Source organism: Thermobia domestica, chromosome 8, assembly GCF_964235325.1.
Source record: "Thermobia domestica chromosome 8, izTheDome1.hap1.1, whole genome shotgun sequence".
NCBI classification, from domain to species: domain Eukaryota; kingdom Metazoa; phylum Arthropoda; class Insecta; order Zygentoma; family Lepismatidae; genus Thermobia; species Thermobia domestica.
Genome location: NC_137461.1, coordinates 190487591 through 190697985, shown reverse-complemented (window position 1 = coordinate 190697985; position 210395 = coordinate 190487591). Strand labels below are relative to the sequence as shown.

Below are 210395 nucleotides of genomic sequence, written 5' to 3'. Positions count from 1 at the left end.
TTCAGTGTGACAAGCAAGATTTTCTCTCCTCTAGAAAGCAAGAGATATTGGAATGAGGAGAATTGGAGAAGGTCTCTCAATGGAGGCAATTATTTACAAACTTATTTCCAGTAGTTGTTCTAAATTTGATATTTTCGTCTACTTTCAAACATTTTCTGATTCATGCGTGATCAGTGTTTTTATTTCTTTGAATATACGGTATATAATGAAATAATACATTACATACACAGCAATATTGAGATTAATATATGATGTTCATTGGACAACAGGCTGTGAACCAGAGAGATTGATCTCAGAATGGAGAAATGTTTCGTGCGTCATCTACTCACAATTTTACTTGCATAAAGACTTGACTCAGTGCTACCAACTGCTGTCAGTGCTGAGAAAAGTTACGTGTAAGGTGGGTTGCATCTGTCTAGGCGTTCTCACAACTTCAGAAGACCTGGACCCCAAGTAATGGAATTTGAGCGCTTAGGGGGAGGGAATTACTTTTGTGGCTGGCTGTACATATTACGGTACTATTCTACCATTTCAGATTTTAGTTTCGGCAATTATGGAAGATTTAAGTGGTTGCCCTTCCAAAAATTTGATCTTGGGTATCCCTGTACACTACCTCATCAAGGTCAATCACGTGGTACATCGTATTGCTTACGTTTATATTTGGTCCATAGGCGGGAATAATCAAAACTAATGACATAATTTAATTTTGACAATTCTCAAATTATCCTACAAAGTTTCAATGTACCAATGTCATGGACTCCTAATCCCATCATAGGTCAATAACTGATCACGTGACAAACTAATATTTGACAATGATTCACCCAAAGAATGAGATACCACCCAATTCTAAGAACAACTACCAATTATTGATATGACAATAAGAAATGTACCGCTCCTAAAATTTAAGATTGGTACACAAATACACCTGCCTCTTATGAAAACAGTAATAAATCCTGTACTCATTCAATGATAAAGCCGGTCAATTACCTTCGAAATTTGAATATTTGGCCATAAGAGAGACATCAACATTTTTCAAAGGGTTCTAGAAAACGTTTACCAAATTTTGTTATTTGATAATTCCCAAATTTAAGGAATGGTTCTATGTTCCCCAACAAAATTTAAAAAGAAACATAAAAATATAAAGGTAATAAACCTCTCTACATACCTATAGAACGTGCTAAATCCTTATCAAATGGAATAAATTGAGTCAATAATCGAATACGTGGTCATACCAATTTCTGGTAAATTTTACCCATGAAAGGGAACGAAATTTATAATGGTATATATTAACAACCTATATTATTATACCGAATTGGGCAATTTCCTAACTTTAAGGGTGAACCAATGTACCTCTACCAAATTTTAAGATGAAAGCATCGATGTTCTAATGCCTTCTAAAAGAAAATAAACCCCTGAACACATTCATATGTTCATATAAGGTAATAAAATCGCATCAAAGGGGTAATAACCTCCGAAATTTGAATTTTTACATTTTTTATCCGTAAAAGGGAACAAAAATGGACCACCCAAATTTATACTAATACATATTAGGGTCCCATAGTACTATATTAAATGTTTACATTTAGCAATTTCCAAAATTTAAGATGGGGGCCAATGTACCCCCTCAAATTTTTCAACAGATGCACCAATGTATCTATATCTTAAGAAATAGATGGACCCCTATACATGCCCATATAATCATATAAGGTGATAAGACCTCATCAAATGAAATCAAATGTGTCAATAACCTCCGAAATGTGATTTTTGGTAGTTCTTTACCCATGAAAGGGAATGAGGTGGACCATCCAAATTTATAGTGATACATATTGATGTCCTATACTATAATACCAAATGCTTATATTAAACAATTTGCAAAATTTAAGGGGTGGGCCAAGGTAATCCTCCCAAATTTTAAAAGGGTGCACTAATATACCTATGTCTTATGCAAGATAATTGACCCCTATACATACCCATATAATCATACAAGATAATAGGATCTCATCAAACGGGATAACTTAGGTCAAAACCAAACACGTGGTCGTACTAATTTCCGACAATCTTTTACCATGAAAGGGAACGAGGTGAATCATCCGAGTTTATCATGATACATATTGAGATCCTATACTATAATACCAAATGCTTAAATCGGAGAATTTCCAAAACTTAAGGGATGGGTCAAGGTACCCCTCCCAAAAATTTAGAGGAGTGCATCAATATACCCATGTCTTATCATAGGAAATGAACCCATGTATACGCTCATATAACCATATAAGGTAATAGAACCTCATCAAAGGGAATGAAATGGGCCTAAAACCAAACACGTAGTTATACTAAAATTGGCAATTTTGTACCCCTAAAAGGAAACGAGGTGGACCACCCAAATTTATAATAACCTATATTAGGTCCTATACTATAATACCAAGTGTTTACATTGGACAATTTCTAAAATTTAAGGGTGGGCCAATGTACGCCTCCCCAAAATTTAAAGGGGTGCATCAATATACCCATATCTTATGAAAGGAAATGGACCCCTGTATACGCCCATATAACTATATAGGGTAATAACACCTCATCAAAGGGGTTAAATTAGGTCAAAAAACCCGAAATTTAACATTTTAGCAATTTTTTACCCATGAAAGGGAACCCGAGATGAACCCCCAATACTAATGGATGTACATACCCTGGCCCTAGGCTAGCACACAGAATTTTTAGATTTGACAATTTTCAAAATTTAAGGGTGGTGGTCCTATGCACTTCTGCCAAAATTTAGGGGGTGGGCCAAGGTACCCCTGCCAAAATCTAGAGGGGGTGGTTCTAAGTACACCTAGGTCATTTACCCCGGGCCAAGGTCATTGACCTTTGACCTATGACGTCACAAAGGTCTGTTTCAAAGTCCAAAGTGAGACCGAGTGGGGCGGTCACTCATTTTAACCATAAAATTGCCTTGGGACGTTATATGACCGCTGTAAATGTAGCCTTTTGCATGAAATCAGCTCGTAGTGTCTTAAAAAATATTTTATAAGCGAGTTTGTGTAGATTGAGAATGTTTCCACCTGGGAAAATTTACGGACGAAGTTTTTAATTTACAAGAAATGGTTGGTGTCTTAGGAACTCATATATAACAGTAATAGAAGTTGAAACCATTAAGCCGGTTATAGACGAACAAATATTCCATCATATATTGTATCCGATATTTTGTCAAAGTGGAATTTGAACGTGTACGATACCAAGTTGCAGGGGTGCCCACAAGGGGGGGCTATGACGCAAAGTGCGTCATTGAAATATTTGGGGGGGTAAAAATCTATATAATTATGTTTGAGGGGGTGTAAAAATTAATTGAAAAGATTTTTTTCATGGAAGAACACCTACGGATAGACAATTAGGGGGGGGTGCGTCATGGACATAAGGGGGGGTGGGCACCACTGCCAAGTTGTATGCAACTTTTGGGTTGGTTACAACATTTGATACAACTGTTCAAAATTAGAACTTGTTCTATTTCTATCCAACAATGTATCAAAGAAAAACGAAAATCACTATGCGGTTGCACTAAATCGAGTATGATGTGGACACGGAAAGCAGTTGACATCCTTTGGATGCATATTAGCAATAATCTCTTTTGTATAACTATAAAATTAAAGAATATTGGGACTAAGTACCGCAGGTGACTTCCCAAAATTGGTGTAGATTGAGAATATTCCGTGATTTTTTTTTTTAAAAAAAACAACACTTTACTTCATTTAAAAGATTTCTTAAGTCTTTCTGGTATGTTACTTTATCGTATACTCAGATTACTGCGTACAGAATGACAATATGCATGCATATGATGTGTCTGGAATAATTATGTGCTATCTTACTATATGTAATTATTTCTTCACGAAATTCATTCGTAATGTCTTAAAAATTATTTCTTAAGGTAGGAGTTGCATTCATGAATAGAGATTCACTTTACGAGGACTTTCTTTAAGTTCTAAATACGCGTGGGCGAATACCATTTAAAAAAAAAAACTGCAGAAAAAGCAACTTACATTAGGTGGCCATTAAAAGGGGGATGATATTTAACCAGTTCAAAGCAGGAGCCCAGCAGGGGACCCCGACTTAGCACAGGGTTGTGTTCGCAAGAGGCAGGGAAGGGACATGAGTGACAGAGTGGGCGCGTAAATGAGGATAGTGTGAGAAACACTTGATGTTGCATAAAATCACACAGGTTAGAGCATTAATATTTTTGCATTTCTAAATATAAATTAATAGTTTTCTACACTGTGAAAAATTCCTCCGGAATTTAATGACCTGCAGAATCCTCTTTAATATGTACTCTCTCTCATTTTAACTGTAAAACCTAATATTTTTATGATTGATTATTTATTCTTAATCAGTGTCCCAAAGCTACAAAAGTTACTCGGAAATTAACTGATTAGATGAAATTTAAGCATCAGACTAACAAATTCAATATAAATGCATACGTATTTAGTGAACAAGAAAGAAAGCATGAAGGTAAGATATATTTAGGAATAGAAATAAAGGAGGGCAATGAGACAGAAGTGACTGTGAATAGTCATTCCATTCATTTCTACAACCTTATTCATTATAGTTAAACCAGTAGGTGCCACCATAAAAAACACATATACGTTTAAGTAACTTAACAACTAAATCAAGAAATATAAACAATTGAGCAATGATATTCACCTTTATATATGATCGTTTATAATGGGTGCGAAAGTTTTAGCCAACTTATTTTACCAAATTACCATCAAAGAAAAGTTTGATACATTATTTGATGGAAAAGTGAGACGATGTATAATAGGCTTATCTAAACGATAGTGCATTCAGTTCCAGCGCCTCGGCTAGTTGTGTCATCGATGTTGACTTATTTCAGTTGAACTGATAATATTGCTGTTGACTTTCACAAATCAAATTAATCGTTGATTGACGGTAATTTAAAGTAATGTATGTTGCTTGTTAGTTTTCAGCGAATAAGATTAATCATTTTATACTTTACTATAACTCACTTATTATCCTATACACAGAAAGGGATTTAAAATCTACCATGTGGATTATAGGTTAACAGTTAAAACCCTAGTCACTTTTACGTCAAAAAGCTTATTTCTGAAAGCCATTTAGCCTATTTTCTTCAGAGGTTATTGGAAAACTGACCATGGAATGTGACCTCGCGGGACCAGTAGAAACAAGAGGAAAAATTGCGGAGCGTAATACACCACAAAATATGACAAAATAGGATTTAACTGTTTTTCCTATTAATATAAATTAAAAAAAAAAAAAGAGTTTGCGAATGGTTAACGGTAACGGTTACAGAGTAGACCATTATATTACCGAGAAAGTAATTATTTGAAACAATTGCAGTAATTAAAGCTTCAGGACGCAAGCAAAACAATCTTCGCAAAATTGGAATAATACCCGAGGAGGTCAAAAACCTCAGAGATAAAAAATGTAAGTGATCTTTAAAAGCCCCATTTATTCAAAAGTCAACTTTATAGATCTTTGCTGTGAAACTAAGAATGATGAGGGGAATTATTTCATTTTGGTTTGTGATTACGCAACGCAAAATTTGCGATATTCTATTTCACGTGCGGATTTTGCAATATGGTTTCACCGCAAATGCGTGAAACTTCATGCTTAATAGCATTTATGATATACATTACTAAATGCAGTTCCGCCACTACATGTTTACAATATTGCGCTTCAGTACCATCCGCAAATTAGCCGAAAACTGTGCTTATACGAAATGAGAACAGGGATTTATTTTGAGCAGTCGAAGGAAAAATTGCGGTGCGTAACCCAAAGTAAATATTGCGGGTTGGCACTCTACAAGAAGGACTTCCTTGCACCTAAAAACGTTTTGAAGGTACGGAACGATATTACAATCAATTGAATCAAAGTGATCCGGTGAATAATGACTCGAGAGTCACTGTGGCAGTAATCACTTCACCATAGTAACTTGTGGGAAGTGAATAGATTGCTGGAATGGAAAGAATATTAAAAGGTGTAATGAGATACCGGAGTACATTTCGTATAAGCATGGTTGAACAGTTTAAGAAAGTGAAGGATAACCCAGAAGTAGGTAAAAAAAATGTATATATATTAAGTTTAATGCTTAAGAAATTTTGATTGATAAATGTATAGTCATGATGTTATAGGTAGTGCTTCTAGAGATCCGCTCCGAAAAAGTCGATTCATATGAACCGTTCCGAGACGGTATTGTTAATTACTTCAAACTTCCAACAAATAGGAGCAAGAACAACAATTCTGCAGATTGAGAATACATAAGAGTTCGAGATATTGGAGTATTTCGAACTCCCATTTGGTGCAATTATTCTGTTGATATTTTAGATTAATTTCCTTTTGTATTTAATTTTAAAATATGTGGACATAGCCGACGCTAATGCATTTATTATCTTCAACATACTTATTTTGTAACAATATATTACTTAGTGCAGGCGGATCTAGGCTTATACCCGCGCAATTGTGGTTGCAACGTGTACCGTGACACGAATATTTAGTGCAACATAATGTAGTAGAATTTCTCAAATCAAGACAAAAGTAACATACTAGTCGATTTGCCCGAAATGCTACGACTACAACCTAATTTTCTTACGTACTGGTAACTTGTTCGAATTGTCGATAAATTGTAATTATTTCACTAATTTCCTTCTAACTGCTCCCTAAAAGGTTTCCACAGGGCGACGTGAAAATATATCACTTGTCATAGGTATAATTGAAGCAGGCCAGCAGAAGTAATGAGAATTTATTTTTATTATTTTTCTTTTTTTTTTTACGAATTGCGTATAAGTTCGGTTTCAGAATGTGTGAGATAATTAACTACAGTGCAAAAACATCAACCTGTGCTAGATATCACTAAAAAGCATTTGTACTGTGTTACTGGGTCAGGCAGGGTGAAGCTGGTGAGATCGTTGGATGCGTCCAGAGGGAGAGGGCGCGTCAGCGATGGTGAGTGCACGTAAGCGAGGATAGTTAAAAAGAGTTTTGACAGCGATACAAGTTTCGGTAGCACTTGTTATCTTTTTCTAGTAATAACTCCACGTATGAACATAATATATCCGTGCAGTTTCTGAACTTCGTGCATGAATGGGTAATAGTATACAAGAGGACCTCATTATGTCCAGTGCACGTGCATACTTCCTACTGTTGCACTACGTATGAAAATGATTTTATTACATGTAGAAGTGGTAATAGAACACGCAAGAGACCCAGATCATGTTGTATTCATACTCCAATATGAAGTGTGAATACAACATGATCTGGGTCTCTTCCGTGTTCTATTACTACTTCTACATGTAATAAAATCATTTTTATACATAGTGCAACAGTAACATCCACGTGCACGTGACATGCGATATGTGTTTCAAATGCCCCACATATACTCATACAAAATGTACAAGGGCACATTATTATTCTTCGCATACCATATAAAAAAAACACATTCTTAGAACATCTGTAAGTACAAGGGCCATTTTAAGAATGCAATAAAAATTAGGGAGTACCAAGCGAAAAAGCGCACATATAGCCCGAAGTACAAGGACTATATTATTGTTAATCACGAAATATAAAGGTGTGGAAAAGTTAATGCCTACAATGACCTACTGAGCAACATAGAAGTGCTTACCGCCAACGTGCTGAAATTTTAATACATTAAACTATCAATCAACAGAAAAAATCACTTATTATCTCCAATACAAGATCTGCAATACAAGATTTTAAAGCACAAATATAAAAAAAGATTAAGATCGCACATTTACTTCACGATCCACGCACTTTACTTACTTACACGTACAAATATCACCATTTTCATCTTCTTCCTACCATACTGCCACCTGCAGAACACAAAGCACAAGCTCCGTCAATATACGCAGAACCAAAACAAAAAAAAAAAAAAAAAAAAATGGCACCCCCATGTTGGCGGAACCTCTGTGTAGAACTGCAGGACATTATACGGCCCGCAAGAAAATCCCGAAAATGCAAATTACCAATAAGCGAAAGTAACAAAAAACAAAAAAAAAAAAAAAAAAAAAAAACGCGAGCTCACAAAAACCTCTACGGAATGAGCCCAAACCTTCACGAAACAACCCTTCAAAAATCGGTAATCAATCACGGTAGACCTGCTACTACTGCATACAACTCTCAAACAGTTGAAGAGAGTTCACCGAGCATCAAAATAAACAAGTTGTACGATCCCAAAAGTGAAATACATACGTTGTTCTTTATGTTCGTACTACCACAAAAGTGAACGACACTCGCTTTTTTACCCCATTTTTAAGTTCCTAGATGTTCAGTGAATAATCTGTAAAAGACTGCACTTCGTGCGTCCTCGGGAAGTAACGAGGCACTGTCGTATACTATATCCCATGAATGTATCAGTAGTGACAAATATTATCTGAAAGAGTCATCTATATTAAATCACTTGTTTAATCCGTCTTAAAGCTCTTGTATGGATTTTACACTTGTATCCCACTTGTAAATCTAAATTGAGCTATAGTACTTTGTATTTCAATCTCTAATCTATATAAATTTGTTCCTTATAAACATGTCTTTTTTTTACAAACGAAGGTTGTGTTTATTTTCTCATATAAGCGGTTCTAAACATGGAACTATTTGGCAAGCGGAGGGAACTACTTAGTGCAGGGTTACTGCGAAGTAAGATTGTGGGAATGTAATGAGTACGGTGTGTTTTGTAAACTTGGCTGCTGGTATATAGACAAGCAACCCTGGGTAGGAGGTAACAATATTATAGTTTGTGAAACAATATAGTGATAATTGGGAAGATGTATTAAAAGTAAGTAAAAATAAGTTGTAGAAAATGTAGTACGTAAGAAGACGTGGAGAAAGTTATGCTTTTCACTGCAATGATAAGTAACATAATCAACATGGTTGCAAGGTTGTAGAACACAGGTCCCCTTCTCATGTAACTGTAATAAAGACAAGGCAGCGTGACCTCCGGGCCTCCAACCCGCCTTCACTCGACCAACTTCGGTATAAGTGGCAAGGATTAAATTTTACGTGTAAATCTTCCAAAATCTACGCCAAAACTACATGACTGACTGAATGAACGAGAATACATACGTAATGCAGCAAGCTTTACAATTCTCGTATGGCTAGTAATTTTACTAATAAATTGAGAAAAGACATATCCACGAGAAGTGTCTATGAAATTAATTTCCATTGGCACTGTACATGTATTACTCCACCGTGCTGGCAAATTTTAGAGGAAGCACCGTAGTCTATTCTATATAAATGGAGTGTAGAGGTATGGCATAAAAGCTAAAGTGTATAAGACGCGAACCAACTTGTACTAAGTGGCCACTACAAACCAAGAATGCTTTCTAACCGAATCAGGGCAAGAGCGCAGCAGTGGACACAGAGGCTGTGAGGATTGCGTCCTTAGAGACCAGATGCGTCAGCGACGATGTCGATACCACAGGCAAGGTCTTTATAATGGCTCACTATACATCGGCTCATCACAATTCTGGCTCTGGAGCCGTCGATGGATTTGGGGGAGATACTAAATGCCATCCCTTCTTATTATCTTCTAAAAGATTTACAATGAGCGCCAGACATTACCTATTTACCATAGATGAGATTCAAGGGAGTTACCGGGGGTTGTTGCTCAGAATTTGCAAATATTTTATGTTTTATGCATAAATACATCCTTCAGATCTGTTATATCAATAGGTTTAGAATTGACACACCACTAGAAATGATTGTTAATAATTCTCTAATTTCTTTCTTGTTCTGCAAATGATCTGCGCTGGGCGATCTCACACTAGCACGTTTAGCATATGTAAGATTCAAGACCACCAAAACCAATTTTTAAAAAAAAAAATACAATTTTTTTACCATTTGCATATAAATAATCTGTCCGGATGTATGATATAAATACTACAGTGCTAAAAACATAAACGATCGTGTGCTGGGTAACCACTAAAAACCGCGAATGCCATTTAGCTGATTTAGGGCAGGTCGAAGCTGGCGGACCCGCGAGACAGCGCGGGTGCCTCCGTAAGGAATAAACACACCAGCGACGATGCGCATGGCTTAACTTGGACTCTTCAACATACAAAAAAACAGTGCTTAAAGTATTACAAATTTTTACATTTCACTTACCTTCAATACTCCGTGGGCTTCACAAAAATATAAAAGGTTTTCTTCATAATTTTTGCGCATCTGTTACACGCTTCACTTGTAAAAGAAATTACAATGTTTGTACTCTGTGTAGAACTACTCCGTTGATGGAGAATAGTATTTCATGAAATAACCCTTTAAGATGTACTCGCTTATCCGTCGTAAACCACTTGTAATAATTTTACAGAAAGAGCATCTGCAAACTTAAAATACAGCTGTAATATTTAGTACGTAAATCTGTCACTTGCAGAAATGTTTTCCTTATAAACGTATCTTTTCATAAATATTGTCTGTAACTTTTCCAAACTGTGGTATGCTTAATCTTGATCATCTCCTACTGCACAATGTAGGGAGCTGAATTTTATGATTACAAGAGTTCTGTTACTATCCGAGTTTAAGTATTCATACTTGAATTTATGAATTTTGATCCGTTCGGATAATGGAATACTTCTGCGTTATAAATTGTTGCTTATATAGGAGAGAAGCGCCATTCGTGGTTACGGATTCATTTTAGTAGAGCTTACCGTTAAGTTCAAGAGTTAAAAACACAAAACAACCTGTGCTAGATGGATACTGGATAGTACGAATTCCTTTAACAATTAAGCAAGGTTGAACCACACAGGATATGTCCTGAAGGAACAGGCGCATTTGCGACCGTGGGTGCGCGGGTTAGCAAGTACAGTGGACACGTACTGTATTCCACATTTTAGTAGAAACCTTGCGTGCAGTGTTTCTTCCAGACATGTTTTTTTGAGGGGACACTGCCCCCAAGGCTCTACGAGTGCCCCTCCCCGGAGAACACCAAAATAAGGTTACGTCTATAATATAGTAATAAATACAATTTTACCAGCAGTGCCCCACCCGGAACATTGTTTCTGAAAGAATCACCGCTTGTTTGTCACAGCTTTATCGTTACTGACAACTTCCTACTACATTGACATACAAATTCAGTTTTTTACAGCTTCTTTATAGATCGTTACGTGCTTAATAGTATAGATTTTTTTTTTTTTTTAATAAACTGGTATTGCACTAGATTACTAGCGTCCAAGCGTTGAAAGTTCCGTTCAAGTTTACAATATTCCGTCAAAATAAAAAAGTATTTTACTTCATTTTTCTTCCATGACTTCATTCCTTACAACAACCTGCACCTTTATTTTCCTGGCGTATGCCAAAATACTCGCGTACGTATTAATATAATTATAAAGTAATGTGGTAGAGAAACAGTTATTAGTGGCAAGTTCTTTTCTTCCTTGAAACTATTCCTTCCTTTCGTACGTCATTTTCAAATAATGGCGTATAGATTGATGATATGCGTGAAAATCAGTATGCCATGAGAATGTTCTTTCATGCGAAAAACGTAGACCTGTGCTAGGAAGGCACGCAAGCAAGGACTGTATCAAGTCAGGGCAGGGTGATTATGTTATACGTTTACAGTATGGTAGGATGCATCGCGAAGGGAAGATGGGTATTTACAGAAACATTAGAAAAATCACACACCAATCTGTGGAAGGTAGGGTAGGGCAAAGAGATGGGACACGCCAGCAATAAATTAATATTTAATACAGTTCTCTTTTATGCGTATTTACTCATGTTAATCATAAAATTTAAATTTTTATTACAATTTGTAGTAAATCTGCACTAAATGTGCTGTATCTAGCAAGTTCTGTTCCTGTTGTCTTCATTCTGAGTAAGGGCTACTTACATTAACGCTTACAGTAGTTAATTAGTTACTGGAAGGAAAGTTATTTTTTATACGCCATACAAGTTGGGGCACTGCGAAAAGCACATCAAAGTACTTTGTAAATACAATATACAAGCTCGATTTGTAAGTTTTGTTTGAATCGACCTGCTGCTTGTAGTGACAAGATAACATGGGTCCGTGTTTTGTGCCAACCGTAAACACTGTTCCGTAGAAACAAATCATCGAACTTGTTTGTCGACGGTTTAAAAAAAAAAATGCTATGTAATATCCAAACGAACAGCCCTTCCTACTGGCCTTTAAATAAACTAAAAAAAAACCCCTCAATACTAATGGTAGAGCTTGGAAGAGGGGGAAATTGTCTGTAGGACTAAAGAAGAATGTAAAGGAATATGTAATGAATAATAAAAAAAATAAATACCATTTGTTGTAGTATTTGTTATTATTATGATTCAACATTATAATAACAACTGGAATAATCTATGAGAGTAATTTTGCTTTTATTATGTTTTTTTTTGTTAATTTAATATTTATATAATCGAGCACTTATACGTTGGTGGTTGTGGTTTTTAAAACTGCGATGTTCTAAAGAATATTAAATTATATAAATTAATATTCTTTCTTTTATTATTTTATTTTTATTTTATTTATTTATTTATTTATTTATTTATTTTTTTTTTTTTGTGTACTGTAGAAAAGTAGACTAGTATGGACCAGTACGGTTTTCTAGTATGAATCCCAAACCTATCTTCATGGACATATATTGAATGATAGCTGTAACGTCTTAACCCGAAACAGAAATTGTGAAGCATTTGAAATCTGGACTGAACAGACATGACTTCTCTGCTACAAAGTCCATCTCCTACATCGATCGATAATTCACCTTTATTTTTTATTTTATTTTATTTTTTTTTTAATATTGCTTAATGTTCACAGATAATGATTGCAATATGGGTACCTATTAGTAGAGATGCAAGGGCTTGGAAAAAAACCGGCTTTTTTGGAAAAAAAACTCGGTTTTTTCTGCTTCGCTTTTTTGCTTGGGAAATTTTGGGCTTTTTTCAAAATACTGCTTTAAATTGATAAAACAGACCTTGTATCGCTTCTCTATAACACAAAAAATCATTTAATTAGTGGTTGATGCTGATAATAATATAAAACATCGAAAATAAACTATGAATTTCGAAAAAATATTTCAAACAATTTTTCTTCAACATATTTACATTATGAATTCCACAGGATTAACCAATGTATATAATAAGAATTTTTAACCTCCTATATACAAAAGTAAGCAGAGTTGGCAAGAACCGTGGTTGTTTTTGAAAATGCCAAAAACCCGTTTTTTGGGGGATGTTTAAACCAGGCTTTTTTGGTTTATACCAGGCTTTTTTGATTTAGATTTTTTGCTTTATGTATTTATATTACACATTCACAGAAATAAGTTTGTTTCGCCTTGATGTTATTATGCAACAGCGGGGTTATGCCGGAAGAACTCCTATAAGCTTAAAGAAGTGCGGTCAGTAAATTTCTTAAGTTGAGAATCTCCCGCCCTAGCCATTGGGAAAATCCCGCCATTACTTGAATTGTAAGACAATAACGGGAAAATCCTGTTATTGCTTTGCATGTAAAATTTAAAGGTCAACGTACCATAATCAGTACGCTAAAACTGAGGTATTAAATTACAAATTTAATACGTAGATATCATTGAAAGTCCAATCCAAGCTAATGTTGGAAGCTACGTAGGCAATCGATAAATTTTGCCAATTTCTATCAATATATTTAAGCAATCTTGGCTTCTTTATAAAACAACACACATTTAGGCATGCAGAAATATACAATTTGGTTTGTTTCGTATATTTAGGCTTAACATCCTTCCGAAATACCGAGATTATCAAGGAGAAGACTTTCGCTTAAACTGACATCCGAACCGCTACTTGGGTTGCGCATGAAAGAAAGTTTGTGGATCGACCGAGAATTGAACATGGGACACCTTGATTAAAAGGTGAAAGGGAAATAAAACTATTGCAGGTGGTTTGATATCTGGAAACGTCACCATGAAGTTCACACGATTCGCATTTTTCATTCTTTTTATTTTTGTGGTTTAAACCAGTTATTAAAAAAAAAGTTGGTGTAAACCAGCCAACCCTAAAAGTAAACACTTCTTTTTAAAGAATACACAAATAACGAGCAAAATAGTATGTAGTATTTTTACTTCAAAATATTCCATACCCTCTTTTTGAAACAAAATAAAATTAAAATAAAACATAAGAGAAATACTTAGATTTATATGATACACTTAAAGGCTGCACATCTAGAGCTTTTGGTTCTGTATATTCTTGAAATTCTACAGTTAAGTTTTATAGAACCACCATCACAGTTTACCCAATCCTCAAGTTTTCTGAATTTTTAACAAGAGGGATTCAACATATCATTACGGAACCCCCCCCCCCCCCAAAAAAAAAGACTACGGAATATATTTAAGTTAAGCTAAATACAACTGCACAACAAACATGACTGAGTGATTAGCTTTTGCGCTTCTATCGGGAAGTCCGGGATTCAACCAGCATTCGACCATTCTGACAAAGCTTTTCTTCATTCCATCTGTGAATGTAGAAATAGTGCGTGTGCTGTGAGTTGGGCGACTTCCTTTTTTATTGTTTTTAAATCGTTATTATTACTAATTACCAGCAGTGACGGTTTTGCGAAGGTAGGGGGGCGGTCTTTCGGACTAAAGCCCGTTCCCCAAAGTTACGGAATGTCTGCAAGAAACGAAATATCTATTATTTATGTCTTTACTCATAAACTTTAAGCTCCCGTCAAATAAAAATTACGAAGGTTTAAAAAAACTAAACATTAGTAAGAAACCCTTCCCAAAATACTTTTCTAAATCCTCCACTGATTCTCAGTATAAAATGATTTTAAAGTTGTATCCGGAAGATTATTGCTAAACATATAAACGAAACGAAATATTAGTTATGCCTGTACTCATAAACTTCAAGCACTTCCCAAATAAAATTAGAACTTTTTAGGAAACGAAACAATCAGAAAAACCCCTCCTAAAGTACTTTTCTAAATCCGCTACTGATTATTTGTATAAATTGGTATTCAAGGTTGTGTCCGGAAAATTATTGCTAAATCACTTCACAGCTACAGTATAACAGAAATGTGGAAGTACGGTTTGACGGATATATTGAAAAACGTACGCTTTAACGGATAAATAGAAAAACGGGCAAGTTTAACTTTTGCGCTAGAAGCTAGAGTACTAAAAGCTCTTAGAAATGAAACACGGATGACAAACTAGAGAAGAAAAAAGATGTCAATAACTCAAAAGTTAAAATAAAGTTAAATAGCCTCTAAAATTACCCTCAAATACTACATTCTTCATGTTAGCTTTAATTCGTAAAACATGTGCTCCATCCATCTTGATGGTGAATTTCAGAGCGAAATATGCCATTTAGGTCATGGAATTCTTATCTAACTAAAGAATATACTATAAGAAAGAATATACTAAATAGATAGAAAAATCATGAAGTTGAAAAAAGCCAAAATTTCCAAAATTCTCGTTTTTTTCACAAAAAAGCCGGCTTTTTATGTGAAAAAAACCATCGATTTAAAATAGCCGGCTTTTTTGCATCTCTACCTATTAGAGAACATGACTAGTCCAATTATAATCAGGGAAGATTCAAGATAACGTAGAACACCATTAACGGAATCAAATATAATACACAACAACCCAACGATAATAAACGAACATCTATTGCGCAACGTAATTGCTATGTTCCTTTGACCGAAATTTATCATAATTTAAACGAATACTAAAGGCTGTTCCAAATTCTTGTCAAGGACAGAACTCCTCCATCCACTGGATCATTGCTTTCTTCATTAAGCACAACTAAATTTCAGTAGTGCCTAATATTTTAGTTTTACTGTTTTAAAAGTATTTACTGTATTTATTTAAGTAATTCATTGTACCAACACCAACGAAATGATGATGAAACCTTTAGCTCCATTTCCAGATTATTCTTAATTATCATTTGGTTTGTTTATTTGGAACTATAAACTGATATCTCGGACATGGTACATCCACGAAAAAAAAAAAAAAATCCTTTCGTATAACTTTCAGTAAATATTAGAAACTTCGGGATAACCAGATTAACAAAATATTTGTGTAGAATACTCAAATAACTTCTACAATATTGAATCAGCACAGTTTCAAGTTCATAGTTATGTTAATAGATTCTTTTTGATTACCTCACATGCATTACTTGGTTAGTGTAATATAGATATAAACACATGCATAATGACACAAAATACTACTTAACCTAACAGGCACTATAATTAGTGAATATGGGGGAAGTGATGTGTACAACTACTCCAAGTGATATGTACCACACAAAAGGAAATAGAACACAACTATTTTTTGGCTACCTCTTATGGCAGTAGCTAGCTTCCGGACTTCTATTGTCTCCCTTAGCTGTATGTACTACTATGAGCAAAATAAATGGCGCATCTCTTTATTTTGAAGTTTTCTTTATATGTTGGAAATTTCGGAAGATTTCCCCAACAGGACAGGTTAATAACAAGCCCATTTTTAATATTTGTGTTAGATATTAGCTTAAAATAAATAAATTAGAAGCAAAAAAATAATCTCCCGAAATTGCGAGAATTACACACGTTGCTAAAGTGGGAAATTTTCAAGAACGCGAGGGAATTCTGTAGTTCAACATGAAGCAACGACATCTATGTCATTGAGAGAAATGTGGATTAAATCTACAAACGAAACATTTCTAATGTCTTTTTACCTGCATTATGTGCAAACTCCAAATATGTGAATCTATAATAAGTATTAACGTAAGCAAATAGTTGAAATTACGTATGGAAAAGAACGAATTGGTAGCACGATCGTAATGAAAAGTCGTCTTTACCGTAGAACAGGTTGAGTTCACGTAAGAAAACAAATAGCTCAGTTGAAGCATCGAGTCTGTATGCCGCAGGTAGCTGGTTCGAACCCCATAGAAGTGCAATTGTCATTTTTATTACTATGGTTATTTTATTTATTTTTTATGTGAGAAAGAATCGTAACATATGTGTAAAATTAATGACGATACCAAAAAAAAAAAAAAAAAATTATCGCACTTGTATTAGTGTCCCTTATTTTTGTTTGCAAACAGTTTCGTAATTATTTTCCCTGTACTCACTGCTGACAATATGCTCGCTGGTGCATAACGAATGTTTTGCAGTAAACTTTAATTCTAATTTGGAGAATTTTATAAAGTTTCACAATGTTTAACATTAAAAAGTTCTCTATCCACTTGTTTGGACACCTTGATAACATATTTCCCTATTAAATGTTTAATTTTCGCTAGATGTTTAATTACGGAAAAGTTTTCAATGTATTTGGTTTGATTTGAAATTGTTTTGAATTTACCACATGAGATAAGTAGCCCGAAGGAGGAGAACTCAAGTAACTGATATTCTACGTAAAAGCAGCCTATTGTAGAATGATAATTCTTCTTACCTTCAGCACATAATCTTTACGTTAGAGAGTCAGATAGAGAAAAATCCTGGTTTTTTCTCCCCTATGACCACCCGTCTTAAACCTCTACATATCATGGTTCGTCTTACACAATTTCGGTGCTCCAAAGACATTCATATAATAATAATAATAATGAATATGCCATCCTTACCTAATGTTGTAACCTTAGACATCTTAGTTTAAAATGCTTTCTTTAGTAATAATTTGAGCAAGCATGTGGGAGGCGGCAGGCGTTTTAATCTGCCCCTCTCATTTCAGTACCCTCCCAAAAGAAAGTAATTTCTGATAAGCAGGCCAGACAAAATGAATAAGAAATATGTTTATAGCATCCTCTTCCCCTTCATAATTGGAATATCACGTAGCATTTTTTATTCTACCGAAGGTGGCCCTGTGCGGTTAGGGTTAGGTAACTAAAGAAATATCTAATATGTAGCGCCCCTTGATTGTAATATTACCGTTTATTTGTTTGAGGGAGCTCCTACATAACCAAGGGTGACAAAAAGAATAGGAAAAGTGTATATTGATTCTAGTGGCGGATCCAGCACGGACTCCTGGGGGGCGGTGAAGTGAAAGGTTCTTTTGATAATGTTGAGCTCCTTCGTGGCTAAGTGGTTAGCGTACGCGCCTTTCGCGTGGGAGACCCGGGTTCGATTCCCGGCGGGAGCTCATGTGGTTCGGATTCCATGTTAATCAGTAGGTCCACGTCTCATATAGCCTCGCTGCTGAAAGGGACGCTAAACTAAAATCAACTCAACTCTTGATGATGTGAAGCAGTCACAAATTACCACTAAACTAAACATAATAATGGGGTGAATCGGAACCCAGTCAGTTCAAATTGATGTAAAAGTTTAATTTTTGACTTCATATTAAAGTTTTGGTTCCAAATGAGAATTTCAGTCGGAGTGGTCAATGATCAAATCTCAGGGGACTCTTGGGTGTAGAGGCTATGACTCCCTTATGGGAAAAGGCAAAAATATTAAAATTCGTAAAACTCGAAGTTTTCGTCTATTTTAAAGAAATTTTTGGCTTCATATTAAAGTGTTTGCTCCAAATGACAATTTCAGTCCGAGTAGACAATGAACAAATCTCGGGAGGCTCTGGAATGTAGGAAAAATAATGACGTCTATATCGTGATCCTGTTTGTGACATCACGAGTCATGACCTAAGTGTAGCACAAAGTAAACGCTGTTGGCTCTCGTAGCCGAGTGAGAGCTAGCGCAACATGCTAGTAAGGAAAATTGGTTTGCGTATGGGTTCAAACCCTGTCTAAGGAGAGCTACTTTTATTGTTTTTTTTAAAAAAAATATAACACTTCTTTCGTTAAAAAAGATTAAAAATAATATTCAAAAAGTGATTTACCGATTATTTTTTTAAAAAAATTCATTAAAATAAGTTTGCCCTTGTACTATACAAATCCGTAATAAAAGTAGTAGTAGTAGGAGGAGGAACGGGTTAGAATGCAATTCAGCATGCATTTGTCTCCGTGCGATGTTGCCAAACGTAACGCGTTTGCAATGCTTTTTGGCTAGGGGTGAGTGTATTTCTAAAATATGCTTGCTGTTCGGGATGAAGTTCCAAGGTTCAGCATTGACTAGGAGTTTTTACTATTAATATCCCTTCTAACAATATTTGTAGTGGACAAAAGTTAGCTCGTGTTGAAACCTTTTGCTCCTAATTTAGTTATTTTACTTTGTTATTTAACGAATATATTGAAAATATATTTGTCAGCAGGCACGTATGCAGGAATTTATTTCGGGAGTGATCCAAAGCTATTTAGGTGGTCCAACTTCAATATTAGGATAAATTATAATAACATTTTTAAAAATGACCCCCAAAATTAGGTTAAATTTACAGAAAAGTTGGGATTTCAGAGAAGGTCCGGACCCTCTGAACCCACCCCTAAATGTGTCCTTGTTTGTCAGTAACGTTTCCTTATTTTGAAACCCTCAGAAGCTTCGAATATATCAAGGAAAACGAGTTATTTTCGATAAAGTATCACTTCAAGGAGACGCGATATTTATATTGCACATGGTGGTACCCCATCTTAACAAGGGCAAGAATTCCTTCCCTTTTGTTCTCTGCCATTGCGCTCTATCGAAAGGTTAGGTTTGTAAAATATTACTCCTAAGAACAAACGTGATTGCCAGAGAACCGTGATACTGAACAGAACTCCACAAAAATTCATGCTGAACTTTCGTTTATAGCTACCCTTTGGTGATTTGCCCTCAAGGTCAATCGATTGATAACTCAGTTCAGTCCGCGTTCTTTAGCCGTGTTCGTATTACTTCGAACAGTTTTGACGTGTGTTTTCCAACCACCATAGGAAGAGACAATCAGGGCAAATCATAGCATACAATACATTTAAGCAAGTATATTTGTCGCGAAATTATTACACACATTAATATATGAATCTATACATTTATTTATATAGATAAAGCAAACAGTGGAAATTACCTATCGAAAGAATAAATTAACAGCACGATCATAATGAAAAGCATGCGTCGTAATATAACAGACTTCTTTAGCGTAAGAAATCGAAACTCAATTGGTCAGAGCAACTAGTCTGTACGAATTAGGTTGTTAGTTCCAGCCCAATACGAGTAAGGGTTTTTATTACTATTATTTTTCTCTTTTTTATGTGAGGAAAAGTCAGATTGTGACATCGCGATATCAAATGTATGTGGTTAGGTCACTTTGTCTTAGCTAAACTTTAAATACCAGTAATCGTCGAAATTATTTCACTATCCGATCAGTTACTGAACATTTCAAACACGTCAAACCAATGGCATAACATGAAGGTTAACCTCTCCTCCGCAGCCCTTAATTATGCGCCCGTATTTTCAGGGTCGGACCAAAAGCCGATCAATCCGGGCGATTGCCCGGGGCGCCTAAACGTAAGTTTTATAATGTGTTTTCTACTGACTTTTTTGGTTTATATTGTAAAGTAGCGGCAATTTCATAATCTTTTTCCATTTCACCATGCAAGAAGAGAGTTTCATAGTACTAAGGGGGCTGTATCGACAAATAGAGAGATGGCATGTAGAATAAAGGGTGGAGGGGGAGTAGGTATTGTTTGTTTGCTTCAGTTTAGCGTTCCACGGTTATGCCTTAATAGCCAAGGGAGATGTGGATACTGATTATAGTGCAATCCGAACCACGTTTAGCGTTCCACAGTAACCCGCCGGGAATTGGACCCGGGACCACAGAAGGCAGGCGTGCTAGCCACTAGACCAAGCATGGGTTGACGGAGTTCGTATTGTTTATAGCGGGCCATATTCTTTGTGAAGTTTTCCTAGGTAATGAATGTCTTTTTGAAAAATGGGTTTAAACTATTAAAAATACTGATAAAATGTAAAATATAGACTAGTACTAGGGGAGGGCGCCAAAAAGTCACTTTGCCCGTGTGAAAATTTGGCCTGGTCCCCACGCCACAGGGTTGCAGAGGCGCTATTTACGCCTATGTTTCGAAGGTAATTCAATAACTGTTTCAGATATTCTACCATCAGCGTGGAAACGGAAATATATATTTTTCTAATAGTCGCATAGGGCTTTCACCCAGAACACCAGATGCAATTTTTCAGAATGGGCTCTGGCTAAGTATAAGGAGAATCTGATGTTTCCTAAGTAAGTTCCTTTCAGAAAGTTTGCTATTTCTTTAACGGCGATGTAAATAAACACTCATCGTTATTAGCCCGACACCAAACCATCCTGGACGAATCCCTCTAGAGCAACGATCGGCAAAAGTTTATTCTGCCTAATTTTATAAGCTACTCAAGGGTGATACACTTGTTAACGAAAGCAATGCTGTGTATACACTGCCATGCTTCTGACAAAATATAAAGTGTTTTGTAATCTTTAGACACTTTTCCTATTCTTTTTGTCACCCTTGGTTGTATAGGGCGCCCTCGAATAAATAAAGAAGCGGTAATATTTCAGTCGAAAGGCGTTGTAAGTATATTACGTATTTCTTTTGTTACCTAACCATAACGGCCTGGGGTCGTCTTCGGTAGAATAAAAAATACTACATGATATTCGATTCACGGAGGAAAGGATGCTCTAAATATATTTCTTATTCATTTTGTCTGCCCTGCTTGTCAGAAATTAAATACTTTCTTTTGGGAGGTACTGAAAAGAGAGAGGGAAATAAAATGTGCCCCTCCTACATTTTAAATTTTACGTGGTTGCTCGAATTATTACTAAAGAAAGCATTTGAAACTAAGATGTCTAAGGTTACTACAGTATGTAAGGGTGGTATATTTAGGAATAATAGTAATAATAATAATAATAATTATTATTATTATTAAATATGATTGTCTTTGGAGAGCCGAAATTATGTTACACGAATCATTACATGTAGAGCTTTAAGTTGAGTGGTTATGGGAGGAAAAAAAACAGGATTTTTCTGTCTGACACCCTAACTTAAAGATTATATGGTGAAGGTAAGAAGCATCATCAATCTACAATTGGTTGCTTTTACGTAGAATATCAGTTACTTGAGTTCTCCTCCTTCGGGCTACTTACCTCATGTGATAAATTCCAAACAATTTCAATTTAAAACAAATACATTGTAAAACTTTTCCGTAATTAAATATATATAAGGAAAATTAAACATTTAATAGGGAAATCTGTTATCAAAGTGTCCAAAAAAGTAGATAGAAGACTATCTAGTGATAAACATTGTGGAACTTTGTAAAAGTTCTCCAAATTAGAATTAACATTTACTGGAAAACATTCGTTATGCACCAGTGAGCAGTGAGCATACGGGAAATAATTACGAAATTGTTTGCAAACAAAAGTTAGGGACACAAATGCAAGTGCGACAACGACATTTTTTCGTTTTTTGGTATCGTCATGAGTTTTACACATGTTACAATTTGATTCTTTCCCACAAAAAAAATAAATAAAATAACCATAGTAATAAAAATGACAGTAGCACTTCTATGAGTTTCGAACCAACTAACTCCGGCATACAGACTAGTTGCTTTAACTAAGTGAGCTATTTGTTCTCTTACGTGAACTCAACCTGTTCTACGGTAAAGACGAATTTTGATTACGATCGTGCTACCAACTCGTCCTTTTCCACAGGCAATTTCCACTTTTAGCTCTATCTATACGTTAATACTTAGTATAGATTCATATATTTGGAGTTCGCACATAATACATGTAAAAAGGCATATTAGAAATATTTCGTTAAGGTTTTCGTTTGTTGATTTAATCCACACTTCTCTCAATGACATAGATGTCGCTGCTTCTTGTTGAACTGCAGAATTCCCTCGCGTTCTTGAAAATTTCCCACTTTAGCAGAGTTGGTTATTTTCGTGATTTCGGTCGATTTAATGTTTTATTCTTCTAATTTATTTATTTTAAGCTAATATCGATCACGGGTTTGTTTATAAAAATGACAGTAGTATCTATACGTTAATACTTAGTATAGATTCACATATTTGGAGTTTGCACATAATGCACGTAATAAGACATATTAGAAATGTTTCGTTTGTAGATTTAATTCACATTTCTCTCAATGACATAGATTTCGCTGCTTCGTGTTGAATTGCAGAATTCCCTCGCGTTCTTGAAAATTTCCCACTTTAGCAGAGTGTGTAATCCTCGCAATTCCGGGCGATTATTTTTTGCTTCTAATTTATTTATTTTAAGCTAATATCTAAGAGAAATATTAAAAACGGGGAAACCTTCCAAAATGTCCAACATATAAAGAAAACGAAGATATTTTCAAAAAACTTCAAAATAAAGAGGCGCGTGATTTATTTTGCTCACAGTTGTACATTTACAGTCCGAATGAATGCATTCGATTTCTCTTGGGAATTACCTCTAGCATTGTTTCAATGGACTACGTATAATCTTCCTGTAAAGTGTGCATGCATATTTTTCCACAATTAATATCCTGACTTGCATACATTTGCTTACTAATAGCAGTGGCTCCATGATTACATACCTGAGCCACCGATCAATACACACACAAAATATAAAACATTATGATCATGACAATGATATCACTTCAATGACGAAACACATTATAACAATCCCTTTCCTTAATTACCTAAATACACTCATACATTCATGTCGGATTGAGTATAGCCCGCTCCCCCCAGTGAATTTTTAACGAATCATAGTAATTTTAACGATTCATACCAGTTCATAATGAATCGGAATCGCATGTTATAAAGATTTAAGATGCAAATCTTGCGGTAAGGAAGCTTTAGTATAAGTAGTAGTAGCGGTAGTAGTAGTAGCAGTAGTAGTAGTAGTTAGTAGTAATAGTAGTAGTAGTAGTGGTAGTTAGTAGCAATAGTAGTAGTAGTAGTAGGAACGGGTTAGAAGCCCCGCAGGGGTTCGTTGGGTTCTGTTCTCGATATAAGTAGTAGTAGTAGTAGTAGCAGTAGTGATAATAGTAGTAGTGACTCTTCCAGTTCCGGTGACAAAGAACTGGGGGGAGCGGGCTATACACAAGCCTCCATGTCATCACACATTTACATGAAACCATACTAAACATTGAATATCTATATTTTGGCATGCAAATCACAAGAATACATGTACCTGTGCTGAATTATTTGACTTGTTCACTTTTGGTATGTAAATTTGTATACTGAACATATCTACTTTAATTTTAAATTAAATGCCGAAAGAAATAAAAGTGGTGACGAGGAGACTTCCTACTACATACTCGGAATATTGAGAGGCTCTAAATACATATTACATTTAGGTTACCATTGTGGTTCAAGCATATATTTAAAAAAAATGTATAGAAAAAGAATCTAAGTTTACCCCGATCGACGAACATCTGACGTATAGTAATAATTTAAGTTTACTCACAAACCATGATCCAAAATTTTCACTTGCCACGAATCGAAACTGCAGCAATTAATTTAGATATTCAGCGCTATCTGATTCAGTCACTTAGACTTATTATCTGTTACCTGCTCTGGAGCACGGCAGTCCATATTGGCAAATACACTCCAATTATTTCAGAGAAGATTTCCACTGCAACCTTCTTATCACAATTCTCCGTGTATTATGTTGATTTGTAGAACTACGATCGTGTAGGTAACACTACGCGATGCTTTCAAGTCATCCCGCAATAGTCCCACTCCGACTTTAACTTTTACTACAATATTTTATAATTAACCAACCAGAATCATATTTAGTTATTTAAGTAATTTAGAATAGTATAATGCCAGTTTTGATTGAAATTAATTTTAATCACAAATTACCTCTCATTGTAACATACGTTTAAAAATCATATGTTATTTATACTCAAATGCTATTTCAAGCACTGCGCTCTGACTAACGCTATTCCAATTTTACTCATAAGATGTCAATCCGCTTTGCAGCGCTGTAAACTGAAATAATTTTTATCCGGTTTCCAGAAGATAGCAAAAAAACTCTATTTATCATAATTTACATTTATTTATTTTTAAACATTTTCATACTTTTTCCTGACAAGTCTAATTTGTTTCATAAAATCTTCAACGAATTTAGTCTTGAACTTGGTAGTAGATTGGTTCCTCACCGATGTAAACAAACATCATCCATCTTTATGAACCGTATTGAAGATCATTCCGAATAAGTTTTCATAGCAATTTTACTGTCAAACTAAAATGTTCGGCTTCGGATTAACTATATAGAACTTGTGACAGCGAATTACGATAGCGTTGAAAAGTAAACTAATAATTTCTACATTTTTTGTTCACAGTTCTTTCTCCTTCCACATCACCAAATCAGTTAAAAATTTCATACTATTATCACACCTAGATGGCCACTAATTTCGTAGTGCGGGTTTACAGTGGCTCAGTGGTAGAGCGTTTACCTCTGGTGCATGAGGTCCTTGGATTACCGGCCAAGTGAGTTTGTGGTGGACAACATCATGTAAGTGAGTTTTATCGGTGTACTCCCGTTTCCTCCCACCTTATCACTCCACTATTTTTTCATCATTCACTTGCCTCAGCCTAAGGGACATGTTCGTGGTACGTTAAACTGAAAGATTTCTTTTCACTGCAGATTAACGCAACACGCGTCACTCACACAGTGTTTAAGGACTTATGTCGGTAGATCACTCCATCTTTCTAAACTATTCACTAGACGACATTACGACGGTAGCAATTGAAAACAATAGGGAATTGTCATGTTATTCAATGGTTTTCAGAGCTACACTTGCACTTGACGTGGGAAATAGAACAATATTTACAGAACCAGTATGGTAGAAACAGGAAACCTGTCCGTTAACAACAAGGGTCATCAGGCTATTGGTGACCAAGTACTTTCAGTTGTACACACGCCACAGGGACCCACAGGCCAATGAGTTGTTAGGCTCTGGACTCTGATAGTGATCTGAATTCAGGAACAAATTGATATCGTCGCTACAACTGACATGGAGAAAAAAGTTTGTCACATTAGTGCTTCCTTAAGTCCAAGAAAGTTTTAATGAAAAAATAATTTTCATATGTATAAACCTAAATCGGCGGGAAATGCAGAACTATCGAGGATTTTACATCAAAATTAAACACTACGAAAAAAGAATACAGAACATATAAAAGAGGAAAATAATTCAAAAGAGAGTTGGCAAAATATATGTAGAGGACAACCCTTCAAACGTATCCTTCCATGTTTCCAGGTCATTGCCCTATGGCTTACCACTCCCCGCTGCTCATTGCATATCCTTTGACTGCATCTCTCTAGATTGTGTCTCTAAAGAACAAACCCCAAATAACAGAAACATAAATTCCCAACCGCAAGTGTTGTATTCCCACGTCCTTACGCTAACTAGGGCTTTATGCAAGGGTTTTCAAGATTGACCGGGACTTTTATTTCTTCAGAGGAAACATAGCACAAGAAGTACCAGACTGTCAGCTTTTCAAAGTATTTTCCGTGCGCGTCGAGGCACCGTTGCCATCGTCGTGGGAGCTCCCTGATTCCTTTGGCATAGAAAGAACTTGGTTGTTGTATCCACTGGAGGACATCGTTCCGCAATGCTTCATCTGTCGTGAATTTCTTCCCTCGCAGATAGTCTTCAAGGGGTGCAACGTTATGATGGATTGCAACATTTCATCACCTTCGGCTCGAAATCGATTCAGAAGCTGTTCACAGACCGTCATGCGTGTCCACTTCTGATCAAATGTCAGCTGGCGGGGAACCTACCTTGCACAGATTTTGTGGAAGTGTAAGTGGTTGTGAATGATTGTCCCAACACTCCCGACACTGATATTCAACTCGGCAGCAGTATCCCGCACTGTTACTCGCCGGATCTCAAGAATCGTTTGCTCAACACGTGCGATATTCACTGGTGTGACTGCAGTCGGGCGAATGAGCCCATACGCTTCTTTTGTCACCAGTTCCCGTCCTTCACGAAATTGTTCAATCATTCGTACACTTGTCCATTACATCGTTTGTTCACCATACTGTGCTTGCAATCTTCTGAAAATCTCAGCTGGTTTAACTTTCTCCTTCACAAGAAATTTGATTACACACCGCTGCTCCACAGGCACCTGCTTGCCGCCATATTCGCTGCAACTGCTGCGCATGGGCCAAATACGTCATGCTGGGCGCTAGTTACTCGAGAAGGAATACATTACGTCACCAGCAAGTTTCATCATGATCCGGCTATTCATCGATTATTTACGTATGAAAATCCCGGTCGACTTTTAACTACCCGTGTACTAGAAGCGGGTAAGGCTTTACTAGGCAGCAAGCCTCGCTCACATACATCTCCAATCAGCATTTTTGACAGGAAACAAAGTGTCATACAGTCCAACGTTCGGTAAGTCGAACCCAGAAGCAACCATCTACAAGAATAGTGAAGAAATGTAGTTTCGGAACAATTCACTCAGACGTGAATGTATGTAATATTACAATTTTGAAATTTAGATTGAACGGCTGAATCAAATTTCTCCTTGTAGGCAGATTTGGCGTTCCAATTATACTCTGTACAGATATTTTGTTTGAACGGCAAACAAATATCAATCTATGCACCAAGTGTTATGGGACATTGTATTGTTATGGGAATCTTTCGTCTGAAAGTTTTCAACATGAAACAACATTGTATCCCATCGTGTATGTTTTCTGTTGGACTTAACGAATGCGGTTCCCATCCCGATCTAAAGCGGCAGTTCCTCTGCATATGGGGAATAGAACTGATAACATATATTTGATAAAAAATATGTTAATTTGGAGGTGGTGACCGAGGGCAGAAACTTCTCGATCCAGAGAAATTAAACGTGTCCTCTTACACCAGAAACGAGACAGGAACTCATTGATTTATGTTTTTCTTATTAAGGGACGTTCAGTCGGTACCCTAGTACAGTAAAAAAGGATAAGAATTTTAAATGTAAAGTTGAAATTAAAAACAACGATAATTTTTGAGACTAACATATCTGAAACATATTTCTATTTCTAGACGACGTTCGAAAATCAAAGCTTATTGACGCCAAGATCGTTCGGAAGTCTTCTTTCTATTATCAATCTCCACTGTTATTTGTACGCAAAGCACCCGGATCGATTCGCAAGTTGATTGAATTCGTGCTCTTAACAAGGTTACTACTTACAAGTTAGTGAACCTTCCATCAATTCACGACATTAACAGACTTACAGGGTATTGTTTTCTTCAGTGTTGGATTTTTCTTAGCCTTCTATTCCTTGGAATTTGACGAGTCTTGCTGGGCGTTTACAGTGTTCTCTAGTCTACCAGAAAATTTGAATGCCTGTTTTCCTCAAGCAGTGAGCGTCGCTCCTGCCCTTTACTTAGGTATAGTAACCTTATGTCTTGTATTAGCGAATTTGGAACCTGAATGTATCGAAGCAGAATTTGATGACATAATTTCCATCACGTTTCCGAAGAACGTGTTTTACATACGCGTCTAAACTATTTCAGTGCTTCTTAACTTCCAGATGACGCGCAAACCTTGAAAAATCAAAATTATTTGACGAAGAGATAGCTACATTAGTTTTCAATATCTCGCGCTTTGGTTAATACAATAAGATTCTGATAGAGGAATAAATACAATATGGTCGTTCAAACAACCGAAATCATTGCACGAGCCACGCTCTCTATCCCTACTCTAATATATGTCTCCAACATGTTGTTTCCAACATCCTAAGACTTTTTCTCGCGTATTTTTTTTATTTTCTATTAGCATCTTAATACCTCTTTGTTTCCTCCGAAGTTCCGTAGATTTCACCTCTTTATACATTTCCTCGTATTTCCCAACTCTTTTTAATTCTTCTGTGTTCCCTATTTTCTTTTGTAAGATTTTCCCCTTGCGCTGTCTGTTTCGCTTCGTAATTTGTTGCTTTACTTTCTTGACATCTTTGTGTCCTCTTCTGTACCTCTCTAATCTTTCCGCCATCATGATTCTTGACACAGTTATAAAGGCAGCGACATGCAGTTGAATAGAAACTACTGATCAGAGTTCCACTTCTGGGCAAATAGGGATGCGCTCGAGTCGAGTCGAGTCGAGATTTAAGCCTGTCTCGACTCGTCTCGAGAAAATGTTGTCTCGACTCGAAAATATGGTGCTGTCTCGACTCGACAGTCTCTGTCTCGACTCGACTCGAATTCGAGTCGAGACGTCTCGAAATTCGAGTCGAGACAAAATATACGAGTTAAAATATATACACACATCAGCCAGACCGTTATGACTACCTACCTAATTGTTAGTATGTCCAACTTTTGGCACGAATAACAACGGCAATGCGTCTTGGCATGGTCGCAATGTTCCTCGGTGGGTCGCTGTAGAGAGTTGGCACCACATATGCACACACAGGTCTCCAATTTCCGTAAATTCCGGGAAGGGGGTGATGCACCCTCACGTTACGTTCAATCACATCCCAGATGTGATCGATTGGGTTCAGATCCGGAGAGTTTGGAGGCCAGCACATCACTTGGAACTCGCTCCTGTGTTCCTCGAACCACTCCATCACACTCCTGGCCTTGTGACATGGTGCATTATTTTGTCGAAAAATTCCACTACCGATGGAAAACATGACCGTCATGAAGGGGGTGTACGTAGTCTGCAAGCAGCGTGCGACACCTCGGCCGTCATGGTGCTTTGCTCGAGCTCCACTGGACACATGGATGCTCACCTGAATGTTCCCTAGATAATAATTAAGCCGCAGCCAGTTTGTCTCCGTCCCGCAGTACAGATGTCAAGGAGCTGTTCCCTTTGAACACAACGGATTCACACCCTCACATCGTCATGATGAAGAAGATATCGGGATTCATCAGACAATGCAATGCTCTGCCATTGTGCCAAGGTCTAGTGGTGATGGTCACGTGTTCATTTCAGTTATAGTTGCCAATGTCGTGGTGTTAACATTCGCCATCGTTAGGAGTGTTCGATGCACTGTGTGTTCAGACTAGTGTTGTGAAGGCCTGTGATAAAAACGGAAATTTTGGGTAAAAAACAGTTTTTTTTACTGTTTTCCCGAGCTGGGGAAAAAACGGAAAATTTGGGTATGATCAGAATCATCATTCTTGTTAATCACAGAATCATTTTAGTTAATATGTTAAATCAAACATATATTTCATAGAGATATCTTCATTGTTCTATGTAAAATTCCGGAAATTTTGAAACCATTAGAAAAAATAATTTGTTCGGAAATATTGGCAAAAACAGGAAAATGTAGTTTAAAAACTATTTGTTGGCCTGATGCTAGTGATCTTACTTGCTGTAACATGTCTGCAACATATACAGTGGGAAGTGGAAAATCCGAACTAATTGGGACCACAGGTATTCGGATTTTCAAATGTTCGGATTTTCGAAAATGACCAAGAAAATGTCTTTTAGGCTTACATATACTGTACGGTATGTTCTTCTATCGATACAGTGGTAATTCAGTACATACAATAATTACAATACCGTACGTAAGGCTACTTACATTTAATGTTTCTGAGAACTTGCTTGTACTCTAAGTCACACTTAAAACTTATAGGCAGTGGCGTATTTAGGGGGTGGCTTCCGGGCTTAAGCCCCCCCGAAATCTTAGTATAGTAAAGTAAATGAAATATCTTGCAGAATTTTCACATTTCTAGGCTAAGTCCCCCCCCCGAAAGTTAACAAAGCCCCTCCCGAAACAAAATCGTAAATACGCCACTGCTTATAGGCCTAAGAAAAAATAAAAAAACATGACAAACAATTACATATAAATAAACTTTTGTAAAAACACTGACTTCACATAACGTCGATGGACACGCTATTGTTTGTTAAATCTAGCGTTAAGACAAAATGTAAAAACCTTCTAGGGACCGCGTTCGGATTTTTGACGTTAGGATTATCGGCGTCCTAGTGTATATACAATGTATTTCGCTAACGGAAAAATACTTAGAGCAACAGGTTTTAATTCTACTTTACACACATATACCGCACAAGTGAGTAAATTTGAGCAGCGAGAAATATATTAAATGAAGCTTCCGTTAGTTATTACAGACTAGCAGAACATCCGTTCTTCGCACGGGGAGAATACGTTTCATTTTTGGACACAAAGGGCACCAAAACTGTCACCAATGAACTTGTGGAGCCCCAAAACTATGAATTTGACATTCATATCGATAATTTTCAATTATCTGTACATATCACCATCCTCCTTAGAGTACTAATGGGGCTGAATTTGTGGATTTAAACGGCGTCTTCTGTTCATCTCAGCGAGTATGGATTCGAGGCCATTTTCGATCATGTGTATATATATATACAGAGGCGGATCCAAGGGGGCTATAGCCTCCCCCTTCACACTCAAGTATACACTGGATAAAATGGGCTTCAATCCTGCTTTACACTGGACAAAACTGCAAACTGTGGTTTAGCCCCTCCCGTGATCATATCCTGGATCCGCCACTATATATATATCACACTAAATATCACACAAGACCTTAAGATAGTGTATGAATAAGCTTGCGTTTGACTCATATTATCATACAAGAAGGAATGCTTTAAGATACACTAGAAAAATGGGGCACATACTGGTGTTGGGGCACGGAAAACCTTGTTCACATGGCTCATGACACAAGAGGGTTATGTGTGCACCTCTCGAACTGCTCACAAACAGGCAAGGCAACAACACTGATTGTTCCTTAATATGTCATATGAACACTTCGAATAGCCAACAGGGCCTCGCACCTGCGTGGCATGGATTCAATCAGATTATCGATGAGTTCTTGGGGGATGTTGTGCCACTCACCCAGAAGAGCGACTTCCAGCTCTGGAATGGTTGTTGGATTTACTGGCCTAGCAGCAATTCGTCTGCCAAGCATTATCCAGACATGCTCAATTGGAACGAGATCCGGAGAGCATGCTGACCACTTCATCCGAGCGATACCCTCAGCATCCAGCATCTCATCCACTAACCGAGCTGTGAGGACGAGTATTGCCATCCATAAAAAGGAACGAATCACCAATGGCACCAGCATAAGGAAGAACAAGAGTTTTCGTGATCTCATCTCTATATCTGAGAGCCGTCAAAGAGCCATTTCGGATGATGTGGAGCTCAGTACGCCCACCAATGCTGATTCCTGCCTACACCATCAGTACACCACCATGATACTGGGATGTTTCTCGCACAAACATGGGATTGTGTCGTGTTCCACACTCTCTCCAGATGAGAACACGTCGATTATCAGGCTCTACACTGAATCGAGACTCGTCAGAGAACAAAACATTGCCCCATTCATTGCGTCCCCACCCACGATGTTCCTCCGCCTACGCTCTTCGATCAACACGGTGTCATGCAGTTAATGGGACACACACCATAGGCCTACATGCATAGAGACCACCTTCTCGAAGGCGATTGCGGACGGTTTGAGTAGATACTGTGCGTCCTGTTGTTCGGAAGGCTCGCGGCAGCAGAGTTGTATTCTGACGCCGGTTTCGACGGGCTGTTAACAAGAGATAACGATCGTCTTTGGCTTTGGTTGCTAGTGGACGGCCCTGTCCTTGTCTTCTTTGAACACTTCCAGTTGTTTGAAATCGATTCCACAATCGGGAAATCACACTCTGTGCCACTCCTATGGCATGTGCCACCTCCCGCCATGACTGACCAGCTTCCAACCTCATTGAGGGCCGCGGTGGCTCAGTGGTAGAACGTTCACCTCTGGTGCTTGGGGTCCCGGGTTCGATCCCAGCCCCTGCCAAGTGAACTTTGTGGTGTACAAACACCGTGTGCGTGGGTTTTCTCGGGTTTCTCCCGTTTCCTCCCACTTTCTTCATTCCACCCTTTCACTCATCTCTCATTATCACCGTCTCCTTTAGCCTAACCGGCATAAGCGTGAGACGCAAAACTTAAAGATTTTTTCCCGGCCCGCATACATTTAAAGCTTAATTTGCAAATCATCGCAAATGGAAGTGTCACCATCGATATTAGTGACCGCGAAAACTATGGATTTGACACTAATATCGGTCATTTTGGATTACTTTTATATGTCTCGGTATCCGACCCCCCCCCTCCGGTGACCACCGGCCCGAATGGGGTGAATTTGTAAGTTAATGTGATCAGAGTTTCACCATTGATTTCAGCGACCGCGAAAACTGAATTCGACAGTAATATCGGCCATTTTCTACCACTTTTACATGTCCCTGTAAGCGCACCCTGAGACCCCCTTGTTCGAATTTTGAAGAGAAAAAGATTCGTCTTGATCTGGGACCTGGGCCAGGGTACCCCTGACTAAAATTTGGTAACTCTCGGTCCACTCGTCTGGTCCCCAGGCTGCATACAGACAGACAAACACAAACAAACTATTTATTTTATTTATATTAGACTAGACAGATTCTTGCAAATTATGCCAGATTTTCATATTATCTTTCCGAACTAATTTTAAAGACCCGCTCCTACTTATCTTAATATATATATATACAGTATATCTATATTTATATCTATCTATATCTATATCTATATCTATATATGTATATAACAAACGCAGGAATTACACCCTAAATAGCGCTCCTGGAGGACCCCTTTCTCAAAAAAATTGCTGGGGAAACACTTGTAGAATCTTCAGTTTTCGTGCCTGGTAAAAAAAAAAAAAACTCCTTTAGCGATCGAATTAAAAAAATAGTTCTCCTCAGGTTAGTATTCACTGAGAATATTGTTATAAAATTTAAATTTTATGGGTAAATCAGTAGACTTTGAATACACCCACATCGTATCCACTGAGTTGCGAAATTGTGTACCTCCAGATATGGGCGGTCGAAGAAAATTTTCTAGGGGGCATCTTCAATGTTTGCTATATTAGTCTTGCATTTAATGTGCATGGTTTGTTATATTACGTATACGTTGGCCAGGGAGGTTCATTCTTATCAAACACGGAGATTATGAAGGAGCAGATCTACTGTACATAATATAATAAAAACATCTCTTTCGGATTTCTATCATCCCGCAGTCCAACCCCGAGACGGAAACATAAGAGATAGGCTTTTTGTTTTTAAACAAGATAACGTGCCTAGCGAATGCTTTACACTGTGAAGATTATATTAGTGAAAATTAAACGAATATAATTTTACAACTTAATATACATATCACTAAATGCTGAGCTCCCCGTTGCTATGTGGTTAGCGTATGCGCCTTTCACAAACGAGGTTTGATTCATGGTAGGAGCTCATGTGTTTCAAATCCGACGTTAAACTGTACGTTCACGTCTTGTAGAGCTTTGCTCCTGAAAACGACGCTAAACTATAATCTAATTTAATATTACAAAATATTAAAAAATAATGACTTACCAAGGTGGCGTCAATTTGGCAGTCATCAAATCCATTTTATACTTTCACTTAATCCAGTGGATACTAATATAACAATTACAAGACACACGCGCATATAAATACTCAGAAACAAGTACATACACACGTACACATACACAAATATGAACCCTTCAAATCTATTTACATGTGGTGGACTGCGCTGCATCAAGCACTGTTATCTTCATCATCATCTTATCATGTATCTGCATTATTTGATTCATCCACAGATTTGTTATTTGTACGCATCATTCATTTTTGCATTTTCGGGAGAGTTCAGGGTTCTTTCTTCATTTAAAGAGTCGGTTCTCTGTATTGGAAAGAGAATGAGGGGAGGAAGGGGGAATTTATACTTTAAGAATGGATAATATTTTAAGAAATATATACAAAACATGCCGCTTCCGACGCAGCACTGAAGCATTTCTTTTAGCGGTCATAACCCCTCCCCTCTCAAGTTGTAAAGTGAGAAGGTACTGAAACATCCCAGACACTCAGGGTTCAGTTGACAATAATAAAACTATGGGTAAGTAAACATCTTGTACAGAGTCACGTTTTGCTTATTTTTGAACATTTCTGTGAATTCAACAATATAACAGCGGAAATACTAACTGGTTTTATTACTCCAACCATCGCTTTAACTAAGGGATAATTCCCAACGGTCAGTGAGCCATCTAAATTTTCGTTCTTTTTCTGATCTCCAGAGGAAAGAATGAGATTTTGCCAAGATGCTAAAGTCAAGATGTTTTATGCTAAATGGGAGTGAATTATGCTAGACCTAGCACCAAGATGCTAGATATGGCTTCACTGGCGGGCTTCGATATATACAGAACTTTCTGCCAAAGCATAAAAAAACAATAGCAGAATAGTGTCGATAACATATGTGTGGTCCTTCGGTAGGCTACACATCTGGTAAGAAGCTCATCCCAAAGAGTAGTTTGGACAAAAGACTCATAGCCGGCTTGTATAGATAATTGAATTCAAATATTCAAGTATCCATTTACTGAATGCCCATATCGTGTATGCATGCATTTGCATGCATTATTTAATAAGTAAATAAAGTACACACACAATTAATTATGTCAGTGATAAACGGTGTTTATTGTAAAAAAAAAAAAAAAACCCTCTCCAAACAATGAAGATTAATCTTAGACTGGAGAAATGGTTATCCTTCGTTTTCATTATCATTTGGCCATGAAACAAACGTCTGATAGATATACAACCCCTATATACAACTATGTGATGTTGGAATATATAACTCGTAGGGTATGATGCTTTTCTTTTTCAGAAATTTCAGTACTTCTAGTGAAATGAAATCTTTAGTTTTACGTCCCACGATTATGGCGGTTATGCTAAAGGAGACGGTGATGATGAGAAATGAATGAAATTGTGGAATGAAGAAAGTGGAAGGAAACGGGAGAACCCTGAGAAAACCCACGAGCATGGTGTTTGTTCACCACAAAGTCCACACGGCGCGATCTGGGATCGAACTAGGGACCCCATGTACCGGAAGTGAACGCCCTACCACTGAGTCACCGCGCCCCCACAATACTTCTTGTGTACCCCTATAAATGTAATAAAGAACTAATGGCCATGTTTTTTTAATATAAAAATATTCAATTAGAACTGGACAATTTACATAAAATTTGGAATCGACAAATGAAAACGGCACGTTTCTAGCACTTGTGGATTCGAGATGTCATTGTTGAAAGGATTGGAGACAAACATATAAACTTTTCTGTGAGGAGAAACATATACGCGTAAATCTAGTATTTTAATATATAGATAATAATTGGAATAGTTTTATTTTCGAGTGCTATTTTTTAATATTCGCAATATTGAAATTTTTGAACTTAAATTTTTCGCGTGTTTGAAAAAAAAAGAGATATCATTACTAGTAAAATTAACCTAATACAAACATATTTATTTTTTCAATTTTTCCGGAAAATCGAAAAAAAAACGTTTAAAAAAACAGGTTCAAAATTTCCGGAAATTTAACAACACTAGTTCAGACACACTTATACTTTGCCCAGCATTAAACTCTGATCTTAGTTCCGACGCAGTTCGCCGCCTGTTCTGTTTTACCAGTCTGCCCAGCCTACGACGTTCGACATCTGTAATGAGGTGGGGCACCCAATCCCTCGACATTTGGACGTCTTTTCCCCTTGGTTTCGCCACTTGCTGAAGACAATCACCATAGCACTCCTCGAACACCTGACAAGTCCTGCAGTTTCCGAAATTCTCGTGCCGAGTGTTTCTGATCTAGCACTTTCTTCAAAATAATATTAAAAATTATAGAAAAATTTTCGAGACATTCAAGTCGAGTCGAAATTTTTACCAGCTGTCTCGACTCGACTCGAAAATTCGAGTCGAGAAATGCGTTTGTCTCGACTCGTCTCGAATTTTACAAAGTGTGTCTCGACTCGAATTCGAGTCGAGTCGAGTCGAGATTCGAGACATGTCTCGAGTCGAGTCGAGATTCGAGACATGTCTCGACTCGAGCGCATCCCTATGGGCAAACGAAAAAGTATAAATCCAGGAAATTACCATCTAACTAAAATAAACAAATGATGTGTGGAAAACCGTATTAGACATATATGCTTAACCAAACGATTTTTATTCTTTTATTACTTTCACAGTAGTTCACGGGAACGACTTTGTAACTACAAGCTTTCCTCACTATTAAAAAGCAGTTGGAGCACTATATACTTATATTAGGAGAATGACATACCTGTAACTGATTTACAATATAAAGCCTCTTATTGTAAGAAGTGAACAGATTCATGTGATGGTTGATTTACGTGTTTGATACACTTATCAGTCGTACTATACATCTTTTCATAGTTTCAGAATAAACAAAATTAGTACTACACAGGAAAAATATCTTGAATATTCAATAGACGGTAATCTAGTCGTTAGTGTATTCAGTTTATATCAATGGCATATGGTCATTCGCAATTGATAGTTTTGCCAAACTAATGAATTTTCTAACAGAACGCACACAAGTCAATATGTACGTGAGAGTATGTTCAAAGAAGTCATTATCGTCAATGTATATTCAGCACAATCTCGCCTTCTCTCCCTTTTCACTTTGAACAACAATCTATTGAAGCAGACATAAGTTGGAAAAACAATTATTTCTTACAGATAAGAGGAAAAATACATAATTTAGAGATTTGATTTCCACAGTATTACACCAGCGGTATCCATACCATTAAGGATTCAAAGAAACACTACACGTTAACAATGCAAGATGCAATATTTCTATTTGCCATTCTCTTTTCAAATATCTCAGTGCAACCCTTTCTTACTCGCTTTTCTTACTGTGACACATGCTAAAGGACCACGCACAAGCAACACCTACTCAAATAGTGGGTGCTGGACGGAACCTCAACCGTCAAAGCAAGCCTTTTCGTTGCAGCATCAATTGAACGCATTTCATTTGTTTGTTCTCTTAGTTTCTTTTGTATTTTGTTCTATTATGTATATTGTAAGAATCCCACCTTTCAGTGTGTATTACTACTTCTTTAAGCACATGTTATACTTGTGAAACACGTGTTGCTGCTTATAAAGCAAACGACACTTAAGAGCACATAGCCGACGTGGTGGAATCCGAAGATGGACGAATCACCCAGAAGTTACCCATAAAGAAGACCAGGAGAGGACCAAATCACCAGTTGACCACTGATCATTTAACCTACAACACCCGTTTCTGAGTTCCCTTTGGACAAAGGAGTTTTCTAATCACAACCCACCTCCGGCGGCTGCTATGGGCGAGCAAAGGTCCCTATAAGCGGTTCTCCATAGTTGTGGAAATTCCTTTATAAAACCCTGAAAGCTGCATTGGAGAAAAGTGTTACCCGTATATACCTAGTTCCAACTTTCATCAACCGAGCCGCTTTACGTGCGCTAGGCACTAATATTGAAACATTTATTTGTATATTTACAAAGAAGGTTTGTAATTATTCCGTACAGGATTATCTTTATAATAGAATTGGTAAAGGGATTGTTATTAACTCTACCAAGAGACATACTGATACGCGTGGATTTTTGTACAGGACTCTTTTTATTAACTGAATTTGGACTTTGATTTTAGCACAATACTGGGTCAGTATAATTTTACCTCTCTTCTATCCTTTATTCTTTTATTCTTCTGTGTGATTTTTATGTCAGAAACAAGATCTGGTAGGCATACGTTTAGATCAGAAGACGATATTGGAAAAATTACTGATAGTATGACAGGAGGTGCGTCAAATGTGCCTTTTAGTATGCCACACCTAAACAAATATTCTGGTCACATAACTAGAGACCCGGATATCTTCTTGATGCTCTGTGACCATATGGCCACTATGCAGTCATGCTCACCGGCTGAAGAAAAAGAAGCATTACCTATATATTTGCAGGATACAACATTAGAATTAGGTTTAAAACTTAAAACCAAATCGGCGTAATCACATTTAAAAATCTTAAGCCAAATTGATCTTGTTAAGTCGACCTAAGATTCTGTCCTATAAAGCAGAGCAGGAGTTATTTCAGGTACAGCAGAGAGTAGATGAACCCATTGACCTCTGTTTCCTTCGAAAATCACAGGTTTTTGGCAATTGGTACCAGAAGAGATGGAAGAACAAAATTCAGCAAAGCAAACGACACTTAAGAGCACATAGCCGACGTGGTGGAATCCGAAGATGGACGAATCACCCAGAAGTTACCCATAAAGAAGACCAGGAGAGGACCAAATCACCAGTTGACCACTGATCATTTAACCTACAACACCCGTTTCTGAGTTCCCTTTGGACAAAGGAGTTTTCTAATCACAACCCACCTCCGGCGGCTGCTATGGGCGAGCAAAGGTCCCTATAAGCGGTTCTCCATAGTTGTGGAAATTCCTTTATAAAACCCTGAAAGCTGCATTGGAGAAAAGTGTTACCCGTATATACCTAGTTCCAACTTTCATCAACCGAGCCGCTTTACGTGCGCTAGGCACTAATATTGAAACATTTATTTGTATATTTACAAAGAAGGTTTGTAATTATTCCGTACAGGATTATCTTTATAATAGAATTGGTAAAGGGATTGTTATTAACTCTACCAAGAGACATACTGATACGCGTGGATTTTTGTACAGGACTCTTTTTATTAACTGAATTTGGACTTTGATTTTAGCACAATACTGGGTCAGTATAATTTTACCTCTCTTCTATCCTTTATTCTTTTATTCTTCTGTGTGATTTTTATGTCAGAAACAAGATCTGGTAGGCATACGTTTAGATCAGAAGACGATATTGGAAAAATTACTGATAGTATGACAGGAGGTGCGTCAAATGTGCCTTTTAGTATGCCACACCTAAACAAATATTCTGGTCACATAACTAGAGACCCGGATATCTTCTTGATGCTCTGTGACCATATGGCCACTATGCAGTCATGCTCACCGGCTGAACAAAAAGAAGCATTACCTATATATTTGCAGGATACAACATTAGAATTAGGTTTAAAACTTAAAACCAAATCGGCGTAATCACATTTAAAAATCTTAAGCCAAATTGATCTTGTTAAGTCGACCTAAGATTCTGTCCTATAAAGCAGAGCAGGAGTTATTTCAGGTACAGCAGAGAGTAGATGAACCCATTGACCTCTGTTTCCTTCGAAAATCACAGGTTTTTGGCAATTGGTACCAGAAGAGATGGAAGAACAAAATTCAGCATCTCTCGTCGGGACTCCAGCGAGACTTCCTTCAAATAATTGCAATCGAGAGGTTTGAAATCGTAGAAGCCCTTTAGAAAAAAATTAATGCACTAGAGACCTCCCAAGATTTATTATGATAGAGAGATCACGTAGAGTTACCGCAAGCACTTCATACCTTATATGGTCAGAAACCTATTCCTCGTCCTGAATTGCTATATCAAAATCAACAATCCTACAAACACGCATTTCCCTTGCAAATGCAACCCGCTATACATCAACAGCAAAGTTATGTTTCTGTACAGGGTTTTCATAAAGTCTGGACGGATTTAATTTGCTTATAATTTTCATAAAAATGCTCATAATGAAATTAAATAAAGTGCAAACGGTAGCGGAAGGATTAAATTTTTAGTTGGCAACACTGTTAGATAAGCGGCAACTCTGAACACGTTGAGAGAGGGAGAGGGAGGGCAAGGCCAATTCTGGTGTGTCGAAAGTTCACCAAAGAGTTCAAAAAGCCGGCACCGACTGAGAGTGCAATCCGAAAGTGGCATGCTAAGTTCTTGGAGACAGGAAGCGTCCTGGACCGTCCTCGAAGTGGGAGGCCGCCAACATCGCCTGCAACAGTGAACAGGGTAAGAGAAAGCATCATCAACAACCCACAGAAGTCGATTCCTAGACGGTCCTACACGAATGTGTGGACGTAAATGGCGCCCAGTTGGAGGTGTGGCGGTGAATGAACTGAGTTGGTGCAGATTACAGGTAAAAATTTAATCCTTCCGCTACCGTTTGCACTTTATTTAATTTCAATATGAGCATTTTTATGGAAATTATAAGCAAATTAAATCCATCCAGACTTTGTGAAAACCCTGTACTTACACAAGTCACTACAATCCTCAGCACCGCCTTTACAGCCTTCAACGTCACATTACCAAAAAGTTAACCACAACACCATGCACATTCTGCACCAAGAGAAAAATCCTACTCAGACTTTTCCTCTCTGACCAACAAGATGGCGGAAATTTTATTGGTCATTGCTCAATGTAGCTTTCAATATAAAACTAGGAACAGGGGAAGAAGAGAAGAAGCACTAATTACCAAAATAGCGGCGAAAACAAAAAGAAGCAAGGACCATCACAGAATAATCAACAGGCCTTACCAGCTAAAGATCAAATATTGGTTTATGCCATCTATCGAAAGCACTGCCACGGCACGTCTGTTTTCATAACAAAAAATCACCTACGGTCGCCCCTTCTACATGGGACCAATAGTCAAAACTTCCAAATTTTGACGAAGGCAAAATAAATCATAATTCGCACCATATAAATTATAAAATTCTTTTTGAAGATCAACAACTCTGACGGATCGCCGAGAAAATGTTAATTTCGAGGTTGAACACCGTACATCAGTTAGTTATATGTAGTACTAAATTAGGACGGCAAACAACTCTGGTTGATACACTCCAGATATACTAACTCCACTTATTCTCTCGATGACATTCCTCTGGGCATTCAGTTAATGCCATTCAACGCATCAGTTAAGGAATATCTAACAACGTTCTCCATTTAAAATATATGGCATTAATTACTTTTAAAGTGGGTCAAACAATAATCTCATTTGTTTCAGTAATAGAGAAACCAATAATGCCGATCACTTTAGGACTAGACTTTTTGAAACATGTTTATGTAACGGATTTAAACAGGAACACCATTTCTCCCTTCAAGAATCCACGGAAATCAGCACTACCTGCTGACACGGAAGCAAATACTTAATCAGTAAACACGACAGAAATCATTAAGCAAACTCAGCAAGCTTGTTTCTTTCTTACCAAACATATTACTCTTCCTTCTCGAGCTCATTCATTCTAGTTGCAGCAAGAATAAAATCATAAAGAATTTTTCTTTGTTTCGTTGCTTCCCGGATTTCTCGAGAAAAACAAGAGCCATTGACCAGAAAGTTGATAGGGATACAATGACTATATTAATTACAAATCCTAACAGCCATCCTGTTAATTTAAAGATGAACACGCCAGTGGCGGTTCTTGAGTTAAGGCACGAATATTCTTCAACGCTATTCAAATGCCATCTTCCATAGAAAAAACACAACACTTCACGACACAAGAAGAGGTTATTGAACGCTTAAAACTCGAAATGAACGTAGAGAGAATAAAAATGACCTTGATATTAATCCGAATTTGAATAAATTCCGAAAACAAGCCATTTATGAGTTACTAGCAGCGTTCACCCCGCTTCGCTGCGGTCACCCCGGAACGCAATAAACTTTGTTACTTAGATAATTTTTACTTTTTCGCTTTCAAGTGATATGATAAAAACCATAGAAGATTGCACTAATGTTAACATTATATCGCCTGTCATTTATGTTAACCCGCCCCGCTTCGCTGCGGTCACCCCAACCCGCCCCGCTTCGCTGCGGTCATCCCGGAACGCAATAAACTTTGTTACTTAGATAATTTTTACTTTTTCGCTTTCAAGTGATTTATAGCGCCTGTCAGTTATGTTAACCCGCCGAGTCACAGGGTCATGCGGGTTGCATATAAATACGTTTATTTTTATACCTATGATGAACTAATAACAAAGGATTTGTACGTATGGACACCTGAATGGTCAATTATCTCAAGACACTGGTAATTGAAAATTAAAGTGATATGATAAAAACCATCTAGGGTCCACATCCTAACAACCCCCCAAAAATGAAAGAAATCGGTTCAGCCGTATTAGCGTGATGAGCGGACAAAGGATTTTTTGTACGTATTGACACCTGATTGGTCAATTATCTCAAGACACTGGTAATTGAAAATTAAAGTGATATGATAAAAACCATCTAGGGTCCAAATCCTAACAACCCCCCAAAAATGAAAGAAATCGGTTCAGCCGTATTAGCGTGATGAGCGGACAAAGGATTTTGTGCGTTCTCTTTTATATATATAGATTATACAAATACAGAGACGTTTTCATATATGCTTTAGATGATATCGGATATTCTAGGGCAGGGCCGTGCTGGGATACTAGCGAGGGCGGTGGACAAGTCCGCGAAAAGGGCGCCCATGCAAATGTTAATACGTATATATATGGGATGCAAATAACCACTCGCCCGGGGCGAGTATTTAATATCATACCGAAGGTAAGTAAATGATTTCTATTATGGATGTGGCCTAGTAACCTTTTTCTTGGGCGAGTAAATTTTTGTTGCTTATTTGCATCCCTGATATATATATATATTGTAACTTAATATAGTAAACATCAGGAGGTAATTCCTGTCTCCGAGATGAAACGGACCTATGACCACCCGAAAATTTTCGGCAAAATGCAAAAAGAACCATACTTGAAAACAAAATGTCGGATCGAAATCGGATAAGAGAGAATGTCTATTATTTTTAGCCGTAGATTCCAATAGTGTATAATCGAACGTAGTGCAGTGGTGGTGCAAAGGTGACTCCCAAAGAAAGTGGAATATTTCTTCAAGTATTTTTATCGAACATATGAAGAAAATGAACACCAATCAAGCACAAGATTTCAAACGTAATAGTACAATTAATCAAAAGTAATAATACACCGTTCAAATTAGAGCACGTAGAATTCGAAAGAGAGAGAGATATACCAGATTGTGTTTGATCTATTTTGTCTCAGCACAGAATAAACTCTCGAAAGAAGGACTTAAATGAATAGAAGTCTTTTAAAGTATCACAGTTATATCTTCTAGGCTAGTGGTGACGGATGACAAATGAACGGCTTCCTGTCCAAGTTACGGGTGTGTGAAATTGAAAAAAATAACTTTGATCCAGATTAGATGTTATAACGACAGTGCATAAGACGGTCAGGTGGCATGTAAAGAAACATAACATGTAGTATCAAAAAATGCAAAGATCATGTATGATAAATGACAGTACAAGGGATCCTTCGTGCATAAGACGGTCAGGTGGCGTGTAAAGAAACATAACATGTAGTATCAAAAAATGCAAAGATCATGTGTGATAAGTGAGAGTACAAGGGATCCTTCACATGACAACAGTGATTCCTACAAATTATGTGAATACAATATGGGCGAAAGTACTGCATTAAACGATTTCCTCTTTGTAATACGTAATTCCATGGAAGATAATAATTCCGAGCACAGAAGCAATGAAACTCGACGAAACAAAAGCTGTTGCGCGTGTTGCACAATGATACGAAGAAATACAGTTTCAAACTACCGATTTATTCTGTTTTGTACAAAGTAGGGCAACTGTGAAATACTCAGAGGTACCTTGTATAGTACGTGTGGAATGCGGTATGTGTACACAAGACAGTTGTGAAGAATAACAGTTCAGTCTGATGTTGTCGACCGTTGACCGCGTTGCAAAGATGACATCGACGAAGGATTTTTCCGCGTGCGGTCAAACACATCCGAAATTTCGGAGATGATTAACTCGAGCAACAAGTTCTTCGGCTGTCGTGGCTGGTGTTGTATACAAACGCAGTTTCTATCCCTCAAAGAAAAAAGTCGAGTGGCGTGAGGTAGGGTGAACGAGGTGGTCATAACTCACGTCCTTCTCTCTAATCGAACAATCTGGGAACGTTTCATTTAGGTAGGTCTGAATATTGCTGTCAAAATGTGCAGATGCACTGTCACGCTGGGAATCACATCTGCTGTCTTATGTTCAAGGTCACGTGTTCTAACAATTTTGGGAGAACATAACGTAAAAATAAAAGATACGTACTTCCACACAGGTGAGCCGGTAATAAATAAGGTCCTACCACAAAATTATCCAACATACCGAACCGCATGTAGGGATGCGCACGAGACGAGTCGAGACAGTATTTTCCTGACAAAATTCGAGTCGAGACACGCCTCTTCTAATGGTAATATATACATTTTTCGAGTCGAGACATCACTTTTACAGCACATTTTCGAGACGAGCCAGATACAAATCTTGTCTCGTGCGCATCCGTAACCGCATGTTCATATTAAATCTCTATTGCTTATCATTCACTAGAGTTGCATGTGGATTTTTACATCCTACATATGGCCACTGCTACAGGACTGTCTCATCATTCTCAGTACGCTGTCTTGTAGGAGAAATTAGAGAGACCTTATCTCTAAGGCGAATATGGAAACTTGGAAAAATACAGGAAAATATAATCTCCTTTGAGGGTCACTGTCACGATATAAACTCCTCGTCTCTGGGCTATTACCTCTTGCTTCTCCATAAATTAGGTGCATATCTGCCAGCTCGTGGACAGGGTAATCTGCCATTGCGCAGGCACGTATAGATTAACACAATCATTTTTACTTAAACACCAACGTCTACGCTTTTACACGACCTTGAATATCTGGACCCTCTACCGTTGAGCGCAACACTTCCTATCCTGTTATACAGCAATCCCACACATAACACCAGAACATTGGATTTACTCAAGTTGCGTAGGTGCCTATTACAACACAGCCATGCTAATTGACGGCATTCCACAATAAAACTGTAAGACAGCCTTCTGCAACTCATTCGTAATTGACATACAAGGGACGATAGTTCCGTAGTGTGCGACCAAAGCATCAGCCCTCAGTGAGACTATGAGATACGTACGTGCTGCTACGTGTACGTAGAAGTTCCACATTCTCTTTCCTCCTGTTTATTCCATCCAGCTCCAAAGTACAATAGAACGTCGAAAAAGATCTCCCCTAATTTTTTTGAATGTAATTCCAACGACCTTTCTTCTAGAAAATTTCTCCAGCAGTGATAAAATCAAAATGTAAGTTTGCTACACTAAGACTATTTTGGTATATTCACAATAGCAATGTAGTTTATCGTAGCTCAGGGGTAAGGGGCGCTTTGCAAACTTTGAGGTAAGGGAAACGCCCCTCGAAAGTATCCCTGGAAGAAGATTCATCTAACGGATAAGTCAATATACTGTCCCAGTACATTTCTTTGAATTGTTATGCAACGTGTACATCATCTCGTGTTTCGTCCATTTTTGTTGCTTCTTTGCACAGAAGTGTCATATTTCGCAGAATTGCATATTACGAGGAGGAAACCTTTTAATGCAAATTATTTTAGTCCAATATGTATTCACGTAATATTTGGGAATCCTTGTGTCATGTGGAGAATCCCTTGTACACTCGTTCATCACATATGATCTTTGCATTTTTTGATACTACATGTTATGTTTGTTTACATGACACCTGACTGTCCCATGTGCAGCCATTTTAAATCTAATCTGGATCAAAGTTATCTTTTCCATTTTCACATACTTGTAACTTGGACAGGAAGTCGTCCGTCACCATCAGCTTACAAGATATAACTGTGATACGTTATAGACTTCTATTTATTTAAATTCTTCTTCCGAGAGTTTATTCTGTGCTGAGACAAAATAGATTAAATACAATCTGGTATATCTCTCTTTCTTTCGAACCCTAAGTGTTCTTTTAACTTGAACGATGTACTATTATTTTTGATTGTTAAAATCTTGTACTTGATTGTTGTTAATTTTCCTCATTCATCGTTTGATAAAATACTCAAAGGAATACTCCAGTTTCTTTGGGAGTACCCTTGCGCCGCCACTGCTTTATATGTGACTGTACACTATTAAAATCTACGACTAAAAACAATGGACATTCTCTTTTAACCGACTTCGATCCGACGTTTTGTTCTTGAGATATAGCTGTTTTTACATTTTTCCGACAAATTTTCTGGTGATCAAGGCGCCGAAAAGAGGCACTTTTACATCCAGGTTGGTGTATACTTTTCGTTTTATCTCGGTGTCAGGAATCAATCTCTCGACATTTGTTATATTAATTAACTTGCTATAACATTATAGCCATATATGCGTATAAGGGCGCATTGTATCCATATATATACAGAAGTATGCCCTGTGTATATATGGGCGCCGTTTTATGTATTAAAACTACCAAATTTGTTTAGTAAGGTAAATAGCTAAACTGGGAAAATTTTCTTCCTAGAGAAAAACTTTAACTCTTGTGATTTTATTCAATCAATATAGCTATAAAAACCAGGGCCTGATTATTCGAACACTGCTCTAAAACACACAGGAACAATCAAATTTGTAAAATAAAGAGCTTTAAAAAACTTGAATTATTTAAACTGCGCAAAATCGATTGCGCTTAGCTTGTGAAAGGTTTTTCTTTTTTCTTTTTTTTTTTTTTTTTTTTTTGCAATAAATGAGTAGCAGCACGAAATACTTCTATATTATCTTACCAAGTACACCAACATGTTAATTGCTTTACTGGCTTTATACATATTTTTTGAAACGTGATTGCACTCTTTTGCTGTTCTCTGCCAATAGCAACTGTATAAATGTATGATACGAATCTGGTATACAGAAGAATTTAAAGAATTTTTATAATGTGATATTTCGCAGGGTGTCTTTTATAACGGCGAATTTACTATACAGAACTGATATACAGAACAACAACTAAAACTACTTATGTATAATGTGATGCTTCGCAGGGCGTTCTTGCATAGGGCGCATTGTACCTTTCACAGGTTTTTTATCAACAGTATTAATATGTATTTGTTGTACAGAATTGTTACTATACAGAAGAATAAATAAAACTTTTTATCTTTGATGTGGTTTCGCAAGGGCGCACTGTACTCTTCACGTGTTCTTTACCAACACCAACAGTATGTGTTCATTGTACAGAACTGTGGCGTACAGAAGAGTATATAAAACAGTTTATCTTTGATGTGGTTTCACAAGGGCGCCTTATGTAAAGAGCACACTGTACTTATCACGGGTTCTTTACCAATAACAACCTTAAGCATTTACTATAACATAATTTGAAAATTTATTTAGGTCTATAATGTGATGTTTCGGAGGGCGCACCGGGACATGTCCCGGTGGGCCAGCACTGGCCTGTTGTAGGGGCTATGTTTATAAAATAAGGATTAATAAGGGTGCCGCATTTAATTATCACCACCCATACCCATTCCTGTTCCAAGGTCAAGTAGATGGACATATACAGGAACTTATTAATGCCAAGACCATAAGGCCCACATACGCTAATAGTTTCAGTTCTGCGTTGATTCTTGTCAAGACCGGAGCAAATGACTTTCACATTGCTCTTAACCCCCAGAAGTGTAATAGTTACACCAAATACTTCTCTGTACAGTTCCAATCTACAAAAGACGTACTCTCTAATAGGTGAAAGTTTCATAAGCTTGTTGGATCTTTCTGCGAGCTTGTAATAGTTACACTAAATATTTGTACCGTTCCAATCTACAGAAGACGTACTCTCTAAAAGGTAAAAATACATAAGCACGTTGGATCTTTCTCCGAGCTATCATCAAATTTTACTTCACCCTAAGAGCCATAGATACATGATATTTGAACTAAACCATAGCAGAAAATAGTACGAATTTCTGAGGTGCATGATGGACCATTCTACAAGTGCGCAAGAATTCAGATAATAACAAGAATGATTTTAGAGGAACTGCCAGACAGAATAACTTCATTCGCTGTAGACATTGTGTTAGGGAGTAATAATTTTCAGCAACAACTTGCAGATTTAGAATTCGTACTTCAAAAACTACGAAAGCACAACTTCCGTGCTTCTTCTAAGAAGACGCATTTGTATTATAAACAGCTAAATGTCCTTGGATACCTCGTCTCTGATGAGTCTATTAAAATTTCACCAAATATAGAAAAGAGAATTAGAGATTTTAAGTAGCCTACTACAAAAAGAATTTTAAAGTTTCATCGGCTTGTGTTCCTACTTACGACACATATTAAAGATTTCACAGTGAAAATAGAGCCTTTTCAGAACTTGCTAACACCTAATTCAAAATAGAAAGGGACTAAAGAGTATATTCTTTTTGAAAAACTAAAGGACGACATTCTTCAAACACCTCTTTCCCTACAAATAATCGTACACAGTGACGCTAGCAGAATACAAGCGGGAGAAATATTGGCTTGTTATGGTTCAAAAACTAATCAGGAGAAAGTGGTATACTATTTTAGCCGCAGGTTTATTAAATCAGAACAAAAGGCTAGATTATGAAAAAAAATTATACGCCTTAATTTATACATTATGTAAATTAGATACTTTCTCCGGAATAAAAAAATTAATCTGTACATAAATGCTAAGTGCCTGTCGACTTCGACCACACAGCCAAACAAAGTTGGCAAATGCACCCTTTATAAATTATTTTTTGGCAGACTATCAGTTCGACATCCATTATTTGTCCAGCTCACAATGCCCCGGTAATATTATCAGTAGGTTAGAACGACCACACGAAATCCAAAATGATGAGCAGAATAGAGCAACAACTTCAAAGAAAGCGAAGATTATCACGGTTTCCGTCCATATTCTTCAAGTCGATGTTTTACACCAAACAGCGGCGTAGCAGCATAAGGATCATAACTAACAAGGACATAATTTCCGTGTTAGAAGAAAAAGAGCCCGGTAAAGTTTCAACGGCACAGTGTGCTAGATTTTTGTCTCCGAGATATCATACCCTACAACATAACCACTCGGATTACGGTCCCTTATATTCTTTGTGTATACCATAATCTCTTGCTAATCTGTAGTTCACAACTTTTCGTAAACATCCAACTGCACCACATTTCTGGTTTACTAAGTCGTAAAAACTGTTCTAGGATAATTCTATAGTAGATCTAAAAATTATTTAGAACACAAAGATAATTTATCGAATGTCAAAAAATGAAGGAATTACCTCTGAAGAAGCAAGTTACTGCATCATCCTGCCGGGAAAATTGATTCAGCATTTGTGTTCGATGCGCTTGGTTCATTCCCGAATGAAAATGGGTGAACTACATACATGTTAGTGGCGACAGAACTTACTACACGTTATGTCGTTGAAAGAATCGTAGATTATATAACAGCTGAAAACATCGAGACTTCTTAGAGCAAGGAATTATTCTTCGTTTGGTGCATTTAGTATATTGGACCTAGACCAACATCCGGTACATAGTGCCATACATCTTCAACATTTTGCTCAGAAATATGATTTTACTTGCAAATATTCTCCTGTATACAACTAGGCATCTCTTGGACTTGTTGAACAGACAGTTATACAGGGCTGTCAAATTCCTCGTTCAAGAACATTATACCGAATGGGAGAAATTGCTTCCACATGTTAACTTTGACATCAATACTTTCATACAAAATGCCACAAAATAATCCTCTAATTTTCTACCATTTGGGTATCGGAATGCACGTTGGGACGTAAGGATACTATACAAGCTGATAAAGATAAATTAATGGCAATCAGAAATAAAGTTAAAACCAACTTGGAAAACATATGAATCAGAAAATCTTTTATAATGAATGACATAGACATTCTATTAGCAAGGAGAAATCATATTAGTTTATTATCCGACAGGAAAACAAGGATACTCAGAAAATTTCACTACTACCTACCACGGTCCTGCAAAGCTATTAGAAAAATTGAATGCAAATTTCAGCTTCTTAGAACTACCATCAACGTGTAGGAAAAGGATTCAGGATTCCATCGATTTTAACATAACATTACTTGGTATGGACTTTACAAGAGCACAAATACAGGAAACAAAATTAAGATACGAAGTATTCACTAGAAGTAAGACGAAACTACAATGAACAATATCCATGTTGTTCTAAGGTAAACACCCCAGACATGGATAAATCCGCCGCCAATAATGGATACTTCGGAGGAAATGTGTGGAAAATAAGACATTAACACGTCAGTACACGCCCCCCAATTGTAACATGAGGACACGCCATGACGGCAATTTGCTCACGCAAGTTTTGATAGCTAATTTCAGTATTTTTACATTTTTATTGCGAGTGAAAAATTTATTCTATGGAATTTTGGCTTCTTAGCTTATTATAGACACTTTCAGTACCTATAAAAGATTAACCTAAAGATTTTGAGAAAATTTTTGTTATATTTTCACAGTTTTTGAATTTTCTATTACTACACGAGAACACGCCACGTTAGCATATTGCTGCACTCTAGGATTTACAGAGTAACGCCAGAACACGCGCTGTGAGCAAATTGCCGCATTAGCTATTTGGGCTATAGGAAATTTTCTACGTCATATTGACACGTTTTATTATTACAAATACAAAAAAATGTACAAAAACATCATTAATGTACTAGAACATTGATGTTATGAAACTAGTCCAGTGAAATTTCGAACGTATATTTACATGTCACCTTCTCCGTCCTTATCGTTTACAGCTGGTCCTTGGCCATGCTCAGTGCAGTTTGTACATGATGGTCTTATGTTCCTTGCATTTCGGAGTGTTGCAGTTGATGCATAAGACAGTAGTTTTCGTGTTCTTTCTACGAGGGCAGATACCGCAAACTCTATTGACCTCGCTGATCAGGTGCTGTTGAAGTTCTTGTCTAATTGGCTAAAGTTGGAATATTTCAACTAGCCGGTCCTTTGTTGACCTTGCGATTGGATAGTTTGCAGCTATTCTTCTTTGCGCATGATCCATAATAAGCTGTCGACCAAGTGATTTCAAGAAGTCTTTTCTTGCAGGCTTGTTGAATTCATTATCTCCCATGTTGTTGGCTTTCCAAATAACAAACGAATTTATTCCACCAACATTCAATTCAAAGAAAAACATTGTTAGTGGCCAGCGTTTTGATACACGCGATAAGTTATACTCTTTTTGCATGACGTCACTGACATCTATACCACATTTGTTTTTGTTGTAGAGGGTAACTGATGGTTTGCATGCATCACCTGTACTTTCACCAATCTCATCGTCTTCCTGCTATGTGGAAAGTAATACAATATACTTGTTCTTTGCAGCTTTGTACGATACTAGTTCCACCTGTTGTTCTACTCTTCAAACTATACGTTTAAAGAATGAGCAAACGGCCCTTAAAATACAACACTTAACACTAGAACACGCCGGGTGCATTTCGCCAGCCCCCCCCCACCTTGGAGTTTCGAAAAAAAACCTATGCCAATCGTTTGTGCTACGTTTGTGCCGGAATGTACCGCAAAAATTTTCGTTTGTACCACTTCCGGTACGAAGTTATAAATGTTTTAAAGTGGGGGGCTGGGGAAACGGCAGCCCCCCCACCTAGGAATTTCAAAACAAAACCTATGCCAATCGTTTGTGCTACGTTTGTGCCGGAATGTACCGCAAAAATTTTCGTTTGTACCACTTCCGGTACGAAGTTATAAGGGTTTTAAAGTGGGGGGGCTGGAGAAACGGCAGCCTCCAAACTTGGAATTTCGAAACAAAACCTATGCCAATCGTTTGTGCTACGTTTGTGACGGAATGTACCGCAAACATTTTCGTTTGTACCACTTCCGGTACGAAGTTATAAGGGTTTTAAAGGGGGGGGGCTGGAGAAACGGCAGCCTCCAACCTTGGAATTTCGTTACAAAACCTATGCCAATCGTGTGTGCTACGTTTGTGCCGGAATGTACCGCAAAAAGTTGCGTTTGTTCCACTTCCGGTACGAAGTTATATGAGTTTTCAAGAACCTGCACCCAGTAATTTCGAAATGAAACCTATGCCCACTCTTTGCACTACTTTTGAACAGGAACGTTTCGTTAAACTCTTTTCTGTACCACTTCCGGTAGAAAGATACGAGAGTTTCAAACTACGGGGCTGCCGTTTTCATACCCCTTCTGAATTTCGAAACGAGACCTATGCAAATCGTTTAACAACATTTGTGTCGGAATGTATCGCAAACATTTTTGTTTGTATCACTTCCAGTACAAAAGTATGACAGTTTTAACTAGGGGGCTGCCGTTTCCAGAACCCCCCATTTTGGAATTTCGAGATAAGACTATGTCAATTGTTTGTGGTACGTTTTTACCGGAATGTACCGCAAAAAAAAAAAAATACGTGCCTGAAGTTGGCCCCCCACATCTTCCAAATTACACCAAACGTTGCACATCGTTAATGCATCGTTAGTGCACGTCAGTGCATTTATAACTAACGTTAGTGCTATCAGCGTTTACGAGATATTGAAGATTTTGGTGGGGAACCAACTTCATATGAAGTTAGCCCCCCACCCATCTTTATGCAGACAGATTTTCACTAAACATAGCGCATCGTTAGTGCATCGTTAGTGCACTTAAAGACACTAAGCACTACCGTAAGTGCTACCATATTTTGGGATTATTCAAGATTTTCGGTGGGGGGCCAACTTTAGAAATATCAAATTCTATACAAATAGAGGTAGAAACATGGGGTTGACGGTAATCGTTAGTGCATCGTTAGTGCACTTAAAAGCACTAAGCACTAACGTTAGTGCTACCATATTTTGGGATTTATTCAAGATTTTCGGTGGGAGGGGCAACTTCAGAAATATCAAATTCTATACAAATAGAGGTAGAAACATGGGGTTGACGGTAATCGTTAGTGCATTGTTAGTGCACTTAAACGCAATAAGCACTAACGTTAGTGCTACCATATTTTGGGATTTATTCAAGATCTTTGGTGGGGGGCCAACTTCAAAAATATCAAATTTTATACAAATAGAGGTAGAAACATGGAGTTAACGGCAATCGTTAGAGCGTGATTAGTGCACTTAAATGCACTAAGCACTAACGTTAGTGTTACCACATTTTGAAATTTATTTAAAATTTTTGGTGGGGGCCATTTTCAGAAATATCAAATTCCATACAAAGTGTCAGTATTTTCAGGAATCAGTAAGGAATGTACTAATTACTTTGTTAGTGCTTGAAGAGGGCGCAAATTCACGCTGACCACCAAAGATATTTTATTTGTAGCACCTACACTAATTAAGCACTAACGTTAGGGGTTGGTGCACGAAGAAGCACTAACGATGCACTAAGGATTGTACTGGAAATGATTTTTAGTGCATTTAATTTGGCAGAAATTTGACACAATGAAAAACTCCCCTTAAATTTCTTATGTGAGTTTCCTGAGATGTAACTGGATATAACTACACTAATAGTGAAGCACTAACGAAAACGGCTCTAATTTTTTCGCTATTGGTTGAAGTGGGGCGCCAAGTTCATGAAAGCTTCCAAAGGTGTTTTTACTTGTAGGACCTACATTAATGAAGAACTAACGTTTGGTGTTAATGCACTAAGAAACACTAATGATTTCAGTAGAGGAGGTCATTAGTGCTTTTGATTTTGGCGGAAATTTGACACAATGAAAAATTCCACATGAATCTCTTATGGGATTTTTGTGGCATATAATTGGCCATATCTACATCAATAGTTAAGCATTAACGGAACTATGAGTGTTTTGCAGAAGCGCTAACGATACATTAACGAATGGACTTATTTTTCGTTACTGCTTGAAGTGGGAACCAAGTTCACGCTGGCCCGCAAAGGTTTCTTACTTGTAGCACCTACACTAATGAAGCACGAAACTTAGGTGTTGGTGCACTAGGAAGCACTAATATTACAAGGAAAGAAAACTTTCGAATTTATCGTGAACTTAGCCCCCACTATAAGCACTAACGAAAAAATTACTTTTATACGTTAGTGCATTGTTAGTACTTCTAGAAGATACAAGTAGTTTCGTTAGTGTTTCACCATTAGTGTAGAAATGGCCAATTATAAGTCTCAAAACTCCCATAAGAAACACATGGGGAATTATTCATTGTATCAAATTCCCATCTCATTCAAAAGCACTAATTACCTCTGTTAGTGCAATTGTTAGTGCATCGTAATTGCTTCTTAGAGCACAAACACCTAACGTTAGTGCTTCATTAGTGTAGGTGTTACAAGTAAAAAAACCTATGGGGAAGTCAGCGTGAATTTCGCACCGACACTTTAAGCACTAACGGAAAAAAAGTCCAATTCGTTAGTGCTTCTATAAAGCACTAACAATTTCGTTAGTGCTTCACTATTACTGTAGTTATGGCCAATTACATATCACGAGACTCACAAGAAATTTAGGCAAATTTTTCATTGAATCAAATTTCCGCCAAATTCACAATCACTAATGATCTCTTCTAGAGCGATCGTTAGTGCATTGTTAGTGCTTCTTAGCGCATCTACACCTAAGGTTAGTGCTTCATTAGTAAATGTGCTACAATTAAAATACCTTTTGAGGCCAGAGTGAACTTAGCGCCCCCACTTCAAGCACTAACTAAAACTTAGTGCCATTCGTTAGTGCATTGGTAGTGCTTCTGGAAAACACTAACAATTTAGTTAGAACTTCAATATTAGTTTAGTTATGGCCAATTACATGTAACGAAACACACAATAAATTTATGGGAAATTTTTCATTGCGTCAAATTTCCGTCAAATTCAAGAGTACTAATGATCGGGGATGCGGCACAGGATCGACACGGCACAGGATCGACACGGCATACGACCGACAATTCAGCTCAGAAACCTGTTTCGGTCCTGTGCCGTGTCGATCCTGTGCCGTTTCGGTCCTATGCCGTGTCGATCCTATGCCGTGTCCATCCTGTGCCGTTTTGCTCTCACGCCGCTGCTCTGAAATAATTTAACTTTTAATCATGTGCCTAAAAAATAATATTTTTATTATCTGTTTAATCTTTGCTCTTACAAATTATAAACTCCTGTCGATTCTATGCCTGTGCAAGTTATATGCATAGAATACGTACGATCGAAACGGCATAGAGCCGACACGGCACAGGATCGACACGGCACAGGATCGACACGGCATAGGAACGAAACGGCACAGGATCGACACGGCACAGGATCGACACGGCACAGGATCGACACGGCGCAGGACCGAAACGGCATAGGACCGAAACGACGCACGATCATCCCCACTGCGTAGTATCTATAAAACCAAATATTTATTTCTCATAAAAGCAATCAGAGACCTGTCAATTGATTTTAAAATATAAGAATTATAAGATATTTACTATATGAATATTAATAATTGTGAGTGACAAAAGAATGATAGTGCTAAATGGACAAAATATAATTTCTTGTGTGCTTGGTCAAAAGCATTTCTATATGTATGGAATACTTATATTTATTATTATTATTATTATTATTATTATTATTATTATTATTATTATTATTATTATTATTATTATTATTATTATTATTATTACGTTTTAACTCGTTTTGAAATCATGGCCTGATTCCACTAGAAAGCGAAAGCCATGAGAAATGTAAGCTAAGTAGTAATATGGAATACTTTTAATGTTGCTCACTAGAGGAAACATGCTCGCATGTCTTCTCGTCTCGATATCGAGACCACAAGAGACTTTTTTAATAAGAAGCTCAGTTGGGAAGTAATAACTGAGCCGATGGCTCGAGCCGGTTCCCTTGGGGTGAACCATCGGCTCGAGCTGGCTTGGTTGGATGAACCATCTGCTCGGTTCGGCTCATCTGGGCCGAAGGCTCTTGCTGACACAGTTCGGTGAGCTGTTGGCTCGGCTCACTTCTCGGTTCGGGTCCATAGTGAGTGAGCTGTGAGCCCAGCTGCTCAAGTTGTTTACAATTGTAAACCCGGGCCGAACAGTTTTGAAGATATTTGGCCAGTGCCCTATAACTTTTAACAATGTTTGGCTCGAGCCCGAATACTCAACCTAAACCCTCAACCCAAATTCACAAGCTCGTGAACAATATCCTTGACTCCTAGAATTCACGACTACCGAGGTTAGCAATCAACTAGTTTTTTAGTATTCAAACACAGACCGCGTTTCTTTCATGTTTAAACACAGTGTTGTTATAATTATAATTATAATTATTATTTATTATTATTATTAATAATAATAAAAGTTGTACTAGTAGTAGTACTAGTATCATTGATAACCTATATTGTCTATGCAAGATACTTGAAGAGAATACTCGAAACTACAAACCAGATTTGGTTCGACTCGACCCGAATTCGAGTCGAGTTGGAGGAAATTTTTCGAATTGCGTTCAAAGATGTCTGTTTTTAGTCGAATCGAGTTTCAAAGAATACTCGCTCGTACTCACTTGTGCCCATCGTAGGATGACCACATTCTAACAATCGAAAAGTAGGACACAAGTATAATAGTACTGTATATGATATCTTACTGCGTCGGCAATACGCATATCATTATTTCAATTAATGTTAACCTTAAGTTAATGAACATTTTTGTTAAGAAGAAGCACTGAACAAAATTATTAAAGGAATTAAACACAACTCCAAATGCTTTGATGAATAACAAATTGGTTTATTTTATGAACGTACAGTCAAAGTTCGTGTTGGGCTAAATAATAATAATAATAATAATAATAAATTTCGAAGCGTGGTATTATTTTAAGAAATGAAAGAAAATTTAGACCGGCACAAAGGAACTTCTATTTAACTTGGTTAGCATCACTGTCATAAGTTCAATAAGAAACCTTTCCTACTTGACCGATATCTCAACAAGGCCTTCTCAGTAAAAGCGATGTATTGTAAAAAATGGTTTGTTGATTGTTCTCCATCCCTAGTCTTCTGAGGAGTGTTAAAAAACACAGCGGTTCATCATTCAGGAAAAGAGTGTGTTTGATTCAAAATATTGTGAATAAAGAATGAAACATTAAGATATTGCAAGTAAATTAACTCTGGACATTTCGCAGGACATTTTAAAGAAGAAGGATATTTCTCGATTTCCTAGACATCTTCGCAACACGCAGGACAGCTCTTTGGAAAACAGTACTGTACTGCGAAAATCAGTACGTCTGGTTACCCTAGCCCATCCGTACGAGTAACGCAGTATGGCATTTTAGCCAATGTTACCTTATATGAAAATATTCATAACTTATAGCTGTCAAGTAAAAATGTGTCCTTGCATTTACATAAAGCAATTCAGAAAGGGCAATAATAATAATAATAATAATAATAATAATAATAATAATAATAATAATAATAATAAAAGCGATAGTAATATTAGTACGGAAAATTGAAGTGATAACATTTGTTCACATATTCTAAGTTTCAGACCTAAAAGTAACGCGTTACTTTCGAAGTAAAGTAACAGTTACTTTTTTGGGGGCAAGTAACGCGTTACATTTTAGGAAAAAGTAAAGTAACTTGTAACGCGTTACATTTTTACATGTAACTTACCCAAAACTGTCCATGGGAAAATTGTTCACTGCTCGGGCCAAGATTGTTTCTGACTGTCGACAGATGGATGCCGTTTATGGCAGACCTTTGCCTAAAGTACTGCCCAAAGTTTGTAGTCCAACGGGTTAAGATCCGGGCTGCTAGAAGGCCAATCAATGGTAGAAATGAAGTGAGGGACGTTCCGCGCCAGCCAGTCCTAAGTTGGTTTCGCTGTGTGGCCTGGAGCGGAATCCTGTTGGAAGGTCCACCTGGTAGCAGATAGTGGTTACACTATAGGTGTTAGCACTGTGTTCTGGTATACCTTGACAGATGTTTTAACACCTTGTTCGCAAAAATACAGCTGGGTTGTGCTTGAGTAGCTCACTCCCCACCAAACCATCACTGAGGCAGCATGATGTGTTGGGTGTCATCCAGAAGTCCTAAACGGCAGAACTCCTAAAAATATAGGCACTAGACCTGAATTTTAGTACTTCTGCAGTTTAGGACTTGTGGCACGGTATGATTTTTAGGATTTCTGCCGTTTAGGACTTGTGCCGCGATATAATTTTTAGGACTTCTGGCGTTTAGGACTTCTGCCTTTTAGGACTTGTGCCGTTTAGGTCTTGTGCCTTTTTCATTCACTTGCTTTAGTTCTGAAATTCGCCACCACCCCACGAAATTGCGACGATGCAGCAACTAGTTGGCAATAATGTCACGAACGTAGCTAATTCCAACAATAACAACTATATTTGTACTACTAAGATTATTATTATCACTATCTGTTCTGCACTTATACGTGAATTACATAATACAACTTATTTCATTCTAAGAATTAATTACATAATTAGTTAAGAAATTCGTTTCTTTCGAATGGAGATACGAGAATCCCAAGACAAATTCCTAAAACAAAAATAAATAAATAAAAAATTGAAAAAATGTTTAAAAAGCATATTTTACCAGACTTCTGAAAGCAAGAAAACATTCAGAATTTCAATATATACTGTGTGGAGCGAATTTTATTAAGAGTAAGACAAAAATCCACCCAAGTTTACTTAATTAAGACAAAAGCTCACTAGACATTTCACGAGTGAACATTAAATACCAACGGTATACATAAAGAACGCAGTAGATTTAAAATTGAACAAAGAACATTTACTATGCAATACATTGGGTGACATTCATAAGTTCTAAACGGCACAAGTCCTAAAAATATAGGCACTAGACCTAAATTTTAGGTCCTGTGCCATTTTTGCAGAAATTGCTACATAGTCATTTAGGGGTGTAGCCTGCAATTTTTTCTAGGGGAGCTTGATTTTTATATATTAAAAGCAAATCAAAAGTTTATTTTCAGATTACAAAAGCTTCAATAAGACAATAAATTTATGTATTACACATGTACATAAATACATAATATTATTGTATTTCCAGTTACTTCCTTTTTGAAACCTGGACCTTGACAGAGCGTAAATTTAAAACCACAGCTTGTGGGAAATGTACGAATAAGTTAGTTATAAGAAATCGGAAACTGTTCATGGAAGTCCATTTGTTTGACTGTATTTATCTTCTGTACTCTTATATAAAAGAGTAAAGATGAGTGATTTTTGGGCATACTACTACAAGTAGAGTCGATAAATTTTAGTTATAAGATATAATTTTCCTATGAAAGCAGTACATAAGAAAGAATTTTTGGAAATAAGTATCGTAAAAAGGGTGGGGTAAGATTTTTTTAAAGGGTAGTGTATCTCGCAAGTTTCTAAAGCTAGTAAAATAAAACTTGGCATATAAGCTTTCCTATTAAAAAAAACAACTGAAAATTGAAAATTGAACACATAAAAGGGAAAGAGCAAAGGGAGCACATTTTTTTATGTTCGATTTCCCCATTACTTACTCAGAAAATATGTAAATAAATTAAGGAAGGATTTGTTTAAGCTAGATGCGTGAAACTCGGCATTTGAACTTTTAACTAAAAGTAATAAAATACTATATGTTTCAGCGTCTTGAAAATTACACTTCTAAGCGAAAGGAGGGTCAGTTTCTATAATATTAAAATATCCCACTGCTTATGAGATTTGGGCAGAAAACTCTTTTTCCTTTAGGCCTCGGTTCATCCAGTGAAGCAAACGAGAGTACAAAGTGGCTGATTAATTAGGTTCTTTTAATTATTTTAACATGTTGACGTAGTTTAATTCTTTTAAAACTGTATTCTTTCACATTCTATTATAAACATATTTTATTTGCTGTAATTATTAAACACGTTTAATAAACATAAAACAGACTAACCTCCGGTCCCGGCCAGAATATGTTTTTGGTGTTAAGCCATCATTTGCCGTCCGTAACATAACCTTTGATTTAAACTTCACGTACTATCAAGACTCAAGTCTCAGAAATGTAGCATATATGAAATATACTACTTCTACTACTACTACTATACTACTACTACTACTACTAAATATTAATAACAATAATAATAATAATAATAATAATATAATAATAATAATAATAATAATAATAATAATAATAATAATAATAATAATAATAATAATATGTACTTCTGAAATACATATGTATCTATGTGTTATTAATTCTTTCATAATCTTGAAAGAAACTTTTGATTTTGTTTTTAGTTTGTAAAAATGAAGGCCCTCTAGAAAAACTTGCTGGCTATACCCTGAATGACTATGTATTGGTTTCTGTACACGTATTGTGTTATCACTTACTAGTCTAGTGTTATTTTTAGAACAAGACAATGGTTCTTGTCTTGGAATATTACTAGTTTGGTTTGGTAGTACAGTGATAGAGTGTGACCTATGATTTTATTTCCCTGTAGGGTATGCTATCTGCAATGCAATAAACTGTATATGCTTCTTCTTCCTAACAAGGCTGGGCGATAAGCCCCTGCAATTCCATTACAAATAAGGACGATATTATTTTATAAACTACTTGGTGAACCTTTGTTAATATAACGCTATTAGTTCTTACAACCTTTTGTTAATCTTATTTAACAATTGCAAAATGCAATAAGAGAGAAAATATATAATGATGATGATAGTTTATTTACATAAGGTATACATACAACAAAAGGGAATCTGTTGGTCACTACTGTGTATCTGCTAAACCAGGGTCAAACTCTGTGTGTCACAAAGGTTAGTTTAACAGAGTTTAAAATAGTAATAGATATTTTGTTTGACTTACAAAGATTATCATATTAGCAAAATGATTTGAAATAACACGCCAGACATAGGATAAGCCTTGGGCTATATCGCTTAGAATTGTTTTAAGAGTAAATATATCATTTATGCATTAAATTTCATTACTGGCTACTTACACGTTTCGGCCTCGCATTGGAAGTCAGCTTCTCGTGTTCTTTTCATATTCCACGATAACTGTTTTAATTGCACACTCCGCCAAATTACCTTTCCGACCTTACAATACTTTCTTGGAAAACTTCGGCTAACATATATCACCAGACGTTTGGAAAACCGACATCCTTTACTTCAGGATACAATGCGTTATTTAGCATTTCACCCAACACCTCACCGTTACTATCATTCTCCACTTTCGCTCCTATAATCTACCACCGTTAGATCCCTCTTTACTTATCATCGCCGATTACGTCATTCATGAACATCTTCCTCTCATTCACCCATCATTTCCAGCACAGTGATTACCATTATTTACTAACATGGGACTCATTCATTTTCATCATTGAATAGAGCAGCCTCTAGGCTAAAGATAAGCTCATTTGTCTAACTAATATCACCCACGTGTTGTCCTGTGTATGCATCTCGCCACATCATTCACGCCCATTACTATATCATACGTATCGTGCATTCTATACCTAATCCTTCGTTATGATCATTAATGTTCTTTCCTTATAATATACTGCCTGATTATTTTCTTATTTATCTTCTTACTAATAACAATCATATATATGTAAAGTAACTTGGCTTCAGTTATCGCATCCTTATTGGTATGCAACCGTGCACTCACATGGCATCAGTTTGAGGGAATATTATTGATGAATTGGCAATGGCTTTCATGTTCTTGACGCTAATCCTTACATTTCCGATGATTTGAACTCACGTTTACTGAGTATGAGTGCATTCTGGGGATTTTTCGTAAAGTGTTTCCACACATTTGAATCACCCTGCTTCACTGTTATGCTCTACCGACATTGCAGATGTCTTTCTAGAGCATTTGAGTACAAATTCGCTATACTTAATACTCAGAACATCACTGTTGTCCGGCATCCATACCTGGCGATTATGCAACCACACACAACGGGCATGGTGTCCGCCATTTTATATTTGTTCCAGATATCGACTTAATACAAACGAATTATTGTTACCTGGTACAAGCTTATCAATTCATATCCATTTAGACCAAGTTTCACTTGGAAGATTATCCGGGACTCCCTACGTTCCTTTGGGGAACCCTTGCGCGTGCATGGTAGGATTGTGAAACATGCAAAATTCAATGGAGCAGGTATGACTTCTTCAGTGAAATTTTTACCCGCCCTCTTTATGTTGGTTAGTTTCCGAACTATTGGCGTCCGAAACTCATTTTTCCACGCTTTGTAGATCCGAAACTATGTCCGATAGCCGAAAGTTCAAGAGAACTTTTTTTCTTGTCTCAGTGGCAGGAGTCACCTTTCAAGAGTTGTAACACTTATTTTGCAACACTCGATATCTATCTATCTATCTATCTATCTATCTATCTATCTATCTATCTATCTATCTATCTATCTATATCTATATCTATATCTATCTATCTATCTATCTATCTATCTATATATATATATATATATATATATATATATATATATATATATATATATATATATATATATATATAGTAAGTAAAGATCTAAGGGTTTACTTGTCCCTACCATAAATCCTTCATTGTAACCAGATTCCGGCGTTGCCGCTCTAACTCAGGTAGAACTGTATAAAGCTCTCAGTATGGCTAGCCCCATTACGGTTATCATAGTAGCCCGAGCCCGTGCAGACCTATAAACACATTACCCCACAGAAATGAGTGCCATAAGTCCATGCCTTCTAAAGGCTGTTGCGCCATGAATTTAGTTATCATTATTATTATTGCTAATATTAATATGTAATATTAGTAATAGGCTTAATAAAGATTCTCTGTATCTCTCTCACCCTATCAATTGAGTCAAGCGCTGCTAAGCGGAGGAATTCTTAACTATTACAGAAGCTGACCAGTTGCGGGAGAAAATGCAATCGCAAGAGAGCAATACGGGAAGATAGGAGCGATGCAAGAATAAATCCACTTCTCCAGGTTAAGAAATAGGAGCTCGCTGCCATATGCTCAATGTTACTGCTTCCAGTGACAACGTAGGCTGCCACTGGAAATGTAAATCATCTCTTTCTTTCCGTTTTTTAATTGACTTTTTTCAGAAATGCATCAATACTGTTTTGCGCTCAAGATCAAAGGTTTATTTTTCACTGATACACTACTTTAATACTTAAAAATATTTTAAGTATTAAAAAAATGTCAGGTTGCACAACCATGCAACATTAGTACCAGCCGCCGCTGCTATTTGGTATTCTATCTTACATGTTATATGCTTAATACTTATATAGAATGGGTCTGCGTCATTTATATGTATATTGAGAGATCGGATTTTGTCTGCACGTGCACGAAAAGAAAAGCAAATTTCTACATTTTGTGACTGATTTTTTTTTAATTTCTCCAGGGGGGGATGAATTTTCTTCGGGGGGAGATTCCCCCGGGCCACCCCCTGAATTCACCCCTGCCTGGCTATATGTCCTGCCCACCTAAGCCTCCTAGAGTTAATGATAATAACAATGTTTGGTAAGCCGTATAATTTATGTAGTTCCTCGTTATGAAGTTTCCGCCATTCCTCTTGGGTCCGAATATTCGTCTGAGCATCTTGTTCTCAAATACTTTCAGTCTATGTTCTTCCCTCAGAGTAAGCGACCATGTTTCGAAACCATACAGAACAACAGGTATGATTACTGTTTTATATATTTTAAGTCTCAAACTCCTCGACTGAATTCGCGACGACAAGAGATTTTGAACTGAATAATAACACTAATTCCCTGTTTTAGTTGACATTTAATTTCTTCGTGAAAATGATTTTCGTTATCCTAGATATTTGAAAGTATCCACTTTATCAGAAGTATTATTTAATATTTTAACGCATTCATAATTGGCCGTATTACGTTCCCAACCCACTTCCATGTATTTAGTTTTCTCTGCATTTCCTTCTAAACCCTTGTCCTGCAAGCGTTTAATAAGACCTTTGCATTTCTTTCTATTGTTCTCCCATCATCCCCTATTAAATTTACATCATCAGCGTACGCATAACCTGGTACCATTTCTTTCTTTACTATACCTAGTGCTCTCAACGGGTCGGGTCGGGTTCAAGACCGACCCGACCCGACCCGTGACTAGAATTGACTGACCCGACCCGACCCGAGTGACCCGACCAGTGATCCGATCCGATTGACCTGACCCGACAACCCGACCCGAGCTGACCCGATTGACCCGACTCTACAACTCGACCCGACTAACCCGACCCGACAACCCGACCCGAGCTGACCCTATTGACCAGACCCGATAACCCGACCCGATTGGCCTGACCCGACAACCCGACCCGAGCTGACACGATTGACCCGACCCGACAAACCGACCCGAGCTGACCCGATTGACCCCGATCCGAGAACCCTACCCGAGCTGACCCGACACGACAATCCGACTTGACCTGACCCGACTGACCCGACACGGCAACACGACGCGAGTTGACCCGACTCGACCTGACCCATTTGAGAGCACTAACTACTCCTTACATATATGTAATAACAATAAGTAAGATGTAGTACCCAAATAGTATAACAGTTGAAGTACAATGACATTATATTTCTGTTCCCATGTTACCTGCTATTTAGTGGGGAGAAAAGCTTTTATATATAAATATTTCGATGGGGTAACTTGCAACATCTGTTGCAACATGCCGCATGCCATTGAAATAGAAATTTTTGCGGTTAAGCATTGTTATATGAACAATTGTTGTTGGTAATAAAACTAAGAGTATTATTATTATTCCATTATTATTATTATTATTATTATTATTATTATTATTATTATTATTATTATTATTATTATTATTATTATTATAGGACAACAGTGATGGCTTATTGCTTGCAGTGTCTAGTAGTAGTTGTTTCCTTTCATCTTCTCAGTTAGAACTTCAGACTGCAGGTCAAAGTGAGCTTCATGGATCACCTGCAAATGCATCTAAGAAGATAGTGTAGAATCCTTCAGATGATCTCCTGAACATGTATGGTTCTTTCCAAAATCTGGAACTAGAAAACTGACAGCTCGGAAAAGGAAGAGATGTGCTATTCTTACAGACACTCTAGAAAAAAGTACTTTCGAAATGAAAAAGAAGCATCTAAAAGCAACCGAAAACGTAAAATCATCAGCTGAGAAGAATTTATTCTCAAGTCGTCTGTTTGGTTTCTGAAGAACCGTACGAAGAACAGGATACAGAAGAAGACTGGGTACAGTGTTTATGTTGTGAGAAGTGGTCTCATTGGTCGTGTTCCGAGAGAAATCCGTACTACATCTGTATAGATTATAGACATTGACTGCCACAGTGAAAATGAGTGAAGCGATGTTCAAGCTGTAGATTTGATAGCATTAAATTTCTGAATCAAGTCCGATTGTTGCAACTTACCCCAGATGATGTTGCAATTTACCCCATGGGTGGGGCAAGTGTCAACAGTCGGACTTAGTTCAAACAGTGGATGCTATCAAAACTGCCGTTCGATGTTTTGCACTTCTCTTTTTTTGGTATGTAGTTAAGGCATGTACCTTTTAGTACACTCAATATAGTTTTTATATCTATAATAATTTTCGAGTAAAAAAAAGACCTGAAAATTGTTGCAACTAGCCCCATCTTCCCCTACAATCACTTTTTCAAAAAAAAAATGTATAAAGCCAGTAAAGCAATTAACATGTAGGTCTATTTTCGAAGATAATATAGGAATTTTTCGTGCTGCTAATTATTTATTTTTAAAAAATCAGATGCTGAAACCAATCGATATAGCGCAGTTTAAGCAATTCAGTTTGTTTTATTTAAAAAGAAAACTCTCTATTTACAAATTTGATTGTTCCTATGTATTAGAGCAGTCTTCGAAAAATCAGTGCCTATTGTATTTCTAAAATATAGCTGGAGCCGCGGTGGGTCAGTGGTAGAGCGTTCACCCCTGGTGCATGGGGTCTCGGGTTCAAACCCTGCTCCCGCCAAGTGAACTTTGTGGTCGATAAACGCCGTGTGCGTGGATATTCTCGGGGTTCTCCCGTTTCCTCCCACTTTCTTCATTCCACCATTCCATTCCTTTCTCATAATCACCGTCTCCTTCAGCCTAACCGGCATAAGCGTGGGACGTAAAACCCAAAGATTTCATTTCATTTTCTAAAATATAGCTGTATTGATTTATTGGTATATATTTACCTTCAGTTTGTTTGAGAGAAAATTATTACAAGAACTAAAAAGTGTTTCTCTAGTAAATACGTTTTCATAGTTTAGCTATTTACGTTACTAAACAAATTTGGTTTTTTTAATACATAAAATGGCGCCCGTATATATATAGGGTGTAACTTAATTAATATAACAAACGTCGTTAGGTGATTCCTGACACCGAAATAAAACAAAAACTATACAACAACCTGGGTGTAACACCCGAAAATTTGTCGGAAAAATGTATAAACCGCCATAACTCATGAACAAAACGTCGGATTGAAGTCGGGCAAAAGAATGTTCATTGTTTTTAGTCGTAGATTCGATTAGTGTACAGTGACGATGCAAGGATGACTTCCAAAGAAACTGGAGCATTCCTTTGAGTATTTTATCAAACGTTGAATGAAGAAATGATCAATCAAGTACAAGATTTAACATTAAAAAATAATAGTGCATCGTTCAAGTTAGAAGAACACTCAGAATTCGAAAGAAAGAGAGATACACATGTGTGATTCATCTATTTTGTCTCAGTACATAATGACGTCTCGGAAGAAGATTTTAAATGGAACGAAGTCTTTAACGTATCACACTTATATCTTCTAGGCTAATGGTAACGGATGATAAATGAACGGCTTCCTGTCCAAGAGTGTGTGAAAAAGGAAAAATAACTTTGATCCAGATTAGGTTTAAAACGACTGTGCATAGGACAGTCAGGCGGCATGTAAATAAATATAACATCGAAAAATGCAAAGATCATATGTGATGAACGAGTGTACAAGGAATTCTCCACATGACCCAGGGATTCAAAATATTGTGTGAATAGATATGGGGCAAAAGTAAGCTGCATTAAACGGTTTCTTCCTCGTAATATGTAATTCCGTGGAATATGGTACTTCTGTGCACAGAAGCAACAAAAGTGGGGAAACAAGGGATGTTGTACACGTTGCATAACGATACCAAGAAGTGCGCTGGAATAGTATACTTGATTTATCCGTTAGATGAATCTTCTCCCAGGAATACTTTTGATGGCGTTTTCCCCTTCCTTCGAGTTGGCAAACCTCAACTTTTCCCTGAGCTATGAAAAACTTCATTGCTATTGTGAATATACCAAAATACTATCCTAGTGTAGACCACTTACATTTTGATTTTATCATTGCCGGAGAAATTTTCTCAAAGGAAGCTCGTTGAAAGTACATTTTTAAAAAAGGATAGTCTTTTTTCGACATTCTAATGTACATACCTTAGAGCTGTATGGAATACCTACACGGAGGAATACCTACGGAACTATCGTCCCTTGTGTGCCAATTGCGAGTGGCTTACAGAAGGCTGTCTTGAAGTTTTATTGTGGAATGGCTTCAGTTAGCATGGCTGAGTTGTAATAAGCATCTACGCAACTTGTGAGTGATATACATAGTCAGATGCTCTACTGTTACACGTGTAATTACTGTATAACAGGATGGGAAATGTTGTGTTCAACGGTAGAGGGTTGTGTCCAGGTATTTAAGGTCGTGTAAAAGTGTAGACGTTGGTGTTTAAGTAAAATTGATTGTGTTAACCTGTACACGCCTGCGCGATGGAAGATTACCCTGTCCACGAGCTGGCAGATATGCAACTCATTTATGGAGTAGCAAAGGGCAATAGCCCAGAAGTGAGGCGTTTACATCGTGACCGTCGCCCTCAAAAGAGAGTAACTTTCCTTGTATTTTTCCACGCCTCCATATTCGACTTCGAGAGAGGGGTCCCTTCGGTTTCTCGTACGTGAAATCGGAGGAAATAGCCCCATATGGACAGCTGAACTTGAAGACAGCGTACGTCGAATGATCAAAACCGTCTTGAAACTATCATGTGTATGGCGTAAAAACCCACATGCAACTCTAGTAAACGATCAGCAGCAGAAATTTGGTGTGGTGTGGTGGATAATTTTGTGGTAGGATCTTATTTATTATCGGTCTGCCTGTGTGGGAGTACGTATCTTTTATTTTTACGTAATTGTCTCCCAAAATTGATAGAACATGTGCCCTTGAACATAAGACAGCAGATGTGATTTCAGTATGATAGTACACCTGCACATTTTGACAGGAATATGCTGACTTACCTAAATGAAAAATTCCCAGATTGGGAGAGAAAAACGTGTTATGACAACCTCGTTCATTCTACCTCACGCTGCTTGATTTTTTATTTCGGGGATACGTATGAAACTCCGGCCACGACAGTCGAAGAACTTGTAGCTCGATGTAATATAGCTGCGGCAATCATCTACGAAATTTCAGATGTGCTTGATCACAGGCGGAAAAATTTGCTTCGCCGATGTCATCTTTGCAATGCGGTCAACGGTCGACAATATCAGACTGTGAACTGTTATTCTTCATAGCTGTCTCGTGTACACATACTGCATTGCGCAAATACTGTACAAGGTACCTCTGAGTATTTCACAGTTATCCTACCTTGTACGAAACAGAATAAATCGATAATTTGAAATTGTATTTCTTTCTTTCCTTGTGCAACACGCGCAACACCTTGAGTATCGTCGAATTTCATTCCTTCTGTACTCGTAGTTATTATCTCCCACGGATTTACGCATTACGGGGAGGAAATCTTTTAATCTAGCTTACTTTGGCTCAAATTATATTCACATAATTTGTGGGAATCACTGTTGTTATGTGAAGAATCCCTTATACTCTAGTTCATCGTACATGATCTTTTGCCCCTGACTGTCTTATGCACAGTCGTTATAAACCTACTCTGGATCAAAGTTATTTTTTTCTCATTTTTACACACTCTTAAGTTGAACAGGAAGCCGTTGATTGATCATCCGTTACCATTGGCATAGAAGTTATAATTATGATAAGCTAAAGACTTCGTTTCATTTAAATTCTTCTTCCGAGTCCAGGAATCACCTCCAGACGTTCATTACATTAATGAAGTTACACACTATATATATAATGATAAAAAATAATACCGATATTAGTGTCGATGAAATAGTATTTGGAGTCACTCAGACGAACAGTAACACTCCCGATGCAGTTTAAATCCATACTCAGATTCCATTGCCCTTTATGCTCAAAATGAAACTATTCTCCCCGTGCGAAGAACGGGTATTCTGTTAATAATTTATTATTAAACATCACACCATAAAATACAAAGTGTATCACGTAATGTACACGTTATACTGTTACTTGCTTAATGTATAAATGGAGGATGAAGGACTATTATTGGATCAAAAGATCCAATATATTTCAGACAATAAATTTCTTGTAGGCTTTATATCTGGAGAACAACATATAGTGTACCCAAACCTAAACTATGACTGAACTCAGTATGATGTGCTTAGTGCCTGAATAAAACGAAAGCTCGATTTAGGGGCCATTCAAAAATTCTGTTGCCCTTGATCCAAAAAATCTAATATATTTCATTCAATAAAAAAAAAAATATTGTACGTCTTATATCTGAAGAACTACATATAGTGCAGCCAAACCAAAACTATCACTTAACTCAGCATGATGTGCTTATTCCGAAAGTAATACGAAACCTTGATTTAGGGACCGTCCAAACGTTTGTAGCCCCTGATCCAAAAAGTCCAATATATTTCATTCAATCAATAATTTTATTGTATGTCTTATATATGGAGAACTACATATAGTGTAACCCAACCCAAGATATCACTTAACTCAGTGTGATATGCTTATTGCGTAAAAAATATGAAAAGTCGATTTAGGGACTGTCCAAAAATTTTGTGGCCCGTTATAAAAAAAAATCCAAAATATTTAATTAATCGAAATTTTTCTTGTACTCCTTATACCTGGAGAACTACATATCTGGAGAAAACTCGATTTAGAGACCGTTCGAATATTTTATGGTAACTGATCCAAAAATTAATATTAGCCAAGATCATAATACTTTGATCCATTTTTTAGATCATTCCTAAAATTCTTGTTTTTATCCAATCTTTCTTTTAAACAGTATCACTCTCTTTGTTCTCAATTTGAAATTTATCAAGCAATTATAAAGCATTGCTTATTATCCAATTTGTATTCGGTGTAGAGCTTCAATTTTCTCAAAGTTTCAAATAAGATAATAAAATATGATTTACTATCGGAATTCGTGTCAGGTATTATTATTACTTTTATTGGTGTTTTCCTTTCTTTCAATTGTTAAAACAAGAAACTACCTTGCACTGTCATAAAATATGTGCTCTTTTCCAATAGCATAATAAGTGCTCATATAATTTTGAACTTTAAAATTAAGGATTGAATCAGTACAAGAAGTACAATTTGGATAACGAATGACTTATAATTGATGTTTAGTGGCGTACTGAAGTAAAGGGATTAAGGACTTTGAAACCCCCCTTGAGCAAGGTATTATGCAAAATTAAGCACGTTTATCATATTAGCACGTTTATATATATAAACACTTGATATTATATAAACTTGTGTTCCTAAAGCCCCTGAACCCCCTAAACATTTGCGTAGAGTACTGATTGTGTTTCTCTTATTATTTTAACCGTTTTATGCTTTGAACGAAATTTGAAGTGCAGGAACCCTGTGAAGGTGACCACCTTTACTATAAAAATTTCTTTAATGGTTCTTAGTTTTTCTTCAAAACAATCAATAACGAACGAAAAATAAATGATTGAGTTTGATTTTAAATCGAAATTTGAAATACCACCAAAAAGTTGGCCCACCCAACCTTATTTTGTAAATGACTCTTAATAATTTTCAAAACAAACTATTTCCTCTTCAAAGCAATCAATAAGAAAGGAAAACATGTTATTAGCTTGAGTATTGAATCGATATTTAAAAGCAGAAAAAACAGTATGAAGTTGACCACCAAATGTATCCTGGAAATAGATATATTTTACTGGTTGTTTTGAAACAAGTGATTTTTTCTTCAAAATAAGCAAACTGCCCCGAAACAAATCACCTTCATCAACATTATTTCTTAATTATATTCTTATGTTTTTCGAATCAAATTACTTTTCTTCCAAACAAGCAACAACAAATCCATATCAAACGATTGATTTTGGTCTTGAATCGAAATTTGTAAGTAAAGGAATCAGATTGAATTTGATCACATTCTAAATTTATTTTGTAAATCTCTTTCTCTATTTTTTCGAAACAAGCGATTTGCTCTTAAAAACAACCAATAAGAAACGCTTGGCTTCGGTTTTGATTCGAGACTTTAAAGTGGAGCCAATATGAAATTCCATCACCCATTTCTCTTGATAAGACTCTTTATGTTTTTCGAAACAGACTATTCTTTTTCAAAATAATTAGTAGCATACGCATATCAAACAATTGATTTTGATTTTCAATCAAAATTTTAAGTGGAGGAACAAGGGTAAATTTGGCCATATACCAACTTTATTTTGTAAACATCTCTTTATGTTTTAAGAAAGATACGATTTTTAATATTTTTCTTCAAAAAAGTCAATAACAAACGAAAAACAAACGATTGGCTTCCGATTTCAATTCGAAATTTGAAAGGAGGCAACTTAACATAGGTGCATTGCTTCGCTTAAAAAAAAAAAAAAAATCCAAACGCAAATTCTAAGCCTACAGTTTTAAAATTGCAGTTACATGTACATACTTCAACTTAGTATACATAAAAAATTACAGCATTATAAAAATATCAGACAAATAATATTATTTATTCGGTATTGAAAACCTCGAATCAACTATTGGAGTTATTTAGCGTATTTTTTTTTAATATCACAAAATTAAAGGTGTGTTTATTACGGCATGGATATATTACGCACAATATTTTTATACAATTTGTATATATATATATATATATATATATATATATATATATATATATATATATATATATATATATATATATATATATATAATTTTTTTAAAAATATACCATTTAGAATTATTTATCCTTACAATTTTTTATATCCACAAATTCAAGGTGAGGGATATGCGATATTGATATTTTCAGAAAGTGTTGACCACCCTACAGAATGTCGATCCTGTGCCGTGTCGATCCTGTGCCGTGTCGATCCTATGCCGTGTCGATCCTGTGCCGTGTCGATCCTATGCCGTGTCGGCCCTGTGCCGTTTCGGTCCTATGCCGTGTCGATCCTACGCCGTTTCGTTCCTATGCCGTTTCGATCGTATGACGGTTCTCTCCTATATATCCTTGAGAAAATAATTGTTACTTAATATTGCGTAATTATAAAATAATGTATTTTTTATTATTTCGATCGTATGAAAGTTCTGCTGTCGATCCTATGCCGTGTCGATCCTGTGCCGTTTCGGTTCTGTGCCGTGTCGATCCTATGCCGTGTCGATCCTACGCCGTGTCGATCCTATGCCGTGTCGATCCTACGCCGTGTCGATCCTATGCCGTGTCGATCCTACGCCGTGTCGGTCCTGTGCATGTAACCCCTAATGATCTATTCTAGTGCAATCGTTAGTGCATCGTTAGTGCTTCTAGAAAACATTAAATGTTTGTATGAAATTTGATATTTCTGAAGTTGGTCCCACCAGAAATCTTGAATAAATCCCAAAATATGGTAATGCTAACCTTAATGCTTAGTGCATTTAAGTGCACTAACGATGCAATAACAATTGTCTTTAACTGCATGTTTCTACCTCTATTTGAATAGAATTTGATATTTCTGAAGTTGGCCCCCATCTAAAATCTTGAATAAATCCCAAAATATTGTAGCACTAACGTCAGTGTTTAGTATTTTAAGTGCACTAACGATGCACTAACGATTGCCGTTAACTCTATGTTCCTATCTCTATTTGTATAGAATTTGAAATTACTGAAGTTGCCCATCCCACCAAAAATCTTGAATGAATTCCAAAATATGGTAGCACCAACGATAGTGCTTAGTACGTTTAAGTGCACTAACGATGCACTAACGTTTGCCATTAACCCCATGTTCCTATCCCTATTTGTATAGAATTTGATATTTCTGAAGTTGACCCCACCAAATTTATTGAATAAATCTCAAAATATAGTAGCGCTAACGTTAGTGCTTAGTGCGAATAAGTGCACTAATGATGCACTAATGATTGCTGTTAACATGTTTCTACCTTAATTTGTATAGAATTTGATATTTCTGAAATTGGCCCCCCCACCAAAAATCTTGAATAAATCCCAAAATATGATAGCACTAACGTTAGTGCTTAGTGCTTATAAGCACACTAACGATTCCCGTTAACTCAATGTTTCTATCTCTATTTGTATTGAATTTGATGTTTCTGAATTTTGCCCCCCACTTTAAAACTATTATAACTTCGTACCGGAAGTGGTACAAACGAAAATTTTTGCGGTACATTCCGGCACATAGCACAGACAATTGGTATAGGTTTTGTTTCGAAATTCCAAGTAGAGAGGCTGTCGTTTCTCCAGCCCTCCCACTTTAAAACCCTTATAACTTCGTACCGGAAGTGGTACAAACGAAAACTTTTGCGGTACATTCTGGCACAAACGTAGCACAAACGATTGGCATAGGTTTTGTTTTGAAATTCCAAGGTTGGAGGCTGCCGTTTCTCCAGCCCCCCCACATTAAAACCCTTATAACTTCGTACCGGAAGTGGTACAAACGAAAATTTTTGCGGTACATTCCGGCACAAACGTAGCACAAACGATTGGCATAGGGTTTGTTTCGAAATCCCAAGGTTGGAGGCTTCCGTTTCTCCAGCTCCCCCACTTATAAACCCTTATAACTTCGTACCGGAAGTGGTACAAACGAAAATTTTTGCGGTACATTCCGGCACAAACGTAGCACAAACGATTGGCATAGGTTTTGTTTTGAAATTCTTGGGTGGGAGGCTGCCGTTTCGCCAGCCCTCCCACTTTAAAACCCTTATAACTTCGTACCGGAAGTGGTACAAACGAAAATGTTTGCGGTATATTCCGGCACAAACGTAGCACAAACGATTGGCATAGGTTTTGTTTCGAAATTCCAAGGAAGGGGTTGCCGTTTCCGCAGCCCTCACATTAAAACTCTTATAACTTCGTACCGGAAGTGGTACAAACGAAATTTTTTGCGGTACATTCCGGCACAAACTTAGCACAAACGATTGGCATAGGTTTAGTTTTGAAATTTCTAGGTGGCGGGCTGCCGTTTCCCCACCTCCCCACTTTAAAACCCTTATAACTTCGTACCGGAAGTAGTACAAACGAAAATTTTTGCGGTACATTCCGGCACAAACGTAGCACAAACGATTGGCATAGGTTTTGTTTCGAAATTCCAAGTTTGGAGGCTGCCGTTTCTCCAGCCCCCCCCCCCCACTTTAAAACCCTTATAACTTCGTACCGAAAGTGGTACAAACGAAAATGTTTACTGTACATTCCGGCACAAACGTAGCACAAACGATTGGCATATTTTTTGTTTCGAAATTCCAAGTTTGGAGGCTGCCGTTTCTCCAGCCCCCCCACTTTAAAACCCTTATAACTTCGTACCGGAAGTGGTACAAACGAAAATTTTTGCGGTACATTCAGGCACAAACGTAGCACAAACGATTGCCATAGGGTTTGTTTCGAAATTCCAAGTTTGGAGGCTGCCGTTTCTCCAGCCCCCCCACTTTAAAACCCTTATAACTTCGTACCGGAAGTGGTACAAACGAAAATTTTTGCGGTACATTCCGGCACAAACGTAGCACAAACGATTGGCATAGGTTTTGTTTTGAAATTCCTAGGTGGGGGGCTGCCGTTTCCCCAGCCCCCCCACTTTAAAACCCTTATAACTTCGTACCGGAAGTGGTACAAACGAAAATTTTTGCGGTACATTCCGGCACAAACGTAGCACAAACGGTTGGCATAGGTTTCGTTTCGAAATTCCAAGGTGGGGGGGCTGCCGTTTCCCCAGCCCCCCACTTTAAAACTATTATAACTTCGTACCGGAAGTGGTACAAACGAAAATTTTTGCGGTACATTCCGGCACAAACGATTGGCATAGGTTTTTTTTCGAAACTCCAAGGTGGGGGGGCTGGCGAAATGCACCTGAACACGCCCGTTAGCAGCCTGCTCACAACAATCTTTACGTGGTTACACGCGCCGTTAGCAATTTGCTCACGGTGACCATTACATACCCTTTCACTCCAGAACCATGCGCCTGACTGGCAAAACTGGTCAGGGTCAGGTAGAGGTGGGGTGGGTACGGGATAACTCGGCCCCTCCGCCCCTATTGTCTTAGAATAAGGAAGTGAGGTGTTTTGCAAAACTGCGGCAATTTGCCGCGGGTGCGTGTAACGACGCGTTAAATAATGCAGGGAAGTTTGGATTGCGCTGGAAATTATCTACGTGATATACTGGTTCCTCTCAAGATCGTTAGGTTGTCGTCTGCCAGATCTACAGACGTTGTAGTATGGAAAAGAAGTGGTGTCGATTGCACGCCCTTACTTTCACATTGTGTTAAGAAGTTGAATAAAGCAAGAAATCGCTTTGCAGCTCTGTTATATTAAAGCTGTGAACAAATTGAAAAGTGTGTATTTTTCTACGCACTAATATTGGTACAGGAAAGGCATAAGTGTGACAGAAGTGCATATTAATAAACCTGAACCGTCAATTTTGGGGGTTTCCGTGACTGGTAAAATAAAAGTACTATTTGCCAATGTTGGACACCGTCCATTTTTGGTAGAGTTTGAAAATGTCTGAATAACACAAATGTTCACTGTAAAAGTAGCATAAAAGCTATATGAACAAATTGCCTCAAAGCAACTGATACCTTATGACGTTTACCAGTAATGGACAGTGGGTGTATATTACTGGTGTCAGCAACTTTGGTCCAATTATGGACATTTTCGATACATTCCAGTTCGTATATACGGGGTGATTCGAAACAACTACAAGCTTGGGAGGTGATTCTAGAGGTCAAAAGAGTAACGAAATGTGTCTGGAGTTGTTTCCTATGGTGCCTCGTTCCGTTGCTAGGACCCATTAATGAGTCCAAATGTGTATGGTATATTTGGTTTTTCTGCAACTGTGGCTGAACGTAAGGCAATGAAAAGATGTGGGATATTGGCAAGAATTTGTACAGGACCTATTCGTAAGATAACTTTCCGGCATTGGACCGTTGGAATTCAGAATCAGACATACAAACTAACGGCCCAATTAGATATCACAGTTTCAAGTTGAGCCATTTATTTCCATGTCTGATTTCCAACGGACAAATACCGGGATGTTATTTTACGAATAGCTCCTACACAACTTCTTGCCAACATCCCACACCATTCTCGTTCCTCATGTTTAGCCCTAGTTGCCGGAACGCCGAAAATACAATTAAATTGCGAACTCCTGAAGGGGCCCTACCAATGGCACGAAACTCCAAAGAAAAACATATCAAATAAATGTTTCTCTCATGTAGAATAAATGTTATTTCAACGAGCGACTTCAGAACAGCTGTAACAGTTATTGAGTCTCAAATTTCATGAGAAAAGCTATTACTATTTAAACGTTGTTTGAGGACGTGCAACCATGGAATGGACCCAACGAAGATACATCTCTGTTTTATCTTTGGAAGGAATTAGTCACAAAGCTACGAGTCAGTGCAAACCGAAGACGTATCTCATATGAATGATGTTGTTCAACTTGTGCAAGATATTTCTGCACCTACCCACGACAATATTTTGCCAAATCCAACACAAGGAGATTTGGATGAATCTTTCAGAGTTGGGTCTTATTCAGACCGTAAATCTCGCAGCAGGTGACGTGTCGGATAGTTTGTTCCTATTCTCTGAAACAATGCCTATACTTGCTCAACATTCTTTCGTATTTACAGAAATCCAGGCATCTGTACGGCAGTTTCCTTGATGGAATTTCACACAACGGACACCTCTTGAGAAACCACAGAAGCCAAAAATTCAGAACCATCAGCAGTTGCTTCCTTATCAGCTACATCCCACAATTCAGTATGATGTGATCCCGATCCAGCTCCTTTCAAAAGCGCTCTCTTTTGAGCCGAGAACAAACCGAAGTTGTCCAAACGAAGGAAGGAGCGAATTTCGACTGTACAGTGAATCAAAACTTAAAGAATACGCCAGAATTTAGCAGAAGAAGTTACAAAGAAAACGTGTAATAGTGTTGAAGAGAGAAGAAAAGTGACGCGCAGAACAAATAAGTATGAGACGTAAAGAGAACTCCAAATAGAGCAAAACATCCTTAAACAACTTTTCTTTCGCATCTGTATTGAAAAATGATGTCGGTATCTTTCAGAATAGCCTTTTGCTTTGTTGTTTATTTTTGCAATAATAAAAGTGGTATTTATTTTCACAAATCGTTCCCAAACTCATGCAATTTCTTATGAACATTTGGATCTTTCATTTCGTTTTCACGCAAGTACTGGTTTTGCTTAACGTTTTTCGAGTGCAAAATAAATGAACAACCTACGCCTAAATATTGGTTACGTACTAAATTAAATTTCTATTTCCATCAATGGGTTATCCACTTTTTAAATGACCATCACTGGTTACAAAAATAGGGTTACAAGAACAATTCAAATAGTACATTCTACTCGTTTTCTATAGCAGTAATGACTACGATTTAATACACGCAGGTGTAAACTAGCCTACCACTACTAAACAACAAGATTACTACAATTCTCTTCCATATACAACATATTTTGTCAGAAGTGCTCTTAATAGTATCCATGGCTGGGGTGTTTCCCTTAGGAGTACTCACCAGCAGCAGAAACAGAAGAAAAAATACAACAGAAGAGATGCACTACCACAGCTAAATCGCCTTTTTTATTCACTTATAGAATTCTTATTATCTCATTACTTCACTTGGTTGCTTCATTCTATTTCCGTTCAGTCAGCAATCTGCAAACTTTACATTTTTTCTCTTCTTTTCGTTTCATAGAGGGAATAATCTGAGCAAGCGCAAAATACAATACCTTCTTGCTTCCAACATTGCTTCTACACTGCGACTTACCTGATTGCCTATTACGTCATTTTCTTTTTCCTATACAGGATGTCCATAAAATCGGGATTCTAGTTATTTTATACAGAGGGACCATACATTCACGTACTTTATTGCCTTCTTTTCAGAAAGATACTCCCGAATCTAGTCTCGATTTTCATTCTTCATCATTTTAACGCTCATAATTATAAATTTGTGCCCCATACTTTGTGAGTCCCATTATAATGATAAAGATCGACCATTGCACTCGGACGTTTCACTGTCGTTTCTCTGTTAGAGAGGATAACTTAATCGGCGCTTGTTGTCAAGACTGACACCACTCAAATACAAACAGATCCTAATGGACATGATACTACAACAGATACCGAACATGGAATGATACCGTTACTGATGGAATTCGGACTATACCCATGATTAGTTACAGTATGGGCCTACATGTATTAAAATAGAGTGACAGTATTTTTTACCGCTCTGAGGGAGATCATAACGATGTAAATTTTAAAAACTTCAATACAACTATTTCAAGTCATTTTTCCATTTTTAGTGTCTTCATAATGCATCATCTGTGTTTTTCAAATATAATCAATCATGTGGATTTGTTGCACTGTGGGGGCTGTAAGGATTCGTACCATCCAGTATGTATTACTTCTTTAAGCACATAATTGTAAAACACGTGCTATTGTTTATAAAGCAGATGATACGGAAGAAAACGACGAAACCGACGTGGTGAAATCCGAAGATGGACGAATCACCACGAAATCATCTATAAAAGAAGACCAGGAGAGGACCAAATTATCAGTTGACCACTGATCACTTACCCGACATTGTGAGGTCGCATTGGACAAAGTTTTCCTACATACATAATTTCCTGAAGCTGCGTTGGGCAAAGGACGATCCCTATAAACCATCTCCCATAGTTGTGGAGATTCCTTTATAAAATCCTGGAGGTGTATTGGGCAAAAGTATTACCCGTACATACCTAATTCCAACCTTTATCAACTGAAGCACCTTTACTTGTGTTAAGAACTAATATTGAAACACTTATTTTGTATCTTTACAAAGAAACTTTGTAATTATTCTATAGAGGATTATTTTATAATAAGATTTGTGAAGGACTCTTATTGACTCTACCAAGAGACATTATAAGATATGTAGTAGGAGCAACGGAATACAATACGCTGCTTTGTTTACGTAAAGCATGACAGTACAGGCGAGCAAAATAATTGCCTTTCCCAACGTAATCGTACCCTTTAACTTGACAATGTCATTCAACCTCTAAACATAAACTTTTAGAAACATGTTCAAATGTTTTATCTGCATAATGTAAAAGAAACTTATTATTTCAAGAGAATAAACAGACTAAACACAATATTCATAACTTTGTATCGAGTTTTATTATTTGTATATATCATATACTAGTGCTTTAGTTTTATTCGGTCTTTTCATTTCTCACTTTAGAGTATGAGCATTTTCTGCATTACAGTATTATTCACACACAGACCGATTGCATTTCAAATCGTCCAAGCAAAGCAAAATTGGTCCCCATCATTATCTCAGATTTCATTCACAATTTTATATGAAATCTATATGCAATATTATTAGACCCGTATTTTTTGTTTTTGCTGAAAAAAAAATCGTTATACAGCCTTCCAAAATAACTCGAAAAACTGAATGACTTGTCAAATTAAAAGTTTTATTGTAGAAAAACGAGTGTGAGTAGTAACATAATCACAATAGTAGGAAGAATATAAAGTAATGTGTTTCGGTGGAGGGACAAAATTCGTCTGTTGGTCCATTGGGAATCGCGCAATTCACTCGCAATGTTTCCACCTTTGGTGAAAATTTTGCTAAATTAAAACATTTTTATCTCTGTACTCACAAACCATATCAACCATCTGCTTCTAACATCGAAATCTACTCGATAAGCTCTCTTGATAATGTTAAGGATTTACGTTTCTGATTATTATATCCTACGTTATAGTATGATCGAAAGCTGAAAATTTCATTAAGACGCCATGTTTAGCCGCCATTTTCTCAAAAAACCCATCGAACAAAAATTTGAATTTTTTACAACTATTGGAGAAGTACCTACGTATTTAATATCTGTTAACTGTTCATGCGGCTGCAGCCTCTAACGTTTGCAATTAATTACTAAAATTTCGATTTTTGTACTTGGAATGTAAATATTTCCTATTGGGATTTAGGTCCTGTACACAAGACGATTCGAAAGGCAGTATAAAAATTTTGAGAGTTGAAATGAAATCAAAAATGAAATCTTTAAGTTTTACGTCCCACGGTTATGCTAAAGGAGACGGTGATTATGAGAAATGAATGAAATGGTGGAATGAAGAAAGTGGGAGGAAACGGGAGAACCCCGAGAAAACCCACGCACACGGTGTTTGTCCACCACAAAGTTAACGTGGCGGGAGCAGGGTTTGAACCCTGGACCCCAAGCACCAGAGGTGAACGCTCTACCACTAAGCCACCGCGGCCCCCAATTTTGAGAGTTGAATCCTGACATCAAATTATGTAGGAAAGTTTCTAGTCGAATTCCGCTTGTCATTAGCCATTAGTCAAATTCCGCTTCGTTTTCGAGTTACAAGGTTTGCAACTCGGGACCCAAACATCGCTCGCGACAATGGAAAAAAATGAAATGAAATCTTTGAGTTTTACGTCCCACGGTTATGCCGGTTAGGCTAAATGAGACGGTGATTATGAGAAATGAATGAAATGGCGGAATGAAGAAAGTGGGAAGAAACGGAAGATCCCGAGAAAACCCACGAACACGGTGTTTGTCCACCACAAAGTCCACACGGCGCGAGCTGGGATCGAACCAGGGACCCCAAGTACCGGAGAAGAATGCTCTACCACTGAGCCACCGCGCCCCCCGCGACAATGGAAAATAAAATATTATTTGGCGTTAAATCAAAAACTATGCTTTAAAGTTATGATGAAATTAAGAAAGTTGATTTGTATCAATATGATGATTTTTACGTAAGCAATGGCGATGCAATTTGGCTTGTAGTGTTGCCAACTTGGTAGAATTTTTATTTGTTTTCACATGTCACTATGTGGCTTGTATTTAATATTTGGTGTTCATTTGTGATTGTAAACATTTTATGAAGCAGAAGCACAATTTTCTCAACATCACAGTTTTCGAAAGTTTACATGTATTTCATTAAAACTTGGACCCCCCTGTTTTAACGCAGAGATCTGAAAAAAATCTGGTAAATACTACTCGGTGGGCGGAATGTTTGTGCACAATTCCAATTTTCCAGGTGCAAAAGTAAGCCCGCCAAAAAAAAAATATACCGACAATGTCCCATATTCCCGTGTACAGAGGGAAATTTTTAAACATTCCCTGAAACATCCCTAATTACTCTAGGGTCATGTTTCGCCCATCATTCTCTTCAGAATAGAACTGCCTTTCATGCGGTACCATTCACTTGTCCCCATCATGTATCTAAGGCGGGAAAAGCCGGTGAAAGTGATTTTTTGGTAAAAATTTCCCTTTTTCAAGGTTTAGCCCCTCTGTACCCCCCTGTTTTAACGCAGAAATCTGAAAAAATCTGGTAAATACTACTTGGCGGACTGAATGTTTGTGCACAATTTCAGTCTTCTAGGTGCAAAAATAAGCCCGCAAAAAAATAATACCGAAAATGTCCAAAATTCCCCTGTGCAGAAGTATATTTTGATAAAAAAATTCCCTGACAGTTCCGTAATTACCCTAGGGCCATGTGTCGCACATCATTCTCTTCAGAATAGAACTGCCTTTCAGGCGGTACCATTCACTTGTCTCCATCTTGTATCTAAGGCGGGAAAATCGCGAAGAAAGGATTTTTTGGTAAAAATATCCCTTTTTTCAACTTTTAGACCCTCTGGATCCCCCCTGTCTTAACGCAGAAATCTGAAAAAAAATCTGGTAAATACTACTCGGTGGACTGCATGTTTGTGCAAAATTTCAATCTTCTACGTGCAAAAATAAGCCCGCGAAAACTACATAAACCCCTCCCAAAAATATTACACGAAAATATATATTTTAGAATTATGACGTCATCACCTCCTATGTCTCGACGCAGGAAGGTGTGAAACCATACGTAATGTCTTCTACAATGCCTCTGGACTTGAAAAACAAAAAAACAAAAAAAAAACGGACGAAAAAGTTCAAATAGGAGAGTTATAACGCAATGTACCATGAAACACCCCGTATGGTACAAATTGTACCATAGGATCTCCATGCCTGAATCAGGGAGATGCGTTATAGCCAACTTTGTCCTGGAATATGCTATAAGGAATATCAGAGATAGCAACCAGGGCCTAGAGTTGAATGGTGCTTACTAGGTTATGGCGTATACTGATGATGTAAATTTAATAGAAGATGATAGGAGAAAAACAGAAAGAAATGAAGAGGTCGTATTAAACTCTTGCAGGGACATAGGACATAGAAGTGAATACCGAGAAAACTAAATACATGAAAGTTCGTCGGGATCGGAAGTATCCATGCGGCAAATTATGGATGCGTTAAAATTTCGAATAATACTTTTGATAAAGTAGATACTTTCAAATACCTAGGATCAATATTAACAGACGAAAAGCATATTCACGAAGAAATCAAATGTCGACTAAAAGCAGGGAATTCGTGTTACTATTCAGTTTAAAATCCCTTGTCGTCGCGAATTCTGTCGAGAAATTTAAAGCGTAAAATACAGGGTGTATGAAAACAACACCAACAACGTTTGGGAGGTGATTTCTGACACCAAGATAAGACAAAAAGCATAGACCAACTTGGGTATATAAATGCTTCCTTTCGGAGTTTTAGGCTGCCGATAACATGAAAACATGAACTTTAAAGCCCCATAGCTACAAAACTATAGGACCTACCACAGTCGGGTCAAGGCTTCACTTAGTAATATGTGGGCTATCCAAAAATATATGTTTCAGAATCCTAAGGTACTCACGAAACAATTTTTATAGTGGGAATTTGGCAATGAGCATATAATTTGAAGTGCTCTTCAACTATCTCTATAAGAATTCTTGCGGAAGTACCGCAGGATTCTGAAACTTGAATATTTGGATAGGGCACATACTAGTTTCTAAGTGAAGTCTTGACCAGACTACGGTAGGTTCCATAGTTTTGGACCTTTAAAATTCAATTTTTCGTTTTCGGCAGCCTATAACTCCGAAAGGAAGCATTTGTACATCCAGGATGGTCTATACTTTTTGTCTTATCTTGGTGTCAGGAATCACCTTCCAAACGTTGTCAGAGTTGTTTTGAAACACCTCTATAAAACGATGATCATGCCTGTCTTTCTGTATGGTTGCGAAAAATGGTCACTTACTCTGAGGGAAGAACATAGACTGAAAGCATGACTGAGTACAAGTTCCTGAGATTAATATTTGGAACCAAGAGAAACGGGAATGTTTAATGGCGGAAACTTCATAACAAAGAACTACGGTACATATTTTATACGGTTTACCAAACATTGTTAGGGTCATCAAGTCTAGGAGGCTCAGGTGGGCAGGTCAAGCAGCCATGACGGAAGAAAGTAGGAACTCTTTCAAAGTCTTAACTGGAAGACCAATCGGAAAACGGCCATTAGGAAGGCCTAGGCGCAGATGGGAAGACAATATTAAGATTGATCTCGAAGAAATAGGAATACAAAGTAGAAATTGGATTCAGTTGGCTAAGAATAGAAGTCAATGGAGAGCTTTTGTGAATACGGCATTGAACTTTCGGGTTCCATAGGCCATAGAGTGAGTGAGTTATTTAGTGTGAATAACAACGGAGAAGTCCTTTTACAGTAAGGACTGTATTAAATGTGTTGATTATGCTAAAAGGCATAAGAGGATTGTGTACAGAAAGAATCGTCGACAAAAATTTTACCCTGCGGTAAAATATATAAATTGCGTGCAGCGTGTGTGCTCAAACTTACAGTAACATTAGGGAAGGATTATCATCTGTGTAAAGGGTGCTTTGAATATTTACCGTGAAGAACGTGAATGTGTAATATTGATGACCAAGGAAGAAAATGTAAAGATGAAATTATGCACTGGGAAGATGAAGGTTCTTCTGAATGTAGATTTGGAAACCCTTAACCAGAATTGAACGCACTAAACTTAATTGTGTCGCCATTAAAGTGGCCGTCATCAGTGAAACCTAGACTAGAGCGAAGGATTTATCTCTCAAAATGTTTCATACTGGCTTCCAAATCGCCTTGTTTCCAGGACAAAAATTATCATCCTCCCCTAATAGTACGTTTGGGCAAACAGGGTGTATGCAATCCAATTATTTTACCGCAAGATAAAACTTTTGTCGACAATCCTTTCTGTACACCATCCTCGTATGTCTTTTAGCATAATCAACACATTTAATACGGTCCTTACTGTAACGAAATCCTACATTGTTATTCACAAAACACTGTAATTAGTGCACTACAATGTCATGTTGCCAGTGAAAACAATTTTCATGCTTCCAGAGAACATCAAGATGATGTTCACGACACCATATCACGTAACGAACTGTGTCGTGGTTGCAGCAAAACTTCTTGAACAAGTTCGAAATTGTTGCGTTGAGCTACGAAAGAATAAAAAAGAAAATTTCTTCTTATTTTTATTATTATTACAACTTACACAAACGTAGATTTTATTCGACGTTTTGGTTTTGCTAATGATGGTAAACATCAAGTGAAATTCACACTCAATGTTGCAAACTAACAATAACGCACGAGATAAAACCTTTTTAATGAAATACATGTAAGTTTTTGAAAATTGATGATGTGGAGAAAATTGTACTTCATGTAATATTAACAATTGTTAATGAACACCAAATATTAAATAAAAACCCCGTAGTGATATTTAAAAATAAATAAAAGTTCTACCAAGTTGGCAATACTGCCGACCGAATTACATCGCCCTTACCAACACAAAAGTCGTCATATTAATACAAATCAACTTTCTGAATTTCATCATAACTTTAACGCATAGTTTCTGATTTGACGCGAAATATATGCTTTGTTTTCCATTTGTCGCGAGCCGATCTTTGGGTCGCAAGTTGGAAAACCTGTAACTCGAAAAGAAAGCGAAATTTGACAGATATTTATAGGAACTGTTCTAGCTTATTTGATGCCAGGATTCAATTTTCAAATTTTTTATACTGCCTTTCGAATCGTCTTGTGTACAGGACCTAAATCCCAATAGGAAATATTTACATTCCAAGTACAAAAATCGAAATTTCAATAATTAATTGCAAACGTTAGAGGCTGCAGCCGTATGAACAGTTAACGGATATTAAATACGTAGGTACTTCTCCAATAGTTGTAAAAAATTCAAATTTTTGTTCGATGGGTTTTTTGAGAAAATGGCGGCTAAACATGGCGTCTTAATGAAATTTTCAGCTTTTCATCTTACTGTAACGTAGGATATAATAATCAGAAACGTAAATCCTTTACATTTTCAAGATACCTTATCGAGTAGATTTCGATGCTAGAATCAAATAGTTGATATGGCTCTTGAGGACAGAAATAAAAATGTTTTAATTTAGCAAAATTTTCACCAAAGTTGGCAACATTGAGAGTGAATTGCGCGATTCCCATTGGACCAACAGTCGAATTTCGCCCCTGTACCGAAACACACTGCCTCATATTCTTCCTACTATTGTGATTATGTTACTACTCACACTCGTTTTTCTACAATAAAACTTTTAATTTGACATGTTTTTCAGTTTTTCGAGCAATCCGAGGGAAGGCAGCCATTTTGGAAGGCTGTATATCGAAGGAGAATTTGTTTTTAGCAAAAAGAAAAATATGGGTCTACTAACTTTGTATGTAGTTTCTCATTTTAAAAAATAAACTAAATCTCAGAGTCGTGTGGACGATTTGAAATTGAATCACTCGACATATTTTCCATTAAAGGATCTTTCGCTATTATATACTATAATAAGATAATAAAGTAATTATTGAGCAGAACAAACCAATTGTGTTATTTAACTAATATATTCTGACAATTTCACCAGCTAAACGGCTTCATCAGACACTATCTCATGATCTATAGTGTGTGGTGAAGTAAAGCGTTTAGTGGTGAAAGTATCACAAGATATTACTGTAATTTATAGTAAAATTAGAATTTTTGAAAATTGTCCTTGACTTACATTTTGTTTTATTTCATTAAGAGTTGTATACTGAGGGACAAGAGAGGTTCATAATTTACACTAGAATTAACTATCTCAGAGCCTCTCAAACTAGGGATATGAAACTTTGTATACACATTTCTCATTCAAAATAAATGGACATATATTAACATTTTCCAAAACTTCGCTTTTATGGAAGGAAAGGGAACGTTTGAAAAATTATTTTATTCATATTCAAATCATCGTTACTTATCTCATCATCATAGAAAACTAAACAGTTAGAAATTAATTGTTGAACATAATTAATATTGTCATTGAGCAGAGATTTTATCATGTTATTTTCGTTAAATTGCGTAAGGAGAGAGAGAGTTCAAAATTTATACCAGAAGTAAAGTCTCGTGAGACAGTTATCTCATGAGACGTTTAAGTTAAAAAAATGAAACTGGGTGCTTATATTTGTAATTTAAAATTAGTAGATATCTATTGTAGTGTTTTAAAAATTCCGCCTTTAAGAAGGGGAAGGGACAATTTCTACAATGAGTTTCTTCACTTCGAATAAAATACCATCCCATTATTATGAAAGAAATTCTTAATCATTTGAAATAATGTCTAGAACATAATTAGCACAGCTCGAAATGAGATTTTATCATGTTATTTTCATTAAAATGTGTATTGAGGGGGAACGTGGGATCAAAATTATGCCAACGAACTGAATATCTTTAATGTTAGGACGAAGAAGTTTTGTATATAGACTCTCCCTTAAAAATAAGATGACACATGCTGCAACGTTTTGAAAATTCCATCCTTAAGGAGAGAATGGTTCAATTTCTATAATTGATTTCTCAATATATAAAACTTACATCGCTATTGCCGATCTCATTACGGGAAAACGAATGAATCGTTTGAGTTGACTGGATTTTGAGTTTAACGTCCCATTCAGCAGCGAGTCTATATGAGACGTGGACCTACTTATTAACGTGGAATCCGAACCACATGAGCTCCCGCCGGGAATCGAACCCGGGTCTCCCACGCCAAAGGCGCGTACGCTAACCGCTTAGCCACGAAGGAGCTCCGAATGAATCGTTTGAAATGACTTTTGAACATGGAACTTGGTCACCTATTGATAAAAAGTTTGGTGGTTCGCCCCCACTCCGGAGTACTTTTAGTGTTTTTTTTTTCTCTCACTTTAATGTAAACAAATCACGCATATGGGAGATTTAACATATTTTGGGTGAGTAGTTTTGTGGTTCATTTGCGTTTTGTCGCGCCTATGCCGCTGGTAGAACGCTGGTCATATATTTTTTAGAACGGAAGTTGGCCACAGCGGATCGTCGCTGTAGGGCATCCAGTTTTTGCCGAGGGATCGCTAGTTGCCCATCGCTGGTTCACCGACGCTTTCGGCACAGGGTAGCTTTAGTTTCACGTTGTTTACATTATAACTTTTCTTTTTCTAAATTTCACAAAAAAGTCCATACAAAATAAAGTAATAAACAGATAATATATAAAAAATAGGTTTGAGTGCGCGGGCCACACATCATGTCTTCGCGGGTCAACGGTTAGAGATTTTGATTTCCTCAATATCGAGTAGACTGGATGAAATGTTTAACTCGACAATCTGCAATATATATTAATAGCTCATGAAAGAATATAAAGAAATACCCGAAGAGATATATATAACCGTCTCCCTTAGCCTAGCCGGTATGACCATGAGACGTAAAACGTAGACGTAAGCATTTCGTTTCATTTCCGAAGAGATATATTTAAACTATAGTTCCTCGTAATATTTAGCCTCAATGCTCAGGCAGGGCGTTAAACTTCCTTATATCTAAGTGCTGCAACAACATCCACTAATACTACTTCTATCACTCATTTTCAACAATTTACTTTGACAATTTAATTTCAATTCTCTTGACTATTATTTCTACATGACACGTTCTATTTTATTATGACGAAAACAAGAGTTTTACAACATTGGAATTTCAAAAGTTTGCAATTTTTCGGAAGACACTTAATACCGAGTTTTTCATCGTTAATAAACAGCTATATCTTAGACTAGTGGGATAAGCGTTGATTTCACATCCCGGTGGTACTGGGTTCGATTCCCTTTGGGTAAATAAAGGAATTTTTTATCATTTGTAATATTCATACTTCCCATACACATAGAAAATAATCAGCTTCTGTCAGTCTTAGTGTTGAAATGACTTTCTTCAGTGCACTCGCAATAGGAAAGGGAACTGCGAGTCATAACTACAAGATGACGTCAGCCATATCGACCTTGACTCGTACTGTCTGAGAACGTAACTTGTTTAGCGAACAATTGATGAATACGTAAGGCATATCGTTAGTATGGGTCAAAAATAGGACTGGTAAAACATAAACGTTAGTTTCCCAGCAATTGCTTGTACGTTTCTGCTACTGCTAGAAATATTAATGTTTTAAGCAATTCACTATTTCAGATACGTTTCAACCAACAAAAGGACATGAAATCCAATCAAAAACTTCATAAAATATAAAATATGTGGCCAAGTCTCGACTTTTCAATAATAATAATAATAATAATAATACAGGAAAAACAGAATTACAATACCAATTACGTAAACAATATCTTCCAATAAAGAAAATAATAAGTGCCAAAACGGGATTCGAACCCCGTTCTGTTCCATACGATTTCCATCCTTTACCACTCCATTACAAATTACTCATACAAAGATAAGAAAATAAACTAGTAGTTACGGAAGATAAAAATAGAACTTTCTGCTTCTACACATGTTGATACAATTCAAAGAATGAGAAAATAATATCTCCTGTCTTCTTTTCTTTGGAAATTACAAGTTAAGGTGAGCAGGACTAGTAATTTAAATCGGGACCATCGTTAAAAGCTATGAGATAGTTTCAAATAGAGGACTTTTCGTGATGTTTCCCTAATTGACGAATATCCATATAACTTGTTTTTGAGTTAAAGAAGGAAATCTCGAGTAAATCATTGTGACATTCGCATAAGCAAAGTCTCCTGATACGAACATTAGTATCTTGTATATAGTCTTACATGAAATGATTTTAACTAGCTAATAGTTTGAGTGGAATTTAAAGTGACGCGGTAGATAAGTGGCGCGGTAGCGTATTGAAGTTCTATTCGGCGGACCCGAGTTCTAATCCCGTCCACGTTAAAACATTTTTCAAATGTTTCAATATCAATTTCAATGCGTACTCGGTGTGGCAAGCAAGATTTTCTCCTCACCAGATAGAGAAAGATGTTGGAATGAGGATAATTGGAGAATATCCGTCAATATAGGCAATCCAGCAGTTTTTCTAGATTTGATATTTTCATCTACTTTCAAGCATTTTTTGATTCATGCGTGGTCAGTATTTTTAATTGTCTGAGCATACAGTATATAATGAAATAATACATCACATACAGAGCAATATTGAATATAATATATGTTCATTGGACAACACGATCCGACCCATAGAGATTCATCTCAGAATGGAGAACTGTTTCGTTAGTCACCTATTTTACAAGTTTACCTTCATAAACACCTGGGTTAGTGCTACCAACTGCTGTCCGTGCCGAGAAAAGTTTCGTGTAAATGGCATCTCTCCCGGCGTTCTCACAGCTGCAAATGATCTGGACCCCAAGTAATGGAATTAGAGTACTCAGGGGAGATACTTTTGCTGGCGACTGTACAGCAAAACGTCCTAAAACCCGTTTTCGTAACTTAGAATTTTTCACTGCACTTAATATTACATAGAGCAGACTGAAGATTAGTATTTTCTTTCAATGTGTAAATATTTATATTAAAGCAAATTTCCATCAGATGAATCAGTAGTGCGCACCGCTTAAAGTTTCAAGATAATCGATGACGAACTTTATCGTGGGTAATAAATTTGCGCACATTGAGAGATCTCTTGTGTATTCTCAAATGTTTACGAGAAGAGGCTTTTAATTTACTCCATACCTCCCCTCAACTCTGAAATAACGGTAGACAACCTATAATTTACCGATTAGAAAATATGCATGTGTACTTTTGCAAGATGCAATAGTATTTACGCAGAAAAATCCGTACTTGTCCCTCGTATTTGTCAAACAAAGGAAATTCCAACTACGTCCCCTGTATCATAAGCTTATGTGTGAGAACAGCGGCCTTTCAGTGTAATTCGAATAGACGAACTGGGCCTTGTTTTGAACACCCCAAATGTTAACATAATACAACGTATATATCTTGATTGTTGCGGATAATCAGTCAGTGGAAAGTCAGCTGAGCTTCTTCAGGCAATATCAACGTTGGTCTTTCTAAAGTGCTGCTGCTACTTTAAAATCTAGAATGTAAGGATCATAATACACATGGAATACACATGGAATAGAGTACTTTCAGAGAAATTTAGATATTTGAATAGACTTTAACTGTTCAAGCATACTGTAAATTTGTTAACGAAGGTAAACTAACTTCGAGACTCTGTCAATTTCAGCCAAAAGCTGTATTCATTACATGCATGGACAGTCGAATGATACCCACCAGATTCACTCAGACAAATGTTGGAGACATGTTTATAGGTAAGTGAATATCATTAAGGAAGTACTTTCCTTCATCTCTTGCCTGTTGTAAATTTTCAGTTCAGTAAGCACTAAAGTTATTTTAGGACCTTCCTGTGTTAAGAAAAGACTAAAGAAAGAAAATAAATTCACAATAATCAATTATTAAGCACCAAATTCCCTGTAAAATTTCATTGCTATCACGCAGTCTCTTGATATAGCCAATTTAGGGGTCTAGGAAAATTCAGTGTAAGAAAACTCGGTGTGGGAAAATTCGGTATACAGAAAAATCGGTGTACGGAAAACTCGGTGTGGGGAAATTTAGGTGTAAGGTAGATTCGGTGTAATACATATTGAATACTACCACTTACGATAATTTACGACACTTCATATTGTGAAAACGAAAACCATAAAATGTAACGATTACCTATTTCAAGAAAAGCATTTTTTTTTTTTTTTTTTAATTTTTGCCTTGAGTCCAATACCCCTTTCATGTCTTTGGGGGGGTATTACTATGAACTACTTTTCATCACACAATAAAGCTGACACTTTTTGTCAGAAATAAAACAATTACAACTATAAGTTCAGTATAGGAACAACTAAAAACACCTTTCCTATAGTACATCATAGAACATATACAAGGTGATTCTTTTAAAACTCATGGGTTTCATTTGGGTCTAGAATTTCTAACTGAAGTCCGATTTTCATGCGGTTTGTGGTAAATGATCAAGGAACGTTGGGAAATTTATGGAACTACGTTTACTGGTTTAAATTCATTTGGGGTAATATCGGCCACGCCTCTAGAAAAACAGCAAATATTCGCCACTGTACCGAATTGGAATTAGGTGAGGTGTGGTGTGGAGGTTTGAGTTTCTTCGTTAGATGGAAACCTCGCGACGGTCAATAAGAAACAGGAAACTGGGTCGTTGTATTGAGAATTATGCTGTGCTACTGTATCAATATAATCAGAACACAGTTACCATAATGTACTCTTTGGAGCAAAGTAATTTTATCGTTAAAAAGTTTTTGGAGAACGGAATCTGTTGTTGCTACGCAAAGGGCATTTACACGCAACTTTGCCTCACGTTCTGCCCCAGACAGGAACATAATATGGTCGTTAGTGAATAAATTGCAGGAAACAGGATCGTTTCTGATTAAGACAGGGAAGCATCGGACCCCGCTGGCAGATGTTGTGGAAGATGTCATTTACCGACTCTAAGTCACCTCAGAAATCGCTATTCAACATGTGATTTATGTGTGTTACCACTAACACTTAATTTGTATTCTCACTAACACTTAATTTGTATTCTTCAATTTCGCTTCAAATATACAATATCTCATTCGAACTGTAACGTACAATGGCGAATATTTGCTGTTTTTCTTGTGGCCTGCTCGATATTACCTCGGATGAATTTAAACCAGTAAACATAGTCCCATAAATCCCCTATCCTTCCTTGATGATTTGCAACAAACCGCATGAAAATCGGGCTTCAGTTAGAAATTCTAGAGTCAAATAAAATCTGTGAGTTTTGTAAGAATCACTCTGTATATACATATGTAAGATGCAAAAATATATTGATCAAAAAATCTTAGTGGAAAGGGCAATATAAAGCAGGGTGGTTTTATCAGATAATAATTGTACAAATAGTTGACTTCTTTTCCAATCAGACAGTTTAGTTTTTTTTGCCTTATGTTAAGGTAAACAAGTACTGCAACCCTATTAACTCCTTATTGACTTGTCCTCCCATCAGGCGTAGATACTTTAGTTGAAGCATTTATTTTTATATCTTTGAGTAAGAAATAAACTATGCCATTTTTGAAGACATAAAATTGTGAGAACATTTTTGAAAAATCTACAATTTTCAACTTTACCCGTTCAGTAACCTACATTTTTTTTTTTTTTGAAGTAGAAAATTCTAAGAGGCATCCTCCAACGAATCTTTCTTTACACCTAACATTCCCCACACCGTTTTTTCCGTACACCGAATTTTCCTACACCGAGTTTTCTTACATCGAATTTTCCTGCTCCCCCAATTTAGATATGATATAAGCTTTAGGAAATGGTCCACTTGAAAAGAAACATTGCGTGATACATGATTTATATTAAAACTGTGCAAGTTTATTTTAGCAATTTCACAAATTAAAACTTTGCTAGAGTTATTTTTGTCTTAGTAAGGCAACATCAGTGAATGACCGTTCCATAAAGTCCGCGTTCACTTACCAACACTTTTTTTTTTTCAGACAATTTGGATTTGCAACAGTTTAATGATTCTGTAGAATTTAAATATGTTTGAACAGTCTGGAGAACAGATTAAAATATTAGGTTATGTTAGCGTAGTGTAAGCTTAGTTAAGTGTATGCTAATCTAGTGAAATATACGTCTTCATTATATGTGCTTTTTTCTCATACTAACTTCCTTTTGCGATCTGATCTTTGGTGTCGCCATATAGACCCTAATAGCTTCCAGATCAGCTTCCTGTCGCCAGTTAATAACCTAACTCCGTCCTTCAAAACTCAGTCGTCCGTCTTGCCACTTGTTGGTCCTGTGATTCTGCTCTACCTGTTGAGAAAAGATAACATTACTTTTTTTTTTTTTTTTCAGAAATTTAGCCTTGTGAGTTGGAAAATAAATTTCCTACGACATTTCAAAGTGCTGGACAATTTTTCTACGACATTTTTTAATTTACCCGGTATTATTTTATTATGACTTTACTTACATGGAAATCTGCGTTCGTTACAGTAATAAGACTTAAGAATGGCATGTATTATGATAATTTTTATTATGGCGCGGATGCCTCTAACCTAGAAACTTTCACAATATACACGTATTATACCTTAAAATAGCAAAATATGGCCCAAAATATAACGAAAACAAAAGAGTCCTTGGGGCTCCAATGGTGGGGCAGATGCACTCCTAAGTTATATATACAATAATCAATAATGTGACAGTATACTCAAGGTATATAAAATAACAGGTAGCCCCAGTTCGCGATTAGCGTTCTGATTGGCTCCCTGTCCGTGACGTCATGTGGAGGTATCGGGAAAGATTTTTTCGTTTGCCTGCTTGTTACACTTCATGCTTTATTCGTAAAACTAAATTCAATACATAATTATGATATTCCTTGTCTTTCCAAATACAAATAATGAGTTATTTCTACTTACAGATGAGACAATATAATGTAATAATTATATAAATACCGTCAATAATGATTAATTATCTATACAAATAAAAATGAATATAATGTTTACTCGCTAATTCATTCTAGAGCTTTGGACCGACTTTTATAATTTTTAGTACCGTACATGAGTGACCTGGCCTAACTAACAAGGAAGGGTCACGCAGTGGCTCCGCTGAGATCCGAACGAGACAATTGTGTTTGCATTTGAAATGTTATAACTAGTTGAATCCCAAAGTTATACGTGCCACCGGGAGGAATATCATGAGTTACAACATATTTTGTAATGTAAGAACTACAAAACAAATTACATGGCAGAATAGTTTGAACCGAGTCATTTGTTCGGAAACGGTTGAGTAAGTGGAAAACACGTATCCCACCATTTTTAACGACAACCTTTTTGGGGTAAAAACTTTGTCCCAGGGTCCCCCGGAGGGTCCCAGACGGGGTCCAACTCAAAATTTTCAAATGGCAAGAGGGGTTAAGTGGCACATCATTTGAAAGCTGTTGTAAAATGAAAGAAAATGCAGCAAGTCTCGACTCTTTACAACAACCCTGTGCAAAATGACGGAGGGTCAAAATGTAAACAAAAACTTAATTGAAAAGTCCATGGTCACCCCTATAAATCGGAAATGGTGAGACTTGAAAATAGGAAGGGAGTCTGGCATTATGTTCAAAGTACAACAATTTAAGTGAAAACGTCTTGTCCCAGGGTACCCACAGGGTCCCAGGTGGGGTCCAACTAAAAAGTTTCAAATGGCAAGAGAGGTTAAGAAGCTCATCGTTTGCAAGATCTTGTTAAATGAAAGTAGATGGAGCAAGTCTTGACTTTCTACGACAACCCTGTCCAAAATTGTGGCGGGTCAAAATGTAAATAAAAGCTTAATTGAAAAACTATGGCCACCTTGAATCCAAGATGGCCGCTTAAAACCTATGCCATTCATAACAGTACAAATCTAAATCTCTATTTTTCTCTATTATGCATTTAGAAACACTAGGAAGACTAAAGAACAATTGAATTTCGATTCACTTCAACTATTATTTCATTCGGTAACAACACATATATGGTTTCTTCTTAATGCACGTTCGTCGCGGTTCTCTCGGCATTATTTACTTGAATATAACGAATATGCAATGAACACACAACTATGACTTCCTACTCATAGTAAAAAAAAAAAAAAAAAAAAAAAAAAAAAAAAGTTGAATACTTTCGGGTATTTTTCTAATTTTGTCATACGTAGTTCATACAGAAAGAACTTGCTGCACCAGTAAGTTGGGGGCTCTATTGTAACGTATTCGTAATGGTTACATTTGTATGTCATTCGTTGGTTTGATCTCAATACTTCAAACAATACCAAATAAAAAAAAATCATTTGCAAGATTGGCAAGTAGTACCAAACATATGTAAGTCATTTCAGTATATCGAACTGCGTCAAACTTTGTTGGCTTGGTCACAGTATTCCAAGAAATAACATGTTTATATACAAACTCATTTTTCACGCTGGCAGCCATACTGGATTACAGATTATACTCTTTGATATTTTCTGGGCTATTAACCATAAACGTTCACTTCTCCAACACCAGTGGTGTGAGCTGGATATGCATTCGATACATAGTGCGGCATTTTGAACTCAATATGTCGCGTTTTTGAACATTTTGCATATTTTAGTCACTTACTAATCAACATTAATGCCAAATTTGTTTTCCTAGCTTCAGCAGTTTGGTATGCTTATCCTTTCGATATAGGTTTTAAGCGGCCATCTTGGATTGTTTTCCAATTTGTTTACATTTTGACCCACCGCAATTTTGGACAGGGTTGTCGTAGAAAGTCGAGACGTGCTCCATCTTCTTTCACTTAACAAGAGCTTTCAAACGATGTCCTACCTCTCTTGCCATTTGAAATTTTTTAGTTGGACCCCACCTGGGATCATGTGGGTACCCTGGGACAAGACGTTTTCACTTAAATCGTTATACTTTGAAAATAATACCACACATTCTTTTCTGTTTTCACATTTGTCTCACCATTTCAGATTTATAGGGGTGACCATGGACTTTTCAATTGTTTTTGTTTACACTTTGACCCGTCGCCATTTTGCACAGGGTTGTTGTAGAGAGTCGAGATCTGCTGCATTTTCTTTCATTTTACAACAGCTTTCAAATGATGTGCTACTTAACCCCTCTTGCCATTTGAAAATTTTGAGTTGGACCCCGTCTGGGACCCTGCGGGGGACCCTGGGACAAAGTTTTTTACCCCAAAAAGTTTGTCGTTAAAAATAATGGGATACGTGTTGGCCGAGTTTTCCACTTACCCAACCGTTTCCGAACAAATGACTCGGTTCAAACTATTCTGCCATGTAATTTTTTTGTAGTTCTTACATTACAAAATATCTTGTAACTCATGATATTCCTCCCGGTGGCACGTATAACTTTGGGATTCATCTAGTTGTAGCATTTCAAATGCAAACACAATTGTCTCGCTCGGATCTCAGCGGAGCCACTGCGTGACCCTTCCTTGTAAGATTTTTATCACATTATTTTGATTAAAGGGCGAATCCTAAGGGGTAGAAAATTTGTACCTAAAATACAGTATCTCACGAACCTATCAAGCTGGAAAGATGAAACTCTGTATATAAACTCCTCATTGAACTTAAAGGAAAACATGTCCCATTGTTTTTGAAAATTTCCGTTTTGAGGGGAGAGGGGGCATTTTCTATTCATTGTAACAATGTTCGATTGCTAACTTCTCGACCTTAACCCATTATCAGCCATTGTCCCTTTTTTGGGACGGTTCTTTTTTACTATTTTTGAAAGTGTTTGGAAAGATATTCTTCAAATAGTTCATTTCCTTTCATTTGTTTACAGTCTCTTTTGCATGATACAGAAGTTACTTGCAAACTTTTAATAATACGATGGCCAAGATATGGCGCCACGATATGTCGAATTTGCATTTTTCAGCTGTGCAAACCTTTTTCCGTTTTAGCGTAATATTTGTACCGCATATTCAATGAAATAACGTTTGTTCTATGACAACATGTATCTCAAAGTAATATGATCGTCTGTTATGCAACATAAGTGCATTTAGTTAAATTTCTCATATATTTATTTCAAGCGTCCCAAAATTGGGACATTGGCTGGTTACGTTAGTATTGTTTCCTATGTGAGTTATAGTTTAGTCTTATCCAATATTGGTAATTCTAAAGATAGTATTAGATGCTGATGGTAAGTAACGATGGTTGTATTTCGTAGAACACTGACATTGTATAAGCCTTCCCTCACAGTGGGGAAATTGTGAATTTATTAGAAAAGTAAGATAGTGATGAGATCGACCCCTGCCCTTTGATGAACAGCAATCAGATGGAGAAAGAAACATAACGTGGCTTAATGGACCATAGATTTGATAAAGAAAATGAAATTCTCATTGTGAAACGGAATCATAACGGAGATGAACTAACAAATGCATAAAGATAAGTGCAATATAAGTGTACAAAATCCTTTAGGATAACAATAAAGTAATTTAGAATTGCGTGCATGTAAAACAAATAAGTGTGAAAATGTGTATTCATTTGGAACAATTTCATAAATTTCCCAATTTCAAGGACGTTTGTGAAATACAAATATAAAATGCTTACGTATTCTGCCATTGTCCCAAAAATGGGACGGGTTGTATTTCCTGAACAATATCGGCTATTTCTATTTTAACACTAATTTTGCGTCTTTATATCTCACACAGTTATGAATAAACACATTTTATGACATTAACAACGATACAAGAGTTTTGGCGGGTAATGGGTTAACGATTTTTGGTACTTTAATGCAGCCAGGCCTAACTTAGGATCTTATCATTTTTTTTTTTTTTTTGGCTCGGGATGAGAGAAGATAGGAAGGAAATGACAAATAATCAAATACAGCCGAAATTGGTGTCCAGTCCATTATTTTCAGGGTCACTGAAATGAATAGTGACCAAAACGATACCATTTAAAACCAAATTTATCCTCTTTGGGCGTGGGGAAGGGGTGGTATTATGGATTTTTGTTGTTGCACTTTCATTGAAACGTGAATTCTAAGGGTGGAAAGAGTTCAAATACTTTCCATAAACCAATCCTCTCAATAAGAACATTTCAGGTAGTAAAATACATAAAGCAAACATTATTCAAAATTTCAAAGATTCCGGGTATGTAATAATAAATTAGGTTAGATTGTGTTAGGATAGAAATTTAATTATTATTATTACTAGCAGCGTTCACCCCGCTTCGCTGCGGTCACCCCGGAACGCAATAAACTTTGTTACTTAGATAATTTTTACTTTTTCGCTTTCAAGTGATATGATAAAAACCATAGAAGATTGCAGTAAATGTTAACATTATATCGCCTGTCATTTATGTTAACCCGCCCCGCTTCGCTGCGGTCACCCCCGAACGCAATAAACTTTGTTACTTAGATAATTTTTACTTTTTCGCTTTCAAGTGATATGATAAAAACCATTATAACGCCTGTCATTTATGTTAACCCGCCGAGTGACACGGTCATGCGGGTTGCATATACATACGTTTATTTTTATACCTATGATGAACTAACAAAGGATTTGTACGTAATGGACAACTGAATGGTCAATTATCTCAAGACACTGGTAATTGAAAATTAAAGTGATATGATAAAAACCATCTAGGGTCCAAATCCTAATAACCCCCCAAAAATAAAAGAAATTGGTTCAGCCGTATTAGCGTGATGAGCGGACAAAGGATTTGTACGTTCTCTTTTATATATATAGATTATTATTATTATTGTTGTTGTAAAACCGTAACCTTCCCGCCCATTGTCACTTTCATTTTCCTTTCAACCATGCGCGCCGACTACGTGGGTGCTCCATGGCTCCGGCACCCACATAAATAATCTTGTGGGTGCGCCGCACCCACAAGATTTTTAACTTGAACCTGGGTTTGAACCAGTTTCTCTTGCGTTTAAATCAGTCGTGTTATCAATTTATCCTTATAGTACCGATATATTTTACTTTCTCACAGCACAGGCCTTTATGACATTGTTCATAAAATATTTTAACTTAAAGTAAATCAATCAAACATCGAGGCTTCTCTGAAAACATTTAGGCTAATATGACCTGCCATTGATATGCACCCACATAAATCTTGGAAAGTCTGCGCCATTGCTTTCAACGTACTTAATGTTTTTAATTGGACATCGGCCACTCTGTCGTTCATCTGTTTGCAAAATGGCATTTTCTTCACAAGTGGTGAGAAGACAAGACTTCTTACCACCTCCGCCTCATATTTTGGCCAACATTGAGGGTCAACATTCATTCACATTGCTTGCTTGAACAAAGCGTCTTTGCTTGGGAATGTCATGACACCCGCTTCTGAAAAACAAGAAGTGAGGTACCAAGGAAACAAGATAGGTTTTATCATACTGTAGAGAAAATAACAAGAGATTAACAATAATAAAAAAATAACTTATTATTTTCTCTGTGGTTTTATTGCGCTGGCCTGGAGTCGCGTTGGAGCTCGTAGTTTTTAGAAGGCAATTTTCAGGAAAAAATGGTGGAAATAGTGAATATTTGAATGAAAGGAACTTCATAAAAGTCATCAATCATCAAAAGTTTTAATTGTGCTAAATTACACACAAAATGCACACAGATTGGCATTACACACAAAATGCACAAACAGGCCAAAATTGCACACATTTTGTGCAATTACACACGCATTGACAACGCTGGAAACGACACTCCTGCTAAAACTGCACAACTTCACATTGCTAAAGAACTTGACTTTAAGCACCTTGAAACTCACAAGGAGACTTACGGAAGTGTAACTTACCGATTTGAATGAAACTTTGCATACTTATAGAACGCCGTTAAATAATCGACACGTATTTTTTTTATTTCGGCAATGGAGCGGGTTTAAGGTGGAAAGCAGTCACTTTGAACGTTACGGGTGGCCTCCAAGCATATACAGAAAACAATCATTTAATGTATAAGAAAGCATACTGCCAAGGGAGTTTTAGGACAGCTGATTTAGAATCTGACGTCAAATTTACAAAATTCAAAATCGCAGATTCAATATGGTGATTACATTACAAAATGTTTTCTGGTTTGAAATGCTTTGCAGTTAGCCAATAATAATAATAATAATAATAATAATAATAATAATAATAATAATAATAATAATAATAATAATAATAATAATAATAATTTGTTTATTTGTACTTTACAACCAAAGGCAATTACAAAGTATAAAGTTTATACATCATTATCAAAGGATATGCAACCCAACTCCAAATATGGAACTAGCATTGGTAACACGAAATAGTACTATAAATCTTTTTTTCTCTTTACATATCCTGTACAAAAATATTCTACAATTTATCATTTAATAATTGAAAACACTTTCCGTTAAAGGTCTTAAATTCATACTGAAATAAATCCAATCCCATAGACTCAATTTCGTTACGTGCATCACATAATTTACACAGTGGTGAATTCCTGTTCATATTTATTCTGTTTCCAGGCATATAAAAACATGTCTACCTCTCAGATTTTGCCGAGGACAATAAAATGATAATCTACTTAATAAGAATACGTTATCATCCTTGTTATCAATTAATCTTTTTTAAGATATAGTTCTCGCTGTACAAATCTCCTATTTTCAAGTGACAATAATTTGATTTTTTAAAAAGTTCATCATAAGGAACATAACGAGTTTGAATACTATGTATTTTATACGCTGTATATCTCAATAACTTATTTTGAACTTTCCCTATTTGCTGTTTCCTACACTGATAAAATGGATCCAAACAATAGATGCATAATCTAGTTTCGATCGAACAAATGCATTATACAGCAATAAAATAGTTCCTTGATTTTTAAAATAATGACTTGACCTCTTAATATAACCCAGCATTTTAAAAGCTTGGTTAGTTATTATATTTATATGATGTTTAAATTTCAAATTAATATCAAACCAAACACCTAAATCTCTTATAATTTCCTTTCTTTCTAACGACTGATTTCCAATAGTATATTCAAATATTGTGCGTTTTTTTATTAAGAGTAAAAGTCAATACATAACATTTTGAAATATTCAACTGAAATTTATTTCTCCTACACCACTCATTGAGCCTATTAACATCTGTTTGTAATTTAATACAATCACTTTCCGTGCGGATTTCTTTGTATAATTTGGTATCATCTGCAAATATTAAGCATGAACTATATTGAAACATTTTGGGTATAACATTTATCATAATAAGAAAGAGTAAAGGACCCAAATTCGATCCTTGAGGTACCCCAGAAAGCACTATGAATTCCTTAGATTTAATATTATTTAAAATAACATATTTAATTCTTTCATTCAAATATGAATAAAACAATTTGACAAGTTCTTGCGATATACCAAACGCTCTCAGTTTACTAAGAAGTACCCTATGTTCAACCAAATCAAAAGCACGCTTAAAATCTGTATATACTACATCGTGTGTAGCAAAAGATTGAAAGTGTGTAGCAAAGCCTTCATATTTTAACTTAGTATCAATAATTTTTTCGTCGTTATACTCAAGGACAGATTGATTCATATTAACTTTTGAGCATCTTCTATTAGTTAAGTAATTCCAAAATTCCTTAGGTTCATTAGCAATATTCGCTTCTACCTGATGATTATAATTTTGAAAAGCTAATTGAATGCTACACTTAATTTGTTTCCTAATATCTACAAAGTGCATGTAATAACGCTTTGATTTTTTTTAAATTTACGTCTAATGCGATCCTTTTTCTTTAATTTTTTTATTATTTCAGGAGTGAAGCAAGGCGGGTAGGAATGTTTACTCTTAACCTTTTTTGGTGCGCATTCATCAAGTACCTTTTACAATTCAGAATAAAAATAATTAATACCTTTATCTACATCATTAATTACGTACAAGGAATTCCAATTCTTTTCTTTAAGAAACTGATACAGCTTAGAAAATCACATTTGTTAAAATTATAAATTGCGTCACCAAGTTCGTTATAGATTTTACAGTATTTTAGAAACTGAATACTAATACTCAAACTCGGGTGATGTCTATCTTCTTGGACAAAGCAAACGTCGGATTTGGCAACTTCAATATTAGGTATGTTAGTTAATACTATATCCAAAATTCTATTGTTTACGTTTCTAACAGTATTTAATTGCGAAAAATTCAAAAAGTTCAATTTGTGTAAAATATTAGTTTCCAAATTAGACAAAGTTAAGAAATAATTACCATTCATATATTCTGTTAAGAGCCCAAGATTGAGATCGCCGATGATGAGAACATTATGGGACAATGATAGTTCTTTGAATCTTTCAATATTTCTAAAAAAAAAAAAAAAAATCTAAATAATACTCTTCTTTGCTATAGGGAGGGAAATATATTACACAAACGTATATAAAAGTTGAATTAGATAACTCAATCCTGACCCACAAATCTTCATAGTTCGGTAATTCAAATTCATTTCATCTCTCTGAAGTATAATTATTGTTAACAGTTAAGACCACACCACCCCCATCACGTGTTCCGCAATGTTCCAGATCTCTTTCCTTCCTAAAAACTTGATAAAACTTGTCATTAAACAGTTCAGTGCTAAATATTTCAGCTTGTAACCATGACTCAGTAATAGCCACACAGTCAAAATTATACATAGTTGATCTCAGGTAAAAATCATTAACTTTTGTTTTTAAACCTTAACATTTTGGTAGAATATATCAAATGTGCTATTAACTACTGACATACTACTAGAATAATTTGTAATATCAATAAATAAATAAATAAATAGTGTTGTGAATTATTTTTGAACAAGTATTCGAGCTCTTCTTACACGGCAGAATAGTAAATATTTTCCCATAATGCTATATAGATTCATTAAAAATACTATGTACCAGTCATCATACTTAAATAGATTTAAATAGTATAATATCATTAAAATATTGAAATTACTAATCTTCTTATTATTCTAAATATTATATCTTTCAATTCACTCCACATAATATATTTAATTAAATATGTATATTTAATACACTCTTTAGACATAATTTTCGTTTACTTACTATCATCATCCAAGTATATTACTCAATTAATGGGCAAAGTGCTGTCTCCTTCATTGATGGAATTAGGGAAACCTGGCAAATCATCTTCCGTTTTTATAATCATTACCGGACTACTTTCATTTTTTCTAATTAAGATTTGGCCAGTAGCACTAAACCAACAAAATTTGTGGTGTGTGTTTCTCGCAGCGTTTCTTGCCTTCCAAAAATGTGCTTATTTCTAGGGGACAAATTTACATTCACAAAAATATTTTGATCATCACTCCCAGAAACTAAGTTATTGCTAACCAACCATGTATTTCTTTTACTTAACCATCTATCCCTTACCGATCGTGTCTTGAACTGCACAATTATTACTTTTCTCTTGGTTTTATTAGTACCATTTGGAATTCCGTGTACTACATTTATATCTTGTTCTTCGCAATTTAATCGCAATTTTCCTTCCATGTCAATTACAATTTCTTTCAAATTCTCACCAACACGCTCTTGGATTCCATGAATTTCTATGTTTTTGTTGCGCCCGTATAGGTTAAGATCATTCAATTCTATAGCCTGATGTTTTAGTTAAGTTTTCAACTCTACATTTTTTGCTTTTAATTTCGTGATTTTTTAAATCCCGTCTGACGTTCTTCCTAATTTCTACTTCAAACTATTTAAGTAACTCATCATATTGATTGGACATGAATTGGACACTTGATGTTAGTTGAGCAATCTGAATACACAACTCTTCAAGCTTTGTTCCTATATCTGTAATGCTAATAGGATTACCAATCGTGTTACAAGTAATAGAATCATTAACACACGTTAAAACTACGGTACTCGTGGATATTGCTTCAGTTCTCATAGAATTTTCACTTACATAACAGCGTTTACACTCATTACAAATCGATCTCTTATATTACCTGTTTGTTTCACATCAATATACATTTCCACCGAAATATTATAGCATGATATGTGAAACAATTTATTACAAGTCTTATTTGAGCATTGAAATGCATCATCATAACGGCTAATTTTCGAATTACACCTCGTACAGGATGATATTATAGCTTTATTTAAAGCAGAACTCAGGATTCAAAATGGCGGACAATGAACGTAGTGAATGACTTGACTTCTAGAAACTGGCACCCTACTTACTGGAACAAAACACTGTCTTAATGCAAAAGGAAACAGAACACTGCCTCAAATGTGCCTTTTTTCTTACTTATTGAGATGCTTATGAAGAAATATACATATATACCACACTACACAGTGGTTGTTAATATTGAAAGCAAATAAATGTTATTCATTTATTTTTAAATCTCTTATTCACTTACAAGCACACCAGTGAAGCCATATCTAGCATCTTGGTGCTAGATCTAGTATAATCCACAAGCATTTAGCATCTAGCATCTTGACTTTAGCATCCTGGCCAAATCTAGCATAATTTCATTTTACCCTTTGTTAAAAAGAAAAAGAACGAAAATTTAGATGGTTTAAAGACCGTCGGGAATTATTCTTTTTAGTTGAAGCGATGGTTGGAGCAATGAAACCAGTCAGTATTTCTGCGCTTGTAATTTTTTGTTAAATTCAGAGCAAACGCAAATGTTCAAAAATAGCAAACGTGACTGCAAAACATATTTACTTACCCATAGTTTTGTTACTGCCAACTGACACCTGAATGTGTGATTATCTGAGATGTTTCTGTTCCTTTCAATTTACAACTTGAGAGGGGAGGGATTTGAGCGTCAGGGGACAACTAGTAATACACTAAAAGAAATGCTTCAGGGCTGTGTCGGAAATGGCATGTTGTATATATATATATTAAAATTTTATCCATTCATAAAATATAAATTCGACCATCTTCCCCTATAACGTGCCATTTATCATCATTCCTAACAGCGTCATATTAAATTTGTACATGAATACAGTTAATACACTTCATTAAAATAATGAAGATAAGTAGAGGCGTGTCTTTAAAATTAGTTAGGAAAGATAATTTGAAAATCTGGCATAATTTACAAAAACCTAGCATAATTCAGACCCGTGTTTGGCATCATCGCGAGTCTCGAGTGTGGCAACCCTGAAGCACACTCCACTTTCCTAGCCAGACCTCCAGCGCCAGCAACCAGCCTCAACAGAATGTTTGTTTACAATCTGAAGTCACCAAATTTTCAGTTCTAGGGATCAATCACCAGCTCTATATTGCAACCAAGAACTATTATTATTACCGGTAACACTTCATATTCACCTCACTATCTTCAACAACTAAGAAAACTTAAGAATTCCACTCAAACACAAATATCATACGGAGCTCTTACTCTGCAGATCCTTCTACTCCATAACGACGACGACAATGGCAGGGATTACTGCGAGAAGGTTGCAGACCGATTTGAAACCCCTTTCTGTACTTACTTTAACGGGATGCTTGATTAAATGCGTCTCTGCAGCTCTCACTATTCGAGGTGCGTATTTATGGTGAGTCCCCTCGCCTCTCACTATGTCAGAACTTCATATATCCTCAATTGTTATAATTATGAATTTATTGAGAAAACGTTTTGCAGTAATGATAGGCAATAGCTATGCAAAAATCGCAAAATGCTGCACAATCTTTGAAACAAAATGTTACGGGAGTACATTTTGTACCACGCATACCTAGTAAGATTTACAAATCTGAAAGAAGAAAAGTTAGAGGAGAGGAGACTCGCTTTGAATAAGCACCCGAATAGTGAGAGATGAAGAGAGACTCATTTTAAAATATGCACCCGACTAGTGAGAGGCGAGGGGGCTTACTTTCAATAAGCACCTCGAATAGTAAAAGGCGAGATGACTCACTTTAAATACGAATAGTGAGAGGTGGAGAGATGTACTTTAATCAAGCATCTCTTTAAAATAAGTACAGAAAGGGGTTTCAAATCGGTCTGCAACCTTTTCGCAGTAGTCCCTACCAAGTATGATTGTTCTTGGCTAACTGCAAAGCATTTCAAACCAGAAAACTTTTTTGTAACTGTAATTACCATATTGGATCCGCTATTTTGAATTTTGACGTCAGATTATAAATCAGCTGTCCTAAAAAAAACCCTGACAGTATGTTCTAGAACTACATTAAATGATTGTTTTCTGTTTATGCTTGGAGACCACCCGTAACGTTTAAAGGGTGCTTTCCACCTTAAACCCGCTGCATTGCCGAAATAAAAATAAAATTTGTATCGATTAATTTTCGATTATCTACAAGTATGTAAAGTTTCATTCCAATGGGTGAGTTACACTTCCGTAAATCTCCTTGTCAGCGATGCAAGGTTCTATGATGAAACTCCTTCCAATTTGTAAATATTCCTCATAATATTATCTAATAGTATCAACATTCACTGTAAAGGAAAAGAAATCAGGTCTTATCATAAGCATCAGTGATAATTGCAGGAGTTACCCGGGGGAAATTCTCCCAGAATCATATATCCGATTGTGTTCAATGTAAATACCGATATTTTCACAGTACCACATACATCTTCCGTGTATTAGAAATCTTCCCCAGGGTATGGATGAAAATATTTTCCACCAATTTGCAACAATTAAATTGAATACAGGTATCTGTGTAGGGAAGGAGAAAGCGACAGACAAGCAAAACTGAGGTAGATTTCTTTCTTTTTTTTTTTTTCGAAGTGATTGATGCTACTCCAGGTCAATCGCTTTGAGGTTTCGCAGTGTACAATATTCCTTCAAATCCTTTAACACAAGGCCAAATATTTCTAATATTTCCAAATAACCTCATTGTCAATACTGGCAAATACATTTCCGAGCAATAAGTGAAACTTGCCTAAAATATAACCAAAAATATGCTTTTTATATCACTCTGGGTCCAAATAAGAAATAAACCTAAAACATGATTCAAATATACATTTATAGTATATGACCAATAAAAACAGTATTTTCGTATTGATAAGAGTCAGAAATATGTTTGATTAGAAATGTAAAAATATGTCAAGGTTAAAAATACAGTCTCTCATAGAAATCCTATCCTTAATAATTTTAGATATGAATACCATGTGTTTACTTCCTTTAATGGTAAGAACGTTTTCTCGAAAAGAAAAAAGTGTTTAGAAAGTAAGTGAAAAAATATACTGGCTTGTGGTCACGTGTGGACCCCTGACCTTTTGCCATCTAGTTACTCCTCTCGTAACAGTCTAGATGACAAAGAAAAAATAACTACGGTATTAAGGAATCCGAGTGTTGGTTGCCACAGAAATAAAAGCTTCTCCTATATAGGCCTATTAGAATAGGATGTCCCAATATCCCAAATGGTGTTATCAATACTACAGAAGCATATAGAGCAAACTCTGAGGAGAGTTTCTAAAAATAAATAAATAATATAAAAAATCTGTAGCGGCAAACTTGGACGTCGCCGCTACAGGATATCCACAAAGTTTAATGCCATCTCTTAAATCTCCATAAAAATAACTGGAAATGTTTAAATAAAAAATGCAGAGAGCCGCATTATCTTCTTATGAAGAACATTTTATCGCAGGCGTTATTAAGGGAGCGGGGGCAATGAAGAAACTCAACAATTTTCAGACATTGACGAAAGAACAATTTTTTACAACTTCTATTCTGCCATTTCTTCTATAACAATGCGGAGTGATGTTCATAAACTCTGACGTAAGTATTTGAATCCTCCAGTCGAATGGAAATATTAAAAGATTTCGGAATCTTTTATTTATTTTGAGAGCAAGCATACCAAGAAAACATTTTTATTATCGTGATCATTGCTAGAGGTGATAGATAACTTAGCTTCTTAAATACCAAGATAATCAAGTTACACATATTAAAGAAAAGATTGTGACGGAGTAGCATTAATTAAACCTTAAGGGTAATTGGATAAAAGTTAACAATGATGGGTACAAAGTAGTGTTTGCTTTTTTCACCTATAAATAAAGAAATATAAGAGGCTTTCGTTTCACAATATGAAACTATGGCAGATTCTGAACTATGTATATGAATTGAATACTCAAACTCAAAACTAGTCGTTGCAATAGATTAATAAGATCAAAGATAGAACGTGTTCCTCAGACCCTGAGTCATATCAGAAAGCCATTACTCGCTATCCTTCACTTGTTTTTTCAGTTTAACGTCTTTCAGTTTAACATCCCACGATTATGCCAGTTAGGTTAAGGCAGACGGATGATGAAGGCAAGTGAATGATGGAAGAATTGGTGGAATGAAATTGTGGGAAAAAACGGCAGTACCCCGAGAAAAACCACGGACACTATGTTGTCCACTATGAACTTACTTGGGAAATCGTTAACTTAAACAAAGAGAGAGAGAGAGAGAGAGAGAGAATTAAGAAATATACGGAATAAGTTAGTAAACTATGAAGCAACAGTAAATTGCAGTAAAGAAATTCTATATTCTTCTCAGAAAGGATTGTTATAAGCAGGTCATATATTTACATATAGCAACTTATAGTTCAAAATTATAGTCCTTTGGAAATGATTTGCAAAACAAATCTTAAAGACAGGCTATTATTCACTTGAGTTGGTAGCGAGACCAATACTAACAGTAAGCTCAATATTGTCTCGACTATTGGCAAAACATTAGTGATATTTTCTCTATTCAAAATTCATCCCAATGTTAAGTTATGTAACCGAGAAGATAGCAATGGTAAAATTCGCTATACCGTACCACATGGTATAAAGTTTTTTTTTCTTTGCTTCTTATTATGAAATGGAATGTTCTCTTTCAAATTCCGATTGATGCCACCTTGGCATTCTTGGACAATTTTCAATATTACGTCATATATGACGTCACTGTTTCACGCCTCTAATTTACGTAGTAAACGCTAATGGATGAGTTAAAATCTCAGTAACACAGCAACCATACACAGTAAAAACATATTTTTTGGAAAGATACATGTAGTCAAAACTTTCTACAATTTGGAACATTTTGGTGACCATTCCTGGCATGTGAACAATATAGTGACGTCACAATTTTGGAAAAATATTCATTCGCTTTGATAATTCGCTATGAACAAGGTATTTATACAAATTGGCCCAAATTAAAGCAAATGACAAAGAAAAAATGAAATGAAATCTTTGAGTTTTACGTCCCACGGTTATGCCGGTGAGGCTAAAGGAGACGGTGATGATGAGAGATGAGTGAAATGGTGGAATGAAGAAAGTGGGAAGAAACGGGAGAAACCCGAGAAAACCCACGAGCACGGTGTTTGTCCACCACAAAATTCACTTGGCTGGGGATGGGATCGAACCCGGGACCCCAAGCACCAGAGGTGAACGCTAGTAGTAATCGCGTTACTTTGCCTAACTTTTTGGCCCCTGGGTCCCTGTCTCAGGACCCATGGTCCCTGGCCGGGGTCAATGACCTAGGGGTACCTAGGACCACCCCCTAAAATTTGGCAGGGGTACATAGGACCACCCCCCAGGACCCATGGTCCCTGGCCCGTGTCAATGACCTAGGGGTACTTAGGACCTCCCCTCTAGATTTTGGCAGGGGTACATAGGACCACCCCTTAAATTTTGGAAATTGCCAAATCTAAAAATTTGGTATGGTAGCCTAGGACCATAGTATGTACCTCTATCAGTATTGGGTGTCTATGTCGTTCCCTTTCATGAGTAAAAAATTGCCAAAAATTCAAATTTCGGGGTGTTTTTTGACCTAATTTATCCCCTTTGATGAGGTATTATTACCCTATATGGTTATATGTGCATATACAGGGATTCATTACCTTTCATAAGACATGGGTATATTGCTGCACCCCTTGAAATTTTTGGGAGGTGTACCTTGGCCCACCCCTTCAATTTTGGAAATTGCCCAATTTAAACATTTTGGTACAATAGTATGTATTACTATAAATTTGGGTGGTCCACTTCGTTCCCTTTTTAGGGGTACAAAATTGCCAAATTTTTAGTACAACCACATGTTTGGTTTTTTTGGCTCATTTTATTCCCTTGGATGAGGTCCTATTACCTTATATAGTTATATGGGTGTATACAGGTGTTTATTTCCTATTGTAAGACATAGGAACATTTGTGCATCCCTTTAAAAATTTGGCAGGGGTGCCTTGGCCCACCCCTTAAATTTTGGAAATTGCCCAATTTAAACATTTGGTATAATAGTATAGAACCCTAATATAGATCACTATAAATTTCGGTGGTCTACCTCGTTCCCTTTTAGGGGTACAAAATTGCCAAAATATAAACGTAAGCATTACGTTGTACCACGTGTTTGGTTTTTGACCTAATTCATTTCCTTGGATGAGATCCTATTACCTTATATGGTTATATGGCCATGTATAGGAGTCCATTCCCTATTATGAAACATAAGTACATATGTGCACCCCCGGGAATGGTACCTTGGCCCGCCCCTTAAGTTTTAGAAATTGCCAAATTTAAACATTTGGTATCATAGTACTGGACCCTAATATATATTACTACAAAATTTGGGTGGTCCACCTCGTTCCCTTTTAGGGGGCATTTTGTTCCGCTTTAGGAGTGAACCTTGCAATCGTCCCGAGTTTGATTCTTGGAAATGTTGAGTTTAACGTCCCCGCGAAAACGGTGAGAAATGATAGGACGAAACAGGAACTTACTTGACTGAGGATTGAAGCAGGGACCTCATACAGTAGAGACAAGCACTGAGCCATCGTACACGTGTGTTGATTACTATGCAATGGTCCCGAGTTTGATTCTAGGTGTTAGTTTCAGGAAATGTTAACGTTCCCTTGAAACGATGATGAGAAATGAGAAAACATCATAAACTTACTTGCTTGCGGATTGAAGCAGAGACCTCACACATCAGAAATAAGAGCTGAGTCACCATGGCCCATTGAGAAGTTCAGTTTGTTGATTACTATGTCATGGTCCCGAGTTCGATTTTTGTGTTAGTTTAAGAAATGTTGAGTTTAACGTCCCCTTGAAACGATGATGAAAAAATGATAGGAGGAAACATGAACTTACTTCGTTGTGGATTGAAGCGCTGAGCCGCCGTACTCCATTCAGTGCGAACAGTTTCGCGTATGAAAAGAAGACGAGCAGATTATGTTACATTACACATTTCAGTGCGAGCAGTTTATACTAGGTTTATGTTTCATATAGAAAGATAGAAGATCTGCGTTGTCATCTTTTTTACTTCGTGTGCAACTTTGACCTTGAAGAAAACCTTGTTGACTCAGTGCAAAGCATTGACGTATACACATAATCTTATTGTTTAGTTGGCTGTATTTAGAGATGAATCAGACATGTAAGGTTGCTGGTTCGAATCTAGTTGTGTTCGCTGTAACTCAGGGTCTGAGCGATACTTACCGAAATTTTTCCAGTGTTGCCAACACTATCAGAATGAATCAATTCATTTAGTCGGAGCAGTTTCGTGACGAAAACTGATTTTTGTTTTGCACACAAAAATTTTTCTGAAACAGAATTTTGTTTGTACATAAAAATTTTTCTGAAACAGAATTTTGTTTGTACATAAAAATTTTTCTGAAACAGTTTTTGTTTTGTACACACAAAAAATTTCTGAAACAGAATTTTGTTTTCGTACACAAAAAATTTTTCTGAAAACATTTTTTTTTTCGTACACAAAAATTTTCTGAATCAGTTTTTTTTTCGTACACTAAAAATTTTCTGAAACAAAAATTTAGTTTGATTTTTTTTTCGTAAAACATTGATTTATTTTACCGGTAAACTGATTCAGAAAAAGAAATTGAAATCGCAGTACAGGAAAAAGAATTTGATTTTAGGATGTGAAATAAAAAACACAGAATCATGTTTTTGTACATTTATTTTTAGCATGTGAAAATGAATACAGAATTTCTTTTTTTCTTCAAAGGAAGACGTGTCCGTGACGGGTACAAATTCTGTAAAGAGAAAATAAAACATATGAATATACATGGTAATATTTATTTTGTTTCCTGTGAAAGAAGAAAAACAGATTATTAACATCGAACTAACTGATCAAGAGAGAGTGAGGTGAGAAAAGAAACGCAAATGTGACGTACCTGAATTCCTTTTTTTTTTCTCCACGGGTTTCTGCAAGGTGATGTCATCTGAGTTTTGTTTCCGCTGTGGCCTCGTTGAAGCATGTCCCGTGTTGCGTTGATTCTTTGCCCCGTCTTTGGGAGGTGATGTTGGTGGGATTAGGGGAAAATATGGCTGTTATTCTGTTCTGGCTTTTTTATACCCATAGGGCAATGTCTCGTATGTGTCTGGTATTAATCGGCGTTTTTTATAGTTGAAACTGTACTTCTTTTCTTCAGGTTTTGTGACAAGATGATGATCGTGGGTTCTGTAAATTTTGTGCGGCGTGCTAATGGAGATTTTTTCATTCGATTGATTTATGATCATTTGCTCCAGACTGTTAAAATTTAGCTTTTGACTTGCAGTATAATTGAGTGTGAATCCACGAATTTTGCATACATAACTGGTTGATTTCGTGTCGGGGTTGTAGATTTCCAAGGCGTACTGTTTTGGGCCACCAGACACGAATTTTTTAATGTATGCTTTTGGTCCAATTGATTCCAGTTCATTTGACATTGAACCAAGAAATACTTCTGGTTCTATTGTGGGCTGTGATGGTCGCTGCGTGAATATTACGGAATCTGTATCGAAATATAGTACTCTTTCTTGCAGCAGTTCTAAATATTTGTAGAGTTCCAGACGAGCTTGACACGTTGTAAATGCTCCAAGGACAACATTAGCATTGTGATTTTGTACTGGAACATCATCTTCATACTGCCAATAAAGGTATAACATCGAATCGTTAACAGGTAAAATTTGGTTGACTTTTATATCTGGAGCAGTTAATTTCTGATACAGTTCTTTGGGGTCGTTAATGATGGTCGTTTGGCTGAAATTGTCTCTTATAGCGAGTCGTCCCCAGAAGGCATTCAAACAGAGTTTTGCAAGACTACGACGTGCTGAATTTGTCATTATATTTGCTGCATCTAAAGTTATGCCTTCCCGTTGTTGTACCACTTGAATATACTGCTGCTTTTCTTCTTCGGTGACGCAATTGGCAGGCCATCCAGAAGCTTCCAGCTTAGATTTCAAAAATGTGTTAATGTATTCGCTGAATAATCCACCAGTCTTGGTTTCTGGATCATATACGGTGATGTCGTAATCCCAAATTTCGTAAATTTCAATGACTTGATACCCAAGTTCAATGGCTTTTTGAATTTCATAGGACACCCACGTTCCTGTTAGACTTCGTTCACTGTCCGAATGTGTACATTCAGAATCTTGATTTAATGCTGTGGCACAGGCAGCACAAAGTGGAAACAACAACTTCTTATTTGAGCGAAATGGCAGTACTGGATGAAACACATTTCTGCTAGGCAAAATCTTCAACTTGACTAATCCGTTGACATCTTGAATGTCGGGCATTTCTGGATCTCCCTGTAGATGTATTCGTGGATGCCCTATTGGATACCGTCCACATTTATTCACATAAGGATACAGGGAAACAATATCCAAGAATTTTATTTCTTCGCCTTCATTTTCATTTGCGACGTGGTACAATTTAATGGCATTAACACGACCACCATAGAAGCTGTCTCTTGGATTTAATGGTGTCTTATTAATATAAGGATGTGTGCTTAAAGAAGAGGCCAATGCTGGATTGGATTTTAACACTTGACGAAATTCACATTCCCACATTTCATGTACTTTATATCCCATGGATCGTAATAACTTCATTTTACGCTGTGTTCTCTCGTAGCGATAGTTCATCGTTTCTTCGGAGTTGTCATAAATGGGCTGATCACGGTCTGTAGGGACACATAGAGGACAGCCATGATAAAAACAGCCGGCATGCTCATACACGTGTTCCTCTTTAGTGTCGGGATCTTTGTAGTAGCCGTCCAGATGAAAACCAGCAACATAAACTTCTTTTCCTCTCGCAGCATGTAGAATTGGATGGCCCTCTTTTTCCTCCATGTAGGCAAGCCACTGCAAAGCAATCCGTGACTGATTGTTTCTGTGACGGTATCCTCGTGCAGGAAGAATGCTAATAGTATTGGGTTTTAAGAAATTTCGTCCAAATACTAAATTGTACGCACTCGCCAAAGTGATAGTCTCCAGGAAAGGATTGACGTGAGTTTCTTGTTCAAAAGTGGTCATGAAAGATATACAAGCCAATCGAAGTACGTTGACGTCCTGGACACAATAGTTCACCAATTCTTCTTGGAAAATAAACGTATCGTTCTGGTGTTCGTTGTACCATGTCATGAATTTCTCTCGTTCATCCACTTTCATTTCATCTGCACCATAATAATGGATGTCCGGTAATTTTCCCACATACGTTTGATTTGCAGCAGTATTAAAAAAGTGTGGAAAATATCCCTTGGTCGCGGGTAAATGAAATGCCTTGGATAATTTACTTAAAGCCATTGGCATGAAATTTAAAGAGTCAATAAACGATAAGTGATTCACTTTCATGCTTAAAATTTTTGCTCCGTTCAAGATCAAAGTAGGTTTCAATTCATGTTCTTCCACTAAAGATTTAAGAATAAAATGACCATCATATCCCTTACAGTTATGTGCCAAAGATACAATAAGTTTGATGTTGGGTCGTGGTTGACGTAAATACGCAAGAAAGGCATTGATCGGATCATCTTGAAAAATATGTTCTCGCTGTCCACAAACTTCACACGGATGATGTATATCTTCATCTTGAACACAGTTGTAACATACTTGTTGGGCCACCAGTAAATTGGGCTTATGAATGAATGTGTCTTCATCGAAGAAAGTATCCTGTGTGGCTTCGATATCATAGAAGACAATCATAGCCTTCTTGGCATGTAACACTGATGGAACTCCAGGTTTTAATTGAGTCGTATCAGGCTTCATGTAGCATTGGTGGGTAGACGTAACGTGTTTATGGCACACATTACAAAAATAATCAGTACAATCATGTTTTCTTTCCCCTGTATGGACAAACGAATAAATGCGTAGACATTTGGCACACTGTTTCACCATCTTGCATATTGGTTGGCCCTTATGATATGGTACAGTCAGATGATTTGTATAACATGTTTCACCATAAAATTCACGATTGCATTCTGAACACTGCTTCTCCGTATTGGTCTTACTACATGGCGGTTTCTGCAAACATTTTTCACACATGGCCGAACAGTTCTTGACGTGTGCAGTACGATGATCATATTTTTTGTGGCATGCTACACAATAATACACAGTAGAGAAAACGGCCGTTAATGATGTGATGATGTCATAATGTGAATTGATGCACATTAAATTGATTGGAATTTTGTCTTCGCCACCAGGCCCTTCATACAGAATATCTTCTCCGGAAAAGCTAGTGTATACGGTAAGTTTATAATTTGTCAAGTAGCGTTGCAATTGTCGTAATTCTTCCACGGATCCCCCATGGTCTAAATTCACTGATGATCTGGACAAAAGTTCATGTACGGCTGGAATAACAACACACTTGCTCTGGTTGTGATATTGTCTGTACAGTTTCTTGTTCGTATCCTTATATTTCTTTAGGCCAATAGCAATCACAATTGCATACGCTAAACATTTCTTGTCGGTGTTTTTTACTCGTAGAATGCCTTTCTTGCACTTTAATAATTCGTCGTTTGATAAAAGACCTCGACGCAACAATCCAAATCCACGGGGCACATCCACATGATGAAAATGGACAATGAACGGTTCGTTCATGAGAAAACTATCGTTACTTTGAAGGATGCGATCAAAGGATGCCCATAAAGTCTCCAGTGTCAAATTACTTGCATGCCGGAAAGATAGATAAAACGGTTTGTTCTTCTCATCGTGGGATAAAATCGATAATCCAACCATCGATGATTCGTCGACGTTTTCCAATAAGTAATCCAACATCTGTTGAAAGGAGGTCTGAACCCACTCCACAATATCGGTGCCACTGGTCGGAGCATTAATTTGAATTTCCAGCATTCGTCCTTCAAGATTAAAACGCCGATAATGTCTATTGATTTCTCGCAAGACAGTAAAGCCAGAAGTAGCCATATTCAAATAGGGAAAAAGGTAAGGTAAGCAAAAAAGGAATAGGCAAAGAAAACAAATATCTAAAACGAAAAGAGAAAAAAAAGCACGAATTAAAATTGAATTCAGAGATCACTACATTATCAAAATGACTACACGATCAATCCTAAAAGAATGATCATATCTCAAATAGTTCTACTACTGAAACGTTTTATTGTCGTCATACTGGAAATCAAACCCGGACCAACATCAACATGTAAATGACCTAAGTTTCTGTAGTGATAAAAAGAATGAATGAAATTGTTTTTCTAACTGTGCTGAAAGAATCATTGTAGTAAGCATTTTTCCTCTGACACTGAACTTTAAAACGTATGACGAACATGAAACGAAAACAAAATCTCATGCGCTTGCTTTTTTTTTTCGAGCTAAGACAAGAAAGACTCGAATTCGTTTCTCGGCGGGAGATCAGATCCCACATTAAACTGCAAGTCCACGTCTCACGTTGTAGGGAACAAATTCGTGCGTAGTTTCTTTGTTTACTTTCAGAAACTGAGCTAAGTGATTAGCGTTACGCAACTCTGGCCCGGGTTCAACACCCAGTATGCGCTCAAATTCAACATTAAGCTGTATTCCTAGCACCCCACTACTGAAGGGACGCTAAACCAAAATCAACAATTTTCTCGTGCTTACTTCTAATGTGTGGGATTCCTAATTCGATCCCCGGTCAAGTAAGTGAGGGTTATTCTTCCATTTGCTAAATAATTCATGCTAAAATAAAAAAAACAGTGATAACAATGTTATCCTCATGCAAAAACACTCCATTGATATTAAGAAACGCGGTTGATACTTACCTCAAATTCAAGGAACGGAGTAAAGTCACGCTGTCACTAGAGGTACACCTACGTTCATTCAAGATCTTCGTGGAAGTAGGATTTGAAAATGAAATTAAGAATTTTATTTAGGTCTGAAACGTGTTCAACTATAAAGTGACAACACTATCAGCCAATCAGAAACGAGGAAATGAATCAATGACATCACGGAGAACCAATGAAAACACAGCTTTCATCATGTATCATGAGCCGAAACGTGATGTAAGAAGCAATCTGATTGGTTGTGACATTATTCACGTTTTTTCTCCTTACACATCAATCGTTATGACATCTAGTATCGCAATTTTGATAATGACATCATACCGTTGACTCGTTAGTTTCTTACGACATTCAAATTACCACATCTAAAATGTGATTCATTTTTCTTAAACTTGATTGAAAAAATGTAACACTCATCGATATGTTACGAAACTGTCTTTGACATAAATGTAAAGTTGAGCTTTAAAAGTCCGTCAGCTGAGAAAAAAATGCTGATGTAGTATAAGCAGATTCTGCAATTTCACAATAACAAGCTTCTATGCGTAACAACGAGCAGAAATTGTAGTAATGTAACATAATCTGTTCATGTTCTTTTCATACGCAAAACTGCTCGCACTGAAGTTGGCATGATGGCTCAGCGTTTTTTTTCTGATGTGTGAGGTCTCTGCTTCAATCCGCAAGCAAGTAAGTTTATGATGTTTTCTCATTTCATCGTTTCAAGGGAACGTTAACATTTCCTGAAACTAACACCTAGAATCAAACTCGGGACCATTGCATAGTAATCAACACACGTGTACGATGGCTCAGTGCTTGTCTCTACTGTATGAGGTCCCTGCTTCAATCCTCAGTCAAGTAAGTTCCTGTTTCGTCCTATCATTTCTCACCGTTTTCGCGGGGACGTTAAACTCAACATTTCCAAGAATCAAACTCGGGACGATTGCAAGGTTCACTCCTAAAGCGGAACAAAATGCCCCCTAAAAGGGAACGAGGTGGACCACCCAAATTTTGTAGTAATATATATTAGGGTTCAGTACTATGATACCAAATGTTTAAATTTGGCAATTTCTAAAACTTAAGGGGCGGGCCAAGGTACCATTCCCGGGGGTGCACATATGTACTTATGTTTCATAATAGGGAATGGACTCCTATACATGGCCATATAACCATATAAGGTAATAGGATCTCATCCAAGGAAATGAATTAGGTCAAAAACCAAACACGTGGTACAACGTAATGCTTACGTTTATATTTTGGCAATTTTGTACCCCTAAAAGGGAACGAGGTAGACCACCGAAATTTATAGTGATCTATATTAGGGTTCTATACTATTATACCAAATGTTTAAATTGGGCAATTTCCAAAATTTAAGGGGTGGGCCAAGGCACCCCTGCCAAATTTTTAAAGGGATGCACAAATGTTCCTATGTCTTACAATAGGAAATAAACACCTGTATACACCCATATAACTATATAAGGTAATAGGACCTCATCCAAGGGAATAAAATGAGCCAAAAAAACCAAACATGTGGTTGTACTAAAAATTTGGCAATTTTGTACCCCTAAAAAGGGAACGAAGTGGACCACCCAAATTTATAGTAATACATACTATTGTACCAAAATGTTTAAATTGGGCAATTTCCAAAATTGAAGGGGTGGGCCAAGGTACACCTCCCAAAAATTTCAAGGGGTGCAGCAATATACCCATGTCTTATGAAAGGTAATGAATCCCTGTATATGCACATATAACCATATAGGGTAATAATACCTCATCAAAGGGGATAAATTAGGTCAAAAAACACCCCGAAATTTGAATTTTTGGCAATTTTTTACTCATGAAAGGGAACGACATAGACACCCAATACTGATAGAGGTACATACTATGGTCCTAGGCTACCATACCAAATTTTTAGATTTGGCAATTTCCAAAATTTAAGGGGTGGTCCTATGTACCCCTGCCAAAATCTAGAGGGGAGGTCCTAAGTACCCCTAGGTCATTGACACGGGCCAGGGACCATGGGTCCTGGGGGGTGGTCCTATGTACCCCTGCCAAATTTTAGGGGGTGGTCCTAGGTACCCCTAGGTCATTGACCCCGGCCAGGGACCATGGGTCCTGAGACAGGGACCCAGGGGCCAAAAAGTTAGGCAAAGTAACGCGATTACTACTACGCTCTACCACTGATTAGGGATGGGCACGAGCGAGTTTGACCGAGTTTTCTTTGAAACTCGACTCGACTCGAAACAGGCATCTTTGAGCTCGACTCGAGAACTCGACTCGAAAAATTTCCTCCAACTCGACTCGAATTTTGGTCGAGTTTCGAGTCGAGTCGAGCCAAAACGAGCCAAATCGTGCCATAACCTGTGTGGAGTTTCAAATAATCTCTTTAAGTGTCCTACATAGACAATATAATTATTATCAATGATACTATTACTACTACTACTACTGATTATTATTATTATTATTATTATTATTATTATTATTATTATTATTATTATTATTATTATTATTATTATTATTATTATTATTATTTCCGACCTCGGTAGTCGTGAAGACTAGGAGGCAAGGACATCGTTCAGGAGATTCCAGGTTGTTCCGGATTTATATTTCGGAGGAGCATCAGAGCCGTCGCCAGATGGAGTCAAGGGGTGAACCCTCCCTCAATGTTAATCGACCCCCTGGAACTGTGAATGGTGATAACCTGTGTTTGAGAATTTAATTGAAACATGAATTTTCTAACCAAATCCTTGAGTTGCTTTTAGCGGCGATGCTGATTAACGTGAAATTCGAACCCATGAGCTCCCGCCAGGAATCGAACCCGCGTCTCCCACGCCAAAGGCGCGTATGCTAACCGCTTAGCCACGAAGGAGCTCCGAAGCAAATTTGTATGTAGTTTTAATTACTATACAGAGAATAGTAGAAAGAACATATAAAGAAATAAGGATCACACGCAAATTCAATATCCACCCTCCACAGAGCTGACGTCATCTTCAAGAACGAGGTGACAGGTACAAACGGAATTGAAATAAATTTAATTACAGTAAACTGGCATCTTGGCTTATGCTGTTAGAAAGAGATGAGGGAAGTTAGCTGCCAGATCAAACCTATTTCAATATAGGTACCATCCCGATATCGCCTCGTAGATGAAAACACTGTACCGTCATTTTCCTATGTCAAATGAATTGTGTCAGGAGGAAGTACTGCAACGCTCAGAAAAATATAACAAACTCATAGTTTACTCGTCCGTCCTTTCTCTCATATTTTTCAACAATTCGCTTAAAAGAAAAAATATAGGGCATGACTTCAACGGTTAGTTGTGACAACAAAATACATTAATGTTGATAGTGCAATTTTCCAACAATTTTATAATAGACTTTTATCTTTGAAACACATAAAAATATCGTATAATACACTTTGCTGTTTTGTCTTTTGTCGGTTCACGTAGAAAATCAAATCTAAGCGTGCGATAGCAAGTAAAACTGTTGAAAGTTATGTTAAAGTAATGTACAATAGGAATATTGGTGAAGGCTACAAGCATATTATTTGAAGTGCGTGGATTCAAGAGGTCCCAATCCTTTCACGGACCCCCGCGCCGACGAAGGAGTTTTCGAAGTCTATACTTGTTGAATACTAACTTATTACCTAATGTAACGTTTTTCATGCCGTCAAGTCTAGGAGAGTTAGTAGTGGCTACAATTCCGCTCAAGTTGTTTTTCCTCAGATGCAAGTAGATGTGGGATCGTGCCTTTAAAGTAGGCCAAACGGTTGTTTCTAATTCATTCTATTGTATTGAGTGTAAGGAATGTAATCTCTTTGTCTAGACTTCAGATAGTATATTTAGGGTGCAGAGTCTATCACGCAAATTGAAATAGGGAAATAATTGACAAAAGTGAAAGTTGATTATGCTGCAAATTATTTTGGAAATTATTGTAAATAAAGCATAAATTCAATCATATATGTACTACGTATTAAAATAAAGATAAAAACGACGTCTTTGTAAATTAGCCCTAATGCGAAAAGAATTTCTCTACCCTCCACCCGTATTAAATCTATGTCATATTTATATACAAAATATTAGGTTAATAAAATATCAGAACTCGATACACTCCACTATCTATAATAAACTTACAATTTCAGTTTTAAAAAATGACAAATTTCCAATTTAAAAAATGTTGACTAAATTATTGATACACAAGCATATATCCTATAGCATAGTGGAATAGATTAAGGATACGAACATATGAAAAGTATTGTTACTATCAACATTTTCTATTGTCTGACGAAGCCATGAATTCAGAGTTCTTAAGGTAGAAAATAAATAAATAAAAATTTTCTAGCTTTACGTACCATAATTATGAACTTTGGACTAAAAGGAACGACTGAATGAAGAAAGTGAATTATTATAAAGAGTGCTGGGATGAGAGTGTATTAGCACCCAGAGTAAACCCATGGACACCGTGTTGTCCGCCAAAAATTCACATGGTCTGGGCTCGAACCAGGCTCCTTTCGTACCAGAGGTGAATACCACAGAGCCACCTTATCCCATCCCTCAGAAATCAATATGAATCATTATATGATATGTATATGACATGATAAGTACAGAGGAGGTGTTTACACCACTTACGCAAAACTAATCGTGGGTACGCTATTGATAATAAAGCATGCAAACAAATGAAAATATTTTTAAGAGTAACAAGAAAATTAATCATTCTGAGGGGAATTTTCAGGCCACTTGTCCCGCCAAACAGCAGAATACTACGTACTTCTTTTTTCGTTTGCCTTGATCTCATATACAGTCATTTATTTATATTTCTGTTTGAATCATTCTATGGAAATGGTGGAAGGTAATTTTCTATCAATGAAGGGCGGGAACGATCGAGTCGAAGACAAGGTCAATGGTCTTTGGGGATGTTGGTTTATTACACATGTCCACTGCCCGCTCCTAAACGAACTCGTACAATTGAGGATGCCCACAATACCGACTATTCAAAGAGAAAGAAAAATGAAAAAATTGTCTACCTGACTTGTCATAAACATGTCGGAGTACTTTTAGGATACCTCTGACTGTTTAGAAAAGGCGCCCAGATGAATTTGATATATCAACTCTGTGGTGAACACTCGTTTGTCCCCTGGTTAAGAAAGGAGATATTTGTTTCTCTCTTTTTCACCTACACGCTATGAAACGATTTTTTTTTAGTTTTTCTCTACATAATGTCATTACTATCGATGGTACAAATAATAATATTATTAGAACATGTATAAACATATCTGAATACTAAAAAAATATATTATTTGTTTACTGGTTAACTGCCGGTTTCGATCGTCGAGAAGTCTAGGAGGCAAGGAAGGACATCGATTACGAGGTTCTGGGTTTGGGTTCCGGAGGAGCAACTATTCGGGCTCGAGCCAAAAATTGTTATAAGGCGCCAGCCAAACATGTTCAAAACTGATCGCCCCGGGCTTAGGGTTGTCAATGGCTCAAGCGGCTCGACTCACTATCTAGCTGGACTGAGAAGTGAACCGAACCAACAGCTCACCCAATCGATTCGGCTCGAACCCTCAGAAGCTGATCTCAAAATTTCGTTTTCAAAAGCTTTTAATGTTCTTTCTTATATTAACGTTCACAGCACTACAGGCAAAATAATTGTTTTATGATTTTAGTCTTTAAATCCTTATATAGTGCTTTGATTAGTTAACATTTTCATTAGAGAAAATATATACCAATGACAATTAACATATATTTTCTTTACTCTTATTGAACTCTGCTGGTCTGTTGGATTTATCAGTAAAAGCGTTTAATCAGTATCAATTTGGGAAACAACGACACTGAGGTTCTCTTAGGCTTCACAGTGTAAGCGTGAACATTCATAAATGACCATAAATGTAATTGACTAGAAATTGGGTAATTTTGAATAATATGGGCACATTAAAAGCAAAATGATAAAATATTTCATTGATATCAAAACATAATTTGACAGAAACATGAAATATCTTGTCTAGAGTTCAATCAGTTAGTTAAGTTTCTTTTAAAATGTAACGCGTTACTTCATTATCAACTTTTCCTTATATACAGTATATGACGCAAATTACACAAGTTGATAGTTGTTACTAATATAATTCACACTCGAGTAATGCTGCCTCTTCGTTGCCAAATGGCGAATATACTTGCCTTCTATATGTGCGATCCCGGGTCTATTCTCGGCGAGTTTGCTTTCCTCAGTTTTAACAAGCAGCAGGACCAAATTTATTATTCTTTTAGTCGATTTTCTGTATGTATAGAAAGCTTTTAAAGTTAAGGAGACGATTTAGAGTACCAGTGTCATACTCAAAGGAGCCCCAAGGGACCTATCGCCCCACCCACCTAAACCAATGAATACTACTAAACACTGGTTCAATCCGTTTATTTCTGAAGATAGTTATACAAGAAATTTATCGAGTTGGAAATTTACACCTGACTGTACAAGAACTTAGTTCATAACTCTTCTTTACAGTCAAACCAAGGATTTCTTTAAACCAGAACCCAGATACAGAAACCCAATGAGCCGGATACAATTTCCTAAAACTGATATCTGACCTCTAGCGAACAAAATTCGGTCCATTTGATCGTGTTGTATGTTCTATACCGACTCTAATAGCGCAATTGGTTTAAATGGATCGGCTCACGGCTCGTTCACCACAGAGCTGAGAACAGAATGACCGCTCACATGTCACGCCTACCGAGCCGATGCTTCACCTTAAGCGAACCGGCTCGAGCCGATGGCTCATTCCAATCTAGCCAGCTCGAGCCGATGGCTCACATAAGCCGAACCGAACCGAGCTGGTTGCTTACCCAAACCGAGCCGGCTCGAGTCGATAGTTCATTCAACCGAGCCGGCTTGAGCTGTTCACTCAGTTAAACTGGATCGAACCAGTTGATATCACTACTCGGGTTGGACTTCTGTTAGGGCTCAAAAATTCGACCGTGCAAGTCTCAGCCTTGATGGAAAGAATTACAGTCTGAGTGGCCCAAAAGTAGGTATACAGACCAGCATCCATCAAATATCACATTTTAATTTATTAAGATAATGCATTTATTTACTTCGGCCTGTTCAAAGCTTCGGGTATAAGTGAAAAGACATTAAGAACAAACAATGAAGGAACTAAGTTAATAGCTGTGTGGAAAATAAGAAAATGATATAAAATTCCATGAGCCGATCAGTACTGGACTGTATACCTACTTTTGGGACACCCTGTATTGTCATTGTGCTCACGACATTTAATGCTGCTTCATTATAAAAATCTGTTGCTGTCTCGTTATCGGGACGAGACGAGATGCGAGCAGTGTCCCCTCTCATGAGCAACACTAAAAATATTCCACATAACTGCTTACATTTATCAAGGCTTTCGCTTTCCAGTCTAATCAGGCCGTGATTTCAAAACGAGTTAAAACGAGCTAAACGAGCGAGCCATTTATCAAACTCGACTCGACTCGAAACTCGACCTCAAAAACAGTGACTCGACTCGGAACTCGACTCGAGAAAATTACCTTTGACTCGACTCGTAACTCGACTCGAATTCGAATCGAGTTTCGAGTCGAGTCGAGTTTTAGCTCGACTCGAGCCCATCTCTAATCGTGATGTCATTGTTGTGTTTGATAAATACATTGATCAGCTAGAACATTATGACCAGTTATGTAATAGTCAGCATGTCCACTTTCGCACGGATAACAGCGGCGACGCGTCTTGGCATGGAAGCAATGAGGTCTTGGTAGGTCGCTGAAGGGAGTTGGCACCACATCTGCACATACAGGTCACCTAATTCCCGTAAATTCCGAGGTGGGGGACGATGTGCTCTGACGGCACGTTCAGTCACATCCCAGAGGTGTTCGATTGGGTTCAGATCCGGCGAGTTGGGGGGGCACCATATAAATTTGAACTCGTCACTGTGTTTCTTGAACCACCTCATCATACTCCTGGCTTTATGACACGGCGCATTATCTTGAAATATGTCACTACTGTTGGGAAACATGGCCATCATGAAGAGATTACGTGGTCCGCTAGTGCTCTCAACGGGTCGGATTGAAGACCGACCCGACCCGACCCGACCCAAGTGATCCGATCCGATTGACCTGACCCGACCCGACAACCCGTCCCGAGCTGACCCGACCCGACCCGACCTGTTTGGGAGCACTATGGTCACGACACTAGGTGAACGCCAAAACGCACTCCCATTGGGAATTCAACCCGGAACACGTGTACCGAAGTCTTACACGTTAAGCACTAGCTAGATCAAGTGGGGGATTTGTATATGCATCTTAATGAATATTTGGGACTTTTGAGGTTTGATTATTTCTTTTTATAACTGATACCAATGTCCGACGTGGGAAATTTTTTTTCTTGCTTTAGTTCTATGTGACGAAATTTTTATTCAAGGTCAGTGTTCTTACCTGCTCGGACGGCAGGGGGTCTTCTCGGAAGGCAATAGCAAGAGTCTCTTGGCGGAGACAAAAGGAAATCGTTTAACTACAATGATAAGGGTTGAGGAAACGGGAAAATACCTGTGATTTTCCCAACCATTCAACTTTCATTCCAAAATAGGTTCTTATGATTCCGAGACCCGCGCCACTTCGATTTTTCTTCCTCGGTAGTTAAAACGTATTTTACAGTATATATAATTGCAAGTAAGAGGATACATAATATGAATTTTGTAATTTGAAATTTAAAAATACAATATGATAATTAATTATAAAGTACTAATTTTATTTCATCACTTTCAGCCCAACAAATGAAGTTCAAACAATTCGCACCCTGGGTCTTGGTCATCAATACTGCGTCTTATTCTTTGTCTTGCACAGTCAAGTCTTGGTCCTGCATTTCAGTCTTGGTGGTCTTTCACGCTATACATGAGCGAAGAATGCTCGCCTCATCGGTACAAATGAAGACCAAGTGTGATTTTGATTATGGTCTTTCATACTATACGGAAAGCAAGAAAATGTGCTCATCGCTACTTGGTGATACCAAAACAAGGCCAAGAGCAAGAGTACTATGCACTTCGTCTTGCATATCCAATCTTTATCTTGTTCTTGTATCGGTGTCCTTGGGCTTGGTGAAATAAAATGAAATATTCACTCATTCCCTCGATTCATTTAAGGTCCCTCGATTCTGCACCGAGGTTAAGGGATATGGTGACCATGAGAAATGAATGCAATGGTGGAATGAAGAAAGTGGGAGGAAACAGGAGAACCCCGAGAAAACCCACCACACGGCGTTTCTCCACCACAAAGCCCACTTAGCACAAGCTGGGATCGAACCATGGACACCATGCACCAGAGATGAATTCTCTACCACTCGGCCACCGCGGCCCTGCTTGGGCTTGGTCGTCCATATCCAATCTTTCTTTTGGCCTTGCTTAAACAACTTCTAGTTTTGTTCTAAATTCAGACTCCATATTGGCGTAGATATTAATATTACAGTCAATTGGTAAAATCAATCTTCCACATTTAAAAATTAAAGTACACACAAGTACAAAAGTAATCATTTACCATAAAAACACTAGCTGCAAAACACTAGTGTTCAAAATAGATTTATGGTTTCTATAAAATCAATTGAAAATTGCTATTTTTAATTAGGCAGCTAGTGAAAAACAGCAGCTTTCGACTCCAGCCGAGTTTAAGCTCAACCTAAACTGAGTTGACCAAAGTGAACTGACCCAACTGACCCGACCCGACCCGACCCGAGTTGATCTGACCCGACCTGACCCGTAACCCGACTTGAGCTGACCCGACCCGTTTGAGAACACTATCCGCAACCAGTGTACGATACGGCTCGGCCGTCATGTTACCGTGCACAAGCTCCACTGGATCCATGGATGCCCACGTGAATGCTCTCCAGAGCATAATTGAGCCGCCACAGTCTTGTCTCCGTCTCGCAGTACAGGTGTCAAGGAGCTGTTCCTCTGTAAGACGACAAATTCGCACCCTCCCATCGATATGATGAAGAAGGTACCAGAATTAATCAGACCATGTAGTACCTTGCCACTGCGCCAAGGTTCAGTGGCGATAGTCACATGCCCATTTCAGTCGTAGTTGCCAATGTCGTCGTGTTAACTTTCACATGGATTGGTCGTCGGCTGCGGAGGTCCATCGTTAGGAGTGTTTAGTGTACTGTATGTCCAGACACACTTCTACTCTGCCCAGTGTTAAAGTCTGATGTTAGTTCCGCCACAGTTCGCCGCCTGTAGTAGATGTCCCCGCGTATAGAAGGCCGAGTCATCAAAAAATTATCTTGTTTTCCTAGAATTCGGTGTCATTTCCTGGAATTGGGAGGCAAGTTTCGACAAGCCTTTAGTTGCTATGGTCATAGCCTTTTACGGCTACCAGAGAAGTGCGTGGGAAAATTTTGGTTTATCTGAACGTGTATGAGAACAGTTTGTTGTTATGATGATAGTCTTGGATGGCTTTATCGTCTTGGGTGGTCATACTCTTGGAGGGATCATAGGCCTATCAGTTATCATGATCGAAGCTTCATGATTGATTGATTGATTTTTGCTTTTCGTTATGTATTGAATAGCTAGATGCTCTTGGCCTTCATAGTCTTGGATGCTCATACTGTTGGCCGGGTCAGAGTCCTATTAGTTATCATGATCTAAGCTTCCCAATGGATTGATTGATTGATTTTTGTCTTTTCGTTATGAATTTGAACCCCCAAACCCCCTCCACTTCCTCCTGCGAAGAACGTAAGGGAACGTTGTTACTATGTTCATACTCTTGGACGGCGAAGCTTCCCAATTGATTGATTGATTGATTTTTGCTTTTCGTTATGTATTGAATAGCTAAATGCTCTTGGACGGATGAGAGTTCTATTAGTTATCATGGTCGAAGCTTTCCAATTGATTGATTGATTGATTTTTGTCTTTTCGTTATGGATTTGAACCCCCCAAACCCCTTCACTTCACTCCCTCCTGCGAAGAACGCAAGCGAACGTTGTTACTATGCTCATACTCTTGGACGTCTATCACGTTCGAAGCTTCCCAATTGATTGAATATCAAGCTCGAAGCTTCTCGATTGATTGATTGATTTTCGTCTTTTCGTTATGTATTGAATAGCGAAGCGCATACTTAATGTCTTAAAATAGTCAGTGCTTTCTCATCGAGAATCGAACCTGAACACTAAATATGTTTTCATTTTGAAAGCTCTCTCATTGAAATTGAACGCAAGACCAGTACTTCACGATTTAGAGTTGAATTAATTCTTGCATGAAAAAAAAAAGAATTTCATGTATTGGTTTTAGCGTAGCATATGATATGTACATTGTTCGAAGCTCTTCATTTCAAAGCACTATAATGCATTCAAGTGTTCAATGTTCCCTTTCTCTCTCTCTCTCTCTCTCTCTCTCTCTATCAACGAGAATCGAACCCGGACCAAAGTGGTATTAAAACATAAATAACAACCATAAAAATAAATTTAAAAAATACAGCATTACATTATTATTATTATTATTTTGGGAGTGAAAGTGAAGCAGTCAACTAACCTTGATTGTAGCTTCGCTAACTTATGAAATAAAGACTTTACACAAAATTCTGCTTTGGTAGGGAGCTGGGATCGAATTTGGTACTTCATGATTTTAAAGTTGAGCTAGTCCTTGCATGAAAAAAAAAGAATTTCACTTCGTTTTCACGACAGAAATGATTGAATTAATTTCAGGTCTTAAAATGTGTAATGTTTTCTCATCGAGGATCGAACCAGCAGGACACGGGAATCAAACGCAAGACCTGAGAATCAAACGCAAGACCTGTACTTCACGACCATTGAGTTGAATTAATCCTTGCATGAAAAAAAAAAAAAGAATTTCACGTATATAGCACATCGTTTCACGACAGAAAGGAACGAAATAGAAATATTTAATGCTCTTTCACTAAGAATCGAACTAGAGTAAAATAATATATTTGTCTTTATTTTTTAGTCTTTGTCTTTAAAAAAAGAATAAAGTTATAAAGTGTATTTATTCATAGTTGTTTCGTGTGTGATAAAGAAACCAGATTCTACAAACAGACACAGACAGTCATACATATATACAGCGTCAAAGAAATGTGTTTTCCCAGTATCTTTTTTTTTCTTTGTTTGTTGCTTCGTATTCAAGAGAAGAGAAGATTAGCTTATCGAAAAGCAAAACACAAACCTACCTACCTACCGCTTTATTAATCAAGCGATGATAAGAAAACGTTGCATTGAAGTGACAAAATGTCAGTGAACACCGGCTGACGTTTGTCTGTCTGTATGTAGCATATGCTAGGAAGAGGAATAGACCAATGAGTCATTGTGTCCCCCTAAATTTAGGAAAGGGAGCCGCCATAAGACTGGTAATTAGGATATATGTATATCACTAGTAACGGAACTTCTTGGTTTATTTTTAATAATAATAATAATAATAATAATAATAATAATAATAATAATAATAATAACTTCCAATTTTAAGTTTCATGGATATATTGACTAGACTGAAGAAGACGGTGATGATGAGAAATGAATGAAATGATAGAATAAAGAAAGTGGGAGGAAACGAAAGTACACCGAAAAAAAACCACGCACGTGTTGTTTGTCCAACACAGAAAGTTCACTTGACGGAGGGAGCTGGGGTTTGAAACCAGGGCCCCCCCTCAAACACCGGAGGTGAACGCTGTACCATCAATCAACGTACACTCAAAAAGTGGGAGGAAACGGAAGAACTCCGAAGGAAATCCACGCATACGGTGTTTGTCTATCATAAAATTCATTTGTTGAAAGCAAAAGTTGAACACGGAGAAGGAGGGCTTCATTTTCAACTCGGAGACCTATGCACAAAAGATGAACGCTCTTGTTCACCAGAAATTTCACTTGTTGTTAGCTAGGATCGAATTAGGGATCCCAATGCACCAGAAATATTCGTTCGAGTCGAATCATAGTTTTACGTCCAATTTTTAATTATGTCCGTTAAACTAGTAATTTTGTCTACCAGAAAGTTCACTTGTTTGGGCTGGATTACAACCTGGATACACCATACATCAAAGATGAGCACTGTACCATTGATCCACTAGGGTCCCCAACCTGCGATGAGAGAGAGAGAGAGAGGTCAAATCATAGTTTGACAAGAGAGTCAAAGAGAAAAGTCTTAGATACAATGTTGTCTAACACCCAAAGTGAGTTTTACGTTCCACGATTATGACTGTTAAACTAATGATTTTGAAAGACGGAACTTTATGATGTGAATGATGTAATAATAATCATAGCTTGTGTGTCTTAAAATTTTGATAATATGTCTACTTGTTTCTCCGTTTGTCTATGTATCTGTAGTACGTGGAGTCCAGACGAAGCGAAGATATGTGTGTTTTAGCAAATGAAAATAGTATAATCTGTGTAGATGGGACAAGTGAAAAGTGAGTTTTACGTCCTACGGTTACGTCTACTAGGCTAATGAAGGAGAGGTGATAATGAAAAATGAATGAAATGATGTAATGAAGAAAGTGGAAGGAAACTGATGAACTCCGAAGGGAAATACACGCATACGATGTTTGTCCATCACAAAGTTCATAGGGCACGAACTGGGATCGAACGAGGGACCCCAAGCACTTAAGGTGAACGTTCTATAATTGAGTCACCGTTCCACCATGGAACGAAAAAAATGAAATGAAATCTTTGAGTTTAACGTCCCACGACTATGCCGGTTAGGCTAAGTGTACTATGCTAATGGAAAACGAACGAGGGACCCCCAAGCACTTAAGGTGAACGCTCTACCACTGAGCCACCCTGCCCTCTGGAACGAAAAATGAAATGAAATCTTTGAGTTTAACGTCCCACGATTATGTCGGTTAGGCTGAGTGTACTATACTAGTAGACGGCGATGGGACAAGTGAAAAGTGAGTTTTACGTCCTGCGGTTACGTCTACTAGGCTAATGAAGGAGATGTGATAATGAAAAAAATGAATGAAATGATGTAATGAAGAAAGTGGAAGGAAACTGATGAACTCCGAAGGGAAATCGACGCATACGATGTTTGTCCACCACAAAGTTTATAGGGCACGAACTGGGATCGAATCAGGGACCCAAGCACTTGAGGTGAACGCTCTACCACTGAGCCACTGTGCCCTCTGGAACGTAAAAATGAAATGATAAGGACGGTTTTCCGGGGTCAGTCAATTGCATCTTTTCGTTAAGTTGTAAAGGAAGCAGGGAATTTGTGGTCGCTAAAATTAATGACAAGTATATAGAAAAAAAAAGACGTGATTTGAACACGGGACCTCATGCACCAGAGGTAAACACTCTACCACAGAGGCACTGAAGTTAATTTCATAATTTTCTAATGTTAATAAGAGTGAAATCTAACGTTAAAAACACATACATAAGTCAACGAAGTGAGAGAGTTTCTGTATCTGCACTATCTACTTGCAAAGAGCAGAAAAATAAGATAACAGAACATGTTTTGCATTTCAATGTTGTTCTCCAGCTATCGCGTCAACATTATCTTAGGTCATGGTTTCAGACAACACGAAGCGAAGATATGTATGTGTGTGTTTTAGGTAATATTAAAACAGTGTTTGAGATCTAAAACTTGACAAAACTAGTGTTGCTTATACATCTCGGATGTCGTTACTCATGTACACATGATGTTGATTGATTTTTGAGTTTAACGTTCCGTTCAGCAGCGAAGCTATATGCACCACAAAGTTCACACGACGAAAGTTAGGATCGAACCAGGGGCCCCCAATCACCGGAGGTGAACGCTTTACCGTTGATCCACAGCACCCCACGATTTCAACATAAACACAAATCTTCAAGTTAAAACAATTGTCTATTCTCAAATAAGAGAACATTTCTCCATTTCTTTAAGTTGATCTAGGAAGTTGAACTTTGTACAGTTTTCTCCATATTATAGTCTAAGCTGTGTGTGATATTACTTTAAAAGGACGAAAGTAGTTAAAATATTCCCTATTATTATCATCAATTTCTTTTAAAATGCTCAGAATCCCGTCATAGAATTCGTATACTAGCTATGTACACAGGCGTGCATCAAGATTTTTTTTTTGTTGGGGAGATGTCCAAGCTTTGGGCGACGGGGCTCAAACACTACAAGCCTCTGTGTAGTATTGAACGCGTATTATTCTGCACTCGAAAAGACAATAAGTACTATCTAAGTGTATATCTTTCTGTCTGTCTATCTGTATGATGAGCGTAATCGTGGTACGTTAAACTGAAATATTTTCTTACATTTCGAACGTAAGAAATATGTGAAAGTTTGTGTATGTGGTTCAGTGATAAAGCAACGACGTATTCTTTCAGATGAATACTTAGTATAGTAGAGTATTGTTCCGTAACCCCAGTGCATGCGGTCCCTAGTTCGATCTCCGATCAAGTAAGCTTATAATTTTTTATTACTAATTGCCGCCCACTGTGGTCGACTTCCGAACATAGTGTCCGTGAGTTTTCATGGTCTACTTATATATTTTTATTTTACTAAGTATTCATTCATTCATTCATTTGTCTTAATCATTCGTCTTCCTCAACATAATGAGCATAATCGTAGTACGTTAAACTGAAATATCTTCTTACGTTTCGAACGTAAGAAATATGTGAAAGTTTGTGTGTGGTTCAGTGATAAAGCAATGACTTATTCTTTCAGATGAATACTTAGTATAGTAGAGCATTGTTCCGTAACCCAGTGCATGCGGTCCCTAGTTTGATCTCCGATCAAGTAAGCTTATAATTTTTTATTACTAATTGTCGTGCACTGTGGCAAAGTGCATGCAGTCCCTAGTTTCATCTCCGAACATCGTGCCCGTTAGGTTTCATGATCTACTCATACATTCTCATTCTACTAAGTATTCATTCATTCATTTGTCTTAATCATCCATCTCCCTCAGTAAAATGGGCATAGTCGTGGTACGTTAAACTGAATTGAACGTACCTCTAACTTGAGTTTTCGTATTTGCTACGAAATAAGAACATCATATTGTGTTAAGTAATAGTTTTCGTAATCATTTAGACATCAGACCCTTCGTAAGAGAGAGAGAGAGAGAGAGAGAGAGAGAGAGAGAGAGAGATGAAATATTTTTAGTTTAACGTTCCACCTAACAGAATTTCTTCGTTTTCCACTCTTCAGTGAAAATCAGCATTGCCATTTTCTTTTAGCATAACATGTTTTTTTTTTGAAGGTACATTAGTGACAATACTACGCGTCTCGGATGTTTGTGTTTCATTTCGAATTTGAAAAAAATGTACTTGTCGATTTGCGACTTATGTCTTTTCGTACCGAAAAGTTTCTCCATTCGTTGGCAAATAAATCTAAAAGTAATAATTTTTTCTTCACGAACTATGAGAATTGTCTGAAACAAAGAGAGATGTGTTTATGCCCTTATTTATTATTATTATACTGAACACCTAACATTACCATCATCATCATCATCATCATCAGCCTTGAAGAAACATGAATCTAACAAATTCCGAATTCGTTATCTTTCTTTTTTAGAGTAATTAACTGAAGGTGTGATGATTACCAAATCTGAGGCACGCATACCAAGAAGCTTCAGCATTTGAAAAGCGAAGTAGTGATTGTAAATCCTTTACCACTGAGCCACCATACTACTCAAACCTAAAATGTAATAGGTTTGTACATCATGTAAAGACCCCCGGAGAAATAAAGATACGTCCCCATAAATATACCCTTTCTTGGTAAAAGGACATATGATTAAGACGAAAAAATATTAGTTGATAGAATGACAATGTGAATAAACGTTATATCACTGAGACATCATACATCCTGAAATCCATTGAATTTATGAGTAGAAGAACAATACACGTACTAGAAAGAAAAGATACATGTTCTTCTAACCTGACATAATTGCTTTAGAAAAATAACAAAGTAGAAGTAAACAGGAGAACTAATGATCACAGTTTTTTTGTTTACCACAATTACCTATTAACATGAACTCGGATTGAGACAGGAACCACAAGCACCAGAAGTATTCACTTTACCCATGCCCTTATCCACAGGGATGACGAGCGCCCCTAAAATTATCACGGTAGGCTTGCAAATGAACTAAAATATGATTGAATTGGGTCTTTCCTAACTTCTACTGCACATCTCCCTACATTTGGGGGCTGACTGTTGCCAATCTATCAATGGGACTCAACCATTGATCCATCATGGCCATTAAAAAATTAAATTGTGATTACTCATCACTCTTTTACAAAAAGTTACGAATACCGTCAGCGAACTTTCCATTGTGATAATACCAAGGAGGAGGCTAATGAGGTAATGCTTAAAATTACTAATATTTGGCGAACATGTGAGTCATGATTAGCAACCAAAAATTGGCATGTCCATGCTCCCTTTTAGAAAATTTTGTTCCAACTGGACCTGATTCAAAACGTTAGTGGTTACATTAGATAGTATTTGCAAAGATGTGATGTGCACAAGAGTAACATGTAATCGTTTCTTAGAAAATTAATTACTTTTCAAAACGAAAGTCTAACATTAAAAATGAATCGAATGACATCATTAAAAGTTTGAAATCTATTGTACACGTTCACCATCATCATCTTTAAACATCGTAAGTTTACTTAAAAAAAAAAAGAATGAACTACATACGTGTGAAGATAAATATTAAACCAAGACATTCATCAACAAAACTGAGAAGTGTTAACGTGATGTTCTGACGTAATGCTGAACAGCAAAAGATAGCATATATCTAAAGAAAGAAACACTGACCTATCCTATATACAGAAGGAGTAGCAATGTAATATTCTGCGAAATAATACATGATGCATTTTTATATAACTCTGCACATGTCGACATCAGACCCGCAATTTGAATTACTAACGAAAAAAGGTTGCATCACGTAATGGCCAATAAGTTTTGATCTATATTTGTTGGAGATACAGTAGATCATTATTACGTATAGTCATATAATCTACCTGTACACACGAAAAAGAAAGTATTCTTCAGTTGTCAAATTTTCTTTTTCGCATTAATTCGTGAACAAATGAATTAATCTGTTTTCACGTTATCTTTGGAATAGTTATAATTTGATAACTTGTCAAGTCAGTACTGTAATAGGAAAAGAAATTTTCTCAACTGACTGTATGGGCGCTAAATGATTATCCGCGAAGATGTATTGCTTTTTAAGACAAATAAGAAAAGGTAATTCAAATAACAAATTACAATAGTCTTGTGTTACGTTTTTTGAACAAATCTGAGAAAGTGGTTGGATCTAGTAATGTAGTATTCTGTGATATAATACATGATGCATTTTTACATAGCTCTGCACATGTTGACATCAGGTCCACAATTTGAATTACACTATTAAAGATGTACCTAGACTTATATTCGGTTAATCGAATCTGTAACTGTAACTGAACACTTACACTTCGAAAAATTGCACAAATCTGAAATTTTCAGATGAACCCTTATTGCGAAAAAAAGTTGCATCACGTAATGGTCAACAAGTTTTGATAAGTGATGACACTACGGATAAAAAAATATCTATATCCTCCTAACTCTAGCAATTCCCCACAAAGTCACTGCTAACAGGTGTAATGTAAATAAAAAATCATCGTTGATAATGGGCTTGCGTGTACAAATTTCTAATTTCGATATCGTTTTTTCTAAAATATATTGGATCTTGGATTAAGTTATCACAAACTTTTTTGAACGTACCTATGTTTTTGTATCATCTCGAATTTGAAAATGTACTTATTGAATTGAGACTTGCCTCTTTTTGTATCGAGAAGTTTCTCTCGTTTTGTTGGCATTACTCGTTACCCTAGTAATAGTATTTTGAGGTTTCAGCTTTAGATCTTCATAATAAATCTTTCAATCCACCCCTTCATTTGTACATTTTGTTTCTACTTTTATATCTCTGTAGTTATTAGATAAAACATAAAATGTGAACGTGATTTAAAAACAAAGATAGAGTAGGAATGATGAAAGAAGCATTTAAATAAGAAATAACCTATCTTGTGAATCTTTGAATAAGAAGTTAGAAACATAAACGTTACTCACGCACACACGATGTTTGTACATCACAAAGATTACTTCATGGGAACTGTGATTAAACCGAACCTGTACACATCATTTGAGGTACAATTCATGCTCATTCCTGTTCTTTGTTTACTGTAATGAAAAGGTATGTTCTAGGTCAGATCACCAACATTCCTTAATATTCCGAATTTTCTGTAAATTTTGTCTAATGTGGACATCTTCCTCATCACAAAAACTTGGGCGAACTAGTATTGCTCATAAGTCTCGGATGTGTGTGAATTAGTAATGCTCATAAATCTCGGATATTTCTGTATTGTCTTGAGTTTGAAAATACATCGTGTTCGTGTAATTACTATATCAATTTAAAGCTTTTATATATACCACATGTGACATTAAAACAGTGTCTGAGGACTAAAACTTCAGTGAACTAGTATTGACTATGAGTCTCGGATGTTTCTGTTTCATTTCGAATTTGAAAAAAAATGTACTTGTCGATTTGCGACTTATCTCTTTTTCGTACCGAAAAGTTTCTCGAATCGTGTCATATTTTGTCAGACAGTGAAGATAGGAACAAAGGAACCACTGATGGATTATTTTACAAAGAGGAATTACAACCTGTGACGTTATCAAAGATCTAGATATTCTATGCTTGGTCGTCCTTCTACCTTTCTCTCTATCAACATGGATTTAATAAAAAAAAGTCGTGAGAAACACTAAAAGTATTTCACATTATTGCTTATATTTCTCATGGCTTTCCTTTTCCAGTTTAATAAGACTACGATTCCAAAACGACTTAAAATGAGCTGAAGGAGCGAGCCATTTATGAAACTCAACTCGACTCGAAACTCGACCTGAAAACAGTAACTCGACTCGAAACTCAACTCGAGAAAATTACATTTGACTCGACTCACGCCTATCCCTGAGATTTACGCATGTGACCTACGATTTTACGTACGCTACATAGTTTTTTCTTTGTGGCATCAAGTCTGTATATAATTGATTCATATTGAGCCTCAAAGTCTTTCAAAATCCTCAACTTCAGTCCATATAATGGAAATTTAATCCATTTTGAGAAATGATGGATAATGTTGCGTGTTGTGTGTCATCTTCTTTTTTTGTCCATTGACTTATAGAGGAATTATTTTTCTTTCTTCTTTGAAATGAACTGAAATGTTAATAATTTATTCTACTAATATCTTCTTAAAATATTCCTTACTTAATAAAAACTAAATTTTGGTAGATCTACATCAGTTGTCTGAAAAGCATTGTCCTTTGAAGTTCAAAATTTGAGAATACACTTGTGATTTGAAAATAACGCAATGAAACTTCAAATACATATGATCTGACATTTTTCCGGTAACAGAATTAACCTGTAACTGTAGAACAAGTATTTCAAACTTGTGAGCTGCATGTGGCCCTTGAATCATTTCTTTGTGGCCATCGGTTCACCTTCAGAAAACAAGAAAGAAGTACTCGTATATATATATATAATGGCCCAAAAGTAGATATACAGTCCCGTACTGATCAGCTCATGGAATTTTCATTTACTTATTGCAACCCATACATACAATATATTGACTTAGTTTCTTCATTATTTGCTCTTAATTCCTTTTCACTTATGCCTAAACTCGGAATAGACCGAAACATTTGGACTCCAGAAGTAATCATGAATGGAGCAAAAATTCTCTCTCTTAAAATAGGAAACGTAACCTTCATCGACGTAATGCTGAACAGCAAAAGATAGCATATATCTAAAGAAAGAAACACTGACCTATCCTATATACAGAAGGAGTAGCAATGTAATATTCTGCGAAATAATACATGATGCATTTTTATATAACTCTGCACATGTCGACATCAGACCCGCAATTTGAATTACTAACGAAAAAAGGTTGCATCACGTAATGGCCAATAAGTTTTGATCTATATTTGTTGGAGATACAGTAGATCATTATTACGTATAGTCATATAATCTACCTGTACACACGAAAAAGAAAGTATTCTTCAGTTGTCAAATTTTCTTTTTCGCATTAATTCGTGAACAAATGAATTAATCTGTTTTCACGTTATCTTTGGAATAGTTATAATTTGATAACTTGTCAAGTCAGTACTGTAATAGGAAAAGAAATTTTCTCAACTGACTGTATGGGCGCTAAATGATTATCCGCGAAGATGTATTGCTTTTTAAGACAAATAAGAAAAGGTAATTCAAATAACAAATTACAATAGTCTTGTGTTACGTTTTTTGAACAAATCTGAGAAAGTGGTTGGATCTAGTAATGTAGTATTCTGTGATATAATACATGATGCATTTTTACATAGCTCTGCACATGTTGACATCAGGTCCACAATTTGAATTACACTATTAAAGATGTACCTAGACTTATATTCGGTTAATCGAATCTGTAACTGTAACTGAACACTTACACTTCGAAAAATTGCACAAATCTGAAATTTTCAGATGAACCCTTATTGCGAAAAAAAGTTGCATCACGTAATGGTCAACAAGTTTTGATAAGTGATGACACTACGGATAAAAAAATATCTATATCCTCCTAACTCTAGCAATTCCCCACAAAGTCACTGCTAACAGGTGTAATGTAAATAAAAAATCATCGTTGATAATGGGCTTGCGTGTACAAATTTCTAATTTCGATATCGTTTTTTCTAAAATATATTGGATCTTGGATTAAGTTATCACAAACTTTTTTGAACGTACCTATGTTTTTGTATCATCTCGAATTTGAAAATGTACTTATTGAATTGAGACTTGCCTCTTTTTGTATCGAGAAGTTTCTCTCGTTTTGTTGGCATTACTCGTTACCCTAGTAATAGTATTTTGAGGTTTCAGCTTTAGATCTTCATAATAAATCTTTCAATCCACCCCTTCATTTGTACATTTTGTTTCTACTTTTATATCTCTGTAGTTATTAGATAAAACATAAAATGTGAACGTGATTTAAAAACAAAGATAGAGTAGGAATGATGAAAGAAGCATTTAAATAAGAAATAACCTATCTTGTGAATCTTTGAATAAGAAGTTAGAAACATAAACGTTACTCACGCACACACGATGTTTGTACATCACAAAGATTACTTCATGGGAACTGTGATTAAACCGAACCTGTACACATCATTTGAGGTACAATTCATGCTCATTCCTGTTCTTTGTTTACTGTAATGAAAAGGTATGTTCTAGGTCAGATCACCAACATTCCTTAATATTCCGAATTTTCTGTAAATTTTGTCTAATGTGGACATCTTCCTCATCACAAAAACTTGGGCGAACTAGTATTGCTCATAAGTCTCGGATGTGTGTGAATTAGTAATGCTCATAAATCTCGGATATTTCTGTATTGTCTTGAGTTTGAAAATACATCGTGTTCGTGTAATTACTATATCAATTTAAAGCTTTTATATATACCACATGTGACATTAAAACAGTGTCTGAGGACTAAAACTTCAGTGAACTAGTATTGACTATGAGTCTCGGATGTTTCTGTTTCATTTCGAATTTGAAAAAAAATGTACTTGTCGATTTGCGACTTATCTCTTTTTCGTACCGAAAAGTTTCTCGAATCGTGTCATATTTTGTCAGACAGTGAAGATAGGAACAAAGGAACCACTGATGGATTATTTTACAAAGAGGAATTACAACCTGTGACGTTATCAAAGATCTAGATATTCTATGCTTGGTCGTCCTTCTACCTTTCTCTCTATCAACATGGATTTAATAAAAAAAAGTCGTGAGAAACACTAAAAGTATTTCACATTATTGCTTATATTTCTCATGGCTTTCCTTTTCCAGTTTAATAAGACTACGATTCCAAAACGACTTAAAATGAGCTGAAGGAGCGAGCCATTTATGAAACTCAACTCGACTCGAAACTCGACCTGAAAACAGTAACTCGACTCGAAACTCAACTCGAGAAAATTACATTTGACTCGACTCACGCCTATCCCTGAGATTTACGCATGTGACCTACGATTTTACGTACGCTACATAGTTTTTTCTTTGTGGCATCAAGTCTGTATATAATTGATTCATATTGAGCCTCAAAGTCTTTCAAAATCCTCAACTTCAGTCCATATAATGGAAATTTAATCCATTTTGAGAAATGATGGATAATGTTGCGTGTTGTGTGTCATCTTCTTTTTTTGTCCATTGACTTATAGAGGAATTATTTTTCTTTCTTCTTTGAAATGAACTGAAATGTTAATAATTTATTCTACTAATATCTTCTTAAAATATTCCTTACTTAATAAAAACTAAATTTTGGTAGATCTACATCAGTTGTCTGAAAAGCATTGTCCTTTGAAGTTCAAAATTTGAGAATACACTTGTGATTTGAAAATAACGCAATGAAACTTCAAATACATATGATCTGACATTTTTCCGGTAACAGAATTAACCTGTAACTGTAGAACAAGTATTTCAAACTTGTGAGCTGCATGTGGCCCTTGAATCATTTCTTTGTGGCCATCGGTTCACCTTCAGAAAACAAGAAAGAAGTACTCGTATATATATATAATGGCCCAAAAGTAGATATACAGTCCCGTACTGATCAGCTCATGGAATTTTCATTTACTTATTGCAACCCATACATACAATATATTGACTTAGTTTCTTCATTATTTGCTCTTAATTCCTTTTCACTTATGCCTAAACTCGGAATAGACCGAAACATATAAATTCATTATCTTAATAAATTAAAATGTCATACTTGATCAATGCAGGTATGTATATCTACTTTGGGTCACTTTGTGATACGTTCAAAAATAGTTCACATAGACAATGTTCATATGGCTTAAACCAGCGACAATTGCTGTTTTCTTGGAAGATTTTGCATAAATATTCTAGGTTTCCCTATCGCAGAGAAGTGTGCTCGGTATCCTGTGCTCCACGGGTCTGAAAAGTTCCTAGAACTTGAGAGATGAAATTAACAATTTTCTTCAAATCAAAGAACAAAGCACAAACTTACTGACAGATTCTTTATGGTTACAATATGTTTCTTTCACGGCAGATGATATTACGAAATATTTGTCACATTTTAATTTGAAACTTTAAGGAAAAAAACATAATTACTGCAAACATTACGTAAATAAAACGTTAGAACACAAGTTGCAGCTCTGGGAGAAACTGTTACAAAACGAAGGCTTCATACATTTACCAATTTGTGTTAAGTATGGAACAAGTACAATACATTTGCTTTGTACAGGATGCATACCAAGAAGCTTCAGCATTGGAAAAATGAATTCAAAGAAAGATTCCGCGATATCAAAGATTAGCTGTCCCTGTATTCTGCTTCTTTCTGAACTGACATTAAGGAATGAGCAACTCTCAGTCCTTTCGCGTGGTAGATGCAGGTTCGATTCCCGTCGGGAGCTCATGTGGTTTAGATTCCACATTAATCAGTAGGGCCACGTCTCATATAGCCTCACTGTCAAACGGGACGTTACACTCAAAATCAACTGATATATGCCACATGTAACATTAAAACAGTGTCTGAGGGCTAAAACTTGGGTGAACTAGTATTGTCTATGAGACTCGGATGTTTATGTTTCATTTCGAATTTGAAAAAATGTACTTGTCGATTTATATCAAACGAATCTACTCCCCAAATTAATAATAATAATAATAATAATAATAATAATAATAATAATAATAATAATAATAATAATAATAATAATAATAATAATATTCAAACGGTGAATTTGGTACATAACTTTTCACAAATTAAGATTTCCTGCTCTAAGTGATTCTACCTAAGGAACGTCTAAGATGATTTTTCGTTTCTTTTACTTTTATTAAAATGTAAAACTTCCAAACAAATGTACAAGATTAAATTTAAACCTAATAGCTTTTTTTTAATTAGTTTTTTTATTGGTGAATGATTTCAAATACGATTTTTAATACAACGTAAAATATTAGTGAACTAATGAATGATACATAATCGGAAATGTATAAAATATATCACTTTCACTAAAATCACCACACTGAAAAAAAATATTTTTTTCTTTTCATAATAATGAATTCAAATACGATTTTTGCATACAACGTAAAATATTACTCACTAATGAATGATACATTTTTCAGAAATGTATAAAATATATCACTTTAATAAAATCACTAGACTGAAACATATGTTTTCTTTCTTTGCGTGTTTCATTTCACTATTGGTATAGTAAACTTGATAATGTATATAATTCTCAGACAGTTAGATATCCTCTTGTCACTCAATTTACGTCATAAAAATATATATCACTTTTCACTAAAATCACTACACTGAAAAATATTTTTTCTTCTTTTTTATCAACACATATCCATCTCATCGATGTCATCCACAGGTTGAGTATCAGTTTCCCCCCACCATGATTGTGTTTGAATTGTGTCAAATAATTCATCCCTGATTGCTTCTATAATTTTTTGTTTACATAATACTTTCATTTCCAATTTTAATCTTTCATCATCAATGTTTATATCACCGTCCTTCTTCAAAGCCGGAGATACATTCGGAAAACTATTGTTCATTTCACTAATAATATTTTGTTCATTTACACACGTATGAATTGCCTCAAGTCCAGTACATGCAAGACATTGCGATTTCTCGCGACCCCGGAAACACACAAATCCACCAATATGGGAGAAATTTTAGGGAAAAAGGATGAGAATGAAGAATAAGTCGATAATCATGTACATGTTCATACACTTACGATGCGTTCAACTCTGTGAATTCAATATCGTGCATACTATGTCCCGTTAAATTAATCTTTTTTTTCCTTTGTATATTAAACAAACGTTTCCACTTTGCAAATATGTTAATAAAGCGCCATTATCTGCTTCAACTTTTTCAGTAAAACGTCCTGGTAGAATCACTTTTTGTCCTGCTTCAAAAGTCACACAAACCTTCTTTCCATATACGGTTGTAATTAATTTGCAATCTACAATACGATAGGTTTTATTAATTTCTAAGTCTTGTAATTTTGTAAAAGATACTAACGACGATGCATTAAGTTTGGTTAATAAATTCATTGACGATGCCATCTTTAACTAATGAATAATATGTTCACTCTCGAAGACGTATTCTATATGTATGACCATTAAATCACCTTGTCCTCATTATCTTAAGAATTCGCAGGATACCTTTCTTATCTCTCGATGGAAATAATAATAATAAAGGACTCTCCTGCGTGAGACACAAAACTTAATACATTCACACAGGATTGAAAATTTTCAAGCTCATCGATTTTCCTTAACATTGTGTGAGAACATGATGTCTTAAGAAATCCCACGAACAAAGATCATTTCTTTGATCACATAGGAAGTAAATCGTAAACGAAATAAGCTGAATTGCATAAATAATGAAAATTGCAACTAAGTAAGTTAACGAATAGTGTAATGAGAGAATTTACTTATCATGGGTGCAAAAGATTTATTACACTAATTTTACAACTAAACAAGGGCTAATGCTATATCCATACATATCAATTATTTATTAACTTGAGAAAGGCCTACGACTCGAATATGTGGGAAACAAAATTTGAAATACCGAAAAAAGTTATTTAAACTAATTAACATACATTTAAATGAATCTAAAAGTAATAAATTTTTCTTCACGAACTTTGAGATTAGTCTGAAACAGAGAGAGAGATGCGTTGACGCCCTTATTATTATACTGAGCATCTAGGCTAGTAACACATGAAGGCAAAATTTGTATGTGATGTCTTGTACTTTCAAGTCGAGTTGCCATATTACTCGATTTAACGGATATCTTCCAATTAAAGCCTTAATTTACAACAGTGAAAACAGAATGAATCCTTTTTCTATGACTTTTATAAGGAGATCTGTCCGACATTGGATCTCATCATAAATTTTTGTAAAAGTATCGTCGATCTTGCTTCTCGATGTATTCTATCTCGTCTCGAGAATGAACTATATCATGTGGGACGTACCCTTCGCCACAAAATTAAGATTTCTTGTTCAAAGTAATTCTACTTAAGGAACGTCTAAGACGATTTTTCGTTTCTTTTATTTTTTTTATTAAAATGTAAATCTCCAAACCTAATCATAAGAACAGAAACACGACTAAATGTAGAATGTTACACATGTTGATTGGGGTGTGCAACGATAAAGATGAAATCTTTCAGTTTAACGCCCCACGAATATCTCTTTTAGGCTTTGATGAAAGGATGATTAAGGTAAATGAAATGATATTATGAGATGAAGCGGAAATACCACATGAGAATCAACGAACACGTTGTTCCCCCATCACAAATTTATTTATTTAATGTCCTACGATTATGCCCATTATGCTAAGTCATCATGAGCTAATATATTCGGTAGTCGAGCTAGGGACCATCATATACCAAATGTAAGCGCTTTGCCGCTGTGCCGTCTGCTCATCTTTTCAGCACCTTCAGCTGTTCTAATATCTAACACGGACATGTGGTGAACGTGATCCTGAGTTCGATTTACGGATGGGAGAGCATTGGAAGTCAAAAATAAAGCAAGTTTATTATGATAACTGTTTTCAAGAAACATATGAGCTTTTCCAAACGAATAAAATCTCCCCCGTTCAATTTCAATGAGAGAGCTTTCAAAATGAAAACATATTTAGTGTTCAGGTTCGATTCTCGATGAGAAAGCACTGACTATTTTAAGACATTAAGTATGCGCTTCGCTATTCAATACATAACGAAAAGACGAAAATCAATCAATCAATCGAGAAGCTTCGAGCTTGATATTCAATCAATTGGGAAGCTTCGAACGTGATAGACGTCCAAGAGTATGAGCATAGTAACAACGTTCGCTTGCGTTCTTCGCAGGAGGGAGTGAAGTGAAGGGGTTTGGGGGGTTCAAATCCATAACGAAAAGACAAAAATCAATCAATCAATCAATTGGAAAGCTTCGACCATGATAACTAATAGAACTCTCATCCGTCCAAGAGCATTTAGCTATTCAATACATAACGAAAAGCAAAAATCAATCAATCAATCAATTGGGAAGCTTCGCCGTCCAAGAGTATGAACATAGTAACAACGTTCCCTTACGTTCTTCGCAGGAGGAAGTGGAGGGGGTTTGGGGGTTCAAATTCATAACGAAAAGACAAAAATCAATCAATCAATCCATTGGGAAGCTTAGATCATGATAACTAATAGGACTCTGACCCGGCCAACAGTATGAGCATCCAAGACTATGAAGGCCAAGAGCATCTAGCTATTCAATACATAACGAAAAGCAAAAATCAATCAATCAATCATGAAGCTTCGATCATGATAACTGATAGGCCTATGATCCCTCCAAGAGTATGACCACCCAAGACGATAAAGCCATCCAAGACTATCATCATAACAACAAACTGTTCTCATACACGTTCAGATAAACCAAAATTTTCCCACGCACTTCTCTGGTAGCCGTAAAAGGCTATGACCATAGCAACTAAAGGCTTGTCGAAACTTGCCTCCCAATTCCAGGAAATGACACCGAATTCTAGGAAAACAAGATAATTTTTTGCTGACTCGGCCTTCTATACGCGGGGACATCTACTCCTGTCCTGTTTTACCAGTCTGCCTAGCCTACGACTCCGACATTTGTAATGAGGGGACCGCCAAGCTACTCGACGTTTGGACGTCGTTTCACCTTGTTTTCGCCACCTGTTGAAAACACTCACCGCAGCACTCCTCGAACACAGGACAAGTCATGCAGTTTCCGAAATGCTCGTTCCGAGCCTCCGGACCATTGCAATCTGCCCTCGGTCAATCTCAGATGGATCGCGCTCCTCCCTCATTCTACACACGCCCAGCACGCTCACTGGTACTATATGCACCGTACGTATGTCTGACTAGCAAGCATTCCTCGTCAGGTGACACTCCTCTCGCCTGGACGGGTTTATATCGATAGTAAGTAGGTGATCATAATGTTCTGGCTGGTCAGTGTATATGCCACAGTCTATTAAGATTCATGAACGCAAAGGACATATACATTTCTCCTTGCTATCTCCTTTAGTTTGGTCCAATTTCTTTAAATATTTTGTTCACAACGAATTATTAAAGTGTATTTTCAAATGAATACTTTCCCAAAATTGTGACGTCACTATATTGTTACCATACCAGGAATAGCCACTAAAATGCTCCAAATTGTGGAAATGTCCCTGCCAAAAATTATCTTTTTACTGTGTGTGGTTGCTGTGGTACAGGCATTTTTAACTCACCCATTAGTGTTTACTACGTAAATTAGAGGTGAAACAGTGACGTCATATATATTGAAAATTGCCCAAGGATACCAAGGTGGCATCAATCGGAATCTGAAAAAGGACATTCTATTTTATAATAAAAAGCAAAGAAAAAACTTTATACCACATGGTACGGTCCCCCCCCCCCTACCCAAATCTGCCCGACTAATATGTAAGATAGTGAAACAGTTGGACGTGGAAGCAGAAGTTACAGACACGGGAAAAGTTAAGGGTGCAACAAATATTGGTTCTGGTCACTTGGTTTAAAGCAGGTATTTTAAAAGATACAATTTGGAGTTGAAATTAAATGTACTCTTTCAAGTCATTTTACATATGTACTCAAGAAACATTGGTAGCATATTCCAGAATTTGATTTTGTGAAGCAAATACTGGTACATAAGATTTCAATTTCCAACATATTTCTCCACACAGTGCAGGATTCTCCAGGAAAAGATATATTTAAAAGTATATTGTTATTTTACTGCAATTGCTCATGTGTAAGTAAAAGCACTGGCTTTCATTTAAAACAAGTATCGGACCAAGTATCCCTTGCCGGGGCCCCACCCTCAACTTTTTTGTATATAAATTTTTAATCCTTATGTAAGTATTTACAACATAACAAAAAGAACCACGAAATTCGGGCCTATATCAGGTCCACGTCACTGAGTATTCCCACAGACACCAGAAACATAACTGTAGATCTTACTAGGTCCAGAAGGCCCCCAATACCATATGGGCTCCTTCCCGAAGGTTACAGTAATCGACAACAGAAATAGCATTTAGAAAACATGGCACATTCATCATTTCCCATTATGATGCTCATTATAGTCTGAATTTACAACAGAGCAAAAAGAATGGGGCCTCTTTTCTACATTACAATAATTGAATTTATATTATCAGTTGGGCTGGGATAATTATACATTTTGCATATTGCAAATGTAAATACATAGGCCCTATTTAAGGATTTTTAACGTAAAATGAATATTTCGGTTATTTATGTTGCTGTTACAACTAAGCGCTAAATTTGTCGAACCAAAATAGTTATTGTCTATATTGTCTTTCCGTCAGTTGAAAGTAGTAGAAATTAAATGACTTTGTGGGAGACAATGAGCTATCATGTTTGCTTTTGGTCGACTGACCTCATTGACAACTATTCACTCTGTAATTTGTATTCCATAAACAAAATACGGGATATTTTAGCGCTTCGGCAAACGTTTTTGGGACACGGAGACAAAACTCTGAGAAAGGGACCATCCCATATTTTACGGGATGTGTATGATTTCTATTCTGGGGTCCGTAAACTGCTCTTTCAACCGGACCACCGGGGGGCCGAGTCCGACACCGTTTGAAACTAATGAACAATCTACAGTTTGGAATAGACAGATATATTCTCTTTATTACAGCACAGCTTCGCGCGTCGCGGTATATCCTGTCATTAGACGGCTCCCGCAGAGTATGTACGGTTCTTTACCTCCAAGTAATACAGCCTTGCATTATATTACTAGTAGGTTCAGAAAGTTCATCCTTCCCTCAGACGTCCAACGATCCAAGGAAAGCGCAATCTACTTTACCGTAACGGTCCAGATTCGGACGGTTACACCTTTGAGAAAACCTAAAATGTAGTAAAGAAAATAGGTGAGAGCATCACCCACTTTCACGTATTTGTTGCATTAAATATGACACTCTCGTTTTACTGAAGTCATGCTTTCTGGAAATAGAACAAATAATCGTAAATACTTTAGGTGCCATTTATTGGTAATAACTAAAGATACCTGAAACACTGTATAAAATTACAAAGTTACCTTGCCCCAATATAATAGTCGGTTCGTAGAATCAATTCGAAATTTCATGCAAGAACAGTCTCAGTCCGATGAAACACGCGAACGTTCGTGATCACACGGTGTGAGTCCTTTCATTTTCTGTATCTGACGAATCTTTTCACAATAATCGTTCTTTTCGTCACACATGACAAACTACAAAACGTTTCTTTCGAAGAAACATGATAATTGGATTATTTCAAGTTCAGTTCGAAGAAAATCGAATAATAAAGTGATTTTGATGGAGATTTGTCTATCACACGACTTTTCTTAACATAGTTAGCCTGCCGAATGCTTTGTTCATCAAAAATTATCTCGTATATTTTGTCACGAAGTGCGTTGGGGTATAGTTTTACTTTAGTAATAGCTGATGAAGCACTTGCAAAATATACTAATATATTAATCACCACTTTTGTAAATGACTTGTAAAATATTAAGTATAACTTCAACTTTTTGAAGATGTTGCGTAGTTTATATCTTGAATTGATGTATGGTTGCGAGACTTATTTACATTCAACAAAATTCACACGTATTTCTCTTAACTGTCCAATTGCTTTTCTTCTACTCCTCTTCCTATCAGTACTACCAGGTGGCAGCACAATCAATGGAAGGCACACAAAAGACGAACTGTACGAATTCAAATGAACGTCACCAAAGTACACTAACGCAGAATTGGCGTTGAATGAAAAAATATATCAAGCATAAATTTCGAGTAGTTACACCTTAGCTACTAGCAAAATTGACGTGAGAACGCGGGCGTCTGAACACCAGCAGCCTTTGATGAAGATGGATGTCTGAGAATGAAGTTTCGTAAGAAAAGAAGAGCAAACAAAAGAATAATCTTCTTTTACTTCTGGATACTAAAAAGTGATTATTGTGAGATATTGATCACTGTTTAATCTTCTTCATAACATTAAAATGATGGCATTACCGTGACTGAATGAGCTATCTTCATTCATAATAGTAAATATATCCGCGTTTCACACATCGTTTTCCAAAAATCGTCGTGTTCGTATCGCGCAACAAGGCCTAAAGTTCAGTTAGTGTAAAATGCTGTGTTAATTATTTATCATTTATCAAAAACAAAAAAAGAAAGAAAAAGAAAAAAATAATAGTTATTGTGAGGTAAATTTTTTGTTTAATAATTCTACATTCTAAATCTATATTGTTTTATATGAGTGTTATGTAGTGCAGTGAAGTGGTGTTAAAATCTTATGCTTCACCTCAATTGTTCTGTATTGTTCGCTATATTCTATATTGTTTATTTTGGTTATTTATATGTCTACTACATATAATAAAAACATTTTATGTATCTTATAGTATTCTTTTCTATTTTCCTTTGTAGAATAACAATCGACTTGAATTTTCCCACTCCCTCCATAATTAATTTTATCATTTCGCTTTTCTTTATGCAGATTGTTCTAATGTACCTTCAATGAAAAATATCTAGACCAGTGGTTCTCAACCTAATTCTTATCACGACCTCCATTTTATCACACCCTCTTGCCAGCGACCGCCTTATAATTTCTGGTTTGTAATAAGCTTGTGTGAGATTTTTAATATACCTATTGCGGAGATCTCACGATATCCATCTATTTCTATAATAGTAGAATCCATTTTTTGTGTATAATGGATACAGTAACTTTCCTAAAACCGAATGGATTAAAACCAAATTTGGTCAGTTCATTTATATTACAAATATCATTCCGATCCGCCATACTGTTCAAAATGGAGGCCGTTTGAAAATTTTAGAACTTCATAACTCCCTTAATTTTGGGTCATATATTAAAAAATAAAGTTTTTTTCTAAATTTGCTTTAAAAAACATGGGCAGTTGGTAAAAAAAAAGTTATTGAGTATTTTAAATCACATGATAATGTGCGTCACGAATGTTGAACTGGACATTAGCGCTCTACTGAAATCTCACTATGCCCAGGTATTTAATTAGTTTTCAATTTTAATTGTTGCATTTGTATTTTTCTGGTATTTCAATATGCAGCTCTCATTAGTTTCATGTCGCACTTCTTTCATTTAAATTGATTTTTTAAACAACTCTGCATCTGTTGAAAATGTTTAGTAAACCTATTTTTTGTTACTCTTGACAGTATATATAAAAATAAAAATACGCTTATCAAAATAATATAAAATTCAAAATAATATTTAAAAATAATTCCCGGTGTTATTCTAATTGTATTTATCTCTTCCGCTTATATTCGCGACCCCCAGGTTGTGAAACCCTGCTCTAGACAACAATGACCAACCTCAGCAGTCGATATATTTAATTCAAACTTCATCTACTCCTTAACTGAGCCTAATTTACGATGATATTTGCATTGAAAATGAACAAAATCAACTATATGGAAGTTTTCTCTTCCGAATATTTCTTTACGCACACTGTAAAAAATCGTTGTGTTATTTCAACGACATGCCTATGTGATAACGCGATTGTATAACACAAAAATGTGGTTAGAACAACTCACTCTCCATTTGGAGTTGTGTGTCAGATGCCGGTAGCTGAAATGACACACAGCCTGTATTTTGAATTAACACAAGTGTACATGCAATCTTCGGTGTTGTTTTCTGCGTGATTGCCAAATATGTTGGACATCAAATTATAAAGGCTTATGAACTGAAGTTACAGAAAATACAGTAGAAAGAAATACTTAAACAAATTCAGGTATACACAAAATTTCAACATGCAAACCGCACGATGTGTTCTCAATTGTTTGATATAATAATGTTTCTGAAGAAATATGCCAACAGCGCGAAGCAACGCCGTATTACTGTGTCACTCCTACACTGCACTAGAGCTCACCAGTCAACACTGGGGACTGTTTCAAAAATGGAGGAAAGCAAGTAGAAACACGATTAAGAAGCAATCATATTATAAGGATATAGGTAAGCGTTTCCTGTCGTTCTTGAATAAGATATTAGTGAAGATTGTGTTTCGAATAATAAAAAGAATCACAAAAATGAGTGAGAGAACGACAAAAAAAAGTTTTGAAGATTTTTCTAATGAAGTGTTCTGTAGTTTACTATTCTTACTTTAAATTAGAATTAAACTTTGCAATTCTTTTCGTTAAGTTTGTTCTTTTCGTTATTTCCGAACGCGATGAATTGGTTGTCAGTATTCAAAGACGGTGAACAACCATAAGCGTAAGCATGCACAACAGAAACTTTTCCAACACAGAAAAAGGGTTACATCAACACCGCACATGGGGTTATTTCAACACCGAAATAGGTGTCGTAGTAACACAGAAGTGGAGTCGAACTAACCAAGAACGGTGTTAATCTGGTGGTCTAAACTTGAATTTTGACACAGGTGGTGTTGAATTAACACCAAAACTGTGTCAGTTAAATAGCTTTGACCTTGAATAATGTCACAGATGGTGTGTTGAAATAATAAGAAAATGGTGTTGAAATAACACAGGGACCGTGTTATATTGAAACTTGACATGGAGTGATATTAACACAAAATAATTAACAGTTCACACACTGTGTTACTTTCTTCGTATTGGTGCCACACCACCTAAAGTAACACTCAACACTTTTCCCCACACTACCGACTCTAACATGGTGTCGAATCAACACCGAAAATATTAACACAGATCCGAATTTAACATCACTGAACACCGGTTGTGTGTTAAAAACTGAACACACACCCTGTGTCAACTAAAACTGATATTCTTTATTTTATTCACTTGAATCTCAACATACTTTTCTGTTATTAACTTATTAATTCAAGTAGATACGTCTGCATGATCATCAGCCATCATATAATGAGAGATTAAACGTCAAGTTTCTGAGCTACGCAGAGTCGCATTGCAGTAGTGTTTATTTAGTTTGTCTTATGGTAACCCTAGCTGTTGGTGAAATCGAAAATGAAGTTTGCTTACGTGCTGTATATTCGATTTGTGGTCTCCTTATCTTACTGTTTTATAAATACTACGGTAAATTGTAACTCTTGCAATATTCTGGTACATAACATACTTGTACAGTACAATGAAAGCAGGTTAGCATTCAAATTATAACCTCTCATTTGGGCTGTCTGCAGCCACCTTCCTGCCAATTTTCCGATTTCTTGTCGAACCACATCTTGTCTTTAGATGCAAAGAAGTCAGTCGGTGCGTTTCCACCTTCTGCTGGTTGGTGAAGTATTGTGATTTCAGGAAGTTCGTCATAAATCAAAACAGGGGCAAGGTCAGGACCATATTTCGGGGTGGTATCAGTACGATGTCATCAAGTTTCTGAATTCTTTGTTGCGTTGTTTGAGCCGAATTTGGCTTTTTGTTATCTTGTTGCGGCAAGTTGCGCTTTCAGTTAACCAGTGCAGTATATTTTTGACTTAGACTGGCATACATCCGTTCGAACTGTTTGTAATAAAGGTCGGTATTCAGGTACGACCGTTAGGAGCAAATTCGAAGTGATACGTCCTTGTATTTCTACCACACGCAGAACATGATTTTAGGCCCGAAACGGCACTGTTTGACAACTGATTTTGACAGTTGGCCCTTGGTCAACCACTGTTTTAGCACATACGAATTTCGTAAAACACCACTTTTCGTCGTGTGAGAGAATCCGGTTCAGGAAACGCATATCACGCGGAGTTTGCAGCAGTTGTCTGCACATGTTCACTCTCCTTTGGGTCTGAGGATCAACTCATGTAACACAATCCTGCAGCTTCTATTGTTTTTTCCGAGTTCGTGAAGGTGCCGAACTGCAATGGGCTGGGACATGCCGAGTTGGTTTGTCAATTGTCGTTGCTCGAGTTCAAAGTGCCCGAGTTTGTCCAAGTTCGAACTCATACAATAAGAGTTCATATGTCAAACGTTGTTGAGCACTCGTCATCACTGCCACTAAAAACTGAAGATACTGACAGAGTGGCGGCCTCCTCGTTAAATAATTCGTTTGTCACACTACCTTTTGGGTCTGTTTGATCTTGTACTTACCTTCGACCACGGCATATACACTCCCATGCTGTGTGGGTTATGGAATCATTGCAAGACTTATGAATGTACCTTATAGTTTACCTCACCAGAAAGAACTATACAATCATGTTTAAGAAACTTACTTCCCAGAAACTCTGTCTTTATTCCTGCGTAAATTGTATACTGTATTCTTAATGTTTTCTAGTTTTTACTCGTTAGAATATGCACCAAAATTTAGCATCTGTAATGCACCGAAAAAGAAGTGGATTTTCAAAGTTTTAAAAAATATACTAAGTTTCTGCTTAGCCGAATTGTTAGCGCGTTTGTGTGTATGGTTGCTGGTTCTATTTTTCGCTGTTGACCCAACATCAATTGAAGAGTTAGACTTAAGAGAAACAAACTCCAGAAAGCCAGAAATGTGGCACACAGGATTCAATGCGCTGATTACGCATCACCCAATTCAATGTATGCTTTCTGATCGGCCATATACTTGCATCGAGTAAGTACTTCTTTCTCTCTGCTAACTACTTCCATCAGTATTTCAGCATCAATTGTAAAGTTATACTTAAGAGAAACCAACTTATGAAAGCCAGAAATATGGCACATAGGAGCCGATGCGCTGATTACCCATCACCCAATTCAACGTATGCTTTCTGATTGACCATACACTTGAATCGACTAAGTACTTCTTTCTCTCTGCAGCTAAAGAAAAGTGAAAAATATATATATTTATTACGCACTAGTGATTGGTCGTTCATGAACGAACTGACTGTTTTAGACGGCACATTCATGTGAACTAGTAACGAAATAGTACGTTTATTTTGAAGTTCTCGTTCAAAGTAACTACCGCGACTCCACCACCATAGACAGTTCTTTGCTCGTATCGTAGTGATGCACGGCTTGCAGCACCGCCCAAGACCTCGACACTGAAGTGGCCAATAAGCGTATTCAGAATTACCATATCCTCTTTCACGCTATCATGCCATCTTCATAAAAAGTAAAACAAGTGGCTGGGTAGATTTTCTCCCACACTGAAATTGTCGAGTTTTCTAACAATGAAAAAAATGGTACGTTGAAATAAATAATACATCTCGATTGTCACAAATAGTGGTATTTATCGACCACAAAGGAAGTGTCTAATAGGAGAACAAAACTCGGAAGGCGTCGAATGCTAATACTGCGCAGGAACAAGCTATAATTTGGCCAGCAATATCAGTGGATGAATATAAAGGAAATTGACTTCATTAGCTGTTTAAATTTGCGAGTGCGCGGGTGACGGGTAAGATTAAATGTACTTCCACCTTTGTATTACAATTGCTTCAAGCGGCAATTATATGTAACTATCTCGTCCCCCAAGACTTTAAAATAGTTTCAAACTTAACTTTTCATTTCTAGAACTGGTAGATATAGGTTAAATGATAGAAGACTAACTGAACACACTTAATAAACACAATAGCCGTACGTAGTAGGCTATACAAATAGCCTACAGGATGCCAGTAAAATTGTACCTGTGTATTGTAATTTTTAGCACTTTACTCAGCAAGTTGTTTTAGCACAGCGGCAAATTCAACAGTTAGACCCAGAGAAACAACGCATTGTCATTTTCCCCCTACACTGACCTAACAAGGACACACTAACAAGAACATACAGAGAAAGAGAGACAGATAGACAGACACAATTATAGAACTCTTTGTTATGAAAATGTTCCGTGAGTTGGTTTCCTGAAGGAGGGAAATCTTACGAATACTGAATGTTGTTGCTATTTCAGGGATAGTAACTGTCCATTCAATACCGACTGTATTTCAGACAATGTACATATATATATATATATATATATATATATATATATATATATATATATTTTTAAGAGTACAAGGGCGCCGGGTTTAAAAATCGGTGAGAGTGTTGTCAAAGTTCACGACTATGGAATCTCAGGGTACGAAATACCACTCAAGACTGCTTTTATTTTCTTTTTTGTTTTTGCTTGGTGCTGAGCATCCCCATAGAAATTCTGGGAAGTGCTCGAGTACCGGATCAGTGCTGAAATCAATGCCCCTTGATGAGCATATTTCTGTAGATTTTCGTCGATAAATGATGATGTGACTTGTTTCAAACTTCGGTTACCTGCGCACTTCCGCATTTTATCAACCATTCCCAAGCCTTTCACAAATAGCTCTGATATTTTTAACCTGTTTTTCTCTTTTATAAATGTTGCTTTCTTTCAAGGTAGAAAACTTTTTTCTTCTTTAGTTTTTTATCTATTTTGAATTAAACACCCGAACACAAAAATAGAGTGACCAAGATTTCTTCAAGAAAAGTTTGTCCGGGGGAGCAAATCAAAATATGAGGAGAATGTGATCAGAAAAAAGTGACATGTAATCATAATTTATCTTATCTCCGGGGGGTTGCTAACTCTGGAAGAATTGCCCACAGGAACTATAAAAAAAATTTAAAAAAAAACACTGAAGGTGACCCAAAACCTTAAAATGTCTTCAAGATTATTCAAAAGCAAGAATGGAAAAGTACAGCATTAAACTGCTCAGTAGCTCAACATTCAGGTATTTTCATTTTCTGGCAGCAATCGAACCTTGAAACAAAATGTATTGGAATGAAAATTTTAAAAAGTGGTTCTGTATCTTCTCGGCTTCTTTCTTATTTTAGCAACGATTCGTTTTGAATTTTAATATACGGCTTGAATGATGTGGTTGTCAGTATTCTTGTTCTTCGTATTGTGAGAAAAGCTATAAATATATAACTTAATCTGTAGACTTCGCAACGCTAAGACTCGGTAACATAATGTTACTTAGTCTTTTAATCCTGATCATTTACAAACAGACCTACGATCAAAAAACAAATAGGAAGCATATATGTGTGTCATCTATTATAAACCATGGGAACTCAATGAAGAAACAGTTTCTTTTTCGTAACACAAAGACGCGTGAATGGTAAAACCACTCCAATCAAATTTGACAATAGTTCAGAAATGAACTGGGATCTTTGAAGAATCCTCTGCCGGAGCAAATGAGCTAGTTCCAGCAAAGGACTGGTTCGTCACATCACTACGCCACACTTTTGTGTACTGAAGTAAATACAGTACTATACTAAAATTCACTGAAGAGCTCTAGTCGGTCCATATTGTCCACATTTTGAACGATGACGCGTGGTCAGTGCATCGATTTCTAACACCAAATTTCTGACCTTCTCATGATCTGAGGAAATTTCTATTTTCCTAAAGCTAATCCCTCGAAGACAGTATTTCTTTGGATTTTTGTTTATTCAGGAATGTAATTTAATATATTAGCACCTCCTGAAAATTAGTAATAACCTGTTGTATTGAGTTTAAGAATAGAATTATTTCAACTTATCTGATTGATATATACTGTATTTTAGAAAGTATATTTCTGGTATTGACTATATTCGGGTTTAATCGTCCTTTACAGTGAGAAATGCGGGAAATATGATCCCTCATTGTCAGCATTTCGTAGATGAAGTTACAACAACCGAACCAGCTGCACTTGAATTAGGCTGCATTGTTAACGACATAAAACACATTATTGTATGTGGGCACTCGGACTGCAAGGTAAAACATCAAACCTGTTGTTATTTTATACACAATGATAAATTTATCCATAAGCACTCTTTGAGGGCTGAAGTTTCTGAAACCTTCACACAAAATTCTGATATTTCAGACTAAAATATTTCCTGGTCTGTTAATCAGTGTCTGACGATCTTAGAAATTTATATTCTTTTCTTTAACTGATATTTTATAATTACTTCTTTTGTTGTTAATTCAATTCGGACAACGCTCGGAAGCCCCTGCTAGAACCATCCGAGACTTGGCTGGGCATTGCATGGATAACAGGTAAGCAGAACATCGTAGACAATGAGAATGTACACATTATTCTTAAAATGCCCGTCCGAATGTTGTGCGAGAGAGTAAGTTTTGTCAATAACAAAGAAGGTACTTCAAATTTGAAAAGTAGAAACATGAATATAAAACTAATAGTTAATTGGCATTGTATTATTAAAACATATGTATTAGAGAATCGAATTAGTACATCAATTATATATTATTTTCATTGTAAACTTTTAGTTATTATTTGACCGAATAATGACTTTTAATAGCAATTTTAAAATGTGATAATTTATAACTACATTTTGAAATTGTTATTAAAAACTATTATTCGGTTAAATTATTACTAAAAGGTTACTGGAAAACCCTAATAAGTGGTAAATGCTGGAAAATATAACCGATATAATAGGGGAGGATTGCCTAGTTTGAACCAGTTGTTAATATTTCTCGTATAAACAAGAAAACACAAATTAAATGGGATAATAAGAATTTAACTCACAAATATATCATATCTGTATTGATATGGTGTACATATTGTTACCAAAAAACTCTATTTATGTATTTATGATCAAAGAATGAAACTAATGATTTTGGTCCATTTAAGGAAACTAGTTTCCTAACCTCGCATTTCTTTGGATGGACCACTCTGAAAATTCAGTAAACATAGTAAATTTACTCTGAAATAAAGTAGAAAATACTTCACAATTGAAATGCAATAACAATTTTAGAATGAACATAAATGTTATAACACACGATCAGAACTTTTGCGCAAAGAGAAATTGCAAGAAAGTAATGAACCCAAGCTACTGGACTAGAAAACAAAAATAAATGTATTCTCAATGTGCTATTTCGTATAAAATGAAAAGTAAGAATCAGTTGAACGTGTTCAAGAAGTGGAAAGAAGGTTACATTGTGAAAAGTGGTGTATTTTTGTACTTGGTTTCACTTTTGCGCAACGAGTGTGAACGCAACTTTGGCATGTGAAGCACTGAATCATATTTTGTTAAATGGTTATCTCACATAAGGAGCAACACTAACTATTTGTTCCTCATTGGCTTGAAACAATTGATTTTTTAATCTTCTTATTCCCCTTCTCAGCTGAACGTTGAAGCTCTAGTTTGTGAGGATTATTTATGATTACAACTGCCTTCTGTGCTCTTCTTTGGCTTCTTCGCTATCTTGTTAGTCGTGGCTGATCTATGACCTTTGGTAAGGGGAAAATATGTAATAAGGTGTCCATCAGTATTTCAGCATCAATTGTAAAGTTATACTTAAGAGAAACCAACTTATGAAAGCCAGAAATATGGCACATAGGAGCCGATGCGCTGATTACCCATCACCCAATTCAACGTATGCTTTCTGATTGACCATACACTTGAATCGACTAAGTACTTCTTTCTCTCTGCAGCTAAAGAAAAGTCTTTGAAGGGTTTTAATTTCTTGGCAGATGGCAAGTAATCCTTGTCTTGATCACTGTCGTCAATTTCTTCTGGTTCGTCGTCTGAATCGAGCGCTGACTCAGGACTTCGCATCACTGATAAAGTGTCCTTGATTTTTGTATGCCTGGGAGCCTCACATCTAGGTTGGAAACTGGTACCAGGACATATACATCAGCTGGATCAAAGTGATGTTCTTCAAAAACATTACATTCAACTGGCCACATCCCCGTTGTATGAAATGCGCTGTAAGCATTAGTAACCGTAGCTGTTCTGCCGTATGCTTCATTCGAAAGAGCTGGAATATTTGTTTGTTTGATTTGATATCCTTTGTAAGTATCTAAGAATATTTCTTGAGCTTGGAAAAAGTACCTCTGCAAAATGTCCAAAGAATGCAACGTCAAGAGGTTGTAAACGATGCGTAGTATGACCAGGTACCTGGAGCAAAATGATGCCGTTTTCTCGTGCAAATTTCCAAGCCGCAAGGTACTTGCTGTGTGTGGTAGTCCATCAAGCAAAAGAAAGATTTTATTCTGTTTACTGTTTTTTTTTTTTTTTTTTTTTGAAAATGTTCAAGCCATGTCACGAACAAATCAGAGTACATGCATCCTTAATGCTTCTCGAAGTTGCACCAATTTCAAAATCATTATTCCACTTTCTAATTTAAATATCATGGGGGTACGTAGACTCCTGCTGTACTTACTGCACAAACCACTGTGGTATTAACTCCGCTTACTCCACTTGTAACAGCCCTTACCTGACGTTTTCCTTTCTAAGTTAGTATTTTCTGCACTCTTAAAAATTTCCTTGCTCAGAAATGAGAAAAATGCATGTTCAAAACAAAATAAGTAATTTTTACTCATATTTGAGGAAAAATGTCTCATTATTTCCAAATGTGTTTTCATTTATGAGCTCAAGGCAAATTTTCAGGTTCCCATTTATGAGATTTTCTCATTTCTTAAAAATGAGAATGGAATAGTGCGTGATTTTCAATATCATAGATGATTTAAAAAACAACGATAACAATCTTACCGAAATAATATTACTATGTTTTACTAGGGAGTAATATTATTAGGGCTTAATTACTATTCAGGAAAGGAGATAAAGGATTTCAGCTGTAGCAGAGTGCGAATGGATATGAGTACGCAGTAGGTGATGCAGCTGAGGTGGCGTATGAATACACGTCATGTGACAGCGGCGAGAAGCAGCGTACATATCAACTTTCGAACGTAAGTTTGGGTGAATTGTAAACACTACCATACACTAAAAGTTACTGTAGTATACTGTAGTATAGTAAAAGTACTGTAGTGTAGAACGCTGACCCCCCCCCCCCTCATACAGGTTATATAGGCTATAGCAGTCAGGTTGGCTCTTTATGTATCAAAGCTCAGTACTCAATTTACATAATAACGAGTGCAGCAATAACAAGTGAAGGCGGGTTAGAGCCCCGTAGGACACGTTGTTTTCTATATTACAATAGAACGGGGAGGCATGTCAATGTTTTACACCCTTCGTCATTCGTTATAATGTGCAAAATAGCTTATGTACGGAAACAAAGAATACGTAAGTCATCTGTTTAGTTAGAAACAGCGTTACAAAAGTGTGATTTATTATTATGGAATTGTAATACAAAGGTACTTTGTACTGATCACCTAGCATAGCTTGGCGCCTCCCTTCTTTCACTAAAAGTAATCGTTTTAATGACACGCGTTTGCTGGTTATTTATGACATAGTACTGTACGCATTTGCTCTTGATTTAACGTAGAGGCTGCGGTAGCTCAGTGGTAGAGCGCTAACCTCTGGTGCGATGAGGCCCTTGGTTTGATCCCAGGATTTCCAGCTTGCGGCAAGTGGGCTTGCTGGTGGATAAACAGTATGCATAGGTTTTCTCGGGGTTCTCCCATTTCTTCCCACTTTCTTCATTCCACTATTTTTTTCATTCTCATCATAATCGTCTCCTTTAGCCTATCCAACACAACTGTGGGAAGTAAAACTCAAAGATTTCATTTATTTTTTTTAACCCAACGTCCCAGAATTGTGCTCCAAGGCTAAAAGAGACAGTGATAGAGATGGATAATAATGGTGTAATAAAAATGTGGACGTACGTTTCTTGGCAGTTTTTGCATGGGTTTGTGACCTTGTTTCCAATCTGAATTGAATCCTAGCAGTGGAGTTTCAGCACATTTATGAGGGGCACAAACTGTCGCATTCCCCTGCAGTAATGAAGAAGGGGGAAGGTAGGGGGTGATTCCTGGAGCTCCGGACCTTCCCCGAAATCGCTACTTTTATGTAAATTTTATCTAATTTTAGGTACAATTTTACATGTTTTAATACAATTTGTCCTCGTATTGAACTTGGAGCATCTCCGAAATAAATTCCTGTGTGCGTTTCTTGTAGGAGGAAACTGAAAAATCCTGGAAAAACCCACGAACACGGTGTTTCTCATGTAGGTAACTTTTTTATGGTAGAGAAGTAGGCATATTGGACTGCGATAACTCAGTGGTAGAACTAAACTCCGATGCATGGGGTCCCTAGTTTGATTCCACCTCCGTCAAGTGGGCAGTGTGAGTAAACATATTATGTATGTTTGCTCGGGATTCCCTCACTTTCTTCATTACAGCATTTTCGCTCATGATCATCATAACGTCTCCCTGAGCCTCGTAGCATAAGCGTGGGACGTTACACTCCAGCAGAAATTGTTCTGTTATTCTGAAGTAGACGGATAATTCTTAAATCTGAATTATCAAGAAGTTGGTATAATGTTGGATCAAACGGGACAATCTTGAGTAAACCACGTCGATGAAAAGGAAAAGTCTTGAGAAAGTGGACAGTGATGAAAAGAAAAATGTTCAACTGTCTGATGCAGTAGGAATAAGTAACGCACCTAAAATACAAGTCATCGTGGTATTCGTGGAATTTTCATGAATTGAAGTGAAGATTAAAATGTTATGTTTTAAACAATACCTATAACTGTAGGTGTTTATTTAATATAAATTCTGGGTGTACTAATAGTTTGAATTTTTTTGCAGGTTTATATTTTGTTTATATTCTTTTCCGTCTTCTCGTATTTGAGAGCCCTGTTTCTGTGCACCGTTTCTCGCTTTTGAGGGAGATATTTCTCAAATCTTTTTGAGAAATGTGTTTCTCAAAATTGGGGCTATACGTCTCATTTCCTCAAATGTTACTTTCTCAATTTTAAGAAAAAATACACTTTTTCTCAAATTTGAGAAAGCATTTGCACCCTCAGAAATGAGAGATAATTCCTCGCATTTGAGTCATTATTTCTCAAAATGATTTGAGAAAATCGAAATCTCACTTTTAAGAATGTATTACTCGGTGCACAGATAAGAAACGGATGTTCTCAAATACGAGGAATATTTTCTCGAATTTAAGAAACCATTTTTAACAGTGTGTAGATGTTTCTGAACAGTACTGAATTCAGTTCAGTATTTCTTCTCATAAATGCGTAAAACTACTTTTCTCCAGCCATCCTTTATCTAAATTGAACGTGTGAAGAAGATTTTATGCTAGGTCAAATCCCAATCACCGAACTTCTGTAACTGTCAGAACGAAAAAAAAAAACACTCTTCTAAAAAATGATGTGCTCAGCAAGAACCCTCTCCATGTCTTGGTTGAAGTTTGCTGTCTTCCGAATTCCTTTATTCTATTCACATTACTATTTTTCTAAAGAGCATGCCGCCTAATCGTTTCTTTGGGAACTCCATATATTCTGCTGTATTCATTTAAACCATAATCCCCATTACGATAAGCAGAAATAGCCATTTGTAATTTCTCTTCCGCCCATTTCCCATATTGTTCCCTTTGAGCCATTCTTGAGCTGAAATAAGAGGAAAACACGTCTTTAGTTTACTTGCAGTCACCCACGGTAATACAACATATTTCATAATATTCACAGAATCTTCGCGAAATTATTATTGAATGGTTGCCTGCAATGGACCGGCCCAACCAAGGCTACACGTGCTACTTCAAACTAGGCAACTGCTATTTAGCAACGGAAAGACATTTTTCAAATTTACTGTTAGATTAAAATAAATAAGCACGATAGATTAAAATAATAAATATTTATTTAAAAATATGGATGAATCACTAATTTGTATAGAGATCTTTTTTCATATGCGTGCTGAGATTTATTAACAGTGTAGGAGCATATACATCTGTTTTGTTTGAGCACTGAGAAAAGATTTGAATTAGAATTGGTAATGGAGTACCGTTAGAGAAGGCGGAGTATTAGATAACGTCACCATTAGATGACGGAAAGTTTACAAATGATGAAAATACGAGGTACACACCAGAAGTACGTGCGCTTTGCTCCAAGTCCAGATTTTTGTCCATTCAGGAAAGCAACTGCGGCGTCAAAGACATTCATCCTTCGTCTCTAAGCACAGCAGGTTTTCTTTATAGGTAGCAGCAGTTGAGACACAATGCCTGAACGATTAAGACAAGTTTGATACTACTCAAGGACATGGAATTTTCGGTTACAGAGCAACGGGTAACTGTGAAATTTCTCACCCCAGCTGGAAGTTGTGCAGCCGATATTCATCGCCAATTGGAGAGTGTGTGGTGATTGTGCTCTTGGAGAGAACACTGTTAGGAAGTAGTTGTGTGAGTTGGAAGCAGGGTGAATGAATGTGAAGGATGAACAGAGGTCTAGAAGTTCAAAAACAGCATCAACTGACGCTAATATTGTACATGTTGAACGTTTCATAATGGAAGATAGTCATGTCACCACGCATGAAAAGATTTGTGATACAATGGGGCTAACAATGGGAACAGTAGAACGAATATTTATAAAAGAACTGGGTCTAAAGAAAGTTTCTTCACGCTGGGCTCCATAAATGTTGTTATAACTATTCAAAAGAGGGGAGGATTCCATCAAGTGTTGCAAAATTTGACACGTTTCAGAAGAGAGGGACGCAATTTCTTTGAAAGTGTTGTGACAATGGATGAATCGCAGATTCCATTATTCAACTCAAATAAAAATGCAGTCGTTGCAGAGCAAACAGATTCAACACCCTCCCAAAATTTCGTCAGGTATATCTAATGAGAAGGCGCTATCTTCTGGGATTTCCAGGGAGTTATATTGTCGCACTCTGTTCCGAAAGGTCATATAATTACAGGAGAGTATTTTCGAATAGCTCAGCGCATCAATTTTGGATACAGAATTTTTGCCAAAATTGACTGAGATACGATCACACATAGTAAATGACAATTATATCATTCACTTGGCGTACCCGCTACATCGTGCTAATGTTGTGACCTCATTCTTGGCTGACCATGATGTCGAACTTCTGCCATACACACACTTCTCTCCAGATTTAACTCCGAGGAACCTGATTGTTCCCAAATCTCATGGGTTCTCTTCGGGACGTCACTTTCCAGTAGATCATCCCCGGGAAGTGCTACTTTCCAGTATGGGAAACATAGCCTAAAAATGAGTATGTTACATGCTACGCAAAATGGACGTAGCGATGGCAACTGTGCATCAATAAAGAGGAAGAGTTTGTTGAGAAGTAGACACAGGTTAATCTCCTGTATTTCATTGTTCTTGGAAATTAGAACGAAATGATACATACTTCCGGTGCGCACATCATAATGGACACACTTTGTTTTCGACGTGGTGTAAAATTACAGATAATATAAATAGTGCGACACACTTGCTTTTTATTTGTAGACTTGACACCGTTAAATCACCTCATGTAAATTTATTTTATTTTACACTGTTAAATGACCTGATGTACTTTTTATTTTAAAATAAAACTGATACACACAAACTTGACCTTATGTATAACGGATTACTAAATACAACACACATTTTAACTTACAGCTTATTAAATTAGATATACACATCACATACTATTACGTGATGATAATGATGCCAGTGGAAATTTTGTTTAAATATAAGTTAAGGAGAAGTTTGGTATGCATCTAAGATGAATTCTTCTATCGACATAGGAGTCTTGGATTTTAATCGAAATTTTGAATTAGAGGAACCTGCGTGGAAAAAACTATGTGTAGAAGACTCGTTGGAAAAGTATACATTGTATCATTCTCCACAGCCTTCAGATTTACTTATTGTAGAAAACATCATTGGCCTAACGCGGGAACATTAATTCCTAACTAAGGAAGCTGTACAAACCGTATTATCACCCGGCTACCAAGAAAAATGGAAAAATTGAATTATTTTTGCCCTTTTACACCGCTGCCTGTAGATTCCCACCGCCGTCACCGCCACCATCACCTTTAATGTTTGATTACAAAAGTTCGAATTGTGAATGTAAAACTTATTATGTATATGTAATCTGTTTAGAAACAGTATTAAAAAACAGAGTCTGCTGAAACTTTTCTGTAGTAGATGTGTTTCTTATAATCAGTTAGGATATCATTTTATGTGCGTAGGTGCTATTAGATTGGAAAATCACGCATGGATGCAGATTACGAAAATTACTGTGGAAGAAGACTTGTGGAACATGTATAAAAAATCATAAAAGAGACTGTTTAACAAGAGAAATATGTGTAAAGTGATATGATGAATTAGTTAAGCATTTTAAATGTATCTGAATTGGTGAGAGTTCTATTACAAAAGGATAAAGAAGAAAGATACGAAAAATATTATTTGTAAGTGTAGCGTATAAATTGTTTTGTTTATTGTATGTCCTATATAATGTACATTATGTTTATTATGTGTGTAATGTATTTTTATTTTATACATTTATAATAAATGTGTAAATATTTTGTAATAAATTGTAAATTTTTGTAATCAAGATAAAGTTTAAGAGTAGTACTGGACCAACATTCTACTCAACTGTGCAACATTCTAATCTTAAATGCAACATCCTAAGAGGTCCTGTAACTTCTGTTATCAAATTTTTCATTATGTTGTATCATTGATATGTTAAAGCACGATACAGTTGCATTTTGTGTTTTTCAAGTTATTCTTTTGATGTATGTTAATGATGTTTTTCCTCAAATTAAACACGTTATCTTCTTTGGAGATGGGTCAGCAGCCCGATATAAAGACTATAAAAAAACCTTTGGCAACTTATGCCTGCATGAGTGATTTTGGACTCACTTGTGGGTGAAACTATTTTGCCACAAGACATGGCAAAAGTGTTTGCGATGACATAGTTGAGACGCTGAAATGTCTAGCGAGACATACTAGTTTACAGAGGTCACTGGATAACCGGATTGTTACTGTTGCCGATTTCTTCGAATTTTCTCAAACTACAACCAATGTCAAACTATAACCAACTATAACCAAACGCTTTTTTATGCTGAAATATGTTGGAAACCTTTGTTCAATGCTTCAAAAAAGACTGGAAAAGCCATAACGTTGCAAGGGACGCGTGAAATTCATCATTATGAACACATCAACCTTTGAAGTCAGTCCTGTATCTTCTTCAAAGACAACATTCGCTCTAAATACTTGAGCAGAATCGAAAGACATTTTTTTCATGTGAGCAATTTATTGCGTGCATTTCAGAAGAGAAATTGTGGATTGGAAAAATAGTTGAGAATTTACAGGAACATCGTGACGGATGTGAATTTTCTTCATCCCCATGGACCCACGAAAATGTTTTTCTGGCCAAAAACACCTGACACATGTTGGATTCCATACGAAAACTGCATCATTAATATTGGATTACCCAGTATTTCAACTGGTACTGGCAGAAATTACAACATTTCTGAAGAAGAAATTCAAGCTATTGTGAAGACCTTCTCTAAAATTGGTGATGAGAGATCTTAAGCTCACTATTTTAAATTGTTTACAATCAACCAAACATGTAAATGTTATTTGTGTATTATATAACGATAGTTCACTATTGTTCAGTGTTTCTTTTATTAAATCAAACAGCACTATATAGGCTGCGTAATAGACTCATATTGTTTTAAAATAACTTTATAAATTTCAATTAAGGAAGACTTTCTACTTGTTTTATTATTATTATTATTATTATTATTATTTCATAAGAATCACCAACCATCGTAGAAAAACATACTTAGCCATGCAAGTCCTATTACTAGAAAGTTAAATATGATGAGAGTTGAATTATGCTTTTTTCTTCAACATACTAAAAAACACCCTTCTAATTTCTTTATATGATAAACAGGAATATCAGAGCTGCTTATTTTGAAAATTTGAGGTTGATGTTAGGTGGGCCTTTTTCAGAAATAATTTTAAAATTTTGACATTTTTTCTTCTTTTTTCTCTTTGATGGTGAAATTCATGTGCTTACTGACACTGACACTCAATCCAACATATCAGGGCACTTCATCACTGTTGTAAAATTCTGTGACTAAATTAAAGGTGTTTCCAGAATACTATATCCTGTTTTAGAACTAGGTTTGGCTAAAATACAATGCTTCTTTCTGATCTTCTGGCCATTACGAACGAGATACTCGGTTGTGTGAAATGTTTCACCAGTTTTCATAGCTGTCCATGATTTTGGAACTAATGACAGAATGTGAATCCCTTCAGCAATGGTACTTGAAGTTTCAGATTTCTGGTACAATTCATTTATTCAGTCACCTCAGTCTTGACAATTATAAACATTTTCAACACGAAAAATTTGAAACAGTCATTGGAAATTTGGTGGTTTTGTGCAAAAAGTGCCTAAATCCGCCCTCAACTTACATTGTACCATAACTTGTTTTTCTTGAACATACCAAAAAACACCCTCCTATTTTTTATATGTTAAAGAGGAACACCAGAGCTACTTATTTTGAAAATTTGAAGTTGGTGTTAGGTGGGCCTTTTTCAGAAATAGTTGCCAAATTTTGATATTATATTTTTTCTTTTCTTCTCTTTGATGGTGAAATTCATATGCTTAACCCCACTTGGTCAGTTAATTACTACAATGTTTTAAATGTTACAAATTCTAAGATTGTTTCAGTAAAAACCATTTTCAAATAGCTTCAATATCTCGAGAGATCTATCGGTTTCAGTACTTTAAGTCGAAAGCGCAATACGTGCTTTTTGCACAAAACCCCCAAACTTCGAATGGCTCCTACAGCAGTCCCTTTTAAGGTAGAGCTGTAAAATTTGACAGGTATGCTATGTTTGGATACCACAACATTCTTACAAACTTTGAAGAAAATCTAAAAGATATGAGGCACATTTTGTTTCAAATTTGGTGATTTCATATGGAATGACCCTTACTTCAAACATACTTTTATTCGCAAAATGGTTAGGGTATGAAAACATGCTTGAATTATTTTAGTACATTAAAAGACTTCTTAACACGTATTTAAGGTATAATGTTATGATACACAGAAAATTAAATAATGTAGGAAAAAGAAGTGTAATTGTTTTTTCTCAAGAACCACTCCTTTAGTTTAATGCATGTGTTATTATTTAATATTAACGTTCATTAGAAAATCATCTTAATAATACGAACTTCTACATAAAAATAACAATTTTACTATTCTGTTATTTTCTAAACTTATAATGCTTAATAACTATGAACATATTTTAGAATGTTCAAATTTCACTAAAATTATATAGTAAATATGTTTGTAACAATAACTCAGTAATATCAATATTATTTTATTTAATAATATATAAGGTATTCGTAAGTGCCCATTCATCAAATTGTACATTATGACGAGTTAAAAATTCTTGATATAACACACCAAATGTGTGTATTCTTGTCGTAAAACGCCATGCAATATAATAAGATAAAAGAATTAGTCATGTCCATTAATAATAAACCCATTTTCAAAACAAACCCCACAGAATAACTTATATTCTGGTAAATATTATGCTATACATAACACATTCTTCATTTACAGAAAATTACGTACAATGATGTTCACATTGTTCATTTACTTGTGTATAACACGCACATTCATGTTCACATCCATCATGGGAACAAATATTTATCTTTTTAGAAAAACAATTGTAGTAAATAACAATTATAATAGTCGTTTGACATTATTTGTTGATAATGGAAGTTAAATTTATTTATCAGCCATGCACGTATGTTTAGACTTGTAGTTAACGGAGTGTTTCTATAAATACAGTTTAAATATTTCTTTAGTTGTTATTTTTTTATTAAAAATTCCCTCAATGTAATATTTAAACATGCATAAAGTTCTGCTACACACTTGTTTATAGTTTATATTCGACACCGAGTTTATATTCGAAGATCTGTTACAGAAAAGATGCGTCCTAACTATGTAGCCCCGATTATTAAACATGGAGGAGGTTCTGTGATACTTTCGAGATGTTTCGCAAATTCTGGAGTTGGTTGTATTCACAGAATACAAGGAAATCTGGACAAAAATGGTTATTATTCCATTTTAAGCAGCCATACTATTCCCTCAGGATTTGATTTGATTGGTCGCAGAATCACTTTTCTGCACGACACTGACTCGAAGGACACGTCACAACTTTGTTCTAATTGTTTTAAGAAGAAACAAGCCAAAGGAAATAGTTGTATCATGGAATGGCCTCCCCAGTCTCGAGATCTTAACCCTATAGAACTTCTCTGGGAAGAGCTTGGGAGAAGTGTACGAAAAGATTGTCCAACATCTGCTGATGATGTTTTTGATATTCTGCAGAACGCCTGGAATAATAATTCGGATGAAAATCTTCAAAAACTTGGAAGCCGCATGCCGCGATTGGTGAAACGAGTGATAACGGCAAAGGGCGGTTTCTTTGACGAGAAGAACATTTAAAGAATTTGCCCATTTTCGTTGTTGGATAACGTTATTATATTATTCTGATGTTATACCTATCATTGTGTTTCTAAACTATCAAGTATACTGTCCAAAATTGCATCGTATTAGAAGCCTAACTTAATATTTCCTTGTTTTTTGATCTGTCCGGAAACTTTTGACCGGCAGTGTATATCTACGAAGTAGCTCTTGTGCATCAAATAGAGCATAAATAGTACTTTTCTTATTACAAAGAAAACTTTTTTTCACATTTAGCACACATTTTAACTGTTTGTTTGTTGAGAAATTGAGAGCATATCGTTCTAATGTATAATCTTTCTAAAATGTAATTCACATTATGTAATTTCTTCTTCCTTTAAATTAAAAATAATTCAAATAAGTGTAATGAAAAGTGTAAACGTAATCCTAATGCAAAAAATGTAAATAATAATAATAATAATAATTATTATTATTATTATTATTATTATTATTATTATTATTATTATTATACAAGTTCATAATTAATGTGTAAAAAACAAAAAGAATATTTCATTTACAATATGTTATACTACATTATTATTATGATGATATATTTAATTTCTCTTTTAAATTTTATTAGTTGATAGAAAAAAGAAAGTAATGATATTAATATTTTATATGTGAAGGGGGTAAAGTGAGTTCGCATGCTTGTTTATTGCACTTTGTATTTATAAATAAAGTAGCTATTCATCTCATATTTAATAATGGCACATGTTAAGGTGTGAAAAGTTTTGCAATGTTTAGGATATTTAAAGAAAAACAAAGTGTATTAAGAAGTCACTCTAGTGCAAACTGAGTCAAAATAAGAATGAAGTTAACGGTTTGTTTAAATTTATTGCTAGCTTTCGGTAGACATATTTCAAATTTTATCTTCAGTTGCATTATAAACAACTTGAAATCCACGTGCAATAATGCAAGAGGTATTGCTATATTTATTAACTCGTATAAGTTGTTAAAATTAAAAATGTGGGAACGTGAGTGGGATAATCATGTGAAAGAAAGAAGTAATAAGTAGACTTTATTAAAATTCAATGTCATGACGTTGTTGATGACTTCGTTCGTAGAAATATTTATATTGTGGACATGTAATTAGGTATATATTTTGTTCATGAAACTTATATTTATCCATCGCTTCAATCCATTACACATTAAAAGATGTCGACGAAAATGACAAGTAGGAGTTACAATTGAGAATTCTACTTTAAATACCCTCATGTAGATGACTATCGAAATTCACCACGGAGCGCTCTTTCCAATAGTTTAAAACATTCTTAATAATAATAAAGACTATTTTTCTCATGAATGTTCTAATTTTTAAGATACGTTACATTAACCTTCGAAAGAAGGACAATTTTCAGCATGTGATCATTCAAGAATACCTTTCATTGGTCCGAGTTTTTAAAAAAGGACGTGATTCATATTTTTTTTTTTTTAAAAAAAAAGGATATTTACTATCTTTCAAAGAGTGTGATTCTAAGGAAAGCAAGGGTCGATGAACAAAATAAACAATAATATGAGGCAAAAAGAAATCTCAGACGTTTGTAAAAGAAAAAAGAATGAGAATGATTAATAAATTGGGAATTCAACTCATATTTTCCAAATGTCCTTTTAAAAAAGTTACCCGTACCACAATCATAGCGGTTTATCACATAGTCATAATTTTCGTATGTTCGCTAGTTTTATTTCGCGTTTTCTGTACGGTAATTGTGCAGAGATTTTCTTAATGTAAGATTTTTTTATAAGATTTCGTATTTGATAATCTATTCTGGTGTTTCTTTTAAGAATGTAAAATTTCCTCGGTCTCGACGCTCCTGATAGCAGCCTTGCATACGCCAGTTTGATTATACTCATCATTATTTATAAGCCGGTTATCTTAAGAGGTGGTTTCGTTTGAATTAAATAAACCAGCTTTAAGCTAACAATGTACTTATTTTGATAAAAGTTCACTTTGTGGCTGTAAGAAGTCATCCGTAAAAGTAGCGGCAAGGCAAGGTCATATCAGGTTAATGTACTCGAATTGGCACCTGATTCCGAACTCAAAAACCCATTTACATCGCCTATCTTTTACTTATAAACCTACACACACACACACAAATAACGTAATCGAACGTTCGGATTAAAATTTATCACAGTACAATACATTATAATTTCTAGACGTCCGCCTGCGTTCCTTTTTTATGTTAATCACGACATCAAATGTTATACCCTTTTTAATATATCTTTTATAGTCAGGTTTTGATACTCTTTTTGAATGTAATTTTATTTCAGAATTTTTAATTCTAACGTCTTGCTTAGTGGGAGGTTTATACTTTCTTTTGATTTTTAAGGATTTTGGTCTACCAAAATCACTGGCGTCTCTGGCATGTAAAATGGGGGGGGGGGATTCAAAGAAAGTGATTTAAATGGTACTATCTACCCTAACTTGTTTATTATCTTTCGATTCCATTTGTTGCCTTTCTGTTTACCTTCACGGACCCCCTAAGGTATATTAAGAACACTGTTATAATTGTTTCGCAGCCTGAATATTATATTCCAAATAAATATAATGATTATTATTTATATGTTATTCTGTCGTTAGTAAATAAATTAAATTAGAAAAAATATTGAATATTTTGTACTCCAAAATATTGGAGAGGATGCGTCCCCCTCGTCCCCCCCCCGCCAGAGACGCCCATGACCAAAATTCCTTTTATAGTATATTTGCCCTGTCGTTATTTCCGTCCGTCCAAAAAGAATTCTCTTGGCGTTCAAGTCAGAACCATTCCAATAAACTGGAAGGTTTCCAAGTGTTTCGTTTAAATCAAACATTTTTTGTAGATTTAGAAATCAGAGACTGGCCTATTGTATTTCCCTCATGTCAGAAATTTTGGATAATGTCAGTCCACCTTCTCCAATCCCTTTATATGAAATGCACCCTCAATTCAAATGTTTATATATCTCTCTGCGACTAGGTAGGAAACAAATATTTTACTACTTTTATATGCGTGCTAAGGAATTGCTTTGTTAGACCAGTGCAAAAGTACTGCTCTAACAGTACTAGTCTACCAGTACTTTTCGCTGAACCTTCTGAAGTCATCCTCGTCGAATTTGAAGCACAATTCGATTTCACGTTTACTTGCTCTGTAGTTAATTTAGTTTAGAGTAAGTATGAAAGTTAAGATGTTTGTATGTGCCGTTGTGCAGATATTCTATAGTTAAGCACAAAATAAGTACCTTTTGATATGATCATTTAAAATATTTTTTGTGAATTTCGGAAACGCATTGAAAATGTTCACTCGCTCTCTAGTCAATTTTAGAAAACATATATCGGAGTAAAGAATTCTTTTTCAGATTTATAGAGGGTTTGCTTTGTCGCTTAGTAGAATATAAATGCTTCCTAATTTTTAACTTGGAAAAAGTATCAAGAAATGAGTAGTAGAATAGTTAGTGTCATTTCTTATTACATAATCTTAGTATTTTCTTATTTCATTTAATAAGATTCGTCTCAGAATATCTTACTCGAAAGTTTATTTTTCAATGTTATCCAGTCTCAAGAAAATCCACGGACACAATATTGTCCACCAGAATCTCACATGGCCAGGAATCGAAGATAAAAACCTCGTGTTAGAGGTGTACACTTCACCATTGAGCCGATACTGCTCTACTATTGAGCGAGATTACTAATTCAGTATCCTACAGTATTAACGTATTGTGAACCTCCTCCCTGCCCAAAAGCATGGGAGAACTTTCAGGAAGGCTTTAACAGAATGCTGAAATATCTCCAGTTGTATTTGATGTTTATTATTATTATTATTATTATTATTATTATTATTATTATTATTATTATTATTATTGGAAAGAATTAACACTCAAATACCAGTTAAAAATATTTCATTGGACAGTATATCCTTTGACAATGTGTTACAAATTAGTTTCGTTTTGTTCAAAATTTATATAGAGAATTGCAACCATTTCAACATTTGATACAAGATATTGATTGTACTAACATTTTCTATAACGAATATGGTATCTAAATATTTATAAACATTACGTAGGTATTTTATGCTACATATTACATCTACACCCCACGCTTCAGTGAAAAAGCGAATACCACTGGTACGAGGTGTCCCTGGTTCAATACCCAGACATCTGAATTTGTAATGGACAACATATATCCGTGAGTTTTCTTAAGATGATTCTGTTTCCTCTCACACTCCAATTATTTAATATTCATTCACTTTCATTAATCATCCATCTGCTTTAACTTAACAGCAAACTACATAAAACTAGAAATTTCATTTTACTTTGTGGTTACGGTGGCTCAGTGGTAGAGCTTTCAGCTCTGGTGCGTGGGGTCCCTAATTCGATCTCAGCTCGCAAAGTGAGCTTTGTGGTTGACAAACATCGTGTGCGTGGGTTTTCTCGAGGTTCTCCCGTTTCCTCCCACTTTCTTTACTCCACCATTTCATACATTTCTCACCACCACCACCTCTCTTAGTTTCGATGCATAACCATAGGACGTTAAACTAAATATTTCATTTCATTTTACTTTATTTTTACAGCGTCTTCCTCAATCATTCAAGAGGTTCCAGCTTTTATGATCGAAGAATATCTTCATTCGACTTTCTTTGTATTGTGATATACACAAACATATCTGCATTAGTATTCACACTTTTGATTTCCTTCGTAAGAACTAAAGAACTGTGACACCCTCACAAACTGAGAAAAAATACTGCTACATTCAGATTTTTCTATGTTAGTTTTCCTTTCACCAGTTTGAATGCATCGATTACGATTTGTAAATGAAAAGACATCATGATAATAAACATTTCATGTTAGGAAATTATCCTTTCTCCTTGGCATGCTGCTGATATTGAGAGGATAATCAAGTTAAAAGAAAAAAAGGTTCTACAACTTACTCAACAATGAACTGCTTTATGTGTGGTGACACATTAATTTGTTGGCTCTTGCTCCGGAATCTGGGTCTGCGTCTGATATGCTTCATTGTGTTTCCACCTCACAAAAAGAAAGAAAAAATCCCTGTAGTGTTACGATAAATCATCATAAAATAATCAAACCATTTAATTAGAGTGCTAACAGGCACATCCCGTAGCTATGCTTATGTCAAAAATATACCATTCTGAATCTCAAAAAAGACAAAATACAAATAGTAAATAATTTTTCATTCAATTCACAATTCAGTGAACTATATATGGCAAAGCATGGAATTCCAGTTGTTCACCAACATCCTTACTCTTCAGTCCTTGCAATTTCTGGTTGTATCCGAAATTAAAGAAAACATTGAAAGGATCTCGTTTTCAAAGTAGAGAACGATAATGTACAACAGGGGGGGGGGGGCGGAGGTAAACACTATTCCAAAAGAAGTTTTCCAGAAGTGTTTTCGACAGTAGAAAGATGGTTGGGGTAAGTGGGTAGAGGCGCAAAGATACTAATTTGAAGCGGATCGAGGTCCGAATTCGGTCATGTAAGTAATATATTTTTCCCGACCAAAGGTCGGATACTTTTTAGACAGACCTCGTATTTACGCATATTACTCTCTGGTAGAACAGAAGGAAAATAGATTTTCCTATAAGCACAGATCCGAGGGACACAAGGATCTAGGATTATTTTTTGACAGTCTCTGGAAAGCAGTCTAGGTTTTGTGACCAGAATTTTACCTTTGTAGATTGATCTAGCTAATGTTGTATAACATTATTAATAGGTAAATATTAACAACTGAGGATCCTACGGACTGCACCACTGTTGAAATATAAAATAAATAACTTATACGACTAAAATGTGTTTAGCATATTCTTAATAATTATGTATTAAGACACTAGGTATTTAGAAAGACACTAAGCGTCACAACATTAAACACCACCACAGTTGATACATTAGAATTAATATATTTATTTTAAATAACTAAGAAACTCATTTTGAAGTTAAAAACAACGATCTATAGCTAAATCATGACCCCAGTCTAACTTTGGCATATGCTTTTCAATCTTCTATCTTGCCGTCCTCAGCTAGAATAAATTTTTGTGTGATTTTTAACGTCTTGTAACTTGACTTGTAAATGGACCTCAAACATGAACTTTATGCACCTGTTCAATACACAACAGAGGTTTTTTCTGTCAAAATCTTAGATTTTAAAATTTTTCCGAATAAAGATACAGTGTGTATTTTTTTAAAAAAGAAAATTTAGTTTTGAAACAACATAACTTGTAAAAAACTGTAACTCAGTGTTTTTTATTTTTATTTTTTTATTTATTTACTAGTATAAAGCTTTTGGATAGCTACACATCCTCAGAGAATTAAGCGTGAGATTACATTTCTTCTTGGGGCAATATGCCTTGGAACATTGCAAATCGGTCAATTTCAAATGTTTGGGTTATTTGTGTGCAAATCTCATTAAATGTGTAATCAACATAAAATGGCCTGTTCTCTCCTAAGAAATGGCCTATTTTTATCAATCCAGGATTCACCAGTTCTTAGGAAGTTAACGCAATGACCCTATAAACCGAAGAATCAGGACGCAATATCAAACGAAAATGTCTGCTATTGGAGTTGGGAAAGCGATAAAAAAAAATATTTTTGGACTCTGTAATCATGTAAATATCCACAAACCAATTATTTTTTCTCTGGTACATTTGACATAGATAGACTCATATATATCGTGTTTGTGTGTGTCTTAAATATAGAAAGCGAGGCTTTCCTGTAAACAAGTTTATTTATTACCGCAACTTCATCCGTATTTCGTTTCTTTTCTGTATTTTTTTTACTATTTCTTCTTGAAATCAACTTATATGAACAAATTTATCCGACGGAACATTTTCCCTACCTACCCTGAAATCGTCATGTGATGTGTACAGGAGTGAAATGTTATTGAAATATTTTTAGAGCGTTGTTTTTAGGTGTAATTATACCGGTAACAATAAATATTATTTTAAGATAATTCAAGTGATTTTCAGTTTGAAGGAATTGTCTTTTTGTTTCCTACTTTTGTTGCTTTGCTGAGTTCATTGAAATTTTTATTTTACAATGTATCTTATTTCATTGTCGTAGTCGTCCTAACCCTTGATAAAATCATTTTTATCACTGTTTCTTTCCAGGCAATGAATCTCTTGTATTCTTTGAGAGACGTGGAATTTGCATCTGTTACAAATCGTAGGATGTCTCCTTTAAGAGCGTGGTTGTGTTGTCATGGAAATTCATCGTTAATTAAATTTAATCAACTAGAAGTCTGTGGCTTCAATCAACCTTTGATTTTCCAAGCTGAGACTCCTATGCGAACGTTTGTGGCATACATAGATCCTGAAAACAAATTTTCTGTTACAGACAAGCTTTCTCAGGTAGGTAATACTGGTTAAATAAAGAAAGATCCACAAATGTTCCTGTAGAATGTACTGTCAGTATTTGTTTTCACATACATATTCCTGTGGAAACCAACGATAAGGTTTCATTCGTCGGCAAATACCAATCAACTTTTTTTTGGATTATTCTCATTGTCTTATACCCGATTTTATTTCCATGAAAGTACTTGAAATGTGTTGCGAACCATTAGTTTGGGCATCTCGTTTCAGATTAGTGTAGAATATAGAAATAATACCCATATTCTGCTACATGATTATGCTCGTAATGTAAATTGCAAACCATTAGCATACCGAGAAGGAACGTACCTCTGAAGAAATAATCATATCTTTAGAGTAATTTCAACGAGACGATATGACAAAAGTATTTGTTGTATCATATGAGACGAAAAATCTGCCACTCTCAGTCTATTGATAGTACAAATTAGCTAATATCCGCGGGTAATATTTTGCGCTGGAACCTTCCATACTTTTGCGCAAGAACGAATAGATATAAACGTTCCGTGGCAGATTTAAAAGAGGTGATGCCTCCTAAAAGGGAAAATACCATTCACTTTTTTTTTAATATAACGACAATTCATTCATTCTGTCACTATATTAGACCAATACTCTGCCGTCAGTTTATTGACACTACAAACCAGTTAATATCTCCAATCGTTACAGCGGGTAATATTTTGTACCCTCTTGGAGCCTCGCATCCCTTGTTCAAAAATGAATAGGTATGAACCGTCCGTGTCTCAGCGGCAGATCCAGAAAAGCACACGCTTCCTATAATGTACACAAGACAAGAGTAACTTCTCTGTTAATATATTAAACCAATTTATTTTGTACTACAAACTTGCTAACATTTCCAATATTACAGTGTATAATATTTTGCGTCCCTCCGAATCTATCATTCTATTTTGCAGGTCCAACTTATTGAAAAAATTGTTAGAATTATTCGAGTTATTTTATTTTTGATGATGAGCCCACCATCCCCAGTCCCAAAATTGCCATATACCTTCGCAGATTGGCCAGATATATATATTTAAGAAACAAAAGTTAGGACTTGAAACGAGGCGATTTTATTATAAAATCCGTAGAACGGAAAGTATAATAGAGTAAGTTTCGAGAAGAAAACATGCGTATTTCTACAGTTAACTCCTTTAAAACTTTCAGGCACCGTTGCTGTTTCAGCAACATTCCCAGCATATATCTGAACAGGCTTTCTTTAGATACAATTCTTTCCTTACACTTGAAAATTTTTCGGTGAGTTACAAAATTTCAAATAGTGAAACAAACTAAACTAAATTTTGTAAACAAAAGTTTTCAAAAAATTTTCAACAAGTACAAACAATTTTCAAACTAAAATACCTAATCAATAATTGTAAAGTTTTCAATCATTGAAAAATGTTCAAACTTGAAAAATAAATAAAAATTAACTATTTAAAAATGTAAAAAATAACAAAAGGTTTCAAAAATAAAATTTTAAATTTAAATGTAATAATCATTTTTTTAAACCCTTTAAATTAGTGCAACACTCTTTAAACTAAAAAATAGTCAAAAAATTTTAAAAAGCTTTAAATGAGTGCAAAAATTTTCAAACCCTAACGTATGTAAACAAGGGTGTTCATTTTTTTTAATGCTCAACCAATGAAATTGCACCAAGGACAGCTTTTCAGAATTGATAAACTATGAGTTGTGACTAAAGTTCAAATTGTCAAATTGTTGTTACATATTGTGCAGGAAGTTGACGATATCCCAGATGCTCAGTTTACACGGTAAAATGAAGATAATTGAAGATTTTGGCTAACACGTAAGTCTCGGGAATTTGATGTATTGGGATAAGATCTAGGTTTCTTTTATAGAAAGTTAATAATTACAAAGAGAAAACAGAACAGATAGTTGATGGGCTAAAAGAAAAAGTAATTTGATAGGATATATCTAAGGGAATAGGAAATTTAGTATAGTACGCTCGAGGTAAATCTGCTTCTCTCGTTCCAATGAATTAAACTCTTAACTGCTTAGATGGTTTCGTTTAATGCACAATCAAGGTTCCCATATCTACTCACTACATTTGTCATTCTCAGGACAAAGAAAAGCGTACAAATTCTCGGAAACGTAATATTACAACGCATGGAAACTTTCTCTATCAATTAACAACTTAAAAGTCAACTTATCGTCGTCGTTATGTACTTTTCACAAATGAAATGTCGTTTTATAGAGTGTTTAATGAGCCATTCCGTCAGAAAAACTCTCCCAACTTTCTGATACGAACTCCTATCTCACATTCAGCCTCGGAAGCTCTCGGCTTTCCTCTCTGAATAAACCTGGGAGACCAGAAATCAGATACGTGGAAATGACTGTACTTAGAGGTAAAGAACCTGGTGCAGTCTTAGAAACGTGAAGTGGGAGTATACGTCTGTTGGTTTTATTTTGAAATATGCAAAGTTAACTGAATGAAAAATAAATTGTATACATGTTACTTGTCTGGAGCGTTGATCATCATCAGGTATTTCAAAATTAATTATCAGTAATAGAATTGACTGTCTATTTCAGAAATTTATATCATAATTGTTTCTATATCAAATTGTAAATGCCTTAATATCGCATCGCGTATGTATATAAAAACAATACACTTTTATACATCATATCTTTCTTTACATCACAAGGTTTTAATAATTATCTATCATGTTTCATGTATTTTTTTACACCAATGACCCTAGACTGTTATTTTGTCGTAACTACAATCATAATGTTTAGCTAATTTCCGCACAAAAATATTGAAACGTATCAAAAAATTCTTTCTTAAGTTATAAAAAAGTTTGAAATTCTTAAAATTAAAATTACAAAGTCATCAGCCAGTCGGTTTGTACCAAGGATAGTTTTTCACTAGTGTCTTTAGGAGTTTTGACTAATGTTCAAAATGTAAAAGTTATTGTTCAATATTAGCTGGCTTTAGTAATTACATATATCGTTTCAAGTCGTAAATTTTGCTACCGATGATCTTAAACTGAGTCATATGTACAAAATTAGGTATCAAAAATTTTAAGAGTTGTCAAAAAAATTTAAGAAAAAATTTTGAAACCTTGTTCAAAATTTTAAACAAATATCTGAAAATGATCACCCAATGAGATGCATCAAGAATAACTTTGTACCAGTGCCCTTAGACTATATATAAGCCATAAGCACAATTCTGAGATTCAAAAATTTTTAAACTAAAATTTTAAAGTCAATGATTGAAGAAATTTTTCAAAGTAAAAATTTCAGAAATCAGATTATAGTGTGAGTAGTAACTACAATACTAAGGTTAGAAAATTATCAGACTAAAAATTTTACCAAAAACTTCAAAAATTTTGAAAACTTTTAAACAAAGATTTGAAAATGATTAGCCAATTAGATTGCACAAAGAATAACTTTGTGGCTTTCACTTTAGACTGAGTGAGTCTTAACTACAATACAAAGATTCAACAATTTTGAAACTAAAATTAAAAAATCAAACAGTGATTGGAAAAAATTAAACGAAATTTTTCAATATTTTTTTTTTTATTTTAAGCAAAGATTTGAATGCGATCAGCCAAACATATTGTATTACGAATAATTTTCCACCAATGATCTTAGGCTCAGTATGAATCACGGCTACAAACTAGGGATGGCCGGATCCGAAGATCCGGATGTGATTGGGTCCGGATCCTTTGGATCCGGATCTCAGGTTTCGGATCTGGATCCGGATCTTGGATCTCGGATCTGGATCCGGATCTCGAATCTCAGATCTGGATTCGGATCTCGGATCTCGGAACTGGGTTCGAAATTCGGATCTGCATCCGAAATCCGGATCTCAGATCTTGATTCTTATCCAAACCCACATCCCACCCAAATTGTGATAAACTTGAATATCAAAAATTCACCGAAAGTAATTTCACGAAGTCCTGACAGTGAAGAAGAAAACAGAAAATTAAGACGGATATTGACAAGTCTATTAGTCTCCTTCATTCTACACTAAAGATCAAATGCTTGCCTTACTAAAAAATAATCTGATTTGACCCGGATGAGAATTCGATTCTCGAATCTAGGTCCACCCGGTTGCAGGACCGAGATGAAATACACACATATTTATATTTGAAACTGGAATACAAAACTCGAATATTTAAAATTCCTCAATACACCTATTTCTTTGACAGTTAAGAAAACAAACAGTTAAGACAAGTATTGACTAGTTTTTACGTATATTTATCTTGCTCAGTCTGCTCTAAATATCAAATGTATACCTTACAATTAGATTTAATAATTATTTAGTAAATCACAATATGAGCACAGAGAATAAACTATGAATTTTGGTGCCCCTTATCTAGATTTGAAATTTCGGATTCATAGATAGAATCAGGCTGAAAGATAAATATTTGAGATCTGGACACCGAAACAAGTGCTAGTACCAAGGTAATGCGTTTACCAAGATAATGCGTAGCAGTTTTACCTAGGTAATGCGAGCGGAAGGCGAGCACTAATTCCGCATGTACCGGTACTTTGGGGAACACGAGAAACTAAAAACAGATAAATATTCTTTTTCAGGTGCAAGTTGTGCTTTAACATGACTTTTCATGAGTGTTGTGTTCAAATACGAAAACTGTAATGGCGACTTGTTTGAAATAAATGCCTTTTCTTTTTTAGCAATAAAGTTAGGCACATTGAATAAAAATTAGCAAAGCACATTTCACTGATTAGAGTGCTGGTTCTTATGGAAGCTTTCACACTGAACCGAAGATTTCCTCATGTGGGTATCGGATTGCCACAATTCACCTTGCTGAAAAACGTGGTTTATCAGGAGGTCGGCCAAGATTCTTTTGGACTTAGCCTGTAGACTGCTTCTGGTCTCAATTATTCCCATATAACAAGAGTAACCATATATAAAGTTGGTTCGAAATTATTTAAAATATCACTAATTGACCTTAAGGGGATAATCACGATTTAAATATTCGTAAATCAGAAGAGATGTAAAAGTTAAACGTTAAAATAAATCCGATAATTCCTAATGCAACCTAATGATAGCAATAAAACACCTTATGTAACATTTTCAAAGCTAAGATTAACAGTTCTGTTGCTGAAGAGGGTTTATGGCAACATAGAATATTATAAATCCAATTATCATAAGTAGTACCTCTGATAACCCCGCATTTCAAATCACCATCGCCCTTCATCCTGACAAGTGGGCAATTCACTTACCCACAATGACTTTTCAGGCATTCCAGTGACATCAATATCTCAGTTTGGGTTTGGGACCATGCTTCGGTGAACCTTGACTATAGAGAATCAGAACTTATTTCTGTATTAGACAATGTGGGTAACTATAGCTTTTCGTCTATAGAAGACAGAGAGCGTGCCTTAGATGCCCGTGATCATGGGTTCAATTCCCGGAGAGGCACTCAACAATTTCGATGTTGACCCAGCATCGTGAGGACAATTGGGGAGTTATCTTAAGTAAGAGGTAGCGGACTGCAGTCTAGAAAGCCGGCATTAGGGACATCGGGTGTCGATGCGTTGACTACACATCCCCACATTGAACGTAAGTCCGCTGGTAGGAACCAAAGGACTGTCGTGCCAAGAATTTAGTTTGTTTTAATTATCATAAATGGCTTCTTTATTATTAAATTTTATCCAATATTTTCTTATCAACTAGTTTGGGAAACTAACTCAGAGCTAGCTACTTGTTTTCTTTTTAATTCATGTTCATAGTTAGCACAACTAATCACTAAGGAAAAACAATCTTTTCAATAAAATTCGCCTTGCGACTTTCGTAGCTCTAAGTTTAGTTATTTTTAGTTTTCTTTTTTTTCAAGTGTAAGGGTGGTTTATCATTTTGCCCTCGCTTACCCTATTCTTTTTTCTAGTTTTACCTATGTTTCTTTGCACGGACATTGCGCCTATACGCACGTGCTTAGTGTGTTCGTTTACAAAAGCTGGCCATTTTCCTGCCACTATAGAAAGTAAGAGTGCACTCACTGTATCAGAGAAATATTAATTGACGTATGTAAGTGAATATATCTGTGACGAAGTCATAATTACTCAGTTTTTGCATCGTACATAGTTTCCTCATCCTTATTAATCTCTTCACCCCCGCTTCCTGAATTCCAGTTCTAGTATTCTTTCTTAATGGGGGACTGATGTCTCATGTAGGCTTATTAACTATAGCATCAGCAATAAGGAAAGTACGGTTTAATTTGCACTAATTTTAAAACATTACGTTAATTAAATAATAATAATAATAATACGGAGCGAGCTCAGGCTACTAGTAAGGATTCTTGCTTCGCAATTGGATAATACCGGGTTCGAATTCGGAGACCAGCCATCCTGACTGAGGATTTTCCAGGGTTGTTCCTCAGTTATACTGGGCAAATGCTAGGTTAATACCTTGATCTAAGGCTCTGGAGACCTTCCTTTCATTTCTTTTCCAATGTTTTCATCTGTTGATTACTACAGTGTAAAATGGCCTCTGAGGATGTATCTAGTAGCTTATAGTAAATAAACTATAACGACTTAATAAATCTTCACGAAACGTGTGGGTTAACTTAACTACAGCCTTACAGTCCCAATAGATAGCTAAAGTTTTAATATCAATTTCCTGACTTTTATATACTATTTTCATATTGTTTCAGCTTTCAATTTTCTCATGTATGTTCCCACCGAGAATTGAACCTGAGATCACATGAACAAATGCGAATATGTTGAATATTTTTGAACACTTTAATATACAAAACACAAAACGCTTCAATGATACGATGCATGGATATGTTTTGGTTACTTCCTGCAATGTATGATTAAAGAAGCCAGGAGGGTGAAGAAAAAATAACAAATCTCTTATATTTACTCCTTCAACAAACTCCTGACCTCAGAATGGCAAGCCATTAGTTAGGTAACAAAGTCATACAACGAACACAACCAAATCACTCTTCTGAAATTCTCGTGTGTATGTTTAAAAATCTACTGTTGTTCCACGCCAACCAGTCTATATTTTTTGTTGTATATACCTTCGAAATGAAAGATATTCATTATTACATTTGTTGGTGGTTGGACTCGTGAGTCAGAAGCTACTATTAATAAAGAGTTTGTTTTGTCTACTATCCCTGCGATTAGAAGGGTCTTATATAAAAGATGTATCATTTGTATATGAGAAAAGAAGAAAGTTTATTTTTTAAGAATAAAATAAATATTTTCAATGTGAAGCTAACATTAAGTTTCGAAGATGAGGCTAAACAGAAGAATTTGTTACCATTTACATCAGTTTTCAGACAGTTCACTATACTCTGAAATGAGAAGAAATCAAACTGGGAAACATTTTAGTAAAGAGACTTCGACAGAAAGTGCAACATGTAAATATTGCAAGGTTAAAATAAAATAAGGAACAAAGGTAACACAAACGTGTTATGGAAACATTTATAAGCAAAAAAAAAATCTTTCAGTTTTACGTCCCACAGTTATGCCGGTTAGGCTAAAAGAGACGGTGATTATGAGAGATGAGTAAAATGGTGGAATGAAGAAAGTGGGAGGAAACGGGAGAACCCCGAGAAAACCCACGAGCACGGTGTTTGTCCACCACAAAGTTCACTTGGCGGGGGCTGGGATCGAACCCGGTACCCCAAGCACCAGAGGTGAACGCTCTACCACTGTGCCACCGCGCCCCCACATTTAAAAGCACAGCAACCTACTATATCAGTGTATCCTTAAAAAAATTGTTTTAACGAATTTTAAATATTCAATTTTATCATCACAATTTCAGATGCAGGTTTGGATAGGAATCAAGATCTGAGATTCGAATTTTGGATTCAGATCCGAGATCCGGATCCAGATCTGAGATCCGAATTTCGGATTCAGATCCGAGATCCGGATCTAGGTCCGGATCCGGCAAGATCCGGATCCGGGATATCCCGATCCGAAAATTTTTGGCCATCCCTACTACAAACCCTAAGGTTCAAAGTGTAAAAAAGTGTTATTTCAAATAATTTAAAATAGTACTTTGTATAAGTAATTTCTAAAACAATCGTTATTGTATATCAATCATTTTAATACTTGGTTATGGGCTTCATACCTTAAATTTCAATTTCAAATCCAAAATTTGAAGTTAATCAGAGGCTGTGATGAACTAATGAAATTGTACCAAAAATAAATTTACACGAATAACCTTTGACTACAAGAGCTCCTCCATGGCTAAGAGGTTAGCTACGCTCCTTTGGCGTGCGAGACTCGAATTCGATTCCCGGCGGGAGCTTATGTATTTCGGATTCCACATTAATCAGTAGGTCCACGTCTCATATAGTCTCGCTGCTGCTGACTTTTCTTCAACTAAACTTCAATCCTGGTTCAAAGTGTGACTTTGTAAATCAGAGGCTGAGATAAACCAATCAGATTGAAGTAATGACCTAATAATGTGTATTGTGTGTAACATGAAAAGTGTTAATACATTACATCAAAATCCTTAAATTTGAATTTTGGCAATATTTTTACCCATAAAATGATATACATTAGACCTTCCAAATTTACAAAATGTATATAGCTAATTCCTAGAAATAAATTATGAATTTTTTGACAAGTCCAAAATTTCTTCAAAATTTACAAAATATATATAGCTGTGTCCTAAAGAACAATTACGAATTTTTATTTTTTGACAAGTCCAAAATTTAAGGGTGGGCCAAAGGTACTTCTCCTGAAATTTAAGAAGAGTGTCTCGAGGTACTTATGTTCAAAGAAAGACAATGCGACTTTATATTCATGCATATGATCATATGTTACGATCTATCGCAGTAAACAGTAAGTACAACATTCAAAATTCGCGCCTCATGCTATTTCATTTTTCCCGCTTTACCCATTAAAGAATATAAATTAGACCAGCTAAATTTACAAAATGTATATAGCATAGTCCTAGAGAAGAATTACCATTTTTAATTTCTTGACAATTCCAAAATTTAATAGTGGAGGAAAGGTACTCCTCCCAAAATTAACGAAAAGTGTCTTAAAGTACTTATGTCCAATGAAAGACTGTGGGACTTGTATTCATCCATATGATCATATGTTACGATCTATCGTAGTAAACAGTAAGTACAACATTCAAAATTCGCGCCTCATGCTAATTCAATTTTCCCACCAAACCTTAAAATTCCCGCCAAATGTAAAGTGTTACTTTTGATAATTTTATACTCATAGGAGGAGACAAACAGGACCAAGCAAATTTACAGGAATATATATTCAAGTCCTAGAGAACTGTACCAATATATATTTTTAACAATTCCCAAATAAGAAGTGAGCCAATGTGCCTCTCCTAAATTTCAAAAGAAAAGCATCAGTGTACTCAAATCGAATGAGGAGTATTGACCCTTGTACTCATCAATGTAATCATATAATTCACTAAAGCCTCATCAAACGTGATATAGTATGCCAAAACCTCCAAAATTTGATTTTTTACGTTTTTTACCTATAAAAGGGTGGGCCGAGACAACATTTGCCAAATTTTGTTTCTTCACATTTTCCAAATTTAAGGGTGGGCCAATGTACCCCTCCAAAAATTTTAGATTTAGAGGGATGCATTAATATACTCATATCTTATAAAAGAGAAAGAACCCCTATAACCAGTTATAAAACTATATAATGTGATTAACTCTCATCAAAGAAGAGAAATAATTCAAAAACCTACAAATTTTGAATGGTTGGCAATTTTGTCAATAAAAGAGAACGAGATTGACCACCCAAGTTTACAAAAAATATTTGATCCCACAGAACATTTACGAAATTTTGTTTTCCACAATTTCCAATTTCAAGGGTGAGCCAATGTACCGTTCCCAAATTGTTAGATGGGTACGTCAATGTATCTATGTTCTATGAAAGGGAATGGAACCGTATACTCAACCATGTAATCATATAAGATATAAGATATAAGAAGATAAATTAGGTCAAAATCTCCAAAATTTGAATTTTTTGGCCATTTTTACTAATGAAAGGGAACAAGATGTAACTCATTAAGCTTACAGAGATACAGTCCGCAGCAAGAAATCTGCAACATGAGCATGTAAGTTTATTGCGAAACTACGTCTAACAGCGCAGAGAATCAACATAACGCCTAAGTGGCACGAATCACGCCAGGAGAAACCTCGGCGTCCTCCCCTGCGCACTTATTTTGGAGCAAGAGACTTCGTCGTTTCACAATAAACTTATATGCTCATGCTGCAGGTCTTTTGCCATGGACTGTACATACTCAGGTCCTATATTACCATACCAAACTTTTAAATTTGGCAATTGTCGAAAATTTCAGGGTGTGGTCCTATGTACCCCTCCTAAAATTCAGGAGTGAGTCGAGGTACCTCTGTCAAAATCGAGAGGATATCGACCTATTTGATCATATCACGTTATATCCCTCAGCCAATTAGAGCCAATTAAGGTTGGTTTAAAGGGACAAGTTTTGCCGATAGATGGCACTACAGTCTTCGTATCTCTCCCATGTATTTTTTACCTTTCACGAAAATTCACGATTTCTCTTACAACTTTCAACCTAGAGACTTCAAATTTTTGAAAAAGGAACTTCATAACCTATCGAAAGCAATAATTCGTGCCGATATTTTATTTAGAATTTTCTTCGTTGTTGAAATGGATATCCACACCTTTATATATACTAGGGATGGCCTAACCGGTTTTCGGATCTGAATGGATTTGGTTCTAGAAGATCCGGTTCCGAAACCGGGTTTTCGGATCCAGGTCGGGAACCAGTTCCTGAGATCCGGTTCCGGAACCGGTTCTGAATTTAGGTACGATGTCGTCTCGTAAGGAGGAACTCGTGAAAGTAATTGAACAGGTATTTTTGTGTGTAAGCTACAACTGATTTTATTTTTCGCAAACGAGTTCTGAAACAAATGGTGTAATACAAAATCACTACTGAACCTAAATGTCGGATATGTCTCATGTAGCCTGGGTGCTGCAAAGAGATACTTCTATCGAACCAACCAATTAACAAAAAATAATAATATTGCATGAAAATATGGTAGTTTGCTAATAATATTGCTATAAATCAATTTCTTACCTATTTACATTGCTGAATAACAAACACGGCCACCAAATATTTTAGACAAGTTATAGCTACCATAAAACCAATTAAACTTATCATACGAAGATAATGTAAAATGACGCGTGTACTCAAGCTGTTTCTCCTTAACTTCCTTAGATAAATTTAATTCAGCAGTTGTCTTGCCATTTTCAGAATTTCTAGTTTTTCGTTAAACTAATTTTTCAGAATTTCTATGAACGACAGTTAAAAGTTACATTTAATAAACTTTCAAACAAATTCAATCACCTCCTCTGACACTATTTTGCACCACTTTCTATTTATTTTTATTTTTGGTCATCTTTTCGCTATACTCGAAAAAGGAAAAAGGATTTCTTGATTTTGTTATTTGAAAATTACTTTCACAATCTTTCATTCACTTTTAAGCTTGCTTCTGTAACGACAAAAATAAAACCTGACACTTTGTTTCTTTAATTGATTTATAACTCGCATTTTTCTGCAAGAGATACCGTTACTCCAGTATGTCACTTACCACCGTTCCGATTTTATGAGGAGAGGCCGCTGTGGCTCAGTAGTAGAGCGTTCACCTCTGGTGCATGGGGTTCTTGGTTGGATCCCAGCTCGCGCCAAGTAAGCTTTGTGGTGGACAAACACCGTGTGCTTGGGTTTTCTTGGGGTTCTCCCGTTTCCTCCCACTTTATTCCACTGTTTCATTTATTTCTCATCATCCCCTCTCCTTTAGCCTAGTCGGCATAATCGTGGGACGTAAAACTTAAAGATTTCATTTTTTTGTCCGGACACCGATTTCGAAGAAAATGAGCAGCTCCTGAAATATCTCTGTCACGAATTTAAAATATCCTGACTTTCATATTTATTTTGATGAAGTTGGTGACATTATTATTTGTTAGTATTTTATTTCCCTTCCAAAATAGTGTGTTTTCTTTGCCGAAAGATGACATTGGAATGCATTTTTTTAAACAGTCGCAGTTTCCATCTTTCAATCCAAAAGGAAGGGGAGAAGTGTCCTCGCCGAGGGAAGAGGGTTCGTCGCGAGGAACAGTAGTAAGCAGAGAAGGTGCACAATGCGCGGGTGGCTTTGTGTAGTGCGTAAAATTAACATTTCAATGTAGACAAGCAATGTAATTTCTGATTATGCACATTGCAATACAACAATTGGTTATCAAGAACAATCAGCGTACATGTTTATTCGGCAATCAAGAGCGGTAATGTTAGACAATGTGTACTTATCACATCTATTTCGTGTTTCAATTATAAAACAAACAAACAAACGATCAAGTAAAACAATAAATAGATTCAAGTTATATATTTAATTAATTTTATTGTTCTACAATTAATATTCATATATTTCTTAAATTGGTTTTATATCTGTTACTTAACGTATTATATATTTAATAAATTAAATACGATAATTATTTATTTAACTCGTGTATGCGTGGATGAACCTCTATGGAAATACAGTTCTGTTTATAATTTAACAGTAGTCCTCCAACTATAGTGCAGCAATCACATATACCAAACATTATTATTATTATTATTATTATTATTATTATTATTATTATTATTATTATTATTATTATTATTATTATTATTATTATTATTATTATTATTATAGGAGTTTAGTTTTCGCGTTATTATACAGTCTTGAAAATAAGAGAAAACCTTACAGTACACTTTCCTTTTATCAAGTAAAGAAAGAGAGAGAATCAAGCTTCAATAGTGATGGGAAAGAACTGTGCTACTATGCTGCTGCACCTCTGGTGCTATCGAGTATTTTTAATCATAGAATCTACAAGCAACAGCATGCAACACTGACTGATGACGCATATTTCATAGGAAATTGTCAGTTCGTTATTCTGTGACTGTGACTGTACGTGGGAAGCATTGGAACAATGGCAAATCGTGCTCTTCGCCAAAGTTCAATTGAAAAAGAACTTGAAGAACTTTTAAATGAATCTAACATAGAAGGTATTGAGCTCGAATATAGCAAGGTACAAATACCTCTGTCAGATTTTGATGCAAAAGACAGTGATTTGGACATTTTATTTGATAATGCAAATGGAACAAATGGAAACAGTAGTGCGTTTGTTGTAGTGAATCCTTTCTAATATTCTTGATGCTGTAGCGGTGTTATTTAGAAAACTGACAGACAAGTTGTAGCTTGTTTGCTTACGTTTTACAGATTCATTCCATAGGTGTAAAAACCTGACGTTTTGCTACTAGAGAAATTGTAATTTACGTTGGGTTGACAACACTGCTTCTCTGGTGACATTCCCTATAGTGTCCAATGAACGTCCCTCACACTCATCGGCGCAAATCTGTCTTCAACATTGGGGGGACGGGTAAGTAATTATATATATAGTTCAAAATATTTATGAAATTCAAAAACAATGCTGTGGAGGGTCAGTGGAGCAGAGTTGTCTTCAGTGGGGTATTTAGGGTGCTATTGGGCTCAAGCTTCCCCAGAAATAAATTTGTTAGTTTTTCGCATTCCATTTACAACGATAATCAATAATCCTTCTTAGCATTTCTAAAAATTTCATTGACTTTCTATTTTCTTATGCTCTTTGTTCTGAAATAATACTGTATTTGTCAAATTTCATCCTATGTAAGAATTGCGTCCTCTTTCTCTTTCTTTCGTCCTTTCTACCTTTCTACGTTTCTTTTTCTTGATGTTCCTTTCTTCCGTTTCGCCTACCTTACTTTCAACCGTTGTCAGTTGTAATTCAAGTCGGCCGTCATCAGTAACACTAAAACTAAGAGGAGCAGGGCTGCCAGACGAGTCAGTTGGAAAAGCAGGAGATTCGAAGATAAAAAAACAGGAGAAAGCAGTAGACACATACAGTGGTGGCGTTTGAATGTGAATCCGGGGGGGGGGGGTAATAACATTTGCCATTATTAAGGGGGCAGTAGTCAAAACAAGCAGTCCAGAATTCATTTCCGATTAACTACGTTGAGCAAATAAAAGGGAAAAGTCCCGATTTATTGAGCTGAGCGAAGCGAAGCTCTTATACTTGGGTTAGCCGTTTGGTTGTCCGCGAACTCCTCCTAGACCGTTTGGCCGATCTCAACCAAACTTAGCACGCTCATAGAGTATGTCGTGCTGAGTGACAACATAGGTCGAAATCAAAAATCCGATGTACCATCGAGGAATAATCACCGAAAAACGCTTCCTCCTAGACCGTTTGGCCGATCTCAACCAAACTTAGCACGCTGATAGAGTATGTCGTGCTGAGTGACAACATAGGTCGAAATCAAAAATCCGATGTACCATCGAGGAATAATCACCGAAAAGCGCTTCCTCCTAGACCGTTTGGCCGATCTCAACCAAACTTAGCACGCTGATAGAGTATGTCGTGCTGAGTGACAACATAGGTCGAAATCAAAAATCCGATGTACCATCGAGGAATAATCACCGAAAAACGCTTCCTCCTAGACCGTTTGGCCGATCTCAACCAAACTTAGCACGCTGATAGAGTATGTCGTGCTGAGTGACAACATAGGTCGAAATAAAAAATCCGATGTACCATCGAGGAATAATCACCGAAAAACGCTTCCTCCTAGACCGTTTGGCCGATCTCAACCAAACTTAGCACGCTGATAGAGTATGTCGTGCTGAGTGAGAACATAGGTCGAAATCAAAAATCCGATGTACCATCGAGGAATAATCACCGAAAAACGCTTCCTGATTACGTAGTTTAAGCTCGCTCAGCTCATTTCATTGCAATCGGGTATATCCATTGCATTCCTAGTATTAATATTATTTGATACACATATGTGTGAAGTAAAACGTAGTGAAAGAGCAGAGTGGAGTAGGAAAATGTGGTTTCATGTACGTAGCGATAACGTAACTAGGCCTACATGGTGCAGTCACACGTGACCGTGGCGTAAGACGATTTCTTGCTGACGACCGTGGAGAAACGATCTAAGTCACTCTTCCAACCCAAGTCCCAATCTAAACAACACTTATTTGTAAATCTTACAGAAAGTCATAAAAACGCTAACCATAATGCATATAGAAGATGACGTACAGTTGTATTTTTTGGATTCATATTATATACAATAAAGCTCTATAACTATATGTTCTAAAGAGCTTTGTGTATTATAACAGAGAAATTTCGTCTTTTTATGTGAGGAAACATTGAAAATTCAATATTATTAGTAATATATTTTTTCTCGAAGTAAAGAAAAAGCAGGAGATTGTTAACTTTTCATTTTCTTTCGCAGTAGATCAGTAGAACGTAGAAAAAGCAGGAGATTTCCTGCAAAATCAGTAGATCTGGCAACACTGAAGAGGAGTTGATAAGCGAAACTGATGTTCCACACCAACTTGCGCGGATATCAACATAACGGGACTCTAGTTATTATAGCAAAGGAAAAATATCGTTTTGTTATTTTAAAAAGAAGGAAATGTTTGAATTTAAGAAAATCAAAACGGGGCAATAATTATCTCGGAAAATTAGGTAGGCCAAGAGGATACTTCGTTTTTCTTCTATTGATAGAATATTTTAAAAGGTTAGATTCACTCCTAAATGTTTGTATTATACCCTATAGGATTTATCGATCTGCAATTCTTGCCATTAAAATTTCAATTTATGCATAAATTAAAATACATTTAACTCTCAAACTCAGGAGGGCAACTGCCCACTTCCCTGTGTTGGGCATAGCCCCTCGAAACAAAATCCTAAAGGCGCCACTGGTTGTCTTCAACATTGCGAGGTGGGCAGATTTGAGACTTATTCTAGGGAACGGAGATGAAACCCATATTACGGTACGGAGTCGCAGTGGCTCAGTGGTAGAGCGTTCACCTCTGTTGCATTGGGTCCCGAGTTCAAACCATGCTCCCGCAAAGTGAACTTTGTAGTGGACAAACACCCTGTGCGTGGGTTTATTCGGGTCATTCCCTTTCCTCCCACTTTCTTCGTTCCACCATTTCATTCATTTATCATTATCACAGTCTCCTTTAGCCCAGCCGGCATAACCGTGGGACGTAAAACTCAAAGATTTTCATATTACGGTAGATTAATCTGATTTCTGAGGTGAACCTGTTGTAGAGTATATTATATATTAGGCGATCTAGATGAAGCAGTAGTAGTACATATCCGTATTACAAATCACTGCCGTGAACACATTCTGAAATCTGAATACATGCATATTTATAATTGGTATGTTTCTAATTAGGCATCCACAATGATCCACGTAAGAATTTTGGACACTTGTTTTATAATAATATAAATAATGACTTCCCAAAAACTATGAAGAAAGAAAATCAATTATGTATGACGCAACAATACTCTTATTTGAGCAAAATGATGCTAATCTCAATAGCATTACAGGAATCGTTACAGAAATCTGACGCGTCATATACTCTTTAGTTAACAGATGTAACCTTAAGATTACTGAGAAAAATATTCCAGCAATTAAATTCTTTTCTTTGCTTACGAAGCATGAGTAGATGCCTAGGCTGATATTACAAATAGATTAAATGCGCGTTTACTAAAAAGATCCCGGGGAAATGGGGAGATGCGCGTTTACTGACTACGTGCACAAATCCCGGGGAAATGGGGAGACATGTCCCCCCAACATTGGAACTGGAGGCTCCCCCAATAATCCGATTTGAAAAGTGCTTTTTGCAGATAAGTGTAATGATTTGTGTCCGACTGCCTCAAAGGAAAGGGAGATGAAATTGATTTCTCTTGGCTTTTCCTTTTTTAATGAAAATGAAGGTGTGCGACTGTGCGTGACGTAACCTGATGTGAAATCTTATTTCCTCCTGTCCTCTAGGCCCTAGCACACGGAGAGCATACCTTCATTTTCATTAAAGTGGAAAAGCCAAGAGAAATCAATTTCATCTGACTTTCATTTGAGGGAAGTCGGACACAAATCATCACACTTATCTGCAAAAAGCACTTTTCAAATCGGATTAATGGGGGAGCCTCCAGTTCCAATGTTGGGGGACATATCTCCCCATTTCCCCGGGATTTGTGCACATACCTACAGCTGAGACAATTTTCCAGAATGAGGAGAGGGGCATATTCTCCTCTGACATTTATTGCAATTTGTGCCCAAGTAGCGGATGTGGAATTATTAAATATTGATGAGACTACTAAACGTACCACAGCACGAAGTTCAGTTTGAAATACTACAGAATGCAATTTTTTTTTTTTTTTTAATGTAAAAGGCAAGCGAAATCAATTCCATCTCACATTCCTTTGTGGCAGACGGACACATATCATCACACTTATCCCAAAAGGGACTTTTCACGTCAGATTATTGAGAGGGACTGTCCCTCAGGTCCAAGATTGGTGGTGCATTTCCCTCTCATCCCCCGGAATTTGCGCCAGTGTTCACACTGTCTATGTTTTCGCGGAAATAAAATTTGAAAGAATTTCGTCATTCCAAGGATAACCGGGATGGAATTATGCAAGATGAATCCTGGATTCGCTGGAATACTGAAGTATATCCCACTCTACTCCATTCTATCCTACTTTACTGTACCACCACCAAAATGCTTTTAGAAGCCGCATTTGTACACATACTAACTGTACTAAGTTGCTATTGATCTATTTGATAGTTTTTTTTTTCAAACAAATAAAATAAATAAGTCTTAGTTACTGGCAGAAATAAAAAAATGGTAACTTAAACAATTATACACATTTAGTTGACAACACTGTACTTAGAAACGTAGTAATAGTAGAGAATAAAAATATATGATGTCTTAAGACACCCCAAGTTCACATCAGACAATTAAATTATTTTCCGTGAGAAAAAATGACCTTTAAGCTGTGGGCCTCAGAGGCATGTAACCAAAAATACCTTGGTGTTCCTAGGGTTAATACTGGAACAAGTTGATACAATATTAATGCTTTCCTTACATATAAATAATATATAATTTTGTAATCTAAAAGTACAAATAAACCTATAACGAACATTTTAAATCTATATTAGTGATAAACGGAAATGAGAGATCTCAACGATACAGATAAAAAAAAAGTAGGTCAATACTGCATTTGTAATTTTAAAATAGAAACCTGAAAAGGATTAGTCTACTCTAACAAGGGAATGAAGGGATAATTGATATCGAGTTGGAACGTTGTGCATACATCAATCGAAAGCACTGATGATGCTGATTAAGACTCCGTAATAAAAAGTTTCCACATAAATTTATTGAAGGAGTTATGTCGATTTGTCACTTTTCACATTTTGCGAGATTTTGTGTTTTGAAATTAGTTAAGTAGGTGAAAACAAAACGATGAACTCAACTCACAAAGCTTGCTACCTTCTAAAACTAATCATCTATGTGAAATGCATAGTGAGAAAGCATCATAAGCCATACTGCACGCATAATAAAGTCCCTGTGTGGTACTATCATCTATGCGGTAAAGTGCGCAACAACTTCGATTCTCCCATGCCTAGCTTCGGACTGTAAACACACGCGAACAGTTGTCAGTGTGCTCTCGCCGAGGTAACAAGGTGCTTGTTTTGATGTATACTCAAATGTTGTTCATTTATTACGTCAAGGTGTAAAATGCCGCAAATGAATATTGCCAACGTCTTGGCAATTGTAACTGAACAAGTCAGTTACTATATCTAGCGGAATCGGATCAAATCTGCTGAACAAACGTCAAGTGAAATTGACTTCGCATCCGCCATTAGTGACATGATTATTGAAGGCTGTGAAAAAGGCGATGTAATTTCAGAAACTTTGGTTTTGACATACTTTCGCGTGATTGACGGTGATACACCAGTGGCACATTTACATACATCACGAAGGAGCTGTTCGATTTTGGATGAAGACCCTGATTATGAACCATCGACATCAGCAGGTCGTCCGAAAAATTCAGACAGTCGGAAATACACAGACGACGAGATGAGGATGGTTCTTGATTGTGCATGGACACCGCGAGGCAAATGCAGAAAAATCACTGCCATCCGTAAGAAACACTCTTGGGCACCAGACTGGCCTATCATTCGTGCGTGGAAAAGGCAATTCGCATCTGGTGGCAATAGAGGATTGAAGCTGAAGCAAATAAGCGACGACACGTTTGCCGATTTCAACGCAACTGCTGCGGCTGGGCATCCAATTCACGACGACGTCATACGAATCTGGGCGATGTGAAATGCAGCCAAACTTGATTTCGCTCATTCGTTCGAGGCTTCGTCTTGGTAGGTACTGCAGTTTAAAAGAGCCCGTGGAATTACCAGCCGCCGAATCACGAGTCGCGTGTCGAAGCCCTGCTTCGAAGATCAGGAGCTTTTGAAAACGGAAGCAGACAAATTTGCGACCCGCATCAGCAACACAATCAATGAAAAACGCATCGGTGCCGCAAACGTTTTGAACGCCGATCAGAGTGGTGTTCAATATGAAATGACAGGAAATCGCACTTTGGCGTTCAAAGGACAAGATAGAATTGAAAAAGTTGTACAGTCATCAAATGCTACAACCCACTCTTTCACTATGTTGCCAATAGTTGCGATGAGCGGAGTTGTTCATGACAAAATGATGGTAACACTCCAAGAGTCTAGCGGAAAATTTGGGGCAAGGGTGTGGGAAACAATGATCATACCCGAAAATCTAGTGCTTGATGCATCGAAAAGTGGCATCATGATAAGTGACGGCCGCGACAAGTTTGTTAAAGACTTGCTGTCTGCAGCGATTTCACCGAACGAAGAAACTATCGTACTACGTGACCATTGGGGTCCGTTTAGAGACCACACATGAATTGCCGCGTGTTTGCCAAGTGGCGCAATGGTGAAGGTTGAGAATATCCCGAAAAACTGCACGCGATTCTGTCAGCCGTTAGACGTTTATGGGTTTGGTGTTTGGAAACATTATTTGAAGAAATTTGAACACTATGTGAAACTCGAACTTGACGGGTATAAAATATTTCAACGAGACTAGCGCATTATATTTGCTACGATTCTACACAATCAGATGAGTTCGCCAAGATACATTGGGTTGTATCAATTGCATTTATTAAAGCAGATTATAAGACTGGTGAATATCCTGCTTTTGACTCGCCAAGCAAATTTGGTTTCAGGTTTGGTGTCGCCAACTGTAAGCATTGTGAGAAACTTGCGAGAATCCGTTGCTCTTGGTGCAAAGACATTTTTTGCTTGAACCATTTTCTTGTTGATAACCCTGAGTATGTGCTGAAATATCATTACTGCACATCTTATGTCAACTAATACATTTGATTCTGTTATGCTCCAAACGTTATATTTCCTCAAATATGAGTAAGGAAACATTTCCAAACGATTTCTAGTGCGTGAATTAGAGTATGAGGGTAGTAGCGTTGTATGAGTTTGGTAGCGATTGGAATTGAAATAACGTGAAAAAGTGCGAAAACTGTGAAAAGTGACAAATTGACATAATTCCTTCAATACATTTATGTGGAAACTTTTAACTACAGGTTCTTAGGGCCAGTCCTACAATATCCTGATATTCTTTCTGATTACTATCAGTCAAATTAGATATCAGGAAGTTGTCAGTTACTTTAACCCGTGGTTCGTTATACACTGTGCCTGATATATACTCTGTCAGATAGTTAACCCGAAGCAAGGTTCTAACGGACCATTTGATTGGTTGGTTTTCTGTTGCTCATACTGAAAACAATTGAAAGGTCAAGCGCGTTTTCAGTGTGCTTGTTTAAATTATCCTATTGAAAATATGGGAAACAGAAATGAGTACCGGTATTTTTTGTTATGCACGTTATAGTCTAGGGGTACATCGTAAAAGCAAACACAAACTTAAGTAATAAACACTGGCTTGTGTATAGCCCGCTCCCCCCAGTTCTTTGTCACCGGAACTGGAAGAGTCACAGGTCGAAACAGGTACTATACATCATTTCACTGTGATTTTTGTCGAATTCCCAATGAATTGATATACAGTGCCTGTTCCGATTTGTGACTATTCCAATTCCGGTAACAATTGAACTGCAAAGATAATGTCAGTTTTAATATACCTTCATATATAAAAATACCTGTGAGCTAAACTTACTGAATAGTGCAATGAGTGCATTTTTAAGATGATTTTAACAAATTTTTGGAAATCTAGTTAAGTATTCTAATGTGATCAAAGAAAGCATTACCTAACCTTAAACTTACTTTAAGCTAATAGCTATTGCTATATCTAAAATCAACAAATCAAGATTTACCTAAACTAACAATATTTAACTCAAATGCTAATACTTTCATTAATTTATTCTATGAAGAAATGAAACAAAAAAATATGCATGCAAACTTTTTTCATAAAGTAAACGCAATCACACATATGCTAAATAAGCTACCGTACATGAAACTTTATCTGACAAAAAAATCTTCCAGTAGTTAATCATTTCCAGAATAAATCTCTCCGGCATGTTGCAGGAAAAGCAAAAACTCATCACTAATTCCGATATGTTTGCAAAATTTTCTCCTACACAAATAACAACTGAAATGCAACATGAAATTGTCGCTTTTATAAGTAGAGGGAAAACTTCTTTTCAGCTGAAACCATAAATTCTCTATATTTTGTGTGTACGCTCCAGTGCTAGGATCTACAAAATTCATAGAATGATTGACTGTGAGATGTTGCCAACCTTCTTTACTGAGGGAGCTGTATCCCTTCCAGCAATCGGTAATAACTGTCGATTTTTTGTTTACGTGTCTTGATATAATATCGACAAAGTTAATTGCATTTCGGCTATTATTGGGACATATAGACAGAAAAATTTCATGTTTCTCGACAGATTCCACCTACAATCCAGGTTTGCGATTTCATTCTGCCGACGTTGTATTTTCTTCGACCAAACAAACCTTCATCGATCTCAACAGTGTACCCTTCTCCACCAATTACTTCAGGCGAGTGTCGCACAATAATTTCCAAGCATACTTCTCTACAAAATGTGAGCCAGTCACTAACAGTATTATGCGATAATTTATCTACAAACGAACATTCTTGAATAATATCATATCTATGAATTTGTGCTATAAAGCAATATGCAAGTAATAACACCTGCTTTGTTTCAAGATTTAGATATACTCCAAAAAAAGAATTTCTTCTAATAGATACCATTTTCTTATAATATGAACACGAACGATGATAACAAATGAAATGTAATGTAAATCGTCCACTCTTCTCCTTGTGAGCTTTTAAACTTAATGCGTTTTGACAGCTTTTACATACCTTTTCAAATTTAATTAATCCAGTTGATGCACAAAATCTATATGTTGTGCAGTCATCTTGAAGAATTTGCGTCGATAATGTGAAAAAATTATAATTTTTGATTTGTTTTAAATCAAAAGGCTTCTTTAACTCGACAATATCCATTTTGTTTATTTGAAATATGACAATCGATAAATAAAATAGCACGAAAAAATAAATGACTGTCGCATTTCCTAAATAGAAATTTATTATCGTACTCATAAATAATTACAGCAATTGGCTTGTTTCGAATTAAAAACAAAACAAATGAATAATGATTTTTTCTTTATAACGAGATTCCGATTCATTATGAACTAATATGAATCGTTAAATCACTATGATTCGTTAAAAATCACTGGGGGGAGCGGGCTATACTCAATCCTAAACACTTTTTAGGCTACACTTACATATGCATTGGTACCATATACATAGAAATATTGCTGTTCGTCCTTACAACCTAAGAAGCAATACTAAAATTTATAACGTTAATTTCGTTATATATTACACTCCATTTTATAATACTATACGTCATAACACAATCTGAGCTTTTAATTAATTCATTTATTTGATATTCCACCTCTAAACTTATGTAAATTAGATTAATAATTTAGATATGTTTTTACATATCATTCAATTTCAATAATTAAATTCTATATTTTTATATAGAATATATTTCTTCATCTCCTAACTACACAAATTACATGGCGCTTATATGCGGGCACTTGTAGCCAACGGGTACTATTTATTGTTATAAATTGGCATATATTCGAACTAAAACTTATCTATCAGTTTGAGTTCTTATCTTGTCAGCAATTTCCTCATGCAGCTGACGACAAGTGTCTTTTGTCAATCGAAATCGATCAAAAATCTCTTCTTCAGCCTATTTATCAAAGTGATCGTTTCTTTGTCTGATGATTTTTGGTCTTCTAGGCCTCGCTATATATTGAACAATCTCCTAATCGTCCTCTGACAACATCAACAATTCTTCGATTTTGTCCATCATTCACTACACGACAACTAACAAGAAGCTGATAGCTGTTAACAGGCAATTGAACTTCCTGTCAAAGTACCAACCAGCTGATAGGGTTTATCAGCCACCTGATTGTTATCAGGACATTGTAGAACACTTATCGGAAAGATGTCAGAAGGATATTTATATCAGACAGAATCAGAAGATGGTAGGATTGGCCCTTAGTTCGCTAATTTTAATTTTAATGAAAAGCGAATTTACTAATTCTGAAGTAATGTGAAACTTGAGGTGTGCCTAATTCCTATTACTAATCATTCCCCACTTACAGATACCACTCATCACTACAGATAAAAGGACTAACACCTTTATAATTTATATAGTTCTCATGAAACCACTACAACACTGAATCCAATCAGCGAACGGCGGATTGACATATTTTTGGGGTAGTGAAGTGCAGAATAAAGGTCAACATTGGTGGAACGACTACTAGAAACGAATTCGAAGTAAATTACCCCTCGTAATTCCATCACATAGAACATGACTTTATACTCGTAACAGCCCTGTTTAACGACGGGCTCAGGAAGTTAGTATTTACTTAACCACTATTTTTGCACATTTGGATTTCGTAAAAACACCCACTTTTCGTCACATGTGACAATCCATTTTACGAAACGCAGATCACATGGATTTGCAGCAGTCGTCGGTGCACATATACCTTCTTCTGGGTCTGAGCTTAGAGTCAACTCATATAGCACAATGTGGCAGCTCCTGGTACTTTTCCCGAATTCGTGAGGGTGACGCACTACAATGTACTGAGACATATTGAGTTGATTTGACAATCATTATGTGCTCGTGGATGGATTTTCCTCAATGGTGTGTCATATGATCTCACAATATGTTACCCTTGCACAGCAGGACCTTTGCTGATCGACATGTTTATAATCTTCACGAAATTTCTGGAACCAACGAGATGCTGTTTCGTGCTTCACTTCATCTTCAAGTTTCACATAATAAATGTTTGAGATTGCTGCCACAGCCTTATGCCCGAATTCGAACTTATATGGAAACGTCACGTCACGTATTAGACGTTGTTGAAACTCATCGTCACTGCCACTTAGAAGTGACTGAAAATAATGATAAAGTGGCAGCATCTGTGTTAAATACTTCGCTCAGGTGAGTTTAACTTTGCCCTTACGATCCATAACGATATATGTATACGCGCCTGCTGTTTTGCTTATGGAAATATTACGAAACTTATGACTTATCTTTGTAAAAAAGAAGAAAAACAAAAGGAAACTTTTGTTTGAAGATAAAGTATGCTGTTTGTGGTTGAGGGACTTGAAACTAATATTGGCTGCTACGTGAAAGGGAACATTTACATTAATAATTTTCGATAACTAACAAAAATATAACGAGTTTTAAATAGCATTTGCGTGAATATTGTCATTTATACTTAATTAATACTTAAAAGTGCTCTCCATACCCGAGCGTACTATATATATAATTTGTTGCACCGGTAACGGAGGTTTTTGCAGATGAATATTTAGGTAGAGCGCATAATACTTTCTATGTAGGTCCTTGAACTGCTTTCGTAGTTCCATAGTTCTCGAGCTGTATAGATTTAAAATATATTTTCTGTCATTTTCAGCAGTTTATAGCTTTGAAAGGAGGCTTTCTAAACCCATTTTTATTAGAACTTTTTTCCCTTCATATGATATAAGAACTCATCTTCTGGAGTTTGGTCATCGAATTCATGAACATATTGTATATATATAGTGTTTTATAATTGTTATATCAATACTGGTAAAGAGCCTTGTAGCGATTTATTTTCATACCTAATGACACCTGCTGCGCAATTGTAAGAACTAACTTGCAAGTTGATACATTCGAAAGGAAAGAAGCAGGATTTGTGATTATGTTCTCATATATTTACTATATTGCATGGCCATGATTGTATAAAATATATTATTATATTCGTTATTATATTATTATATTTTCCTTCAATAAATTTCATATTCTTCGCAAAAAATGTAATTTTTCGTTTACAGTATCCGAAGCTACACTAAAATTAACATCTGTATATGAATATGTGGCCTTATTAAATATAGCAAAAAGCCACAGAAATGAGTGACCTCTGTCTCTCTGCTTATATTCGTGAATTTGCGTTCTCTACAGGCTTCAATGATCTATACACTTATATTTTTTATAATTTCTTATGCTTATTCTTTACATATCGATTATACAGTTGTTTGATATCAATAACCAGATGGTCTAGCCACAGTCTCTGTGACAGAATGTATGGAAAATGCATTTGCTATATGAGATTTGTGGGTATTAGGAAGGATATAGGTTGAATTCTTGTTCGTAGATTAGGAAGGACCTCTAGGATTTTGTGACTAAGTGTAGAAATATTGATAAATTGAAGGATGCATGATTTGCAGATAATTAATTACGCTGATGGCGAATTTTGTAAAATCATAAATCATGATATCATATGATACCATGAATTCATGAATTCTAATGATATTTTAGAGTCCTGTGAATCCCATGTCCACGTTCATCATGGATCATTGAATGGAATGTTTCTCTGCTCATTTTCTTCTGAATATACCGAGTTCGAAATGATGTGTAATAAGTGGGAAACGAATTCGATCCTAACGTAAAGACGTTAGGCCAAAGAGTTTAATGTAATATGCTAATCCTAAGGTTGGACGGTTTGAAACTTGATCTAGTTATAAAAGCTATTGCTGTATCGCATCGTTTCAGACACAGCTGAAGAAAAGCCTTATAAGTTTCTATGATAGTATTGAATTGTAAACGCCAAGTAAGAACAGCTGGCACTTCGAAAGATTTAATATATTAGTTACTTCTGTAATATTTTGGGAGTGAGATTTGTACTTAAGCTTTGAAGCACATCACTTCAAATAATTCATTTGGAAATAACTTCATAGACTTTGATTTAAAAAATGATGGACTACATAATATTAATCTTGAGCTTTTATCCATGACAACACACAGAAAATTAATATACTGTATTGCATGTTGTAGGTTAATGTTGATTGACTGTATTGATGTGCCACGTGTTAGTAGACGATATCAACTACGAAAGTGGAAATTGAGACTCTGGATGGCATTGCTCGTATGTTACGTATATTAGTGGTAGAGATAGCACTGAAGCTTGAGGAACTTGAAATTGAATAGTAGAATACGATATAGTAGGGGAGAGGATAAATTGTCATTTCCAGAGATACAGACTATTCTATTGTAGAGAATGTGGTATATACGGCAAACGCAGATTTCAAGGCCCAGAAATAATTGACTATTAAATATAATATTTTAGCAGCATTTCTTAAGAGTCTTAAAATCTTGTTCCAATTAGGATCCTATTCCATTTAAATCAGTTAGTGAAAAGTATTTTCGAAATACTAAAATTCAAATCTTATTTATACCATACACATAAGAGTATAAGTCCTTGATCAAACTATATTACAACCTTGTATTTCAGGTGAATTGCCTCCAACAAATGCAGAACATAGCAAGTTATGGATTCCTGAAGAAACTCTTAGAGAAACACGAAGTGCATATTCATGCTTTGTGGTTTGATATTTATACAGGAGACATATATTATTTTAGCCGCCAACAGAAAAAGTTTGTAGAAGTGAATGAGGATACCTACGAAAAATTACTTCTGGAAATCAGGAAATACTATTCTTAGCTCATAACTTGTAACATTCTTTATGTAAATATTATATATGTTTGAACATAGAAAAACGTGTGTATCATCATTTATATGTATATATATATTTTATTACTTTGTATATAGGCGTTAATGTATTCCCAATAAAGATGACAATAAAACTTTTATACAGAAACCGTTAAAATTTTGTCTTCTTTAAAAACGTGAAAATTGTTTTCATATTTACTTATTTGTAAGAAATGAAATAATCCTCTTTAAAATCCTAGTATAATAATGGTATCTGCTTCAATTGCAAAGGTTGTTTTATATAGTTAACAAAATAAACATTCAGAAGTCATATGCTAAATGTTCAAGTAAATTCAGAAACCAAGAACTACCATAATATTACTTCAATAGTAAGTCCATTTTGTAGCGAACTGATAGTTTACCAACTTTAATATATAATTTACTTTATATTAGCTTATTCAGAACAACAATATTACTTTCATTTAAACAGGTGCATAGATTCCCAAAAAGCAATATCAACTTTTTCTTCGAAGGTAAACATATAAAAGTTACCCAGCCCCTACCAAAAATTCTTCTTTCAAACCATCTTCCCCGTTGCCATTATAACAAAAAGAACTGTAGTTTGCCTTCAGTATGGCCAACTCTATTACGGTTATAACGGTAGCATAATGCTACTTTTAGTATCCATCGTTTTTACACTTAATAATATTAGTTTAATTTAGAGGGACGTATATTTGGGTAGCTAGGCTTTGCAGCCAGCCCACATTATTTGACAATATATGAAAGAAATAATTTATCCTAGGATGTTTAACTGTAAAACACCCAGTAACTTGATACAAATACTATCGAGTAGAGTAAAGCTTCTGTATTCCCGACCCAACACTTGTGTTTTCTCCATAAACAATATGAAGGAATGAGGTACACATCGAAATTCGAGATCTTCCTGTCTTGGAAGATTTAAGTGCGCTAAGTGATGTTTGTTGTACTATATGGCAGTAGACTCAGGGCTAACTCGGTTCAAGCCCCTGTCCGTAGTATAGTGTGTTCCACTTGTGATCCCAAATGTTACGACGCTCTTAGAATCTATCGTAAGAACTTTTTTGCTTCTGAAAAATAAGGAAACTACAAACAATATGTCGAGGATATCGAAGAAAGCTACCTTGTACTGCAAAATGATTTTGATGGAGATAATGATCATGTAATCATGAATATGAATGAATGTTCATCAGAAAGCGAAAGCACGGACTTGTTTTAATCTGTGATGATGGGAAGTTGAAATTCCTTATTTTATCCAGTTATACGAATGAAAATTTCGATGATGATATTGAACCAGGTGTGGTCTAATGCTTTATGTCAGATTGATTCCAAGTTGCACAAAGGACACAAAGGACATCAACAAAAAATCACTATAATAACATGAGAGAAAACTACTTCGTTGAATGAATTGCGTTATTCCTACTTTGAATACTTTTTATTGGTTTACAGCACTGGAGATTATATAGGTAAAAGAAGGATAGATCAGTCTCATTTGTTTCCCTTGGTGACTGTAGAAAGCAGCTAGCTCTCTGCAATCCTGACAACATCCGACTCATGGCAGAACACGCGTGGCCGCTAATGCCTTTTGACGGTTTCACTACTGATAATAAATATTGGTTAGACAAACTATAATATTTTACTTAAGACTTTTCGAAGAAGGACACTTTTGTAAAGAAAATTATAATTCGTTCAGTGAAATAAGAAAACGTAATATATATTTCACCAAGTTAGATATTAAGAAACAAGCAGCAACAACAGCGAATATTCGGGGACCTGTACTTAATCAATGCATACATTATATTTGAGATAGACCCTATTTACTTACAAATATTAAACGAGTTTTTTTAATAATAAACATGTGATTGTAAGATGAGTCCGGACAGAGACAACCACAAACCATTACCTGAAATCTTTGAATTACACAGAATAGACATCAAGTTCCATTAAAATATATCCAGTAGTTCTACAGATTATTATTTTGCACATACCTTTCAAATTATAAATCAATATTTATTCTTGAATAAATAATAACTTGCTCTTCCAATACATAATTGTAACTAGAATTCAACCGATAATGAACCTTTTACCGGTCCCTCTTCTAATCATGACACTGACGTGAACTTAAGTGAATTTATAAATGTAAGTTTTAGGTGCCGTATATATCAATAATTGTGGAGTACAAAATAATTCAGACCGAAGGAATGGTTACGCCACCAGAATAACACTAACTTTATGCTAAAGAAAACGCCACTAAGAGTGAAAATGCTACTGTTAAACTTTTTAAAAAATTAATCGTAACATTAAAAACTTTAAAAATAACCAAAAATATAACACGAATTGTACGGATTCCCCACAATACTACCAACCACCTATAAAAATATAATTTTATTTCTTCTTAAATAAACTTGATTTCTACATGAGTACAAGACATCTTTCTATACTGGAAAACATAATTTCCTAACCCCCTGTAATTATACAATGGTTATAGATCAATGCGTTGAAGGATTATTCTAGCTTATGTCTATTACTTATGCAACAAACGTTATACTGCCGAAGTCCACCGTTAGAGGTGGACAACACACGGTGTGGCAAGACATTTATAAACAACATAGAAACGTCTTTCTCCAAACTTCGCTACGTTAAAAGCGTCACAGTAAGCAGTGGCGGCTGAAGATGAAAAACTTTGCCCAGGCTGGATTTTACATGAAATGGAGGGTTTTATGCATCAGATATTAAGCACAGTCCACCGTACGTTCTAATCGCTCTCCCTCTCCTACACACACAAACACACACTGTGAGATTTAACCTGTAGGCTTTAGTGAAATACACGAAAAAGAATCGTATTCTTCTAAAACATCTAATCTCGTAAAAATACGACATTATTAAATTAGAATTGACCATTATCGCAATATATTCAAGATGAAAAATATACACTCACCGGTCGTCGTACTTAGTTTTCTGCACTGTAATTCCCATAGTTCATTCTTCTCTGATTTACTGATACAAAATTCTCGACAATAGTACAGGGTGATTTCGTAACTTTCTCGAGAAGATATTTGTAACTGTAAAATAATGAAGTGGTTTAGCTTATGTTGAGTGATGATACTCCGAGGGAAAGATTTCATTCTTCGTACAACCGACAGTGATCTTCCTGGTGTCAGTGCATACTCTGGTGGATGGGATCTGGTTCAATCCCCAGCCAAATAAGTTTATGGTGGACATTATCATGTCCGCGGCTTTTATGGGGATACTCTCGTTTCCTCCCACATTCTTATTCCGCCAATTCTTCCATCATCATTCAATTGTCGTAATCATTTATAGAGCATAATCGTGTAACGTTGAACAGAAATATTTCATTCCATCTCACCTTTTTGCTGTTACTAATGTCATAAAAACAGTGGAGTAAAGCATTATTAGTTTATTAACTTTTGAAAACATACAGGGTTTGTCCGGCAAGTAATAGGACTGAGTCGATTAAAAAAAATATATTTAGCCAATCGTTACAATTCTTTAAAAACTTCAAAATAGGTTCCTTCTGCGTCGATGCAGCGCTGCCAGAGCGATTTCCAAGCATTGAAGGCGTCACGGAAGTCATTCTCCGGAATAGCCTTGAGAGCCGCGGTGCAAGCTGCTTGGATCCCCTCTGTCGTCTCAAAATGCTTGCCTTTCATCGGGCATTTCAGGCGAGGAAACAAAAAGAAGTCCGGGGGGCACATCTGGGCTGTAGGGCGGCTGCGGAAGCATTGGGATGCCGGCCTTGGTTAGGTAGCTGTTCACAAGAAAGGCGGTGTGAGCCGGGGCGTTGTCGTGGTGCAGCTTCCAGTCGGCTCCGATGTCTGATCGGACCCGATTGACCCTTCGTTTGAGTCTCTTGAGCACTTCTACGTAAAACTTGGCGTTGACGGTTTGTCCAGGAGGAACAAATTCATGGTGGACGATGCCTTTGTTGTCAAAAAAGACAATGAGCATCGTTTTCACTTTGGATTTGCTCATTCTTCCCTTTTTTGGGCGAGGAGACGCCGGCGTGTGGCACTCGGGAGATTGCCTCTTTGTCTCGGGATCATACTCAAAGATCCATGATTCGTCACCTGTGATTACGTTATTCAAAAATTGGGGGTCACTTTCACACATGTTCAAATTTTCTTAGCACAATTCCACTCGCTGCAATTTCTGGTCGTCAGTGAGCACTTTTGGGACAATCTTCGCGCACACCTTGCGCATGTTCAAATGCTCCGTCACAATTTCATGAAACGAATACTTAGTCGACGGTCTGAGTTCAAACTTCGCGCACACGAGTCACATTGTCGGTGTTTGTCGAAGTCGAAGGTCTTCCAGCACGGTCTTCATCGGCGACCTCTTCCCGGCCCTCCGAAAAGGCCTTGTGCCACCGAAACACACCACTTCTTGCTAAAGCATCATCTGGGTAAGCCTGCTTGATCATATCAAACGTCTCTGTCGCAGATTTAACTAGTTTAACACAGAATTTAATCGCGTACGTCTGCTCTAACGAACGCTGCATTTTCGGCTTGCACCACTCACAGAAACACGTCGCGCGAAAAAGCCTGTCCTGACTCTCCGTGTGCTCGGAGACAACTGACCAGCCGCTCGTTCGTTAGCTAGGAACGCCCTCTACCGGATCCGGTCGGTGCGCGCACGCTCCGAAGTACAGTCATGGCGGAATAAAATCAGTCCTATTACTTCCCAGACAAACCCTGTATATCTTCTGGTTCAGATTTGAATGACGACGACCAGATCTTGAACACAGAATCATGTTGAAAAGAATCTGTTTTTAGCTTCAGTGAAGCGAATAAAGCATCTTTAATTGTGTTTTTAAGTTATCAAGATAGATGTATGTACTTTGAATATATTTCGCTTGAAACTGGGGCTATATGAACAATTTTCCATTACTACTACTTATCAGCAATTGTTCAATATTCATCAGCACGGAGAAAGTATAACCCTCAAATCTTTTTGATTATGGTGTCTGAACTCAAGTTGTAGGCTGCGAAATATTTTGCAGGACAAATTTTTCGGTGCTTAAAGCACATTACAGCATTGGATTTTCCCATGTCAAGTTTTATAGGGATTCCCCTCTGTCGTGGCAATTTAGGACTCAAATTTTCTGCGTTCTACAAACATTGTCATAAACTTCATGGAAGTCGTTACGTTTCGACTGAAGGACATACATTGTTACTTCTGCTGTTCTATTCATCGCTAATATTATTTTTCTTTGCTTATTTGGAATAATGTTTTACCAATGAAAATATTTCAAGGAACAAGTAGAGTACAAAGAAAGTGGAAAACGTTTTTCATCATTGCCAGAAAACAAATAGCTCTTATGCATAGATATTTTTTTTTAGTTAGAAATTTTCCACAAGCTATCCTCTAACACTTGAAACTTGTTAAATACTGATTCTAAGAACTTATTTCATACAGCCCACCCAGTTGGACACAAATGTTTCAGGAAAGGTCTATCCTGATTCATAGAATTTTGCATATCGTGAAATATACTGAAGCATTTAGGAGAAAACCTGATTAAATTGTGGACCTGCGTGCCCAAATTTAATGCTTCTTGTGTTGGGAAACAGTCAGAGGACGCATCTTGATAGAGTTGAAGTACACTCATGTCCAAAATTATTGTCGCATGTCTACAAATATATTGTTCTAGGAATGTAATTTGATAACGAATTCTCCCGGTATTTCTTATAATGTTAGTATGTGTATAATCGACAAAGACATGTACGTAGCAAATTTCATGTCAAAAGAGCAGTAAATAAGAACAATAAAACAAAAATAAAACTTTCTTGTCCATTTAGCAACATTTTGTTTTACTCATTCTAATTTTCGTATGTATAATTATTTTCCTATGAAATTTACTACAAATATGCATTTCCCGATTATACACATAGTATCATGCTCCTTCGTATGCTTGTCTGAGACAATTTTAAATAACTAGACTACATCTAACAAGTAAGTACAGCATTACATATCACATTGTTAAGGTGTCTGAGCTTATGTCATACAGACTTACTACTCCTATAAAATTTTCATGGATATCTTTCATTATTCACCCACCGGATAGTTTACATCCCTTGTTTCATCGGGAATGTGTCTGAATTATTTTACATTCTAGACCGACGAAACATTTTTTTTTCCTATGTACATAAGGGTCAAAACTTCATTCAGTGTATCATGAAACAAATAATGGGTTTCCTCTTTTCAAATCTTTAAAGTACCTGGAACCTGGCTCATCTTTCCCTTCAATTTTAACAGTCTATCAAGTTCCCTTCTTAATCAGAATGCCCCCTGATTCCAGCCCTTGTTTTGCTAAATAATTAAAAGATGTTACTCTAAGTATTCTAAGTAAAACTCTAAGTAATTGATTTCTTCTAAGCTTTTGATCAGAATCCTGTCTACGTAATGGAGGTCTATTAGTGATAGGTCGTTATCTATAGATTCCATATGAGTAGCGGACTTTTTGTGACTCTTAAATGATTCTACGGTTCTTATTCAGGCTATAAAACCCACATTTATGAAAGGTTGACTATCTTTCGAAGACGTAAGAGCAGTGAGACTCAAATTTGTACTTTTAATAAAATATAACAGAAAATAGTTTTAGTGTTTAATCAAAAGATAACCACTTGTGTGCTTCAAACCACTTCTTTTGAAATGTTCTTGTCTGATTACCATCGGTTTTACGAATCAAAGAGAAGTCAAAATTTTATGGTTGATAAAGCTCACTAGTTACCTCTGGCATATGAACACTTATACTCAGTATTTACACCCGTCACTTTTCTTCCATTTGTCTGAGTTTCAGTTTCTCATTCAATTTGAGACACTGTTGCCACACTTGGTACAATTATACCAAATTCAGCCCTTTTTGTCATCCATCGGCCCGTTGGTACCACGCTGGCATTTTCAGCCCCTTTTGTGAAAAAGTTGGTACAATTCTATCCAATTCAGCACCATTTAACAAATACTTGTCACATTTTCAAAAGTGTCAGTAGTACTTTCCCTACATCTCTTTTTTTTTTTTTTTTTTGTTGTTGTTGTCTTTCAGGAAGGTTTTAGGACTCTATACGACACCCGTTAGTGACGATGGATAACCAGCTTGGAATTCCCATCCGTCGTACCTGGACCGTTTTTCTTTTTTCTTTTTCTTTTATTTATTTATTTATTTATTTTTTACAAATGGCAGTTTACAGTTTACTTACCTTATATTCTTCTTACATTCTATTATTATCTTTCGGTCGTGAAATGAGCAAGAATTTA

General features: G+C 36.2%; 1 protein-coding gene across 2 annotated transcripts; it reads left to right on the top strand.

Moving 5' to 3' along the window:
- Positions 1–5903: 5903 nt before the first annotated feature.
- On the top strand, positions 5904–203258 carry CAHbeta (carbonic anhydrase beta). Of its 2 annotated transcripts, none has more exons than XM_081769338.1 (5): positions 5904–6072; positions 90745–90829; positions 156281–156420; positions 175937–176176; positions 202890–203258. In XM_081769338.1, exons 1-5 carry the CDS (start codon positions 5980–5982, stop codon positions 203097–203099), a joined length of 768 nt encoding a protein of 255 aa, XP_081625464.1. In that variant the 5' UTR covers positions 5904–5979; the 3' UTR covers positions 203100–203258. The 2 variants fall into 2 exon arrangements, with proteins under 2 accessions (XP_081625464.1, XP_081625466.1); XM_081769340.1 differs by having other exon boundaries at positions 5922–6076.
- The last annotated feature ends 7137 nt before the right edge of the window (positions 203259–210395 follow it).

What these genes read in the sequence shown, in the direction of transcription:
- CAHbeta (XM_081769338.1), top strand. Translation starts at nt 5,980, where the DNA reads ATGGAAAGAATATTAAAAGGTGTAATGAGATACCGGAGTACATTTCGT. An exon ending in GTGGGCACTCGGACTGCAAG is followed by an intron (nt 156,421 to 175,936) that starts GTAAAACATCAA and finishes GTTTCTTTCCAG; the next exon opens with GCAATGAATCTCTTGTATTC. An exon ending in TTACAGACAAGCTTTCTCAG is followed by an intron (nt 176,177 to 202,889) that starts GTAGGTAATACT and finishes CTTGTATTTCAG; the next exon opens with GTGAATTGCCTCCAACAAAT.